General features: G+C 36.2%; 7 protein-coding genes across 14 annotated transcripts in view; 5 read left to right on the forward strand and 2 right to left on the reverse strand.

Annotated features, from left to right (window-relative positions):
• Window positions 1-13248, forward strand: part of LOC109109317 (neuritin-like protein) — a 23712-nt gene extending 10464 nt beyond the window's left edge. Inside the window, exons 2-3 of the mRNA XM_042744050.1 lie at window positions 8280-8430; window positions 11188-13248. Of these exons, the coding sequence (XP_042599984.1) occupies window positions 8280-8430; window positions 11188-11467 (431 nt within the window). The 3' untranslated portion in view covers window positions 11468-13248. The remainder of the gene's footprint in view (window positions 1-8279; window positions 8431-11187) is intronic.
• Window positions 13249-23094: 9846 nt separating this feature from the next.
• Window positions 23095-34750, forward strand: pskh1 (protein serine kinase H1). Its single transcript, XM_019121787.2, has 3 exons — window positions 23095-23454; window positions 24985-26117; window positions 32194-34750. Exons 2-3 carry the CDS (start codon window positions 25167-25169, stop codon window positions 32509-32511), a joined length of 1269 nt encoding a protein of 422 aa, XP_018977332.1. The 5' UTR covers window positions 23095-23454; window positions 24985-25166; the 3' UTR covers window positions 32512-34750.
• A 1064-nt stretch (window positions 34751-35814) lies between these two features.
• On the forward strand, window positions 35815-43086 carry LOC109108686 (fanconi-associated nuclease 1-like). 4 transcript variants are annotated; one of them, XM_019121780.2, is made up of 14 exons: window positions 35816-36083; window positions 36181-37474; window positions 38065-38205; window positions 38316-38514; window positions 39142-39375; window positions 39913-40044; window positions 40120-40228; window positions 40294-40413; window positions 40510-40674; window positions 40756-40924; window positions 41591-41694; window positions 41811-42005; window positions 42579-42707; window positions 42872-43086. In XM_019121780.2, the coding sequence occupies exons 2-14, from the start codon at window positions 36280-36282 to the stop codon at window positions 43007-43009; spliced, it is 3030 nt and encodes a 1009-aa protein (XP_018977325.2). In that variant the 5' UTR covers window positions 35816-36083; window positions 36181-36279; the 3' UTR covers window positions 43010-43086. The 4 variants fall into 4 exon arrangements, with proteins under 4 accessions (XP_018977326.2, XP_018977325.2, XP_042599986.1 ...); XM_042744051.1 differs by having other exon boundaries at window positions 35846-35944; XM_019121781.2 differs by lacking the exon at window positions 42872-43086 and having other exon boundaries at window positions 35815-36083; window positions 41811-42085.
• A 1579-nt stretch (window positions 43087-44665) lies between these two features.
• LOC109108692 (membrane-bound transcription factor site-1 protease-like) lies at window positions 44666-66609 on the forward strand. Its single transcript, XM_019121793.2, has 23 exons — window positions 44666-44823; window positions 47123-47633; window positions 49202-49459; window positions 54660-54878; window positions 54981-55091; window positions 57485-57594; window positions 58400-58516; window positions 58706-58773; window positions 58855-58957; window positions 59369-59520; window positions 60452-60613; window positions 60889-61033; window positions 61153-61341; window positions 61585-61757; window positions 62823-62938; window positions 63058-63214; window positions 63917-64041; window positions 64323-64400; window positions 64523-64663; window positions 64801-64932; window positions 65401-65527; window positions 65653-65783; window positions 65901-66609. Exons 2-23 carry the CDS (start codon window positions 47414-47416, stop codon window positions 66110-66112), a joined length of 3246 nt encoding a protein of 1081 aa, XP_018977338.1. The 5' UTR covers window positions 44666-44823; window positions 47123-47413; the 3' UTR covers window positions 66113-66609.
• Window positions 66610-68186: 1577 nt separating this feature from the next.
• Window positions 68187-73791, forward strand: slc38a8a (solute carrier family 38 member 8a). Its single transcript, XM_042743661.1, is given in 10 exon segments — window positions 68187-68581; window positions 68839-69037; window positions 69159-69315; window positions 70223-70324; window positions 70544-70601; window positions 71086-71200; window positions 72499-72646; window positions 72730-72929; window positions 73242-73293; window positions 73408-73791. Coding segments are annotated over 10 exon segments (1323 nt in total). The 5' UTR covers window positions 68187-68392; the 3' UTR covers window positions 73511-73791.
• A 664-nt stretch (window positions 73792-74455) lies between these two features.
• On the reverse strand, window positions 74456-166867 carry LOC109109318 (N-terminal EF-hand calcium-binding protein 2). 2 transcript variants are annotated; one of them, XM_042744053.1, is made up of 13 exons: window positions 166493-166865; window positions 160789-160813; window positions 132929-133037; window positions 128827-128852; window positions 128433-128530; window positions 101718-101854; window positions 101242-101366; window positions 91954-92033; window positions 84984-85040; window positions 80405-80517; window positions 78315-78392; window positions 77670-77761; window positions 74456-75978 (listed from the first exon to the last, which is right to left on the reverse strand). In XM_042744053.1, the coding sequence occupies exons 1-13, from the start codon at window positions 166808-166810 to the stop codon at window positions 75950-75952; spliced, it is 1287 nt and encodes a 428-aa protein (XP_042599987.1). In that variant the 5' UTR covers window positions 166811-166865; the 3' UTR covers window positions 74456-75949. The 2 variants fall into 2 exon arrangements, with proteins under 2 accessions (XP_042599987.1, XP_042599988.1); XM_042744054.1 differs by lacking the exon at window positions 84984-85040 and having other exon boundaries at window positions 166493-166867.
• A 3273-nt stretch (window positions 166868-170140) lies between these two features.
• On the reverse strand, window positions 170141-234808 carry hydin (HYDIN axonemal central pair apparatus protein). Of its 4 annotated transcripts, none has more exons than XM_042744058.1 (81): window positions 234328-234808; window positions 230308-230433; window positions 229668-229787; window positions 228990-229124; window positions 227425-227624; window positions 227182-227306; window positions 219426-219627; window positions 218959-219139; window positions 217283-217382; window positions 216847-216965; window positions 214904-215127; window positions 213349-213416; window positions 213005-213240; window positions 211204-211304; window positions 210996-211131; window positions 210714-210878; window positions 208572-208724; window positions 204040-204278; window positions 203698-203947; window positions 202448-202591; window positions 200369-200512; window positions 199800-200113; window positions 197715-197837; window positions 196496-196667; window positions 195685-195894; window positions 195447-195587; window positions 195176-195350; window positions 193323-193456; window positions 193043-193176; window positions 192834-192970; window positions 192482-192603; window positions 191859-192050; window positions 191284-191433; window positions 190453-190692; window positions 189988-190117; window positions 189763-189840; window positions 189477-189644; window positions 189028-189392; window positions 188238-188357; window positions 187964-188121; window positions 187263-187416; window positions 186572-186985; window positions 186280-186477; window positions 186077-186156; window positions 185801-185983; window positions 185594-185713; window positions 185311-185470; window positions 184739-184911; window positions 184423-184621; window positions 184152-184254; window positions 183830-183929; window positions 183540-183708; window positions 183197-183432; window positions 182731-182833; window positions 182426-182630; window positions 181661-181890; window positions 181350-181501; window positions 181069-181264; window positions 180875-180980; window positions 180128-180355; window positions 179629-179984; window positions 178585-178745; window positions 178405-178499; window positions 178067-178280; window positions 177783-177986; window positions 177231-177357; window positions 176974-177139; window positions 176468-176615; window positions 176143-176350; window positions 175771-175992; window positions 175502-175671; window positions 175205-175403; window positions 174965-175120; window positions 174254-174534; window positions 173944-174163; window positions 173542-173751; window positions 173197-173360; window positions 172596-172746; window positions 172261-172491; window positions 171017-171241; window positions 170141-170792 (listed from the first exon to the last, which is right to left on the reverse strand). In XM_042744058.1, the coding sequence occupies exons 1-81, from the start codon at window positions 234457-234459 to the stop codon at window positions 170283-170285; spliced, it is 14490 nt and encodes a 4829-aa protein (XP_042599992.1). In that variant the 5' UTR covers window positions 234460-234808; the 3' UTR covers window positions 170141-170282. The 4 variants fall into 4 exon arrangements, with proteins under 4 accessions (XP_042599992.1, XP_042599990.1, XP_042599991.1 ...); XM_042744056.1 differs by having other exon boundaries at window positions 178067-178289; XM_042744057.1 differs by having other exon boundaries at window positions 210987-211131.
• Between the last annotated feature and the right edge of the window lie 2069 nt (window positions 234809-236877).

Consider the following 236877-nt stretch of genomic DNA (forward strand, 5'->3'; position numbering starts at 1 on the left):
GTGTGAAACAGAGACCAGGGCAATCACACTGACCTGTCAAAGGGTTTTTGATTTAGCATAAAAACTATTATTCTTTGTTCTCTTTTCCTCTGTCACCGCATAAAGACAGCTCCCGTTAGCTTCTTACATTTAAAATAGCTGAGAATCAAAGAAAAGTGTCTGTCATGAAGAAACTTCTAAGACTTTCATATGAATACATGATCTGTTCATGTAAATGGGGCTGAAAGAATGATGAACTGCGCAGTTTGAGTGCTTTGATGACAGTTATGAGAAATTTTCAAATTTGATGTTTGATATAATCAATTTTTGAATTTGTTTTTTTTCAAAATAAAAATTGACTTTTTTTAATTTCATTTTCCTTGATTTCACCTGCCATTTAGGTCACATTCACACAGCCGCTGTATACAGATATATATTTAATAAGGTTACATTCACAATTGGTTGTTTTGAGATTGACAGCATGCCCATTCACACCAAGAAGGATAACTATAACATTAAAATGGTATAATTATCTTTATAGGTATCATACTTGTGAATGGCTAATGGGAGAATGGGGTTGACATACTGTATCCAATCTGTTGTGTGAACCGGACAGTTCAAAAACTGGGTTGCCAGGTCTGTGAAACAAAACAACCAACGACCCTAGCCACATGAAATACCACTCAGAATATGCAACACCATACCTAAAATACATATTTTACAGTCACTGTTATGCATTGTTATACGCAATTTCAAGTAGTAGTAATTAAAAGTAATTAAAAGTGGAAAACTGGGGACTTGGCAACCCTGTGTGAGAGCCACACTTGTTGTTAAATAAGGTTTTCAATCACTGACTGCATGACTTTGGAAATCACACCCTGTTTAGCTGCTTTTGTTCATTCTGGTATCAACCATTTCTTGTGGAATGTTACTAGGAAATGAGTTACATTACAAAAGTAAAATGAATTTTAATGCTTAATAGCTAAATAACTGAAGTCAAATGCAGACAAGGGAATTTCAGAATATTTTTTTTCTGATTAATTGAAACGCTGCTGTGGTGGTTTAACAGATTAAAGTTGTATTTGATGTGGAAATTATTTTAATTGGGTCTTTATTGCTAAGCTCTTCCAACAAGTCCAAATCTGAATCTAATTTAAACTGCATTTAAGGAGTCTCGGTGAAGGAGTTCCTTCATCTGTGTAGGTTTATCAGTGACCTTGTTCTGGACAGATAGCAGCTGTCAAATTAATGCCAGTGGAAGTATGATATCTCTTTTCCTGGCTTCTTAGTGAGCTTCTGAGAGCCTCTCATCTTCTTTGTTCTGAGATAGATAATGAAGAGATAAAATCGAAAGCAGGTCTTACCTAATTTGGTCCTCTACCTTCCACTTTTTTAAAGTGACACATGACCGCACCTGTGAGTGATTGTGTTATTGTTGAGTCGCATCGTCTCTCCGTGATCAAAGCCAGTGTTGAGCACATTAGCGTTGGGAAAGACGTTGCCTCCCTTCGTTTCTTTCTCCCCTCCCCAACTCTCTCCCATCTCCAAATGAAACTGCAATCCCATGGGGCCTGCAAATTTTTGTAAACTCTTTTGGGAATTGCACATGTTTATATGTGTTACATCTCTTGGAGAAAAACATCCGTTGGAGCAAAATAAAACAATTCCTTTTAAGACAAGTCTTTCCACCGCTGGCTTTTGAAATAACCAGGTAGCAAAGATAAGTTTGATTTCTTTTAGGTTTTGCTTCTGGTTTGTCTCTTATGCCACACAAAGTGTAAAGTGAAGTGTTGTGGTGGATATAACTCACTGCCACAGCTACTGAACACAATAAGGAGAAAAGGTCTGTACTAACAAGCAGAAACCTGTCTCCCACCTCTGTTTGAGCTCCATTTTGTTCCAATTAGTCCTCCTCACCTGGAGGATGACCTGGGCTATGAAAACCACCTCACAGTGTGGGTTATGTCACCAAAGTCAAACTTGATTTTTGTCCTTATTAAAAAAGATTAAGTTTGCACTTGCTTTGCTTCTCTCATGAATTCAAATTCAATAGCAAAATGTCCCTGCCCCAATTTACAGTGCACATCTCTGTACCGCATCCAGTCACTTTCCCCCTGGTTTCATGAAAGAAATTAACAGCTGGCGAATGCACTTCTTCTCATCCCCCGCAGCCTCCCTCCATTCAGTGTTCTGGGAGTGAAGGTGTGAATGGAAAACCGGAGAGGTTAACCGATCACTTGGAAAGGGGACTTTGCTGGCATGAGCTAATTATCAGAATTTGTTTGTGCTATTGCAGGCAGCTTCACTGGAAGCCTGTTTCAGAGTTAGCTCTGGGAATAGAAGCTCTCCTCGCCCTTCGCACGCTATGCTGTCACTGCTTGGCTTATTAGCCCATCGCTCCTAACGATGCTACGCAAGAGAGGGCCACAGTTACCACAGAAAAAGTTGCCATAGTGCAGCAATAAAACTTTGCGGCAATGCCCCTACTGCTTTTCATTTTAAACAAAGTAACAGTTCCTTCATTCTGCAGAGTTGTGCATTCAGCATATGCCTAATGTGTCCCACTGAAACTTTGTTAGATGACAGTGAATTAAATTTGCACCAAACAGGAAGATTTATCTGTAACTTTATCTTAGGTGCTTCTATTACATTTGTACTAAATGGGAAGATTTGGTTTATTATTATGGTTGCAAAACAACCATTATCATTTTCTAAATGAGAAACACATTATACAATATCCCAGGTAACAAATTTAGGTTATAAAAACGTGGGAACATTGTTTTGAAATGTTTATAAAATGTCCCTGAAGTTGAAGTTTTCTTGTTTTGATTATAACATTTTTTAAAGGTTACAAAAGCATTTCTTACAATATTGTAACTTAGTTTTCAGCCAAAAACATAGCATTATTTGAATGTTTGTTTTTAATAGTCTGAGACAGTTAAAGTGTACAGTTTTCTTGTCATGACTAGAACACTATTTAAAGGTTACAAAAATGTTTTTTAGAACTTTCATCGAGTACAAGTAACATTATAAATATAGTCAAAGAATGTTGTTCTGACATTCTCTCAATGTTATGAGAATATATTTTATTTTCACCCTAACTATATGTTATTTGAACATTTAATTTTAATATTCTAAGGACATTAAAATGTCCATTGTAACAAGATTTCAAAAACATGTCTTAGAACATTTATTGAGTAAGGACGTTCTTGTTCTAAGGACTTTTAATGTTTATATAATAATAAAAATGTTCCTTGTTATCTGGTATAAAGATAAGACTGTAAATTAAAAATAAAAACTGTTCAAATGGTCATTAAGTAAAGGTTCTTTATTGGTATCTGTGGCAAAGAACCTTTGCACAGAATATTCTGTAGAGTAGACAAAAGTCTTTAGAGAGAGAGAAAAGCGTTGGCAAATGCTTTTTAAAAAAGTGATTTAAAATTACTAATTAATGTACTTTTTATTATTTTATTAATCTATGTTTTAAAACATGAATTAAACAAACAGTTTTAAATTTGTATTTTTTATACATTTAAAAAAGTTTTTTTTTATTTATTGTTTTATTAAACTACATTTAAAAACACAAATTAATTAAACAACTTTAAATATGTCTATTAATTTGTCCATTTAAAAAGTTATTTATTTATATACATTTTTATGTTTGAATGATTAAATTGACAAATTGATTCTTCATTTAATTTTTAAGTGGCACTCCTGGTCCTACATATTTAGATTCTTTACACAAAGCAAAAAAAAAAAAAGTTAGTTTTAAGAACCATTTACTGAAATGTTCTTTGAAGAACCAAAAATTGTTCTTCTATGACATCACTGCGAAGTCTTTTTATTTTTAAAGACTTTTTGTAAAACCATCTGTTAAAATAAATGCTTTAATATTTCGAATAACTTAGATGCTTCAGTCAATACACTTATATTGTATATCCCCACAAATAAAGGCATTACCCTATATAACCAACCCCATGCTGTATATAATGAAGTGTGTGTCTAGAGCTGTACTGCTTGAGCTGTGCTCCCAGCAGGCACTGAGGTAAAGTCTTAATGAGTTCTGCCCAGTGCAGTCTCTTACATCACACAAAGTATCTTCTAGAGTTTTGTCTTAATCCCTCAATATCACACTGTGTCTGGGTTCAACAAATGCCTTTATTTAATTTTATTAGGGCAAGGATATAAATATGTATTTATTTGCTCCCACAAAAACGAAAAGAATAATACTAAAAATATAATAATAAAATAATACATTCTTAATAAGATAAATTCTTAGGTACAGAAGTATCATTCCCATATGGTATCAGTGAAATGATCATTAACAATCTGAGCTTTTCAAAGCATTGTTTTGATGTTTGTATTTTGAGATTTCCACAAGGGTTTGATCATCCGGAAATTCCACACACCCCCTTTTTACTTCCTCCTTCCATCTTGAACAGTTTGACTATGAGCATAAAGAGCAAAAATTTGCACACATACTTTGGCAACCTGCCTGCTTGTCTACTTATACCACTGAACCTTATTTACATGCACTATTGTGTTTGGGAATGCAAATCTTCAGAAACCGACAAATAAAAATGGTTTTCATTTATTTTGATGTGCTCCCCGCGAGGCACATGTAGCAAACCTCAGCAGCAAATGTGCTTGCTCAGCACTGGTCTGGCTAAAGCTTGCATATTCAACCTCATGAATAGAAGATGGGCACATATGTGGCCTAAACCTCCATCATCACTTGCCCATCTTATGCTCCAGAGGTCATCTGATTTCAGCATCTTTAAATCTTAAGGTTTGAAGTCAATAGTACTTAGCAGATAGATAGATAGATAGATAGATAGATAGATAGATAGATAGATAGATAGATAGATAGATAGATAGATAGATAGATAGATAGATAGATAGATAGATAGATAGATAGATGTGTCTGAGTCACGCTAGGGACAGGAAATGATGCAACTGTTTTGCTCTTAGCGCTCCAAATTATTTATTATGACATTTTGTTTCAAAGTTTCATAACATGTTCCTTAAAAGGATGACGTTACAGTGCTTGATTATGTATTGTGTAATAGTACCTGAATTGTAATCTATGGTGATTTCGACAACTAGAGTGAACTATTCATATTGCAGTGTTAATCTCATTCTCACTTAGAGAACAGAGTATGTTATATTAATTTTGCAGCTTTAAAGAGACCTAAAACTTATTATACAATTATATTATTAATTTATTCTGGCATATCAATTTTATATGAATTTAAATATTTGTGTAAAATTAAATGTAAATATATTTTTTTTACATAGATATATTTTATTATTTAATATGATTACTAGCATATTTAATTTAAAATTGATACACCCAATTCAAATGCTGCCTATTTGTGTTTCATTTCTTCTATTTCATTCCTTTTTTTCCATCTTTCCCAGTTTCTCTTTTCTTTCTCATTCACTCTCTGCAGTCCCCTCTCATGCAAGTGCCCTGTTTTATATAATTTATTTATTTAAGAACCCTATGGACTCCCCGTGGATCCCTGGCACCACAGATTAAAAATGAATGTTGTGGTTCAAATAAGCCCTGTGTCTGCTGCCTGTGTCATAACGGCTCGCTGAGCTGAATGGGCCAGGCCAGATCACGCTGTGTGTGGGTAGATGGCACTCAGATATATCAGAGCTTGGATTACACAACATCAGTAATAACATTACTAATGCAGGCAGTGGTACAGACTACTCTTCAAACCGCTTGAGCGTCGGCCAAAGATACAAATTCAGAGATATATAACTGGACACAGTAAGTTCTTGTCTCAGTTTTGATCTGATGAGACTTTTTGGAAATATCCACTTCTCAGATGAATTCATTTTCCTCCCAGGCTGCTCAGTTTTGTTGTTTGTATGGGGTCTGTACTGCATGGAAATGTTTCTGGAATGTTCATCTGTAACACTTTCCCGTTAGTAAAGGTTAGTTCATTCATTAGCATTAACTACCAAAGAGCAATACATTTGTTACAGTATTTATTTATTATGCTTTGTTAATGTTAGTTAATAAAAATACAGCTGTTTATTGTTAGCTCGTGTTAGCTCATGCCCATAATAATATTAACATAAAACTTTTGATTTTAATAATGTAGTAAATGTTGAAATCATCATTAATTAAAATTAATAAATGCTTTAGAAGAATTTTTCATTGTTAGTCCATGTTCAACTAATTAATTAACTAATTTTAACAAATGGAAGTGTAAATAGTAAAGTTCATCCAAATAAATAAATAAAAAAAAATTTTTTGTTTTTTTGTTACTTTGTTCGTCTTTTTGCTAGGCCGATTTTTGTAATATACTGTTTATTTATTTATATATAATTTTTTTTTTTTTTTTTTCATTTTTGGAAGCTTTCATATAATATACAGGAATACAATATGAATAAAATATGATTTAAATAATTTAAACTCAAATCAATACATCATGGCCACATATTTATTTGGTGAGTAACCATGTAAGCAAGATAAAGTTTACATTTTGTAATTTGCAATAGCGGCCAGCTTACTTTACATTATCCCTTATGATTTTAGTATTGATAGTTCTGTTGAGTCTTGTATTGAGTGACGGTTGTCTAAATTTCCCCTTGGCATCATCAAAGCACTTCAGTCTTTCTGATTTCTTCAGCTGTTTCCATTTACGTGCAATGCTTCAGTGATCGTGAAGAATTCTATATCTTCTCCTCCTCTAATATATGACTTGGTTTTCTCTGCTTCTCCAGATCTTCATTAAATGTTGATGGGGATGAGTGAAACCAATAATCCTCAGACCTCACTGCAAAAACATAGCTGAAAATCAATAGGTTTGCAGCAGTGTGGGAATAAAGCTAGCGGGGGGGACAGGCATGGGGGAAGAGAGAGAGAGAAAACTCTATCCTATCAAATATTAATCATTCATTTCCTCAAGGGAATTAGGAGAGTGCTGGTGATTTGCTGTCTGACCCAATTAAGATCCTCCTGCATATCTCACTTAGGTTGAGCGTTGCTTCCATCTGTGGTTTTATTGTCGATAGGTATAGGTTATAGAGATTGAGAGACGACAAGGAGCAATGGAGGTTGGGAGAATACTGGCACATGCACAGACCCATCAAACGAAAATATCTTCTAAAAACATTTTGCTAATGTTCCATCTAGTTGAAAAAAAATATATATATTTCTTGGTTATGCAAATGTAAAGGGACCGTTCCATTCTATCATTTTGCAAAGATTATGCATTATTGGAATATTGCTTAATTATGGGTAAATAAAAAGTAATAACATTTAAAAAATATATATATATTTGACAAATGTGTAACTAAAAGGTTTTCAGAAATAAACAATTCCATGAATGATATACACGTGTGCTAATATTTTGAGAACATTATTAAAGGACAGATTACTTTGAGCAGATGTTCTATGAACATTACTGGAGGAATGTTTTTCATAACTTTGAGAGAACATTAGCCAGATATTAGTTAGTGTTAGCTGGAGAGAAGAAAATTTTGGTAGCTTAAAAAAAGTGTAGACAAGCAAGCGTCTGGAGCTCTTAACACATGAAAGCTCAGAGCATTTCTATTGAATTTTTCTCCCATATCCTCAAGGTTAGAGATTATTATTACCCTGTGTTCTGTTTTAACAATGAATCATAGAACTATACTCTTTATAAACAATTTATAAATAACCAAGAACCCCACAAATCCAGCAGTGGTGGTACTGAAGGCTTTTGTGTACTGCTGTGAGTGTTTTCAGTGTCATCCTGCTGGTCTATTTATGACCTTGTCTATGTTTTGGGCAATGAGTGTGTGTGTGTTTTTTTTATTATTATTACTTGTTTGTTTTTTTTTTTAGAACAAATCAAATTTGTATTTGAGCTTTTGAAAAAAAAAAAGAAAACAGGCTTGAAATCTTGAAATGAGAAAACTGCTTATTTAAAGGGATAGTCACCCAATAATTAAAATTCATAATTTGCTCACCCTCAATTTAAGCACAAAAGAAGATATTTTGAAGTATGTAACTAAACAGCTGACGGTTTCCATTTCCATAGTAAGGAATAAAAGTACTACTGAAGTCAGTAGCTGTCAATTGTTGTCAATTCTTCAGAATATCTTCTTTTGTGTTTAACAGAAGAAAAATATTATTATTGTTGTTGTTTTTTGTGAGTGTTGGTAGATGATGAAAGGTTTTTCAATTTTTATTATATGTTTCACATTTTGGTTACATCTTGAAGCTCATTACATTCTGTTCAGACTCCCCACTTCTAACATTTCTGAATTTATTTTTAAATCTATATTTGTTCTAGTGCTTGTCCCCAGTCCATGCTCTGCTGCAGCCACAAAGAAGTGCAGCTCCATCTATAAAGGGTTTGCCCAGTGTCTGCTTGCCCTAGGAGACAGTCTGTCTGTCAGCTCCCAAAAAGACGAGGATACGCAGGAGATCGACTCTATTTGCAAGTAAGGAAAAAACCTGGAACAACACAAACACAAGCAAGCATCACTCTCTGTACTGTACATATTCACTACTGTTCTAAATGAGTATATATTTTAAGTAAATGAATGCTTTTATTCAGCAAGGATGCATTCAACTGATCAAAAGTTGCAGTACTTTTACATTGTTACAAAATAATGGATGCTGAAAATTCAGCTTTGCCATTACTGTTAAAAGTATTACTGTTTTACTGTATTCTTAATCAACTCAACGCAGCCAAAAGATGCTTATTTCAAAAACATTAAAAAAGTTTTACCAACACCAAACTTTGTAAGATAGTATATATATATGTAAAAGTAGTCTCATTTTCTCATATCCAGTTTAAAAAAAAATGGAAATCATAATTTTTTTTAGCAAAATATCACAATAGTGAACAAAGGAGTTGACAACACAGGGCATTCCGTCCTGTTTGGTAAAATTACTCATCATAAATTAGAACTAGTTATCACTGGTGAATCTGAGCTTTTTATTAATTCCATCCATCCTAGGTTCCATCCTCTTCGTTTTCTTCCCATTGTGTAAATAATGATAAAAAATTAAAAATAAAATTTTAACATTAGTTAAAGCTTTACCAGAGCATGTTTCTGAAAGTCTGGCATATTTTTTTCGTACTAATATTTGTCCAAATAAAACATCAGCAGATTCACATTTTGAAATTTTACAGAGGTCAAAAGGTCCTGCATAACACAGTTACTGCTCTGTACAGCCACATTAAATGCCCCACTCACACCACAAGATTATTTGCTGTATGCCATTCATTGTGTTGTCAGAGGGAGAATGTGATATAGAGTATCACAGTTCACTGATATGACACCTCATTCATTCTCTATCGCCCTACATTGCCTTTCATCTCATTTTCTGTTGCCCCCTTCTACTCTTTTCTCCATTTCTTTCTCAGCTCACTCATCTTTCCGTTTCTCCCAAGAGCTGGATATTCTAATTAAAGACTAGATCTCTCTCTATTTCCCTGTCTGTCTTCTCCCGTCTGCCCCTTCATAGATCACGGATCTATGATATGACTTTATATTATGTCACACCCCGTAGCTGCAGGAACTCTTTAAGAATTCATTGTGTAGCAGCATGATGTTGTTAAAGAACAGCCTCCTGTATATCCTCCAGTCAAGCTCAATCCGTTACACATCGCCCGTTTACGCCACTTACTGAATGAATCATTATCCATGCAACAGCCTTATAAGGTCCTGTGTTTAGTATTCAAGGCGATGAAGACAGTGCTTACTTTAACACAGCTATTTAAGCATTATTCCTCCAGGTACCAATTAAAACCGCCACTGAGCTCACTGTTCACGTGCACACATGCATAAACACAGGTATGCACGATCTTGCACGCTTATACGTTCACATGAGGGTTATCAAGAAATGTATGTGATCATCTGTCAGGGGATCTTTTGGAACTGCAACATTCTCCCAATAGACTGCAAAGTGTCAGGCTTAGGCCAAGACTGAGAGATCTGAGAGGAGCGTTTAAGAAAAGAATTGGTAGTGAAGGACATTTGTGGTGTTGAAGGACAGACTTCCACTGTGAACTGCACACAATACATCACTGTTTAATAGGTTTTTAAGAACTGGGGTTTTAACTTAAAATAGTGTTTCTTCAGTGGGAACTCTTACGTCCCTGGGGTTGAGTTTTATCAAAACTAAGAGATTCTTTTTTCTGTTGTTGTTTTTATATGAAGGTCATAATAAAACTTCTGAAACTCTTGGGAACTTTATCTTTTTACCTTCATCATTCATTTCTGCTACTTTTTGAATGCCGTTTTGTGTGTAGATTGTTTTACTCAGACTTTAAGTGTTAAAATATGCAAATACGTTATATTACTAATGTTATAAAAAGTTACATTTCAAAAACTGTGATAATTTAATGAAGAGTAAAAGAATTATGAACCATTTTAACATTTATCTAGGTGATGATTTACTGTCCATCAGTTGTTGTGTTATTTCCAACACGATTAATAATTTTGCCTGGAAGTTTTATCAAAAATTAATGTACTTGGTTGCCATGGAAACAACAGTGTCAGGAAAATCTAAATAGAATATGTTTATTTATCTTAGAACAGGCTGTAATTTTGTTTTATAAATATTTTTTAATTGTGATAAAATCAATTAATTTTAAATGTAATTTTTAGGGTACATAAAATGCTAAAATCATTACACCAATATACATTTTAATTACAGAATGCTATTGTCAAAGAAACATTAAAAATGGCATAAAAATGTTCTTTTTAAGATTCAATTATGATCCTGGATCCTTGCATCAAGCTTTTTGCTCTCATAAAAATATTTTCACTGCAGTGTTTTACCTGTTCATCGTCATTTATGCATCAAAAAAGCTTCAACAATTCCTAAAATCCTTTCTCCCTAAAAATAAACATGGTTTTATGAACATACATTATGGTCATTTCAAAGTGTAGATCAACTAAAACATCATTTTGGCTGCGAAGTTTTCAAAATATATAACAAATATAATGTTTTATACTTGTTAGAACATATGAAGAGTCTAAATATAATATCCAAATATCTCGAATTCAGAGCCTGACAATAATTAAGTTCATACCATAAAAAGCCCTGTACTGTAGAGCTACCTTTTAAACTATGACTACATGAGGGATGTTTCAGATTTATTTAGATCAGATTCTTGCTCATTAGCTTGTAGATTAGGTATTAAATATTCAGTACATTTAACCTTAAGCTTGTATCTGTTGCAGATCCTGGGATGATTTTCATGACTGTGCAAATGTGGCCATGGCCGGCTGCCCTGAGGAGGCTGCTGTGGTGTGGGAGTCTCTGAGACAAGAGTCCAAAAAGATGCAGTTTTCTGGAAACCTGTATGAGATGTGCTCCAGTCGTAGCCAATCAGCAGCTGCCTCTGATTCCCAAAGCCCTGATGAAACCAATCAGGAGTCGTTAAAGGGATGTGCTAGTCATACAAGCCTGACCTTTCTGACCTTCTGTTTGTCTGTGCTACTACTGTTTCCATGGATATAATCGCATCTCAAGACTCACCTCAGAATTTAAATATTCAGCACATAGCCAACAATACTGACTGGTTTGATTCTGACATTTTCATGTTGTAGAGTAAGATTCCTTTTATGCTTCAAATCCAACTTTTAAGAACAAAAAGAATGTCATTTGGACACTTGTTTTCAACAAACACATGTTTTTAGGTTCCGATGCTTGCTTTTATTATTTATTTATTGTTTATTTAAAATCATTTAAGCCCAAATTTCATTCATAGGAGGACCAAAACGTGCTTCAAACGACTCCAGGCCTGATGAAGACGAATCAAAGATGGCAAAAAGACATTTCCAAACCCCTTCATCTAAGAGGAAATTAAATGAAGGTCTACTGCAATACATTGTCACATCAGTGAGCTATGAGTATCAAAGCAATTTAAAGAGCCCTCAAAAATGTTATTATTTCACTCTGTAGTGTAATCTTCTTTTGTAGGATCCTGAGAGGATTAAGTTGAAGGATTACACCAAATAAAAGTAAATCTAAGCAACATGGCTCACCTACAGGCTTTGCCTGCGAACAGGCTTGTCAGACTTTGTAGTCTGTAGTCTGAACGCCTTTGGGTGATGGTTTAAACCCAGTTTATTAATGACGGTTTCATTGATTAAGTTTAACGAACAGCACAGCATTACGCTTCAAGGTGTTTTTGTACTAGTCTGTATCAGTATGGAACTGCTGTTCATTTGATGTTGGTAAGAGTACTGTGTATATATTGTAAAGTCTTACATTATGCATTCCTCATAGCTACTTATTATTTTTTGAAATATGTGTATTTGTAATGACACAAGATGGATTTGCTTAAAAAATCATGGTGCAGTGATGTAAATATGACCGATATGCTGCAAAGAAAAGCTTTATGTGAATAAGTACATTATCATTTAGTGCATAATGAACAGATGAGACAAATCAATGAAGGTGAACGCATTAACATCAATAAGATCAAATTGTGAGTGATTATCACCGTAAATATGAGCACACGGTGTATTCCTGTGGATACATGACTTTGTGTGTAAAGCGAAGGAGTTTTTTCCCCTGGATCAGCTTTCATGACTTTCACTCAACGCTGTGCTCTGCTCCGCTCAGCGGATTCCTCAGTCAATGTGATTTATGTTTAATTTTTAGGTTTAATTGGCAATCAACTATGTTTGCCAATGCAGTGAACTTATTAAGGAGGGCAAAAGCCATTTATTTAGTCAGAAAAAACTTTAATAGGGGAGGGTTGCCGCTGATGTCTCAGATTTTGCTTTTGTGTGGTAGACTGGCTATCAACACATGCTTTTCTTTGATTCCAAATCCAGTTCCACAATTGTCATAGCCAGTGAATAATGAAGTACAATCTTATGAAATAATATAGTAAGGGCTAATGTGTACAAATTTTAAGTGTACATCACTCCTTGCTACATAGAGCTCATTAATACCTCCCTTATTAATAATATTTAATAATATATGGAGACAGTTATCATTTGCTTGACAGATGCATTTTATGAATTGCATGTAAAACAATTGTTTTCTTTCTTATTTTGATATCATATATTGCTGATCGCTCACTCATTTGAAGCTGTGCCCTGCAGATCTCTACAAAAAAAAAAGGTTGTCTAAAAATTGTTCAAGGTGTCTGAAATAATAATTTAAATGCTTCTTGTTTTCTGTCTGTCTGCACAATTATTTGTTATACATACCAATATATTCTATACGTTATATAAATAAATCTATTGCTATTACATAAATAAAAGGTGCTGGTCAACTAATTGAAAGTAATGCTATATAAAAATGTAGCTGCTTTTTACAGCTAGCAGAAAGTGTTTAAATCTCTTGTTCTCACTTTGGATGGCATTTTTTATTCCTCTACCTCTTCCATATATTAATATTGCATGTGTCACAGATGCCTCTGTAAACACAGACACTCCTTCAGTTAGCAAGATGGAGGTTACCTCCCAGCACAGCCGAATCCTGCTCAGAACTTACACATAAACACTATGAGAACAACCATTTTTGTGGGCATTACTATGTAACATTTCTCTTGAAATCATGAATTCTGTATGTAAGGAAAACATGAACAAATGTGTAGTCGATTTTATTGGCACAACTCAGTACAAGTTTGGCTCGTGTTGTAGTAGGGCAGCTAGAATTGGCCTACGTATCGATGTTTGTGTACTCTGTTGGTATATGATAATCCAGTAACAGTTTAAAGAGTTATGGGGATGCGCCATGGTTTTATTGCTCATAATGTGTTATGTTTACGTGGGCGTTTTAATTGCAAAGATGCTTACTATTTTTCTTCTTACCTTTTAATACTCTGTCTGTGGCAGCATATATACAGCAGAATTCTGTGGCACTGAGATTCATAAAAAAAAACTCAAAAATCTCTCTAATGAAATGTTTTAAAGGTTAAAAGGATAGTCCATCCAAAAATTAAACTTGTATACTTGTCCTCATGTCATTCCAAATCTGTGCATTTTTTTTCTTCTGTTAAACACAAAAGAAGATATTTTGAAGAATGTTGGTAACCAAACAGTTCTGGTTCCCATTGACTTCTGTATGTCAACACAATGGTACCATTGGGAACCAAAACTGTTTTCCCAGCAAAAAGGGAATGATCTTGCAAAGTTTTATTTAATTTATGAACAAACATTATTCCATTAACATTAATACAACGTTTGTTCAAAGTTACCGTTAATAAAAAAAAGGTTAACAAAAGTTGGCACAGAATCATTAATTATAGATCATTTTTGGAACATTTTTCTAAAACATTTTTTTAATGTTACTAACTTCATGCATAACCAAATTTTAGTACTTTGTTACCAATGTTACTACTTTAACACGTTTTAAAAAGAAAAAAAAATACATTTTGAACATTTGGATTTTGGAAAACATTCAGAAATAACATAATTATGCTTTTCGTAACATTAGACTTAAGGTAACATTAGCAAATTGTTATTTGCTTGGTTGGTTACCAGCATTCTTCAAAATATTTTTACATTCAACAGAAGAAGAAAAAAATCACACAACTTTGGAATGACATAAAAGTACATTTTCAGAATTTTCATTTTTGAGTGCGCTATAACTTTAAGATTTCTAGCTCATAGAACCAGCAACAAAAGGGCACACAGGTTAGGAAAGACATGAGGGTGAGTAAATGATGATGTGAGTTTTTAGGCTATGTTTGGGTAAACTATGCTTTTAAGTTTGATTTTCAAAAAATATTAACTAAATAAATAAATAAAGAACCTCAACATAATTTGATTAAAAAACAGAATGCGATCACATTTTAATGCATTCTTCTATATCTGATGTACTTCAAGAAAATCTTGTCACTGGAAACCACAGCATTCACATCTCAGTGTTGATGTCCTGATCATTAATCAACTCGTGGTGCTTGACAGTTTGTGCTTGATTTAGGCGAGAGATCTGCTGGGCCACTTGCCCTCTGTGCAGATGTTACACAGTCACACAAAGCTCACAGACACTAACACACACATACACACCTAAGACTCATGCCAAACTAACACTGCTTGCATTAATCAGAGCCTTCCTGATTGATTGGGGGAGAATGAGCTGTTTGATCACATCCCGCCCTTCACTTCACCCCCTCTTCTTCCTCTCTCCACAGCTCTTGGCAACTGTTCTGATCTGACACATTACCACTTTAGGGAGGGCCAGGTATGAAGCCAGGTGATATTTTATGAATCCTCTGAAGAAGAGTACAGGGAATAGAAGCATACATTTTCCATCCAATTCCATCCTTATCTTAACATTTCTTTTTTATATTTTTCTTCAATAGCTGATATTGTCAATTTATAACAGTTTTCACATCCCAAATTAGATTTTCTAGTACCTGTTTCTGAAGATTGCATCATTGCAAGTTGCTGTCTTTACGAATAAACCATCTGAATCATTTACTCAAACGATTCATTCAAAAACATTGTTTTATTCAGAAACAAACAAATGATGTCACAAGTGTAATAATTGCCGAAGCTTGGAGCAGAGTTTTCTGTTATTTGACTCACCTTCAGACCATCTAATAACATTTCAGAGGGGTTTGACTATTTGAAGCTAAGCGTATCATGAATCCCCAATACAGGAAATATGTCATGTAAGTAGTAAGTATGTCACAAGTGTGGTTACTGGGTTTTATGGAGTGATTACATTAATCATTAATTAAGGATTGAAACAAGTGATTCATTGAATTATGCACTCAACCGATTTGTTTAAAACCCCTATTTCATTTAGGAATTAAACATGTGGCTTTCTTTTGGAGTGATTCAGTGGATCATTCATTTAACCGAATCACTCAAAACAATTAATTCATTCAGCAATGAGTCACTGAATCATGTACTCAGTTGATTCATTCAAAGCAGTAACTAAATCAATTTGTTCAAACACTCTTTGTTCAAAAACTCTGGTTTATTCAGGAACAAAACAAGTGGCTTTCTTTAAGAGTGATTCCCTGGATCATTAATTTATTTGCTAAATTCATTTAAAACACTTAATTAAACCAGGGACAAATCACTGAATCATATACGTTTCATTGAAGAACACTGATTCACACAGGAACTGTTGTGTGTTGCCCAGCTACAGAGAAGAACAATGATAATCCTGCTTCTCTTATGATGTATGGAACTATTTTCATTTGATGGAAAAAAATAGACAAAGAATATTGTGTCAAAAATGTAGCATAGACTCTGTTGTCACAGTATACAGTATAATGGATGGTTCTTTTAAATTGTGGGGTCTCCAACTGTCTAGTGAATACAAAGAGGCACACATCACATCTATGTTTAAAGTGATGTGTAAAATCATGAATTTGTTCAGTCTCACTCAATATATTGTAACATCAGCAGCTTTTCCCTCAGCCAGCAACAAATGTGCCATGATAGATAATAGCCCTTACAATCCTTCTCTGTGTTCACTCATTAAATTCAGGAAGACAAAGAGTAATTTATCACTCAGGAAATCCTGATATTGCCCATTCCAGCTCCAAGCAAAACTAGCACATGCTCCCTTATTAAAACTCTGCCCAAGGGGCCGAATCTAGTTTACTTTCTGGAATTCTCTTTCTCTTCACGCAGATTGCTAGAGAGAGAAAATGTATGTTTCTCTCTTTCTCACTTTCCTTCATTTTTGTGCATCCCTCTTTCTCTCTCCTTTTCCCTCTCTCTGTGATAGATTCATCAGAAATGAATCAAGGGTCAATCTGATGTGTTGAGGTAGATACAATGAAATGTGAGACAACATTGGCGAGGGGACTGATGGAAAAGGAAATAGTTTAAAGAGATAAAGAGGGAATTTATATGGAAAACGGGTGAATGGATAGATATAAGATTGAAACTGGAGTAAAAAAAATAGGCAGATTTATAGCTGTATCAGCAGAAAATACTAACATGTTAAAACATGCACATTAAAAATTCTGTAAAAACACATTTAAACACATTTATTATTCCACAGAACAGCTAAATGCACATTTATAACATGCAGCAAATTTATGGCATGTGTTAGATTTAATTATTACATTGTACAAATTATTCTTAAACTATAAAATAACAAATCATTTTTGCTTTTAAATTAAATTGAATTAAATTAAATTAACTTGATTTAAAAGTATCTAAAATGGTAACTGCAATGCAAACTGTTGCATCTTTCTTTCCTCTATTTGTTTTTATTTATTTATTTTTTATTTATTTTTTTTTGCAAATCTTAGAATTACTTCTAATTATACTGTAGGTAAGCATCTAAAAAGGTTTATTACAATGCAAACTGTTTGCATTCTCATCTCTCCTGCTTTCTTTTTTCTGTTTTCAGTGTCATTATCAGACATACATTCATGTATCTTTTCACCATCTGTAAATCTTCATTAAAGGATTATTTCATGAGTTGGTTTCTCTTTACAGTCATCGACTTGCAGGGTGCCACTATATTCTACAATCAATACTTGCTTACACATATGGCTCTGTATCTCCCTATGGGCACATTCTCCTGGCCAGATGAAAGTCTACTTAGTTTGTATTTCCTTCCACCTGATTAAATACACAAGGTTTTAATAATTATACATTTTTAAATAATTATTACTAAAGAATTCCAAAATAATTATGTATTGTAACTATGTGTTGTATAAGTACCATAAGAGCACATGTACATGCATACTGCTGATATATTGCTCTTTAATTTAGTTTCAGTATTAAACAGGTATTATCCCATAAAAAGTGCAAAATGATTTGGTTGTCATTTTTCCGGGTATCTTACATATCAAAAAAGAAATAATCACTATTACAGTTCCAATACATGCAGTAGTGCATATCAGTATCATATCAAATGTATAGTTTTTGCTTTTATGGATCTCATAAAATGCCACACTTCAACAGATTATACAGCAGAGCTCTCATTTCAGGAGGACAGGGGTTACCCACTTTGTGTGTGTGTGTGTGTGTGTGTGTGTGTGTGTGTGTGTGTGTGTTTGTGTTTTTGTTTTTATATGTGTGTGTGTGTGTGTGTTTGTGCTCTTACAAAGCTGTGATTTATTTTTTCACCGCTGCCATATTTTAATTCCCTGCTGAGATAAGAATGGTCCCTGAAAGAGTCCCTGTGGAAATCACAGGAGGCAGAGGTGGGCTTGCAGTTGCTTTGCACTCAGGAAAAGAGTAATGAATAATCTATTGGCACTAGGAGGGGTGGGTTAAATGGATTTTGGTTAGGGGGAAAACATTGAGAGGATCACCACACATTGAAGTGTGATTCCTACACATTTTACACATGGTAGTTATCACTGACATTGATTTATAATTTACTTGTTTTGTACACACATTTAATCCCACTAGTATTAACCTACTTTTTACCATTATATATATATATATATATATACTTTTTCATTTTGTCATTTCGTATATCATATCAAACAAGAGGAAAAAAGAGAAAGAGGAAAATAATTAATGAAAGTGCCATATGTTCAGACTCTATGATTTGTCTTTCATATGACCAGGGCATTATTTCTAGTGAATATTTGTCAGGGTGGGTTTATGTTCTTTTCTTTCTAGAAATATTAAAAGAAATAATAAACAAAACAAAACATTATAAACAACTATAAAAAACAAAACAATTCATGAAACAGCAAAGATGTAAAAGGTAACATATTAAACATTGTTTTATCAAACTAATATTAAAATGAATGAATTATATAAATGTTTCGATTTGAATTCAGTTTGATCCAATTCAAATTTGACAACAAATATAGATATAGTAATGTTTTTTAGATTAAGATGTAATATAAAATATAGTAAAACAATTTTAAACATTATTTTAGAAGACTGAATTCAACAACTACAGCAAAAAAAAAAAAAACTGAGAAAACATGTTTATGTGACTGGACTTCTGACTCAAAACCTTATAACTATAAAAGATAAAGCCTTCGTCATTTCCCCATGAGACAACTAGCCCCACTCTGCACATTAACCCACAGAAATTAGAAGCTCCGCTGAAAATAATTGTATTCTAAAAATAGACCCAGAATGTTGGATGTTAGCTTTTGAATGGTTATAGTCAATACAGAGGACATATTCCTCATGTTTAATAGCCTGTCCTTTGAGGCCATTCACCCTTAATAAGCCAGGAAATAGTAAGTGGTTGGTTTGAGAAGAATGTCTCAGATAAGATTCTCTGCACTTGTAAAAACTGACTCAGATCTGTGGCATTCTGAGACTGGATAATGAAGTCAGACATTGCAATTAATAAATAAAACTACTCTAAAATTCCTATATAAATTATATAGTTATTAAAGTCATCAGATTCATTCATTCAATAATTTTTTTATGTCTGAATTTATACATCATGAAGACTGCAAGAATCCTGTCATGTTCAAATTTATCAGTCAAGGCCTTGACATAATATTTTCAATGGAACACAATCTTGTAGGTGTTATAAACCGCAGTTTCACTCTTCAAGCTCGTCAACTGCCCACAACTCTGACTATACAGAATGTTCTCTAAACTCAGAGGTCATTGAACATGAAATTCCGAAATTAGATTTTACTTTGCAGTTATCGAATCACTTTGACTTCTTCGCTGTATCCCATTAGTTCCTGAAAGCAAAACCAGGGCATGAGGTTTCCTTCCCAAAGAATCTTTTCTTCTGAAAGCTCCACCATCTCTCTGTTTGACTCTCTTGTCTGGGGAGTGTTTTTGACTAAAGTTGATTAAGAGAAATATGAGTGTGGACCAAGAATAGCACGTCTGCAAGAAAATGAGTCTAGAATTTTATGTCTTTCTAACAACAGATTATGTAGCAAAATCGCTGCGCGGTTCCTTTGTGCTAAAGTTTAAGATTTCAGATGGGTTGTAATGGAAAGCTAAATTGTGGGTCTGGTCGAGATGTTCAATCGCAATCCTCCAAATATTTGGACATGTTCAATTTAATCTCCGTGCATGATGAGCAAAGGGAATTAAAGAATCAAGGATGTCTGCTATCAGAGATCCAAGGGATGCTCAGTGTTCTTGGACAAACTCAAACTGGACTTTGCACTCAGATGAGTGCCAAATTTAGTGCCCATATTGCCTGTTCTGACGCTCTGGCCCTGACAGCCCCACAGGGTAAGACTGATTATCATGAGAATAATTGAGAGAGAGGAAGAGTCAGTGCTGCTTTTAATAGAGCTGTTTCTATCTTCATACTGATAAATAATGCACAGCAGTCAGCATATTTGGATTTAACGGATGATATTGACCTTTTTGGGCAGATAGTGAGTCAGGGTGTGAGACGAGGAGAGAGAGAGAGAAACTGAGAGAATGAGAATGAATTAAGAGTGAGAGAGGGATGGAGAAAGACAGCCTTGAAGGCCAAGCAATCAATCATGCTGATATTGTTGATTTGCATATTGTTATGAAAATAACAAACAAACATAGATTATAATGTGACAAAGTCAATTTAACATTGAAGAAATCAGTCACTGTTTACTTGGAAGCAATGCAACAAAGCCTTTATCCATCATTTATTGCCACATTGCAGGAGCTATCACGTGAAATTACGGGTTTGATGTTTTATAGTAAGTAACCCATTATTTTGTCACTTATAATGCTATCCATGAAATAGCCTACAGCATGTTAACAGTCCCCAAATCTGACTGGCCAAAAGTGCTGTCCCAAAAGCAGGCAGTGGTGGAGCTTTTTTAGAGACTCTTTCTGCAGGCTACATTGTTAACGCCAGTAGATGTTGACAAATGAATCACTGAATCATTCATTTAACTGATTTGTCCAAAACACTCGTTCTACTATTATAGCAGCCAAAAAGTATCGCAGTATGTCCAAATTCTTAGTAGTCATAAAACATAAAAAGTTATGTGATTTTGAACACAGCCATTAGCAAGCTGTGTCAGAAATCCTGTGGCTGTGTGGCTACAGAATCTCAACAGAAATAGTAGGCCGTCCTGGTACGTTTTTTGAATAATATGAATTCGGACATACCTCTGTTCACGTGCTGTTTTAGCCTATACTATGCGATTTCAGATGCATCCTTCGTCTTTAGAAATGAATGATTGAATCATTCATTCAACCGATTTCCTCAACACAGCTGCAGTGAGATGCTTGGAAACGTGCAACACTTAGTTTTGCTTTAATATTTGGAAATATTTTCACTCAATATTCACTTTTCGTATATCATGTTGTTTTTTTCCACTTTTACCTGCTGCATGGAGCTGACAAATCACAGCCTTGCTTTCAGAAGTATTGTGTGATATTGTGTAAAAAGGTGTAGTCTTTTATAATGTTCCACAGGAGGTTCTTTTCAAAGCCTCCTTTGTGTTACGTGGCAATCAGTGAAAAAACTTTGGTAAACAACCACTTTAGCTGTTGTAATCCAAGCAATGTCATGATTAGCTTTGCAGTCACAGATCTAAAAGCTTCATACATTTATCATTTTTCTCTCTCATACTCGATCGCTCCTCTTTTGTCCCAGCTACCATCACACTGCGTGTCAACACTTTCTCACTGTGCTTGTCCGATTCTTTTATTTGGATAGTTGGTGCCCTTTTGGAAGTAATGGATTGCTCTCATCCAGCCGTTTACCACTGCAGGGACACAAATCAACTGGCATTTCCTCTTGAGCATTAGAAGATACAACACATATCATCATCTGGCCCTATTGGAGCAATTCTGAAGTGATTGCTTTTTTGGAGCGGTAATATCACAAAGTCAAAAAACAAGAGTTCAGCTTTGGGTCATATCACAGAAATGAGTTAGTCTCAGTGGTAAGTTTCATATGAATATATGACTTATGATATTTTGAAACATCACAATTATTACACCAAATGTTTATTTCTATAGTGTGTACAAGCCCACTGAGTGACCAGTAAGTTCAAGTGTTTTGTACTTAATGAAGTCTTTAAGTACATTCCTCTATTAATTTACCACTATCAACAGCACATGTGAACACCAGCAAAATGCAGAAATGTTATTTGGAGCGTGACATTCACTAAAGAACAGCGCCATCTAGTGGATGATCAGAAGATTTCTGATTCGTGTTGTGACTTGTTGCGTAAAACCTCAGTATGTAGCCTATATTAAGTAATAGTTTTACCTTTTTGTTTGTAAATTATGTTTGTGGCCTATATTTAGTGATAGTTATTCATCAATGCATTTCATCTATTGAGGGGCTGGTTTACATTCCTTAACCAAATTAAACACAAAAGTTTGTATAGAAGAGTAGAGGCCATCATGTCTAAGTTTTCCCTTTTTGACTTTGAGAACATGTGATAGAATCGTATCTTGCTTCATATATTTGAAGCCATGGACGTATGAAGCAAGCTACGATGCATGCTAAATGGTGAGCGAAACTGATTTGTACAATATAAAAGTCCCTCTATCAGAGCAGTACTGAAACCGAAAAATATTTTGGTAAGTGAGGTTAATTAATTCGGGAATTTTGTATAAAATTCGCACATTCGCTAATAATTTGTTTAAAATGGTACCTTAACTAATAAATGACGCAAAATGGTACTTCATTTTAACATTACATCTTTACAAAATAGAAGAGATAGCCTACTCTTTGTTGGAATAACTACACTTTGTAAATATGCTGGTTTTAACCAACTCTAGACAAAAAAGTAATTATTCAAACTCAGATGCATAAGATCTATAATAAAAAATAAATTGAAAATAAATAAATAAATTTGAAGCAAATAAATAATAAATAAAAGGTGTCTAAAAGTAAATTATGCAGATTATGCACAAAAAAAAAATACCATTACGAAACATATTTCACAACTTTTAGATGCCTTTGTAAAGAAAACATTTTAATGCAGAAAACCTACTCAAAAGTAGGCTACAGATCGGATTCATTACCGCTATATTATACTACTTTGATTCTAACCCTCATTTATCACAAAAAAAATGAATGGGAAATTGAATACTAGGTTATGCCTTAATTTCTTGTTAAGTGAGAAAAGCTTGTTCTGAATGTTCAAACAATAAGGACACCAAGTCCTTGTCCTATATTAAATTGTTTATCCCAAAGACGCACAGCTAGACATTATCCATATGCTTCTCGGCTATATTTATGATTCTGACTATATAATATTTGTTGCAGTGTTCGAAGCAAGCGGAGGTCTCTCCTTTCCCCAAAAAAAACAAAAACAAAAAAAAACGGAGAAGGGGGGAGAAAAAAGAAAAAGGTCTACACAGGAAAAAAGGTGGTCCCACTCCGAGAACACCGTTTCCAAGCAGGCGGTCTCAATTTCATACTTTTCTGCTCGTATTGCTTCGTCTCTGTAGTGATAGAAACAAGTTAACAACCATTATTTTTGGACTCAACATGTTTATGTTAGCAAATACTATGGAGATGCTATCTTTCTAGCCGGATTAAAGTTTTAGAAACGCGGTAACGTTAAATGGAGAGAAGAGCAGAAACTGGAGTGAAGAGGCTGGCGCTGGGAATCTCGCCTTCTTACTCCCACCATCGCCTGTAAGAAAATCCCTCCTAAGGTAACTTTCAACTCTATCTGGACTTTAAAAGTTAACGCTTTTGGTTTTAAAGGGATACCGTTGTCGTTAAAACTACAAAATAACGGAAACCTTAGCGATTAAGTTCGGGTTTTTTGATCCAGGCCTCGAAAACAATTGATTTGGGGAGGTTTTTTGTCATGTTGGGGGGTAACGTTAAGTAACGTTATGTCCGCTATATCGTTCACTTTCAAGCATTTTGACGATTTATTAACGGCTTTGAAACACGACTTTTTGAAGTTTGTTTTGAGCGATTTATAATTGAGCAAGTGTCTCAGTTTAAGTCTTTGTGGGGGGCCCGTTTTTTTGGGGTTTGTGTTAAAGTCCAGTTGTAGGGTCAGTCTGTAGTTTAGTGTTTAACAATATAAAGTCCTCAGTTGATATGTTATGATACTACTAATATGATTAGTGGTGCCATAGTTATTGATTTTCTTACCAGCTTCTCTTTTCTCTGATACAGTTAATACACAGCGCACATCACAACAGCTCCAGAGATCACCGTTTCAGACTTGAAGCGATATCTAACGCGGAAACGCAATATAACGTATACGGTTAACGGAAAGGTTATGCAACAAATATTTATACGTTGCACTTATTTAAGTTGGACGTCTGTCTGTCTGTCTGTCTATCCACAAATGAGAAATAACAGCAGTTATTTAAGTATATTGTTGAATTTATGCTTATTCACGGTTTCTTTGCACTTATTAACAGCACTATTTGTTTTTATTATACACAGGAATAATAATTGTTATACTATTGTCTTATCTTTCTATTTAGCTATTGACAGGAGTGTACACATGTGATATTCACTTTTTATTTAAGATAGCCTATTGAATAATAATTATTCAATGATATAATTTTTTTTTTTAAGTTATATTTATTAATATTATTTTTTATTTTTTTGTTATGTCATTTACATTATAATTTACAAAAATGATATTGTTATCAACAGAAACCTTTTATTCTCCAATATCAGCATGCACTGTTACTGTTCACACTTGATAACAAACATGAGCTAAAATAAAACATCTCACACTGAATGCAAAATATACATTATTATACACTTAAAGGGATAGTGCACCCAAAAATGAAAATTTGGTCGTTATGTACTACTCACCCTCAATTGTTCCAAACCTCTATGAATTTCTTTCTTCTGTAAAACACAAAGCTATTTTGAGGAATGTGGGTAACCAAACAGTAACTGGTCCCCATTGACTTTCATACTATGTAGTGAAAAAAAAAAAAAACTATGGAAGTTAAATAGGGACCCGAAACTGTTAGGTTACCCACGTTCTACAAAACATATTTTTTCTTCTTCAGTAAAAGAAAGGAGCTCATGCTAGATCAATTTGAGGGTGAGTAAAAGATGACAGAATTTTATTTTTTTTGGTGGACTATCACTTTAATACACATGCTTTATATGTGTAATAGTCTATACTAAGCAGATTTCTTACTGAATTTAGATATTAAGAAATTAATACTTAAACTTTTTTTTTTTTTTTTTTTTTCCAGATTTACTCTTGCAGATTTCACACTGACTGGATTTAAGGCAATTCTGGAGGGATAACTGACCGTGGGCCTGGACGTGTCCCCTCGTGGTGTTTGCCGGTGTGGCACTACACCGTGAACTGATTGGATGCTGCCTGGGAGCTGAGGATGTGCTGCTGGCACCAGGAAGGAAGGATTTTGATGTGATGGGGTGCAGGACGAGCAAAGTCCTCCCAGAGCCACCCGCTGATGTCCAACTTGACCTAGTTAAAAAGGTAGAGCCGCATCAGACTGATGTCTATAAAAACTTCATCAAAAGTGACGGTGGCGGGGAGAAAACAGGCTCGCCATCACCTCAGGGTCAAAGCCAGGCTGCTGCGAAGGTGAGCCAGTCTCCTCCTCCAGCTAACAGCCAGCCTGAGCCTGCTGACCCACACCGGAAAAAAGTAGCCAAATACAGGGCCAAATTTGACCCTCGAGTGACTGCTAAGTATGATATCAAAGCTTTGATAGGCCGGGGCAGTTTCAGTCGGGTAATACGAGTGGAACACAGAAGCACACGGCAGCCGTACGCCATCAAGATGATCGAGACACGCTACCGTGAGGGCAGAGAAGTATGTGAATCTGAACTTTGCGTGCTGCGAAGGGTGCGCCACACCAACATCATTCAACTGATGGAGGTGTTCGAGACGGCTGAGCGGGTCTACATGGTGATGGAGTTGGCCACCGGCGGAGAACTGTTCGACCGCATCATCGCCCGCGGGTCGTTCACAGAAAGGGACGCCACGCGAGTGCTACAGATGGTTCTCGATGGGGTGAAGTACCTCCATACGTTGGGCATCACGCACAGAGACCTAAAGCCTGAAAACTTGCTTTACTACCATCCTGGTGCTGATTCCAAGATTATGATCACAGACTTTGGTTTGGCCAGCACGCGGAAGAAAGGCGACGAATGCCTGATGAAGACTACCTGTGGAACACCTGAGTACATCGCTCCAGAGATACTCGTCCGAAAGCCCTACACTAATGCAGTAGACATGTGGGCGCTGGGAGTCATCTCCTACATACTGCTCAGTGGAACCATGCCTTTTGAGGATGACAATCGCATGCGCCTGTACCGACAGATCCTCAAAGGGAAATACAGCTTCTCCGGGGAGGTAAGAACAGTGCGACCGCTTTATCTCTGTGTGCTGTGCTCAAAATCGTTTACCCAGTTTGGTGTTCCTGGTCAAAAAATAAAAAATCGCTTGTAAATCTCTCTTTATATCAACTTGTTTTCTTTGAATTAGCACAGGTTTTGGAACTGATTGGTTGTGGGCTTCATTGATCTGAGCTAATGCACCTCCATTTTTAAGTGGAGATAAAAAATGTATAAAAAAATTGTGGGTAATTTTGGCTCCAAGTGATCAGATCAATGAGGCCTACAACCAACCATGAGTTCCAAAAAGAAATACAAACCTGTGGTATTTAAAAGAAAACAAGTTGATAAAATTATTCCAAAATGATCTTTTATTTGATTATAGTATAGCATATTGAGAAATTAATTTTTGAAGAGGTCTGTGAACACCACACGTCTAACAAAAAGAGAAAAATCCCCAAAAAGTATAAAAAATATATAATTTTTTTTGGGGGGAGAAGTTGTTATACCTTGTGAGCAAAGTAAGTTTTAGTCCAATGCATAGTATTACCATTTTCAGGAAAAAGAAAATCCTTTCTGGGTAAAAGTGACCAAAACTAATACAAAGTTGAGGGTTAATATTATTATTCATTATGAAGTCAGAATGATATGCATATATTTTACACAGTCTATATGCTGGAAGTGTACATGAAAATATGCATGCAGAATCTTTAATAATGTTTGTAATCTGAAGTTTAAAATGGCTAGCGTCAAATAGATAATCATGGACTTACAGATTTGATTTACAGATCGTATTAAATGGTATAATGTATTATTTCAAGTTTAATGTGCTTGTGTCTCACACGACACAACTAAAAGCCTTCAGATCTCATACAGATAAAGATTTAAAAACTTTTTACAGAGTTAAAGTTACAGATGAGGTATTAGCCAAACTCAACATGTCAAAACCCAAAGAGATAATTCACAGAGATAAAATCTTATTCATGATATATGTAAAAACTAATAATGGTAACACATTGCACATGTGTACAAATATTCTGTGTAGAGTGGTGGGTCATCAGGACTGGAATTCGGAACCGCTGCTTTACAATAAGGTTCTTTGTTAACATTATGTAAACTAAATTTTTCAACATGAAAAATACTAATATAGCATTAATTGATTGAAATTGTAACATTTACACACACTTTATTTTAAGGTCCAATTCTCACCATTGACAAACCAATAACTTTGATAACTTATTTTGCTGCTTATTATTAGTTAGTAAGGTAGTTTAGGTATTGGGCAGGATAAGGAATGTAGATATGGTCATGCAGAATATGTGCTTAATAATAAATGGAAACAATATGCAAATATGTTAATAATAGGCATGCTAATAAACAACTAGTTAATAGTGAGAAATTGTTGATTTTAAAATCAAAAGTTGTAGCCTATCTGTTAATATTATTTAATGGACATGAGCTAACATGAACTAACAATGAACAGTTATGTTTTTATTAAGTAACATTAAAAATGAATTATTTGTAAAAGTTAGGTAATGCATTAACTAACGGGATCTTACTGTAAAGTTGTTATGTTTTTATTAAGTAACATTAAAAATGAATTATAAGAAATGTATGCGTGAGCTATATATATATATATATATATATATATATATATATATATATATATATATATATATATATATGAGATTTTTATGAGCAATGTGGATCATGTATGTACAAAACAAGGGTTGCTGGGAGATTGAAAATGCAGATGTTTTTGATTAGGTATAGAAGTGCTATAAAGCATATGCTGATGTTACTTGGTTTTATTAAACCCAGCGGTATTTGTATGCCATGTTGTTGTGCTCATTTGCTATTGTACTATGCGTTATGATTCATTAGTTTTTAGCTGGCCACTTTTGCAAACAAACAAGCTCTTGCGAAATATACATGCTTAGTATGTTATGTTGATGTTAATGTGCAGTATTCACTTTTAAATGTTTTACAATTATTTGATGTTAGACTTCTTTCCCCAACCCAAATTTAAAGCTGATGTGTGTAAAATACTTTCTCTTATGCCAGCTTGCTTATATTTGTGCAGAGACAAGTATTAGTAAGCATTCGTAGGTTGATTTCCCCGAAAAGTGTAAGCGCTGTGGTCTGTGGCACTTTCAGCATTGCACTGTTTGTTTGAGCGGCCTTACATAGCAACATTGATTCAACAAATGGTTTGAGTTTGGGGCGGCACTACCTGTTTGTCCGTTGAGTGGCAGCCGGGGGGTTTTGGGGGTGGAATGTTTACTAGGAAACATATTCTTGCAGTTTTATTGAGTACAGACATTCTCTATATTTTTGTTTTTACATAGAGAGCTTCAGTAACAAAAATGTAAATTTTAGGAGGTGGAATAATTGGCTGGTGAATAGCAGCTTTGTACCACAATGAAAAATGTTTAAAGTTCTCTGGTAATTTGATTTATTTATTTTTGTTCAGTTTTTTTTTTAAATATAGAAATGATCAAATTCATGTCACTTATGAAGTAATTCATGTTTACACTCCTATAAACTCACATTGACTGATTCCCAAACATGTTATTAGCCAAACCCCTTTGACCTTAAATGTTTACTTAAAGTACGCCCTGAGATTTTAAATTAACCTCCTTATATTTTAGTGAATTTCTCTGCGGCTGTACATGCCACAGTTTTAAGTCTGGATGTCCTGTACAGAGCGCAGTCAGGGCTTTTCAGAGATACTAAATGTTTGGATGTTTCACCATGACCACTTCCTCTCCTTGGTCTTCAAATATGTCTGATATTAATTTAGTGACACTCTTATGGAAATATGATAATATTTTGTAATTATCATTTAAATCTGACTAATTTTTAAATTGTGTGTCATAAATCAACATCTCAGGAAAATGTTATGGGGTTTCAAATCAAAATATGACTTTCTGTTACGAAACAGGATGTTGATTTCATACATGTCCTCATACGAAGACACTGGGACTAAAAGCATGTTTATTACGCATTTTGGGAGACAGAACAAATGAATAGGGAAAGAAATTATATTTCAATATTCCTATTAAATATGATATATTATTGTGAAAATCTTGTCAATTATTACTCCCATTATTACACTTCTTTTTTCATTACATGTTAACCCAAAAACACATTACTATGCAAATTAGATTTAGTTTATAGAGACATTATATATAATGAGAAAACCTGTTTATGGCCATTTTACACACATTTGCATAAAGAAAAATGGTATATCAAATCATTCTGTTATAACATAGTTGAGAATTGTCTTTATACAAATTTTGCTAGAAAAAAAATGCTGAAAACTAAAAATGTGTTGGTGATTTAAAACAAACAACAAAAAAATTCAATCGTTTTTGCCTATGCATGTCTTTTTTATTTTTATTTTTTAAAAAAATTTTGAGTCCCGATGTCCTTTACTAAGGACATAGCATTACTTATAAATGAATATATATATATATATATATATATATATATATATTAATATATATATATATATATATATATATATAAATATATATATATAGTTCCATGATTTTGGTTAATGGTCACGTGGCATGTAAAAAAAATTATATGTAATATAATTATATTAATAATTATATATAATATTATTGATTTCTTGAAGAGAGAAAGTAAACAAAAATGATGTATTGCCATATGGTAAAACTGCATTATGGACTTAACCGATTAATCCCACTAGTGGCATATAAAGCAGACATCAGTTTTAATTTGACTATTTATTGTTCTGCAAACTATTTTAAAATTATGAATATGAATAAACACTTTAAGTGATACAGGTAATTAAATGAACCCTACTGTGTGTAAAGGTCATAGCTTCATTTTCAATAATTAGATCATAGGAGATTTCACACACACCAAATAAAGATCCACTGCTATGTTCTTTATTTCAGAGTCCAGCATCTCTTCAGTATATTTTATTAAAATGTGCTGGTTCTCCTAGGAAATGATTTGCTCTGCAAAAGAAAATTAAGCTTTAAAGCAAACTTTAAAAACATTATATAGGTTTTTAAAATGCTCTTTTATAGTATTTAAACTTTTTACTCGCTATAAAATTTGCCATGTAAGCTGGGATGGTGTTAAAACGCCAACCAACCAACCACGCATTGCCTGGGAACTAAAGTCATAACCTTGGCACTGCATGGCATATATTAAGTGTCTGCGGTCTAGTGAGCAAAAGCTTTTTACCATGTACTCCATACCTATTAGCTTTAAGGCTAGTAAAAAAAATGTAAAATACTGATTCATCCTGCACTATACAAACTTTTGCCAGAAGAAGAACAACAGTGCCCCACTGAAAATATCTGTCTACTGCTATAAAGCGACTTGAGGTCATTGAGGCTTTCCACAGTCCATTCAGAAGTGCATTCCTAAATAGAAATATTCCCCACAAAGCCACCATCTCAAAGGCAAAACACAACAGGCTATGATAGTCCTGCCTCCTTCTGTCTGTTAATGTGCTGTTTCTATTCATCACAAAGTGCTTTTCAAACACTTTAAACCTTTGCCAACCGTTTTGTCTTTGAGCTTGGAATTCTGAACATGTTTATTTGCGTGCCTCTATTTATCATGTTTTGTATGCATGTTTTTGTGTGATTGCGTGTGCTTGTATGTTGTGGAGTGTGTGTGTTTGTGTTAGCTGGACAATACCCAGCGCAGTCCTGTCATCATGTCTTGATCCCGCAGTAACCCCCTGCATGAGCGTGTGATGTAAGGCCGCAGAGTTCCTGGCAGAGTGTGTGCGTCAGGGCCTCTCTGCTGCTGTGAGTCACAGACAAGACAAATGTGGGCTTTACAGGGAAAAGCCCTGGAGAAGTCATGCTAACCAACAAAAACCGAACCATGTTTTGTTTTCTCTCTTGCTTATAGAGCTGCTAGTGTTTGGCCAGTTGTCACAACATACCAGGACATGCACGGCTAGTCTAAAGATGTGCCGGAAGAGAGAAAAATTAACTTAAAGTAACTAGTTTGTACATTTCACATTGCAGAAACCTTCATGTATTGATCAAGCCAGTCCTAGCACAGGTGATATTGTCTGGGGAGTGTGCTTGCTTTCTCTTTTACTGAACTGGAATTATGCTCCGCATTGTCCGCAATATTGGCTATTGCTATAATTGACCGGTCTTTGTTTGTTTCTTTGTTATTGACATCTACGTATTTCCAGACAACATAAATTATAAGGTGGTTACACATCATAACGTTAGCAAAGGACCAATCTGGGCATTACAGGGATAGTTCACCCAAAAATGAAAATTCTGTCATTAATTACTAACCTTCATGTTGTTCCAAACCCTTCGTTCGTCTTCAGAACTCAAATTAAAGATATTTGAAATGAAATCCGAGAGCTTAGACAACAATGTAACTGAAATGTTCCCAGGCCCAGAAACGTAGTAAGGACATCGTTAAAATAATCCATGTGACATCAGTGGTTCTTATGTTCTTAGGGGTTTGGAATGACATGAGGCGAGTAATTAATGACAGAATTTTCATTTTTGGGTGAACTATCCCTTTAATGAAATGGTTATCCAAAATATGCAACTATCTTAGATATTATATTATATTGCTTATATTATTGTTCAGTTTATAATGTATATTATAATTACATTGTGCTATTGTTTCAATTTATATGTTTAATATATGTTACGAACTGTAAATCCTGACTTTTTTCAGGGTTGTTTGATCAATAGAAAATCCAAAAGAGCAGTGTTTCTTGAACTTTCTATTGATCAAAGAATCCTGAAAAAAAGAAAAAAATCTATATTCACAGTTTCCACAAAATGTTAGAATCAGAAATTAATATTAATTGATAATGTAAGAAGAGAATATTTCCAGCCCCAAACATTTGAATGATAGTCTATATATATTTTATTAGCTGGGTTGTTACATGTTGTCATGTACAGTATACAGAAGTGCTGCAACTTTTAAACTTTTGAATCAGTTTATTTGAAGATCTTATTTTCCTTCTACACTGTATAAAAAAATCTGTAAAAGTCTTTGAATCTTTTGAGAATTTCTGAATACCTTTAAGCTATTTTCTGTTCTCTTCTGTTTTCTGACAGCCATGGCCAAGTGTTTCCAACCTTGCTAAGGACTTCATTGACCGTGTCCTCACGGTGGATCCCACTGAGCGTCTGACTGCGGGCCAGGCACTTAAACACCCTTGGATTGTCAGCATGGCTGCTTCCTCCTCCATGAAGAACCTGCAGCGGTCCATTTCCCAGAACCTCCTGAAGAGAGCGTCATCACGCTGCCACAGCACCAAATCAGCACAGTCCACTCGCTCCAGCCGCTCCACGAAATCCAGCAAGGCGCGACGTGTTCGCGAGAAGGAGCTGCGGGAACTTAACCGCCGTTACCAGCAACAGTGTAACGGTTGAAAGCGACAACCATGACTATGTGACAAACAAGACCTTATGAAAAACATCAGAAAGAGCAGAACAACATTGTGCCTCAATTTAGATGTCAACTTCCTGCTCCATCACCACAGAGCCAATTAGCAGAAAACCTCCTTCTACACTTCATTCATTTTCTATTTTTCTGCTGTTTCTCTCTCGTTCATTTCCTTATATGTGAGTGTTTTATTTATTTATTGTTGATGTATTTTCATGTGTATGTTGTCTTTGGAATTTATCCCATTCAGCCTTTTACCTGATTGTATCTGTTGAACAGAATTTTACAAAAGTTGCAGGAAGGACTAAGAATGCACCTTCCTGATTTTTGCTGTGAATTATTTGTTATGGTACCCACCCGGAAGATTGCTCTTCTGATGGGGGAAATGTGCTGTTTATTCATTATTAGCAACAAATCACATGACCTTGTGATAGTTTATTGTGCCTTAATATCACTTTGAACATGATGGAAAGGTAAGAATCAAATAGTTGGTAATTGCTTTTTGAAGTAACCACGTATATATCACATTTGTAATGATACACACATTGTAATCTTGTAATATTGCGGCTGGTTAGTTATGAGCCTCAAAAGGGTAGTTCACACAAATATGAAAATTCTGTCTTCGTTTACTCATGAAAGGAGCAGATAAGATATTTTTTCATTTTTTTTTTGTCTTTTTTTGTCCGTACAATGAGTCCAAGTCAGTAGGGTCCAAAACAACAGTAGACTTTAATTGTATGGCCAACAAAAAAAAAAGATTTTCATAACTTTCTTTCATATTATGTAGAAATGAAGAAGTCATACAGGTTTAGAAATTAATTGCAACTCTTTATCTCATAATTCTAAATTATCTACCAATTTGGCCTTGCTTTATAAACTCTTAATTGTGAGATATACATACAGAACTGCAAGATATAAGAAAAAATCTGAATTGTGAGATAAAAAGTTGCAAATTCAGACTTTTTTGAGTTCATATCTTTATATTAAAATGTCATTTTGTGCCAGAAACAGGCTTTCGTATGAGGGTGATAAAACAATGACAGAATTCAAATTTTTGAGTGAACAATACCTTCAAGTTGGTCCAAAAATATCAAAGACCTCTACATTGCCCAATATCTGTTTATCCTGAATGGAAAACAACTGTCCCTTCTTCAAGAGATTTGGTCAGTGAACAAACCTACCGTGATTCTTGACTTCTTCTCTTGGATCTGTCTGTACATGTGTTGTAGTAATTAATCATACTAACTGATATTGATTGCTCTCTCAGCATGGGCGGCCAGTATCGGGAAGCCCTGAATCAGAATTGGTTACTTTCTCTGTCACCAGCTGTTGTGCCTTGAGCAAGGCACTGAACCACCATGAAGGCCTTTTGGCAGCCTTTTCACTCTCACCCCCCTCTGACAGAAACTAGTAGAGATGTGCCAAAGAAATTTCTGTGTGCCTGTATTAACAAGGAACATTTGGTGAGATCTGAAATATGATTCCCCATGAAAATAATTACTGTTAAAACTGTGATGATATGAGGATTTCTCAAAATATTATTTTAAATCTGTTCTTTGTTTTTTTATATATAAAATCTTATATCAAATAATTAAGGAGAAAATGCATTTGTGTATTTGAGTTGTGTCCCGTTTCACAGAAAGTGCCTTGAATTTGTTTTACAAGTAATATTACGAAAAAATTGCGACGTCACAGTATTTGAGTACAGAAATATTCTTGGTTTCTTACACATTCTCTTACTTTTAAGCTTGTGTAACTTAGAAATGGAACTTTTTGGTTACATTTATTGGTTAAATTCAACCATTTTTGAGGATTCATATGTGAGTGTTAAGGCTGTCATACATGTTCATTTTAATTTAGTACTAAATTAAGTACATGTCCACTAAAATATTTGATTAAAAATCAAAAAAGACTTTAGGAAGACCACTGTTTGTATATGCCTTTATACCCCAAATATTTTTCTCTCTCAAGACAAGAAAAAAGCTATTTTATATGTGCTTGTTAAACTTGATCTGATCTTCTAGCACTTCAAATTGAGACTAGTAAAGAAAATGCTCTTAAAAGTGCAAAAATATTTTTGATTAAGTGTATCACCAACATTCATGTAAGGAATGTGTGTTTGTAGCTGCAGTTGAAATAAAACTGCAACTGTTGTCCATTTGTTGAATTCAATCCAACACTGTCTGTTGAAATTAAGTGTTTCGTTCCTTCTTGTCAATTTTAATAAAGAACAATTATAAAATTCTTTCCAAATAGTGAAATCATTAATATTTTATCTAAAAACAAATGTCACGACATGGTCTCACTTTAATGAACATGTCTGTACCTATTTGTTCAGCTCTTTAGGAAAATCTCTCCTAATTGAAGATTGCTATACTATTTGAACATAAACTATGATAAATTTTCCTTTACGGATGGGACACAATTTAGTCATGTTAGTCACTGTTATCTTTATGAAACAAGATGTTTTCACATTGTGTAAACGGTTCAACTGCTGTGTGGGATTTGACACAAAATAGTGATTCAGTGGTGAATTTATAGTCATGACGTTAATTTGTAGGCCAACTGGTTTCTGATTTATAAGTAAAATAAGGTCTGGTTAAAAGAGTAGTCAATCCAAAAATTGTTGGATCATTTGTTCACACTCATGTCATTCCAAATCAGTATGACTTTCTTCTGCAGAACACCAGAAATATACTTTGAAGAACGTTGGGAAGTTGGGAACCAATATCCATTATGTTGAAAAAATAAAATAAAAGAAAAAATAAAAGAAACATTTCCTAAAATAGCTTCTTTTATGTTCCAGAGAAGTAAGTTATGAAGTATGAAGAGTAAATACTAAATAATGACAAAATTCTTATTTTTGCAACAGCCTTTTTTTACTGGAGAAAATACGATGAAAAGTCAACTTTGTGATGAAAAGATAAAAATAGAACCATCAAAGAAAATTCTAATGGTTTCCACTACAAACACCATTACAAACCTAAACAAACCATCAACTTTTAACCATTAAAACCATTAAAAATGGTTTTCTGTGGAGTGTTTTGGGAAATACTCCGGATTTAATGGTTTTAACAAGCCACCAACAGAAGATGACCAATTACCAGTAGAGACCCACAGGGTCCATTACAGTTTCCATTAAAACCAATACAAGCCCCATTATAACCAGTAAAACCATTACAAATTTTGTGATGGTGTCTGTTATTCTTTTTTTCAGCAGAAATACTTGACTGGAGGAAGACTGTACCGCAGCTGACTTTTATTTTGAAAAATTAAAGCAAAAAAAATCCTGACGCCATGTATTCCTGTGACTGGCTTTACGTTTAATCTCAGCGACAGAAAGGTCTATCGGTTATCAGAAGCTTTATTTATAATTGTATAGTAATTATTTTTATGTATAGTCTAATCTGTATTTAGCAGGTTTGTTTTGTTTCATATTATGCTAGCTTTTATTTTAATTTGTTGGTGGCATGTCTAATGCAGTCTATTGCAAAGGCATTTATGTGTAAGTCTTGCAGAATCTGAATCCACGGACAAAGCAAATCAGTTGTGACTAAAGGTAAAATGAAGCACCATTTCTTTACTTAATTAAGGCAATGTATGTTGAATGCCACCCTCTCCTACTGAGTGTTTTGTTTTTATGTACTTTCCCTCAGGTTCAGAAACAAATATGCAGCCTGCTTCACACCTACTTCAGTATGATACTTCATTCGACGTTGTCTAGCAGGTTTATGGGACAACATTTATAAACAGTTATGGAGTCTCAGACGTGCAAAGGCAGCTCGTCAAATAGAGGCAGTTGCAGAAGACTCTCAGTGACAAAGAAAAAGAGCCAGAAGGTCAGTGCAATCAAAGAGAGATCAAGCAGTGGAGGTGGGGTTGCATCCATAACTTCATTTTTCAGGAATACACCACCGTGTAAACTGGCATGTCCTCTGTGTGGCAAACTTGTGCCTCGTTACAAGATTAATGAACATATAGACTCTCAATGTCAGAAGTTTCTTGGAGAGGATCATGAAGATGCACTGGCTGTCAGTGATGACAAGCAGGAGAAAATAACCAAAAGACCCTTTAATGGTGCATCTCGAAGTGATGAGAAAGAGAAAAGCCCAGGAGAGAAAGATGCTGATACAAGTCCGTATTTTAAAAAGAACCGTGTGATGAGGCAAGATTCATCTGAAACAAATTTACAAGCTAAACCGTTTAAAACAGTTGGTCTTGGAAGCTTGTCATCTAAACTGTCTAGAAGAGCACTTAGACTTTCAGGTGAATCTGAGATGGATCAGACTCGTGTCTCTGGACAAGAAGAGACTAATGATGCAGAACTGAGCAGTTCACAGAAGGAAAATTGCAGGAAGAGTTTAATTTTTGAATCTGAAGCTGGTGGCATGGATACAGATAATACATTCCCAACAGAGCCAGCTGCTTCAAACCAACCTCAAGTGAAAAACATGGAGAAGTCTGTGGCAGTTCTGGCAGACTCAAGCAGCAGCGCTGACAATCAGTCAGTGAAGTCTTCATCCTCATCCAGGGTACTAAAGCGTAAATCAGACGAGTTGTCTAAAAATGACACAAACACTACAGAAGTCTCCGTCGTACATAAGAAAAGTAGATATTTTCAAAGTAAAACTGAAAACAGACATGAAACAAATGTCAAGTCAGATCAAACTGAGGCCTCGTCTGATGTTGTTCCGTTATCAGAGAGTCAAATCAAGAGCAAGACCACAAACAAGGACATTGAGAGGAAGCCCGAAACCACACCAGCCAATGAGTCCAAAGCACTCGGCGTAGAGAAAGTCAGCGAGGGATCACAGCGTCAGCACACCAGGCTGCCGTATTACCTGCAGAACTTTCAGACTGTCCTTGAGGCGGTGTTGGAGAATGAGGACGATAGGATGCTCTTCAATGAGGAAGACTTCTCAACCATTCACACTTTTCAGCAGCTCTCAGGTAGAGGAACTAATTTAAAGTCACTTTGAAGTCTCAGTTCTGCTCTAATTATTTATAATGTTAAAAAAATATATATTCATCAAAGAATCCTAAAAAAAAAGTGTATCATGGTTTTCATGAAAATTTTTAAGGAATAGTTCACCCAAAAATGAAAATTCTGTCATCATTTACTCACCCTCATGTCATTCCAAATCTGTTTTAGTTTCTTTTTTATGTTGAACGCATAAGAAGATATTTTGAAGAACCAAACAGTTGTTGGTCCCCATTGACTTCCATAGTAGAGAAATAAATACTATGGAAGTCAATGGGGACCATCAACTCTTTGATTACCAATATTCTTCAAAATATCTTCTTATATTTTTAACATAAGAAAATAAACTTATACAGGTTTGGAACGAGCTATCCCTTTAAGCAGCCCAACTGTTTTTATTTCTCATAATTGTGTTACTTGAGCATCAAATCAGTATATTTGAATAATTTTTGAATGTCGTGTGATGTGTGTAATAGCTGCTTAAAATTCAGCTTTGCCCTACTTTTGAACAGTAGTGTATGTTTGAGCTAATGCAGACCTGTCTCTCCCTTTCCTGTAGTACCTGGTCAGATGCTTTATGTCCGTCTGTTTCAAAGAAAGCTGAAATGGCTTCAGGTCAGGAAGTTGGAATACACAGAGATCAGCTCAGACCTCAGACCTGTCATTCAAGAGCTGGTTGCATGTGGCTTCTTACAAACAGGTTCGTGATGAGGTTTGTCAAACCAAAATGTCCACAGTTTAAAAACCATAAGCTGTAGTTAAGTATCAGGCAACATTTACCTACAGCTTGTGATTTCTTCCCTGTGACAGAATCCGAGCTTCATGACATCCAAGAAGTTTTGGATTTGCTGCCTGCACCGGAGCTCAGAAACCTGGCCAAAACCTTTCACCTTGGCCGTGGAGGCAACGGGACTCAGAAACAGCAGTTGGTGGAGGGGCTACTCCAGCTGGGGAAACAGCGATCGCTCTTTGTCTGTCAAAACAACACGGCTGCAGTCATTCTCAAGAGGTGAGATGTACAGTACAGTACATGATCAGTGCATATATACCCCAGGAGAGTGACGTTTGCATGTTTGCTAGAGGAACAACAGAAGCTTTTAACGTCATAGATGTAAAATTTGACTAGGTGACACTGACATATACAGTACCATTTAAATGTTAGAGGTCAATAAAAATATTTTTTTTTTATAGAAATTGATACTTTTATCCAGCAAGGATGCAAATTGATCAAAAGTGATAGTAAAGATTATAAAAGATTTTAAATTTCAAATGAACTTTTTTTTCTTTTGAACTTTGTGTTCTTCAAATAATGTGGAAAAACGAAAAGTGATCACGATTTCCAAACAAAAATCTGTTTTCAATATTGATAATAATAAGAAACGTTTCTTGAACACCAAAACTGTTAGACTATTAGAATGATTTCTGAAGGATCGTGGCCCTGAAGATTGGAGTAGTAGCTGCTGAAAATTCAAATTTGCCACCATGGGAATAAATTACATTTTTAAAAATATATTTAAATTGAAATGTTATTAATGTTGATTAATGTTGATCCAATAAATGGTGCCATAAGAGATATTTAAAAAGTCCTGTTATGAGTAATGTAAGAGAATTATACACACAAGCTTGTCTTTTTCAGGGCCAAGCAGGCTGCGGGTTCCTGTGTGCGTCTGTGCCGCAGGTCACGTGCCGTGTTCTCCCGCGTCCTGCTCCTCTTCTCCCTCACAGACACTCTGGAGGAGGAGGAGATGGCCGCTGGAGGTCAGGGGCAGCTCTACACCATTCTGCTTGTCAATTCTGGCCGCCTAGCTTTCCCAGAGTACACAGTTAATCGCTCAACCAGACTGTTTGAGGACCGGGATGACCTCATCAGGTCAGCTCATACTTTGCTCGAGTGACAAATGGTGTATAGATAAACAAAAACATCTTAAAAAACATTTAACATTCAGAACACATTTCACTTCAAAAATAGAAGAAAAGAAAAATAATTTAAAAAAAATTATCCTATTTGTCTATTTTAGGACTATTATGATTGTTTGCATTGTGATATTATTTTCATGACAATTATGTAGAGTAATTAAAAATAAACAAATTCTGTATTACAGGTATTTATTTAAAAACTGAACGAGGAAAATTCTAGGAAGTAGAACAAATACTACCATGATATGTAAATATTTTAATAATAAACTAAATTAAACGTAATTTTACATAAACATAGTAACTAGATTTTAAAGTGTCTACTTTTATTTCTTTATTTTGATTTTGGGCTGAAATATGACCTGTATATATTCTTGACAGGTTTTGTGAGATTTGCCCCTAAAACATACATTTGAAGTTGGCAATACTTGTTATTATGTTCTAGATGCATTATTGTCTCTTTTATTAGTCTAAAACGTTCGATTCTGTACAGGTATGAAACAGCGATGCGTGCTCTGCAGGAAGTGATTGCTGCAATGCAGACAGGCAGCTGGGAGGACGCCCATGTCCTCTATGCTACAGCAAAGGCCACCTGGCAGGAGATGAAAGACTCCTGTGACCTAAGGTTTGAAAAAGAAAATGTATCTTTCATTTATTTTTTTGCTGTTATAAGATGGATTGAGTCTTAATATGTGTGCAGTCATCAAGAACAACTGCCTGTTTTTCTGCGGTGTTTCACTGTGGGCTGGACCTACACTCGGATACTGTCTCGAGGAGTTGAGATTTTACAAAGACTTCGCCGCTATGAGGTGGGTGATATTATCCTATATAGTGAGTTTGTTTAATTACTTATCTTTTCATTTCTGCAATGCAGGACGCTGTGGAGGAGCTCAGGATTCTTCTGTCCCAGTCAGTGTATTGTGTGGACAGTAGGGGGCGCTGGTGGGACAGACTTGCTCTTAATCTCCAGCAACATCTTAAAAAACACGAGCAGGTACTGATTGATTAAGTTGATTAAATGTTACTTTTGTGTGGGATACACAAGCATTCTTTCAAAGGATTGATTGATTTTGACACCTTTTGTATCAAGGCCATCTGTGCTATCCGGGATGGACTGAATGACCCTCTGGTCCGAACAGGCCACAAATTGTCACTTCACCAGCGAGCTTGTCGGATGAAGGAATCTGCTAGCTTGAAGAAGTACCGTCTGCTGCTCCGAGATCTGCCCACTGTGCACGTACAGGATGTCACTCATGTGAGTGCTCAGTTCGACGTGGAGAACATTGTAAAACAGTGTTATTCTATGCATATTATTTTAACAGGAGTGTTTTAACAGGTGACAATTCGAGGCCAGCTCTTTCCTCATGAGGGTGGTATGGGGAAATCAGTGTTCCTCAGAGCGGCCAATGAGGATGGAGGCTCCACAGAGGGACGAGGGACTATGGTCATGTGTTCTGTTGAGGAACTGGCTCTGGAACACTACAGAACTCTTGGTTTTGATCAAGGTCTGGCATCACATTGTTTGTGCACCATTATATAAAGGAATCGTTTTTGAGGAAATTGAGGAATCGTTCACTCAATGAATTAAACCTTATAATGGCAATTTTTTTTCTGTGGAACACAAAATTTTGAAATTTTGAAGAATGTAGCTCATTTGTAGCTCACATGTTCCCTGTTAGTCTACTGTAGCTCTCCTTAGTGCATGCATATTTACAGAGATTTACAGATGTCTGAATCGTTCAGACTGGTTTGTGGACCAGATCAAGTGATTCATTGAAAAGATCCGAATCAAGCGAATGTTTTTGGACAAATCTGACATTGCTACTTAAGTCATGTACAGATTTTCAGTGAAAACAATTTAAATTTTGGGCTGTTTCTCTGTTCCAAAGCTATTATATGACTTCAGAAAACTTATATAGCAGATGAATCCTATAGATCACTTTTGTGGTGCATTTAAATTCCTGAAGAACTTGAAAGCTCCAGTCCTCATTCATTGTGATTTGCATGGAAATAAACAACAAGTACATCATTCAAGATTCACTATTTTGTGTTCCATAAAATAAATAGCTTCAAAACCATATTCTACATTTCTTCATAACATCATACACAAGCACATCCATCCTGCTGTGCCTTTTATGCTTTCAATTTATGTTTCTGAAATCCTCTTTTAGGTATTCATGGAGAAGGCTCTACATTTTCCACCCTTTTTGGACTCCTCATGTGGGACATCATCTTTATCGACGGGGTTCCTGATGTTTTCCGAAACCCCTACCAGGTACACAATAATTAAGAAATAAATGCTGTGCGCTTCACATGTTTAGGGTTGCACTTTATTGTCAGGGCATACCACCCCAACAGATCAGTGATCACTGACTGCATGCCCTTTCCCAGACTTGTCCTCTGGATTTGCACACTGATTGTTTCTACGGTAACCGGCGGGAAACCATCGAGGCGCGTGCTGAGATGTTGCGCGAGGCGTCTGCCGAGACGCTGCAGGAGCTGCTCGCTGATGTGTGGAACGCACAGGAGGGGAGAGTGTGTGTGCTGATAAACTGGGAGCGCTTCTCCTCTCTTCAGCAGGCACAGGTTATCACAGAGACTATATACATGGCATGTCCGTTCACATGGTGGCCATCCTGGTAATAGCTCTAGTCTACTTGAATGGGGTAACTATTTGCAAAGATAACTTTACAGTAACATATTCCAAAATAGCAGTTAAATCGGACAACTATAGTATCGTTATCGTAGATGTTGTTTCTTCAGCTCAACTTAAACAAATTTTTTTTTTTTTTAAAGCTGGTCCAGCTAATGTTCATCTGTATTTTAGAGTAAAAAACAGACAATGCATCTATTTAAAAGGCAACCAGCTTTTTTCTTAGTGCCACCACTTAGAGGATTGCGATTTCTTTCATTCATTTTTTTCTACTAGTGGTCCGTCTCCTCCTCAAAGTGTCTTTAACATCATTAGTTAAAACACAAATTGATGAATTTTTTTCCATCATCGGCGTATTTTAGAATTTAACAATTATATGTGTCATTATTACTAATAGTATTTGTATTATTAGAAATATATAATTGACTTTACTGTGTATGCCAGATTATATTCACAACCATACACAAGCACAGTGTAATTGCTTTGCTTTCTTTGTCTGGTTTTAGAGTCTAGTGGCATGTCTGGGTGGACACTTCCTGAGCGGTGTGGTCCTTAGAATGGCAAAGGACTACAGGCATTGTAGAGGAGGACTTCCAGATCTAGTAGTCTGGAGCACGTCCAACAAGAAGTACAAGGTGAGTCAGAGATGTAGCTTGCTGGTTAGGAATCTATTCAACTTTTGACTATGTGACTTATTTTACTACTTTAATAAGATTATCATGTTAAGAAGCAATGGAAATATTGGATCTATAAAGTGGCGGCCTTTAAATCGTTGCTCATTTGAGTTTTGTTCTTCTAGCTGGTGGAAGTGAAGGGTCCTAATGACCGTCTGTCCCAGAAGCAACAGATCTGGCTGGATGAGCTGCATAAGCTTGGGGCCGATGTAGAAGTTTGTCATGTCACTGCCATTGGAGGACGAGGGGCTCGACGGGAGTGAGGCTGCTGTCACACTGAGAATGAAGACTCATGCATGCATGCATGGCTCACCAAGCAGGCAGAGTTAGAAATGTTTGATTAACACAGGATGGATTTAATGATGGTATTAAAACCTCTGCTTGGCACTAATCTGGTGATGTAAGAGAAGAGTATTAAGATGCCCTGTAAGGGAGTTTAAAATGATTTATTCTCTCAATCTGAATCATAAAACTGTTAAATTACCTCATTGCATTGACTGTTATTTATTCCTGTACTCATTGTAAAGTGGCAATATATTTTAATGACTGATTTTAAAAAAAAAATTAACATTTCTGGAGAAAGTAATTTAAAGATATTAAATAAAAACATCAAAATGTAAAATTTTTGTCTGTTTAAATAATGATACAAATGCTTAAATATTCATAGCAAACATTAGCAAATAATCTTGCAGTTTGCAAAAAGGGATTGCATTATGTCTATTATGTCTACAATTTCTATTACTGTGGTCAAAAAAAATGTGCATAACCACATTCCAAGACTGAAATACTTTTTCATTGCATGTCACGCATATCTTTCATGTTTGATACCAAGAACAAAACTAATAATAATGCTTTTCAGTTTAATCTTTATACATTCTGAAGTTTACGCATCATGCTACTGTAAAGTACATGAAACATAAGTGCAGATAAAAGGACATTATCAAATTTTCTTAATGTCCATTGCAGGCCAGAAAATCTGAGTTATTAAAACACTTTATCTGTTTCCTCTGTATCGTGACTGTTATAGTTATTGTCTTTGTAGTGAGTGGGTCTTTAGGCAGTTACTGAAACTTGAAAATGGATTTTTGAAATAATTTGTATTATTTATTACTTTCATCTGCTCATAAAATGTTACAATACCACTGATCTATAATATAGTATTTATGTCAAATGTAGTGTTTATTGTATTCTTATACATTTAAAAGGAATTCAAGTTATAATCTGGAAGCATTCAAAACTGATCCATAAAATCAAAAAGTATTTATGTATACGTGTAAAAATGTAGCTGGATTTACATTGCTTCAGCTGCTACCTCTGATGAGTGTGTGTATTAATAATAAACGGATGGTTATGAATAAGATTTTGATCATATTAGAGGGTCTTGACAACAAATGTACAACTAAATATATAGACTATTGTTTCACTGCCAGCAAAGCCAGACTGGATGACCAAATAAAGTAGTGTAACTTAAGTCTGGCCAAGCTGGGACAACAATGAACCTAACAACTGGACCTGATGAACACCAGATTAGACCAGTGAAATCATCCTAAACCAGCTCAAGAACTGGCAGCAAATTATTACTATACTGTATGCCGCTTGTCATGCAATCTGAACCTGTGGGCACCTATAATGCGACCCACTCCATGTAAAATAAAACAGCTTTATTAGGTTACTTATCGGGCTATGACATATATGATTTTAGTACACTTTTTTACTGTTCAACTCGTTAAAAAAATTCCAGTGAGGGTAAATCACTGCATGCACCTTTAACATGCTTGCTTCTAAAGCACATTATTATTATGTTATCGCAATAACCAATCGAATAGAAGCATAAAGTTATAAACGTTTTCTATTGGCTGAACGCCTATCCCTTCCGCGTCGAGACGTGACGTAGCGCTTGATAATTGGCTACTTCTTGTTTTGTTTAATACCAGTTTTCTCACGTTACAGTCTTACAGCTTACGCCATTAGCTTGTGTATAGTTCTAATCCGACTAAAGCCAAGATACAATATATTTTAGACGACATATTCCGGGAATTAATCATTTCCTGCACCATCATTGTACATTCTGTACATTGTAAGTATAATATGGGCTTGTTGGTTGTGTGTGGGAACTCTTATGGTAATGCTTTGCTCAGCTAGCTGTTAGCTTGTAGCAGGAAGGTAACGAGACCACATGTTTGTCTGTTCTAGCGAAAAATAAACAAAAAAACTTGAAGCTTTTTTTTTAGATTTAGAGGATCGTAAATAATGAGAAATACTGGCAAACTGCTTTGCGCAGCGTAACTTGATGGTTTGGTTGATGGTTTAGCTAACAAGACTGCCAGCGTTAGTGCTGTTGTCATTAGCTTGTGTGCAATGTATTGTTAAAAGTAAGATGTTCAATAATTTCAGATCTGTCCATCAGACAAAGCTTTGTGAACAGTACCGAAACAGTCCATCTATACACCGACCTCAAAGTCCACTTCCACCTTGAACATTGCATCCAATACACAATACTGTTAGTGTCGATGTGAAGGCTTTGTTCCAAGTGCTGATTTTTTTATTTATTTATTTTTTTAAATAAAAGGACATTATCAGAAGAAGATTATCACTTAAGCTACTATTTAGTTATGAAATTGTTTCTGTATGTTGTTAAAAGACTAGTGCTTTTGGCTAAGAAAATAATGCCTTTTTCAGGTCTTTTTTTCCTACTACTTTAGCTGAAAATATTTAGCCCTTTGTCTGAAATAAGCGACTGGTGTTTTTTTTTTTTTTTTTTTTTTTTTTTTTTTTTTTTGCTCGATAAAAGTCTAGTGGCTTTAGATTTAAAAAAAAAAAAAATTTCTGAGGGGATGATTCACCCCAAATGAAAATTGTCATTTACTCACCGAAAGAAGATGTCACAGAGAATAACAGCTTCATTCTGCCTAAATCTACAAAAGAAAATAAGTCAAACTGGGTATTTGGGGTGAATTACTACTTAAGCCTGTAACACTATCATCCTAGACTGTGTTTATCCACAAACAGAATCAAAGTAAACAGATTTTGTGAAGATCACATTCTCTTTATTTTGGCCACCTTTAAAGTTGCGATGAAATGGATGCAGTGAGAACCGCTTTTTCTTTGTATGAACCATTTACACATTTCTGAGCGTCTTGGATGTGGAAGTTGCAGGAACGGTGTTTAAATGAACTAAATGATGGAGAAGTCTTGCATACATCATCAGAGGGAAGTCTGTCGGGACAACCTGTCACTCACATGAGACTGTACCAATATCAAACGACAACGATTCAATTAATTAAAAAAAAAAAGAAGTCTTTGCCTCCTTTTTTCCCTCTTCTTGCTAGAAATTCACTATGATATACACGGAAGGAATATCACAACTTCTGTTTCATGGCAACTTCAAAAGCATTTTTTTTTTCTTGTCTTGTTGACACAAGTCAGTATTTGTGTCTTTACAATCATTTTACAGCCTTGCACCCATTCTGCGTGTATCTGTGACCAGCAAGGATGGTCTTGTCTGTAGTAAAGAACCGCATGGTGTGCATGTTAGGGCTTAGGTCTTACGGATGTAAAACTGAGTTGCATAACAGCTCAGCCCATCCGAGTTAAGCCCACCTTTTGCAGGACAGGCGTTCACATCCCAGGGTTAGTGGTGAATTAAGCCTCTGGATGTGTGCCTGTGGGTGGGGGACCTTGCTTTGATAAAAATGTCTCTCACGATATTATGTGGTGGATTATAAGCACCATTCTAGATGTCCTTAATGATGGCAGTGCTTGACCTGCATGAACCCCACAAGTTTGCGTAAAACCTGATGATCATGTTCTCCAGCATAGTTTGAGATGAGCTAAAAAGCATCTTGAGCTTCAGTGGAAGATATAAACCTCTATACAAAAAGTCCCACAATAAGCGTCAAATATTTAGCCCAATAAATAGTCATTGTCCTTTTGAATGTCTGGACTGTTGTTCAAAAATAAGGTATTTTCATGTATTTGAAAGTCTATTATGTTCACCAACATTGGATTTATTTGATCAACCATACGGTTACAATTTAAAGTAACTGTTTTCTCTTTGAATATTTTTTAGAATGTAATTTATTCCTGTAGCAAAGCTGAATTTTTAGCAGTCACATGATTCTCCAGAAATCAGTTTAATATGTTGATTTGCTGCTCATTTCTTATTATCAATGTTGAAGACATTTATTCTGTTTATTTTTATGAAACTGTGAGACATTCATGATTCTTTGAGTCGAAAGTTTTAAAAACAGGATTAATGTCTTTACTGTTACTGTTGATAAATTTAATGCATCCTCCTCGCTAAGTAAAAGTATCAGTTGACTGTTTTTCCAGAAACTAGCTAAACAAAACTATTGTTGTCTTTTCTCTGTCTGCAGAAAGCATAAAACCATTTGGTCACTGTGAGGAAAACCGTTACCAGATGAACACCCCTCCTGATCTCCAGTAGACTGTTTTACTCTTTGTGAAGATGGCCCCCCTCCTCCTCCTCAGGCTGCCACACTGATCACCTCCACTGGACCACAAACACACAATGAGAGAAAACGGCGAAAGAAATGAAAACTTGAGCCATGTGTTATTCAGGCTTCTCTGCATTCTGGACTTAAACCATTTCAAAACTGCAAATGCCCATTCACGTTTGTTAGCTTTGAGGACACATGTATCTTTAAATGGGCAATGACCAGAAACGGACTGCAGGGACCATGATTGTATGGCTGTGCTTGCTTGTGGCCTTTTTAGGGGGTCGATTGCCTGTGGTGGGCACAGAGGAAGACAGTGGACCGTTCTCAACACCCTTTCCTTCTCCTCTAAATGCTGATGCATTCTTAAGCCCAAACTGCTCGCAGCTCACACTGAAACTGGACTTTTCTACCAAAGTGGTCAAGCATGGTAAGTAATGTCATTGTTGTAAATTAATAATGTTGTCTCACTGTGTTTGTAACAAAAGTATGATTAATTGGGCTTATACTTAGCCAGTTATTCAAGGTTTGTGTTTTGACCGTCAGGAGAACAATTCCTCGTTGACTACAACATGTTCAGACATTGTGTACATTTAGCATGTCATTTAGTGCTGTAATTTACTTTTTAGTGTTGATAATGACATTTTATTACACTGGAAATCCGCTATCAATGGAGTTGTGGATAGCTGATAGCTGTTTATGGAGTTTATTGAGGATTTAAAGCAGCTGTTGCCCTTCCCGTTGTAATTTAGGGCAGGACTAAACGTGAGCGTTTTAAGTCAAACAGCGCTAGTGAAATGTAATCCACTGTGCTGCAGCTCTGTCCATTCATTGGCTGGATTGTGCCCTCTGATCTGTGTTTGTGCGTGTTTGCTGGCGGCTGGGCCAGACTGTTGGCAATACATTCCTAAGACTTAATCAGAGTCCAGCGTTGTTTTCAAAGGGCGCACATTTCACTAGTTTGGGTGTGGTGTGGATGTGGGGTATACAAGACCAGAACGTAACATGTTATTTATAGTGGCCTGATTGCTGCTCTATAAATGCGGCCTTTGTGCCATCATTTAATGTTTAATTCATTCCCACTTCCCTCACCCTAAGCTATGAATTGTGGCAAGGAAATTTTATGTAGCAATAGTTCCAGTTTTATTTGTTCAGCATTAAGTTTCATGTAAATTCAGTTTTTTTTGAACAAAGAACATTTGCTAATCTGACTCCATTTCTGGTTTCCTTCAGGAGAAAGACATTAAGTGGTTCATCATTAAAAAATATATATATTTTTTTTATAGTTCTATGCTCTATAGCCATAAAGGTACCACGCAAATCCAGTTCAGTTGGCTTGAGTCTGGGTTGTATTTTCTTTTGCTTCGCAGAGATTTGTTCATGGATCGAGGATGATTGCATGCTTCCCATTCATGTCGATATCTGTCTACTAGAATTAGCTTCTACCTAATTATAGATAAATGCGCTTAAATGATTGGACATGCAGCTTTAAATGTCAACAGCAATAGATGTAGAAAGTATATTTGATATGACGTTTTGGTTAAGAATTATGGTCATTTGAAAAATGTGCATGAATGAATTGTTCACATGCATTTTAGAAAAATAATTTTATGCCGAATTTTCATTTTATGCCATTAAACTCTTAATGTAGTCTGTATTGCATTGCATTGCTTTGCATTCCCCATGTACTGTTGGCTTTGTTATAATTTACGTCAAACCCTCTGGAGGACGGCCATATTTCAAGGCATACTGATAGTACCCACCCTGTCCTACAATTTCACTCCACCAACGTTATTTCTGTTAAAGACTCTATTGTGGTTGTTGATGCAAGATTGAATCGATTTGAATGATGACTGGACATCTCGCTCTGTCTCTGTTTGGGCCCAATGCCCAAGTGAATACTAAGCCTTGCTGAAGTTGCATTACTCAGTAAATAGAAGTGCAGTTGTCCTGTGAGATTTTGCAATATCTTCTGTTCTCTCTCTTTGACTTTTCTAGAGTACATTGTTGCATTTAATGGGTACTTCACAGCCAAAGCACGCAGCGATTTCATCAGCACTGCCCTGCGAGATGTGGATGCGGTGAACTGGCGCATCGTACGGCGGGACAATCCTGCCAGCGATTACCCCAGTGACTTTGAAGTGGTGGAGATCCGGCAGGACACCCGCAGTAGCCTGCTCATCCTGCAGGACCACCCCTACATCAAACGAGTGACGCCCCAGCGCATGGTCCTCCGCAGCCTCAAACTGACTGACTGTAAGTAGTACTTTACTCTCATAACACTTGAGCATTGAGATCATGAGCATAATACTGTTATAATACTGTACTATGCCTTACTGTAATGTACTAAAGACTTCCGGTTGAAAGGGCACGCTGGCGCGTTTGGCTGCCGCTCCTCTCTCCCGTTTATTTTAAGTAGTTTCTTTGGCTATGAGCCAGTGAAGACTATGTCTTTTTATTCTACTGTGATGTGGAATCATGCTTTGCATGCTGGATTACTGCTTTTATCTCTGAGTACTGTTTACTGGAATTTACTCTTCTGTTGCCTGGCCCAGGACGTACATTGCTAACACCACTGTGAGGCTGCTGTTGGTGTGCACCCTCCCCAAATGGCTCTCATGTACACTGCTTGCCAGTTGTTGAACCTGAATGGACATTTAGACATGGCGAATGACAAACGTGCTCTCTGCAGTCATGTTGGAATACTGCGACCTAAGCGTTACATACATCGCTCTTCAAGGCGTAGTTTTTTATGTTCAACATCTAAACCTGTCGCTTATCCGACATTTCTGCGCAAACCCCATAGACTGCTGTTTAGACCTACAGGGGTTGATTTTAATAACTTATCAGCACTCAAGCATGTGGAGGTTGCATCGGATTCATCTGCTCCCCACTGTCTGCTGAAATCAACACTGTTTAAAGCTCGCTCTGTCAACAACAAAGCTGTTATTTCATCTGACATTATTTTAGAACAAAAGCTGGACCTTGTCTGTTTAACAGGAACATGGCACAAAGAATCTGGTCTTCTTTTTAATGAACTGACTCCTGCTGGCTATGGATTATTTGATCTCCCGCATTCTTCTGGTAGAAGTGGGGGTATCATTGTGTTGCACAATCAACAGTTCAACATGTGTCCCGTGGCTGTCCCCAAATCTGACTCATTCAAATGTTTTGTTTTGAGTGTTTCTGCGCTCCTCTCTACTGCAGTGGCTACAGTCTACAGGCCTCCTAAGACAATTAAAGACTTTTTATCTGAAGTATCAGATATGTTGTCTTTTCTCTGCCTCAGATTTGAAAGAATTCTTCTCCTGGGGGATTTCAACATCCATATGGATATAAAACACACCAAAATAACAAAAGACTTTTTGTCCATATTGGAGTGCTTTGAATTAAACCAACTCGTGGACTGTCCTACACATGACCAAGGCCACACTTTAGACCTTGTGATTTCAAATGGTTCATTTGTGTCTCAGTTGTCAACCTCTGATTTAGGTCTGTCTGATCACCGTGCTGTCTTTTTTCTAACATGTTTCCAGCACATGAACACTACCGCTTCTCGCATCATTAATTATCACAAGTGGAGATCTATTGAGCCCACTGATTTTTCAGGTTTTATTGACACTTTTTTTTAAAGTTGTGATTCTCTATCTGATGATCTGGATGATAACGTTTCTGTGTTGAATTCTGTTCTGGAGACGCTGGCTCCCTTGAAATCTCGATCTGTTTCTTTTGCACACTCCGCTTCATGGTACAATGATGATCTGCGTGCTATGAAGGCTTTGTGTGGTAAAATGGAGCGTAGATGGCGCATATCAGATTTAACTCATCACCAGGCCTGGAAAGACAGCTTACTTGAATATAAGGGTGAAATTATGTCAGCTAGATCTGTTTATTTTTCTCGGATAATTGTCAGCCATCAGAAAAACCCTAAACAACTGTTTCACTCAATCAACAAGCTCCTTAAAAATCACAGCCTCTCTAATGTTCCTGCTTCAACTCACCTTTGTAATATGTTTTTGGAGTTTTTTAGCACCAAAATTGATAATATACGTAACCACATTGTTACCACTCATACTTCTGCTGCCTCCTCCTTAAATATTGATGCATTTTCTGGTATCTCTCTCTCTAACTTTGCTATTCATGACTCCCAGTCTCTATGTAATATGGTTTCAAAACTGAAAGCCTCAACTTCCAGAATTGATCTGATTCCATCTTGTCTGTTTAAATCATGTTTTGATTCCCTTTGTCCTGTTGTTTTGAGAATTATCAATGGCTCTCTGTGCAGTGGTGTTGTGTCAGCAGCACTTAAAATTGCTGCTGTCACCCCTGTACCAAAAACTAACAACGTGGACTTTGATAATCTGAATAGTTTTCGTCCCATCTCTAATCTTCCATTCCTCGCCAAAATTTTAGGACAAACAGTGGCTTCTCAATTGCTTTCTCATCTTTCCTCTAATGATCTTTTTGTGCCACTTCAGTCTGGATTCCCTAAACTCAACAGCACTGAAACAACGTTAGTTAAGGTCACTAATGACTTGTTAATGGCTTCTGATTCTGGCAGTCTATCTATACTGATTCTTCTTGATCTTAGTGCCGCTTTTGAAACTATAGATCACTCTATTTTAATCATTTGTTTAGAGACCATCTTTGGAGTTTCTGATTCTGCATTAAAGTGGTTTAAGTCCTACCTCTCTGATCGCAAGCACTTTGTTGTGATGGGGGATTGCAAGTCTGAGGTCGGTGTGGTGCACTCTGGTGTTCCCCAGGGATCAGTTTTGGGCCCTTTACTTTTTAGTATTTACATTTTTCCAATTGGCCAACTTTTAAGAACATTTGGTCTTAACTTTCACTTTTATGCTGATGACACTCAGATCTACATGCATTCAAAACCTGATGTCAATATGCCTGTGTCTCTTCTTTCTCAATGTTTTACGGAAATTAAAAAATGGATGTCTGAAAATTTTCTCTGTCTAAACAGTGACAAGACTGAAGTATTGCTTATTGGTTCACCTCATCAGTTGCGTAAAGCAGAGTCCATAACCTTAAGTATGGATGGCTCTGCTTTACAATTCCAAACTAAACTAAAAAATCTGGTGGGGATATTTGACGCCAATTTAACATTTGATCATCATGTTCGTAACACAGTCAAAGCATCATTTTTTCAACTCAGAAACATTGCCAAATTACATCCCATGTTGACTTTCTCGGTGGCTGAAAAGTTAAGCAACACTTTTGTTTTTTCACGTATTGATTATTGTAATGCTTTGCTGGCTGGAGTTTCCAAAGCTACGCTAAGTAAATTACAGTTGGTACAAAATTCAGCTGCTAGAATTTTGACTAGGACCAGTGCAAGGGAGCACACCTATCCTTGAAAAATTGCACTGGCTTCCTGTTAGTTTTCGTATTGATTTTTAAATTCTCATGCTCGCTTATAAGGCCTTGAATAATTTGGCCCCTCAATATTTGTGTGAGCTTTTAACCCCCTACACTCCTACTCTACACTCTTCTGAAGCTGGTCTTTTAACTGTCCAAACAACACGGTTAAAAACTATTGGTGATCGGGCTTTTTCTTCTTTGGCTCCTAAATTGTGGAATTCCCTGCCCTCTGAGATTAGGAATGTAGAATCCCTTAGTGTTTTTAAATCGTCCCTTTTTATGTGATTCATGTGATTTACTTCGTTTGTTATTATATTGGCTTTTTATTTTATTGTTTGATTAGTTTTTTACTGCCTGCAATGTTATGTGTATTTTTTAATTTCATATTTTTTTTATGTAAAGCGCTTTGAGATGTTACTTTTAAAGGCACTATATAAAATAAAGTTCATTATTATTATTATTAAAACATACTATTCTTAGTACATAGCATTATATTTATAAATCAAACCCTGCAGTGCTGTGCACAGGTCACACAGGTTACATGCAATTTGTTCCTCCCCGGCTCTCTTTGGGGTGACTGTAGGGAGGAAAGTCATCAGCGGGGGTGAACCAAATAGGAAGTGTTTATTTACTGCATGGGGTGAAGGAAATGGCTTTCAGACGTGTTTGAGGTGAAAGAATGTCCTGTCTTTGCACACTGATTTTCCCACCACTAGAATAAAAAAAGAAATTGCACCTATATGCAAATCTGCTCTCGGTGTTGAGTCTCTGGGAGAGTGATTGGTATAATAAGAGAATGACTTTCTCTTTATTCATGTTTTCCTTTACCAGCATCCTAAACAAGCTACGCGGCTTCTGTATAATGCTTTTCTGATGTTTACTGCAAGATTTTGTGTAGTTGTCTGATTGATGGAGTCAATGAATTTTGTGTTCAGTGCTGTCTGATTCTCCAGTTGGTTCTTTTGATTCATTGAAAAGAGCCATATTTAGTAAGTCCATTCTTGAATTGGACATCACTGGTTGTGCTCATGGAGGAGAACCCAATAAAGTTTCAGATTCATTATTATGTGGTGCTCAGTTTGATTGCAATTCACATTCTCACAATATAGCTAAAATGTATTTTTGCAGACAGCACCACTCTGGAATAATTCTCAAGGAGCTGCTTATCAGTCTGGCTCCCACACACGCTAGTGTCTCTCACTCTTCAACCATGTCTATACATAGCACAGCTTAGAGAAAGAGACCCAACTAATAGCAGCTAATGATGTATTTTTGTTCTTATTACTGAAACCAAAGTGCCTCTAAGAATAACCCCTGGTCACAGTTTGAGAGCATATATGCAAGTAATTATCATTTAAATGATGTCGGGGTCAGCTCTACAAGAGCATGAGTGGGGGATTGAAATGTAATATAATTACAGTATATGCACTAGCCTCATCTGTATAGCTTTAGGGGGAATTAATGAGCAGTAATCAGCCAGAGAGGAAGACTGACATGTCAGAGTTGGTCAAAGTGTTTGGCCTGCTTAAACGCCTACGATTTCTTTCCAAATGCTGCACCCGCACTTTATGAGTGGGTTTTTTACTCTTCACCTCAACTCTTCTATGTAAAAGTGTCTGTATAAAGGTTTGATCACTGTTATCATGACTCTGCTCTGTTTGAAAAAATGTGTAAATATTCATGAGAACACAGGCATGAAAGCTGTATAAAGGTTTGATCACTGTTATCATGACTCTGCTCTGTTTGAAAAAATGTGTAAATATTCAGTTGATAGTGTGTGGTTAGGTTGGTATTCAATGAGGTATTGAATGTAACGTGTTGCTCTCTTTCCCACTCATCACAATATCTGTTTTTTTTACTAGGTTTACAGTATTGTCACACTTGGGCCTAGTGTTGTTGAATTCAGTTAATTTAAATATGTTGCCATGTTAACTAGCTAGTGTTATGGTATATTAATGGGGATGGCAGAAGTGTGTCAGTCAGTAGAGGTTCTTTTATACTGTTTATAACACTATATCAATGGCACAAATAAAATGATCAAATTGGGTGAAGTCTAATTCTCATTCCTTTGCTCTTTTAGCGGGCACTGATGGGGCGTCACCATGCAATGACACACGCTGGGTGCAGAAGTGGCAGTCGTGGCAGTCATCAAGGCCGCTCCGGAGAACCAGTCTTTCCCTGGGCTCTGGATTCTGGCATGCTACTGGAAGACACTCCAGTCGCCGTCTCTTGCGGGCCATCCCCAGACATGTCGCCCAGATACTGCAAGCAGATGTACTCTGGCAGATGGGACACACTGGTATGTGTTAAAGAATGGGCTGTTGTAATTAATTTTTTTCCTACTACTTTTGGAGATCAGGTTAGCGATGAAGCTTGTGTTACTGTTTGTGTTCGTTTGCAGGCTCTGGGGTGAAGGTAGCAGTATTTGACACTGGGCTGAGTGAGAAGCACCCTCACTTTAAGAATGTTAAAGAAAGAACCAACTGGACCAATGAGAAAACACTGGATGATGGTAAGACACAAAACAATGTCATGAAACAGGTTTAAACATTTAAAGAGCAGGTCATATGGTATTTTCGGAGCAAACCCCTCCCTTCCATAAGCCTACTCTGCTCTGATTGGTCAGCTGGCCAAGCCTGTTGTGATTGGTACAGAGAGGAGTCATTTCATGATTTTCCACTGTCGGGCCAGTGCTTTAAACGGGCCGAGCGGGGCTAATAGCCCCGGACCTGTAGCACCAGGCCAAAATAGCGCTTCTGTCGTGCCAGAAGCTCCGCTGCGCTTCACTAAAACCCGCCCTTTACACGCCTCTCAGGAATAACGTCATGCAACCACATAATTTTACCAACAAAGAGAAGTTATCAGAAATAAGTCACGGGAACTAGCGCGATCACAAAACGAACATGATAAAAGCGGCCGTTTGTTTGCATGCTTTGTTAAAGATTTAAATCCAAAAGCATCAATGTTTTACTATAATAAGTGATACATTGATCATGAATACATTTATCAGGATTGAAAATTAGTCACACAGAAATAAAGCATTATGAACATAGCCTGCTATTCAGTCGAGTCTGTTTCTGTTTAGGCTATTTGTAGTCACAGTAGCCTATATATCACATTTAGAAAGAATGATAATTTCTATATTTTTATAAAAGCTCCCGAACAAAAAAACATTGTTATATTTCTATGACGTAGGCTATACGCGGAGCTAAACTCTCGAGACGAGACTTATGACGGATAAAATGTTACTAAATAAATACACGATTTTGATAGAGAATAAGAAGCTGATGTCTGATTTCTTCAAATGGTCACATTTATCATGTTTACTATGGTAACGATAATGCCGATCGCGCATTCTTTTGCATCGCTTATAAATATTTCTGCCTCGTATGGTGATTATAATCCACATCGGATCAAGTTATTTCAAACACTCGCTACTGACTGAAAGTGAGTTTTGAGCTCCGCTTATTTTTAAAAAGTGTTTAATGCTGGTGTTATAGATGTAGCTTTATGAAATGATCCGCTATGCTGACACTCTCCAGACTCTGGGAAACTCCACCTTTGTTCATAACCACTCCTCTAGCCCCAGCTGGCCCGCTTTGGCCCAAGGTTTTTGTCGGGCCAAAAAAAACCCAGGCCCGACAGTGGAAACGCGGCTAAAGAGGAGTCAAGCCAGTGCTACCATTGACCTTTACCAAAGCACCTTTACATAAAACAATAATATAGTGCGCCAATCTGTTCTTATAATGACATAAAATACAAAAACACTCATGCAAGCGAATCGTGCCCACAGCTAAAGTTTAGATGCTAAACTGGGAATACTTAAAACAATAATGGAAGGTACGTTAGCCGAGGTGCTAACGTGACTAACTGATTAAACAATACAGTTTTTAAACCAAAATATGTCTAATGTTTTGTAGCTAAACTGTGAGAAATTGGTGGTTATGTATTTAATTTTTGTAAGAATGCAGTTGTGTTGTATCACAGGAGCACCAGCCGAAATCACTCATCTCTCCCGCATTAACCCTGTAACTGCTGGTGCAGCACAATAAACAGCAATTTCACAATGATTATAAAGTCTGTGTGCTACACTACATTCTTTATTATTAAAACGAAATAATTAGAACAACGTCAGTCTACAATAATCGACATATTCTTTGGAAATAGTGGGTTCACAGTGAATTATCAGAACTACTTCAGTAAGACGGTAATATGGTGCTTTACCTGGAAACCTAAAGCTGCACTATGTATACATCACATATTAGCACAAAAACCTGATATTTTGAGCACTCAATTGAAAATAACGTAACGTATCAATTGTACTACTTACAGGTTGTGGTTCGGAGAGGTTGTTAGTCAAAATTAAGAATATTAGAAGCCAACGAACATAAAAGCCAAGATTAGAGAAACAGTCCTTGATAAAATGACATGCACACAACAAAAAGGTTTGGCTGGAATTGTATTTATGTGGTATCCTTTTCTTCTCAACATGATGTAAACACACTAACTAGTGGAAGTGTTTGTGGGCAGGTCAGACTCTGTTCGTATTTCGTGGGCAAGCGGGGATTATTCAATTGTGTTACCCACTGACGTATACCGGTAACAGGCAAAAGATTCGAAAATATGACGACTCGTTACGGTAACTCTGAGTCGACTCTCTCTTTTGAGAGACAATATCTTTATTTATCATACACTTTTTTGATTAACTTTGCAGATAGTTTTCATTTAAGAATAGCTACGTTATAAACTGCAAAAGAGATATTTTTCAAAAACCTATCTGACCTGCTCTTTAATAAATCATTATTGCGCTCTGAGTGAATTTAGATGCTAAACTCCAGATGAATCGTTCAGATTACAAGCATTAATTATTCTTTAATCTTTGTCTGTGTCGCATTCTTTCTTCAGGGTTGGGTCACGGTACCTTTGTTGCTGGGGTTATTGCCAGCATGAGAGAGTGCCAGGGATTCGCTCCTGATTCTGAGCTTCATATCTTCAGGGTTTTTACTAATAACCAGGTAGCACACAACACTCAAATCCATGATCATGTACAACTACCAAAATTCTTTTACATATTAAAATAACAGTAAATACATTTTTAATATTAATATTAATATGCAATTCTTTTGGGCTTTCTATTCATTTAGAAAAAAAAAAGTATCACAGTTTCCACAGAAAATACATTGATAATAAGAAATGTTTCTGGAGCCCCAAATCAGCACATTAGATTGATTTCTTAAGGAAGGGATAGTTTACCCAAATGAAATTTGTCATTAGCCTACTCACCCTAAAGTTTTTTTACCCAAACGTGTATGAATTTCTTTTTTTCTTTTTTTGCTGAACACAAAATATATTTTGAAGAATGTGTCTTAAGCAAAAAGTTTCTGGTCTCCATCAACTTCTATAGTATTTTTGTTCATACTGTGGAAGTCATTGGGGACCGGGAGCTGTTTGGTCAATTACATTCTTAAAAATATCATGTTACCTGTTCAGCAAAAGGAAAAAAATGATATGTGTGACAATTTTCATTTTTGGGTAAACTGTCCTTTTAAGACTAGATTAACGGCTGCTGATAATTCTACGTTGTCACTGCAGGAATAATCACTTTTTAAAGCATTAAAATAGTAAAGTTTTTACATTTGTAATAGTATTCAACAATTTACTGTTGTTTACTGTATTTTTAAACAAATAAATGCAGCCTTGCTGAGCATTAGAGACTTCTTTCAAAAAATGTAAACTTTTTAAAATATACTGCCCAGTTCTATTACTGGGCTCAGCTATCATTTTTTTGAATATGATTCTTATTTTTTTGTTTCTTCTTAGGTATCCTACACCTCTTGGTTCTTAGATGCCTTTAACTATGCCATCCTGAAGAAGATAGACGTCTTAAATCTCAGTATAGGAGGACCAGACTTTATGGACCATCCATTTGTTGATAAGGTATGGACAAATTAAACTGACATCTATTCATTCAGCAGGTGCTATTGTCCAAAGCAAGCTACAAATGAGAAACCTCTCAAGCGCTCAAATTTTAATGAAGGTGCTGTGTATTTTGGCCTGTACATCAAAGTTTATGCTCTCTGAAATGTATTGCTCTAATAAAAGCTTAACTCTTCTGTGTTTAACAAGGTTTGGGAGCTCACAGCCAACAAGGTGATTATGGTATCTGCTATTGGCAATGATGGCCCACTCTATGGGTAAGAAAAGCCAATAAAAGCCAGTTGGCCAATATACCCAACATATCTATTGATATTGATAGAATTTTTTTGGTGTTCCAGAACTCTGAACAATCCAGCAGATCAGATGGATGTTATTGGTGTTGGAGGGATTGATTTTGAGGACAACATTGCCAGATTCTCATCCCGAGGCATGACAACATGGGTGCGTTCTGTCTTTTGGTGACATCACATTACCGCGTTTTTCCTGTGCAGCTGCCTCAAGAGGTCTGTGCATTTTGATCTGACCTAAAAAGGGCAGACAGACACCTCCTGCTACACAAATCTGGAGATTCCTGGCCTCCCCCGCCAGAAATAAATATATATATATCATATATTTATATATATACACTGAAATAAAAAACAATATTTACCTAAATATATTAAATAGTCAAACTTATCAGCATCCCAGTAGCCATTATAAAGAAGTGCTGGCCATGTATGAATGCTGAATTTTGTCTCCACTGAGGTATTGAATGTAACGTGTTGCTCTCTTTCCCACTCATCACAATATCTGTCAGTCTGTCTTGTCAGCTCAGTTTAATCATTGTTTAACTTTCTGTGCTATCTGGATCAGGAGCTGCCAGGTGGCTATGGCAGGGTGAAGCCTGACATTGTGACATATGGCTCTGGTGTGCGTGGCTCAGGATTGAAGGAGGGCTGTCGTTCTCTCTCTGGCACCAGTGTTGCATCACCTGTAGTGGCCGGGGCTGTCACGCTACTGGCCAGGTGAGACAGATGAACAAAAATACTGCTTTGCATAAACATTCACAGCCATTACTCCACTCTTAGGATCTTTCAGAAATCATTCTAATTTAGTGCTTATGAAAAAAGTAGCACTTTTCACGAAAATATTAAGATAATAGGGAAAAAAGAACTGGTTCATAAGTCCAAAAGAGCAGCATTTATTAGAACTAAAAACTAATTGTAACACCTAAATTAGGCACGTCTGGTTTCAGGCCTATATACTTAATAGTAGGATTTAAAAGAACTGTTTACTTGTGGACATTTTATATCCACTTTGATCAGTGTTTCAGATCAGGGTTATATTATTAGGTCCGTGTTTGCTGATAGTGATTGATAGTGGGCACACCTGTACTTTGTACATTTATTGCTATAAACACCACTCACACACAACTGATATGAAGTAGAACTAAATAAATTAATCCCCGAAACTTATGGTTTTCTGCGTAAAAGCCTTATTTTTTTCCTTTGTCCTAGAAAAATAAATTAAATTGATCCTGCAAGAAAAGAAAATCAAGAAACAAATGAATTGTCAGAATCAATCTTATTTTCCACAGGGAATTGAATGGCATAGTTTCTCTTTTACTGTCTTAGCTTTTGCTATATATTTGATGTACTCTCAGACTGTGATGGGCTAACCTAATTTGTTGGTGTTTACACTTTATAAGGTTTTCATTTGACCTCCTTCAGTTCCCTTCCTTTCTATCTCTTTCATATATATTGCTCTCATTTGTATTAGTCTCTCATAGGTACTTGACCCCATCTGCCTCTTTGCTTTATGGCCTCTGAGGCACCATGTGCCAGTGTTTCTTTCAAGTCTGTTTTCCGGTCCTCAACCTGCGGTTGCACTGAAATGATATCCCATCAACCCCTGTCCATTTAACAGAACCATGTTTATTGTCTTTTGTCTTTCCAGCACTGTGTTGAACAGGGAGTTGGTGAACCCGGCCAGTATGAAGCAGGCCCTGATCGCCTCAGCACGCAGGCTGCCAGGCGTCAACATGTTTGAGCAGGGCCATGGCAAACTCGATTTACTCAGAGCCTACCAGATCCTTAACAGCTACAAGCCACAAGCCAGGCATGTCTCTTTCATAAACACAAATATAGTGTTCTGCTCTTTGACTAGCATTCTGGTCGCGTATGGGTGATTTCATTATCTTATTCATGTATGCTGAATTATAAAAGTCCATTTAAAATGTAGCCAGCATCTCTGTTGCAGGCTCATTAAGATTTAATTATGTCCCAGCCTGATTATAGAGTAGATTTGACCTGGTTCATTATATTGCACTGGCTCTCAGTGTGGGCCATCATCCTCTAATGAATTTCTAATGGTGTTTTTTTATTATTCTCTAGCCTGAGTCCGAGCTACATAGATCTGACCGAGTGCCCGTACATGTGGCCCTACTGCTCTCAGCCTATTTACTACGGTGGCATGCCGACGATTGTCAACGTGACTATTCTTAATGGCATGGGTGTGACTGGAAGGATTGTGGACAAGGTAGGCAATAAAAAATAGACTCCCTGCAATTCAGTGTAATCTCTTTTTTATACATTAAAATGTATTTTCAACTATCCATGGTCCATTTGAAGAAGCTCAGTTATGTTTTAAATCCGCAGCCCATCTGGCAACCCTACCTTCCTCAGAATGGGGATTATGTGGACGTGGCTGTGTCTTACTCGCCTGTACTCTGGCCCTGGGCCGGATACCTGGCTGTTTCCATATCTGTAGCCAAGAAAGCTGCATCGTGGGAAGGCATTGCTCAGGGTCATGTCATGGTTACAGTGGCCTCACCAGCAGAGAATGATGTGAGTAACTGTACTGTCCCTGATATCTCTAGTAAGGTGATAATAGAAAGGGCTCTTCTGCTTAAGTCATAAATTAATTTTATTGGTTAATGATCACACTTCTTTATTGGTTTATTAAACTTCTAAGAGTTTCTTAGAAGGCTTTCAGACTTCTTAGAAAATGTCCAAACTGCTTTCATTTTGCTGTAGTGTAATTAGAGATCATGACCTGCTGTGGTCTGTTTTTTGTGTGTTTTTATCCAGTCAGGAATAGGTGGTGAGATGACCTCTACAGTGAAGTTACCAGTGAAGGTAAAGATTGTCCCCACTCCTCCGCGTAGTAAGAGGGTTCTGTGGGATCAGTACCACAACCTACGCTACCCACCTGGCTACTTCCCTCGAGACAACCTGCGCATGAAGAATGATCCTCTTGACTGGTGAGCCTCGACCACCCAAAATAATCCACATTCAGTCAGTGGTTAGAAAATACATTGCACTGTGAAAAAGAATCTGTATAAGGCAGCATTTAATATCTTGTTTCTAGAAACCTTTTTACCCCGATTTACAGATGGTACTCACTGCACAGCACAAGATCCAGTGGGCGTGGTTGGATCCAGATCCAACTCCTCCCAACTTACATATACCTAGACCTATCCGTCTCCACCCCGATCCCTAAACCCACCTATCTTCACCCCCGATCCCTAAACCCACCCATCTCCACCTCTAAACCTATCCATCTCCACCCCCTGATCCCTAAACCCACCCATCTCTACCCCTCAATCCCTAAACCCACCCATCTCCACCTCCAAACCCTACCCGTCTCCACCCCCTGATTCCTAAACCCACCTGTCTCCACCCCTGACCCCTAAACCTACCCATCTCCACCCCCGATCCCTAAACCCACCCATCTCCACCTCTAAACCTGTCCATCTCCACCCCTTGATCCCTAAACCCACCCATCTCTACCCCCTGACCCCTAAACCTACCCGTCACCACCCCCTGATCCCTAAACCTACCCATCTCCACCCCCAAACCCTACCCGTCTCCAGCCCCTGATTCCTAAACCCACCTGTCTACACCCCCTGACCCCTAAACCTACCCGTCACCACCCCCTGATCCCTAAACCTACCCATCTCCACCCCTTGATCCCTAAACCCACCCATCTCCACCTCCAAACCCTACCCGTCTCCAGCCCCTGATTCCTAAACCCACCTGTCTACACCCCCTGACCCCTAATCCTACCCGTCACCACCCCCTGATCCCTAAACCCACCCATCTCCACCCCTAAACCTACCCGTCTCCACCCTGATCCCTAAACCTACCCTTCTCCACCCCCTGACCCCTAAACCTACCCGTCTCCACCCTGATCCCTAAACCTACCCTTCTCCACCCCCTAGTTGTGGATCCAAACACGCCCCCTGGATCTTGTGTTCTTCAGTGAGGGGCTACTGCAGTTTTTTTCTTATAAGTGTGTATATGACGTTGTTTTTCTCTTATTTGAAGAATGGTGATCATATTCACACTAACTTTAGAGACATGTATCAGCACCTTCGCAGCATGGGCTACTTTGTTGAAGTCTTGGGTGCACCAATCACATGCTTTGATGCCAGTCAGTATGGTAGGCATTCATCTAATGGAGTGTTTTCTGTATAAAGGATTCTGTCTTGAAGATGAATTAGTTTTGTGGTAATAAGCCGTGATGGAAATCAACTGTGATCTGTTTCTATATGTTTATAGGAACCTTGCTGATGGTAGACAGTGAAGAAGAGTATTTTCCAGAGGAAATCACCAAGTTGAGGAGAGACATAGATAACGGCCTGTCTCTTATCATCTTCAGTGACTGGTACAACACATCAGTCATGAGAAAAGTGAAGTTCTATGACGAGAACACCAGGTACTGAGAACATTAAGGTGCACCGTAATCTTTTGTCACTATTTCTACCTTTAAAAGAAGACCTTACTGCATGTATCTCTTGGTAAATGTTCAGTGGGGTCCACTAGTAAAAATGTTTTTTCTTTTTTACGTTTAAAGAAAAAAAGTTATAAAACCTTATTACATTTATAATATTAAAAATAGTTGTTATGCATTTGTAGGTCATATGAAATGTTTCTTTTATATTTTTTACTTATTACCTTAATCATGAAACCTTTTAGAAATTCTTTGTTTAGATAAATCTCATATTTCAGTTGTTCTCAGACTGTTTGGACAACACAATATAAGGCAAAAAAAAAAAAAACCACTTGCACAGAAAGTTAGCATTTCAGTAGACAAAAATTTGTCAAGACTGCCTTGCTAATTACTTTTAACTGTGATTGTACCTGACATTTTAATTTTAGTAATGTTTCTCTAATTTTTTAATTGCCATCTACTTTTTTTGTCCTAATTTATATTAAAGTGTGCTTCCCATTAGTGCTTTTAAGTGCCCTAATTCAAAACTAATGTCATTTTGGGAGGATTGAAATTGTATGGTCTCTATTATTGGCTCTGACAAAATTTTTTTTAAAAGGGGCTCTTAGTAAAGTGTCCAAATTAGGGTAAACATGTTTTGTTTATCAAAAAAAGGCCTATTTTAAAAGGTCCATTACACATTTGCAGGCAATGGTGGATGCCGGACACAGGGGGTGCTAACGTGCCAGCCTTGAATGACCTGATCTCAGTGTGGGGTATGGCCTTCAGTGACGGTCTGTATGAGGGAGACTTCACAATGGCAGATCATGACAGTAAGACTCTATAAGTTCTCACTATAACATAACTATATCAATTTAATTTAATTCATACACAAAACTGGAACATTGCACAAAACATTTGCGAATAAAGCATTGTTTCCATCCAACGAGTCGAAGAGAACAAAATCGATTAGTCACTTCCTGATAAAAAAGGATGGAAACATAGCTTCCTGTTAAATACAATATTGAGTATACTGTTTTAATGGAGACAAGTTTGCCTAAAATATTATAGAAAAAAAGATTTATAATAATATACCATGTCTTTTTGCTTGTAGTGTATTATGCATCGGGGTGCAGCATTGCTCGTTTTCCTGAGGATGGGATTGTCATTGCGCAGACTTTAAAGGATCAAGGTACACGGCACCTGCTGTGATTGTACACCTCTCATCACTGCTCTGTCCATGGAGACCAGCTAAAAGCTCCCTTGTTTTCTTAATTCTCTTGTTATTGTTATCTGACATCCTCAAATTTCTAGGTCTGGAGGTCTTGAAACAAGAGACAGCAGTGGTGGAAAATGTGCCTGTGCTTGGACTGTACCAAACACCCTCTGAGGGGGGTGGCCGTATAGCACTCTACGGAGACTCCAACTGCATTGATGACAGTCATAGACAGAAAGGTAATGGACATTTGTGTATACAAGCTCACAATTTGAGCAAACAACTCTGAGAGAGAGAGAGTTCGCCCCACTAAATATACATTTTTGGATTTGTTAATTTAATTCAACGAGTCTGGGTTCTCTTTTCTCCATTTTAGACTGTTTTTGGCTTCTGGATGCTCTGCTGCAGTACACTTCCTATAGCATGACTCCACCCAGCCTGACCCATTCTAAAAACAGAATGGTGCCCCCAACAGGCACAGACAGGCCATTACCACAGAGATTGGAAGGTAATATTTATAAAATTTTTCAGAACTGTATTTATTCTCAATCAATTTTAATGCATTTTCAGTTCATTTTAATTAATAATTTTATCAAACTAAATCATTTTTAATATATATTTTTAAAATAAATTTAGTCATTTTATTTGTTATTATTTTTAATGCATTATTTTCAGTTCATTAATTCATTATTTTTCAACATTTTCATTTATTTATTTATATTTTAAATTAAGTAATTTGTTTATAACTTTATTTCATTATTTTTAACTCATTGATATTTAATTCATTATATTTGTATTTATTAGTGCATTTTTAATTATTCATTATCTTTAATTCATTGTTTTAATTAGTTTTTAAGTAATTTACTTTTAATTTAATTCATTATTTGTTATTTAATTTAATGAATTCATTTTAATTTAATGAATTTAGTTCATTTTTATAAATTTGATTTATTATGATGATGATTTATTTTTGTAGGTAATCACCTCTACCGTTACTCCAAAGTGCTGGAGGCTCATCTGGGTGACCCTAAGCCTCGTCCTCTACCTGCATGTCCTCATCTGTCTTGGGCTAAACCCCAGCCACTTAATGAGACTGCTCCTAGGTCAGTACATGAGACTGCTGCCATTCTCAACTACTGCACTTTCAGTGAAACAAATGTAAATTTGGATGCATTGTCTTTTAATACTGACATCTGACAAGTTTTTTTAATTTTTTATTTCTTCTCAGCAATCTGTGGAAGCACCAGAAGCTACTGTCAGTGGACATGGACAAGGTTGTTTTGCCTAATGGGAGGCTGTATCGGCCTCAGGTTCGACCCCTGTCTCCTGGAGAAAGTGGAGCCTGGGACATCCCTGGAGGTGAGGAAGGAACTTTTGCTGTGTTTAGGAAGTAATCAACCAATAGTCATCCACAAATTGCCTTTTAGATTTCAGCCAAAGGATCGCAGTAAAAGACATGTTTATGTTTTTCCTCAGGAATAATGCCCGGCCGCTATAATCAAGAGGTGGGCCAAACCATCCCAATGTTTGCCTTTCTTGGTGCCATGGTTGTTCTTTCCTTCTTTGTGGTGCAACTGACCAAGGCCAAGAGCAAGCCCAAGCGCAGGAAACCCAGAGTGAAACGGCCGCTTTACCTTCAACAACAGCAGCAACAAACCCCTCACTCAGGCAAAAACCCCACAGTATGATCAGCCACATACCACACCTGGACAAAGTAACGGGAAACAGTCTTCCCTGTGGTGTGTGTTGATGCCGTAACCTCTTAAAAATAAGGTTTAAAGGGCTTTGTCTGTACATTCTTGAGATGAACCAGCCATCTGCGCCCAGATGAGGGCCTTGTTTGGACATCAGTGTTCCCTACCTTGTCTTTATTCAATACTTGCCTTTCAATTTTGTGACCAAATGGAGGAATGTTTCCTTTTTTAATTTATTGATGAAAAATTGACACTTGACCCTTGCTTTGTATGTCAAATTGGACAACAGAAACCAGCCATTCAGTTTCCTTGATCAACATATTGGACTTGTTACCACATGTCCTCATTTTTGTATTCAGTCAGACTGTGTTTTTATAAAACGGTTGTGTGCTTACATCCTTTGTAAATAACCATCATGATTTCACTGTTGTTGGTGTGGAATTATCAATGTTTTAAATATATCTTATCCGATATAAAGCAAGAAAACCTGCCTCTGTCTTTATGATAAATCTTAGATGACAGTTTTCATATAACATTACAATTGGGGAAAAACAAGAACAGTTTTTATTTTTATGATAAATTTTATATGTCTGTTTGATAAATATTAGTATATGGAATGCTTCTGTTTACTTTTGCTACTTTCGATGATGGGTGAACCTTTTGTTTGCATAAGATACATGTGCATAAGATGGATGAAGCAGTCACAGTTTGACTGTGTGGCCCACTAGTTTGTCATAAGTAAAATACCACTTCAGGACATTATTTGGAGGAAAGCCATATTAGACTTGGTCCATCTCAAAACAAGCATATATATGTTGTCATATATCATTCTAACAGGTTAAAAGCATCTTTAATGAAACTATAATTAATTGCACATTCTTTATTTTAAATATATAATGTTAATTCATTACTCCAGTCTTCAGTATCACATGATCTTTCAGAAATCATTCTAATATGCTGATTTAGTGCTTAAGAATCATTTCTTCTTATCAGTGTTGTTGAAAACGGTTTCCTGCTTTTTGTGGAAACCATGATACACTACCATTCAAAAGTTTGGGGTAAGATAAAAAAAAAAATCATACTTTTATGCAGTAAGTGACTGAAGATTGGCGTAATGGCTGCTGAAAATTCAGATTTGTCATCAACGTGGGATATATCTGTAAACATTTATTAGGCTATCTTTGTTACTGCTGAAAGGGCAAGAAATATAACAAATTGAATCTCCCGAGATAAAAGCATTCTTCAGACTATCCCACACAATCATAGCCTCCCAGTAACTGAATGCTGGTGTAGATGGGCAAAAGAAACACGCCTCTTCCTCCTCATTCTAAATCAGATCAACACTGTCTGCTGAGCAGTCTTGTAGTTTCCTGAGCTTTTGCTTCAGGCCAGTGTGAAATCAACTAATTCCATTAGAAGTGATAGAGGCTTGGAAGTCTCTCTAAATCTCGGTCCTGATCCATTTTTAATGGGGAGAATGGCCTGTGAAAATGTCACCAGTCCCTTTCAGGTGATGAAACGTGATAGAGGTTAATGACATGAAGAACATGGGAACTAACCCTGACCAGTTATTTGTGCTTAAGTGGATTTCCCAAATCTTGTCATAAAGGAGGTCACATGTTCCACTTGTCCCTCATATCTAGAAAGTTCCCAGCCTTGCTTGTGATTTTCTCTGCCAAGACTTGGGATCCAGAGGAGTGACAGTGAGCCTGTAGCACCAGTGCCAAATCCCCACCCCTGGAGCACATTTTTCATCTTTCCACAATACTTTGTGTCATAATTTGTCTTTTGATGTACTATTTGATGTAACATCTGAGGGGGGAATTGTTGGATATTTCAAAATATTTAGTGGGAGTTTGTGTGAATTTAATAGCTCTGGAATCTTTTTTTTTTGTCTTTTACCTTAATTTGTGAGTGAATTTAAAAACCAGCTTAAGATGGTCTTCCAGTCTGGTCCAGTCTTGTTTAGTATTTTTATTTTTTTTTATTTTGAGCTGGTCTTGTTTAGTATTTTCAATTTTTACCTACAGTTATGATTATGAACAGCATTATCAGTGGATTATGTTTAATCTGATCAACACTGATGTAGTGCCATTGTAAATTGTCGTACTGTTTGAACCCAAATGCTTTTCATTAAATTGACGAATCAAACTGGGTTCATTTCTCCAATTCGTGAAGGAGCATTTGATTGGCCTGAAACACCAAACTCCCACCCCTCATTCACCTAAGCTAAAGTTTGAGCTCCCTTAGAGAGAGCTCCAAACAGGGACGAACATGGAGGAGCTGGCTAAAGAAAGCATCAGCTTTTTAACAAACCCCACTCTGGACACAGACGGACAGAAGTTGGGCTCGTTAGGAGCGGTTTTCATCATGCTGAAGTCCTCGCTGGGTGCTGGGCTTCTCATCTTTCCCTGGGCGTTTGAGAAAGCTGGAGGAATTCACTCTGCTGTCATTGTAGAAATGGCAAGTAACTCTTTGCTACAATGAAACACTGATTGTTTAAAAAATTTTATGGCTCTGTTAACCTGGTTTCTTCACTGTGGCTTCTACCAAATCGATCTTGTGTAGGCTACACTAAAATAATTATCTTCCATTAAACCCAATCCAATTATCATTTGAGAGAACATTTTGTTAAGTATATGCATAATGTCTGAATAACATATTTCCACTTACATTAATTCTGTTCATGATATTATATGATACATTTCTGTCTTGCATAGATTTCTCTCGTGTTCCTGGTCAGTGGACTTGTCATCCTAGGCTATTCGTCTTCAGTCAGTGGACAAAACACATATCAGGCTGTGGTCAGAGATGTGTGCGGTCCTGCCATAGGCAACCTCTGTGAGATATGCTATGTCTTCAACCTCTTCTTCATATCTGTTGCTTTTCTGGTCATAGTTGCCGACCAGCTTCAGAAATGTAAGCAATGTAAAGCCGTTAATGTCACTTTTTTTATTACTAATTGCTCATATTGTGTTTTTGTAAGTAGACATCCATTAGATAATCCTCACATTGATCCATCTCCATTCATTTCTCCCAGTGTGTGTCTCTATATATGAGTTAATCACAGGATTGCCAGAATCAGAGATGCCGTACTACTGGTACACAGATCAGAGATTTGCCCTGTTTCTTCTGTGTCTCTTCTTCATTTTCCCTCTCTCTGTCTCGAAGGAGATCAGCATACAGAAGTATACCAGGTGAGGAACTGAATTCTGACAGGTTTTTTTTTTTTTGATTATTTTCTTGACTAAATTCTTCAGAACAGTGTTATTATTGTTAACTTAAACTTTTAGTATTTTTTGGTCATTAAAATAAAGCTGGAAAAATATAAATATTACATGAAAATCTTAAAAATGAGAAAATAAGTGACATAAGTTTAGGTATTAAAGTTACTAAAACTGAAATAAAAAATTAATTACAATGACAAAAGCACATAACAATTACTAAAACTTTAAATTAATTATATATATATATATATATATATATATATATATATATATAAGTATAAGGTATAAATAAAAGCTAATTTAAAATATTAATAATTGTAATAGTATATAAATAATACATAAATAGGCTAACCCTGGTTCAGTTAAGATGGTGAACCAGGTTTGTCTTATGAAGGTTATTGTGTCTTCCAGGCCTGAAAAAGCCATGGAAGTTGTTGAAACCTTTGAAATAATGGTAATGGTAATGGTAATTTTTCTAGCTATGTTCTGCTCAAGTCACACTGATGTCCCATTTGTGAGCGAATGATTTTAAATTGGTTCTTTTTAGTGAAATGTGTGCTCTTTTGAGACTTGTCAGAATGGTTTTTGGATGTGATTGTTCGAAACTGTGGAAAGCCTGTTTAGGTGGAGAGAGTAAAAAGACTGCGATAGTGCTTTCATGAATTTTATGAAGCGCTGTTATTGCTTCTGTTTTTCATTAGGACTTTTATGCTCAGTTGCTGTGGCAGCGCACAGCATTTTGAATAGCTTTAAAATGACTCTCCTCTGACTAATAAGCAAAGCTTTCTTCCCCACACATCATCAAGATCATATGTTTAATGTCGGCAGCATTTATTTTCTCATCATTAGTTTGTGTCTTTTATTTTTTTTTGATTGTTGTTGTAGGTTTTTTTGCTGCGTATTTTATTGTTGTAGTCATTGTTGTGTAGTACAAGAGGAGGGTCGTTGATGTGATTATTTTTTCTCTTTTTTGCAGTGGGTGAGTTTGGAGTGACAGAGCTTTCAAATTTCATCACAAATTGTTCCCAGCATCTTCAGAACCATCTTTTCCTCTTGCTGTGCCTAAATAAAACTTACTGTCAGGCTGAACGAATGTTGTTGTGAATGTAATTTGCTCATTTAACAGAAAACAAAATGTCACAGAACTTTTATCTGTGAAGGTGCCTGCTTAATTATGATTATTTTTATTATTATTTAGAGTAAGCTCATGGGCTTCGATGTTCAGCGTCGTCCCGACTATTTGTTTTGGCTTTCAGGTGAGTTTTCATGCTTTTATTCAACATACTGCCATGTCGCATTTGAGGAAAAAGAGAGATTCTTTTATTGAATATCATCACTCTGGTCCACAAATGAGGGGAAGCCAAATTGTTTTTGCTTTTGCTTTAATATGTAAGGTCAGGTCAAATGCAAAGCGTGAAAAATGGTGCATCTTTGAGGTGGGTTTTATTTGTTAATGCCAGGGGATTGTCAAAAATGTAATAAAAGTCCATGGGCATGGCAGAAGAGAGCTGAATTACTCTGTGTCCGCTGCCCAAGGCTGATTGATTACGAGGCGGGAATGGAGAGAAGAGGGAAATGGAGATATGAAAAGAGCTGTGCAGCAAGGGAATCGGTGAGAAATGGGCTAGTGCAGAAAGTTAGTGATTACAAGAAAAGCTTTTTTTGGTGTAGGCAATGTGCACTGGAGATCAGATGTTTGAACACAGCTGTGCTTGTGCTGATATACTGTATCTGTTTCAGTGCCATGAGGCCTGCATTGCTGTCTACAGTAGTATGGAGAACAGGAAGTTGTCCCACTGGGTCTTCATCTCTGTGGTGTCCATGTTCATCTGTCTCATCATCTACTCTCTCACTGGTCAGTAATTACAGTATATTTACCGAAACTTCATATGGAATCATGCTTCATGTACATTAACAAAATTGTGTTGTGAATGCAGAATTTTAGAAACTACTTTTAACAACCATTTTAATTTGTTCATTTCATATATATATATATATATATATATATATATATATATATATATATATATATATATATATATATATATAATATTACTTTTTTTTTAATTTTTAAGTTTTTTTTAGTAATTAATGCATTAATTAAAAGTGAGAGTAAAGACAAACAATTCTATTTAAAATAAATGCTTTTGAACTTTATATTTAAAGCATCTTGAAAAAATATAATGTTTACAAACACAAAATAGCAGCACAACTGTATATGAGATTTTTTTCTTGAGCACCAAATCAGCATATTAGAATGATAACTGAAGAATCATGTGACAAAACAATGGAATAATGGCTGCTGAAAATTTAGGTTTTCCATCACAGGAATAAATGACATTTTCAAACAAAGTAAAATAAAAAGAAAAGAAAGAAAAGTTATTTAAAATTATTATAATATTTCTCAACATTGCAGTTTTTACTATATTTTTTATCAAATAATTGCAGGTGAGCATTATAGACTTTCAAATACCTAAAATCTTACCAACAGCAAACCTCTGAACAATAGTTTATATACACACATTTGAATCCTCTTTAAAGTAACTGAACTCATGCGTATTTAAGTGAATTTAATGGGGAGATTTTTTTTTTCTTTGTGTTCACATTGTATTGAACTGGTTGGTGTGCCAGATTTGAAGGTTTATGGTTTAATTGAAACTTGGGTTATATATATATTGACATCAGTCCTCTTGGCTTATACTAGATAACTTTTTTTTTTTTATTAAGGAGAGTGTAAAGGTTGATTAAACATATATTTTTTGGTAACACTCTATTTTGATAGTCCACTTTAAACATTTTACTAACTATAAGTAACTACATATCAAAAAGCAGTCCTTAAAGTATTATTAGACTGTCTGCTTAATATCTGCTTAAGCTTTATTTTGATGCTCCCCAACACACATTCTCCTGACTATAAGTAACTGCAGGTACATGTCAACTCATTCTACTAACCCTAACCCTAACAGTTTACTGATACTCTAATGAGAGTTAGTTGACAAGTAGTTGCAAATTAAAAAGAGTTGGTTGACATGAAGCTGCACTAAGTTACTTATAGTTAGTAAAATGTCTAAAAGGTACAAAATAAAGTGTAATGTCTTTGTTTAATAATGAGCATATTGAACAGATGATCTGTTAACAAGGACTATTTTGTAGGAGTCTTTGGGTATCTGACGTTTGGGAAGAACGTAACTCCTGATATTCTGATGTCGTACAGCGGGGGTGATGTGTCCATGATCATTGCCAGGCTGCTGTTTGGAATCTCAATCATTACCATCTACCCCATCATTGTCTTGCTTGGAAGGTATGCAGCAAACTGTGTCTTATGGCTATTAGGAGAATAGTTTCTTGCACATACAGTAAATAGATTAATTGACATGTCTGTAGATCTGTGATTCAGGATCCGCTGCTGCGGCGACGACACAAACACACAGCTGTGACAGGGTCTTATGAGAGCCGGATGCGTGTTGCCTTGACCACAGCCTGGGTCACAATCACTCTTCTCATCGCAGTGTTTGTTCCAGACATTAGCAAAGTGATCGGTGTTGTCGGAGGAATCGGTGCTTTCTTCATCTTTATATTTCCAGGTAATTGTGCGTGTCTTCTGTTGATGTATTTTACAAGGCTACATGATGTGTGTTGAAATGAATACTTAGTTCATGTATATGTCATAATTTATTAACTGAAAAATGAATACTGACATTTGTAAAGGGGATCGTGTATTTTTATATTTATAAAAAAACTAATTCCCATTATATGACCAATTTAAATAAGAATAATGGTTTCAGCTTGATTCTCACAACACAATGTCTGTGCATTTTAACATAATGTGAATCTTTTAATGCTTTTCTTTGTAGCATGATGTGTATATTTATAATTTTTTTTATTATTTTTATTAGGACTTTGCCTAATATTTGTGGTGCAGTCAGAGTCAGTTTCTCTTACAGTGAGGTGAGTGAAGTGGGGTATAAACATTGTAGTTCTTTAGTATCCTGTATGTTTAATGGAATTCATGCTTATTCTATTGCATGTACAATAACCTTTTTTTTGTGCATTTTCCTCCAGATATCTTCTGATCACGTGGGGAATGATCACACTTTTCTGTGGTACTTATATTTTTGGCCAGAGCACTTCTATTGCGATCATGCAACTCTTAAGTGAAATTTAACACCATGACTTTTATTTGTATGGTTTGGCATAATTTTAGACATTGCATTTATGGAATAATTCCTTAAAAATGGAGATCGTTGTACAAATGTACAACCAGCTTTGTGTGAAATACCTCAGACAAACATGTCATGTAAATCTGAACTATTTATATATTGTCATGCAATGTTCTACCATTTTAATGGCCAATTTCATGTTGGGATAGATGTGAGCTTTCTTATAGTTAATGGGATAGTTCACCCAAAAATGAAAATTCTGTAATTTACTCACCCTCTTGTCATTACAAACCCATAATGGTTCATCTTCAGAACACAATTTTTTTTTTTATGAAATCCAAGAGCTTTCTGACCCTGCATAGACAGCAACACAACTGACACGTTCAAGGCCCAGAAACATAGTAAGGACATCATTAAAATAGTCCATGTGACATCAGTGGTTCAACCATATTGTTATGAGGCTATGAGAATACTTTTTGTGCGGAAAGAAAACAAAAATAACTTTATTCACCACAAAAGTATCATCGCAGCTTCATAAAATTAAGGTTGAACCACTGATGTCACATGGGCTATTTTAATGATATCCTTACTACCTTTCTGGGCCTTGAACGCGGTAGTTGTGTTGCTGTCTATGGAGGATCAGAAGGCTCTCGGATTTCATCAAAAATATCTTAATTTGTGTTCTGAAGATGAACGAAGATCTTACGGGTTTGGACCGACATGAGGGTGAGTAATTTTCATTTTTGGGTGAACTACCCTTTATATTTAGACTATTGTTTAGATTTCATTGGAAACATTTTTGTACACCTAAGTGAATTTGTAAATTAATAAATACATTTTTATAAATATTGTCTTTGAATAATTGAATGTGACAATGCAAAAATATTCATTCATCTAAATTCATTTTGACACCCAATGACTGAAAAAAATGCTGAGAATGCAATGACAGATCCTTTTTCAGTACTTTATTGAATAGCAGCACTCTACATAATCTAGAATTTTAACAAATTTCAGACGAATATAATACTTTGCATCCCTGCAATAAATCTCTACACTCACTTATAAGAGAGAAAGCCAGTATACGGAAACATACATGGGTATAAGAAGTAGTATTTCATCAAACAATGCCATTAAAATTGTCTGCTCATATCGTAAGTTTTATTCATTTCGTATATATAGAGTTTTGTTTTGTTCCGTTCCTGGAGTAATATAAAAGAAAATAAGAAATGCACAAAATCCATTTAAAGTAGCATAGCTAAATTCTACGGCAAATCATTTACTGGACATTCATTTGTAACATGCACTCACTGTGAGGGATAAACAAACCAAACAGAAGGCAGGATTGGTGGGAAAGCAAATGGAAAGGAACACTGCAGTTTGGGCCGTGTTGGTTTTGAGTTGTTTACACATTGAGCCAACCAGAAATTCACACAAATAAAACAGCCTTTGAGTTACTGATCAACAAATGTGAGATGTGAAAGTCTGACCTACTTTGAAAAATCCTTTTTGCTTTTGCTGAGAAATGACATGATTTGATGCCAAATGGTCAATTATAGAGAAGCAATAAAACTGATGGAATAATTTAATGCCACTCTGTAACTCTATGCACTCTTCCTAGATCAATATATTATCTTCAAAAAATGATCAACATAAAATATTCAATATAATTCTGTTATTACTCAGGATATTATCTCCTCTCTGTCAGCAAATCTCATTTACATAAGCATTTCATCTATACTTCAGGTACATTGTGCTTTTGGACCAGATGTTTATTTGGTGGGTTGTAAATGTAGGCCCTTGGACTGGCAGAATGCGTCATTCTCATGTTTTGACAAAAGTACCAGTCTCGCTACATGTGCATTACACAAATGTGTCATGAAGATACAGTTCAAAGCACTTATAACACCAACCTATAGCTAGTATCAAATGACCATTACAGAAATGCTATTGTCCATGGATGGCTGTAGAAACACTTTGCTGCACAGTTTTTGTCTTCTTAGAAGTTGTACCACAGGGAACTGTTTGCAAAGCAGCGGATGCATGTTTGAATGGGGATGAAATATTAATCAGTCTCATTTAGTTAGAAGAGACTGTTTATGCAAGATGATATTTCAAATGCCAATGTGAATCAACCAGGTGAGGTTCCCAAATGCTCTGGGGAGTTTTAATGCTGTTTCTGTATGTTGCAGTGAAGGGTGAAGAGGGAAACGATACTGTGTCCAGCGTCTGCAGCCGACACTACATTTGGCTCAATATCAAATGGATACTGTGTAAACAAGTAATTACAAAAGAGGAGGAGACAGAGTGGGGAGAGCGCAGAGAGAAAAGGGGGTAGTTAAGATAGCAGGGACTGTGACAGAGGGATAGAGAGAGAGGAAGAGGAGAAGAAGAGAAGGTTTTCAGCCATAAGGTGGGAACGTTCCACACGCAGACCGGCTCGCTTCTCAGTCCCTGTTCAAGCTGCACCAGGCGGCTAGAAAGAGAGAGACAGTGTCAGTGTCATTATTAACGAGAAACAAGAGTTTACAACAGATGTTTAATGCCTCAACTTTCTGTCTTTATACAAATATGTCAACCGACATTAGACAAATGGTTTGTCGTGGTTATGCAAAATGACACCACAAGGCTGTTGATATCACTTCACATCCAAAGAATGATTAAGATGAAGTGTTTTCATTATGACATGGAGTATCGGAATGTGTGATGGAGAAGTCTTTTACGAGAAAAAAATATCAGACTTTTTCCTCATATTGTAACAGTTTGACATGGAGTATCGTTTTGTATTAGGGTATTTTTTAATGTTGATTATTGATAATGATTCAAGTAATTATTAATATAGATTTAATAAATTAAGAGAATCTTCAATATGAGATATTTTGAACAGTTTTAATGTTATATATTGAATAAAATGTTATAAATTAAATATATAATTATAAATAACATAAAAAACACATATATTCCGTTACATTTTTTGTACTATACAGCCCACTCCTGTGTTTTAATTATTGAATAAAATGTTATATATTTTATTTATGTTTTTAAATGATGAATTTTTAGGGTCATTATCACATGATCCTTTAGAAATCATTCTAATATGATGATTCTTTATCAAAGTTGGAAACAGTTCTGCTGCTTAATATTTTTTTCAGAACATGTGATACTATTTTAGGATACTTTGATGAATAAAAAAGTAAAAAAAAAAAAAAAAAAGAAGCTAAGTTTTTTAAAAATATAAATATTTTGTAATAACAATATACACTACTGGTCAGTAATTTGGGGTCAGTAATTATTTTTTCTTTCTTTTTTTTAAATAAAATCAATACTTTTATTCAGCAAGGATGTGTTAAATTGATAAAAAGTGATAGTAAAGAAAATATATTATTAGAATATATATTATTAGAATTTTTTTATATTTTGAATAAATGCAGTTCTTTTTAACCTTTATTCATCAAATATATTAGACAGCAGAGCAGAACTTTTTCCAACACTCATAAAATGATCATGTGATAGACTGGATGTTACATGTGAAAATTCAGCTTTGCATCACAGGAATAAATTATTTTTTTAAAGTATATTCAAATAGAAAACTATTATTTTAAGTTGTAATAATATTTCACAATATTACTTGTTTTTTTTCTGTATTTTTGATCAAATAAATGCAGGCTTGATGAGCAGAAGAAACTTCTTTCAAAAATATTAAAAATAGTAATGTTTCCAAACTTTTGGTCTGTACTGTATATACACATATACACATATACATATATATATATTGTTTTTATTTTATGTATCTTATCTATATATCTATCTAGCCATCTATCAATCTATCTATCTATAGAGAGAAAGTGAGAGTTGGTGTTATCAGCCACTCCTATTTATAACTATGCAGGACAATTACATTGTATGTTTTGCACAAGCTGTCTCCTGACATACAGCTGAAATAAGCTTGAGAGAGTTTGAACATCAAAGGTATTAATGCAGAGAATGTCAGAGGACAGGCATGCTGAAAATGAGAGTAATCCTGTAGGGCAGGTAGGAATACATAATGGCTGTGAAACGTAAGGACATCACCCCACAGACTACACAAGACACAGAAAAGTAGCATCAAAGGCTGGTTTGGCACCAATGCCCAAAGCAGCCCCTACAGCTGGCAGGAGTGGAACGCACCAGGCACAGCGACAGCGGACACAGCCTCGGGCTGGCACAGGGTATCCACTTTCACATGCTGGAAAGCCTTGCAAGCTGCAGTCTGATGGTGCCTGAGAGAGAAGCAGAGAAGGTTAGAAAAGGAGCAAAACAAAACAGCCCTCTAATTTCTTCAGATGCACAGTCGCAGCAATAATATATTGTTAATGTATTGAAACTATTATACCAACTGAAACTATATAAAACACATTTTGCACTTGAACGAAAATGAACCGAACTTCAAAGTAAAAGTTTGTTTTCATGTTTAGTCTGAAGATAATTCAGGTGCTAACAGCAATCAAGATGAGCAGAGTTTAGAGAAATAACGGTCAGGCTACGGCCGGAAGTGACAAAATCTCGCTAGATGGACGGGTAGAAAGTGAAAGAAAACCGTGAAAAAAAATAAATGGACATAAAAGAAGACATGTAGCAAACTAATCAGCCTAAATTGTGGCAAAGTCCTGTTAACCAAAATATCTTAAAATCTTGCCGGATGGCCAGGAAAACATTAAACAGACAGTGAAGAAGACAACTAGCGAACTAGATTTTGCAAGACTAGCATCACTCCTGGCCGGAGCTGTATCCCTTCTAGCCACAACACAGAAAAGGAAAGGTGTTTTACTGTACCTCTTCCATTCCTCCTCTCCGTCCCAGAACTCATACACCACAAAGGAAAGGCCGTCAGGCAGCCGCACAGCTGTCACACTGGACAGAGATGAACAGAAGAACAAAAGTGAAAAAACACCCTACACTCTTTCAAAATTTTCATGAACAAAGATTCAGCAGGCTGATAGAAAACACAGAAAAAAATCTATTTAAAAATCATGTAGAAAATATAGACAGAACAATAATTATCCAATGTACTGTATGACCCTCCACTTGATGGCAGTACCTCCTCACAATTCCTGCTCTGCTTTTTTATTGCCTAAAGGGCTGCAGCTATAGCAATGATTAGCATTAGCTCAATAAATCAACAGAAGTCTAAACATCAGCCAGTTCAGACAATCCCCACACACTCCTCAAACTCTCACTAGAGGCAGCAAAACTGCAGCTAGTAGCTTTTTTAAAATGCTTTCTGGATGGGGAAATGATTCAAGCTTTACTTAATCTAAGGTCGCCTACATGTTAGAGAACCTGCCAGGTCATGTCTCCAGCAGCTGTAGCTGCTTAAAGTCAATGTTAATTGCTTTTGCTATCCATTCTACATCTGTAATTTGATGTATTTAAGATAGAAACAAGATATTCAATAAGAACAAATATAGGACAAGAATGATTTGGTTGGTGAAAAGTGAGCGTTACATACCAGAACGCAGACTAAATGTGAGCTATAGATGCTCCAATGAATCTTTCACAGAAAGTGTGTTAAGACAGTAAATAGGTTCAATATTGGTTTGTCTAGGTGTTATTGAATTATAAGAGTTTGTTTAAATGAAATGAGCGGTTGTAAAAAAATGAAACAGAATTTCAATCACTGTTCAACTGACTTCAGCATCCTCAAAAAAAGGAAACTAAATATTTCTCAAACAGAACATGATAACAGAGTAATAGAGAGGAGGAAAGTTGAAAGAAAGAAGGCAGATAAAAGGGAGGCTACAGAGATGACAGTTCAGCAGCAACTGGGTCTTTGCAGAAGCTTGCAGATGTTCTCACTGATCAATTATTCACTAGTCTGATGTGAATCATGACGGTAGTACAAAATGCTGCCACACAAAGCCCTCTCTCAGAGAACAGACACGGGGAGCTTCCTTGAGAAACACTACAAAAGACCTATTTTACTTACTGCTCTTACATTAATATTTCATCCTGTGTGGTTGAAAAAATGCTCTGTCATGGCCTGACCAAAAATATCAAAATGAAGTAACTACCGTTTAAAAGTTTGGGGTCAGTAAGACTTGTTTTAATGTGTGTAATTTTTTTCCCCCTGGATTATCAGGATTCAATGCATAAGCCTTTACTGTCCCTTTAGATCAGTTTATTGCATACTTGCTGAAAAATGAAAGTATTAATTTCTTAAAAATAAAATAAACTAAATCTTACTGACCCCTTTGAATGGTAGCTTATCTAGGTTTAACCAGGGAACACAACTCGATAACCTACTGATTATAAAACATTTCAGGACTACATTTTGATCTTTTAGGGCTTTGTAAGCACTGTGTAATAATTCTGCAGAAAAAATAGCAATTGTTTAGCCAGTTTCATCATTTATTCATGAACTAGAATAACAACACTCCCCTCTGCTCGCCTGCCATCTTTATCTACAGGAGACTAAACGATACAGTGTCATATTTCAACACATCAGGGATAAATACACAATGTTGAGACATGCGTTTATGAGAGATGCACAGGTTCATTCTGTAAGAAATGCATAGTGGTATAGTTTTTGCTACCCTGCAGCAGAAATTTTGACATGTATGAAACATTTTTTCCCTATTTTGAATTCTGATTGATTTTTATTGTAAAGCACTTTGGATCGACTACGGTTGTGTTAAACTTGTGCTCTGTAAATCAAATTTGCCTTGCCTTATATACAGCAGAACATACATGCACCATTTCCTCAGACTGAAAACACTTCAGTCTGACATTACAAAAAAGCACAGAATACTTTTGTACCATCTTGCATGGTTGGATTTAATATGATGCATTGAGACATAAGGAGGGACTTAAAAAAATACTCACTAGAAGGTCAAACTTAAGACAAACACATGAACTCAACTCACTGGAAACAGTCTCTCTGAGCAGACACATTCTTCAGGTATTGTTTCAGGGCCTCGCAGAAGTCTCCCAGCTGCTTCTGGGAAACTTTCATCTCCTGGCGGATCAGGTAGAGAGACTGAAGAAAGGGAAAGAGAGAGATAGAGACAGAGACAAAGGGGCAGATTAGTTTCCAATAGTCTGGATACATAATGAAAACTGTGAGTCTGTGGGGATAATAATGGCAATGTCTTGTGTTTAAAATGCATGCAAAGTTTTACATAATGAAAACTGTGAGTCTGTGGGGATAATAATGGCAATGTCTTGTGTTTAAAATGCATGCAAAGTTTAACTGCTTTAAAAGCTTTGACCCTCATTTAATAAAAGCCATGGTTTATTCTGCAACTGAAGGGTTATGCAAGATCTACGTATGGTTATTCCTTTAGGAAAATGAGAAATAAATATGATATATACCAGGCTGTAAAATCAATACAGCTACTCTTTTGGATTGTCGCCTAAGTAACTAATTAATTCCCAGTGTAATCTAAATGATGTAAAATTGTGGGAGTGTGGTTGGCTACCAAATAAAGGACAGTACTAGCTTAAAAACTGGGCTTTGCAACAAACAGAGAAGAAAATAAAAACTCATAACATTTCCAGAAGGATCTAGGACTTAACGTAAAAGAAACTGAAACACTTCTGACTTGTCTATTTCATATAATTGCACCTCTCGTGTAACATGTCACTCAGGCCTCCCACTTCTTTCTAAATTTGTGCTGTCATCTTGAACCAGTTTTTTCAAGTCTGAGAGATTTGATTAAATAACTGATATTACCCTGCAACAGACTAAGAAATTATAGGTTTAAATGTAATAATTGCTTGGCAGACTATTTCCACACTGCAAAGCACCCTGAGGAGCCTGACGCACTGATTAACATCTGGATTTATATGCTGAAATGAAAATCATAAAAGTTTAAGATGCCTATATGCAAAGTCATTTCAACCTAAAGTAATATCCTCTGAAGTGTTTATAATACACCACAGTTCAAACTTTTGGGGTCAGAAGGAAAGAAAGAAATACTTTTATTTCACAAGTATACATTGAATTAATCAAAAGTGACTATAAAAAAATATTTGTTGCAAAAGATTTCAATTTAAAATAAATGCTGTTCTTTTAAACTTTTATATTCATCAAAAAATCATGAAAAAGCATCATGGTTTATGCAAAAATAAGCAGAACTTCTGATACATAAACATTGATGATAATTAGAAAAGTTTTTGAGCATCAAATCAGCATATTATAATGATCTGAAGGATCATGTGACACTGAAGCCTGGAGTAATTACTGCTGAAAATTCAGCTTTGCCATCACAGGAATACATTTTATTTTAAAATAGTTAAACAGAAAACAGCTATTTTAAATTGTAATAATATTTCACAATATTACCATTTTTACTGCTTTTTTGATCAAATAAATGCAGCCTTGGTGAGCGTCCCCAAACTTTTGAACAGTTGTGTATATTATCCTATAAGCAGGCCCACTGCGCTGTCTTTAGATTCTGTCTGGGTTTGCCTATAACTTTCATATACCATATGACCAACAAACCAAACAACCTCACCGCAACACAAATCATAAATTTACAGCCATTAAATAGTTAAGAAAGGGTATGTTTTGGGTGTATTTTTAATGTAGTGTATGTTATAACTAAGGTGTCACATCTTTAATAGAGCAAGTGCTGTTCCCCAGCAGGTGGGAAAGATAAAACCCAAGCGAAAACCATTAGGCCCTTTGATTTGACAGCTGTCCTGTTCCCCAAAGACTAGGGCAATAAAAGAGCAGAAGCCTCATAATAAACCCTAAACTTAATCAAGAGCACTATGCCACCCAACACTAGCCAGAATGTAATCAGAAACACTACATTACCCAACCAACACAAAACTCAATAAGTATCATTGTGTTTTCCTATTCTCCTCCACTGGAGGCCTGATCTGATGGGTACGTACGAATAATTAGAGGAATGCACGAGGATTCGGAATCCAATTTTCTTTGCATTTCGACATGTGGCTGATCCGAATGAGCTGCAATGCGACCGATTGCACTAATGTCTTTCATTAGTCTTCAGTGTTTGTTTGAACAGCAAGGGTGCTTCATTCAGGCTCAATGCTGTGGAATAAAGTGATAAAACAAAGCTCTGTAGATGAAGCAAATGTGACCCATAGTGTAACTGTTAAGAGGCTTTGGGCTCAGTGGGATATTGTATTATTAGAATCCTTAAACATATCGCTCTGATTGGAGCCTGTTATAATTTCCTTTAGCAATATTTCTTGGGTGTACTGCAATCTCTCTCATTTGGGCTTATGTGGAATTAGCCATCCCTGATGTGGTGAATGTGGTTTGTGTATGATGTGTATGCATGTGTGTTTGTGTGTTTCTGTTTCTCTTTAGCTCAGAAGGGAACCTAAACTAATGAACCCTAAAGACCCCCATGTGGAGTTGAACTGCTCCACTTCTGCATTATGCATCAGACTGTGAAACACACACACACACAATCACACACACACACACACACACACACACACACACACACACACACACACACACACACACACACACACACACACACACACACACACACACACACACACACACACACACACACACAAACACTAAAAGAGGACAGAGTATTTATGTGCACAATTTCCCACCATGCAAGTAAGGAGAATGTCTCAGGTAAAATACGAGTCCATAAAAAAATGATAGAAAAATTTCACCGTTACCGTGGAAACTGGGGAATACCATCCCATTTCTTTCTGATTGGCATCTTTCTACCCCCATTTTCCCTTTCACTGGTAACACTGACTAAATCGTGTTTTAATTTCTCCCCTTTTGAACTTCAGCATCTCTGAAAATGAGCTGCTTTGTTAAAGTCTGAGAGGCATAAATCAGAGCCGCTCACTCTCCCCCTCTGCGTACATCCCATGATAATTCCCTCTAAATGAGCAAAGATGGCTTTCAGATATGTAGTTGTATAACTCCTTCAGATAGCTTTCCCTTTCTCTTACTGTCTGTCTTCAGTGGTTTTATCAGCAGACAGCTGATTTATATTCCTCCTGGCCAATCAAGGCAAGCACTGCAGGTGGTGTAAGAGTCAGTGAACACAGCCTGTAAAGTATAAACTGCTGAGCTAACAGATGCATTGAGCTGTTGGACTGATCAGTCATTAGTCCACTCTCTATAAAAATGTCTAGAAGAGAAGATAAAACCTCTCCCTTCTTGCAGCATTTCCACTCTGTTATAGATTTCAAAAAGCCATTGTTTCTTTATATTTGGAGGCAGCAACACATTGCAGATGTGATGCCTGTACATTTTGTTTATGTATGTGTGAAATGTACAACCTGTGTGAAGATCATTATAATTAAATATTTGCAGGAGGAACACCAAAAACCTAAGTAGCGTTAATCATATGCTAATATATGCATTCATACATATTCAAATATATGAAGGTGTGAAGAATTACACTATTGCTGTAATAAAGATCTACAATGCTACCCGTACCTGCTCCCTTTTCTTTTAAATACTCAGCATTACTGTTCATACCAAAAAGTTTCTTGTTATCAAAATTAGGTTCATTTCTTTAAAATGTTCTCTTGTCATCTAATTGTCAAAATGCGTGCAATTTACTACACGCAAATGGAGCAATAATCACTTGTAAACAAAATAGCTCGGAAATGGCACAGTCATTGTTTTAAAATGGCTCTTTTCTGCTCTGTGTAATATTCACGGCAGATAACACTGCAGGAAAGCCTGGTATTATTGTAGGTGTGATGAATTAATTCCAGAAATATCTTACGGGTCCCAAAATAAAGCTTGTGTTAACCAACAAACACAGAGGCACACGCTGAAGCTGTCAGGAGGAACCTGATCAAACCCCCATTTTGTCCTGAAATTGACAAGGATTAATGGATAAAAAGGAATTATTCAATTACCCCTGATCCCTCCAATGTCAATAAGATGGCAGTCAATTTGAGCTAAGATCTCTGTTACACACTGAGCTCAGTTGCACTTTTTTTAAGCACGGCAATCTTTTCTTTATTAGATCTAAAACTTTTAAATCACAAAGTTCTACAAGAGATTAAATCCCAGCTCTCCCACTCTTTAACTGAACAAAATAGTATGATATTTCTGTGCATTCCCATCATGCGCTGCTGTGTGTATCGCTGGTCCACAGAGTGGGACTGATTTGTGGCTAGGTGAGGAGTAGTGTGATACTGCCTCTTATCTTTTCGACGCACAAATGACTCCCGGAGCATGCTGGTATTAAAGACAGAGTTGGTGCTTTCATACTGAGAAAGAAATGTGGTTAAATCATGAGGAACAGGTAGCAGATTTGCTGCAGGTGTGTGGAACAGCATGAGGAGCTCTGAAGAGACCCACAAGGAGTCAAGCTTGATTTGTCAGGGGTTTAATCACTGCTTTTCAGCATTAACACTGCTTTTGTGTTTTAACATGGAGGGAAAAGGTGAAATTGGTCATGCATTTTCTTTGAGAATTTTATGCATTTTTCATCATGCTCTTTGGTATATAAGACGTGCTTTAGTACTTACTGCGCTAGTTGTGCCATCAGTGTCTGTTAGTCGCTGATGTAGGTCAAACCAAACTGTCTGCAACAAAAACCAGAACAGAAAAGCCACTAGTTTATTCACTGTCCCCCTCAGCTGCCCTTCACTGCTGCTGTCTGTTCACGAAAAAATCAATCAGGTGAGCTCATGAGAGATGAATCACTTAAACACATCTGCCTGACTTTACAATAAGAAAAAAAGGAAGGAAGGAACTAAAACAATTTTACTAATAAAGTTTATGTATCAAGTAGTCATTTTGAATGAAAATGTTTAATAAGTTCATGTTCTCCTTAATGTGTGTAATCGCCCAAGATGGTTCAATAATGAAAGAGTAAATCTTGCATTACACATAATAAATACAGTAGCCATTTAGATTTTGGATGTTGCTAGCTACTAATAGGACATAAAATCTCAAATTTCTTTACAATTTGTGTGACGGAGTTGACATATAACATATAAATAAGTATATAGAGAACTCATCAGGGCCTGTGTGATGTGGAACTCATAGCAAATAAAATATGGAAACTTTCAGGACGGCAACTGACGTTGAATTTGTCTGATATTTAAAATGTTTTCATAAATATCTGACAAAAAGTAACAACACAGAAGTGAAACTATATTAACTTCTTTCTTCAGTCCTCCAGTTTTCTTTGAAAAAAAACATGCATTTTTCTATTTTGAAGAAATTAACATTTCTAGATACTGACTCTGGGGCAGGTGGTTTTACATGTAGAAAGTGATAAAAAAATGTCATGATTTTTATTAAATACAGAGAATTTCACATGAAAATTCTGTCATTAATTACTTACCCTCATGTTGTTCCAAACCCATAAGACCATTTTCATCTTTGGAACACAAATTAAGATATTTTTGATGAAATCCGAGAGCTTTCTGACATTTCAATCATTTTTAATTTAATCAAAAAATATTTTAATTTGACGAATGAAGGTCTCATGGGTTTGGAACAACATGAGGGTAAATAATTAATGACAGAATTTTCATTTTTAGGTGAACTGATCCTTTAAGGACATACTAGTTTATTCTTGACTTTGATTCTTTTCAAACTAGAAATGTTGCTCTTTGCAGGCATGTCTTCTAGTATGAAGAATCTGAGCAGTGAAAGAAAGCCTGCAAGTATTATTTCCCTTCTTCCATGTAGAGGCTAGAAGAACTGTCACTCTGATGTAAGCAGATAATAAAAAAATGCTGAGAACAAGAACTGTATATATTTAAAATATTCTCACTATATTCCAAAAATAGGAACTTTATGAATTCATGAGGAATTTACAGCAGCCCTGACTCTGAAAAGTTAACATCATCGAAATGTATGAATCATTATGTGCTTCATAAAAAGAGAGGAGCTGGTATCTCCTGTCAGTCCATTCATAAGTGAACAGGGATAGTGTGGAATATTCTTTCCCATCAGGGAATGACAGAGTACATAATGGCCGGTAATGATGCCACAAATTCGTGCAGCTGTCTCTCTCACTGAGAAAAGTGATGGTGGGTTATCCATCAAAAATAATAGCAAGAATGACAACCGCTGCACTGTTGAGTATGAATACTGCAGGAACGGCTTGAGCGTTAGTCTCCACAGTGATTGGAGGCTATCAGGGTGCCACAACTGGATGGAAAAGGAAATTATGCGTTTCCTAAAGCTGTGGGGGCACATTATGCAGACAACAAGAGCGGTCTGATGACTGTTCCAGCTGTGAGCCAAAGCGGGTCACTATAGTCAGGCTGCCCTGTCTGCTAAAGTGACAGTGAGAATGGGGAACAGGACAGACGTACAGTGCTGTGTTTGACATTTTAGTTAAACTGAAGACTCTGAGGATGGATGTTAAGAGGAGCATGTGTTAAATCCTGCACAGACCCAGCTGTGCTGCAGGTCTTGTACTGATCAACAATGGCAGATCTCACAGTGGACTGTGCAGAAGAATTTAGAGTTCAACAAGACAACTGGAAAAAACTGTCACTGATTTGAGAACTTTGAAGGCAAGCCAAACTATGACGATTGCAATTGCAAAAGGTTGCAGGGCTTGCAGGGTTGGTTAGAAAAAAAAAAAAAAAATTTCAAAATATTGTGTTGTTTTACCTCATGATACAATGACATTCTCATGCCAAAAAAATAAAATAAAATTTAATAAATAATAATAAAATTATATATACAGTACATATATGTCTATATATATATATATATATATATATATATATATACAGGTCCTTCTCAAAAAAATAGCACATTGTGAAAAGTTCATTATTTTCCATAATGTAATGATAAAAATTAATTTCATATATTTTAGATTCATTGCACACCAACTGAAATATTTCAGGTCTTTTATTGTTTTAATACTGATGATTTTGGCATACAGCTCATGAAAACCCAAAATTCCTATCTCAAAAAATTAGCATATTTCATCCGACCAATAAAAGAAAAGTGTTTTTAATACAAAAAAAGTCAACCTTCAAATAATTATGTTCAGTTATGCACTCAATACTTGGTCGGGAATCCTTTTGCAGAAATGACTGCTTCAATGCGGCGTGGCATGGAGGCAATCAGCCTGTGGCACTGCTGAGGTGTTATGGAGGCCCAGGATGCTTCGATAGCGGCCTTAAGCTCATCCAGAGTGTTGGGTCTTGCGTCTCTCAACTTTCTCTTCACAATATCCCACAGATTCTCTATGGGGTTCAGGTCAGGAGAGTTGGCAGGCCAATTGAGCACAGTAATACCATGGTCAGTAAACCATTTACCAGTGGTTTTGGCACTATGAGCAGGTGCCGGGTCGTGCTGAAAAACGAAATCTTCATCTCCATAAAGCTTTTTAGCAGATGGAAGCATGAAGTGCTCCAAAATCTCCTGATAGCTAGCTGCATTGACCCTGCCCTTGATAAAACACAGTGGACCAACACCAGCAGCTGACATGGTACCACAGACCATCACTGACTGTGGGTACTTGACACTGGACTTCAGGCATTTTTGGCATTTCCTTCTCCCCAGTCTTCCTCCAGACTCTGGCACCTTGATTTCCGAATGACATGCAAAATTTGCTTTCATCCGAAAAAAAGTACTTTGGACCACTGAGCAACAGTCCAGTGCTGCTTCTCTGTAGCCCAGGTCAGGCGCTTCTGCCGCTGTTTCTGGTTCAAAAGCACACGCCTGTGCACGGTGGCTCTGGATGTTTCTACTCCAGACTCAGTCCACTGCTTCCGCAGGTCCCCCAAGGTCTGGAATCGGTCCTTCTCCACAATCTTCCTCAGGGTCCGGTCACCTCTTCTCGTTGTGCAGCGTTTTTTGCCACACTTTTTCCTTCCCACAGACTTCCCACTGAGGTGCCTTGATACAGCACTCTGGGAACAGCCTATTCGTTCAGAAATTTTTTCTGTGTCTTACCCTCTCGCTTGAGAGTGTCAATGATGGCCTTCTGGACAGCAGTCAGGTCGGCAGTCTTACCCATGATTGCGGTTTTGAGTAATGAACCGGGCTGGGAGTTTTTAAAAGCCTCAGGAATCTTTTGCAGGTGTTTAGAGTTAATTAGTTGATTCAGATGATTAGGTTAATAGCTCGTTTAGAGAACCTTTTCATGATATGCTAATTTTTTGAGATAGGAATTTTGGGTTTTCATGAGCTGTATGCCAAAATCATCAGTATTAAAACAATAAAAGACCTGAAATATTTCAGTTGGTGTGCAATGAATCTAAAATATATGAAAGTTTAATTTTTATCATTACATTATGGAAAATAATGAACTTTTTCACAATATGCAAATTTTTTGAGAAGGACCTGTATATATATATATTATATATATATATATATATATATATATATATATATATATATATATATATATATATATATTTGTAGTAGCATTAGGTCAAAGTAGGAGTAGCATTAGATAAAAAAACACACTCAATTATTTCTATTCAAACAAGCTAATAGTACTATTGTGTAAAGCATCTGAGTCCATCAGATGAAAGTCAGTAAATAAACAGTATAATAAACAGTAACTATGCAGTAACTATTTCATACACTATCGTTCAGAGGTTTGGAGTTGGTAAGATTTTTGAAATGTTTTTAAAAGAAGTCTCTTATGCTCACCAAGGCTGCATTTAATTGACCAAAAATACAGTAAAAAACTGTAACACTGATATATTATTACAATTTAAAAAAGGAGTTTTCTATTTTAATGTTTTAAATTTGATTTATTCCTGTGATGGCAACGCTAAATTTTTATTTGAATTTAATATTTTATTATTTTTTACTGTTTTTATGCTTCAGTTATTATTGTATTATGTTGATTTTGTTCTTTAGGTAATTTTCTTATTATTATCAATGTTGACAACAGTTAAACATTGAAATTGAAACTGTGATCCATTTTTTTATTTCTTTGATGAATAGAATGTTATTAACATTAAAAATGTTTCTACTGTCACCTCAGATCAATTTATAGCCTCCCTGTTGAATAAACATTTTCATTTCTTAAAAAAAAAAATCATTCTGAACCCTATTTTTTGAACAGTAGTGCATATCACAAAATAATAGTTAATTAATTTAAAATGACACTCTTCATGATATTTCTCTTCCTGCATTATAAAATTGATTGAATATGCTTGTATCCTTGTTAATCTGTCTGTACCACAGGAGTTTCTGCTGCTCAACTCCAGATATCCTCCAATTCATCCCGTCTCACCAGGATTCACCAGGATGTGTCAGAACCACCCTTCCATTGAGAGAGGAATAAACCAGTTGTGTTGGTTTGGCTATTCTTAGCTCCAGCAATAAGAACCTGTCTGCCAGAAACTCCATTATTAACTGGGAACTCTATTAGTCCACTGTGCTCAATGTCTATCAGACACACATGATAAAATGACTGAGCAAAGCAGAGAGAGATGGTGAAATAATGTTTAACCACAAAAGAAAATTCACATGGATGTTGAGTGAAAAGAATATAATGGTAAAAACAGTCATCTGCTAGAGCAGTACTGTGGCTGACAGGTTTGTTTAATTGCTTTCTTTGTTTCACCGTATCATTCCTGCCCTTCTTCACTGCTCTCCTGAGCAAAGAAAGTAATAACTATAGGAGGAAAAGATTACGGGCTTTGCTAAATGCAATCTGAATCTCCTCTCAGGGCTTTACATATGAATGTGTGTAATTATCAGAGTGTGCATGTGTGTGCATAAGTGGATGTACTGTAATAGAGCTGCATTTTAGGTACAGGAGGTACAGACACATAAAGGCCATGACACACAAAGCTGATGGTCAGCGAACATTGGGCCATTGTTGAGCTATTCCGATACACACAGATTTTCATTAATGACATGGCATATATATATATCTACAGTGCTAGTTTCCGCTTCTCTTTATAAATGATGAACATAGACTCATTTCCTCTAACTCAGCCACAAAACGTAGGTGTCTATGTTCGTCATGGTGTGTTCAAGTGCAACTTTAGCCCAGACGCACACAGCATGAGACGACTTCACAGTCAGCTTTTGTCAATGCTAGTTCTTTGTTGTCGTTTTGGTGTGTCACATCCTTTACTTGCTAATCATCCATTGGACTTATAAAACGAGGAAACAAAGTTCCCTCTCTGGGTTTGTGTTTTTAGACCAACGAAAATCCCATTTGATATTTACAGGTTACCCTTTAAGGCTGCATTTATTTGATAACAATACAGTAAAAATAGCAATATGGTGAAACATTATTTCAATTTAATAGAATTGTTTTCTATTTTAATATATTTTAAAACATAATTGATTCCTGTGATGGCAAAGCTGAATTTTCAGCAACATGTCTCCAGTCTTCAGTGTCAAATGACTATTGCTGTACACAGTTCTGCTGCTTAATATTTTTGTGATAATCATGATATACTGTACTTTTTTAAGGATTTCTTGATGAATAGAAAGTTCAAAAGCACAGCATTTATTTGAAACAGAAATCTTCTGTGAAACTGTAAATGCCTTTACTGACACATTTGATCAATGCATCCTTGCTAAATAAAAGTATATTTTTTTCTAAAAAAAAAAAAAAAAAACTTACCCTAAACTTATGAATGGTCGTATATGTGACACCAGTCATAAGTAGCACTGGTATATTTGTAGCAATAGCCACCTATACATTGTATGGGTCAAAATTATTGATTTTTCTTTTATGCCAAAAATCATTAGGATATCAAGTAGAGATCATGTTCCATGAAAATATTTTGTAAATATCATACTGTAAATATATCAAAACTTAATTTTTGATTAGTAATATGCATTGCTTAAAACTTCATTTGGACAACTTTAAAGGCAATTTTCTAAATATTTAGATTTTTTTTGCACCCTCAGATTCTTGATTTTCAAAAAGTTTTAAATTGGCCAAATATTGTCCTATCCTAACTAACCATACATCAATGGAAAGATTATTTATTCAGATTTCAGATGGAAAAATGGACCCTTATGACTGGTGTTGTTGTCCAGGGTCACATATGAGATGGCCATCAAACATCCACTAATATTTGCTTATAATGACATACCATTTGATCAAATCAAGTTGCATCAAAGTCTTATTAGCTTTATGCATAAAAAAATAACTACAACAATGCAGTAACAAGCAAGGCCAATTTACAGACCAGTGTAACAGCCCTCACAGTCAACACCTGCCACCCTCTGAAACATATACTCTTTTGCGTTACTTATGTGATATTTCATTTTTATTTGAAACGAATACAAAACACCTTTGAAATCTATGCATTATTATGTTATCATTTGCCATAAAACCAGAAACTAAGCTATATCTTTCCATTTATGTTTTTAATTTCTTATATTTTATATTTACAATGTATTTTAAATTACACTGTCTTAATACACTGGATTGCATCTGCACAGGTCTGTGGATTTAGACCTCTTGCTATTATAAGACGCTTCCAAGGAGGAAGCACTTGACCTCTCAGTATTATAAGACGAACCTCTTACCTTATTCTCCAGACGTCCAATCAGCTCAGCCAGTCGGTTGATCTGTGCCTCAAGTCCTTCTTTTCTCACCTCCACAGCTCCTGACAGAGACAGAGATGCACAATGCATAATTTGCAGATAGTTTCAGCAATGTTACATTCTTCCAGGCACCTGAAACCTCATCTCAGAGTGGCTGTCATAGCAATGCAACAGAGTGAATCAAACGTTTAGAGATTATTACTGAGCTCAAATTATTACAAAGATTATAATGGATGTTTGAGTTTTTACACATCAAAAGTTGTGCGTTAGGGCAGATGTCACATATAATAAAAGTACTGAAAAGTACTACCACATTTTTTCGGAATTGTACCATAGTATTACCATCTGATGCCACGGTCACGCCGCTGTGAATGATAAGTACAATATTGTATTTCACAGAAAAACAAAAATGGAGAGTGATTAACATGATTTCCACCCTTCCTTTCTTTCTTTTATGCAATGACAGATCCTATTAATGAGGGAAAAGGTTTTCCTGCCTTTGAAATCAGCCCCACTTGAGGTGCCAAACCAATTAGATTCTAACACCTCCCTTGTGTTGATGAGACCAACATAACGGGGAGGGGGAGACACTTTGGAACACATTAACTGTTACCATAGCAATAGTGGGACCAAGTGAACAGGGTCTGAAACCTTTTAAAGGCATAGCAAGATGGTCACTAAATCAGTATATCAACACTGAACTGAGACCAGGTTGAGGTTTTCTAAAAATTAGTAATATTAGGGCATATTGTAGCACAGCATTCTGTGAAACATACAACAGATAGAACCAGAACCTGGAAGGCCAGAACCATACAGGATCACAATGTTAAAAATATAGCTGCAAGCAGCGATGGCGGGCTCAAGCCATCAGTGCAAACACCGCCCCGGTGGCATCAGGAAAATTGTGCCCAGCGGGCACATGCATTTACAGTAACTCTATGGCAGTCTGGTTTTAAGGATTCAGCAAATAAAGGGTTAATCCAAACCATCAAGACTATGAAAGACACACACACACACACACACAGAACAATATATAAAACTTTAGTAACACTTTGAATAAGGTTTCAGTTATTAACATTAACTATATTATTTAACATGAACAATAATTATATAGCATGTCAATGTCAGTTAATAGTCAAAACTTAAAAAAAAAAAATGTTATCTGTTAACATTAGTTAATGCACTGTGAACTAAAATCAACAAACATTAACAAATTCTGTGAAAATATATTGTTCATGCTCATTTACTAATGTTTACAATTTACACCTTATTATAAAGTGTTACTAAAACCTTTATTGATTTACACTGTGTGCACAATTATTAGGCATGTTGATATTCTGATTTTTTTTTCCCAAGCATATTTTACCAAATCCCCATGAGAATTATTCAAAACTATTGCAATACAGAAATTGACAGGTGGAGAAAAGACACAAGTTAACTGCAAAAGAATTAAGAATTAAGACTTTTCAGAATAGAAGATGGAATAAAAATGAGCTTTTTAAGAGTAACTTTATGGAAACTAAAATAGACAAATATGCAACTAACCATCATAAAAAATATTACATGATGCTGTTTACACATTACTTTCACTGAAAAAAAAAAAAAATCTACAATATATATCCATCTTACCATAAGGAACATTCAAAAACCTCTTTACAAAAAATAATTACTTTCATGTGATATGTTATAACATCTGCAGAACAGTATGTTATTTTTTTGGCTAATTTTATCAGTAAAAGAAAACATGCCTAATAATTCAGCACTCCTGAATATAAGCAGTTTTTTTTCACTTCCAGCAATAATGGACAATTATATATCACTCATAAATGATCAAATACCAAATGTATAGTAGTTATTAAGACTGATGGGATGTGGAATTGGAAAAATGTGCTTGGAAAATATCATCAGAATATCAAGTAACTAATAATGATGCACGCCGTGCATAGCATGTTTAATGATTTTATTGATCTATAAGCATTTGTGAAATATTTTTGCCGGCATTACAGCTTAGTCTTCATCTGTGAGCTGAACTGTTTTACTGTTACATCACGAGTTTGTGTAAATTCAGATACATGTCATGTCACAGGATGTCATAGGTCAGTATTTAAATGAGTTTGAAATTATTATTATTATTATTATTATTATAAACCTATGCAATTATATATATGTATATATATATGTTTGAAATTATTATTATTATTATATATATATAATTATATATATATATATTAGGGGTGTATTGATTCATCGATATGGATCGATGCATCGATAGCACCTAAAAAAAAAACACCTAAATAACCTTTGTAAAATCAAAAACGATTAATCTATATTTTATTTTTAAACAGCGAAGACTATGGAGTTATTTACATTTGATATATTAGGGGTGTATTGATTCATCGATATGGATCGATCGATGCATCGATAGCACACGTACAACATCGATATCTGTTATATAAATAGGCAGCTTATTTGGCACTGTCTACATTTTCACATAATGTCCGTCAACGGGTGCATTCTCGTTCAAACTCACCGATTAGGACTCGGTATAAGGCACAAGGTGAGCATATAAAACGCTCGGGATTGTTCGCGGAACAGTCGAGCGCTGTTTGAGTTTTCACCGCACACATCTGAAGCGCGTGCACGCACACAGACAGCCGCACGCGCGAATACTAAACTGAGCTATCTTTCGCTTTTTTGTGCATGGATCAATAAATACATAATAACATCTAAATGCGCGTTTTGGGGAATATCCTAGTAAACACAGTCAGTTAGGCATATTTCTTAATGTTAACAGTTCAGAAAGAAAAGGCATGTGTATATTAAACCCGTGATTGGTTCTTAAAGTGAAAGCAAACTAATAATAAATCTTATGCTGTCAAAGAAAAATACAAGTGCTCACTGCTTCTGACTAAATAACCTCTGTAACATCAAAAATGATTAATCTATAATTAGTTTTAAACAGTGAAGACTATGCAGTTATTTACATTTGATTTGTTTCAGATTTTTTTGAAAAAAAAAAAACCCACCTAAATAACCTTTGTAACATAAAAAACGAACCCCACCTAATTTAGTTTTAAACAGTGAAGACTATGCAGTCTATGATTTTTTGAAAAAAAAAAAAAAAAAAAAAAAAAAACACCATTAGCAACAACATAAACAATATCAATTTAAAATACTGATTTTTTTTTTCTGATGATTAAAGAGATGTTTAAGTATCTCTCTCTCTGGATAGCTTGATATCTCTCTCTCTCTCTCTCTCTCTCTCTTTCTCTGTCACACACATACTCTCAACACACACACATTCTTCATATGGCAATGGCAGAGCCATCAGAGTGACTCAGCCCCCTCCTTTTTCTCACACAGAGAGAGTGGCCTCAGAGTGATATCAGATGACTGATAGTTTTTTTAATTTTCTATTATCCATAGAGCATTGTAAAGTCGTGAAACTATGCATATTTGCTCAGAATGACTTGTCCTCTATATATAAAAATTTTGAAGTGTTTGGAAGCTGCACTTTAAGAAATATAAGACAATTTATGTTTACTTTTTTACTGTTATTTCAATAAATCGCTACGGCGAAACCGTTCAAGCTATCCAAAATCCATTCGCAATTTAAGTTCCTCAATGTTTTGGCATCATGTAGACAAAGTTTGGTGTGTATACTGTAATTCTGCTCTGAGCAGTATGCATTAATTCACAGCTATATTTTTCCAAAAATCCATATTCAAATCAATATAACCGACTTCCTGTTGGTCGTAGCTGATGACTGTAAATGAGAAAGTTGTCCGTCTTGATAAGAACAATTTATGTACCGAGTTTGGTGTCTGTAGCTAAAACTAACCCCACCACTTTTGACAAAAGGTGGCGCTATAGAGTGGCTCCTCCAAGCCCGTTCATGAGCTTTTGCCAGTGTCTAGCTATCATTAATACTGATATGTGTTCTGAGTTTTATGTAATTCTGAGCATGTTATCTGCCTCAAAATCCCCAGAAAAGAATATTCAAGTTTGAAGTGTTGCCATGGCAACACTATGTTAGATATCAATATCCCCACAACAGATCTACATCGGCCGTGTTTTATCATTATTCTGATGAAGTTTGAAGCAAATCGAGTAAAAATAAGATGCTGAATTCAAAGCATTTTGAAAATGACACACTTCCTGCTGCCAGTTGGTGGCGCTGTAACTTTGACTCCTAATAGTCACATATATGCGATCGGGCATCATACATCGAACAAACCGATGAAGTTTGATCTAAATCAGTTAATGTATGTGAATGTTATTAGACATTTCCTGTTACTCATTTCTCGCCATAATTTCAACGCCTCGCCACGGACAAACCGTTCGAGATATCAAAAATTATCTTCGCAATTTAGCATCCCCAATGTCTTGAGATCATGTTCACCGATTTTTGTGGCGAACGGGTGGAGTTCCTCAGAGGAGTATATCAAATTCCAGAGCATGTGTTTTTCACAAAACCCTAAATAGCCAACTTCCTGTTGGGCGGAGCTTATGACATGCAGTGTGAAAGTTGTTTGGTTTGATGAGATCTACATGTGTACCGAGTTTCATATGTATACGTGCAAGTATGGATGATATATGGCCCTCAATATTCCAGGGGGCGCTGTAGAGCCCCTGTGCCACGCCCATGTACCAGTCTCTGCCCGGCCCTAATGGCCGCAGATTCCAAGGTGTGTGCCAATTTTCAAGACTTTTTAAGCATGTTAAGGGTCCCAAAAGCCCCCGAACCCTTGGAAAAAAATTAGAGGAATAAAGAATAAAGAAAAAAAAAAAAAAAATAATCCTAAGGAAAACAATAGGGCTCTTCGCCCTCCAGGCTTGAGCCCTAATGACATGTCTCTATTATTCTTCATATGAGCAGCAGTAGAGCAACAGACATTTCTTCACTCATACAGTAGAAGTCTGGAATGAATGAAGGTAATCTGGGAGTCTTGCCACATGGTCTTCCTGCTTATGAGACTGTCATGTTAATTATTTTGGGCACTTTAGCCAACGACATACTGACTTGGAAAGAACATCATTTCAGACTCCAGTCAAGACCAAGCTGGGCCGAACCCAAACCTTTCCCTGACCACCTGCTCCTTCCAGATTTAGTCCTGTCAAATGAATGACATGCCAATATGGTATCTATGGAAAAATTGGAAAAAATCTTGCTTAGTTGGAAACATTATGAAACAATACTCTCTAAAGAAAAATCTCAGCAAGCAAAGCAAAAAAGGCAAACTTAAGGTGAGACGCTACATGCACGACAACTTTTTTCATTCATTGGTCAATGGTGAGATTTTAGGCTATCTGTTTTTTCATAAGTGCTGTTTCAAACTAGTGGAGAAAATATTCAAAATACACTTTTAAGTGTTGTTTTTATCACACTTTATCCATTTCAATTACAATTAAGAATTCAAGTCAGAATTTCAATCCATTTTTTTTCCAGCTAAATCCAGTGTTCAGATTTCTGTTCTGAAAATGTATGCAAATTAATGCATATTTAATTAGATAATGTATCATTTGCATATTTAGAAAGAACATTTGAGAAAACTTGTAATAGAAAAATGTTTGCAATCCTTAATGTAATCAATCAGCAGGGGTAGTATGGCAATATCTTTTAGTTATTTTTTTTTATCCTGTTGACAATATGCCTAGATTGTCCAAAATAACATTGTTTCTATTAGTGCTACTGTTTCATCCTACAAACTGTCTTACATGATATCATCAATTTAGTGGTAATTATTGGCACATTTTAATTATTATTAATTATTTTATCTACTGATAATGTTATGGCCGCTAACGAATAAAAGGCAGATATTGACATTTTATTAAACTCAACTTTTTTTTTTAATTAATTACAAATAATACATAAAAAAATAAAATCAACCATTTTAAATGCTACAAGTGAATTCAGGCACTACAGTATTACAAATGTAATCTAAATTAGGGGAAATGTGCACGCACAATTAAATATCCAATATTGGTAATCTAGTATCAGAAAGAATCACCACATATAATCATCGAATTGTAGGAATCAAACCTATAGCACTGAGCCTGTGTTTGTGTGTTTATGCAACATGAGCAGAAATAAGGTGGAGAGCAGACTGAGAGAAGGAAAGCAATTTGAGAAAAGCCTGTGATTGACTGATGGGAGAAAAAGTGCCATGTGCAAAGCAAGTCTCGCAGAAGTATTGATCAATATTCTCATCCTCATGCTCATAAACTACAGCCTGGACAGCACGCTCCAATCACGCCTCTCCCTGCCGGAGCTGACAGCTAGAATGGCGCTTTTATTGTGAGCTGAGTCAGCTTTATCAGTGTCTAGGGGAAATTTAAAACTAGTGCCAGTGTTTGAACGTCACCCATAAAACAGACCTCTTCGATTCAGCACCGCGGTGTCACTTGAACAATATCGGCATATTGGACAGTCCGACTTTACAATAAATGTGAATGAGAGGACAATTGAGATCTATATTAATTACCATCAATAAGGAGTGTGCATGTCAATATAAGCTTTCCTTTACAGCTTTTGTCCTGAAATGTCAAATGCCATTTAACACATCTACTGAAATGCAGACATACTAAGATCAGACTCCAAATAAGCTCTGGATCTGTTCGAATGATAAATCCACAGCAACAGAAATGTCTGTATTGCTTGGCTGATTTGGAGAAATTGACTGCATGACTATTCTATTAGCACTGAGAGGAAGAGGAAAGTGAGATAGGCATTTCAAGAAGAATCATATATTGCCTTTCTCTGTGAAACAGAAAAAAGAAAAACACTAGAATTAATTTGCTATCGTATCTCCAGGCGCACTCTAACTCCTTTTTCAAACTAAAACTCGGGAACGCTTTGAGGAAGACCTTTTTTCCACCCTCTCCTCATTAAAAACTCACAGATTTCTTCAGTTGCATCATGCATACAAGACTGTCGAGAGCGTGTGTGCTGACTTGGCACATGAATGGCGTTGTGTTGTTTTAGTGTCTCTTCAGAGAGGTTTCATAACCAACTCACTGGAGCTCAGGCCCAAATCTCATCAGTAATGGAAATGTGGAGTTTGTTGATACAGAAAGCCCACGGGAAAGCCTGTGAAACCACATCTTTGACAGACTTTAACTTTGCCTTTGGCTATTAGACGGCACACAGAATGGTAAATGTGAATGTTTTGCGTGATAATGCAGTTGGCCACCCAGTGTGCACCACAAAAGAGATCCTTACCAAATTGATTTATGCAATGTTTGCAAAAACAAACCTCATGATGAAAAGAAGCAATAAAGCAATGTGCCAAATAGACCATTAAATAAGTCCTCAAGTAAGCCTCCACTAAAACACTGCAGGAAAATATTAAGTGTGGCGCCTCTAATCTATGTGCCAATTGTTCTAATGGAAGTATTATTACTAAAGTCTTTTCCTCTCACAGACCCTGGCTGAGGAACAGCTCTCTAGTCTCAATGGAGAGTTCCACCATGTCTTCATTCCCTTGTGAATCACTCATTGATACTCTGGCAGTAAAGTATTTTTAGGCATTTTAAGGCATCATAGGTGAAGTACAAAATGTATCCTAGTAAAAAATACTACAAGTACATTTACATATTTATGTACTTAATAAAAATACCCTGCAAATGGACTTTTGGTATACTAAACTGGTATACTTAAAGTCTGCAAAATTGGACTAATTTTGTACTTAGTGCACTTTAATTGTGCAGAAGTCCAACTAAAGACATACTTAAGGATATTTGATTGTGCTAAAGTGGAACTATTGCAAGTAAATACCGGTATTATTCAACGATCATACAATCTTCATCATTAGTGACAATTAAACACATTTTAGGCTTAATATTAAGAAATGTGCATTGTGCACAAGTAGTACTCCCAATAAAGTTTAATCATAATTTTCATATCAGTAAGTCTCTAGCAATATGTCAGTAAATATGTTAATAGATTTAAACTTAGTATGAAATAAATGTATTTTAAATATATTACTGTCTTTTAAGATACCTATTTTTAGCCAAATTTACATGACAAGGCAAAGAAAAGTCCTAGAATATGACATGCTCATTACAAAAACAGTACAACAAATATGGTGGACATGGTGAAAGAAATTATCACAAAATAAATAAATAATAATAATAATTTTTAAAAGTATTGATGAACATACTTTGTGTAACATGTGAACAGGATAATATATATAAAAAATATTATTTTGCCCAATATTTAGTTGTGCTACTGTTTAAAAGTTTGGGTTCAGTATGATGGTTTGTTTTTTGTTTTTGTTTTTTGAAAGAAATTAATACTTTTATTCAGCAAGAAGGATCAAAAGTGACAGTGAAGAGATTTATAAAGTTACTAAAGATTTCTATTTCAAATAAATGCTGTTCTTTTGAACATTGAAAACAAATGAGAGGTTTCTTGGAAAAGAACTCTCAGGCATATGAAGTAAGAACCAACTGTTTCATCACAACTTTGTTCAAAAAGTCTCATCACAGCTGTTTCTGATCACATACACAGATGCACGCTGCATTTATGCTGATGCTTGAAGACATAAGTGTATTCAGTATGTGAAAGTCACCTTGCAAGTTTTGAGTGGCCGGAGTAATTACAGATTTACATTATTTCAGACTTGAATTCTAGTAATGCATCTACTGCATAAGTACATATAAAATCTACTCTATTTCACTCACTACATCTATTTCTACTCATTTTACTCTAAATCTACTCATATTTGATACACAAATTTTAAGGCCTCAAAATTATCAACATGATCAAAAACACAACATTCTACATGCCTTCTGTCATCTGCCAGACACAGTACTTTAGATTTTTTTTAGCCTTTTATTATAATTATAAAACCGTCCACTAGATTGTGGGACACATGTGTTGTTGCTAAGAAATCGGTCCTGGATTTCTAAAGTAAATATGAGAAAAACCTTTATATTGTTATATTAAGGTTATATAGTAAGGTTATATTTCAAAGTGAACACTTACTAGACTGAATCAACTTACATTTACTTAATTATCCATACATCATTTTTAGACAAATCATGTTAAAATGTGAGTATCAAATATGATACATCCGGCTTTTGAGGAACAGCAGTTACTAAATAAAGAAACACTCCAAATAAAGTTGTATTATAATTATATATCAGCAAGTCTTAAGTGATATGTCAATAAACATGGTAATGGATTTGAAGTATACTTAGTATGAAATAAATGTATTTTAAATAAATTATGCTATAGTTTTGTTTTTACTAGGGTGATCACCTCACCTGCACCTGTGTTGATGTTCCTCAAGCTGTCCTTTGAACTGACTCTGTTGTTGGGAGGATAATCTGGCACTGGGGCCTCATAGCGTCTATCTGGGACGCGTGGGCTGGTCTTACTGGGGTAGGATCTAGGTCATAACAGGGAGAACAAGGACAAGGAATAAGGATGATTAAAATGTTTAACTGAAATCAACTAAACAGTATTTAATTTCATTAGAAATAGTCTTTTTTTGTATTTAACTTAAACAAATCATTTTTAAATGTATGATGGCAGCAACTTTTTTATTCATTTTTAATCCCATACCCGGGTGAGATCCCAAACGTGCTCTCTTATTATTGTCCACAAGCCATTTGAATCCTGCAATTACTGTAATGTAATCATAAAGCATTTCCTAAATTGAAAATCTACTAAACTTATAAATACATTCATGTCCTAATGGACATATATGTTGATGAATGGGACAAGCTCTATTTCTCACCCCACTGATGAATGCTGCTCATCAATGGCATCCACAGCACTCTCTACAGAGTTCAGCAGAGACTGGATCTGATTGGCTGATTCCTTCAACAGGAAGCGGGTCACAAACTGCTCAACATTAGTTCCACGTTCATATACCTGCAGTGAGCGAGAGAGAAAAAAGAGAGAGGAAGAGGAGATTGAAGGAGAGAAGACAGATAAGAGCACATCAGCACTTTTCTGAGGATCTTAAGCATGTTTATTTGATGAAGTTCTGTTTGAGAAACTCTAGTGAACTTTGCCCCAGCTTTAAGTACAACATCCAGAGGTGCAAATCTCCTGAGGGACCCGGGGGATGAACATGTCTGGAATGAGCTCAAAGAAACAAGAAAAACAAGATGCAGTTCATGTAGGCAAAAGCTTAAGGCGAGTTAAGTTCTGAAAGCTCGTAATGGTATTGGACATTAGAGGAGCCAACACTCATTGATCTGGTGACATTTTGACCACTTTCCCAAACACTCAAGGTCTGTTTTACACCGTAGAGGCATAATGTCACACAAGGGTGTTGTATTGAAAGAAATACACTGTGAAGGTGTTAGTGCTGAACTTTAAGCATTATTATTGTACATATAAACACAAAGATTCTGTCAAATGCTCCCAGCAGCCACAGTGGAGTCTCAGTTTAGAGGTTTACATTCTCTCAACCATAAATGTCTTATCTTTTTTTTTGCGATTTCCTCTTATATTCTTGATTGCCGTCCTATCTAGATATTTTCAGGATGGCAAAAAAACCCACAATAAAATAACTCTCTTGTGTAGCAGCCAAGACTCAAATCCTGGACATTGTGAAAAACGAGTAAACAGCTATTCTTTCGCTTGCTCAGTCATTGTCCATTGGCACTGATATTATGCACTGATTTGCAGAAAGATCGTCATGGTCAGCGTTTTAACCAACCCCGGCCTTCGCTGCTGATCGCAATTGAATATCCAAATGGAAAGGCAGCATTGGCAAGGGAGTAAATTTGAACTGCAGTCCTGGCTTCTGTAAGGTATCTCATAAATTATGCCGCATTGCCATGCAGACTTAGGATGACTGTGTATAAAAGACCATAACAGAAGGAGTAATAAAGGAGACTGAGAGCACTGACAGTCTGTAGTGCTCTGTCATTCCAAGAAAACAAAGTGAGTGAGTGAAGGAGAGGGTTGAAGTGTGGAGTTGTGTAGCCTAGTAGTTAAATTTAAGGGCTGGAAATGAAAAGCTTGCAGGTTTGACAGGGCTTAAAGTGATAGTTAACCCAGAAATTATATTTCAGAATTTACTCAACCTCATGTTGTTCCAAATCTGTACCACTGTACCACAAATCTGTACCAACTCTTCTTTTGTGCTCCACAGAGGAAGGTTTGTTGTTTTGGACCACACCGACTATCATAAAATGAACAAAAATATAGTTCTTAAAATATATTTTGGGCCAGTGCAAACCGTCTTTTGGCGTTAAAATAGTACTATCAGTATTTACTGACCTTATTCAATATACACTATAGGAGTTTTCCTTTCAAACACAAAATTTATGAGAGGAGAATATTAAAATGAATCACGCAATGCAATTTACTAACATTTGCGCTTGTCAAATTACTGGTATTTGTGCCATTATTTAACGCCCCCAAAAAGGCATGTCTTAAAGCAGGTGATCATTTTGCGCTGTTCTTGGTAGATTATACTGGTCAATATGGAAATGATCTGGCTGGCTCTGTGTTCTTTAATGTGCACATTGTCAGTAAATCACCCGCAGAATTTTCCTCTCCCATCAGCTCTTGATTGGAATTGCGCTCTAATGCTAATTTGCCCTGTTTAGTAAATCTGACCCTTTGTGTTCCGCAGAAGAAAGAAAGTCATACAGATGTTGGGTTCTCCCCCTTTAAGAATGTGATGCTTAAAAGCGTATATGATTTGGAGTCATTAAAAAGAAGAGAAACGATGCACAGCACGAGATTAATGTAGCTTGTTAAGACTTAAAGCGATCTAATAACATCAAAATTGCTTTCCATGTTGATTCTTTCCTGATCCCAGCATGGTGATCATATTTTATTGTTGTTTCTGAGTCATTTGTGGTTCATGTTAAGGTTTATTGAGATCGCTGTGGATAAATAGTGTAAACGCCAAATGTGAATGTTATTAATCTATGATTATACATTTGTTTGGTTTCTAAGTAAAAGAAAGAAACAACGACATCAACAACTATATTAATGTTAATGTTATCTTTATTGGTAACACATAGGTTTGGAATGACATGAGGGCGAGTAAATAATGACAGAATTGTTAGGTTAGGGATGCACGATACAGTATATCGGTACCAACTCCATAACCGATTATTTAATATGTATTCATCTAATACTCCCTTAAAATTAATCTTTAAAATCACTAATAATTTATTAACACTGTTAAATGTAATCTTACGCAAATCCCTAAATGACTATCCATTTTTCATACTGCAGCCTACACTTCAATGTTATGTTGCCTAAATTCAAATTTAAAATAATTTTTAGTGTTTTAATATTTTTAAAAGTAGTATTTAAAAAAATAAAAAACATGTGCTGCACTTTTTATTGATTTATCGAAAGCATTTGATTTTGTGAATCATTATCTGTTGTTGCAAAGGCTTAAATGCGTAGGTTTTAGTGATATAGTGTTGAAGTGGTTCTCAGATTATTTGACTGGAAGGACTCAATGTGTGTCCATAGATAATTATGTTTCTGCTCCTTTAATAGTGAAGACAGGTGTTCCTCAAGGATCAATTTTAGGGCCAATTTTATTCTCTATCTATATAAATAAACTTGGTAAAGGAGTCGAGCCAGCAAATGTACACTTTTATGCAGATGATACTATAATCTACACTATGGCTCCATCTTTAAAAGCGGCAATGGACTCTCTACAGAATGCTTTTAATTCATTTCAGACTTCTCTTGGTAACTTAAAATTAGTGTTAAATGCTAAAAAAACTAAATACATGATTTTTGCACGGTCCAGATTATTATTAAATGATTTTGTTATTCAAACTTTCAATCGTACACAGATTGAAAGGGTTGTATCTTACAAATATCTTGGTATCTGGCTCGATGATAAACTGACTTATAGTTCTCATATCGATAGTCTTTTAAAGACATTGAGACCAAAGTTAGGTTTTTATTTTCGCTTAAAAAATGTTTCTCCTTTGTCGCTCAAAAACGTTTAGTAGAAAATACTCTTCTTTTAGTATTGGACTATGGTGATATAATTTATATGCATGCACCTCTGAATGTTTTGAAAAAGTTGGATGTAGTTTATCATGCTGCTTTACGATTTGTTACTGGTACAAGTGTCCGTACACATCACTGTAATTTATATGAAATTACAAAATGGACTTCATTGTGCTTAAGGAGAAAAAAAAACATATGTTAATTTTTATTTTAAAAGCTGTAGTGGGTAAATTACCACAGCATATATCTAGTTTGTTGACATACTGCACAAATATTTATAATACCAGATCAACAGATAAACTCTTAAGATGCCGATTTTTCATACAGAGATAGGTCGTTCAGCTTTTTCTAGTTATGCTCCGTATGTATGGAATGAGCTTCAAGGTACATTACATATGGAATCTGTACCATCTCTCGCTATGTTTAAAAATATTTTAAAATCGGTTTATATAGAACAGTGTACATGTTTTAATAACTGACTAGGAATTGTATTGTTTTTAGAAAATTGTGTTTTATGTTTGTTCATTGTGTGGTGATGTGTATTTCTTTGTAACTTTGGCCTTTGCTGCCTATCTTGACCAGGACTCCCTGGTAGAAGAGATATTGTATCTCAATGGGACCTTCCTGGTTAAACAAGTAAATAAATAAATAAATAAATAAATTTAATATGAGCTATATATTGCTTATCAACAATAACATGGAAAGTATAATATATTAAAATCTATTATAAAAATTATAATATTTATATAGGCCTAATTATAATAATTAATAATAATTAAATTAGTATCATTTATATATTACAGTTTTTAAATATTTTGAATCAGTTTTTATTAAATATTTTCGATTTTAATTTTAGTTACATTTTTTTGTCATTTTTAATACAAAAAATTATGTGAAGTGTCTATATAGTATCTATATAGTTATAGGCAGTTTACATCGTTAAACTAAATTAAAATAAGTAATGTTTTTAAACTTTTTTCCAAGTAGCAAACATTTTTCAATCGTTTATTTTAGAATCAGTTTAATTTTAGTTACCTAATAATCCTGATACCCTTTAGCCCTGTTTCCTGATCTCATTTTTTTGTGACATTGCATTAAAAAGTTGCATAAAAACTGTGGAGACAAATAAAGATTTTTTTGTCATGCCCACCTGCCTGAACAAGGAGCCTCCAGGTGGTGTCGATGGCAGCTGGGAAGACTCCGAATGATTTATGCTAACAGTATGCCAGGTAAGCATCTCTGCACTGTGCTTTAGTGCCAATAAGGGCCTTAACACACATCAGCAAGCATGGAGGCAAGGTTTACTGTCCATGCCAAAATAAACAGGACATCTCAAAATAACTGGCAAAACAAATAACTTCAATCCTGCAAAATGCTTTATCCAAATAACAGCAATGATGACGTTAGAAGTAAATTAAGCAGTAAAACAAATAACCTGAAGATATCTATACAAATCAAAACTATAGAACTGTGATAGCCCTTTAATGAGGTATAAATGTGTTGGAATCCTCAGGTCAACACCATGCTTGGAGCGAATCTAATGATTTGGTGCCCAGACTGCATGAGTGCATAAGGATATGGGTTTTAAACCTCGGTGTCATGAAATATTCATTCTTCTCTATTATGGTTCCAGCGACACATATACCCAGCCACACATGTACAAATGGTCTGTCACCCTTCTGTAAAATATGCTCTAGGCACTTCTGAAAGTGTGACTGATAAGGTGAATTACTGAATAACAATGAGTGACATACTGGACAAAAGCATCCCGAGACACCTGCGTTCAAGCCGAGACCTAAATAGTCGAGAAGAGCCTTATATGTGATGCACAAAAATAGGTTTTCCACAAAATAAACAATGGCACATACAAGATAAAAATACCATCAGTGTTTGAGGAGGAGCTTGTGAGGAGTTGTCTAATAATTAGAGATTTCCCACAGAGAATATATGGCACCTTTGGTAAAAAATAAAAATAAAATGAATGCACTGACACCTATTTTTTGTGTTTTGTGGAGCAAGCATTAAATGTAATAAGCGTGACAAATACAGACAAGTGGATAGCACTGCCACTAACGCAATATTTCATAGTTCAAAGGAAAACCGGGTATAAAGAAACCCTCATATCAAGCTTAATAACCAATGCCAGTCATTTTAAACAGCCATCGGCAAAGGAACCCCAGAATAAAATGGCATAATATAGTGGGACAAGTAATTTGACTGATGTGTCCCAGCCTCTTTAAACGCAGTTTTGCATATTACTAAATGTTGTTGCTAAGAAACATATTGACTGCTGTTGCTAGGATACGATTAATTGGCTCATGTCTGAACAGAGAATGTCTAGTGTGTCTTTGGCTTAAAATAGATAAAAGCTTACAGTTATACTAACATATTTACAAAAAAAAAAAAGAGTGAAAGTCACACCCTTGTATTTGTTGACAAGGCTGGCTGATTAAGATACACAGATGCTGTGCCAGATAATTATACAACATATAAGCATCTGTTCATCTCCATTATATTATCCAATATATTAAATTGTTATTTATCACTTTTGTTTTCATTTGAGTGCAACCTTAACAGTAATCATCGAACCAGTCTAAACTTTAAACTTTACAAACACCCTTTTTTAAAAAAAAAAAAAAGCTGGATTTTACCATTCAATGCTAGGTGAAATTATATTTTAGATATATTATAAAAGTTATTTGAATAAATGTGTTAAATATATTATTTTTTAATATGCAGTGCTGCATAGTTACTGAACTAAACAGAATGTTTTTTGTAAATAAATAAAATATTAAATTTGACACACTAGTGAGTTACTCAAGTTATTTTGCAAATCCATGCAAAACAAAACAAGTTTAAATACATTTTAAATATAGACTATTTAAAATAAATGTTATATGAAATATATTAAATTTAATTCACAAATACTTTGAGATGAAATCGTGATCATCATCCACAGTCTCTGCTGCTTCATTGTTCTCTAAGATCCAAATGAAAGAGGGTTAAACAGTTCTCTAGAATAAGCCGAAAGGGTCAACTCTCCCAAAATTACAGAGCACAACAGAGGCAGGCAAAGGTTTTCTACCACCTACACTCTAAACCTGTGGCTCAGCCTAGTTAGACAAAGCTTCCGAGAATTGAGAGAAGAGATTCAATCACAATCGCATTAACCAAGCCTGAAAACAGAAGTCATGGCATGATGCAGTTATTCAGCCAGGGACACATCCATTCACAGGCCCAAATCACAGTTGTTGAGACTTTACAAAACCAGGATTAAATCCCAGTCTGGTAGAAAATGAAGAGATGAGAACACAGACTTCCAATTGTAGAAGAACTATGATTGAGGTGTTCCTCCATTATTGTCTGAGAGTGTGTGGGAAACGAGTTGTTAAATGCTACAAGATAAAGACTTACACTTTGATTTCTCCTGTTCGCTGAAGGTGTCTCAAGCATCTTTCAGTGTGATGCTGAAGGTTTATCTAACTTTGGGCATCACAGTTTCCCCAAGCCTTTTGGGAGGCTTCCATCTGTTCCAGCCACCGCACCGCATTTTCACTTTCATCTCCCCTAGAGAGAACAGTTTAACCCAGAGTCCTTTGACAGACTTAGAGATGGGATTTTATCCTTTAAGAACAGACAAAGTGTGACACTGCAGCTGTGAAAGGCAGAGAATGTATCCTTTTAACAGACGTATAGTCACGCAGTCAGCTATTTTATGTTTCTTTGACCCCTCTGCAGTACAATCTGACTGGAAGGTTGGACGTACATTTCAAGAGGTTCATAGTATTCCTATGAGAAAAAAACATCAATTTCACCTTTTAAATGCAAGACACACATGGTCACTTTTTTAAGCCTATGCAAAGCAGTGATCAGTGTGAGCAATAATCATTTTCAACTTGCTTAGTTGAATTACGGATCAAGATAAACACATCTGTGTTTGCAGTAACTTAAATTCAGTTGATTTAGTCACACTGGCAGTAACCACAGACAACAAAATCCTTTAGTAATAAAAAAGAACAATATGCAGAGCTACACAACAATAATCTTCATTGTCAAATACCCATATCCCCATGTGGAAGAATTTACTTAAGAGAAAGCACCATATCACAGATCCTTATTCACAAACCTTATTAGATCGGATCAGTAACTACATGTCAATTAAATCCTCTGTGGGCTTGACCTTTATCAGTTTGACATTTAGATTCCTGAGGGCATCTCTAGAGGATAGGCTTCATGGCAGGCTTATAGGGGAACTTGTATAAATAAGTTAATTCTAGTTTACCTCAGAGAGCGCACAACAACCAGTGAACTTGAAAGTGCAAATCTTTATTCACACCCCACAGGCAGTGGGAGGCATCTGAGAACAATGTTATTCTCAAGCTGCAGCCACCACCAGCAAACATGCACAGGGCTTCTAATTATAATCGCCTCTTGCAGAGTTTTCCAGGCAATTTTAATCAGGCGGCTTGATGCTGGAGAATTATCATCACAAAGACAGGACTCGGTGTAACAGTGGCAGCCTTTGCTTTCGACGCATAGGAAACACAGGTCCACTGATCTATGTCACTTTGGGAGCGTTTCGTAACCACACTGATTGAGACAGCAGTCGGGTAATCTAGCGCTCCAGCTGTGTTTCAATTGTGCCCACCTCTATAAGCCATAATGGTGATGAGGCAAGTAATACCGTGTTCAAAGTACACAAACCATCATCAGAGTCTTATTCAGCCATCTCTTCTTGATCCACACAATTCATGAGATAAAATGACGCAGGTTACTGTCAGTGAAAGAATAGTTCACCCTATCTATCTTAATTTACTTATGTCGCTGCAAACTTGCATCACTTACTTTCTCCCGCAGAACACAAAAAGTACACTCTTTTCCATGCAATTACAACGAAAAGCACCCTAAATGTATCATAAAAGTATTTATTATGTATTTATTTCATGTGTTTTTATTTTTATTCTTCTGATGTTATTTTGAGAAATTTCGCATTACATCACTTGCTCATCAATGGATCCTGTGCAGTGAATGGGTGCCGTCTAAGCCTGTGCGATATGGACAAAAAAAAAACGATCACGATTTTTTGATCAATTTTGCGATTTTGATTTTAATCACGATTTTGATACACACAGACATGCTTTAGTCATAAATGCATTCAGTATAAATTTGAAACATATTTCCAAAAAGAAAACCAATGAGAGCTTTATCAAAAAGTTGTAACATGCCTCTAGAACAGACATAAGTCAAAATAATCACTAAGTAGATGTCAAACAAAATGTCTAGACACATGGCAAAAAAAATAAAAAATGTGTCTAGGGCTTTTTTGTTTTTTTTGCCATGCATTGGTCATAGAGCTCATTGTAGCGGTGCCTCAGGTGCTGAAATATATTTATTGCCCAAGGTTCACACGTACTCCGTTTGCAGTGCGTATACAGTATGTGTGTGCGATTCAGAAGCAGCAGAGAGAGTGCGTTATTGTAACGCAAAAGCACATTAAAATAATGTGCGAGAGCGAATCTGTCCGCTCGTACGCAGATTTCATTTGCTTTTTCACAAAACCAGACACGCGTGCTCAGATACACGCTGCTTTCGTCCGGAGAGAGTGCGCGCACTTAAAACATGTCTCCTCTTGTTCAAACTGTGTCCTGTGCACTCACAACTATGCTCATGCGCTAGATATTCATTCTTTTCGCACCCTTCGATTTCTAACCTTTTCTGTTCACATCTTTTACGGTGTGCAGTGTGAACGTTCTGATCTATTAACATTGGCTCTGAAAAATACGCATCACAGACAGAGTGTGAACCTGGAGTTAGGCATATGCCCAGTCTGTCCTGTTCTCGCACTCCACTTAGCTGCATTCTGATTGGATCGGATAGCATACTGCGGGAGGTTGGGACTGCGGAAAATCGTGCTATAAAATGATTTAGAAATCGCGCACACTCAAATCGTGATTTTATTACGATTTTGATTAATCGCACAGCCCTAGTGCCGTCAGAATGAGTGTTTAAACAGCTATCAAAACATCAACGTAATCCAAAAGAAACCCACATGAATCCAATCGATCAATTAATGCCAAGTGAAAAATAGCATGTTTGTAATAAATCCATCATTAAAACCTCTGTCCATAATATTGCTTCTCTGGTGAAAAAGTTATGTGGTCTGAATCAGGAGAGAAATATGCACAGATGCACTATTTATAAGCAGAAACAGTCCAAACCTGTTCCAGACATATGGACAATTTTGGGGTTTTTTGCAACCTTTTTGAAGCTTAAAAACTCCAGTATAATCTTAATCTAATATGAACCAGTTGCACTGCTGCTATTTTAGAACTACCAACTAGTAGCTAGCCAAGAAGTAATCAGACTTACTTTTTTGGATTCAAATTAGACCATTCTTCCTTGAAAAAGTTATGACCAGTCTTAAAGAAAAAAAATTTGATTACTATCATTAAAGACTAGTCTAAGCGGTTAATGCAACCGGTTTTATTTCTTCATTTGTGTTCTATGGAAGAGAGAAACTCTTGATAGAAGTTTCCTTTTTGGGCAAATTATTCATTTTACTTCACAGTACAATAAACAGGAGGTGGAAGGGCCACTCACAGACATCGTTCTACACACAGGCAGTGAATTTCAGCAGTGATGACGCTTTATGTAAGCTGTGTAAGATTCGGGCAATAGAGTTCGCGATTCTCCAGTCATAAAATGCAGTCAGAGATAAACAACTAGGGCTGTGGACTGCACTTCATCATAAAATGCAGCAGCATAGAGAGTTATAGAAGGAGCCTCAGAAGTTTAATGAACAAGTGAGGACAAGCGCTGTGGCAGCACTTAGCTCTCGCAGAGCAGGTGCAGGGCCCACCGCTGTGCTAGAGCGCATGGGCACAGGCTGCGATTCACGCACTAGCAGTGGAGAGATGAGTCTCAGGACAGTAATGAATGACAGACGGGAGTTCTAGTAAAATGCCTGGAGCATCACATGCCTGTGAAATTACCACTTCACACCACCGATACAGGAAAGGGTTGGAGATGGAAATAGTGGAACATATTGGAAGGGCGGCAGCAATCTGCTTGCAGTGCACCTAAATGAAAATTCTTGGATGGAACTGAAAAACAAAATTGAGGGTATACTAAGCCGGAAACCAAGTGTCTGATTTTTCATTTGATATTTCATTGACTCAGTTATTATAATATTGGGTTATTCTCCTGTGCTGTCCTGAGAGGCATCACTGTGTGAATAGAGGCACAACTGTCGGGGTTAAAATCTAAGTGCTACCCACAAGAGTCATTTGTTTAATGTTCATTAAACGTATTGCCTATTGCATGAATGGAAAATGAATTAATTATAAAACAGTTATCACTAGCATTGTACACAACCATTAAAAAGTTGGGGTTTATGACATTTATTTGATCAAAAATACAGTAAAAACATTAATATTGTGAAATATCATCACAATTTAAAATAACTTTTATATTTTAATATATTTTAGAATGCTGATATTAAAATGTTATTTATTTATCAGTCTTCTGTCACACACTTCAGAAATCATTCTAATATGCTCATCTTGCACACAAGAAACATTCCTTATTATTATAATATTTCTTGAATATTAACAAAAAAAAATTATATTTAATAAATTAACCTACGCTTCTCTTTGAATACCAATTCATTAAATACTTGTTCCTGCCATTCCAATTCAAATTCCAAATACATTTCCTGTGGTATGTGGCCAGTTCAACTGAGGTTCTACAATACGTAATTCTCTATTTTGCTGGATTTTCTATATTGGAGATTCAATAAACCAAGCACTGTATCCCCCGTGATACTTTGGTAAAACAATGATAAGAATATGAAAAGGTTCCTGTCAACTGATCTACAAAAATTCACTTCAGCAGTGACATTCTGATTCAGTGGTGTATCCTACCGCTCTCCTCTCATTGTCTTTCTATTACGTCCATGTTGTTGCTGCAAAAACTGTAATTCATCCAGATGCAGATGAAACCATAGGATGTAAATTTAAAATGACTGCCAACAAATCGATTTTAAAGCCACTCTCATATTACACAACACCATACTTCAAGTTATGCCAAGCCAGAAAGGAAAGAAGTATTTGAAAAGCAATTCCATAACATACGGCAGCTTGGGACATTGAGCCAGGCTCATTAGCACACAGCCTTCTCAAGGATAACATTATGGCAACATGCAGAATCTGAATTCCAGACTCGCTGTCTCATAAATATTCATTCACACTATGGAGAAATGCAAGGGAGGAAAGGATGAACCTGCTCATTGTTTGTGCATATTTTTTTTCCTGTCCCAATACTGTATTTAAATCCTCTAACAGGCCAGTAAACAGCCTATACTGTATATGACAAATGTACACAGCAAGTGTATGAGACTGAAGCCCTGCACACTAACTGAATCATCAGCAGCTACATTCCAATAAGCCCTGAATTAAATTACCTCCAAGCATAGTGGTAATGCACCATAGTAGGTTCCAGAAATCTGAGTAAACGTATCTGTATAATGCAGATATATGTTCCTGAAAGCATTTCTAGTTTAAGGTCCACGATGCTCTATCTTTAACATTTTGCACTCTCATATTTTTATTACTATACCTGAGTTTAGACTATAAAGCCAAAAGTATGTACATAGACATCCCATTTAATTAAGATGGCTATGTCCGAATGGGACCAAATCTATGAAAACAACATATAATGAAGTATATCCTTCCTGAATGACAACTTGTGTGTATTTTACAGTTTAAGCGCAATAAGGCATGAATGAGAATTTAGTTTAGTACTCACATGCCATGTGACAGCTGCTTTTTGTGAGCGTGCTTTAGATGTGTACACTCAGAAATCCGTATATCAGAAGTTTAAACTGATATGGGTTTAAAACATATGATTTCAGTGTAATAGACATGATAATCAAAACCAAACAGATGTTTTTTGGCAGAATATCTATGAAAGTATTGTAGTAGCAAAACCTGAGAGCCTGCTGTTTTGAATGTGAGAACTTGTCAATTAATATTTTTATTTGTAAGCTGAAATGTATACTCATAGCACTGATGTGAAAAGCTAAATCTCTCAATTTGCATACACAGGCAATAATCAAAACTTTCAAAGAATTCAAAGTTGCAGATTGTTACAAACGTGTAAAATGACATTCACATGAACAAAATGACGGACACAAATGTGTACGACATATTTACTTTTGCACTTTAATTCAGTTCCCCTGTACAACCTCAAGTCAGCACTTATACCCTCTCAGATCTGGCAATACAACTTCAAATCTTGGCGCTTGCCATGCGGAAACATAAATTTTTATGCACAAGTATCAGTTATTTGTAAATTGCTGCAATTAGCTACATTAGCTTTTTAATTTAGCTTTTAATTAGCTTTTTTTAAGCCACAATATTCATCTTGGTTTTCAAGTATTATCTGGCAGACAAATAATGCAACATCTTTCATATGTTATATTATTATATATTGCGGAGAGTAACATTGCTGTAATGTTGAACCACTTTATAACCATTAAGGCCAATATAAAGCCATTAAGGAATAATTAAAAAGGCAACGGCTATAGATGCTATTTACACAGTGCAAATAGCAATGGATTATATTTACACTAAGTGAAAATAGCAGTATTTTTAACAATGTGCTATATACACTAAGTCCAGATAGCAATAGATTCTATTTATTCTATGTTAAAATAGCAGGATTTTCTGTTATAATACTTATTGGAAATAGTGGCAATTATCTGCACCTCAGTATTATAGTACATTACAAAACAGTATGCAATAATAACGTATTAAGTGTAAATTATCATTTTAAATAAAATTATTAAATGGATGACACCTTATTTGGACAATAAATCCCTCCCTACACCTACCCTAAACCTACCCGATACTTTACTTTTTGATTTTTTTCCTTCATTTTTATTGAAAATAAATGCCTTTCCAATGCGATATGAGATTTGAAAAGGGAGAGAAAAAAAGTTTGGCAAAAGGCGGATTTGAATCCGGGTTGATCTCATCAAAATGACTATGGTTCGCGCTGTACCATCTACGTCTATAGCCTATTTGCACTTACTGTAGTGTTAATAGACACTCTGAATTAAAAATGAAACAGGATAAATATTGATGCAGGTAAGGGAGTAACTTACCAATAATATGACTGTAATAGGCTATAGCAAGTACACAGTACTTGTAAAATATTTTGCTTATATTGTATTCTTCAGAAGTCTTCAACTTTAACTTTAACAGTAGTATACTTTGCACGTGGAGTTGTTTTTAATCTAAAATTTTACTTATATGGAATAGACCAGCACATTACAATAGACCATCCCAAATGGAACGCTTCATGTGCACTTGCGGTTTTACGGACTTACAATGGCCGCCATGTGCACGTGTCCGTTAAGTCCATGAGACCGTAGGGTGTCCCATTTGTCATTTTACTTGTGATTGTGTCATGTGTCATGTGTCATTTTGTGTTTGTTGCGCCCCCTTTGCCGCCGTTATGCAACCTCGATCTGCACTTCTGCCGAGCCCACAATGGGGCGAGCTCCGCAACAGACTTCTACCCGACAGTCAAAGCGGCATTACGTCACGAAAGTGCAGACTCAGAGGAAGAGTGCAAGGGTTTAGGGTGCCATTTGGGACAGGGCCCAAATGAGGCACATTGGCAGCTGCTGTTGTATGATGTCATCACTCGATGAAGTCATTGCATTTTATTGGTCAGGCATCCACCAATAATATGGCTTAATTCGCACCCCAGCCCCACCCCCAGCTCAGCTCTCTCACGTCATTTACAAGTGCACAAGTGAGTTTTCCTACAGGAATACTGTGAAATGAGTAGCAAAAGTCAAAGCACCAGGATTTGAAGTTGTATTGCCAGATCTGAGAGGTTGTAAGTGCTGACTTGAAGTTGTATAGCGAAACTGAAGAAAAGTGCAAAAATAAATATATCGTACACATAATAGGTGCATAATTAATCACAGCCACACCACAAGGATGCATTGTTTTCTTTCAAATCAAAGCTAAATACACGTAGAATCAGCGCATCCTTGTGGCGTGGATGACACAGAAGAGCATACACAGCATACGGTGATATGGAGAGACACAGAGGACAAAGGAGAGACTGTTGACAAAGGAATTGTTGAACAAAGTCGTTATTTTTGTTTTCTTCGCTTACAAAAAGTGTTCCTGTCGCTTCATATAACCCAGATTGCACGTCTGATGGCAGATGGAGTTTTCTGATGACGACTTTCATACCTTTTATGGACCTTGACACTGTTATTTACTTGGCAGTCTATGGGACAGTCACAGGCCTCCCGGTTTTCATCCAAAATATCTTAAATTGTGTTTCGAAGATGAACAAAGCTTTTACAGGTTTGGAATGACATGGGGGTGATTAATTTCAAAAATTTTCATTTTGGGGTGGAGTATCCCTTTAAATACAGTCATGGATATCAATTCTTAAATTACAGTAAGAGATTTTAAGACAATGAGTAGAAACAATTTAATCAACTAATTAAGCATTTTATTATTGGCATGACAAAACATCTCTAAGAAAAACCAAAGTCGCAATATGCCAAGCTCTATAAGCACGCCATATGATGTTCTCCAAAATAACCCTCAAATGCCATAAGTGGTTACCAGGGAAACTAGGTAACCGGGGTAACATTATGCAACCTGAAGCAAATGAACGCAAGTGAGAGTGACTGAATACAGGAGGTGTGTAATATATGTCTACAACATAACAGTGGCCAAATCCCCTCACCTCAGGTCAGCATGAAATGAAAGGGGAGAGAAGTTCTGTAGCATCTGCGGCTAAGAAAACATTAGCTTCAGGAAATGTCCTTCACCTCTATTTGGGACCTCAGATTCTCACAGCAGGGGTCTATGAGTAACTATTGACCAAGCTTAAAAAAATAAGGCACAGAGATGAACTTGTCGTTCATCAACCAATACACATGAACAAAGCCATTTTGGTACAGTATATTAACATATAAAGTAACAAAAAAAGTTTGGAAACTTCAAAATTTTAAATGGTAGTTTATATCACACAGATTTGTGGATACAGATAGTAACATCATCACTTCACAATCTTAGACTTTATGGTATCTTATGGTATGCCTATATGGACAAAATGAATAATGAACCCAGCTGATGTGCTCCATAGCCTACATCTATCCAGTCCCTTCAACATGCAGTGTCACAGGAATTGCAGGGGCTTACAGTGAATCAAAGCTGACAGGAAACCTCAGGGACCAAAAACCTAACACTGTCCCCCACAATTCTCAATCTAATCATGTCAAGATAGAAAAAACAACTGGAAACTGGTATAAAACAGTCCCCAGTCACCATTTACCTGCCAAAATCCCTTCCTGTAAGCATAATTACTGTTTGCCATGTGACAGGCTCATTAATATCAACTCTGGCATCAAACAAAGGCTTCAGAGTGCACTGCACAGCCAACCTGTTCAAAACGTGACAGCAACCAGCTTGGCATCCTAATGAACTTCTGCATTTACATTTTAAAAAACAGAAACTTCTAAAACAACTGCCTTTCATCCACTGACAAGTGTGCTCATTTTAGCGCATGGAAAAATCACACATATGGCACGTTCTTTGAAGCAGGCAGAAATAAGCTAAATGACATGCAACTGAATGGAAACCGAACAGAATGATTTGAGAAGAGATGATAAGAAATTTCATCTGTGTCAACTTCTGTGTCATTGTTGACACTGCTAAACCCAAATCTTAGCCTCAAATAAAAAAAATAAAAAAACTGCAAGGAGTGAACTGAAGAGTAAGCGTTTTTGAAGACTTAACAAGAAGCACAGTGTGTGAATGTCTGGGAAAACTCCAAGTGCTTAAACTAAGCAGCAGCTAATGAGAAGAGCTCATTAAAACTGTGTGTGCAGGACAGGCTAAGGAAAGATGAAATGTGTTTAATTAATTCTTGCTTTTCTTTCCTTCCTATCATCTTCCCTCCAATGGCATCCTGCTTTAGCCACCTCCAGTTCCTAAATGGCCAATTAAAAACATGTTCTTGAAGTATTAAGCTTCAGCACACTATATGGCAGGGGTGATGATGACTCTTGTGCACTTTTTTGAAAAACAAATGCCTTTATTTATTTGCATGATAGGATTTTGGTTGGGTGGGACTTGGTTCAATTCCTGCAGTTTTTGACTTCAGTAAATGTTGAACTCTTTTACTTTCTTTTTAGTTGCAGAACTCTCACAAAGTATGTAACTGTAAGAGATTTCTGACATTTTAATTGCCATCATTCTTCATACTTAAAACAATAAATCATGCATGTTTTGTGAGAGACAGAGAAAGCGCACACCAGGAGACTATAATATAGAACATCTGCCAGTCTATATGTGCAATCAGTGATCTGTAGTGTAGTTGATATTTCGAACATGTATCTTTTGTATGTTCTCCGGAAATACACTGATATGATATTTTTTTGTTTTTTTGATTTGTTTTGTTAATTTCGTAGATACATAGGGGAAGAGGGGAGAGAGTGTAGTGTAGATGTTGTGGTGAGGACGCAGCAGTTGCTGGTACAGATAACATGAGTCTGCTGACAGTGTTTTCGTCTCAGTCGGTGGCTCTGATCTACTTCCTTTGCTCTCTTGCTCTGACAGGCTGAGACAGAAAGAGAGAGCTGTCCTCTTTTCTGACATCAACGCTCTTCTATTGAGCTCATTTGTTCAGTGGGATGTCAGCAAATGAGGTTGAGAGACTTAATGAGAAGCGTGGTAGAGAGAAGAAACAGAGAGCAGGAATCTTTCTTTCTTCAAGCATTCCCAAAAGAAAAACTGCAAAAACACATTTACAGAGTATGTGAATGTTGTGGAAGAGCACAGATGTTGCTTATTTCTGGCTGTAACTATAGCTTTTACATGGAAAAATAAGCTATTACAGCGGATAGACCTATAATTGGTTTCATAATAAAAGTAATAATTTAATAATTTGGGCCTGAAGCGCTAAACTAAATATTATAACAAACTAAATATTATTTCTAATAATGTATATATTTTATATTTTTTAATTAAAATTAATTAATTTATTTATTTATAGAGATTTTTATATATATATATTTTTTTATTTTCTGAATGAAAATTTGAGAATAAAAATATAATTTTAAATTGGTTTTGCATATCAGACAAAAATGACCTATAATTAGTATTTTTCATAAAAAGGTAATTTTGGTTCATCGCTGCTAGTATCAATTTCTATTAATAACAATAATAATAATAATAATACATTTAAAATACGTGTTATATATACAGTACAGTTGTAACAGTGGTGATTTAAAAAAAAAATTGTGTGTGAAAATGTGTGAATAAAACTAGAATTTTAAATTGGTTCTGTGTTATCGGATCAGTTATCGGATACTTGCATAAACATAAAAATATACTGTATTAGTGTTGCTCATAAAAAGTCAGTACTGGTTGATCACTAGTATGAAGCAATCAAATAATCAGTTAAATTGATTCAACATATTGGTTTCAATAAACTTTTAAAGCTGTCAAATTGATTAATCATGACTATTCACATCCAAAATAAATGTTTGTGCTTACATAATATGTGTGTGTACTGTGTATATATATATATATATATATATATATATATATATATATATATATATATATATATATATATAAATAAATATACACAGTACACACACATATTATGTAAACCAAGCGTTTATTTTGGACACGATTAAGTAGGGGTGCTCCGATTAGGATTTTTGTGGCTGATCACCGATTAAAGCCTTCTTTTTATCATTTATAACTATAGAGAGGTGATACTCCACTCAGGAATTTTAGAAATTTTTAATTTTTAATTTAATTTTTGAAAATGGGGAATTCCCCTCTTAGGTGACTCTTGTGAGACGGGAAGCAGCGCGGACTGATCCTTGGCTGTTTACCACAAACACAACATTTATCCATTATTTTGATTTCAAATCCAAACATTGTCACTGAAAATGCTTTTTAAGCATTGCAATATTTTATTTTATTTTTACACAGTACAGTAATACAAACTTTAAGGGACATGTTTAAACACAATAAATATAAGCAACACATTATTCAGTGCTTTTACTTTTGCATTTACTTTTAGATTTATATATTAATTTGCTCAAGCAAGTGGCAAAACATTTAAACTACTTTTCTTATGTTATCACAAACTTACCATTGACAGAAATAGTCAGCTCTACTGCCTTTCCTTTTTTATATATATATATTTATTACAAGCAATCCTGCCATTCATAAAGAACTTTGTTTTTCTTCCTCCACGAGTGCCAAAAAGCCAAATGTGTTGACTGTGAAACACAGTAGACTTTAATAATATGCATGTATGGTGTAATTACTACATTTTCGTGTCAATCCATGTTTATATTTACTGAAAACAATGCGCTGTTATTTTAATTCAGCAGCAATAGACTCGGTGCGGCAACGATCTCTACACTACTGCAGACGCCCTGTGTGTGCAGTGTGAAAGCTTTCCGTTAACAATCCGTTAACATGAGTGCGGGGGAAAAATACACACTGCAAACGGAGTAATGTGAACCTGTCATGCGCGCTGCGAGTGTGCATGAGCGCACGGTCTCCAGGAGAGCGCGCGAGCGCTGAATGGTTAAACACGGGCAAGAATTAAAAAGTAATGCTATTTCTAAACTTTAGTGACGATTCGACACTGCCTTGATTGTGCAAGTGACAATTCCTGTGTCATCTGTGCAGCTCGCTTATAGACAGACACGATGTGCGGTGATTTGAAGCCATTTGCATATTTTGAGAGAGAAAGAGAGACTGCGCGGTGATTCACTCCCGCTGTTTGTGAAGTTACATCTCACACAAGGTTTTAAAATTACTTTGTAAGTTATTCAATGAAGAAATATAGCATTATAATTATTTCACCCGCGCCTGACAGGGGCAGAGACTAATATTTACATAAACATTTCGGTGCTGATATAAAGGCAACATGAATGAGCAAACTCAGAGCGGGAAATGCAAAATAGAGCACAGCAATTACAGACTGCTTTGAGTGGGGAGTGGATATTGCTATCTATAATCTATAAAAGATACAAGCCCAATGGCTACACCTCAGATAAATTCACCATGGCATAGTTAAAGCATCAGATCCTATTAGAGACCATAAAAAAAAGAAAAAAGAAAGTGAAAGTGACCCATACTCAGAATTCATGCTCTGCATTCAACCCATCCAAAGTGCACACACACAGCAGTGAACACACACCCGGAGCAGTGGGTAGCCATTTATGCTGTGGCGCCCAGGGAGCAGTTGGGGGTTCAGTGCCTTGCTCAAGGGCACCTCAGTCGTAGTATTGCCGGCCCGAGACTCGAACCCACAACCTTAGGGTTAGGAGTTAAACTCTCTAACCACTAGGCCATGACTTCCCCCTAAAAGAATGATCTAGTCTATACACAGCACTTTAAAAATCTAAATCTGCTTTAGGTATCTGGGAAATTAGTTCATTTCATTTCCACTATTGTTTCAATAGAAGTGTGTCTCTCCATACACATCATACACCACTAAAATGCACATAAGTGCAAATTGATGCCTGGTGTGCAAGAACATGAATATTTCATAGGCTGTATGAAAATAACACATTTACATTAATAATTAGCAGCAGCCTTTAACCTTCTCCAGAGAACAGAGGACTACATTTTGAGTAATGAAGAGGCGTAAGGGGACACTAACACTTATCAATATCAATGCCTGTGGCAAACATCGCTTTGATTTTGTTCTATTTGATTATCCGCCCTCAAAACAGACATCAATCTCATGGCTCTGCTACTCAGCTAGTGGAGGGGTTTGAATCTCCAGAGACTTGGCAGTAATGGAGAAGACAGTGAATAAACAAAAGCTGTAGCTTATGTTACTCAGTCTAATGTCAAAGGTTCATGTCTAGATTTTTCTCAGCCATAATATATTCTACAACAATGCCATCTTCATTGCTGGAGAAGCAGTCTGTGGTTTTGCTGCTACCCTGTGTATTAGATGACAGTTGCTGTTACACCAACACTTTGCAGAGCATCTGGTATATATCACATTACACTGCTGCGTAAATGACAGTGTCTGTCTCTCTTTCCATCTCATCCACTCAGATACACACACAAACACATATCTACACACCCAGTGCAACATCTAATGGCCTTATGAAGAGCTGCTTTGTTGTTGTTTTGCTTGTTTCTTTGCACTCTCACCTAATTAATTATGTTTATTAGTTTGTAAAATACAAATGTGTGTTTATTGAACAAAAAGAAAACAGTCTTGCATATTAAACATCATGTCTGTCTCATTTTACATTCCATACAACAGGGGTTTTCAAACCTCTCAAATATGTATTTATGTATAAAGATAAACTTTAACTGCGTGAGAAAAACATTAAAGGGTTAGTTCAGCCAAAAATGAAAATTATGTCATTAATGACTCATCCTCATGTCGTTCCAAACCCGTAAGACCTCCGTTCATCTTCGGAACACAGTTTAAGATATTTTAGATTTAGTCTGAGAGCTTTCTGTCCCTCCTTTTGAAAATGTATGTACGGTATACTGTCCACGTCCAGAAAGGTAATAAAAACATCATCAAAGTAGTCCATGTGACATCAGAGGGTTCGTTAGAATTTGCTGAAGCATCGAAAATACATTTTGGTCCAAAAATAACAAAAATTAGGACTTTATTCAGCATTTTCTTCTCTTCCGGGTCTGTTGTGAGCACGTTCACAGCACTGCAGTGACGCCGCTGATGTATGACGCTGCTGATGTGTTTTCTTTGTTATTGGGCGCACCAGAGAACACGTCAGCAGCGTCGTACGTCAACAGTCACAGCAGTCGCGTTCACAACAGACCCGGAAGAGAAGACAAAGAAGTAATTTTACTAAGCAAAAACAGTAAAAAAAAAAAAAAAAAAAAATTGTCATTCCTTTTTTCTGACTGCTCTTGTGAAGTTTTCCACTAAGGATAATATATGATTTTATTTTATGTTTTTGTATTTAATGATAAATAACAATGTTTTATATGTTTTATATTTTTTCTACATTTTCTAGCTGTTATATTTTCCCATTGCGTATTGTCAGTTCTGTCCTATCTGATCATACAAACCCATTCCATTCAGTTTGTCAGGAATCATCAACAATCTATGCTATAACCTGTTACAAGCTATAAACCTGCTCCAAAAATTATTTAGCACTGCTATGTTTATAAAGGTGAAATACTGCAAGATTTATTTTACTGAGGAAGCTGTTTGTATGAATAGAGAGAAACTCTGCAGATCCCCTGAGCATTAAACTTAAACTAAACAACAGAGGCACAAGTTTTTCATCTATTAAACTAAAAGTTCAATGTAAAAAAAGTTCCTTCAAAGAAGAGTCACAGAAGAGTCAATGCTTTGCTTCATTGTGTCAATGTAATGCAAAGCCTTTGGAGGACCTAGCTAGAGAAAAAAAAATGTATTTCTTTGGGCAAAATCATTTACAATAAACCAGATTTTGCATTTCAAATGTAACTTTCTGTGTTTTGCTCTTTAGTGTAATAAATATTGGAACTTTTTTTCTGGTAAGGCTGGTCAAAGATCAAAAGAGCGTTTTGTGTCAATTTTTTGACTGTATAACACTTCATGGTGGACAAAAGTATTGGATATTTCTTGCATCATATGTTGAGCAAGAACATGTTATGATTTGTGGTGAATTCTTGGTCACTTTCAAACTGGAATTTCTTATGTTCTTCAGTTACCCATATATCTTTGTGTGTATATATATATATATATATATATATGTATATATATATATATATATATATATATATATATATATATATGGAATATTTGTGTATTTAATATGTACTGTATGTATATATTTATGTATTTATTAGTGTATGTAGTTCACAATCATTTTGTGTACACCTCTGCATGTGCATTTATGTTCTATTACTGTAATCACCATCATTTCCACTGTGGATATAAAAATATAGCATTTTGAACAGCTGAATTGCATTGAAATTGATTGTTTAGATTTGGCTGAAATGATGCAAAGGGCATGGTGATTTCTAGTTAATAACTGAGCAGCCCAATCATTCTCACCAAAATATGAATTTAATTTTTCATATGCCGATTGTCATTTTTATGTTTAATGATTGTTCGATGGTATGCATATTCCTTTTTAGTTTGCAGTTTATTTTGTCCCAAATATATAATATAATTTAAACTAGAACCATAAGTAGCTTACTGAAACGATTTACTGAAACCGTGGGAAAGAATGAGTAAATCCTGTGCACGATTTAGCCTACTTTTTTTTCTTGCATGTCATGTGCGGGGCTCAGTAAATTCTATGTCCAATTGTATATCGAGTCTCTTTTTTTTAGCACTCTTTTTTTGCATGCCCAATTTGTTGAAAACACAAAATGTTTCATGTCTCATCACATACAGTTTGAAAATACATGAATCATGTGAATGGTACCATATTTTCAATTCAAAACGGCAAAATTTGAGGAAAAATGTTGAGTGATTTTCATCACTGGATATTACTGTCAGCTGTTTAACATATTTTAAAACAAATGTCAAAAGTTAAAAGTTTTTACTTCAGTCTTTTTACCTCACTCTCTTTCAATGTTAAACCTGATGCTTTGCACTGGAATTCGGGCTCTGCTTCTGTGAACAGTACACCCCACCTGCTATGACTTGATTGGCCATCTTAATCATTTTAACACTGACAAATGTCGCTAGATTGCTGAGCCAGACCAGACCAAAAATTTAAATTTTAAACCTTTTTGCCATCCTAACAACAAACAGAGTGCAACATAATGGAGTGCAACAGAGCAGTGCAAGAATAATGGAATACTGGGGGAAGACAATTTGGCCATTTCTATGTTTTTGGGTGGGATTTGTCCTCCTCAATGTTTAAAAATTTTCAGTTTTTTTTGTTTGATCAGCTGTAAAACAGCGATTCTGTCAAAATATAAATATAGTATCTAGTTCCCTTTGAGCTAAACATACCTTAAGATCATTCAGTAAAAACTCTACAAAAAATCTTTAGGTGATGAAAAAATAATTTTATTTATATTTTTTTTATTATTATTTTTTTTTCGTAAAACAGGTTTTCAAAATATTTAAATGTAAAAATGTAAAATGGTTAAACATAAATATTGAAACATTTAAAATGTCTTTAAATGTTGCCATTAGCAAATATTATCATCTTAATTAATAATGATTATGATGAACCACTATTAGCTTAAAGTGGTTTTGTTGGTCTTATTTGTGTTGATCTTTCCTTATCCACCTTTTTTCCTGGCGAGCCTACTGCTTTTAAATTATGCTCTCATCTCTTTCCAGATTTTTTTTTTTTTTTTGAATGCTTTAAAACGTAATTTGCCATGCTTGCTGTTATTGTTTAGTCATATGGTTGTGTGGTTTCAACAGATATTTGTCTTTGTGTGTAAAAGATAAGAGAACATCTCCATTTCAAGGTTTTTAAAGTCATATGACAATGTTGTGAATTTTCCATTGCTTTTGCTGTGGTATAATAACTTGTTGGATTTGTACTGGTCAGATGAAGTCTGAGCGCTGAAACAATCACAGCTAAGATTATAAACCAACCCTGCTCATACTATCACTTTGTTTTCGGCTTTCTGCTCTTGGTCTTCTCAGTCATGAAGGCTGTTATGCTGGTTTTAGTAGCAGACAAAATACATGGTTTTGGGTACCAGACAAGACTTGCTGTTGACAGGTTTTAGGTATCCACCTGATTTTTCCCATAATTACATAATCCAGATTACGTGTAATCAGTTACTACACTGGAATAATGTCACTTTATCAACCCAGTTTTTGATAATACTTAGTTCATAGAGTTAATGTTTCACCGTTTACAGTTATTCCCATAATTTACATAAAGAATCATGGGGTGTAGGAAAAAGGTGGATTAGTTCACTGATATCACCCGTGTCTGGCTTGTTAATATGTGTGTGTGTGTGTGTGTGTGAGAACTGCTTTTATTTCTTTCTCTACAACACTCTTGGAGTTAATTTTGTTACAGTAGATCTCTGGTAGTCTCAGACTTAGATGTCATGCCCACGGATAATTGGCTGGCTAAAATTCTGATGCACAAGACAGACGCAAAGATGCTTTAAGACAAGACTCCAAGAATAGCCCCCCCCCAAAAAAGTGAATATAAGTATAACTTTGAAATTTAGGTTTTAGACATTATATATGTTGGTGGAGGGTTTAAGTATCAAAAAAGACATCACAATGTCCCTTATTTAAATTATTTCTGCCCAAGGCATGCGCAGAAAGGCCTAATTGAGAAGCATTAGTGGTTAGTAGTGTGTTGTGGCTATGTTCAAGGAACTGTCGTTCTTTCTTCCTACATAAAACCTTTAGAAAAGAAAAGAAAGCACCGGAAGTTTCTAAAAAGTTCATATAAAAGAGGACTATAATTCATAATTTGTGCTTATTAATTTTTCTCTCCTTGTCCTTAAAATCTACTTTCAGTAAATATTTAGTTAACCTAATATTGTATTTTTAGACAGGCTCATCTTGTCAGGGTTAGGTGAAGGGATGAGGCGAGGACTCAAAGACGCAGGAAGTGGGCTCTTTATGGATTTTTGAAAATGACCTTTCTTGCAGTGTGTAACACAGCTCTAAGTGAATGAAAACATCCTGCAAAGTTTTAAATCTGAAAGTGCAAAAAAAAATGAAACTGTAAGAGTTGACTCTGAATCATTTAAACAAATCGTTTTTAAAATGAATCCCAAGCTGTTTCATGTTGACATCATGAAACATTAGCATATCGCTTAGCATAAATTCATGCTTTGTCACTAGGTGCCGCTTTTGGAGCGGTAAAAATTGCTGTTTCCCCGGTAACAACTGTACACAAAAGCAACACTGCGCTCACAAATGCTGCTTTATCAGGCATTACAGGCATGATGAAATGAAATTTTAGCGTCATGCAAAGGAGGGGTTTGGAAAAATAAATCGTTGAGCGAATCGTTTAGGAGTCGTTGAGCAAGAAAGGTAAAAATAGATGCATATTATAAGACATTGAAAGTGTTTTTTGACCTTGCATGCGTGTCAACCTGTTGTTGGGGACACCCAAAACCAAAATATGAACCTTTCATAACCCATAATATGGGCACTTAAACATTTGATGTGAATGTATGTCACATTGTACAGTATATAGAGACAGAGGCACCAGAACAACAACTGATAGAATGTGCACTATAGCACGATACTTTGATACTTCTTCAAAAGCAGATTGTCCACGATCTAAAATTTATCGCACACCCTTATCACAAACACATTAACTTAATGGTAAAAATACATTCATACAGTAGATATGGACCTCTAAGCAGCCCTTTGCTGCCCCCTGAGGGTCTCTAAACCCCAGTATGAAAACCCCTTCTGTACAACATACATCTACGCAGTCTAACAATTCATTTGAATAGTAAATTATGCTCAGGTAGGAATATAATGTCTGAAGATGCAAAAACACAAGCAGAACATTGCTGTGTTTGCAAGAGAGTAATTCTGTATAACAGAATCTCAGGTGTGGCAGGAAAAAATTAGGAGAATTCAAAGACAAAATTATGCACACACACTTACAATTGTAAGGTGGCTTTGGTAAGAAAGCACCAGAAATGCAAATGTAGGGGTGGTGAAGAATCACAGGGTGTAATAATTTGCTTTCTGAAATCAACGTACGTTTGTTTGCAATCAGACCAAACCAGAAACCTTCGCTGTAAAGCTTATGTGTGCAAAGATAAAACAAACACTAATAACTGTACCCTAAATGGCCTATACATTTTTAAAGGGTAAACTCATTTTGTATCGGGCCAGATATTATCACTCAGCCAGGTATTTAAGAACTCTAACCTACAGTATTAACAAGGACCTTCATAGCATCAATTAAATTCTAAAGTGTGCTGGTGGGGAGTGTGAAATACAAGGAGAAGGGAGGAATACACTCAAAGACTGATATAAGAAGAGCTGAAGGAAAGAGAGCGATTGGGTTTTTACGTCTTCTATAAATCAGATTACATACTCAGTTAGAAACGGAAAGAAAGAGAGGCACATATTTGGGATGGCCACAGCTCAGTAATCTCCAGTGCTGTCTAACTGAGCACCAGCTTGCTAATGAGAAGAAAACCACAAACAGAATATGCAAGCCAAGCTTTGAAATGAAAGGTTATATTTAGACGAGTAGGAGAGACTGCAATAACTTGCTCACACTCTTCTCTCAATATCTGTTCCTCATCTGAGGAAAGATTTACTGTACTATGCTTATAGGAGATGGCTTTCTGTTTTAGATACATATCATTCAAGCTATGATTTAGGAGCAGATGCCAAGCAAAACCAACAATGTTTTAATAAAAATATGCATGTCTTTAAAAATCTGAATGCATGTTATTGGACCTTGTATTGACAAATGCAGAAGGACACTGAAGCAGACACTTTAATCAGTTTTTGGCACACTAACCTTTTTGGTGAAGTCCATGGCTTTGAGAATGGCCAGGTTGAGTGTCTCTAGGGAGGCCAGAACACCTTCATATTCCCCCATGTGGTTGGCAAAGTAGTCTGATGAACAGAGAAATGAGGCAGAACAGATTTATACATTTTCTGCAAACTCACAAACCATACGGAAGACTGAAAACATGGAAAAATTAAATTGACAACAAAAATGACCAAAAATACTCAAAAATATACTTTTTTTTTTTTACTATGCATTGACATTGACATTAAAACTGAAAGCATACACATTAGGTTCACATATTGTCTACCAGTAAATACCAAATCTATTCAAATAAAAATATTTGTTTGTGAAGAAAACTCTATTCTTTGCCACTCTAACACACCAAAATACTGATACTCACCGCATAGTTCCTTGGTGTCAACATTACTAACACATCCCAGGAAAAGGGAAGCGTACAGTAAAACAGAATAGAAGAAGCAGAAGAAGAAAGAGATAAGAAACAAGGGGAAACCCAGCACAAATCAAACATTACATCTGTGTCTTACAACAGTGGGAAGGTAGAATCTCACTAAACTATATCTATATCTATTTTAAAACTGTATCTATTTATAGGGATCCTAAAGAAAACACAACACAAAACTTAACAAATATAGATTTTTGAAACCAGAACCTTAGCAGACCTCAAAGTTACATGCTCCATCAAAATGATTTAACCAGCCAATTTGACACCGATCTGAAAATAATGAATGGAGAGATGTACAGTATATATTGTTTTTAGAGAGGTTTTTAAGAGGTTTTAAGTATTTTGTTTTTAGGGGCAAAGAAGGCGGCAGGAGCACTTGCATATTTTCCAGATGACAGATAAAAGAACTTAAAGGGGTTAGTTCACCCAAAAATTAAAATTAGGCTGCTTTACTCACCTTTGAGGCATCCTAGGTGTATATGACTTTCTTCTTTCAGATGAATCCAGTCGGAATTAAATTAAAAATGGTCTTTGATCTTTCAAGCTCTATCATTGCAGTCAGCGGGTGTTGCATTGCTTCAGTCCAAAAGATATTAAATAAAAAGTGCCTTTCCATTAAAAAAAAAGTGTCTCACACGGCTCTGGGCGGTGAAAAAAGGCCTCCTGTAGGGAATCGATGCGTTTTTGTAAGAAAAATATCCATATTCAAAACGTAATAACACTTTAATCTAGTTTGCGCTCACTGTTGTAAACGGAAGCAGTTCCGAGGTAATGACGCATGAGGTCAGCTTTGCGCATGCACCGCTCAGAAGTGGTGCACGTGGAAATGCAGCGGAGAGATCAAAACAAAACAGCGGTCACTAATTAGAAGTACAAAATGGGGATTTGTAAAGAAGAACGTCGGATGATTTCAATATAAGCCAAGAGGAGACTGGTTTTCCTTTGCTAAAGTAAGGAAACTTTGCTTCCTTTGATCCTGTAAACAAACATTGGTTTTCACAAGACTCACCGGTGCATGCACAATGCTGACCCCATACGTCATGCTACCAAAACTGATTCTGTGTACAACTGTTGGCGCATATTTTTCTTACAAAAAATGCACCGAGTCGCTACAGGAGGCCTTTGTTCACCTCTCGGAGCCGTGTGAGACAATTTTTTTTATGGAAGGGCGCTTTTTATTTCACATCTTTTGGACTGAAGCAATGCAGAACCTGCTGACTGCAGTGATAGACCTTGAAAGATCAAATACAATTTTTAATATAACTCCGACTGAATACGTCTGAAAGAAGAAAGTCATATACACCTAGGATGCCTCAGGTGTGAACATTTTTGGGTGAACTAACCCTTTAAACTGCTCTGTCACTTTTGATTGGACACATAAAAGTAATACATCACTTGAATCTTTGTGCTTTTGTAAAATAAAGAAAAAACAGGGTGTGCTTTCAGTCATCTCAGTCTTTGTAAAAATCCCTCTGAAATGTGTATTAAAAAGTTAAAAAGTGACTTTTTCACTATTTTAATGAATATATTGTTTTCTGTGAATGTCGTACTTCAGGTCTTCTGTCCTCCCCCCTTTCGGGATCCTGACCAGCAGAAGCTTAATTGTGTGTGTCCAGTGCGAGCACTGGACATATACATTTACAGAGCTTCCCTGCGAGCGCTTCCTTCATTCTACAAGAAGCTGCCGCTGTATCCACTGCATGTGTTTTTAAGCTTCTTGGTCTCTGCTTTCCTTAAAAACACAATCATGTACATACATGCTGCTCACATATTCTTGTAACCCAGTTTGTGCTGATTACAGTGTTATCAGACTTTAGCCATTTAAATGTCCATAAGCAACTGAAAAAAAGCATAAATGTCAGGGCATGTCAAAACCTCTCCAGGCCCCCAAAACACCCTCAGACCCGAGAGGGTTAACTGAGGTGTTACAAAATATGGCGTTTTGTCATTTGTACTGAAGCCAGACTTAGTTGGATATGAATAATCTTATCTTTTAGATTGCATTTATTAAGTTCTAAACAAAAACAAAAAAGAGAAATGTTCAAATAAGACAAAGTATTTAACATTTAAAAGTATTTAATAGACTGGATTATCTAAAAATATGCCATAGATTCCAACAAAAATGACTATTGTAATGTTACAAAGAGTACTTATACTGGGCACTACTAGACAAAAACAAAGAAGAGTAAAAAGAAAGAGAAACAAGCTACAGAAAACCTACTGCCTTTTTTCTACTGCCTGGCTGTTACCCTTTCTGGGCTCCTATCCTCTCTCTATCTTATTTTTGCTCTTGGACTTTTCATCTCTCACTTCTTTATACTTTCCTTAACTTGGTCAAATTGAAGTGCCATCTGCAAAAGGAAGCACAAAAAAAGATATAAAGTATGACATTTATAGGTGTAGTGTGGGCAATGAGAGTGAACACGGCTAACAATCCTCTCTTCTTTCACTGCTACTGAGATCTTGATTCCTGGGCTGTCAAGTAAAGAGTATGTCCACCTCAGCTCGTCATGGTCTCAAATGGTAAGAACAACAAAAATCAGATTTCCATCATAGTCGCACCTGTTAAGAATGCTGTAAAAGTGTGTGTGAATGTCACCATGATATTCAGATGAATGGAAGACAAAAGATGAGAGGCTCATGTTTCATTTAACATCCACAACATAAGTGTAAATGAGAAACAAGCACAAAAAGGTGACATGCATAAAGCTCTCATTTTTCTTCTTCCATTCGATCTTCACCATCTCAGTCTTTCTCCGCACCCCCACCCCAGTGTCTTTTCCAGCCCTCCCCCCTCTCATCATCTAGCCCTCTTGTCTCCATCATTTTCTCTGCACCAGTCCTTATGGACTCTGGTGGTTCATTATTTAGAGAGAATGCTATGTTGGACCTGCAGAGCAGCGACCGCATCCTAGCAGCTGCAGACTTCTCCTCCTTTTTTACATTATTCATTCTGAAATGTGATTAAAGACAACACACACACACACTGGAGCTGCTCTGCCTCCAGAGACTAGCTCACACACACCTATACACACAAACATTGAGAAATAGGGTGCGTGAGACACAGAGAACAGAAAGAGAGAGATCTGCCAGTAGATCGCTATAGATGAGACAGATGTAGTCATGATGAAGCTTTCCAAACACAAAACTTTAAGAGAGATTGAGAGAGAAAGCAAGTAATGAAATATATATATATATATTTCGTGCTCAGTCATTCAGGCAGTCTCTCTCGCGCACACACTGTTTGGCATGTTTTGTGCCATTGATAGTCCTCGTCGTCATCATCCTCAATAAATAAAAAAATCCTTCATGCTAGGGTGTCAGCAGTGAATCCAGTGGAGAGAAATCCCCCCACAACTAATTGCAAACTGGCATTCAGATCTGCCTTCATTTCGTTAGCAACGCCCCAAATTCCAATGATCCAATCAATTCTCAAAGGATGAAATCAAGTCCCGCCCTCTCATTTCAGACGCCATTTCACTCGGATAGACGTCACATTAGAAAAAAAAAAGACAATCGCTACTTCCGTTTCATGGTGACTTTAATTACTAAAGCTAGCTATGAAATTTGCCTTAGCCATTCAAAAAGGACAGAAAGCAGACTAATTGAATAAAATAGAAAGAGTGTGAGAAGTTAGAATTTATTCTCAGAAACTCCACAGGGCCAAATCTGATGAAACAGTTACAGTGCTTTGCAAAGCAGCTTACATGAGGTGAAGCTTGTGCTCTAGGCGTAATCACCTCATCCATGCTTCGCCACTGACTACTAGATTCTCATGTAGAGAAATGGATAATACTTCATGACATGAACTATTGAGATACTTCTAAATATAGCTTTAATGTTTTTACTGGAACTTTTAACAACTGGACCATGGTATACAAACACAAAATTAAATGAATTAACAAAGTTCCAATTCATTTTTTTTCATTCCCTGACAATTTAACCAATGTCATATTGTTTACTATTTTTATTGCCCCTCTTTTGTCCTGTATTGTGATTCACTGGATGTGTATTGAGCGCTGTGTGTCTATAGAATCACCTGGTGTTATCAGAGTCAATGGTGTGAAACAGTTTTTCCAGCTCCTCTTCATTCAGAGTCCCATCAGAGAAGAAGGCCTGGAACTCATCAAGAGAGAGCTTTCCATCATCTGCAGGGGGAAACAGAGATTTCAGCTGCATGTCTCATTCATTTTTTACACCCCCGGACAGTACTGTGTATCAGCATCATGGGTATTTCTGCAATTACACCTTAACAGGCAGATACAATCAGTATAATCTGTCTAAAATTAAAATACACCTATATGTGGGTTCCATACACTTGCATGGGTCACGTTCCCTAATAACTACATGTGAACAAAACATTCTTACCAATATGGACAGAAAATTGATGGGTTTAGGTGCGTACACACATTCATTTATTCTAAACACTCATTCTAATTTTGATGAATCCGGATTATTCTTAATGAGGGAACGTGAGCCCACGGTTAGTAATTAACATACAGTATAGATGGTATATGCTACTATACCATCTCCATCTATAGATTTTCTGCACAGTCTCTTCTGTTTATCCCTTTGTCACTCTTTGCTTATTCAAGATCTTTAAAAAAAAAACTAGTGTGTCGTTCTTAATGCAGAATTGACACATCAGTCATTTTTATTACTCTGAATTTATTGTAGGATCATTTAGTTATTCAATTTCCAATACACACATATGGGGTCGGTTAGATTTTTTAAGCATTTTTGAAAGAAGTCTTTTATGCACACCAATGCTGCTTTGACTTTGATCAAAAATACAGTAAAACGGGAATGTTATGAAATTTACAATTTAAAATTACTTTCTTTCAATATTTTAAAATGTAATTCATTATACTGTTACGCCAAAGCTGAATTTTCAGCAGCTTTAGTGTCACGTGACCCTTCATAAACCATAATATGCTGATTTGCTGCTCAAGAAATATTTCTTATTATTACTGCTGCTTAATATTTTTGTGGAAACTGTGAAACATTTTTATCAGGATTGTTTGAAAAAAGAAAACTTTTATTGGAAATAGAAATCTTTTGTAGTACATATTTATTACTGTCAATTTTGATCAATTTAACATATTGTACATAAAAGTATTAATTAAAATAAAAATACAAATCTTACTGTCTTTTATTAACGCATCACCAATGATGAGAGACAGGAGGCTACTAGGAGAATATACTGTATTGGCGTCCTCTATGGGGAATGGTCAAGAAAAGGTTGGTGAGAAAAGGGGGATGTTACGAATAGGAGACACAGCTGTAGTCAATTCTGGAAGAAATGAAATATTCATCACCCTGGATTCGTCCTTGAAGTTAGACCTGCGCTTATTGGACAAAGTAGAGCCGAAATACAATATGAAAGTAAGTGCAGCCAATCAGTGGCTCCAAAGATTGTATTGGATTGTAGTTTCTAAATCCAAAAGCTTTTACTGGAAATGAGAACCACTTACGGCTTGTCAATGCAGTTCTACACCTCCAACACATGACCATGTATTTATACATGCCCTTTATCCATTCTGCTCTTTATAGAAAAACACCCTACCACATCTGTGCATTTGTGTTTTTCTTTCTCTAGCTCCATAATGTTCTCATCCTTTCTCTGTCACCGTTAGAAAGTGAAGGTAGGAAGGAAAGCAAATCAAAAGCAGATCTTTCTCTGAACCATAGCTTACATATAAAGTGTGTGTTTTTGTCTTTCCCCGTGTCTATGCAAGGCTGAGGAGCACGGGGAACCCAGCCCTTAATTAGGCAGTGACCCACATTTCTTCTCTTTTCCTCAGGAAGGAGTGCCTGCTTAGAAAACAGACATTTACTTGCCCAATTTCCACGTTCAGCATGTGCTCTAGTGACAGCTGATGCGTAACAGTAACATTACCTCTGTAATATATCTTAATGAGTCAATAAACCTCCCTGCACTGGGTTAAGTTGACAAATTAATCTTATACAACCAGCATTTAATGTTGATGATCAATGATTGCATGATGGTGGTTGGAAAGAATGATTTTTATCTTCTTGCAGAGCTACAGTATTTAAGATAGTGAACAGTCCAGCTGTGCAATTACCTGGAAATAGCTGTACTTCCCTAAACTGCAGGTGGGCTACTGTAATGCTGCTTGATGGACAGAAATGGTTTATCTTCCAGATAATGTGAATGGCCTTTCAGTGGGATTTAAAAGTGCAAAGTCTCATTTGACAGTAAGAATTTTTTATGTTTTTGAAAGTCTCTTATGCGCACCAAGACTGCGTTTAAAAGTAATATTGTGAAACATTATATTATATTATATTATATATTATATAATATTAAATTATATAAATTAAAATATAACTGTTAAATATTTTAATATATTTTAAAATGTAATTTTCTTTCTGTGATGGCAAAGCTACATTCTTTAAAGCTATTTCTCCAGTCTACAGTTTCATATGATCCATTAGATATACTGAAATAATTCTAATATGCTGATTTGGTGCTTAAGAAACCTTTCTATTATTATCAATGTTAAAAACAGTAGTGGTGCTTAATATTTTTCAGGACTCTTTGATTAATATAAAGTTTAACAGAACATAATTGAAATCTTTTGTAACACACACACACACACACACACACACACATACACATATATACACACACACACACACATACACATATACACACACACACACACACACACACACACACACACACACACACACACACACACACACACATATAAGATATTTTTCAAGTTTCCTACCATAATTATATCAAAACTTAATTTTTGATTAGTAATATGCATTGCTAAGAACTTAATTCGGACAACTTTAAAGGTAATTTTATCAATATTTTGATTTTTCGAACCCTCAGATTCCAGATCCAAATAGTTGTAACTCAGCCAAATATTGACCTATCCTAACAAACAATACATCAATAGAAAGCTTTTTTTTTATAAATCTCAATAAAAAAAATACCCTTATGACTGGTTTTGTGGTCCAGGGTCACACACACACACACACACATACATGCACACACACACACACACAAACACACACACACACACATATATAGACAGTAAAAAAAAAATCTACACAAACTAGTCAGTTGATGGACATCTATTGACCACTGGTACAGAACACTGGACAAGGCAAACATGATGCCTCTACAGTAGTTGCCTCTGACTGCAGTGTAAAGGAATGGATTGTACTTCATGTAATAATGACCCTATATAATGTTCTTTCTCTTCATCTTTTTTCTGTGACCATTATATCCTCCAGAGATGCAGTCTTTGGCACATAAGTCACTCCAGTTGCAGTAAGAATGTAGACTGGAGAGGAATACAGCAAAATCTGCCACTCTATAATGCTGCTTGAAAGACAGAAATGCTTCATCTTTCTAGATAACATAAAGGGTCTTTCAGTACGACTAAAGAGTGCAAAGTTTCATTTGGTGGTGAGAAAAACAAACCGGAATCTCGATTGTTGCTCTGCCTTGGGACCAGGATAAGGGACTGATGAGATGGGTTTTGGGAGGTGGAAATGGACCAAGAGGTGAAGTTTAGTTAATGTGTGTAGGAAGCCAAGAGTCTGCAGGGACTGGACACTGTCACAGACCTCGCTGCTTCTTATGAAAGAGAGGCAATTACCACTTTTCACAACCAATGGCCCCTGCAAATCTTAGCACCTCCTTACAAACGCGTCTCTTCCCATCTCTCACAACTCACGCCACATTTCTGGGGAGAACTGGGGTACATGTTGCCATGGTAACCAAAAGAACAGGAGCAGACCTTTGGGATCTGAGATGTCTTAATCGTACATACGCTCGCTCTCATTTTTTTCTCTTTCATTCTGTTTGTCTCCTTCTCTCGCCTGTCTTCTCCTATGTTCCACACCAGCGATATGTGGTTGACTTCTGTAATCATATTAAAATGAATTATAATTAAATGAAACAAAATTTACTTACTAAAAAAAAAAAAAAAAAAAAAAAAAAAAAATCAATAATAATTGTTTTTTTAGCACTGATAAAAGGCTGCTATTAAAATTATATAGGATTTTTTTCTACATAAATGGAAAATAAAACACTAAAAACTAAAATCAGTAATTTAAATGTTACAAGTAAATTTAGATATCACAACCCTATTATCTACAGCATTAAACTTTTTTTTTTGAGGCTTGCTAAAGATTAACTTATAATGTAAAATTAATTTTACAAAGTTGTACAAAAACATTATTCATGCATGTTTTACAAGAAAATACTATTTCAGTTTAATTCAATGTGTTACTTGTAATTTCTTTGTAATTTTTTGAAAGAATTACAAGCAATTTCAGAGTGAAAATTGTTTCTGTACTATTTTCTTAGTGTACAGTGTTATTAACAGTGTTATTGAATGATTAGTGTTATTACAAGAATAACTTTAGGTGAGTATTAGATGACGGTAAAGACAATTTGATCTTTTATTTAGCAAAATCTGAGAAAATATCCCTGATCTACACTCATTTCAAATCACCTTGTAGAAGAAAAGTATTTATTAATTTTCATTGCCCAAAGCTCACTTTGTCATTGCGACTCTGCCAAAAAAAATAAAATAAATCATGTCCATTCTGCATCAGAAACATCACATATATTGTGACCCTAGAGTAATGATGCTGGAGATTGTTGGGATGCTGATGCAGAAGACTGTATAAACCTGCACTGCCCAGCCCCCCTCTCCATTGCCAAAACAGTAATAAACTCAAAAGCTAAACTAGTATGAAAGTCGCACACTCCCTCTGGCCCGTCCCAAAGACACCACTCGGCGAGTAATGATGGATGAACAGTAAAAGAGCCTTTCACAGACCTGTCAGTTTCTCTTGCTCAGTAACATCGATCAGCATGGAAAAAACTAGCTCTACCTGCCTGTCGCACTGTAAGCCTGTCTGTCAAAGCATCATTTAATCTATCTGCCTTCAGATTGCCTGTCTGTCTGCCCGTCTGAGGTGGACCTTTGAAGTCTGTTGGGATTTGATTCAGCCATATGTCCGAACAGTGTGATGGTAGCATGAGAGGACCCATAAGACCATGCTAAACATTTACCCAACTCATCCTCCCACTTCCATATGTCTCCAGCACAGACATGTTTTGCTAAAAGTGTAACTGTGCACAGTGAGCCAAATTACAAATAGGTGTCACTGAGACTGTACGACATACTCAAGCTCTCGGGGCGGCATCCTACTGTACTAAAACAAAGAAGAAAACAATCTCACTGAGCAAACTCAAATGAGCAGAACATGAAATCTGGCATTACAACAACACAATTTGCTGTGCAAATGGAAGCTACGTTACAACTGACAGGGTCCCTACAGTGTTCACTGCTCACTATTATCTAGGCACTTCACAATGTTAATTCAGAACTGACTGAAACATCATTATATACATAGCAAACTTCAGTAGTGCATATTAGAGATGTTTGAGGTATGACGACATAACATAGGCTGCATACTTTACCATGAACATACTTAACTTTTGTGAATATAATAAATCCAAGTGTATTTACATAAATATTGTTATTTCATTAATATAAATTTTCATATTTAAAAGTGCTAAACTGACTGTTAAATGTCTATTGCCATAGTTACTATACTTACATAATTTGTAGGGCTGGGTTTTGACACAAATTTCACAAATTGATTCGATTCTGATTCACAAGCTTGTGACTCGATTGAATTTCCATTTCAATTTGATTCAATTCAGTATGTTATTTTGGATATATACTGTATCAGGTACAGTACATGCCAAATTTTCTCGAGGAAAGAAAAATCTCTCAACTAATACTGTAAAATATACATGAGAGTCAGTTGGTACTACATTTCTATGAGGGTCAAAATCAACTGATTTGTATACAAATGCTTAAATTACACTCAGTGAAGTTTTTATAATAATAAAGTTACATTTACATAATTATATTTCTACTCCAATTCGTTTTTTTTTTTTTTTAATATAAACATTTAAATGGTGGCTGTCATAAAAACAACAACAGTTAAAAAAATTAAAAAAAAAAAAAAAAAACTAACAATTATAATTAATATGTTATATGGTGCATATATTTAGCAAAATACTCCTCTCTAGAGTTTATTTTTCTTGCTGACTAACGTTAATGAGTTTATGGTCACTGAATATGTTTTTTTTGAGGTAAATGTGACATTACTTTACACATTGTTTATAAGCTGTTACATTGACGTCTTTCCACGGTTGAAACAGAAATTGAGCGATTACATGAGACAGGATACGGATTTTGGTAAGTTGTATTTCTTCCTTTTTACATACCTTCGGATGTTCATTCATGTTTATTTTGTGCTGAAAATTGTATTGGAGGATGGATAAACCAATGAATGGATGACCTTAAGCAGGTTTTTTTTTTTTTTTTTTTTTTTTACAGTTTCTGGTTCACTTACAAAAAGGGCAGTGTGAAAGCGAACCACGCCAAACAAAAAAAATCAACATTGTATTTGGTCTGGACCAAAGCAAGTGAACTAGCGGACTTTTCTGGTGTGAATACACCCTAGAATCAATATTGTTTCGTAAAAATGAGAATGGATTAAAATCGAGAGATCAATATTTTTTACCCAGCACTTAAAATTGGGTTATATTAGACATCTGATCTATCTTATTTCACAATAATAATGAGATTATCATGACTGTACAGTACAGTAGATCATGACATTTCATTACAGGAAGTGCTAAAGGGCCATTAAAAATGATCTGGCTTAAAGTACAGCTTATAAATGAATAAATGATTTAAGCTCACAAACACAGCTCACCTGACTGATAAATGTCTGATGCAATTTTTAATATGAAAATAAAAATATATTTGTTTATATTGCATGTATATTTTAGCTTATTTAACCAGATTTGCACTGTAACTGTCTTGCACATTTTATACCAGCTAGCAACCACGTACAAACCACACCTGGGACTAATTAAACTCAATAAAAATGTTGGAACCTCAACTTTTTTTTTTTTCTTTCACCAAATCAAATTTCTTTAAGTAATTTAGTGATGTGCAATGACTATTGGGTAAATTTCCCTCTTCACTTCCTGTGAAATTATGTATCCCTGCCGTTCAGAGTGGCCCTTCAAACTGAACACTGGAATCTCACTTAAGATGATGGAATACCCTGTAAAATCCACTTCGTAGGGCACTTATGGTCAAATGGAATGTACAGACATTACACGATTACTCAAAACAATATCTCATCAATTATCAATCAAACAAATGACATGCAAACAATTAAGGAGCAATATTTATACTCCTCATTATGAAGACCTCAGCTACTACAGCACATGTAATAGCCAACCAAACTCTGTCTCTGTGGAGAAGATAAGGGATGGCAGAATCTGACTGAATAAGAGTGAATCCTAATCCCCAGCACCACTGACAGAATCAATTAATGCTTCATCTAACAAATCTGATTCAATCACAGTTCATTCAAATGAGTCATTAACCTCAGCTGCCTGAGTGGGCATTTCATGTGGAAATCCTATTAGTGTGACCCAGCCACCAGAAAAGTGCATTAGCACAGAGAAGCGAGGGCTACAAATCTGCAAATCTCGAAAGCAACACTCTCAGATATACTGTAGCTCTGCACCAAACCAATGACCTTCTCAAGAGAAACAGCCATGGAGAAAGTAATACACTTTTTTGTTGAGAAATGAGTTTCGGTCTCTAGAGCTTTGTCCACAGACCACCCACAGTTTGTTCACTGTCTGATGCATATTTCACACAAAACTGGTGAGCGCTATCGGAAAATTGGCAGGACCAATCTGATTGACTGGCTTCTATGCAATTTCCAGAAGTAAAAATGCACCAGTCTGCCTTGAAATTATGTGAATTGAATGTTCTGGCATAAATTCTGATCACAAAGTCTCCCAAAGTTCCCCTAATTTCTTCTGTTTTCAGACTATGAGCTGACAGCTGTGTAATTATTTATTTCCCACTACGACTATTATCAACTATTTCAGATAAACTCACACCTAAAAGGCACGTAAAAACAAAACACATTCTGATTAGTCTATTTCAATGAAACTACTTAGTGATGGAAAATATGACATTTTCAACCACAGTAAAGATAGACATCACACTATATATATATAGTAATTCTGTTTGTCTTGTCTCTATACTGAGAAGTTACTAAATGAAATTAAAGCCATACCCAGTATTTTCAAACATTGTTGCTTGAAGACTTGAAATATCACAAGAAAAAAATCAGATCAGACTTTTGATAACTACTTATATTAACTTAATACACTTTGTGTAACTTTGTTACACAATATAATAAATACAATAAAGATCGATCTAAATACAGAGGATCATTTACACTATGTTTTATATTGCCATATCCACCAGCTCTAAAGCTTGCTTGATGTTAAAGGAATCGTTCATCCATATCTTCAGTCACCCTCAAGCCATCTGAGATGTAGATGAGTTTGTTTTTTCATCAAAACAGATTTGGGAAAATTATGCATTACATCACTTGCCCAAAGGATCCTCAACAGTGAATGGGTGCCGTCAGAATGAGAGTCCAAACTGCTGATGTAAACATCACAATAATCTAAGTAATCTACCCGACTCCAGTTCATCAGTTAACATTTTGTGAAGCCAAAAGCTGTGTGTTTGTAGGAAACAAATCCATCATTTAGGTATTTTAACTTTAAACCATTGTTTCTGTTCAAAATGAGTCCATGATAACGCTTCCTCTAGCTTATTACAAACAATCAGCTTTTCACTTCACCAGATGTTTAACTGATAAAATGGATTACTTTTGGATTATTGTGATATTTTTATCAGCTGTTTGGACTCTCATTCTGATGGCACCAATTCACTGCAGAGACTTCACGCTTCAAGTAAAAAAAGAGGACTACAAGTTATAAGTACACTTAGTGTAGAGGGCTAAGGATAGTGAGATAAATATATAATTTAGCTGCAATGGATTTGTTTTAATAAGCTTTCCTGTCTCATTTTTATTTTACAATTGACAAACTCTTCAAACTGGAACTGGAGAGTCTGTTATAATTACAGAAAGCATCATTTTCTGCCTCTCAGACAAAAGGGCCAATTTAGAAGAGTGTTAGATGCATGCTTCAAAGTGGAGCTTGTTTGAGTATGTCTATGAATATGAGTGAATGTATCTGTGGCCCAGTGGAAAATGGGTGGGGCTCTATTAGTACTGCACCATTCAAAGCAATGCCATCAGTCAAGGATGAAGAGTCTGCCAAGCGACTAATGTAAGTTCAGCTTGTTTTGTGGTCAATAAAGTCCATGAATCCCATCTCTAATGTAATGCAGACTGCAGTATGATGAATATGTAGCTCAATGCTGCAGCTGGCTAATTATTAGGAGAGCAGATTCACGACTGTGATCACCAGAAATGCTAAGGGACCATTAAAAAAGTTAAACAACTGGCTGAAAGCAACCCCCCACCCCAAAAAACGTAGCAACTATAACAGGGATTTTCCTATTAAAATGCATTAGTTGAAATGGATCTGCTTGCTAATACAAACAGAAAAAGTGCAATGTTTGGTTTAATAGAAGTATAAAATTATTCTATTTATAAAAAATGTGCATTACAGGTTTAGTTTATATTTTTTATATTTTTAGAAAGACATCTGCATTGCACCAATATGTGGCATTGGCAAATGTCTACTTGGTATACTCAAAGGTTCAATCTGGAGGAAAGCCATCTGGATTTTAAAAGCAGACACAGACCGAAATTCACTCTTCAACATTCAGCACCAGTATAGAACTGGGTATAAAGTCAGTAGGTGTTTTATCCTTTCCATTGTGTATATTTCATTGGGAATGCATAACATGTCTTTTTTAGTTATCCTGGAGGGGTTTTGCTCTAAAACCTTACTTGGAGAAAGATGGTTGAGGGAGGAAACCTATCTCTCTGAGTACTTTCCTTCAGAGATCTATTATCTTTCACATTCTGTAAAAGAAGAACAAATTATTAAGAGAAGAAATTGGCTATTAAATTAGAGAAAAAAAAAACTTTCTGAAAAGAGGCAGTACTGATATTGGGACACTATCCAAGATGAACTTATAAGAAGTTAAAGATCCTCTTAAAAGGTGTTAAATCAAAGAATATCTTACAGCTAACTTATCGCAGCTATTTCCACCAACTAGCTGAAAAGAGTTTCTGAAAATAACTTCATCCCTGACTCAAAAATAAGTTGTGCTACTTGCTCAATTTACTTAATTAAAATGAGCTAATGCAACACAACTATTCAGCATTCTGTCACAACTTAATTTAATTGCACTCAATCCATTTAAATTTGTAAAACAGAAGTTTACTTAATCCATTTGCACAGAGACTACATGAATAATTTAGGCTGGAATTACCATAGCATAACTAAAACTGATTTACAGCATGCACTGAAAAACAATCTAGTGTAGGATTTACTTTGAAACAATTTTCACTAAGGAATTGCTAGTAAATTAAACAAATAATGACAAAGAATGGCAAGAAACATTGCATTGAATTAATTAGTAAGTGAATTAAATAGTATTTTCTTGTAAAATGTTCAAAATTTTGGATGAATAAATAGGTCAGTATACTTAAATCCAAATGCAATATGGACTAGTGTCTGTGAATATTAAGCTGCAAAAAGTGAACCCTGCATGTTCTGCGTGTCTCTGTGTAAATGAATGGCGCAAACACATGGTTTTGTTTACTACAAACATACCCTGAAGTGCACATGGCGCTTGCAGTGTTTTTTAGGCTCTGCCAACCTCAATATATACATGAACACATAAACATGAGGTGCATCCCAAATTGCATACTTATAGTATTCTGATGTTTTGTAGTATACACTAGACTAGTGGGTGACATGGGATGGGGATTTTCAAACCTCTCCCCTCCCACTCCCCTAAAAAAAAAATCCCGTCCCGTCCCAATCCCACAAAAAACTGGGGGACAATCCTGTCCTGTCCTGTCCTGTCCCAATCCCAGAAGAATGACCCCAATTCCCTCCCACTCCCGTGTTGTGTTTTGTTGGACGGAATCTGTCAGTTACAGTAAAAACAATATAGGACCGATCACAGCATGCCCACTTTAGTTGAATAAAAATCGAAAATGTAGTTTTTTGTTATTTTATTGAACTGAAAGCCATCTTAAACAATGCACAGTGTGCATTGCACACATATGAAATTTCATGTAAATCATCCATGCTAACACACATTTTCTATTTAATTTTTTTTCATTTGAAAGTAGACATTTCACTCACTATAGATATATTTTTCAAACCCAGAGTTTCAAAGTTTCTCGCTCAAGTTCACATGACTGAGACGGCAGAAAGCGCATCCTGTTTGCTTTAATTATTTTACAGAAGAGCAACATTTCGCTGTTATTCTGAGTGCACACTAATAAACATAAAGTATTTACAGATTTGAAAGATGTATTACTTTTATCTGTATGACCAAAAATTATGGAGTATTTTAAGAGCAAGTGAGCGCACCGGCGCCTCCATTTGTCCTGCAGTGAGTGCTACTGTTCAGCTTCCAAATTCCGCACAGACACTTCTATAGCGCACATTTCTCATTGTCCTGCCCAATGTACTGTATTACCACATAGACCAGCCGTTAACGATCTGTCCGTTACGGACTGCGTACGTGATTCACTTAACCTGCCACACCAAAGAAAACAGGTCCAGAGCATAAAGAGACAGGGCAACAAAATTGAGTTCAAAATTAAAATATACAGTTTATAGTTTATTTATATAAAATGTATATTTGTGAATAAAGTTGGGTATCATAGTGTTATTACGATTCCCGGTCCCACCCACTCCCGATTACATTTTTTCCTGTCCCGTCCCGATCAGGTGATTAATAGTGATTTTGTTTCCCGAAAAATCCTCTAGTATACACTGAAAATTCCAAAGAGAAAAAGTGCACTTTAAATACTCAGATGATGCACTTAAATGACCGAAAAAACGAAGTGTGGAATGTTGGACACTTCATGCACTCAACCGGCATAGCTTAAATTACGTCGCAAAGTGGGAGGGGCTATCAGATTCCAATTATTAATGACAAAATAACCTTATAAAATTCATAGTACACTACATGGTTGAGTACATAGTGCATAAATACATAGTGTATAAGTGCATAGTGTATAGTGTCATTTGGGATGCACTTTTAGTCTCTAGAACTGCTCTGAGAATCACTTCATGAGCATTTGACCTTTTCTTTTGAAAAAAAAAAAAATGTCATAACATATACAAACAAACTCAAATGTCTTCACAACAACCCGTCAAAATAAAAGTCCAGTTTAACTTGAAGAAACTCTGAAAGAAATATATTAATGTAATGCACAGCTACTAATAATAAAGTTATTATTAAAACATTATTTTAAGCAATATTTACCAGAAGAATGTAAACACACAAGTTTTCTTTTATATAAAATCAATTATTTAAAAGATGTTTTTGATAATTAATAAAACCATTAATAAAATTAAATCATTTTAATAATTAATGAAACCATTAAAATGGAATTCATAAAATTAATGGAAAACAGAATTAGGTAAAAATAAAATTGAATATGAGAAAAAAAAATTGTTTCATAAGGCCTTAAAAATTTATTTTTTGTTAAACTTTTAATAAATTTCTGTTAAATTGTGGTTTTTCATGATTTATATTTTTCATGATTTAAATTAATTAGACATGATTTAAGATTTATTTAATTTAATTTAATTATTAAAACATAGTATAGAAAAATGAAATTGGAAAAAACTGAATCCAGAAAAAGTAAAAAAAAAAAAAAAATGAAACTGGAAAAATTACAAAAGGGGAAAAAATTTAACAGAATTTGGGAAAAAATAGAATAGATTTCATATGGTCCTATACAAAGAATAGTTCAACTTTTTTGTACCACATTTTTCTACATATCTTATTTCTGTGTTCCATAAAAAAAAAAGTCAACCATATTGTTTAGGATGACATGAGGATAATGATGAATGATGAGAGAATTTTGGAATGTTGCTTAAATCAAAAGCAATTACTCTGCAAATGCCAGCGCAGTGACTCTTTGCGCCTCCCGTCAACGTCATATTTTACATATGGTAAAAAGAATAGTGACATTTAGTATGCAAATGTGTGCTGTTGGTCACTTGTTAACTGCATGGAGTCTTGCACAGACCGATCGTTTTGTGTCTTTACACATCAGTGTATTGTCACGAGCCGCAGGGTTAAATTTGGATTTTTCTGTGCATGTTTTTTTTTTTTTTTTCTCTCATAGATTCTGACCATTGACAAGCATTGTAGACTGAGAGACTGCAACGGCTGAAGTTAAAAAAAAATCATAATTTGTGTTCTACTGAAGAAACAAAGTCACCTACATCTTGGATGCCCTGAGGGTAAGCAGAAAAACATCAAATTTTCATTTTTTGGGTGAACTATCGCTTTAAGGGCTCAGAGGATGCGTGAAAGAGATGAAGACATGGATGTGACCCCATATTGGGTTTCCGTTTGATTAAAGCCTTCAGGCATCTGAGGAAACAAGCTTAGGGAGATGATGATGGCACCATGGCAACCTCGGGAGCCAGAGGCCTAATGGGATATAGGGATCGCAGTTTGCTGTAACCATGGGTAACTGGCTACACGGAGGATGGTAAGGAAAAACATTATATATTACACACCACCCCTGCTGACTTCTGCTAAATGTGCTCGAAAACATTCCTAGATAGTGGCTTTGATGCCCTGACTGTCAAAAGTGGATAAACTGAATTCACCCTATTTGTAGTCAAGAATCGCAACACAAGAAGCTACAATAGGAGCACTCCGGGAGAGATCAACACAGTGTTACACAGTGTCAAGCTTCTCTTGACAAACCTCTTTTCAATTGCAGTTATTGACTTATAGGCTGATTTATGGAGGAAAGCTGCCACCACAGCACTAAATCCTGCTGTCACTGTCCTGATGCAATGCATGAGTTGTGGTTTTATCACCACCGATACGATAAAACCATGTCGACTTTGAAAAGCTTCATGTAGTGAACGGTTGCTCCGTTTAATTACAATAATAGATCCCAAAGATCAAAGAGATAGTTTATCCAAAAATTTAATTCTGTCATCATTTACTCACCCTCATGTCATACCAAACTGTATTTCTGTCTACTGTCAAACACAAAAGTGGAAATATAGAAAAATCTCACTACAGTTTTCACTACAACTTTCACTATTTAAAAGATCAAAATATCTGCTTTTATGTTCCACAGAAGAAAGAAAAGACCATTGTTCAGATCATACGCTGGTCCACTTACTGGTCCACTTACCAAAAGACACTCATACAGGAACATACAACACACCTTGTTAACATACTGTATATTAACTGCCATTTAAATGCTATTTAACAACGGACACCAAATATCACAAGCCTACAGCTGCACATTTGGAGTCTGCCATATTATTAACAGCTTAACTGTCTGTCATTAGTTAGAACAGAGAAAGGTCATAAATTCACATATGCATGTAGAGTACCCTCATGATGTTAGTTATCGCAAGAACAACCAGTGTGATATTATCATTATTTATGCCATGTGTGCTTCATGCCAACTCAGACCATATAAATTTATTCATGAATAAATAAGATCCCCTGCTTTTTATCTACTTAATTATGTAACAGATGTTAAAATAAATTGCATATTTTGCAATTGAAATTTTGCAGTAATGCCAAAAACACAAAAGACACTATAGTAAAATACTCCTGACACAGTGTTTTCTGTGCCGCTACTGAATCTATAATGCAACAAAAATGAATGACGCTAAAGATGAATTTTGAGCTTGCTTTCTCAACAGAAAGTGATGAGAGAGCTACCAGACATGATAAAGAATAGAAAAAAAACTAGAAATAGAAAACGTTTTATAGCATTGTCTAAAGTGGATGCATGCAACTAAACCACAGTTGTCTGATTTGAGAATAAATAACTCTTCACAGCTGGTTCTTTGAAGGAATCAGTCTGCAGTGAGCAGTTGAGAATCGCAAACAAGTTATATTGAACAATTACTGACTAACACACATACACACACACATATTATAGTGTATCAATGTAATTATAATATAAAATTTCTCATTATCAAAATAGATGTACAGTATTATATAACACAGTTGTCCAAAAACAAGCATATGTTTGTATTCTCATCTGAATCAGACACCTGTTCAAAGGCTGTGTATGGTGGTAGGTCATCAGCAGGTGCTTGAGACCGAGACTTGGATTATGAACAAAGGTACAGCTGTGATTAGTACTGATTAAGAGAATCTGCTTGCTGCTTCATTCAGCTCATCTTAAAGTCTTCAGTTTTCCATCCTGATTCTAATGCGGTGTGCTTGGTTTTGTGAATTGTGTGTTTGGTTAATTATTATAAAAAGTTAGAGGTGACATCCATGTGGAAAGAGGTTTTAACGGAAAGGTCAGGTCTATGATTCAGTCCCACATTTTACACTTTACACATTGGAGTCATGCAGACCAGATAGCACTTTCTGTTTTTCTGAAAATAGCATCTCAAGACTCAAGTTGTGAGGGGAAAAGGAATCATCTCCAATAGGTATGCAGGCTATGTGTTAATGCTGTGAAGCTCTGAGTGATTTGAGTCAGGCAATACATGTACATCATGCAAGCATACTAAAAGCATACTAAACGTAAATGTCCTTTTTTTCGGTCAAAAGCTGTGTTCACAAGTTGAAAAAACTGAATTTCTACAAAGAATAGTGGGTTTACTTTAGGGAAGGCTGGTCCATCAAAACTGCATTCCTCATGAGATTTCAGTGCTACACCTCATTGCACCATGAACATATCACATCATACATGATCCTGACACCGAGAGGCACTGAAGCAAACCTGACAACCAAAACCTTACAAACAAGAGTAAAAGTGTGACACAAAGAGTGAAAGAATGGAAAGAAAACAGCAACTCCAGCAGAACAGTGTTGCTACTGTTAATTAGGGCTTGGTGATATGACAAAAATAAATTTTCCAGAACCTTTGACCGATTCTTGAAATTATTTATTTATTTATTTATTTTACTTTTTAACTAGGCTACTCAACATGAAAATGTAACTACAACATGATTCAAGTAACTTTTGCTTTATTAACCCTCTAGTTAAAGAAAATTCTATTCCTAGTGCACCACAAGTGCGCTGTCAACTTGTCAATGTTAAACAAATCACTTGTTAAATATCTTTGCAGAAATGATGGATGAACTACAACTACATCTTCTACAAACTTGCCTTATACATATTATATGTTCAGAAATAATACGAGGAAAGTGCTTTAAAAAAAATCTCAAAAGTCAAGGTAGCTAATTCAAATTCAAAATGACTGCAGGTATGCAGTAGACAATTATTAACTATAAATTTTCTGTAAAAACACCAGCTTTCAGCCTGTCACATTGATGTAAACATGAAATATCAGATATACAGTAGTAGTTACAGTATTTTTTTATTCTTGTGCTGCTTTTCCATTGTTTTTCTATGTAAACATGGATGCGTTTGACTGTTGCGCTCGCGTCTCTTGCAGCGTCTCATGCATGAAATGGCAGTCTAAAAATGCAGCACTCAAGTTAAAAGAAGTTCACTCCCATTTTCTTGCATGTTTTTCCTATTCCACTGCTCGTGTCGCATCTTTGTCAACACAAAAGTGCATTCTGTGTGAATGACACCTAGTGATATGAGCGTGTCGGTTAATCTCTTGTGCCAACATGTGGTTGGATCGTTCTTTTCTCTATACTGTTATCATTGGCATATTGTCAGAGTGTCTAATTTTAACATTTGGTAATATTTCTATTCAAAATCGCAATTCCTCGATTTGTAAAAAATAAAAATTGTGGCAAAACAAATTCAAATCGATAAAATCTGAAAAAAATCGCCCAGCCCTACTGTTAATTAAAATAAAAATTATTTAAAATAATTTTTGTTCATTGAACTAAAGCTGAAATATAATTTAAAAAACGTACTAAATGTAATAAAAATGTTAAATGTTGCTTTAATGTACATTTAGGTTGAAGTACTAAAATAACTAAAACTAAAACCAAAATAAATTAAAGATAAATAGAAGTACAAATCAAATAAAAATGACAAAAACACAAAGTTATTAAACTAAAATTGAGATGAACACTGAAAATATAAAATAAAACCTAATTTATATTAATAAATGTTATAATATATTGATAGTATAGTAATAATAAAGTAATAAATAATAGTGTAGCATAAGATGTGACAGCTCTTTGCCGAAAAAACCCCCCCAACACAAAACACTGATGCTGCTAACCAAGCCAGTCTCCCTGGTTAAGCTAGTTAAGACATTAGAGGAGATACCAGTACACCAACTTCCAAAACCCAACAAATTCTGGTGAGCAACTATGCTGGTCTTTGAGAGGGCTGTGAAACCAGGAGAGAAACAAAGATGAGACAACAGGAGAATAACTAAAAAATCATGGTTGTTAATTCCTGCAGTTGGACTCTTGAACAGCCAACATTATCTTCAACAAATGTTAAAGAAAGCAAATAATTAAGTTGGACAGGAGTTTAAAATTGAAAACACTCCAAAATGAAACCATTTTGAGGTTATTTGCATATTTCATTTGCCAGTTTGTTGCTTTATACCAATACTACTGTTGACATGAGCAAATAGCTCCCATTATGACTTTATATTTAGTGGCTGAAAAGAGATTTTTGTTGCTTTCCATAGATAATAAATAGAAATTACAGAACTGAGGAATTTGAATGCTTTTTAAATGACAATTTAATTTAAATTTAATTACAACTGATGTAGCAAGTATCAAGCAGAACTGCAGTTTGAAACTGAATTTAAAGCAAAATTGAATTTAAAAATCATAATGCAATAAGAGTAATTTTTTATTAAAAAGGGAACATTCATCAAAAGAAACTTCGAATGAAGGCTTGACAAGGCCTTTGAAAAATCTAATTTTAAAATCTGTTTTACGTTAGGTTTTACCCCAACTCAGTCTTCTTCTCCTGCACCCATCATGCACGCCAATCATTTTGGCACAATTCACAACAACACAGTCCACTGCCTGGCACCAGACGTTGAACAAAGATCTCCCATAATGCCCATGCACCACAAATACCGTACTTCTCTGAACCTGGGGTGTATAAACAATTAAATCATGCACCCCTTGTGCTCATTTTAATTTCCCATTGCATATGATAGCACATGAGTCATATGGAGCACCTTCTAAACTCAAATGAGTCCCACCGGATCACCATCTCACTCCCGCTGCTGTGTGAGCAAACTAATGCTGTCAGCATTCTGTCCGTGTTCTCCTGGCAGGCTGCACCACTGTGTCACAACTGGCATTTCCCCAGTGAAACAACTGCTAAGAGTGACAGTTAACATTGTGCTCTAGCACAATTCTTTCTAGACTTTACAGTAATAAGGTATGAGGAAATTCTACAGTGCATATTGTTTGACCACTAATAACAGCAAGCACACTGCTTACTGTAAGTTTTTTTTTTTTTTTTTGTAAATAAAAAGGTAGATTCCCTTAATGCTCAGCAAAACAAAAGCCTGAGGCATTTTGAAGAAAAACACTGACATGCCACATCAACTCTTCTGTGTGGGGGAGAAGTTTTTAGCACAAAGCGTGGGCCGCCAGGTCAGCCAGGTGAACTCCCCCGAGTTTCCGCTAACATCAAAAATCAACCAATCTCCACTGCCTCGGATCCAATCGACTTTCTCCCATAATGCCTTGGGACATCCTCTGAAAGCACTAGGATTCCCCAAAAACAATTCTGGCCTGCTGCTTCCCTATCTGCAGTGCAGTCCTGTGACTGCAGCGCTTTCTCGCACATTAAAGAGAGTGTTTCCTTTGATGTGGCAGTGTGCGGTCGGGCAGACAGAGAAATGTGGGGAAATACCCTCAGTGCACACAGAACAAAGTACTGCAACCGCTTCCTCAACTGGGCACAGTATGTGCTTATCTGCTTTAAATTAAAGACTAGCACACATTCAATATTTCTTTTTCATTCTCTCTACATGTGAAAAAGTGGAAATTAATCAGATACCTCTTTAACCCTTGTGATATGCTGAAAATCATTTACCTCATTTGGTGTAAATCTCACATTAGGCTACGTTATCACCCAATCTTGGATTCAATCTTTTTGTCAACTTTTTGTCAATTAGCACAGGTTTTATATTTCTGTTTGGAAGTGATTGGTCGTGGCCCTTATTGATCTGAGCTATGCACCTCAGGTTTAAGTGAAAAAATAATTATTTGTAGATAATTGCGTTCAAAAATTGAGGTGCATAACTCAGATCAATGAGGGCTACGATCAATAAGTTTCAAAAAGAGATACAAAACCTTTGATAACCAAGAGAACAAGTTGATAAAAAGATTGAACACAATATTTGGTTATAACAAGAAATTTATTTTTTGTAGCTTGGTCATTTTTGACCCTGGAATATCTCAGGTGTAACAAAGTGGGAAAAAGTCCCAGAAAAGGACGTTTTTGGAAAGTTATTACAGCCTGTGTAAGCAGTAAGCTTTAGTGCAATGTGATAAATTAACTAGCAATTTCGTGAAAAAGGAAATCCTCTCTGGGTCATTATGAGTGGAACACAACATGAGGGCTTAAAAAGTCCAAATTTTAGCCAAACTTAATTAGTCAAACTTTGGCATTAGCATCAAGGACAGGAGTGGATCGGGGGGGGGGGGGGGGGGGGGGGATGAGTGAACATGGGGTGGAGGTGGAAGACAAAACAATGGAAGAATGGGAATAAACCCAAATCGCTTAGCTGGAGGCCTTGAATATTTTTAATTAGGCAGAGTCTCCTGGGACGGAACAGTGTGATTTGAACAGACCTGTGGGAACCAAACACATTTTCAAATACTTCAAATACTAAAGATTCCCTGCTGACTTCACTTAATGTTGCACTTTCAACTAAATGATCTTAGCAGAGAAAATTCTTCTCTCAATGAATTCTGGTGACTTTAAAACTTCCCTAAAAATATATCTAAGCATTATGGCAAATCTTCAGCAATGCTGTTCAGATGTGCTAACTTTTCAGAAAAACTTGCACAAACAACAATTGTTCGTGTTTAAGTTGTTTGTGAGAGAGCCAGAAAAATGCATCTAAAACAAAGATAACAAAGCACTACCTTCATAACTCACAGTGACTGAGATCCTTTGTATACTCCTCTGTGCTTTAATTAAACTTTCTCTACCTGCTGCCCCTCAAGAGCTGTATTTGACTGCTGTGAGGACTGACACAGTGTGCCCAGAGAAGCATATGGGCTCGGGATGTTCATTTATCTTCCCGATTCATTTTTAAGGCAGCAGATAGCTGGCATTAGACCGTGTTTTGCAGTTCAGAGGGCCATTTTTTAAAGCTGAGATCTGTCCAGAAGCCTCAGTCAGGCTTTAATTAGTAGAGTGAGAATAGGAGGGGTCTCAGATCTCAGGCCAGCTTCCATCAAAGTAGGGTTAATCCTGAGGAAAATGTGAGAGCCAGCTATTCTGTAAATGCTGTATATTCATAAATGAGATGGTACCCGCTGTAAAGACCATTAGCTATGCTTACACCTGTCTGTTTCCTACACCAGGATTATTATGCTATATAGACTTTGGCACATGAAATTTTTCTACTTATCTGTTACAGATTGGGTGATAAGCCCAGATTCAGTTTAAAAGATGAGCACATCTGTTGACAGAGAGTGTAGGACATAACTGAAGGCTCGTCACTTTTCTTTTTAAAGCCCAATAGCTTTTATTTCATGCTATAAACACAATTTGCTACTTGCTATTAAGGGAAAGGGGATGTTCTCACTAAGAGCATTTAAATATATATTCAAATATCAATATTTATGGTCCTGGGAGAAAAAATATTTTACAATTCTACAGTACAATAGACATTTGTTTTGTTAACTTTTAGTTTAGTACACAGATGACCTTTAAACCAACTGAGAACAGCAAAAGTCTAATTAAAGTGAAATAAATGCTGTAAATGACATTCTATATATATATATATATATATATATATATATATATATATATATAGAGAGAGAGAGAGAGAGAGAGAGAGAGAGAGAGAGAGAGAGAGAGAGAGAGAGTGTATAATGCTTTATGATTTTTTTATTATAAAGGTCTTAAGGAAATATATATTCATTTTTACAGAAATTAATACTTTTATTGAGCAAGGATGCATTAAATTTATTAAAAGTTACAGTAAAGACTCTACAGTATATCTAATATCAATTAAATGCTGTTCTATGTTATAATAGAAAACTCTTATTTTAAATTCTAATAATATTTCACAATACTGTATTTTTGATCAAACAAACAGCCTCAGTGAAAATAAGTGATTTTTTCAACAACATTAAAAAAAACCTTACTGACCACAAACAATTGTATACATATATTAACAGATTTATGCATCTAGCACACCACAGATTTGCACACCTAAAATGTACAAGTATAAAAACCTGTTCCTTGTATTTCAACGTGAGTGACAAGAATTGTCTAGGACATGGTGTCACATAACTTGCTGGAGCATCAAGAGCAGTAATTAAGTCTAAGCAAGTTCTGGGTGTAAGACAGGTATTCATAGTGCAGCACATACCAATGCTTGACAGCTATTTGCCATGGAAACGCAATCCTACATGTGTTTATGTGCATATGTGTTGGCGTAAATGGAGGTGATGCATTAAGAGAAGATTATACTGACCTCATATAGGCATAAAACACCACAGAATTTATAGTAGGATATAGCCACATATACATGTGTTTTTCTTTTTCAGAGCTGTGACTTAAAATGTGCGACTCTGCCAAAGTCTGAATCAGCATAGGTGCGCATTTCTTGTTTTAGCAGCATGTCAAAAACGGCTAAATAATATATGCCCCTGCCCACTGTGTAAAGAGCCCTCACACAGTACATTCATGCTCCACCGGCCAACAGCAAAATGTGTGAATTGCTGTGTGTCCAGTGGTCTAAAAGACAGGAATAGCCATTGAAGCTAGAACAAATGAACTCCTTTGGCACTCAATTAGTTTTGACTTTTTAATATACTACAACAGTGACAGTGATGTTTCCAGTTCAGGGTTATCATAGTTAACTAAAACTGAAACCAAAACTAAAATCATAAAAAAAAAAAAAAATCATTTTAATTTAGTTTAACTTGATGTTCTAAAATAACTAAAACTGAAATTAATAAAAAACTATATAGACATAGGCCTATTTATATATAGGGTATATAAAAGACTACTTAAAATGATAAAAACAAACACCAAACCAACTAAAACTTTAACTAAAATTAACATGAAAATGGAAAATATAAAAATAAAAACTGAACTGGACTTGCCAGCTTGTATTTTATCAGCAGTGTTATTAGTAGTTTTTATTAACTTTTGTATACATTTTAATTTTTTATTTATTTTAGTTACATTTTTAATCATTTTGTTATGTGCTTTTGTCATTTATTTATATTAGTTTTTATAAATATTACTATTTTGGTTAAATTTAGTTTTACATCAGCTTTAGTTTTTATTTATTTCTTGTTAGTAAAGTTAGTGCTTCAACTTAAACTAAATGAAAATTAGAAATGTTGCCTTGGCAACAAACTGAAATACATTTATGTTTTTCTTTTAATATTTGTGTTTTATTTCATCTTTCAGTTTTCAGTTTTAATTCTAGTTTTAGTTAACAGTAATAACACTGGAACAAACAGTACAAAAGTTAATGTAATTTAATAAAGCACTCTGGGTGGGACCAAATAAACATAATACTGAACTAACTGAAGCTTAAATCACACTAAATGGCACATGCGTTCTCCTTGTTTTTGCATAAAGACAAAGCTGCTCATCCACACAAACAAGTAAAGTATGATGAAATATCAAAGAGCACCATGCAATATGCATCTATTGATCCAAAGAAGAGACAACATGTGTTGCTGTTCTTTGTGGAGATAGCTTCAGTGTCGGCCCCTGGAGGATACAGACATTTGGTGTCCAAAAGCTCTACTCTTAATGAGGTTATGCAGGACTGCACTAAGCATTAAACTAAAGTAAAACAAATCCACATTCTCATCAGCAAATCCTTCAAGACTTTACTATTTAGCAGTACACAACACTTTCCAGTAAACATACTGGAACATCTACAAGATTATCACCAGGAATATTCAGGACTGAAAACTAACCTGAGACATTATTTACCCATCAAGGCCTTTTTACAACTTTAATGATTCATAAGATCTAGAGAAGGGTCGTCTTGATGCTTGCGTGCTGTGCAGGAGGCTGCTGTCAGCATGTTTATTTTCAGTGAGCACACACATAAACACTCATTTACTGCCAGTGAGAACCCGCAAATCTAGAGCAGAGAGAGGGAAAGTACTAGAGAGGAGAGGAGCTTGTATTTATACATTCAAACCCACAAATTAGTGGTTTCAGTGAAATCTAAGCGTGATAATTAAATACTGTATACAAACTCTCTCTCCGACTTTCTGCTTCATCTTGAAACACCAGAGGAATGTCTGATTTGGAGAAATTGGCTCTTATGAACTGAATTCTTTTTAATTAATCAATAAAAAGGATTCACAACCTCAAACTCGTTCGCTCAGGAGTCAGTTTAAAACAAGGCTGTAATACACTGCACAACTTTTACAATCTAAATAGATTTTAAAACACTAGGCATCATACACTTTCTGACTTTGTAAATCGTTAAAGAAAAAACTGGGTCTCATACACTAAACAACTGAGGATCATACTCTATTAAGTTGCTCCGAATGCAACAAACTCAAACATTTGCTTTGTTGCTAGAAGATACGTGACAAATGAAATCAACATTTGTTCTGAAATTGCCTCAAAATATCAAACATGTTTGATGTCTTCTGAAGGATTGTAATCAGAGTCTAAAGCTAAAAACTATCCCCCGGTTTCACAGACAAGGCTTAAGCCTATAGTCCCCAACTAAAGTCTGAACTGAAAGAAACTTGCACTGATTGATCTTGGAATATGTCAGTGCCCTTGTTTTGTCTCAAGATGCACACCAGTAATGCTTTTTCTAAGCCATGTTAATAAAAATTGCTTTAAAATCCTAATTTAACTATGGCCTAGTACTGGCCTAATCTAAGCCCTGTCTGTGAAAGCGGGCCTATGAGTCTTAAATCATAAAAATCATAAAAAATGAAAGAAAATTGAAATAAAACACATATACCTGCATATCATATGACAATTAACCAACATCAGTGGACATCCAATTGTGTTGTTAAACTAAAATCGCTGTAAATATTTTATATGAAAAGGGTTCAGCTGACAAAAATATATTTCAAATATCATATATAAATATTTTTGAAAAATGTATTTGTTTTGCATACAGTATTAGGCCTAGTTGTAAGGTTGAATTGACTGTGAGGTTTGGGTAATGTTGCAACCAGTTTGTTATTTGCTGTTCCTTGTTATTGCTTGTGAAATTTACTAGCAATTTTTGAAAGAAAATTATTTCTATACTTATTTTTTTTCCCATTGTTCTTAAATAGCTCTAGCCTATATATACACTTCCCATTCATTACTGCATAAAGAGGTTCTTTAATATGTCAACGAAAAAGTCATTTGGCTTCTAAATGTTTCATTCTAGTAGCCAATAGCTGGCTCTTTTTTTCTGCAGCGCTTTTGCTCTCTCTGCCCCTGTGATTTCTTTTGATGTAAAAAATACTGCACAGAGAAACAGCACAGAATTTAAAACAGCTGATAGAACCAATTAAATTTCCATTACATGTACCCGTACCACTCTTTCTCTCCCTTAAACTGAGTGATATGGTTTGGAGGGCGAACTGCAGATGCAGATAAGGCGGTGGGTCATGCAGGTCTCTGCCAGTCTGCTCTCATGTCAACAGCCCTTGCAGATGTATGGTCACAGACCAGGTAATCAAAAAGCAGGAGGATGAGCCTGCCACACCAAGCTTGCATAAAGGCTCTTAGGCCAAAAGAGCATGTCATTTCCTCTATAAAACAGACACTAATGATTCTCTCTGCCTGCTCCACACACATGATGTAACCAATCACTTCTGCAGTAAGAGACATGCGGCAGGGTGGCATGACACTCTGTGTGTTGTTTGTGCTCAGTATGATGGTTTACTCTGGAAGATAAATTGATCCATAAACCATGATTTCAAAGGAAGTCCATTTACAAATTTAAATTGTCATTATTCACAAACCATATTGTTTCAAAATGTACAAGGCGTTGATATGTGCATCAGTCATATAAAGTACTTTTATTTATAATATTTTTTAATTATTTGTTTTTTTTTATAATATTTATTGTTTTGTTTACACTAGATTTTTTTGTTTCAATGATATTGCAAAATATTATTGTAAATTAAAATAACTGTTTTCTGTTTTAATGTATTACATTTATTCCTGTGACGTAAAGCTGAATTTTCAGCAGCAATTACTCCAGTCTTCAGTGTCACATGACCCTATAGGAATCATTCAAATATGCTGATTTTGTGCTCAATTATTATGTTATTATTGGTAATTAAATATTAATTATAGTTCTTAATATTATCAATGTTGAAAACAGTTTATTTGAGATAGAAACCTTTTGTAACATTATAAATGTCTTTATTGTCACTTTTGATCAATCCTCACTGAATATTTTCAGAATTTTTTCTAAATATTACTCCTAACTTTTGAATATCAGTTTATCATGTTTTCTACAAACATATTTAGCAACACAACAATTTTTTAACATTGCTAATAAAAAACAAAAAAACAAGTTAAAATGATTTCAGAACAACATGACGCTGAAGACTGGAGTAAATATTATAAATTGTAATCATATTTCAGAATATTACCAATTTTTACTGTGTTTTTAATTAAATAAATGCAGTCTTGGTCGACATATTCAAAAACATTTAAAAATCTTAATTATTCCAAACTTTTGACCCATAGTTTATTATATTATATTATATTATATTATATTATAGAGTTGCTTGACAGATGTGGCCACATTAAACTGTCAGAAATGAGAACATTTCTATTTTGTGTTCAAAGGAAAAAAATAAAGTTGTATAGGTTTAAAATTACATTAGGTTGAGTAAATGATGATAAAATATTCATTTTTGCAAAGAACCGTCTCTTTTATGCATGCAGCGTTCTTCAAAAAGAAAGAGGATGATAATGTTTCACTTCTAGGAGTCTAGCTCTGAATGCTGGAGGCAAATTAGCCCGCTGTGCTCTGTTTCTTGTTAGACATTTTTGTGATTGAAAACCAAAGAGTTGGAAAACATGGCACCCATCTCCTGTGGTCCCGACTCTTGCTTTTTCTTTCTCCCCCACCCTCTCGCTTTCTCTCTCTCTCATTAAAACTGTCACCAAGCTGCTCCCCTGGGAGTAGTTTAAAAATAACACAAATTGCACTAGAACCACACATCAAATAGCCACTACTCCTTTTAACCAGGTTTGTTGCAGGTTTTCTCTCTCTGCTATTTGTATCAACTCTCTTTTAAGGCCAGGTACAAGAGCTAGTTTCACAGAGTGGAGTTTTCCTCTTAAAAAGCTAAAATAAAGAAAAAATGTTACATGTACATTTCATCTCAATCCAAAATTTAGACTGTATGAGACCAGGATAATGACAGTGATGAGATAATGATGAGACCAGGATAATGACAGACAAGACCTCAAGGCAAACGGAAATCATACAGAAAATACATTACAATACAACTGGATGAAATGTACTGTAGAGTAATATGCATCTTCTCATACATGAATTTGTGCAGTGCAAAATATTTAACAGATCCTTTCTTCATAATCATAATTGTTCTTCGGACACAGGGTTTGAATATGGATAAAGAGGCTAATTTGCATGATGACACTAATCTAAAATCAATTAGCAAATACATCTGAATTTTTTGCTGCAATTTAATTTGCATTACAATATAGGAAAAAAAATATTTTCCTAGCAGATGATATTTTACTAATATAATACCATGCAGAAATCATACTGGTTAGGCATCTGAGAACAAAAAAAACCCCTAAACTTTTAATAAGCCTCACAAATGGGAATTATTTAAAAGATTATGCAAAAGGCAGTACATTTCTATTGCCTTTCCTGGAATGTTTCTTCCCGATCTGTCTTTTCAGCTGTCAGAAACGTGTGAGGACAGATGGTCAAGATCTTCAGTGTAAAGCTATAATAGCTGTATTTATTTTATGAAATGATGTACTGTACACCACCGTCCAAAATTTGGGGTCAAGTCATTTTTTTCTTTTGATAGAAAATATTACTTTTATTCAGCAAAGACACATTAATTTGATGAAAATGACGGTAAAGACATTTATGATGTTACAAAAGGTCTCTATTTCAAATAAATGCAAATCAGCTTATTACACTGCACAGGTGGCACAGAAGTGCTTCTGAAGTGGCATTGCTGCTCAGAGGTGGCATGAATGCATTTACACACCAATTCGACTTCGTACTTCGACACAGAGCAGGCATAATTTAGTCTGGCCTTTATGAGGTGTTGTGTCTTTACACAAAATTTTGAGCAGGCAGAGAGCAACCTTAACTTGGCTGTGTAAAGACATATTTAGAATGATTCTAGAATGATCATGTGACTAAAGACTGGAATAATTGCTGCTGAAAATTCAGCTTTGAATAAATTACATTTTAATATATATTAAAATAGAATTTTAAATTGTAAAAATATTTCACAATATTACTGTTTTACTGTATTTTTAGTAAATAAATGCAGCCTTGGCAAACATAAGAAACGTCTTTCAAAAATATCAAAAAATCTTACCAACCTCAAACTTTTGAGCTCTAGTGCAGACGAGATGAATGAAACATGAATTTCAAAACAGAGTCTGAGTAACACATTCACATTAATGATTTAAGATGACATGATATACATTAGATTAAACTCACCATCCTTATCAGCTCTCCGGAAAATCTGAAATCATACACAGATACAGAAATACAATATATTAATAAAAATCATTATTCATTTTAATTCACAATATCATTATAATTGCAAATCTAAGTCTCTAGGACTCTCTACAGTATAATCTCTTAAATAAAGTTGACTGTTGACAGAAACCTGTTTGACTTCAGAACTGAACTTATTATTAAACAGCTGTCTAATCTTAAATGTACATAACAATTATCTTTAGACACTGGCTGCAGAAAACTGAAGTACATGCTAGAAAAGATGGATAGAAGTAATTAAAAAAGCGCCTCTCTGTAGAGTTCAGTGTCAGTCAGCCTACTCAGAAAAGCTATTAAAGGAGACATTGTTTTTATAAATAGGCTGATTGCATTGCAATTGCATGAAATCTTGGCCCTTAACATGTTGCAATGATTAATCCTTACATTGCATTCAGAACACCACCAGCACAAATGACATTACAACCTTTAAGTTCCTTTTTTTAATCAAGACTAAGCAAGTTTGTATATTGGTTGAACTTGTGAGAGATTGAGTGAGGTGCTTAAGTCTGCAAGAGAAACCTGATCACACGGTCCAGTCAGATGTGAAATGGACCACTTAAGACTCTAGTAGCAGAGGAAAATCACATTCAATAGAATGTGCTGGGAAGCGTTACTAGCTACAGGCTAATTTTACAGCAGTCGATCCATCCAGCCTTTCTCATTTTCTAAATAAATAAATACAGTGAAGCATGAATTGTTGTGATCAGATCTGGATGTCCATGCTGCACAAACAAGAATAGAGGTGCATGTTTATTATTGGACATGCATGTTTGTGTCTCGAAGGGGGAGCGTGTGTCAAACATCCCATATTGACAGCACACAATTTGATCTGCTTCAATAGAGTGATCACCTTCTGTTGACGGTCTAAATCACTTCTCGATTGGATGAAACAGCTGCTTCATTCAATCCTGACAGCTAACAGCATTCCACCTGTCAGGATACTTCACCATCACAGAACAAACACAAAAGCCCCACAGAAGGGATAAATGGATGTCGGGACAACCACTGAAACATCTGCAGTAGAACAACAATGGGATTTTTTCATTCTTTTCAACTAAGCGCATATTTCTCAACCATTTAAAGAGGAGAGTGAATGTGGGAACAGTGACATTAGCCATGTTCGATCAATACTGTAATGTATTTTACAAAGCGCTTGAGAAGCACTATTGGTATTCAATCTTCCTAGCCATTTTATATCTTACAGCAAAAGTGTCTGCAGCATTAATCGCCAGTAGCGGTTCTCGACTGGTGGGTCGTGATCCAAAAATTTGTTTTGCTCTGATTTTGTGGAATGCAAAGAAAAAAAAAACCCAAGTAATAAAACCAACCATATAACCAAGCATATTTAAATAAATAAAAATATACAGGATTACAAATTACTCCACTCCAAAATGAACATTTTGTCATTAATAATTTTATTTTTTGTTGTTCAATTACCGTAATGTCTTTGTTCATCTTCGGAACACAATTTAAGATATTTTGGATGAAAATTAGGCTTGAGACTGTCCCATAGACTGCCAAATAAAATACACTGTCAAGGTCCAGAAAAGTATGAATGACATCGTCAGAATAGTCCATCTGCTATCAGTGGTTCAACCGTAACGTTATGAAGCAACGACAATACTTTTTGTATGCGAAGAAAACAAAAATACGGGTTTGGAACGACATGGGGGTAAGTGATTAATGACAAAATTTTCATTCTGGGGTGGGATTATCAGATTCTATTAAATTGGGGTTTACCTGCAACAAGGATAATAATGTGTTATAATTGGCTGCCCAGAATATGAATCAAAACTTAGAGGTCGGTAGTATTGTTTATGTTTTTGAAAAAAGTATTTTATGCTCATTGAGTCTTAATCAAAAATACAGTAGAAATATTCTACTTGGTCAGTGGGGCTCACCTCTGCCTTAAATTTAGAAAGTATTAGATCAAATATTTCATAGCTACATTTGACAAAATGTAGGAACCTGTTTCCAGATGTTAATCATGATTTTTATATTATTATTTTTGTGTATTACATGTGTTTTTATGAGTCTTTTAGCGTGTATTTATGTTGTGAAAGTGAAGATCTGAATAAAAACAATATTCAAATATTGTGAATTATTATTTTAATTTAAAATAACTGTTTCTATTTTAATATATTTTCAAATGTAATTTATTCCTGTGATGGCAATGCTAAATTTTCAGCAGCTGTCACTCCAGTCTTCAGTGTCACATAATCATTAAGAAATCATTCTTATATACTGATTTGCTGTATCATTTCTAATTATTATCACAGATAACAAAGATTATACCGCTTAATAATTTTGTAGAAACTGTAATTCTTCATATTTGAAATTGAACAATTTAGGTCTTTACTATAATTTTTTACCTATTAATTTGTCCTTGATGAACAAAAGTATAAATTTCTTTCAAGAAAAACAAAATCTTACTGACCCCAAATGTTTGAATATTAGTGTATGTCATGTTAATAACTTTTGGGCCTATTTTGGACATAATGTTAGGATTATTAATGATATGGCATGATAGTATTATTATGTACACAAAAGCAAAACCAGCTGAGAACCAGGATACAAAACTAGATCACAGTAACAGTAGCAGATGATGCCAAATGGCCTAAAAAGTAAAAAGAGAAGTTGATAATGTTAAATAATATTTGTAAAAAAAATAAGAACAGAACCACCATTAGCTGGGAGTTACATCACTCTTTCTTCATTGTGATTGTCTGCTTGAAGTGTTTGAGAATAAAGCGGATGCACTAAAGGTATGAGGTTGTTAAATACCATTTGTATGGTCTGACAATATGAAGTCACTTAATGTAGGTGACCCAGTTTGTTTGGACCTCAGAAGATATATTTCTGTAGGACAGGAAAAGGGGACAGTCACCAAAAGATCTAAAGTGCTTATGTGAACTACAAAGCTACAAGTTGATAAAAGACAGGGAGAAACAAAATAATTACTACAGTTAAAATACATATTCATATTCATGGTTAATATGTCTTTGAATACAAAAAAAAAACTGCTTAGAAAAATACACTGAGGAGAAACCAGCTACAAAACAAAGAAGAACTAGAGCAATTGAACCAAATTACTATCTATCCAGTACAATAATCATATTAAATACTGCAACTGGACCAAATCAAATCCAGACAACACAGGAAAAAAAGGCTCTGCTTTACAACAATTACACTTTTTCCTCTTTGGCCCATGAAGGCTAAAAGACTCTTACTAACACATATTCTTTGTGTTGACAAAAGAAGATGGAACAAAGAAAGAGAGAATGAGGTATTAGTCAATGGGAGATAAAGATTTATAAAGAATGGAGAGAGTGTAACTCAACGAATGGACTTGTTTAATAGGCACTAATATGTGGACTCACATTTAGACCTGCTAAGTCAATTGGATTGATTCTCAATGCTTTGGCTCAAATCCAGTTTGCTGAACAAATGCCAAATATATTTGTATTTTGAAGTTCAAATCAATAGTGCAATCAAGTCTTTAGTAAATGTCATGTGCGGTGACCATTTGATCATCTGTTCTCACACAACCAGCATCCTCACTTTTAAAGCGTGAACAAGAGCCCTACTGTAATTATGTGCACAGCATTCAACCCCAGCGGAAAAGAAACGTTCAAAAAAAAAAACATTCAATCCGCTTAATTACTCCCTCAAGCCAGATGAGGTCTGGGACCTGAGACATGATGATGTAAGAATGAAATATAGTGAACGCGAAACACACTTAGCCTTCTTCACGACAGCTTGTTAGTGCTCCACTTTTCACTGTCAGGTTTGGGGAAGCCGTGCTGAGAGAATTCAACACACCCTGAATCCATAACTGGTCTAGCCGGTGAATCGAAAGCTTTCTGAAATGCAAACGGGGTCTTTACAAATGCATGCTGGATGGCGCTCGGTGGCTCTGTTGTTCACCAATGCAGTTTCAAAGCTCGGTCAGGGCTGATGGCTGATCCTGGAACAGACGTGGCAGCAGACGTGTTATTTGGTAGAGATAGATTGAGTTAAGTAATGGAATTCTCTCACAAAGCATTGGGGGAATCAATTCCCCTACAAGCACCTGCGCTCCGTACCAAAGTCTCCGGGAGAAATCATGTACACATGCTCACTATCCATAAAAGACAAATTATCTACAGCACCTCATTATCTGCTTAACCCCTCCCCACATTCACTATTGTATTTATACTAGGGTGCCTCTGGTCTTTTTCTGAGGTTTTTAATTAGTTTTTGTCCCCTCTACTTTATAGTCTGGTTACCTGAGACTGAATCTGGGTCTAGGACTGAACTACTTATCACTCTCTTAAATGTTTTAACTTCTCCCCCTAAAAGCAACGCAGAAATCTCAAGAGGTATGACCATCGGATACTCATAATTATCCAGCACCGATGAACAATACTGAGGCAATACTTTGACCTACTAAATCAATACTGCTGAGACCTCACCACAGCAGCCAACCACAAAGCATAACTGCCAGGCTCACAGGAAAAGCACAATAAATTATTTAGGTTCAAGTATGCTTCTCGGAGATACGGCCCTAAAATCAGAGCAAAAGAACTGTTGTATAACCTTAAGATGCTGAAAGGTTCAGCTGGATGTTTCATACCAGAAAATCTAGAGTATGTTTAGATTATTTTATAGTTATAGGTTGATTATAAATGCACATACTAAAAGCTCAACAGTGTTTCGATATGACTGTGAATGTACGTGTCCTATCAAGGCGGTAAGTACTTTATCACATCCTAAACGAGGTTATTTTGCAATAATCTCCTTCTGGATGTACATTATCCCACTTATTATAATCAATATTTGTGCAGAAAATATTGATTTGAGTTTAGGCTACATTGTTAGTTATAGATCATATTAAAGCATCCACTAAGAAAAACAGTTTATTACATATAGCTATATTATAACACTGCAACAATGTATTATACTAAAATTACCAGTTTTTATATATATCTATGATTTAGATACAACTGTAGCTTTCTCATCCAGGTCTATACAGTCCTTTACTGTTCGTTGTACATCTTTGGTTTTTTGCTTGGGGACTCTCTGAGCTTCTAGCCATCCATCAAAGGTTGTATGCTCACAATGTAGGCCTATACTAAAATTAATACAAGCCATTTTTATTACACACGACAAACGTAGCGAGCCTTTCGAGTCGCACGGTGGCGCCAAGAACCGAGCCATGCAGTGCGCGGATGACACACGAGAGAAACGCCGGTATGTTGCCAACGGCAACGGCGAAATATAGGCTATAATTTCGGTTATTATACAAAAATTGATTGTTCACGATTAGCCATTCAGAATTGAGTTCTCTAGAGAACCGTGTAATAAAGTAGGCTAGATTACACAGGGATGATAGTTAAGTGTCAAATTATGCAAAATGGTTGGATTGGATAAAAAGTTAAGTAGGTCGATGTCAAAAATGCATAATTGCTGTAATTCGAGTATCAAAGGTTGGCGAGTTATCAATGTGATATTCTTTGTCTAATTATGGGATTACTCAACACCATTCTGGGGTTGTTTAATTAATTAATTAATTAATTAAGACAATTAAATAAAGTTTGTAAGCAAGTGCATGCATTATATTTCTTTATAGCCTACATGCATTAATAAAATATCAAAAACCTACATCCAAAATGACAGAGATGCCCTTTCGGGGCTCCGGTGCAAAGAACTGCTCCTGAGCCACCGCCGCCTCCTCCTTCACATATTCCCGAGTAGAGATGCTTTTATTGTCGCTCATCTTGGTGACTATCCAGCGGACGAGCCCGTCTATTCCACCGGGCTGAGTGCCGCTGTTTCCGGACTGTGCAGCCGTCGCTGTCTCGCTGTCCTGAGCCCCGGGTTTGGGCTGGTCTTTGCTGTCCTGTGCTCGGAGTTTGGCTTGTTCTTTGTGGAGCAGTTTGTGGACACCGTCCCTGCAGTAGCGCGCTGCTTGTTCACACATCCTTTTGCCGCGGAGCGTTCATGCTGCGCGCTATGGGGGCGATCCCTCCTCCTCTATGACATCAGCAGCAGATCCCAAAACTCACCCCTCCTGTCACACCTAATTGGAGCAGTTCAATAATTGCCATCCATTTAGCTCAGACGCAGAAAAATGAACTAGAAAAGCATTATTTGCACTTTAGAGACAGACAGAGAGAAGCTAATAAAGTAGGAATCAATGTTAATGCCCATTGATCCCAGACAATAACTTGTGAAATAAACTGTTCTAATGTTGTTTAGGTCTATTTTTGGTTTTCTACAGTAACTCTCAGTCGTAGTTAGTTAGAGCTACCATTCGTGGATATCCCTTTCGAAAAGTAACCATGGTTTTATTATAGTAAAAGTTTTCTTTGCTTTGTTTTTTGGAAGATTGATTACCATTTGTATAACCATATTTTACAAATAGCCTACCATGGTTGGTTAGTGTAGCAAAACTATGGTTAATTTGTGGTTACCAGGTTTAACTATAGGCCAATTAACTATGATTTTTTGTTTTATTTCTATAAAACCATGGCTAATTTTATTTTCGTAAGATCTGTACAGTCTAACTGTAGTACTAGACAATAAAACTCCCAATAACATCCGTTTATACAAGTATCCCACACTAGCTATAGATCTACATAGATGTACAATTACAATACATAAAGATACAATTATTAATGTATCAGTGGCTGATACATTTTACTATAGGTTATTTATTGTAATTGTGCATCTATACAGAACTATAGCTACATACAAGATATAGATAATCAGCCATATCTGTTATCTGTTGCGGTTCAATTCAGTGCAAACTACAACCGACACAGTTAATTGTCAATACATTTGTGATATTTGTAATGGTTAAATCTTTATTAAAGTGATACATATATGACTGTATTTGTCATGCTTTATTAACATAGCGGCCCGAATTGCAGTGGAAATGTGACTTTTGCTTGCTTCCATTTGGTGACAGTTAAAAATACACGCTACTATTACTCAAAAAAAAAAAAAAAACTTGTATGAAAAAAAAAACATTTGTTAAGACTCCCTAACCTAATTAAGAGTTCAAGCCTTAAAGGGATACTCCACCCCAAAATGAAAATTTTGTCATTAATCACTTACCCCCGTGTTGTTCTAAACCTGTAAAAGCTTTGTTCGTCTTCGGAACATGATTTAAGATATTTTGGATGAAAACCGGGAGGTTGAGACTGTCCCATAGACTGCCAAGTAAATTACACTGTTAAGGTCCAGAAAAGTATGAAAGAGAAAGTCAGAATAGTCATAATAGTTCCATCAATGGTTCAACTGTAATGTTATGAAGCGACGAGAATACTTTTTGTACGAGAAGAAAACAAAAATAGCGACTTTATTCAACAATTCTTCACCTCTGTGTCTCTCCACATCACTGTAGCGCCATTTTGGAGAACATCCGGTGAGCAAGTAACTTACGCTCTTCTGTGTCAGCCGCACTGCACACATGCGCTGTTTTCATTCAAATCAAAGCGTAACTACACATAGAAAATGTATCCTTGTTGTGTCGTGGCTGACACAGAATAGCATAAGCTGCTTGCTATAGCGGATATTCTGCAAAATGGTTATGCTACAGTGATGCGGAAAGATACAGAAGAGACGAATTGTTGAATATAGTCATTATTTTTGTTTTCTTTGCATACAAAAAGTATTCGCATCACTTCATAACATTACGGTTGAACCACTGATAACAGATGGACTATTCTGACGATGTCGTTCATACTTTTCTGGACCGTGACAGTGTAATTTACTTGGCAGTCAATGGGACAGTCACAAGCCTCCCGGTTTTCATCCAAAATATCTTAAATCGTGTTCTGAAGACGAACAAAGCTTTTACAGGTTTGGAACAACATGGGAGTAAGTGAATTATGACAAAATGTTCATTTTGGGGTGGAGTATCCCTTTAAGTCTGACCTCACTAAACCCATTCATGTTGATGGAGCATCTATACAGTTTTTTGTCTGTTGTTTGATCAACATCGGGAATTTGTATCATGTCAGAAAAGAACAGCAGCTTGACAGTTTTTGGGGTGGGTACTCCTTCACTTAGAAAATCCCTCATTACCTTACTGTCTCTATAACGGTCTGAAATGACCTTTGTGAGTTGAAAGACTGCTGAAAGGCTCCCCGGTCCTGCCCTTTAGGAGGGGTGATTAAGTCATCCCAACTAAAAGGGCCTTTATTTAATTGGCACCATGTACAACCCCCCTACAGTTTGCGTTCCTATAGTGAGGCATTTAGGCAAACAGAAAAAAAGTGATTGGATGCATCTCTTTAATGTAGGGCAACTCACAGCAACCTGTTACTCCTTCTTCACCACAGAGGGTGCTCAGGTAATTACAACAAGCAGTAATCCCTTGTCTTTGGACATGCTCAGCCAGTTTGTGCGTAGCAGTGACAGGCCTCTCTTTTCAGCACGTAAACAAACTCAGTGGTATATCATGGAATGAGCAGGGGGTGAAATGAAACTACTGAACAGTTATTCTGGTTCCTGTGCATCTGAGGTTGGATACACAGATAGACTGTCACTCTGTACACTAAAAGCTCTAAGCTAATATTTTTATACATTTATATATATTGCTTAGGTGGCTATAAATATAAAAATAAATATATAAAATATATTTAAACTATATTTTAAAATATTTTAAATGTATAATACTGTACTTTATATAAAGCAGGCAGAATAAAATAAAATATATTTGTTTTTTCTATTATCACATTTTTTTCAATAGTTTTAGTTAACAATAACAACAAGAGTAACATCTAATATCAACCTGTCCCTGCATTCATTCACCCACCCACTTTGTCTATTTGAGATTTGAATATGGCTAGAAAATGCAAAAAGCATGCAGAAAGGCTTGGCATGAGAGATAAATGCAAGAGATTTCACACACATTCATACTGCAAATGAATATGAAACAAACAACGCTAGCAACACGTATACACAAATACACACACACACACACACACACACACACAGCCAAATATCTGTATCTGAGTCATGAACCTAGAGGGAATGTACCTCCTATCATGCCTAAGTAGATGGGACATGTTAAAGGTGATGTACTATAGTAGCAACAAGTGCACCTCCTGGTGGACTAAAAAAGAGCACCCAGTAGCAACAGCAGTTAACTTGATAATTGACTGGGATTCAATCAAACTGCAAACTTGAGTGCTGCAGAAATGTTTATTTTTTTCCTGTTCATTTTCAGTATTTACAATAAATTTGTATTTTGTTTAAAAAAAGCATATTTCTTAAAACTGAAAATCTGATGAAAAATAAATAATTATTATTTTTTTTAATTAAGAACGTAACTGCTCAAGAATCTTACTATATTTAAAAAAAAAACAATATTCAATTAAATTTAAGCCGTTTTTAACCACTACCATGAATTATTTTATCCAAAGAACAGCATGGTTCTTTCTTCATGATGTTCTTTTCTCTGAAGGAAGCTCTGGACAGTAACCTTTCAAGTAGTAAACCCAGAAGATGCCTTGTCCATGGCCCTCCATACGTGGGCAAGAGATTGTCAGCTTTCCATGACATGGGCCTCTGGACCCCGTAGGAGGGCTGTCAAATATAACCTGTATGTGCTGCGTTTTTTGAGGTAAAATAGTCTCAGCACCCTTGACAGTGAAGGCAGGGTTGTCCACCTGGAAGGAGAAAGTGGTGGCCTGTTGAAAGACATTTTTAAAGGAAATCGAGACACTGGAACCTGAGCTGATGATGAGGGGACCCTGAGCTTTAGGTGGGGTGCAGGTGCCATACAGAGGGAAGACGTACTCCCCTCCAAAGTCTGAGGAGATGGTGAGCAGGCTTTGGATGTCTCCCACCTGGCAAGGTTCGAAATGCACCGTCACACTGATATCTGTGCCAGTTTGGTTCCCCGCTGCTGCTTTAACATTCTTTTCCACAGTGAAGTTTGGGTTGTCCGTCTGAATTAGAAACAAGATTTGAATGGAATGTTTACAACAGAAACATTAGAATTTAAGCAGCTAATGTCATTCCAAAACATGACTTACTTTCTTTGTGTGAAAAAATCAATACAGTGAAATTATTGCGGTTCAATGTTATTTTAGACAAAAACAATTGAAACATTCATGTCTTTTATCACATAGATAAAGTCGGCTAGGTAATAATGGGAAAATAGGGCTCCTACCTTGCATATATATTCAGTCTTGACACGAGAAAAGTTGGTGAACTTAGCTATGACACTGTGTTTGCTGCCAAGTGGTGCTCTGAAATATAGAGGCTTCTCAAAGGGTGCAGGCAGGGCCTTCAGTTGAAGCTCATAAAAGAAGTGTCCAAGTTCAGTAGCGTATATCACCAGCCGGGCTGTGGACTCTCCCTCACACAGAGGCTGATATTCAAATGTCAATGTAACCTAAGCAATAAAAAAAAAAAAAAACACTCTTAAAAAAAAAACACTCTATAAATACCAGGGTCACCACAGAAAAACCTCTTTGTTTTTTTCTTCATTTGCATTGATTCACAATTTATTTCCTTTTCAATTTTAAATTATTTTAAAGGGATATCACATATCAAAGGGATAGTCCACCCAAAAATAATATTTCTGTAATCATTTACTCATCATCATGTCAACAAAACCTTTCTTTCTTCTGTTGAGCACAAAAGAAGTTTACCTGAAGAATGTTGTAATTTCAGTTCCCACTGACTTAGATTGTATGGACAAAAAATCACGGAAGTCAAATGGAAACCAAAACGGTTTGGTTATTAACATTTTTCAAAATACCTTCTTTGGTGTTCAGCAAAAGAGAAATGTTTAGAAGAACATGAGTGTGAGTAAATAATGACAGAATATTTATTTTTGGGGTGGAATAACCCTTTAAAACACTATGGAGCCCCACACATGACAAGCAGAAAAAATAAGATTTTGAGCTTTTGTGGAAACAAATTCTTAATTCTATTTTTTTTTTTTTTTTTTTTTTTTTGCATAAATGATGCTCGGAAACGGATGATTTTACTACTTAGAACTAGATTTATTAACAGTTTGCACCAGTGTAAACCCTTTTGTTAGCATAAAAAAAAAAATTATGTCAGAATTTACCAAAGACACACAGCAAAAAATTAGCAAAGAAAAGGCATAGAGAAAGTTATTCTGTGGCTGACCTCATTGCATATGCATTTGTAAGAGTTTTTCTTTCAGACACAAAATTTATGGGAGTATTTAAACAAATCAAGCAACGTGATTTACTAAAGTTTGCTGTAGTCACTTTACTGGTATTTTCACCATTATTTAATGCCCAAATGAGCATGTTAACCCATTTTACACCTGAGTTCATTTCCCGCAACTGATCAGTCAGTAGATTACTCACAGAAATTTCCACTACCTTGCATGCCTATATGTGATTGCGGTCTCTTTTTAAAAAAAAGTTAATCTACCTTAGACTGAGCAGGCACAAGGAACTGTGGAGGAACGCAGATGTCTGCATTCTGGCACTCTGCAGAGAACGACACATCCAAAAGAAGTGGGTTCTCCACCTCCACAGACCCTGACGTCATCTGCCTCACCCGGGTCGCCATTTCTATAGTGCTGATCACTCCTGGAGCCGTTGCTTTGAAGTTGAGATTATAGAAGAGGTACTCGCCCGTTGTCTCATTCTTGAAAGTCACCTGTGTAAGTAAGAAATATGATGATGTTTTATGGACCATAAATTTGTTTTATAACCAAAGTAATCTGTATTAGCACATTTTTAAGGGTGGATGATGGCACTTGCTTTAGCATTGTACTGGCCCTCTTTATAAGTAAAGAAGGAGAGTATGTAATTCTTCGTATCCATTGCAGGCACATCAATGTATTCCAGGCCCTTCAGGGAAACAATGCCATCTGAACGATCTGGTTTGATGAGCTCCATCACAGCACGGAACCTACACAGCAGGATATAAAACACAGAATTATAAAACAGAAGCAGAATATAATCTGCAACTGAGGCTTTATGTCAATGAAAGATTTTACTATCATTACAAAGCATATCCCAAGAGGCACTGTATGTGTGGCTTTTTTATGGGCATTTTCATGATTAACAATGTTTATGCATGTGCAATAACCGTATGTTTATGGGTAATGAATCAAGATTATGACAAAAAAATGTATTAAACAGGATAATAGTGCATTTTGCATGTCACGTCAAATAATGTAATTTCTTTTAGTGAATTCTAGCATCATTATCTGTTGATTTTGAAATTTTTGCAATAAATTTTAATTGACTGAAAAATTTGTTTTTAAACAAAATCAGAAAAATGGCCTATTTCATGACTGTGAAATATTGTATTGTGATTATTACATTTGCATTTATATGTTTCTTGTAGATGAGGTACCTCTGGGGTCTGGGCAGCCAGTTGTGGAGAAATACTGTCTGTGTGTGGTGGCTTTTGCATTTGATCTCTTCGGTTATTGTGCCTTCAGCCTTCGGTGGCTCAGATGTGCCATGCAATATGTACAGTATTCCACTGCCATCAGGAAAAGAGAAGAAAACGGAGCCCTGCACCACAGCAAAGGGAGGTGTCATTAACAGTGGAAAATAGCATATCAGTTTTTTATTATTATTATTATTGTACTGAAATTGTTTTTTATAATGGCTATTTGCACCCTTGTTTTATTTTGACTGAACAATTGTTTCAAAAATAATTACTTGAAATAGTCTTGTGGAGAGAGTGTCATACCTCATGTCTTTCCCCGTCTGCAGTCATGACCAGTGGCTTGTATGTGATCTCATAGGTGTTCTGCTGCAGGGGCTCAATGAGGAGAGTGGGCGGCCCGCTCCAGTGCTCTCCCTCAATGACACATTTCAGTGTCCAGCGCTGGTTAATGCGGTTGGGTAGAGCCAGAGACTGAATACACTGACTGCGCACCTGACACACAAAATTCACCACCTGCTCACACAAAAGAGAAAGCAAGCATGAAAAAGACAGTGAGACAATGAATTAGCCTTGCTTTTTAACTTCAGCATTTCATCATCACATCTTATATCAGCAAACATACAAGGTTTCAGTACTCACAAAAGGAAATTCTGACATGCTGTAACATTCAGACTTGTGTTTTCTTTTGTCTCTGCAACACCTTACCTCTGTTGCAACTGTAGGGACAATGCAGGAGCCAGTGAGGGTGAGTTTTAATGGTTTGCCCCCTTCTATAGTACAGCAGAGATCATCATAGCGCAGATCTTGATTCAGCTCAGTAGGGGCAAAGGTCACTTCAAGGGATACTTCCATTCCTGGAGTGATGTAGCCCTCAGCAGGGAAAATGATGAAATCTGGAGCAAAACTTTTTACATCCCATTTGAATCTGTTAAGAACAAGGAAAAGCCATGTAATAGCATTGCCACTCAGATTTATTCATTTACAGAACCAGTCACTGAATTTTAAGGTTTTGTACCTCGCACCAATGTCTCCTGTGTTCTGCATTATAATGCGACGGGTGGCTTGGCAGCGCTGGACCACAGCTCCAAACTGCAGGTAGTCTGTGTCCAGTCTGACCTCCACTCCCTGACAACATCCCTTCATGACCAGCAGGGGGCGAACAGCACCTAAACACTCCAGCTGCAGCTCCTCAGTGAAAGGAGGCATGCGCTGTTCAGGAGAAAAGAGAAGCTCCACCACACAGCGGCCACCACCCTCTTTTAGTGTCACCTCCCCTTCTGGATGCACTGACAAGATCTGTAAAAGCACAATGATTTTTTTATGTAATGTACGCAATGCAGTGGAATGTATGCATTTATTCACTACATTCAAGTCCAAATTTCTATTTCAAACAAATGCTGTTCTTTTGAACTTTGTATTCTCCAAAGAATCATGAAAAAAATGCTACATTGATAAGAAATATTTCTTGATTACCAAATCAGCACATTAGAATGATTTCTGAAGGATCATGTGAAACTGAAGGCTGGAGTCAGGGCTGCTGAAAATTCAGCTTTGCCCAGCACACGAATAAATTACGTTTGAAAATATATTCAAATAGGAAACACTTGTTCTAATTTGTAATAATATGTTTATTTAATTTTTAATCAAATAAATACAGCCTTGGTGAGAAAAAGTTACTTCTTTCAAAAACTTTAACAATTAAAGAGAGCAAGTGTACATGTGTTACCATAGAGTCCAGAAGAAGGTTATCAGAGTGCCTGCGAAGACTAAAAGTCAGGGAAGCGTGGCTGTTGTTCACCAGAGGGATCAATTTCCGACTTTGCTGGCCAGTCTGCAGAGCTCCAAAATTGACCACCTTATGAGCTGAGTCCTCCAAATGAATCTAAGACAAAAACAGGAGAGGTTGAGTATCTATTACACCAGGATGTAGACATGTAGGACTATTTAAAACTCAAAACTTTGTCACCTTCATCTCAACACCCTGTCCCAGGATCTCCACCACTTGTTTGGCACACATGTTCATCTCAAAAACCACCTTCTCGCTGTAACGAGTTGCTTTGCGTGGGTAGAATGAGAAGAGAACCTCCACGAAGCCGCCAGGAGAAAGGACTTGAGGGGTGAAGCTGACCTCCAAGACAGGTGTGTTGGAGAACAAGCAGTCTAGACTGAATAAATACCATCGTATTATAAAAACAAACCATGAAACTTTGCTTTACACACTTCAAAATGCAAATATAATCAGTTTTCTAAAGTTTTTATTTACCTGATTTCTCTGCTGCTTCTGTTGCTAATCACCAGTGTGTGTGTAACAGGTACCATACCAACACAATATATGAAATGCCTTCCAAAGTTGTGCTTTAGGAAAGAAAATTCCAGATCTGGAGCCACAGCTGAACCCTTTACTGCGCAACAGAATATCGGCCCATTCTTTACCTACAAACAGTGAAGAAAAAAAAAGAAAAAGAAGAATTATGTAAATATTTTGTTCAATAAGAAGGATAAAAAGGACAAAAAGTAATAGACAGGGTCTACCTTAACAGAAAAAGTCAGATCTTTGAGCACACATTTCCGCTGAGGGCAAAAGGTCAAGATGCAGGAACTCTGTCCACCTACAGCCACTGTATCCAATTTAGGTTCCACCTGCAGGTGGGGCTGCAGCGCTGCCGGCCCAGACAGGTCATACTCAACATCTAAACTGAATTTCCCAGGATTAGAGACCACAAATGTGCATGTGGCTTTATCGTTTAGCTCCACCTATTTAGGGAACAGATAACAGGAAGTGGCAGAAAGATTGATCTGAAAGTTTTGTGCTGGAACTCTGCCAAAGACAAATCTCTGCCAAACACAACATACTGGCATGCACACTAACCAAGGGTGCATAAATAACTTCACATAAATTTGAACCTGTTTGAAGTCCACAGGATGGATCTGGTTTGATGAGAGCTCTGTGATGGATCCCTCGGGGCTCTCATATCGCACATGAGCATTCATGCTGTAACACTCTCCCTTCACGTTCATGGTCAGCGGCTGGAGCTTCCTCCGTACTGTCACTACTAGATTAAAAGCCACATCTCCCTCCCGAGTGGGAGTGATCCGTATGACCAGTGGGATCCTGTCAGAGGCAGATGTTAAGAAGTGTGACAAGATCAGTGTTCAAATTCAAGATGATTTTTTTTTTTTTACTCAAAGAGAAATGTCTTAGACTTTTTATATGAGTGAAATAACATACTTATCTTTAGGTGGAACTATGCCCTCCATAGGCTCTAGTACCAAGCTGTCCTGGTAGCCCTCAGAGTGGCAAGAAGACTCTTGGACCATAAAATGAAATGGTTGATCTTCTCTGTTCACCACAAACACAGTCTGATGAGCTTCAAAACCTGCACACAAAAGCACATGGACACTCCTGCTAAAAAGACTGGTATACGTTACCAATAACATCATTTTTTTTTTTTAATGTAATCTAAACCAGTTCCTCACATTTCAGTCCTAGCTGTCATAATTTGCATAAAGTCTCAGTGCCTTTTGTCCATACATTGAAAGTCATGTTGTTCATTGTATGGACAAAAACAGCAGAAACACTCATTAAAATAACTTCTGTTGTGCTCCACAGAAGAATGAAATCAATACAAGGTTTGGAACAGAATGAAGGTGAGGGTAAATGAGGACATAGAGTTTATTTTTTGGGAGAACTATTCTATTAACATGGTAAAATCAAGCATTTTATTGAAACCTTACCTAGTAGCAAACTGCCCAGATTAAGGTGGGCTCGATCAATATAGACAACAGGCTCATTAGCAGTGCCCACCAGCAGAAAGGGCAAAGACAAGTTGTGCTCAGGGATTAAGAAGGTCCAGAAGGATTCCACTAAATCTAGGTTGAGAACCTGGTACTCAAATGAGACCTGAAAACAGTGATTAAAATTTAATATCGATTCATGTCTGAAAAGGAAAAATATTTGCAGCATGATTTGTTAAAATCTAAAAAAAAAACACCTTCACTTCTTTCCCCGGCTGAATGGACTTGTTTGGTGTAAGGCAGCTGAAAGAAGATTTGCCAAAGTCCTCACATCTCCAGATGAAAGAGTATGGCTTGTTTGTGGGATTAATAACACCAAATTCCCTGAGAGAAAATAATGCATTCATTATTTGTGCTATGCAATAATAAATCGCCCATATTTTAAATCTGAAACAAGTCTATAAGTATCCTGTTTATATATAGTACATAGAATGTACACTGTTAGGAACAAGTGACACTGTAGACTGGAGAAATGGCTGTCACCACAGGAATAAATGACATTTGAAAATATATTAAAACACAAAACAGTTATTTTGAATAGCATTTTACAATATATCAGTATACTTAACTTGTAAGTATGATCAAATAGATGCACACTACAGTATATGTATATTTGTAAGTATGTATCATTTAAGTGTATATAATATAGGGTAGTATACAGAAATACACATATATGCATATTATATTTGCTTGTAATATAAACAATTTGACTTAAATCAAAGTCAGAACTATTAAATGAAATGTTTTACCTGCGGACAGACGTGCCAATACCCACTGAGGTGAACTCTATAACCCTGGTATTGGGGTCCACAGTGAGGGGACTGTGGGGCTCAGGGTTCCGCCTGTTTCCAGTGAGGTAGTCCGAATCCTTCAGGTGGAAATGACAGTATGGCAGCAAACTGCGACCACTTACGGTGATCACTGGACTCTGCTGATCCTTCAGATTAGAGATGCTAAAAAAAATTAAAATAAAAAGTTTAGAACGGAGCAAAAACTCATAATCAGTAAATAATTTCACCTCTGGGAGTCTGACCTGCAGATCAAACTGGCCTTAAACTCAGCGACTTCCAGAGGAGAGAACCGGATGTGGAAAGTTTGACTCGCTCCTGGGCTGATAAACCCTACATCGGACTCAATGCTGAAGGGAGGAAGCTCTGGGTCTCCTAGCAGTAGAGAAGTCACACTCTGCAGAGAGCTCGCTGGTCTTTCTGGTGTCCTACTCCCTTGAGATGAGCGGGAAGTCCTTCCTGATCCGTCTGATATATTAATATGGTGTTTGTTTGTTTTTTTAATTACTTGCATCTAATGAAAATGTAAAAATATACTTCTGCGGTACATCAGACCACAAACATTTTAAGGCTGAAGGTTTACCTCCATGTTCAAAGCATGCAGTCTTTCCATATGTCTCCATCAGAACCTGCCAGGAATACTCCAGCTTAACACTGCCTTTGTTCTCCATCTGGAGGCTAAAAAAACATAACATGACTTATGAAAACTCAACATGCAAAATTAATTTCTAAGCTAATATTGTATGAGTGCATTTTCACTCACTGAAAGACCCTGGTCTGGTACAGCATTGTGTCTTTGAAACGGATGGGTCCAGTATCACACTGGTATTTGGCGTAATCACATATGGCATTAACTATCAGCTCCATCTCTCTTGAGGAGTTCTCCACCACAGAGTGAGGAGGCTCCGGGTCTGTCGCTACTACCTAATCACAGTGACAAAATCACAAGTTTTAATTTAACACTTTTAATATCTTAATATTTATCTGTTTCCATCTCAGTGTAAAAAACGGTAATTTTAACTTTTCTAGTAACTGTGACTTTATTTTCATGCAGCCTCCTTACTGTTTTTCCCTGACAGTAAGTCATAATTATTACTTCTGTGAGTTGGCTATGGCAAGCTTTATGCGCGCTTGAGCGCTTATTAGGCTACGTAGGCAGTTAAAGGCTTATATTTATGATTTAAATGGTTTATTTATAAATGTGATTAGTCGAATAATGCTTCAAATGAACTACTACTAGTCAACCAGAAAAATGTTTAGTCGAGGGCAGCCCTATTTTATAGCAACTGCAACTTTATATTTCGCACTTTATACTTGACTTTATATTTAATACCTACACTCTCAGAAAAAAAGGTACAATAGCTGTCACTGGGGCGGTACATTTTCAAAAGGTACACTTTTGTACCTTTTAGTTACAAATATGTACACTTTAGGTACTTATATGTATCTTTAAGGTACCAATATGGACTACAAAGTTGTGCCTTTTGAAAAGGTACCGCCCCAGTGACAGCTTTTGTTCCTTTTTTTTCTGAGAGTGAACCACTTCACAGTATATCTCTCAGTTGCGACTTCATAAAGTATCTTGCAATTGTGAATTCATATTTAATAACTGCCACATCATATCTCCCAATTGCTACTATATACCTAACAATTGCCACTTTATTTTTCTTCATATCTAACAATTACAGCTATTATTCCTGTGACTTTTTTATCTCACTTTATATCTTAAACTAAAAAAATCAAGTTAATGAAGTGCCCCCAGTAAACAGATCACTGTCATCTCTATTACTGATTCTATGAAACGCACCTTCCGTTTGGTTGGTTGTTGTGGCGACTTTTCTACATCCATCCATTTAACAGTCCTATGACAGTCATCCCAGTCTGGGACCTGGTCTACAGGCTGCTGAAAGGTAATACTGCTGAGTTTACATTTTATTGTTTGTGCGTTCAGCACAATGGGCTCCTCTGAGCAGAAGTTCACCGTCACAACTTTGGAGCAATCAGCATGCAAGTGACCAACTTGTGGAGAAAAGCTCAGCTGTGGGCCACTGGGAAGCCATTCAAAGCGTAGCACCTTGGAGCTGCTTGGGTTTGTCATGGTGAAAGTTTCTTGGTAAGTGCGGCCCACATGACAATCTCCAAAATTTAGAAGGTCAGACATACCTGAGGAAAGAATTAAGAAGGGATAATTACCATAATTACCAACAGTGGGTACTGAACCAAAATTTCCATAAAATAAATGGTAAGATTTTTATTTTAATCATACTTTAGAATGAAGCAAAATCACATTATTAACTTGCATTTACTTTCAGTGCTGTCCTGCTGAACTTTGCTGCCAATGTTGTCCAGGATGATGATGTCATGGTAACCCTCACCCACAAGCTGCACCACTGTCTGATCATACTGGTTATCCTTTACCATTAACTTCAAGCAGGCCTCAAACTTCTGAGCCACCTTTGGATGAAACCCGACCTGGAATTCTGCTTGTTGTCCAGCCATGAGGATCAGAGAGGCTACATGCACTAGTTGTGTCTCTGAAGAGGATCAAAAATGCAGTTATGTCACATATATTTGATTTTAATATGTTTCAATTGCATATCTCATGCTACTGTTCTTTTTATTTCAATTTTCTACTTATGGTTGCCTGCCTCAAGCTAAAAGTTTGTACACAGGTCATAGAAGAAATAGCACTTTGTTCCTTCTCCTACACTACAGCACTCTGTAAAAAAGTAATAACCACAAAGCTTGAAATGACTTTATTAAATTTAAAAATTTTCATATAGTTTATTATACGACTTATTATGGTCAATGGCTGCATTCTTTGGTCAAACATGACCGCTTGACATCAATATACTGATCATTGCATTTTGTGATAAGACCAGCTCTAATTGATCTCTTTAACCTATAAAAGTGACACCCAATCTAATGAAGGTCTAAAACAATCTGCTGCTGTTTGTGTTATTGGTTTCATAGCTTATTTGAAAAGCAAATCAAAACAGCATTTTGCAGAAATGAATGTCTATGCAGACTCTTCATTTGTGTTTATGGCTTGCCTTCTCTGGGATTGCTTTCTATTTGTGAGGAGGCCAGTCTGCAAACAGTGCCAGGAGCAGCTTTTAGAGTGAAAACGTCCAGGTGACACTGTAGTACAATGCTTACCTGCAAATACAAGGAAAGAATGGATTATAACAATAAAAAATAAAGTCGGAGAAATAGAAACTTAGCTGAAAACTAATTTTGATCTTACTTGTGCAGGCACATTGCCATTGTTCTTGATCACTAGTGGAAGAGTCTGCCTTCGTCCCACCAATAAGCGCTTAAACTGCAGCACCGGCTGACCTCGATTAGTCCTCTGAATAGGTCTCAGAACTGTGATGCAGGGCAAATTGCCTTCACCCATTAGATCAAACACCAGAGCTTTGGGTTTGGTGGCAGAAGCTTGACTGTGTTATAAAACAGAATAGGTAAAGCCTCAACAAAATATCAACAACCATCCAAACAGTGCAAACCTGTATTGAAAGCAGTTACCTTGCGATCCCTTTCAGAAGTGCCTCAAACACTGCATGATATGTGTGCATAGTCACAGGAGAAAAGGTGATGGTGGCAAAAGCATGAGAGTGGCTGGGGATACACAACTTTGTAGGGGTCACCTCAAAAACCTCTGCATTGTGCGTTGTCGTTTAAATTACAAAAAAATAAGGTTAACCGAAATAGTAAGCAAAGAGACAGTTAAGCAACAATTAACAGTTACAACATTCAAAACATAAAATTGCTATAAAAGTTTTACAGATTCGGCAGAATAACATCAATAGTGGCAGAACCACCTCTCACAAACATACCTTGACTGTTTTGATCACCAGGCTGAGTTCACAGGACACTTTTCCTGGATTGGTCAGCCGGAACTGGGCTTTGGCTGAATGACCCACCAGTACATTGTTGAAGACAAACTTGTTCTCGTCCTGTACATAGACACCCATACTGTCCTGGTATTGCTCACACTGTAACATGCTACTATTCTTACAGACACGGTGCTCCTCAAAGATAGAAGCAATGTCTGTACTCGCTATTCCTGTAAACAATAAAGTGATCAATTTTACATTTTAATTCATACTAGTATATAACTTTATTTTTAAGCAACAAGCCATTCATTAAACACATCATGAGCCCAGAGGCAGAGCTACACCGTGGGGCCCACTGAGCCTAGAGGTGGAGCTGCACCAGAGGACCTACTGAGTCCTGGGGTGCACCCACAACACCACAGGGCCCACTAAACCCAGAGGCATGCACTGAAAGGTGGATAATGGCAGGTAGAGTTCAATGTAATAAAAATAATGGATGGCTAATATAAAATAAAAAACATAAAAGTTATTTTAGCATTTAAAGACCAGAATAAGAACCCTTACACATTGATGGTGTATTGTATAAATTACGGGTTAAATAAGTTACATAAAATTGGTGCCTTTCTTCAGTGAAGAGGACAATTTATGCCATTAGGCAGTCATCAAAATACTCAACTCTTACGAACCATCAAAGAATGAGCAAAAAAAATACATAAGAGAATGTACTTCACAGAACATTATATAGAATCATTCATAGTCACAAACCTGGAATACAAACTTCTGCTATTAGCTTGTATGGAATCCCATCAGGGTTGTCAGAGGGGTCTCTGTCAGTGATGTCTATAGCTAGACATTCCTCCCAACTACCTACATGCTCTGCCTTGCAATCCACTGTAACCACTTGTTGGGCTCCAGGTACCAGAACCCCAAAGCACGGAGACAATGAAAAAATACCACATGTCAAATGTATCTGTAAAAAAAACATACCCAAATTATTTATAATATATTACATGTTAGATTGTTACTGTACACTCTATCAAGAACTGTAAATAAAGAAATATTTTTTCTACCTGTGTTGATATGCCAGTCTCATTCTGCACAGTGTGTCGTAATTCACTGGCACTGGGTGGTTTTGTAGCATAACTGTCTTTTGATGGCTTCTTACTTCCCAAGCTTAAAAAAGACAAATTAATGTATTTTTATATAAAGCTGCAAGAATGCATTTTGGTTTTAGGACAACTTTGATGAAAAGTTCTGATCCACATCAAATGCTGACTACTGTATATACTGTACTTACTGTGTGTGTGTATTATATATATATATATATATATATATATACATATATATATATATATATATATATATATATATATATATATATATATATATATATATATATACATACTACTGGGCCGTTGAATGCTTGAATCTGATTGGCTGACAAACGTTCTGAGGTATATATATATATTTTATGTTTTTATAATTAATTAATTACTTTTTTTACATTATATAATTATATTTTTACAGTAGCCATACCCTCTCCTCTGTGCAGGAACTGGGGCGTTTTTACACATCCTAATGGTGAAACGCATCTCAAAGCTGCCTCTGTTCTCCACAATGAGAGTCTGTTTCTTGCGAGAGCCATATACCAGTGGGCCAAAGTTGATATCATTAGAGGGATTGACACTGTATTTGGAGAAAAGTGCCTGGACTGACACTTTGATTGGTATAGTGTTTATGGTCTCGCCACCATCCAAACTGGGCTCAATAACCTGGGGAAAATACAACATAACTCATTTTTTTCGTCTCTGATGACAGCAGAACTAAAATAAAAAATACTGTATGATAAAGACTCTATTAAGTGGTAAGATTAAAAGACCTGACAGCGAAGGATTGGGCTATCTCTGATGGACATCTCCTGGTTGTGGTGATAAATAATCTGGACAGTACTGGGCTTATTGTTGGGGCGTAATGAGCCTTTCTGAGGAGTGATGGAGAACACTGAGTTCAGATCTGGCATTCCTGGCTCTGTGGCCACTAGAGTAAACCTGTAAGTGAAAATTATTAACAAAAGGAGAGAGAAGAAATGTTTAAGACATCTTTGATGTTTTTCTTTTAATTAAAATAGAAGATATCGATCTATAAATATCTATATACGGAGTAACTTACTTAAAAGCTATGTCATATTTGCCTTTGTTTTCCAACTTAATAGACCGTTTGACCTCTTCTGATACTTTGATTGTTCCAAAGTCTACTGAACCATCAGAATCTACAACAAATGCAAAAACACCATCAAATGAATAAAGGGAATTTGTATTGGTCACTGTGTTACACAGAAGAAAGAAAGTCATACAGGTTTAGAACAAAATGACGGTGAGTAAATGATAACAGAATTTTAATTTTAGGTTGAACTGTCTATTTAACAACTTATTTTTAGCTGGAAAATGATGTGATGCTGTGAAGAGCCAATGAGCTGTTTTCAGGCAAGTACCATCTGGAATGGTTATGTCCACTGCAATATCATAGGCCTCTGCTATAATCTGAATGTTCTCTGAATGTTGAACAATGCCAAGAATGTTCTCCACATCTGACACCTGGTAAACATACATGTCTAATCAGACACATGCAGACAAACTAACGCATACTAGTGCATGTACGCAAATTATGATTACATTTACTCTTTATCTGCTTTAAACAACTTCACATTTATAAACACTGCTTATGATTCAATTACAAAAAGTCTGTTTTTCATTCTGCAGTACCTCTAAACAAATGGCCCTCTTCAGTTTGACAGGGTTCTTGGCTATAAAATACATGTGCAGCCTGAAGTCAGAATGAGGCATTATGATGCCTTTGTTCTGAGACACGCTGAATTCATCCCCAAGAATCTCCAGACCCCTCAGCCTCCAAGCAGCTGGCAAAAGGGTGTTATTGCGCAGACATAAACTCTGGGTTTCTTTTCTGCAGACAAAGTATGAAAAATTTATGAAAAGGATTTTTTCACCCGTAATACATCTGAATAATTATAACAATGAACAAAAAATCAGTATATGTTGAAGTGAATGTAGTACAGTAGACCTGTATGGTGGAGTTTTGTCAAACTGGAGCAGCTTGCGGTCCAGCTCCAGTTCAGGCCTGACTCCTATACAGGAGAGGCAGAAGACAACAGGCTCCGGGTTTCCCATGATGCAGCACACCAAGCTGTCCTCTACATGTTTGGGAGTATTTGGGTATGCCCACACCATCAGTAGCTGCCAGGAGGATATCAAACATCAATGACAAGGGAGTTTAAGTAAATGCCTTTTTTTGGTGTTAAACTGAGTTTAATGAGACTGAGGCTGAAGATGGTACAAAGGTGGCTAAAAAAGAAAGGTTTCAGTGTGTACAACTTCAAAACACAAGACAAAGAAGAAATATGTCCACACGCACTGAAATTAAAGATCAATTTATTGCAACATTTCAACCAGTTGGTCTTCATAAGGCACAGCATAGTTAACCACAAAGGTAGTTAACAAAATTAAGAAATGGCTAGTTAGACTGTTTGGAGCAAATACAGCTAAGTTCATATTTTTAACCACAAAAAATGGCTTCCAGCTCAAACAATCCCAAAAATACACTCTGCAAAAAATAAGATATATAAATTTGCATACCTTTCTCTCATTGGGTTCCAGTGTCATATTTGGAGGGTCAAGAAGGAAAGTGGTGGCCTTGGTGTCATGTTGAAAGCAAAAATGGATCTCTGCCTTTATTTTAGAAGTATTGTGAATAACAAACTTATCCATGTTCTCAGGGTATTTTGCTTCTTTATACCTGGGTCAGGATAACATAATTAATATTACTAAAGACCTAATGTACAAACAAATTTATTAGAGAATAACTTTAAGAGAAAAGTACTGTTAAGAGACTCAACAACAGAGAACAACAGGCCAGCACCTGTCCCTGGTCTTTCCACATAGCAGAGGTCCAAACTCATACAGGTCTGACTGGATAATGTAAGTCTTTTGAAGTCCACTCTCAGGCCGCAGACTCTTTTTGCAGCGTGCAAACACAATCCTATTACATAAACACACAGACACTATGTAGAACATGTCCAAGGACAATGATAACTACTGTATATTTCTCTACTGAAATGTTACTCACTTGGGGTCTCTGCTTATAGTTGGGTAAGCGCAAGTTCCTCTACAGTATAGCTGATAACATCGCTTAGTCCCCATCACCTCAAAGCTGAAAGTCTGATCAAAATTTCCAAGAACAGAAGAGTAAAACCTGATCCTTAGAGTGATGGCTCCATTTGATGGTACAATCCAGCGGAAACTAGTGAGTCTTAAAAGAACAGCAGCTTTCAAGGTTTCATTGAAATGGTTCTATTTATTTGTAATTGTACATGAGGTTTATATGTGTGAGGGACCTCCTTACCCCTGGTTGTATTCTGGGTTGGGTTCCTCAGAAGGTACACCCTGGCCAGGATTAGATGTGTTAGTAATCGTCATGCCCTCCTGCAGGAAGACAAGTAGACCATTTTTTAAGTCTTTTTCCACGTTTAAGCTAAAGTTACATTCTGTATAAATCACTAAAAGACCTTAGATATGTAGAAGAGAATTTCTTTAAGGCTTTAGTACCTTAACAATTTCTGATCTCAGGTCTGCTTCTTTCTTCTCTGGCAGATCCTCACAAGATGTGGGCATCAAAAAAGTAAAACAACTGTTTGAGAGTTGTGTGTTGGGCACTGATCTCATCTTAGGGTATGGGACTATGGAGAATATTATAGGTGGTGGGATGGGTGGACCTTTAGGTCCTAACCCTAACCCATCCAAAACCTGTGAGAAAAACATTTAAAAAAAAATGTACTTGATATTCTACGGATACAAACTTTGCACAATGAAGAACTTTTCCAACATTGAAGTACTATACCTCCTCATGGGAGGGTAGCTTCATGCTACTGATGATCTCAAATCCATCCAGTTGTTCCTTTTCTTTTATAGACAGCCAGATGTAGGGGATAGGGTGTGGAACCACTATCTTTTCCGACCCCTCGCCACCATCAGTTGACACTTGGGTCTGACTGGGGGCTGGTGACTTCATTTCTGCAGCCTCCACTTTCAGCTTTTCCTTCTCAGCTTTTTCCTTCTCTCGTTCCTTCTTACTCTTCTTGGCAGAGGGAGGAGGACAGTTCGTTATGTCTACAGTCTCTTGGGCATCGGAGGCCATGGGCTGCAATAAGAGACTCTGTGTTCGGTCCCAGAACTGAAGAATGTGTTGGATTTCTGGCTGACTCTGTTCGTACAGATGGAATCGGGCCAGTAGCTGTCTGTCACTCTCACTGGACTGTTAAAGAACAACAACAAAACATAGTTTTCAAAATAGATTTCAAACATAACTGGACAATGCAAACGAGCCAGACAATCTCTTTTAAAGTAATTAAAATTGGTGCTGTTTGTGGTAAATAGATTATACACTTTACCTTGACTGGAAGTCAAATACTTCATGTAGTTCATGTAATCAAGTTACAAAATTTTACATAGGAAAATCTGAAACATATTTAGGCTTCACAAGAATAGTCTTCTGATGGTAAGTATATTGCGAACTGCACACTCAAACTTACCATCTCTTGTTGTAGGTCCTCAGAAAGTGGCAGGGGGTCTTCATGTTTTGCTTTTGTATCCCAGTCCTCACTAGGTGTCATCTCCTCTTCTCTTAAAGTCTCAAGCTCCTGTTGTCTACTCTCTTCTTGTTCTTGGTCAAACCTGTCCTGTTCTCTAAAGTAATCCACAAATTCAATTTCACAAACTCATTCTTACCTACAGTTTTTTGTTCTTTAAATAAAATTGAGTGTGAAGAACTTGTTGAATATTTTCTGTCATTACTAAAACCTATGAAAACCTGTATTCTCATTTAAATCTCATTTATAGGATACACTGCAAGAAATCTTTTTAATTCAGTCTTATTTTGAAGATATTTTGAAGATATTTTGAAGATATCTTGAAGTAAAAATATTTATAGTCTTAAGATATTAAGACTTGTTTTTAGAGAATACATCCTGAAATAAACATATTTTTATTATCCTGTTGGTAAGTTACTTTTTCTTGTTTTAAGCATAAATTTAACATAAATCTAAATTCTAAACTTAAACCTGAGATAAACGATCTGAAAAGCAGCCTGAATACCTTTTTAAAAAATTGTCTCAAGTTAATGTATCTGGATGCATGTATCTTCTGGAATATAATATTATAATAAATAAATATTTTTTTCAGTGTTTCAAATATAAGAAGAATCTTGAATTTGTGTCAGAACAGTGTAGAGCACCTTAGCTTGAAGACACTGTAGCTGTTAAACAGGTTGATAACATAAATATGGCGACGGTTGTCGAAGGCTTTCAGGATGATCTGAAGCGTTTTACTTGGTGAGTGGCAGTACAGTGTCTCCAATCCATCAATCACAACACCACAGTGACAGTCGCTTTGATTTTGTATTTCACAAAGCGGTGGAAGATTACTATATGTCGGCATATCCTGTGATTGACACAAATTATCAACCAAATATATTATATATGTATAGGGTATACAAAAAATGTACACACCTGCAGTCTCTCTGACAGGATCTCTACCAACACATCATCAGGCAGTAGGCAGCTAATCAGCCCCAGCTCTTCATTTTGACTGGCACTCACACTCAGACGCCTGTGTACCTGACCATCTGTCTGCAACACACACACACACACATTTTAAATATTTATTTATATCCATTCATACATGACACTTATAAACAAGACACAATACAATAAAGTACAGATCCATATGTTACACCATTGGTTTTACTGATTTTACTACAGTACTTATCTAACTGTATTTACTACAGTATATTAATGTAGGGAAAACCTGACACTCACACACATACATTTTATTTCTTTCTCAATTAGCATTTTTGTATTCCAGTAAAAATGACTGTAATATAGTGTGTGTGTGTGAGTGCGTGTGTGTGTGTGTGTGTGTGTGTGTGTGTGTGTGTGTGTGTTTATGTATTGATGTATGTATGTATATGTATGTTTATGTATGTATGTGTATGATCCTCTATAAATCATCAAAATGCTGATTTAGTGCTCAAGAAAAAAAAATCTTATCAATGTTAAAACAGTTTTTGGAAACTGTGATATATATATATATATATATATAATTTAGAAGAAACATTAGATTTTTGCTTAAAAACAAGTAAAATCCTAATATCTTATATAATGCTGCCTCTCAAGTAATTGTATAGTTTTAATGATGTTTAGATTAGTTTTACTGGGCAACAAGAACTAAATATTATTCAGTCAAAATGTTTTCTTCTGATATGTAAGTGACTAAGTGAAAAGAGATTTTGTGTGTTACCAGTGAAGCAGTGCGAGCGGAGCTGTTATTCTTCTGTGAATGCCCTGTGATGTTTGTTTTATTTCGGGTTGAGGCAGATGACGGGGGGACTTTAGGATCACTGGGCAGGCTGCCTTCAGCTGTATGTTTGGCAACTGCCTCAACACTAAGAACACCAGCACCCTGACCAACAGTGGCCATCATATCTGCTGCTGCCTCATCCACGTCCTTCTGAGCATGCACCACAGCAACCTTGGCACATTGTTCCCTTGCCCTCAGGGCTGCAGAGCTGTTCCCTGATGCCACAGCTTCCTGCACCACTTCATCTACACTGACACACGCTGCCCCATAGTGCTTAGCCAGAGTAACTGCTGTCCTTGTTTTACCTGCACACAGATGCTTACATTTGCATCAGAGCAAACTTTCCAACAGGACAGATAGCATACATGGGTAAATCTATAAAACCTTACCTGACAGAGGGGCACCATGAACAACAATGGCAATGCCCCGGCGATTAAGGGCAGCCTTGCCTTCTGGTGAAAGATCAATGCCCATATGACGAGCAACAACTCTAGACACAGGGTCATATTCCAGATCCCCCACTGCAGTGCCAGCACTGATGTTGTCTTTAGCCTGTCCTGTGAGGAGAAGAAATATGTACTCTCTTTTATGTCCAGTAATGTACTGAATTATAATACCAATCTCATAAAGAATGCAAATGCATTTAAATTACTGTTGCCCTAGGCTGAACCATACCTTTAGCACTGAGTGTTTCACCCTCAGAGAGTGCAGCTGTCTCCCCCTTGTCTTCATCTTCAAGACCCTCCACGGAATCTAAAAATAGGTTAGAACTATAAGATTCACTCAAAATTCTGCCAAAAGGCAAAAACTATGATCATGTGCCAAGTCAGATGTGTTTTAGTCTTATAAACAATTTTGCATCAATCATAAATTAAAACCATCTGTTGCTGTATACGGTACCCTGCTTGGGTTCCGGCGAGCTATGCTCTTTGCAGAAGCCCAACAGTTCTGGGGGCAGAGTCTCGCCAGGAGCACGGGGAGGTAGAAGTAACACATTTTGGGCATCGTATCCTTTTAACATTCGCAAGATCTGAGAAGCAGAACAAAAAGACACATTAGAAGAGGATGAATATACAATGGGAATGACAGTGTCAAGCACTTACACTGAACCACACATATTTGAAGGTCATTGTTGAGAAATAAGATTCATTGGGAGAACTGAAAATATATACAGTACACAGTAAATGAGGCAAATGCTGAAGGTAAAGCTCAGATTATTTGGTCTGAAATAATCTGAGATATTGATAGTAATGATAGTAAGTGATCTTATTACTATCTAAGAGAAAATAAAATAGATATTAAAGATATCTTTAAAAAAAAACTAACAAAACAGGAAAAACTCTATTTTGAACCTATTAAGCTCACCTCTTCCTCTTCTAGGTACTGCTTGTCGAAGTCCAGAGAGTAAAACTCTATTGGGAAGGGGCAAGGGTTGCGGACAACCACCTCAACCACCTTCCCTTCCGAGTAGGGCAGGATGGACCCAAAATCTAGTCCTAGGGAGGAAAACTCCAGCTGAGGCTCTTCTCCCTGACCTTGGGCCAGCAGCAGGATCTTCTGAGTGCTCTGAGCCACTGTTATCACTAGTCTCTGAATGTATGCCCTCTGAAGAACACATATCAGAAGGAAAACAACCAGGCCTTTGAATAAAGATACACAATAAAGATATTTATAGAAAATATTAAGTGTATATAGACTTACTAAAATATAGATAGATTTAATCTTGAATTTAGACATCATAAAGTCCCATTCATAATTATTGCACTACCATTCAACAGTTTGGGATTGGTAAGAAGTCTCTTATTCTCACCCAGTCTGAATTTATTTGATAAAACATAATAATAATAAATACTGAAATACTGATGCATTTTAAAATAACTGTTTGCTCTTTTATATTGAACATTTGTACTGTATGTAATTCATTCCTGTGATGGCAAAGCTGATTTTTTTAGCAGCTATTACTCCAGTTTCAGTGTCTAATGATACTTCAGAAATCTTTTTAATATGCTGATTTGGTGCTCAAGAAACATTTCTTATTGTTATCAATATTAAAAACAGTTGTGCTGCTTCATATTTGGAGGAAATAGATTTTTGAGGATTCTTTGATGAATAGAACTTTGTTTCTAAGTTATGATCTGTAGTGTATATGTAAAACTAGTAATTGTGTAACCATAGCTAGTGTCTGTGTTTCTTTACCCCCTCTGCTGGGCTGAATTTGACCTGCACGTTGGTTCTGTCACCAGGATAGAGTGTGCCATCTGAGGGCAATAACTCAAAGACAACTGGAGGAGGCCGCTGTTTCAGCTGAGCCTGTCTTCTGAGGTACAGTGGGATGTGCTTGTCAATCTGATCACATAACCAAAGAGACAACATCTGGGATAAATTCCCATTCAATTCAATCACAACAAAACTAGATATGTTATCAGAGGAAAAAACACAACAGTAACGCTGAAGTAACCTCATACCACAGTCTGATCTGAAAAAACTGATTAGCAGTAACAAACACGCCACAAAGACGAATGTATCTCAACACTGCGACCAGCACCCATTCATATTAAGCATATATATATATATATATATATATATATAAAATTACTTACTAAACTAAACAAGCTTATTAATAATGGAAATGAGTCTCTCAAAGTCAACATGAAATCAAAATTTACTTTCTTAATACATGATCATAATATTACAGCGAATGATTCATCAGTTATTCCAAAAACAAAAATTACTCTGGCTCTTTGTTTGTATGTTCTGTACAATGCTTGTACCTTCTTTGGTCGTTCCTCCTGTCTGATGCTCCACTCACAGGGCACTGGCCCGTCATTGTGCAGCTGGACTGTGATCACCTGACACAGGCCACACTGGATGGTGTCGAACTTCAGTGTGTCTGTTGATACTGTGAGAGATGGCATTGTGACCTCCGCGCATAAATGCACCTGCACTTGGGGCCCCTTAGTCACCTGTCAATCACACAGAAGCAACATTAATAAATCAAGCAGCAATAAGCTATAATGTAGAGCACAAATAGCAGTGGGTGCCTTCCAGAAGATATATACTATACAAACAATGCAAACTAGGTATTATTAATTCTGTAATAATTCATTGACAAAATGCTGCAATTTTGAATTTTTCTGATTTAATACTTTTTTATTGCAAATGACAATCAACAATATGAGTTGAATTTTAAGATGTCACAATTTTGCTTACATTTGTTAAAATACCTAGAAATTGTGCAGAATCTTATTAAGCACAGTCTGTATGAGATTTGTGAATGTGTGAATGTTTATGATGATGGATGTTTGCAGTCTCAAAATGCACAAAAAGTCAATATTTCATCTTCATCCAGCATTTCTTTGCTTGTCTCAGATATTTAATGTCGTTTTCACCAAACCTGTATGGGCATAACTGCATCGATCTTTCCCAGATTGGCCCCGCGGGCATCAAACTTCAACTCAAACGTCTCTGTCTCGCAGAAGGGCAAATTCTGCACCCTGTCCAATTCTGTACTAAACCCTGAGCAGAATAAAAATGAATATCAATGCAGTGAATAAAGCTTCGCAGAATGAAATTTCAAATGATTCATTCTGGAATAACAACACTAAGAGAAGAAGCTCAACTTTACATCAAACCACAAGCTTCGTAAACAATCTAAACACATCACAGAGATTGACACCTATTTAAACAAGATCTGTTGCTGAAATCGATGTTTTAAATCCACTGACCATTCTGTGGAAAGGACCAACCTGTGCCTGCCAGTGAGCTCCTGTCAGCTCTGAAAGATACAGCAACTGGACAAGTGTTGGTTATTTTGACAATGTGGGTCACGGTGCTGCCAATGTTGACATAGCCAAAGTCCAGTGTGTACTCAGGCAAGCTTAACCTAAAGAAAAGGTCCATCAGACATGCTTTGATTGCTTGTAAAAATGAGAGGTTTCTACATGAATGGACTTACTTGCACAGCTTCTTGAGCCAGTTGTTAGTGGACCCAGATCCTCTTTGATCTACGAGTTGGTGTTGTTTCTGTACAGCCATGGCATTTTCCTTTACAAGGAGTCGTTCTAACTCCATCTGCAGCAGGGCATCATACTACGGCATACATATATGTTATAGTACAAACAAAAATGTATATATTGTACAAAGCTGCAATAATGGCTATTCTCATTGAAACTGAACGGATTACATCAAGCTAGAAAGAGGAAGACATAACATGCAATTATCACAGACAGACTTACAGTAGGAATGTAGTCTTCTTCAGGTGGCATCTCCTCCTTTACTGTGACCAGCCTGCTCATCACCCCCTCCCTTGAGTTTTCATTTTCCACCGAGTCTTTTGCCTCATTTAGCAAAGCACCATATATCTCCTCATCTAGACAGGAAACAGAAACATTGCATAGCCTATTCTGATAAGCCTTATTCAGAAAAGATTTTGTTTGAGATTTGAGTACAACAGCCATGTATTTTAGTTCAAATCATAATTTTCTATTTAATCTGAGTCTACTCACTGCTTGCTATTACTGATTCAACAATCTCTTTTTATAGGCCTTGTAGTCAAAGTATTGACCTTATAATGTAAAAATATCTCTTGAGCAACAAAGCCTGCAATTTCTTTGCTCTTTACTACAAACTGCCTGTGTTAGTAAAGCAAAGAATCCGATCAATAGGTAATCAGAGAGCAACACGGTATTCCTCTCCTTAGTAATAGTTGCACAATTTGCCACAAGAGCAAAACTGCTTGTTTCCGAGATAAACTGCACTCCTTCAGGCTGGCTGCAGATCAGAGTGGAAAATGGATTTTAACAGTTCTAGCGCAGTGTGAGAGCTGGTTCAAGGTCAAGACCATTATGTCTTTCTGCAATCTGGCACAGTGCAACTGTGTTTGATTAAAGGTTAGGTGAGCCAGGACGAAGGACTGGACTCCTTTCAAGTGTATTTGATGAGAGTGAAAGTTGGATCATATTCAAGAATTTAAAACATCCTGTCTGAAATTCTCAATGTGTTCAACAATTTTGTGAAGAGCTGTTGGCCTCAGAATGGCTAATTCATTTATAAGGTTTGATTAATTAGAACATATGAAGATGTATTATGTCTGACTTGGCCAATCACTTAATGGCTACACTTTTTTGTAAGACTAAACTCTTACATAAATTCCTTTTGATCTTGAAGTTGGGATCAGCCAAGTGAAAACTACAAATCCAAAAAACACAGAGTCTTGAGATGTGTTCAGGTAAAAACAGATATCAGAATGTTTTAGAAATAGCCAAACAGAAAAAAAAGAAAAAAAATTATATTCAGTTGCTACTGTAAACACTTGCTTATAATGTTTGCCCTGCCTAGTTTCTTCTGATTGGTTCACGGCTGTGAAAATGGAAAATGATTAGTTGAACTTCTTAAAAACACTTGATGCTCAGATGCAAGATGCTAAAAAAAGCTGAGACAAGGTGCAAAGACGTCTGTCTAGCATATTTTTACACCAGAAAATAATTAAAAAGCAGTGCAAGTGCAGGCAAAAACACATTTTGTGTGAACATTCCCCAAGAGCACACCTGTCCTCAACAAGCTATTCAATTTGAGGTGTAATTAATGTTTATAGCACAAAGTTTAATACTTGATTGTTCAGATCTCTACATACACTACCAAAAGTTTGGAATTGGTACATAGTTTTCAGTAAGACAGTAATATTGTGAAATATTACCATTCAAAATAATAAATTCCTATTTTCTATTTTAATATTTTTAAAAATGTTAATTTTCCTGTGATGGCAAAGCTGAATTTTCAGCAGCCATTACTTCAGTCTTCAGTTTTACATGATCCTTCAGAAATCATTCTAATATGCTCATTTGCTGCTCAATAATCACTTCTCATTATTAAAACTTCACAAGTTCAAACTTGCATATAATAAACAGAGTAAAGGTTATGCATATTTGTCATGCTTTCCGAGGAGAGGGCTCCGAGCTCTGAATTGTGGGCCGAACCCAGAATACACCCCAACCCCCAACCCCCCGCTCCTCCCGAACTGTGTTAATAAAACAACATCATATGTTAAAAATGGTTGTGCTGCTTGTGAAAACTGTGGACAGAAACTTACTCAGGTCTCTGGGAAGGTCCAGACATAGTCGAGGGAAAATACCCTCTCCTCTTACAGTAATGTTCTCGGCCTCATAGAAGGCCACTTGTAACTGAAAGGTCTTGTGAAAGACTTCTGGGATTCCTGGGAGGTAATACACACTGAGACTAATTTCTGCATACGGCTCTAGGTGACCCTTCAAAAGAAACACAACCATGACACTTAATGCCACAAATTTGATACGCAATGAATGAAAAGTCATCAGTGTATTAAAACATGAAGAACATCTCACCTTGCTGGGGACGATGAGAGGCTGACCAGGCAAGGGTTGCTCTGCAAAGAGTCCTTGTTCTCCAGTTAGAGTAGAGAAATCAAAGCCAACTTTCCCTGTGTTTTTCAAAGTGATCTGTGCTTCCTCCACATGGTCAAACAACTGTGATTACAGCAGACAAAACAGAATGAAATCTTCCATTCATACATATCACTGCTGAAATGATCCTATTGCTATTATGGTGAAAGTGTGTAGTTACCTGTAAACCAAAGTCAATGTCGTTTGTGTCCAGCATATACGAAACAAAGGAAGCCTGACCCTTGAGTGTGATCTCATAGGTGGGCCCTCCTTCCACCTCACACAATGCCAACACATGCGTGCTGATGTCAGCGTGGCCGAGAAATGAGAAGGTCACCAGCTTGGTGTCACCAGGCTGTAGTTCCCCATACAGTGATGAGATATCAAACACCTACGAAATAGATAAGTATAATTGTATAGCATGAAAAGAGGCAATTCAAACTGTACAATACATCATATGTTTAGAGAATATTGTTCCATGCAAAAGCTGAAAAATTCTGCCACCTCAGGCATCATCTGGATGTAAGAAGGCAACAAGGCATATCTGAATCTAATCACTGTGCCACATCCTGTCTACTGAGTTACCTTCTTTTGTCCAATTTCTGTGGGCAGCGGTGGTGTATCCTAAGATATCCCACTATATCCTGTGCATTTGATTCTGTGACAGTTGAGTTAACAAATCAAAATGGTGTCTGAAAGTTGCACTTAATGGTCAGTTTGTGTGTAGATGTATGTTTTTGACCCACTTTCTCCACTTTTGATGTCATTTCTACCTAGAAATTAGTATTGTAGTAATTAAATATTTGCTTAGATATCACTAAAGTGTCTCTATTTTGTTGTAGATCATAAAACTATTAAGCTGTCTCAAAAAATCTGTCCTGAATAAGTTTTGGGAGTTGCCTCTGTGCACAAACACTGCCTGCAAAGTCATGCCTAAGCTTTCAGAAACAGCCTATGTCAACATAAAGAGAAAGACGCAAGGTTATGCCAACCTCTTTCACACCCACACTTGGATGCCCATGGCCTGTCAGACTGATAGGTTTGCTTCCCAGCTCTGTGCTCAGTGGCCTTGGTGTCGAGTAGTTCCTATTCTGCTCCTGTCCGTTGGAGCTTCCGGGATGCAATTCATCCTCTTCCAATTGAGGTATGATTACATCAGCCTCCCTGCAAAAACATAAACAATGAAACATTATTAGGGGTTTTCAGCAATCATCAGATCTATCTTACTTCATGTTTTCGTTCCGCCTAAAGGGTCAGACGGAAACCAAATTGGGTCTGTCAAGATGGCCATTAATTACAGAAAGCATTAAATAATTGAACGCATGTAATTTATCAGAAGAAATGTTCACATGGGAAGTCTCAGGCTTTAAAGAAATGGAAAAGAACATAATAAGAACCACACTCACTCAGAATAAGGTTTCTTTGATTGAGTGTGTTTATTTTTTTTTTTCTTTCGGAAAAAAAGAAGATAATATATTTTGTTTTATATATTATTAAGGAGGGCAGTTGTATTGAAGGTGGGCAGGTTTTAACAATGGGTGTTATTATAAATGGAGTCAGCAGGGGGCAGTGTTAATCAACAAATCTATCGGCCTTTTCTTTTTTTCCTCCGTAAGACAGGAGGTGATTACTTAGTACAGATAATGAATGAGCTCCACAGGACCCCTGGAAATTGAAAACACCAGCCATATCTAGAAAAAAGTTGAATTCCTCTGAAATCCGTCTGAAAATGTGCTTTGGCTTTTGTGCTTGATTGCTGTTTGTTTAAACGAACAAGTAGTTCCAAACAACATCTCTGTGAACCAGGCTGAGAGCACGGAACAAATGACAGTGTAGAGAGTGTTTAGATGCTAGGGAAGTCTGGTGCAGGTGTTCTCAAAGTCTCTCAAGAGACGTGTGCTGCCAGACACACTTGCTACGCTCAACAAACGCACAGATAACGCCTCACATTTACCTGCCCTCCTCGAAATGAGTGTATACGTGATGGGTGTTCTTGAGTAATCTAATGATTCTGTAGGAGGCTACGCTCCGTACTCTCATTATCAACATGGAGAACCAGTGAGGAGGTGAGGTAATACTCAAAGGTCTGCTAACGTGATGAGATTCGGGTAAACATCCCACTTTATATGTATCCTCATAATTCCTGCTTATTATCAGAGAAGCTTCAGGGAGTTGTCAGCCTCTAGGCTCACACAGACGCTGTTCTCAGACCTGTTTGTGTCCGTCTTGCCGTCAGCTTCTTTCTGCTCTAACAGCTCCCACTGCGCCTCCCCGCTCTCCTTTCTTTTCCCCCCAGCTTCTCCGTCAGTCCCTCGACTCGTCTCATCAAAAAACCTACCAGAAAAGAAGGAAAAAGTAATCAGTATCATATCAGCCACAGACACCATGAAAAAAAAAAAACTGTCCATCAGCAAGAAATCCGCTATGTGTCGGGAGCCCAAATGGATCAACAAAGTGGTGCAATAATACCGGCTTCGCTCTTGGTTTTAATTACTGATAGGCTTTTAATTAGCAGGCTGGACAATGCATGCTGGAACCCCAGTGATATTGATAGGAAAGGTCATAGTCTTATTGGATCATGCAGGAGGTGGGAAGCAAATAGCAGTGCAGAAAGTGATTAATCTTCACTGGCTTGCACTGTAGCCCCAAGGAGGCTTATCGATTAATCCGACGCAGGACATGGCAGCCAATAAACAACAATTTAAACTATAAAAACTCAACCCAAAGTTATCGACAGCCGAGATTTAAAATAAAGCTTTGTGCAACCAATTTTTATTTTTTAAATAGGAAACCATAAGCATGTGTGTAAAGCTGAGAGGGTGTTGGATATACTGTATTTGCCTATGAGACAAGACAAAATATACACATGACTGCAATAATTAAATGGATTTAATGAAAACATCCTGTCAAATATAACAAAAAATACAATGGGAAAAATTTTAACTACAAGATATAAAACAATTCTCTAACACTAGCTGTCTATTTCAAATAATGTAATCAGAATCAGCAGTGTCAAGGTTTGTTTCGCTTAAACAGTGTGAGCTGAATCTGAATAGTGAATGAACACTGAACTGAACTAATTCATTCTGACGTATCCTATATTTAAGATTAGTCAGATATTTGTACAACATGAACATAATATTACTACTGCATCTGTACAAAATTATGTAAATACACAAGTGAAATTGAATGAAATTGAGTGGAAATTATCTATTTGCTAGTCGTTTTGGCGAGTTGGTGGATAATTTTTTGATGAATTTTTCCCGAGTTCACCTGCCCCTCCAGTCCTGATGGTTAATGGTAAACAAACTTGGCTTGCTATCCTTAATGGAGGCTCGAACCCCACCCCCCATGTGGTACCATGTAGAGGGAGAAAAACAAATAGAGGAGGAGATGGGGAGGTGGAGGGATGCCAGAAGAATTGACGCTGAAACGGTAAAATGAGAGCTGCTTATATAGGCTCGTAATGATGATTGACAGGACTGAATGATTAGGCTCCTTCTGTGGAACTTTATTTTGTGTGATCTGCTTACACCCCACAGACATTTAGGTGTAGGGGTGGACCTTCATAATAACAACGAACATTTCTACAGTCATACATTACCATATTAATCACATTGTACAAATTCATATGAAATCGTCACCTGTTTTAACACGTTTTCTTATGACACTGGATTGGCTTGTTAGCCTCATTTTAAATATACTCTTTGCAAAAACGCACTAAAAAGCAAAAACGGTTTTGCTTTGAATTAAAGCATTGATTGCTTAATCTTTTGGGGCTCTTTTGGGAGTCATTTAATTACACCCAATTTTTTTTTTTTTTTTTTTTTTTTTTCGTTGTTTGTCAACAGAAAATCAATACTCCTTGAACATTTATCTCAAGAAGTCACTTATGCAGCTTTTGAATTGTTAAATATCAGCGTAAGTCCATACGCTCTGTCCCGTTTCCTGTGACAGGCTACATTAAAAATGCACTGGCTTGGAATTAAAGCACAGCACAGCCAAGTTTACTCTGCAGAGAGGTGTCCCTGTGCTTCTAACCATTTTCGTCTATGCTTAAAGGACTAAAACCTAGATTACTTTGCATTCAGACAAAATTTTGAAAAATGTCCCAGTGATTTTGTCCATACAATGAAAGTCACAAGGGTCTGATTGTATGGACAAAATATTCTTTAAAATATCTTGTTTTGTGTCCCTCAGTAGAAAATAAGTCAGGAAGGTGTGTATATTGTGACATTTTCAATTCTGGGTGAACTGGGTGAAGGTTTATATTATAATTTGAACTTCAAATCCTACCCTATATGGCAATGCTGTGGATCTACAAGGAAGGCCCATCGGTAGGAAATACAGAGCGGGCTGCAGTTGGTCATGGTGAGCTTGCGGCGGGATTTTGTGTTGTTGAGAATGCAGCCAAAGTCCAATGTGGTGCTTGAGAACTTGAGATTAGGGAAGTGGACCTCGCCCCTCAGCACTACCCTGTCTTGCTGAGGGTGGCTGTGGTAGCAGAACTCCAGCACATCCTCAACCATACGGGTGACACGGTCCTGTCGATACATGGGGTTGAAACGCACCCATAGCTCTTTTTGGGCTCCGACAGCCAGCACCAGACTCTAGAGAAAGAGAAGAACTAGACTCAGCCTGAAAGGCCAAAAATTCATATGCACAGGTCAAGGTAATGGAAAGCATTGAAATCTTACCTGCACACTTGCATGCAAAGATGTGCAAAAATAGGATAAAATACAAATATTTATTTATATAAGATTATTTATTTAGCTTTTTGCTTTTTGGAAGAAAAAATGAATGGCCCCTATTAATTACTCTGTCATTACTGGTATATAAACAGCAACTAAACTCCACCTGTTTACCTTTGAGGTTGTATACAGTTCATCCCCGTCATAATCACACAATCCAAAAGGCTCATGCAGGGTCAGTTCCATGGAGAGGTTTAAGGAGGACAAGCTCTTCAGAACCAGCCTTTGATACAATGGAACCAGAGACACATCTGGAGCCTGTGAGTTAGACAAATATATTGGAAAAACAACATACTGTATAAAGCAAAACCAATAAAACACAATATACTACGGGATTAGTGTGTGTATGTACACATTTACTGTGACCATACTAAGCACTGTATAATCTTTCATAGGGACTGAAAATTTGTCTCAATTCAAGACTGAGAATTTCTGAAACTACAGTGGTAGGCATGGAGGAAGCGATATTGAGAGCAGCTATTATTAATACTATTAGACACATCATTTTCAAGCACAAATATCAGTTATTTGTGCAATATTACTGTCAATACTTAAAAGGCAAATTTCACTGTCCCCTACTCTCTTGGTTTCCCTCTTCCTCCAGTTTCCTCTCATCTCTCTCTCTCTCCATTTCCTACTCACTCTCTTTAATTGCTTTATTCCTCCAAGCTCTACTAAGGGAGCATTCATTAAATCTAGCAGCACGGGCTGTCAAAACACGGACGAATGGGACAGAATCAGATAAAAAGAATGCCTCTGAAATAAATTAGCATTTTTAGTTCTAAGATGCAGACTTGCAAGGTGCCGGAAAGCAGCTGTCAGAAGATATAAAAAGTGTATGAAAATATGTATGGCTGCAGCAAAAAATGGAGAGAACAAGAATCTGACAAGGGGGATGGTGTTGTGTATGAAAATGTTTGTGTGTGTGTTGAAAGAGAAATAATAAAAGTGAAATAGGGCAGACAGAAAATCATTTTCATTATAATGATGGTTCCCCCTGAGCTCACTGTGCTTATTCTACAGCTTTTTTAAAAAACAGAAGAGGACCTGAGATGTCAATGCTGAGCTGTGGGCTGGGGTTAAAATGAATTTGCCACCTCAGCTCACTTACAATCATTTTGCCAATGAGAAGTAAATTTGGACGGCTCATTTGAATGAGTCCACATAACAACTGAATGGTCTTTACTGTCAATATTAGAGGCAGCCATCTATTTTCAATTCCAATAGACCATGACATTAGCCTATGCCTCAATCTTGTCTTGCAGTCAAGTGACTTACAAATGAATCGAAATTGACTGACTGGATGTACAGACGATCAATATCTCTTCTATACCATTCATAAATTAGGCTTAATTCCTGTACAAGGGAGCAGTTAATTGCCATCTAACCACACACTGCAAACTATCTTTCCAGCAGTAAGGAAAGCATCTCGTACTTCTTAAAAAGTGAAAGGACATTTGATAAAGGGTACATGTATAACCACTGAGCTGCGGCACAGATAATGGACCTGACATTTAACATACACAAGCAATACAATATTGACAAAATGAATAATTAAAGGGACACTTCATCCGAAATTAAAAAAATCTGTCATTGTTTATTCACTCTCATGTCATTCCAAAAGTGTATGACTTTCTTTCTTCTGCAGAAAACAAAAGACAATATTTTAAAGAATGTTTGAAATGGTTTTGTTGTCCACTGACTTCCATTGTATGGGGAAAAAACACATTTCTCAGAATATCTTCTTTCCACAAGAAGTCACACAGGTTTGGAAAGACAAGAGGGTGAATACATTTTGGGGTGAACTATCTCTTTAATATAGAAAACTATTTAAATAATATAGAAAATGAAATAAATATTTACATAAATTAATTAAATACAAAAGTTAAAACCTTTACAACTCGTCTGAATTAAACATGAAAATGCAACTAAATAACAAGACTGCTGATAAATTTCAGAGCATTAAGCATCTATGACACCAGTTAGCAGATTAACTTTTGCACCCCTGAAAACTGAATAAACTAGAAAATAAACTAGAAACTAGAAAATAAACTAAAAATTCTGGTGGGGGGGGGGGGTCTAAAGACTAAAAATAATATGAAATAATTGGAAAACAGTTAAAATAAATAAATACATTTACAGTAAATTCGAAACTATAATAACACTTGATGGTAGAGAGAGCTTTTTGCAAACCTTTTCCACATAGAAATTGATTTGTTGTGAGGAGATGTCTACTGCTGGGGAGACAAATTGGCATGTGACGTCTGCAGACATGATGCACTCTCTCACATACTGACGCCCGACAACAGCATAGCATAGCAGTTTCTCTGTAACCATCTGCAATTCATAAACACACCCATTTAAAAACACATCATATATATACACAGAAGAGATCCTTTTCATATTCTCAATTTATGAATGGATGTGAATCATCTTTGAAAGTATTATTTTTAAAGTGCCACTATTATGTGTAATGAAAGGTTCATATTTTGGTTTTGGGAGTCCCCTACAACATGTTGACATGCATGCAAGGTCAAAAAACACTTTCATTGTCTTATAATATGCATTATTTTTTTTACCTTACTCACTCAACGTTTAATTTTTTGAAACCTCCCCTTTGCGTGATGCTAATCTGCGGTGATTGGTTGATTGGTCTTATTTTCATTTCATCATGCCTGTAATGCCTGATAAAGCAGTGTTTGTGAGCACAGTGTTGCTTTGTGTACAGCGTTACTGGGGAAACAACTATTTTTACGGCTCCAAAAGCAGCACCTAGTGGCAAAGAATGAATATGCATTTTCATTGAGACCAACGTAAAAAGACCAACAAGTGGGAGGACAATATGCTAATGTTTCATGTTAATGTCAACCTGAAACGGCTTGGAATTCGTTTTAAAAACGACTTGTTTCAATGAATTAGAGTCTACTTTTTCTTTTAAGAGACAATAACTTTATACACGGTGCACTTTCAGATTTAAAACTTTGCAGAATGTTTTCATTCACTGAGTTACACACTGCATGAAAGGTAATTTTCAAAATCCATAATAGGGGCACCTTAAAAAGCCTGCTCGGCCTTGTCAAAAATGCATTAAAACAGAACCCTTCTCTATGATGCCTGAGTGCCGGCACACTGACAGCTGACTAACTGATGGCTATGCAATGCAGCATCCTGGTGTGGGAGGCAGCAGGGCAGGCCTATATTCACATCTCACCTTCTCTCATCTCTAATTTACCATTAAATCAATAAGGACTCAAGGAGGCATGCACCTCTGTAATGCTCTAGAGAGGAAGTCAATACACAGCTCTGTGAATCTCGATTAAGTGTGGCTTTCAGGACCTTCATCACTGTAGTATTCAAACTTCAACCGATTGTGTCGGAACTACTGTTGGATAACATATTTAAAATTGTTGCAAAGAATGTAGTCCTAGATATACTGTAGATACCTTGGGAATGTCAGAGGAGCCCTCAAGCAGCATTTCAGCTGAATGGCCAGGAGCAAGTGATAAACGTGCAGGGGATAAGCTGAAAACTTGAACTGAAGTTTGTAGACTCTTGCTTTTCTTGTTCCTAGACTTGTTAGGTGACAGAAGTTCTCTATTAGGAAACTGTGGAAACCCCTCTGTGGTCCATAATAGTTGGTGAGTGCGACGTCCTCGATTGGTGATTCTGAAGGCGTACTGACATGGGACGGAACTGGAAGATCAAACCAACTATGAAGTTTTGTGAATCAAGGACACATGTTATTGTTAAACTCAAGGACAACTGCATGTGATTGGTTGTTTTACCTGAAGTGAGTTCCCAAATCCAGGTTAGGAGCAAATGGCCGGTCAGTGACTATGGTGGTGCCCTTTCCTTTGGCCCACACAGGAATGTTAAAGGTCTGTCCATCCTGGATTTCTAGTAAAAGCTCATCCTGGAAGGGCAAGGTGTCATTCAGGTGGGCTATCAACTTCAATTCCAAACCCTGCTCTGGAGGAATTTCCCCTTCAGGGGGATCCACACACCAGTGAGACCTGTTCTTCACCTATCAACATATACATGGTATAGCACAAAAATACTAATTCCATAGTGAAGTTTTGAACATATGACAGCAAAAAAGGATAATAAACATTGAAAAATTCTAATAATTCTGTATTATAATGTTTAAAAAACCTATTAATAGCATTACTCTTGCTCATTTAAATCTTGCTTACTAGACATGTAAACTACAGTATACATACAAGTGGTTACAATTAGGACTAGTGAAAAAACATATAGCCTTACTTTTTAATGCTAATCAAGGCTGCATTTATTTGATCAAAAATACAGTGAAAACTGTAATCTATTATTTTAAAATAGAATTTATTCCTGTGATGGCAAAGTTGAATTTTCAGTAGCCATAACTCCAGTCTTCAGTGTCACATGATCCTTTAGAAATCATTTGAATATGCTGATATTCTTATATCTTATCTAAGATATCTTATATATAGATTTTTTATCAATGTGAACGTATTTACTATCACTTGTGATCAACGCATCACTGCTGAATGAAAGTATTACTAAAACTTATTGACCCCAAACCACTGAATGGTAGTATATACTGTACGTATATTATGTAAATTTATTCTTACTGAGCAACTAAACAAATTAAAATTTGTACTCTCCAGTTTATTACAACTGTGACCAGGAATAACCAGCTATATATATATATATATATATATATATATATATATATATATATATATATATATATATATATATATATATATATATATATATATATATATATATAAATGAAAAACTAGAAAACAGCAAAAATTTAAAGTAAACAGTTTAACTGTCCAATCGTACTATTAAAATAAAAAACACCTACTTAGCTAGGAATAATTTGGAATTAATAAACAGCAATGAGACACTAAAGCATCCATTACTTCATACAATATATAGTCCAACACAGGGCACAAGAAAAAAAAATCACATGCACAAAACAACAGTAAACTCCCATATGTGTGTGGACTGATTCTTCTGTGTCTTATGTAATGTTCAGGGGAAATTATTCCACAGTGGATGAGTTTTCTAGTGGGGAATGAGAAATATTAATGATCATTCCCTCCCGGTTGGCTCAGACACAAGTAGATGCCAGTCATTGCAAGCCACTCAGCAAAATATTATCTCAGTCTTGTAATTGAACAGAGATTTAAATGAGCATCCATGTAGTGATAACGTGCACATATGTGCGTTTATATGTCCTGCCAGCAAAATTCTTTTTATCTTAAGGGAATAGGAAATACTGGCAATAGTATAAAGGAATTGTGATCATGTATCAGTTTTATAATGAGTACTGAATGGCTAATGGATGGACACTGTTAGTGCTTCAACTCACCAAAGTGTCTGACATCTGCTCTGTACTGGGGTATCGACATGGAAGATATGCATATAAGCAGTTTTTTCCTTATACAAAAACCCCAGATGTGAAGCGCCTCCTCTCTGGCCTACTTTTTCTCCCTACCTTCATTATTTCCTTTCATTTTCTCATAACAAGAAATGCACCAATGAGAAAAAAGTGCAAGCTTGTCTTTGCATGCAAAAGTGCACCTCACCAGCTGCTTAATTTGTACCACTACTTTTCATAACTGTTGGCGGAGGATTCAAATCAATTTTCATAATGCGGTCAAATGATTGATGTCCTGCACATTAACTTTTAATTGGGATTTTCTGACTGAGCAAAGAGATCCTGGGAGTTGGTGTGTTAAGGGATTCTGATTAATAGCATGTTATTTATCTTAAGAGTGTGGCTCATCCTGATGGTTGAGTATAGATTTTGGCACATTTATCATCATTCCCATTACTCTCGCCTTTTACAGTCCTCATAGGAAAAAACTAAGTGAGCAGATTGTAGATTGGAATTTGAAGGTAGAGTACAGTATTTCAGTGTGTACAATCTAATACATTAAGATGTATCTGAATGTACATTATCCCACTTATTACAAAAATAGATAAAAAGGCATAGAATATTGAGTTGAAATGACAACAGTCAATTTAGCAGAAAATAACATTTTGACCACAGAATGTAACTGTCCAATCAGAATCAAGTGTTCCAGAAAACCGTGTAAACATCTCACATAGATGAATCGGCAGCTAACTTTTTTATAACCAACTCCTCAAACTGATATGGATTCTGAGGCATGCAGGACCTATATATTTGTGTGTGGCAAAGTGTGTTTGTGAGGCAGACAGTGTGTAAGAGACCGATCAGGAGGAGCCTTACTCATATCTCACATTCATTCAGCTGTGCAGAGCCCCATGAATAATTCTGGAGAAATATACTGACCATCAAAGATAGTAAAAGGTTTTGGCAGCACTTTATATGAGAAGCCCTTTCAAATATATTTTAACGTATCAACCTTTTTCAACGTAAGAGCAGGCCCAGCCATTTGTAACTTGACTGTGCAAGGCTACTAGTGTCGTCTGCATCCAGATATTTTAGCTATACAAAAACACTCCATTATGCTGCTTGATACAGCAAACAGGTATTTGTTTACATAATATTTCCATTTACTATAATAAAAAACACACTAACTATTTGTTGGGAGTGCAAATAGTTTTACAGTTTACTGCATTTTGTTATTATTCTAGATTTTATATCTAGTTTTTAGAAATAGTTTTCTTCCATGTAGCAAAATAAAGTGGATATGCATACTGCGCACATACTGTACATATTCATTTCCAAAATAAGCACTACAATATTTATAACATATTGTTGCATAATCATGAATATATTGAATTTATACTGAATATATTCAAACTTCATTTATTTGATTAAAAAATATAATATGCTTACAACTTAAAACAACTTTTCTATTTTAATATATTTTTTAATTTATTCATGTGATGCCAAAGCTGAATTTTTGTTTTTAAAAGCCCTCTATAGTTAACGTTAAAATTATAATTTATATTCAGAATTTATCTATTTATAAAAATAAACATTCCTTAGCCATCAACACAGAAATACAGTAAATATTTTTATAACCAGAAGCTAATGGGGCAATGCTAACCAGCCAAACTATTAACCCATGATATAATGTAATCATATTCCTGTACATATATGTATTTCAAAATATTTATGATTAAGTTAAGCGTATACACTAATATATTATACCTCATGTCATAGTATTTGTTTAAATTAAAAAAAAAAAAAAGAAGAAGAAGAAGCTCTCTGCTGATTAATCCCAGGACAAACCAATGGTAACACAGTCATGACCAGCAGTAGGCTGCCCTTGGAAGAGGGAAACTGCAAATTCAGTATTCAGCAAGGAGGAAACGCCTTTGAGCAGGTAAAGGGAAGAGAGAGGGCCCTATCATTTGAACTGCGCCAGAATAAAGGAGGTCAGCAGCGAGACATAGATGACTCCGTAAGTCTTAATTTGAAAGAGAAATGGCAAAGCAAGTGGGAGAGAGATAGAGGAGGGGAAGAGAGATAGACGAGCCGGTCGATAGGGAGCTAGATCGAGGTTGGGGCAATTTCCCCTTGAGAGAGTAATCAAGTGAAGAACAAGCCAGCTGAAATTTCAATAATAAGATCAGACCTGCATTAGACGGTTTAACACCATTGATTGCTTTAAACTTCATCGTGCTGTAGAGCTTTACAATGGAACCAAAAGCCAGTCTCAGGAGAGACATATCTTTCCGAAAAACTCACAATACTAGTTTATCAGAAACCACATGAACAGATGGACTCATAACAGTGAAAGACTGCGTTTTGAGTAATTTCAATTCACATGGTACTCTTGTCAGCATCTGCTTGGCACTCAGCCATGCTATCGAGCACCTGTAATAAAATTCAGGATCGACTAAAGCTGGAAAATGTTTGGTAAAAACTATGGGCTTATGAAAGTCCTCAGCCTTGGGAGAGAAGACAGGATCAGTTTACCAATGAGTATCAGCCCATAATCTAGGATGCCCTGAATATCTGAATGGGTTTTTCTATGTATGTTTTCAAGTCTCTTCGTTTATGTGTGTGTGTGGTTGCATGCAATCCTTCCAGGGATTAATTAAACAAAGCCTAATGCTAAATTTATCAGTGCTGAGAATCAAAGGAGCTTATTTAATATAAAGAGCGGCCAAAACGAAAAATGGAGATTAAAAGAAATTAGGATCTATAAAAGGCATGTAGTGGTATAAATCTTATCTAATCTAAAATCATTCACAACACATGGAAAGAAGATCATGATACTGGACTCATAGTAAGAAAAAAGCAGAATGGACATCAGGTGAGGAAACTAGGCCCTAGAGAAACAGTACTGAAGCGATTCGTCGCTTCTGTCGCAATAGAACCCACCATTTGAGCAAAGAATCTGGCTGGGATTGGGGAGTCGTTTGACAGCTGCAAAGTCCTTGTGACATCAGTCAGCACGGGAATACAGCCAAAGTTCAGCTTGGCAGCCGTGACAGATACAGAAGGTCCCTGGCCAACACAGGAGAGCAGGAGCTCCTATAGAAAAAAAAAATACATATCTAGGAATCCACTGAAATTCTTTTGCCAAAAATGTAATAAAATCCATTTGAGATGTTACACTGATAGAGATTTAAAAAAAAAATCATAAACCGAACACTGCATAGGTTATCAGATCATTAACAGTGAACATAAACTCTGACAAAGAGAAAAAGCTGTGTACGCATGAAATAATCCATTTTAATCATTTTAATGTAAACAGTTGCTGATGATTGATGACAGCACTAGTACAGACAGAGGGAGGCTGTTTAACGCAGCATCTCATGTAATAGCTGAGGAGGAGAACCGTGTCTCATGTGAAAATGCGGCAAGGCTTCTGCTCTTAAAGAGCCTTCCACTCTTCCTAGAATAAAAAAAAAAACTATGAACTTTTGCTCTTTACTGTGTATTCTTTAGCACAGAGCCCCAGCAATGGTATAATTAGTACTTAATAAGTACTTAATGTAAGTAAAATTAAGTATTTTTGTCTTAATATTATAAAATTATTAAAATTGAATAATAAAATGAAAAGTAAAGGCACAATATGCAATTTTTCGCATTAGAGGGCGCGTATTCTAAATAAATAAAGACCAGGTAGCGTAGTCTGATGATGTCATGACTGAGTGTGGAATCATGGGAGTTGTGGTTTTCATCCCCACAGCCGATACAATCCGATGGGACTCGGACAGAAATCATGTTCATGGATGAGCTAATGATTTTTTAATGTAGTAGTAATAAAGCAGGGTGAGGCTGAAAGCTGTCGAAGCTAAAACGAGCGTGACAGGTGGCTCGAAAGCAGTGGAGGTTTTATTATGCCACAGTCGACTGCTTCTGCTCCTTCTGGTCGTGCATATGTGGGATAAAGAAAGCAGTGCTGTTTTATCATACTAGATACATTTGAAAGTTCTGTTATGTTACTCTGTACGGTGATCACCGATCTATTAAAATGCACAACATATTAAAGCGTCTTTGGTGTTTCCATATGTTTTCTACAAAACAAATCCAGAAATCGAGTGGTTATGACGTCATTGGCAGACGACAAAATGACACTATGGACACGGTCCGTGTCACTAGTTAAAATTGCTTATTTCTCTGGATTTAAACATTCTTCCAAACATTTGGGATAATGTAAGTACACAAGTCAGCAAAATATATAACACTGTTCTAGTGGGTTTTGGATATTTTAATAAAAAAATCTTACATATTGTGCCTTTAAATAAACCTAAACAAAAATTGGAAAATAATTGAAAATGATCATTTTTTCTAAGACCAATGTGTTTCACCGCTAGTTATGATAGTGATGTCACATAGACATTTAAGGATGGAAAATTAGACATTTCCATATATGATTTTGGAATTAGTAAACAAACATTCAAAAGTTTGCAGTCATTTTTTTTTTTTTGAAAGAAATGAATACTCTTATTCAGCAAGGATGCATTAAAATAATTAAATATTAAAAGTGATTTAAGATGTTGCAAAATATGTTGCAAATAAATGCTGTTCTTTTGAACATTTAAAGAATCCATTCAAAAGAGTCCTGAAAAACAGTTTCCACACAAAATATTAAGCAGCACAACCATTTAACATTGATAATAAGAAGAAATGTTTCTTCAGCACCAAATTAGCATATTAGAATGATTTCTGGATAAAACAATAAGCCCAAGAAGCCGTGGCCTACAGTGATTATTCATAGAATATTTTACAACAGCAATTGTAAATTCATAATCAAACTATCTGTTTTATAAGATTCATGTGACACTGTAAACTGGAGTACTTGTTTCTCAGCTTTGCCATCACAGGAATAAATTACATTTAAAAAATCTTGATTTAGAAAACTAATTTTATATTTCACAATAGTATTGTTTTTACTGTTTTTTTGATCAAATAAATGCAGCCTTGGTGATCATAAAAGACTTTTGTCAAAAAAAAAATCTTATTGACTACAAACTTTTGAAAGTAAACACAAATATAATATGTGCATACACTCACCAACGGTGGGTCTTGGCGACCTAGTATAGCGATGTGAGCTGTTTCCTCCAGGCTGCCCACTGTCTTGGCCTGAAGAACTAATGGAATCTGTTTGGTGCTGTACGGCTGAATGACCCCTCGTGCATGAGGACTTGAATAAAGAAGAGCGGGGTTCTCCTCATATGGCTGCACAGAGAAACAGAAATGTGTCATTTGCATGAACATCAAAACACATCTCTAATTTATGATTAAGAACTTTGAAAGGCCTGCAATATAAAACACATTTACTCTTACAGAAATCACCTGAGGCAGAAGTCCATAGCAAGCAGGAAGATCAGTATCATTGATGAGCTCAACTGATTGCTCATAGGGACGACTCAGGAAACAGTCGTGGAACTGAAGAACCGGGTTCTTGAGGACCACATCTGGCACAACACATCTACAGGGAAACTCAGATATAAGTTTTGTGTATGTAAACCACTTCATTTCTTTATAAAACTATATATATTACCTAGCTTTGATTGGGAGAGCCAAAACTTCCTCTCCAACACTTTGAACATCCAGCACTAAAGCCATATTGTAGTCTTGCACCGTGTTGGAGCAAAAGGTTAACTGCAAAACAATTAAAGATTAATCGCACCCTAAACCCTCACGGTCTTCCTCTGAGTCCACACTTTCATGCAAAATGACACTTTAGCCCTATTCGGACGGGACTAGTTTCACAGGGGGTCGTTAGAGAAATCTGTGTTTCACAGACGTACTTGGTGATTTTAATCCCGTCCGAATCTGCCACGTCTGTCTTTTTCTCACACAACCTCTGTGATAATACCTACTGCTTTTCAGCAAACTCAGTGATCCTCTGAGAAAACTAATCCTGTCCGAATGCGAATGTCTGTGATTGCCAGTGATATTTTATTTCACAACATGTTTCCTTGTGTGTTTTGGCCAACGTGAATTACCGTAGATGCTCTTACCGTGCGCATGTTTGATATATTTGTTTCCGGGCAAAGAAATAATAATGATAAAAAATTTAAAATAATAAAATCAAGAGCCAGATCACGTAACTATTAATACAGGCTATTGTAATATGAGCATCAGGTAAGATTACTCACGTTCATTTATGCACTCAGTTACATAATGTTTTAATTACAGATGTACAGATTTTTGTGGAAATAATAGTTTTATTAGTATTATTTGATGATTAGAAAGAACAGCATGTAGAATTAGAATTAGAACTTTTTTGTAACAAAAGTCTTTACTGCCACTTTTTGAACAATTTAAAGCATCCATGCTGAAAGGTAGGGTCTAGCTAATATTCTTCATAAAATTTTATATCTCAGTCATCATATCATAAAACAAAACCACTTAACTATAATTCTTTAAATCACAATTAAAACACCTCTGAACAGATTTAACAGCTGCTTGTCTAAATTTAGTGCTTCACAAATCACTGTTATTCTAAACAGTTCAGATAGCAATATTCCTCTCCCTGCAGTGCTTTAAGTGTTCTGAAACCGCACATATGGGATCACAGACAACTGTCACTGAGAAATGTAACTGAGAAGAACAGCAACGTACTCTCCAGGAGCTATTCTTTTATTATGCTAACACGTCTGGGAGGCTGTCGGCCAGCTGCATAATGCATTTGAGAATATCCTCCCATTCCACTAATATGACTAACCACAAGCCCCTAATATGTATTCTTGTGCTGAGGCCTCATTAGAGCACGGTGAGCCACACTCGTGTCACAGAGTGGGAGAGGCACATTTGCACACTGACAGGAGACACCCACATTCACTGGAAGCACAAAGACAGGCGGACACATCCAACAGATTAGCCCTCCAAAGTGCTGACAGCTCCCATTGATGGGAAAAGACCACCACATGACAGGTACGCAAGGTACCTGGCAACCAGTGAAAGGAGTATGGGCGAGATAATCACAGCCCTAGAGAAAGCGAGTGAGAGAGAGGAATGGGCTACTATTCTCATTTATCACTTTTTCCAATATATTCCACCTCCCATTTTTCTATTAATGGAAAACAGAGGCCCTTTTTCAAAAGTCCAAGCTGTCTGAGGTTTAATAGGGATTAAAGGTCTTCTCTGAACGGGCGTTTAAAGCTGCACTTAGTTTTAAAGACCAAAGTTTCAGACTCTGGAGAGAATGTTGATGTTTGTGGCAGGGACAGGTCATAGGGATCGTCTCGTCGGCTCACTTCAGCTTTTGCATAGGGAAATTGATTCAAATCGCTTTGAGGTATTCAGTGAGATAACATGTTGACGGCTCAGCTTAGCATCAGAAAGACCAAAAATACCTGGATATCAATCTCAGCCATAGCGCGAACTGTGCCTGAGCTGGGTGATAAGATAAACTCTTTCAGTCTCCTTTCGGATTTGTCTCCCGGTCCCCATTCACTTCTATTCAGCTGAGCGACCTGGTCCGTGCTGGTAATGCTCGCCTGTCCCGTACCATCTCCGGGGATCCGCAGTCCAAAGCTCATGGGCACCACTGAAGTGTTGCTGAGGCGACATGTCAGCGTTTGCGGAAACCCTGGGTCAGTGAGAGAAGACTTCTTGATTATACAACTAATATGCAAAACAAGCATTAAATGCTTACATTGATCCTGACTGATGAAGCGAAGAGTGCAAGTTCATTTACCAAAGGACACATCCCCAAAGTTGAGCTCTGGGACACTGAAGTGGAATGTAGGCCCAATTAAACACCCCCTGCAACAGATGAAGGGATGCAGAAACTTTCAAAAACCTACTTGCCAAGAATGAAGACCATTGAAAATGTAGCACTGCAAGTAATTATACAAAACTAATAGGTTGCTGAGGTGAAGTCCAGTGGAACGAGGAATGAGTGCCATTGTTTTTTAAATGACAAGGCAGTCATTTGTAGTTTGTCAAGGTTGTTTTGGAATGTCTACATTCAGCACTTTCAGTGGTAATCCATCTTAATCAAGGGGGAAGTGGCTTGTGCTAGTTTGCTTGAAAGATTTCAGCAGAGCTCTGCTTCGTTCATTTAATTAAGTTTCAGCCTGTACAGATTCATTTAATCAGTCATAAGCTAATGATTAAAACAACAAAGAGTGAAGGAGAAACATTGGTGGTTTCGCTAATGGTCATAAGAGGCAACTGATTAAAGGAATGGATGTAAAATATGGGTCAGTCTTGCATCAGGCAAAGGATATCTTCATTGCACTAAAAAACAACTCTGGCTAAGCTTAAGCAGTACTTGGGCTGCATTTGAATATGCCGACTTTCCAGTGAAAAAAGTATGTAAAAATAGTAATATAGGTATGTCCAAAATCACAGTATTCATAGAACAGTATATGGAGGACCTAGAAGTTCAGGCTACATTCTGAAATGTGCATCCAATCGACACTTTACTCTCCCACGAGGCCAAAGGAGATTATTTGTAAATGGTATTGAAGCAATGCAACTGACACTTGTAGGTCACTTGACAAAGACAGCGAATAGTACATTTGGATTACATTCACACTACACACACTCATACCATACATAATATACTTTCTTTAACGGTCACAAAGTAACATAAAAAGGTTTTACTGTGATCTTTTAATAGTATGTTGCCTACCAGGGTGGAAAGTGTATGAATGCGATCTATCATATGTCACAGTCAGGTTTATGTTTTAAAACTGCAATTAGTACATAACGATGGAAAACAATGGGGACTGGCAGGAAATATTCTAGTGTTGTGGAAAATTTGCAATTTAAGACAAAAGAGGTTCATTTAACAGATACCAAGCAAGACATTTGACTTTCTCAAATGTTTAGATAATAATTCATTCATGACAGAATTTGATAAAGCGATAAAAACAAAAACAAGTGTCTTGTCTGATAAGATAATGATTAAAATGCCTAAAACTATATATATTTAAATATTTCCATCATACTGTGTACAGACAAACAAAACAAATCATCTAGGGAGCAATTTCATGTAGGTTTTAAATATGAATATGAATGGTTTTCCTCATGGACAGCAAAGGTAACACATTTAGAAATTACTAACAACCAAATACAAAATTAACTATTTTACTTTTAGAATGGAATATAAATAAATATTAATTAAAAGAAAATAAATATTAATTAGTCAAAAACAAAAAAATAATATTTGTCTTGGCCTTAACTATGAGCATTGATTAGGTCATGTTCATACAGTGGTTAAAGGGTTAATCCATGAGGTTTACCTGAAAGTGACAATTACAGGCTCAGGGTTTCCCACCACACTGAAGTGTAACTCCTCAGAGAAGACACCCAGTTTGTCAGAAGAGAAGTGGACCTCCATTGTTTGGCAGGCTCCGGGTGGGATCACGCCTTCAGAAGGGTTGAAGGAAAAGCAAAGACCCAACATGGTACTGGGCTTCACTAGTTTATATGCACCCTTTATCAGTCCCTTGTTAGTCAGAAGCAGCTAAGAGGAAGAGAAAATAGACAGAGATAACTAGGGATGTAACGATTAACCACGAGTCAGTTGAAAATCGATTAAAATATGTGACGATTCAAATCGGTTGAGATGCTAAACAAATCGCGATTCGATTAGGGGTAGGAGTTTATATGAATGCATGTCTGAGGGGAACTTATTGTCTTTAGAAAAATTAAGATGGTATTGTTTTCTTTTCATCTTGCCTCTGTATAATGCATATTAAAAGTTCATAAGTGCAGAGCTGCTTCGTTTACAGCAGAAACCAAGGAAACGCTTAAAGCGCCACCTGCAGAGAGTGAATCTGTGTCTCATTCAGCTCGTGCACTATTATATATGCAGATATTTTTATGTATAGTTTCACAAAACTGAAGTCAAACCATTCTGTTTTTGCTTCAAAATTTCGAAATTATACAATCTAATTTAAATTAAAAACTGCTCATGTTACATGTATGCAGCATCTTTGTTTGGATCATGATTAAAATGCAGTGGTTGCCTCTAATTTTAAATGGAAAGAGCACAGACAAAGCCTTATTTTATTTATATGAAGAGATTTATTTTATTTGTGTTATTTATTTGATTTGGGGCTTGTTTTAAAATGTAAATTTAGTTTTGTTATTTACATTTACATTCTATTTAAATTTTGTCATTTAGCTTTTATCCAAAGCGACTTACAAATGTGGACAATAGAAGCAATCAAAACCAACAAAAGAGCAATAATATGTAAGTGCTATATACTATATTATTATAGTTATATTTCAATTTCACAAAGAAATGTACAGTTTTTTGTCCAAGCAATAATAAAAGGACACATTTAATTCATAATTTGTCTTACATATAATTTTGTTTAAAAATAAAATAAAATTGTGAATTGAATTCAATCGAATCGTGAAATCAAAATTGTGAATCTAATCAAATCGTGAGTTGAGTGAATCGTTACATCCCTAGAGATAACACATTAGAAAGAGGGTCTGTATTTGCCTGCACAGACTTCCAATTGTTTCATTCTTTCACCAGTGGGATCAGTTTACGTTGTTTAATCATACACTTGGATACTACCTCAAAAAGAGGCCCACAGAGACAAATCAGATTCAAACAAACAATCCAAAACTTTCAGGAAAATTATATTATTGGGATCATGCAAGCTCAAATAACAAAAGGAATTGGAAAGCCACAATGTTTACATAATTGAGTGCATTCAAAGTGAGCCAAACACTGGTCTATTTCAAGACTCAGTAATAATAAGGGGCTTTTATTATTCAATTAAAACTGCCATTGAGTCCATGCTACACTTGGCAGATTGTCAGCAACATCCTGATTAAATCTGATGTGAGATCCTGCTTGCTATGGCTTCACAGCAAATCAATTTTTTGAAGGGTTCTTCTGTTACATCAATATTTTTTCTCCCACCACGGCTGCATGCTTTAGTCTGTGTAATGATTCGGAAGAGGTAACGCTAAGTGCTTTTGTCTTTTAGACTGTGCTGAAGGTTAGAAAGGGGACAATAACACTAATAAACTGCATTCAGCTGTAGCACTTACTTACTCCAATATAAAACATTTAATTAGTTAAGTTAAATGTCAGAATGGACACACTTTGCACCATTAGTGTCATGCAGCTGCTCAATTACTGATTAATAATGATTAAATACAGGATTTAGTGGAAATCTCAAATTTTTGTTTTTAGCAACATGGTTTTCTTCAGTTGTACCTTATAGCTCTGTTTTGAGCCAATGAAAATGTTTCCCACGTCTAGAAAGTCAAAGTTGAACTGCAGTTTTGGGCCTACACCCTCTGCCTGTATGCAGAGTGGCAACCGAGATTCACGACCTGTGTAAGCACAGAGCATTCAAATAAGAAAACAAAAAAGGACAGGTTAGCATAATGAAACAGGCTGTGAAATTTCACTGGCTACAATATCAACAGTCTGACTTTCTAGGTCAATACTAATCCAGGCAACCAGAATATTGTTAAGACCTTACTCAAGCATGCAAATAAATGCAAACCTGCAGATGGGCCTAAGCGCCACATGCAAATATACTAATGCATTGTTAGAAAACAATACAAGCATGCATGAGCATAGTTGTAACAACAAAAAGCAATTTATTTTAAGACGACATCTGTTATCATGACACTACTGTAAGTACCAGTGATTTCACAGTAAACAGTCTGTTGGTAGATCCTGGCTTCCTGTGGTTTGAAGACGATGTTCACCTCTGCAGTGCTGTTGGGCCAGATTTCTCCCTTCTGTAAACAAAGCAGTCAAATCAGCAGAGAGAACACATAATTGTACCTCAGTCACAACAAATTGATTTTGATTCATTTAAACATATGTTATTTGTTGTGTAACTGCAATGTAAAGCCTGTATTACTGTTTTTTTTTGCTGTAACCTTTAAAAGTTTTACAAAGTATTTTTTTAATGTCTTGGAAAGAAATCTCTTATGCTCACTAGGGCAGCATTAATCAAAAATGTAGTAATAACAGTAGTTTTTGTAAAATATTTTTACAATTTAAAATAACTTAATATTTCAATACATTTTAAATTTATATTTTAAAAATGAAATATAAAATCCTATTTTGTATCATTTCATTTTTATGGTTTAATAGTTTTAGTTTTTAGTAGTGTATCATTATGGGAGAAATTATGTGGAAAAAGTGACCAAAAACCTCCACATTGTGTCCACATACTGTCCCTGAGACAGTAAACACATACAATGGTGAAAACCTAACAGCCAGACCTGTGAACCCAAACTTCACAGGTAAAATCCCAGCAGGATATGCATCAATAAACTTGGGAGATATCGAGGTCTCCTATCACCACTGCGATCTTGAGCAAGCCACTTACAATTAAGGTGCTCCGTTGGGGTTGGCCTTCCAATTACATTGGATAAAAGTCTTTGCTAAATCACTAGTGAACAAACAGCATGTTGTGTCACCAGGCAATGCTTGACAGTGTTGGCGGAGCAGGTGCGATCAAGCTCTACTGCATGTAAACAGATGCTCACATCCAAGCAAAGGGGATACCAATCTGTTTTGTTTTGCATTGTCTCTGTATTTTCTTGCCTGCATAGTCCTGGTTTGAAAAAGCTGCATTTGCATGAGCAGACGAGGTGAGAGTGGATTACAATAAAAAAGAGCAGAGGAGAATGGGAATCATTTTCAGTTGTATCCATCCTATTACCTTTTTCTGTCTTAAATAAAATGCACATAAAAATAAAGGCAAATATATGCCTTTAAGAGGCTCAAAGTCATAGTGAGATGGCAGAATTAACACAGAGGACTTTTGGATGTGTCTTTTGAAGGTTATGTGATTGGCCATTTGGAAAAAAACAAAGTGCTGAGCTGGACTTCCTAGACACAGATCTGTCATAATCTGCTGGCACCATTGCATACATTCTGTAGCTACTGCAGATACACAACACAAAGACACAAAACCAATAAGATGACCAATAACTAGGTGCATAACCAATGCAGAATGCAGTACAAAGAAATAAAATCAGACGCAATAAAGTGTTATTATTAAAACTTAAAAACTACTCATTCAGAATCAGAAATACTATTTAGTTAAATACATCATATTTAACTCTCACCTACATAACAAACCCTTCTGGCTAATTAAAAACAAGCTCAGTATCTTTTAAATTGCTTGGCTGAGTGGAGTGATGTCTAAGTTTGGTTTCCACCATATGTTTAGGCATATGGTTATACGGTACGAGGACATCCTAAGTTTCAGATTTAATTGCTGGTTATGTAATATTGCATCGGGGAAACTCAAATCTAAAATACTAATGCATGTCATGTGTCTAGTTGTGAGCAACACACCAGGGGCCTCATGATGATGTCCTGGTCAGTCAAAGACAAAAGCTGCTGCTGAGTTTGCATGAGTCCCTCCTGGAGGGTATGGGAAAACAGTGAAAGACGAGCTCGCAAAGAAGGATCAGTGTTTTCTGTCAGAAACTGCTCCATTTCATCATCCTCATCTTGATGCAGCTCTAAAGAAAGCCTACAAAAGGGGAAAGAAAACAACAGAGAGAAAGAGAAAAATTGACAGAGACAAAGACAGACTGAAATGGGAATACATGCCTACACATTCATAATATTAAAAGAACAGTTAATTAAAAAAAAAAAAATTCTGTTATGATTCATAACCACAGAAAATGACTTTCACTTGTTTCTCAGTTTAAAAAAATGCACCTCAGAATTCCAAAGATTTCATATTTTCAAATGTGTACTTGGAAAACTCAAATTATTGCTAAGACTTAAAGCTGATAGAGGTCAACTAGTCAAACCTTAATTTGTCCCGTTCCTCTTCATGCTCAGTGGCAAAATTTTTCCACTGGTAATGCACAATAGAATCACTCTTGTTTATTATTGCCACTTTCTTGTAGCTAGCCAAGGAGATGTAGGTTTTCTCCACCATCACATTGTTCTTGTCCAATCCAACATTTATATCTGCAGACTCTCCATAGAGGCTGATCTGGATGTCTTCTCCTACAAAGAGTCATAAGGTTTACAGATACATCAAAGTAAAAGGTTTGTATATGAAGACAGTATACTGTTAACACAAGAATAACAGACACAACATCAACCAAAGAATGTGAATATACAACTCTTGAGTATTGATGGTCATTCTCATGAAACTATCTATTAAATTTCTCCTTTAAAAATATATTTTGTGCCAACCCAGTTACATATGTACAAAACAGGGCAAACTGGCTTGAGACCGCAATCCCCTAAAAGCACCAATGGCAGTGGAACATTCTGCAAGTAATCTACTGACAATGTGCAAATTAAAGAACACAGATCCAGCCAGCTCATTTCCATAATGCTCAACACAATCTACCAAGAGAAGCGCAAATGAGCAACCCTGCAGCCACGTCAAGTGCAAAATGTGTTAAGGCATGCTTTATTGGGTCGTTAAATAATGGTGCAAATACCTGTAAACTGACTACCACAAATGTTAGTAAATTACGTTGCACGATTCATTTAAATACTCTAAACCTATAAATTTTGTGAATGAAAGGGAAACTCCTACGAATGCATATGCAATAAAATCCGCTGCAACAAACATGAAACTGGCCAATAAAATGTTATGGGGTGGACTGTTCTAACATTGAAAGCAAAAAACTTAACTAGCAAATATCATTTCATATTACCACATTATTTGAAATAAAAAATAATATTTCATTTAACTTAACGAGGCCAATGAAGGTTAAATGATGTAGCAAAAAAAAAGACTTGATGGCCATTTAATCAATTGACAGTCAAAAAAATTATTAAATCTGCATGTCTGTATAGACATTAAAAGCATGACATTTTAGCTAAAATGTATAATTTATAAAATGACATGTTTTGCATTACAGACTAAACAGAGATATATCTATAAAATAATGCAGTATTCTGTTTTGTTATGCAGAATGAGTAGTAAAACATGAGGACACAAATGGGGTACCAATGGAACAGTTTTCTAAGAATAATACCCTTGGAGAAGGTATACACTTGTGAAAGAGTGAATAATAGAATAATATAAATATAGAATAATATAATAATAGAAGTCCCCATTAACTCTCCAGCAAGCATAAAGTTTTACAATTAGCCAATTATATGACTGGAGTTGCGATTGTTTTAGTCACCATAGTGGTGGTGCTAAATGTAAACAAATTGAAGTGTGTGTTCTTTGTTTGTTACCATGGTGGTGCTGTTGTGCTGCAATGACTGTGAACCTGAAGGTCCATCAGGATAAGAGCTCCCCAGTGAAAAGAAATCACATGACATCACCAAAAACCAATCAGCAGCAAACACAAGTAAAATTCAAAACATGAGTTTAAATCAGAAGTGCAGCTGACTTGCATAGATTTACCTTCATTTTTATTTGTTTTACTAGTTTGGCTAAATTCAAAGCAGGCGCTTCATGCTTAGTGGACTATCACAACCCTGCCTTGTCCATGATGTCAGCGCACTTACTCGTGTACCCACACAAAGCAAAAAAAAAAAAAAAAAAAACATTCAAATATGAACAGCAATCATTTTCACTATAAAATGATATATACCAGGTAAACATTGATCTTGGGCAATAAATCTTCTTCTGCTCTGGATATATAGCATTTGGAATATGTAATATGATTGTGCTGACTGACGAACACAGATCTGGGGAGGAGGGGTGCAAATATATGAGACAATTCCTCAAGTAAACAAAGCCAAAGCAAAGTGATGGAAATTGTAGAGAAACATATTTCAGCTGCTACATTTATTGGTTGTCTTAGCACGCTTCAATGCCCAAACGTCACAAGAGCATGCACTATTTCACTTGACACATTACATGCATGCATGTATGAGCATATTTGTTCACACCTATGTTTTTGTGTGTGCGTATATGTACACCATTTACAACTCTTGCACACATTCTAGAGAGAATACTTTTATTTTTCTCAGCATAGATCTCTCTCTGAAGACTCTATTCTGCAGGGGCCATAGCTCTTGGACACAAACAGACAGGTCACCAGAGGCATTTCAGATTGTTAAGGCATAACCCACACCCCTTCATCCCATCCCATCGAGACTTTCATGGTATCAGGTGTTCTGCACATAATTAACCCCTAACCTGTTTGTCTTTTTTGTACACTGAGGTCTTCAAAATACATTGTCTTCATTGCACACTGATCCAGTACACTGCCTAATGAGGCTGCTATGGATGCTGGGAAAACAACAACTTATGCAAAAGTAAAGCAAATATGTTGATAAATAAGGATATATCACTATCATATTGGTTATTGGACAATATTAGTTTTATCAGCATTGGGCGATACTGCATGCTGAAATTAGATATTTAATTGCAATGCCCATTTACCCCATTTTTACATTCAGATTACCTTTGCCAGCATCTAACACTCACCTAATCATTAAAAACACTAATAACTGAACAACACTGCGTAGCCACAGACTGGTCAGAGTGCCCATGGTGACCCCTGTCCACTGCCAAAAGCACCTACAATGGGCACATGAACCTCAGGACTGGTCTGGACCATGAAGCAATGGAAGAAGGCTACCTGTTCTGATGAGTCATGTTTTCTTTCAGATCAGGTTGATAGCTAGGTACATGTGCATCATTTACCTGAAGAAAAGATGGCAGCAGGATGTACTATGGGACGAAGGCAAGCCAAAAGAGGTGATGCTCTGGACAGTGTTCTGCTGGGAACCTTGGGTCTTGGCATTCATGTGAATGTTACTTGGACTTGTACCACCTATGTAATGATGGTTGCAGACCACGTACACCCCTTCATGGATAATGCTCCCTGCCACACTGCAAAAATGGTTCAGGAATGGTTTGAGAACATGACAAAGAGTTTAAATTGTTGCCTTGGCCTCCACATTCCCCAGATCTCAATCTGGCAGAGCATCTATCTAATGGATGTGCTGGACCAACAAATTCAATCCATGGATGCCTCAACCTTCTGGACTTAAAGGATCTGTGGCTAATGTCTTGGTGCCAGATACCACAAGTCTTGTGGAGTTCAGAGCTACTTTGGCAGAACAAGGGGGCCTACACAATATTAGGCAGGTGGTTTGGTTGATCAGTGTATTTTATCTAAATTACCTTTGCCATCAGTTATTGCTCACTTAATCTTTAAAAACACTAATAAATTATTAACACTGTTAAAAAATATTATCACAATGCATCATAGCAAATAATTTGTCAAACAATATCCAAAGGCAAAACGTTTTATCAAATACAAACAGCAAAAAGTGATGTTCTTAAGGTTAAACCACAGAAAATAACAACAGTGTCTTGCAAAATGTAGACAATATGTAATACTATGCTTTTACCAAATGTTTTCCTGTGCTGTTTAGTAAAAACTAATGAGTGCGTGAGTAAGAAGAAACTAAAGCCCGGAGCATTTTCTCTTTAGTGGCTACTCCACATATGCAAGCATGTGTCCTACCAGAAGTACTGCAGTTACTCCATGCACATTTTAAACAAGCCATTGTAACTGCAGCAGCACATATGAAGTACCAGAAGTATTTGCATTTATGCTTAAGTTTGGAAAGAGACGAAAGAAGCTGTATGGGAAAAAATAAAGGCTTTATGAAAGGAAAATACAGACAGAGAGTGTGCAAGAAAGATAGACAGGCAGAGAGAGAAAAAAAATTATCAATAAGATCCTGAAGATGATACAGGTAGAAGGCAGGTTGTGCCCTGTGGTTTCTTTCTTTTCTTAGCTCCATCCCAGTTTCACCCTTTCATCCTCTCTCCACTGATTAATTCGCCATAGATATCACTTTTCACAAATGAGCCAGAGACATTTAACCTCTGTCTCTATGCATGAAGCTTTAAGGGGCGGGGGGAAAATTGTATCTTTGATGGGACACTGCATCTGCCAGCCGGCTGAGGGATTGTGGGAGCTGTTCAGAAGAGAGGGGAGGGGAGAAGAATGGGAAATGAGGAAAGCTTTCATAGTGCTGCAGAGTGTGTGCGTATGTGTGATGTCTTCATCAGCTCACTCGTAAGTGCACTCTAAAAAGCCTGTCGAGATAAGGGAATTCTCCTTGAGGAGGAAAGCAGTCTACTTATATAATCAAGTAGACTATAGGATACACATTTGGCCCTCCAGACGAAAGAAATATAAATCTGAGATGACCAAAACATACAATAGAAAACAGTGATTTCTTTTTGGACGTCTTGAGTAACAACATGCATTCCTACAACAATTAACCTATGCCAAACATTAATTAGACTACACTGAACAAAATATGCATAAATAAAAGAAAAACAATTATCCTAACAACAGCAACTGATTCTTCAGCCTTTCTGAGAAAGTTGTTAGCATGCATTCTTACAACAGCACAAAGCATTTTAGTGATTCGTTCAGTGTACAGCAGTAATTATCTTATTTATTTCCGTGACATGTTTTGTATGCATTGTGTTATGCTGTTTGAGCAGACGACAGACTATTGAAAAGGGGAGGAAAGGAGAGAGATTGATATACTATAAACAGAATGGAAAAGGCAACCCGTGACCCGTGTTTTGCTTTGGTGTACCATGTTTTCATTCGCAAATATAATGCTGTTTTCTTTTCATTAGCTCTCCTCACCGCGATGTTGCCATTTAAACAGACCTAGATGCTTACAGCTCCCTCTGCATCTCTTGTCTCTGAATGCCACAGTAATGAGATTGTGTTTCTATATGTACGCCGTTAATAGCAAACAAGCCACGGGTAATGTGCTGCACTGCAATTTGTAATGGAAATATAAGAAATGAGATACATGCTGTAGCACAAAATAAACTTCTTCTCATACTGAAGTTCCATGCATGCATTCCCTATTTACAGCCAGAAATGTCTGATTGGGAGGGATATCCTTTGAAGAATCTCAAGCGTCCCTTAAAAGGAAATAGCGTTCACTGTATAAGAAAGAGTCACACTGAGTGTGAACTAGTGTGTAGAATCCCCTCTACCCTACTGCTGCAGCTGCTTCCCGGGGCTTTTTGGCTCTTTATGCATATTTTAGAGTCAATGGGCAAACTCTGCAGCCTGGATAAGGCAGATGATACGAAGCAAAACAGCTGGGAAGCATTTAAAAATATAGGACAGATTAAGTAACTCATCCTTGCCTGTGTTGCTTAGAGAAGATAGTGTCTCTACTCACTTCCAGCTATTGGTAATTAAACACATTATGGTTTCAGAGGGACTACATGGGCTTCAGTTACTCTTCAGCTTTGTAGTCCATTATTCATGGACAGTCAAAACAGTGCAGTTAAAGGCACAGCCCCAGATTGCACCATCACAGGATACACACACATTCACACAGACAATAATTCATGCACACACTCGCATGTCAGTTTAAACACACCCTCTTACTCATCATAGAGGAAGCATCGTCATAGATTACGGACTTGAATTTTGGCCAAAAGTGCCTTAATGACGAATTTCTTTATTACAAACACAGCTTTTCGCTTCACAAGATGTTTTATCAGCTGTTTGAACTCTCATTCTGACGGCACCCATCCACTGCACAGGATCCATTGATAAGCAAGTGATGTAATTCTAAATTCCTCAAAATCTGTTCTGATGAATAAACAACCTGAGGGGGTGAGTAAATTTTCAGGAAATGTTCATTTTTAGGGTGAACTATTTCACATAAACATAACACCTTCAGCGCAGAACAGTGCAGGGTTAGTGTTTTCCCTATATACTGTGCATAGAGAGCACCTTTAGAGACTTGAGACAGGTCTGTGTGCTTCTCTGAGAGGCAAGTGGGACTGCAGGGAGATGTTTCTGCCAACCCCAGGACAAAACCAATGAAGACATGCTCCAAAGCAGCTTCACATTAAACATAAATGAGGAGGAGACAGGAACAGGCGCTAAATTAAAAATGATACTCCCCTGATGGGCGCAAAATAGTATTTTTAGAGCAGAGCGCATATTAAAATGTTAATGCCAATGGCCTTCAGCAGACCTGTGTGTTTATTCAGTGAGACAGGCAGAGCACCTGCAAAAACCACACACACACACAAACCCAAACCACATGCTCAATTATATGTTGAAATATACACACAGACAATAATTCATGCACACACTGGCATTTCAGTTTAAACACACCCTCTTACTCATGCGCATTAACCTTATTTAAATATTTCTTTGCTCCATCTTGCCTATGAATAATGTCTATCTGCCTACCACTGATTCAGATAAATCAGTGATTCAGCATTAAGATAAAAGGCACAATATGTAAGATTTTTTTATTAAAATATCCAAAAACCACTAGAACAGTGTTATATATTTTGCTGACTTGTGTACTTACATTTAGGGATGCATGATAAATATCGGCACGATTTAATGCGCATCTCGTCAGTAAAGATTTACTGCTGATTACAGAACCGGCTTTACTGACAAGATGCACATTAAATATAGTGCCGATATTTATCGTGCATCCCTACTTACATTATCCCAAATGTTTCGAAGAATGTTTAAATCCAGAGAAATAAGCAATTTTAACTAGTGACACGGACCGGGTCCATAGTGTCATTGTGTCACCTGCCAATGATGTCATAACCCCTCGATTTCCAGTTTTGCTTTGTAAAAAACATATGGAAACACCAAAGATGCTTAAATATGTTATGCATTTGTGCTGTTGATTTTATCACTATTTTACTGATGTCCTTGCTACGTTTCTGTGACTTGATCGTGGTAGTTCCCTTGCTGTCTATGGAGCGTTAGAGAGGTCTCAGATTTTAACAAAAATATCTTAATTTGTGTTTTGAAGATGAACGAAGGTCTTACGGGTTTGGAATGACATGGTGAGTAATTAATGACAGAATTTTCTTTTTTGCGTGAACTATCGCTTTAACTTGTGATATGTCAAATTATACAGAAATTACTGTCATCATATGCAGCAATGAATGTCAAATCATATGGACATTCATAAACATGCGACTCAGAAGCAGAAAGTGTTTTTTTTAACATCTAAAATTATTTTTTTATATAGATTTCAAAATGTTATTTATTTTTGTGATGGCAAAACTTAATTTTTAGCAGCAAATGCTCCAGAAAACATGATACACTTTTTTCAGGATTCTTCGAAGAATAGAAAATTCAAAAGAACATTTTAAAGATCAATTTCTTTTAAAACATCTTACTGACCAAACTTTTGAACAGTGGTGTATTTTCTGGCATGAAAACAGAATCCAAAATTAAATTATTTTAGTAGTGGAACCTGTGCATAAGTATTATTTATGACGTTAACTAGGCACCCACATTATTATTATTATTATTAATCTCCATTATTGTATGTACAGTGTATGTCTGGTTAGTGAAAAGTAAAGAGCATATTTGTATATTAAAACTATTCTTAGTAGATTGGAAATTATAAATCCTTGGAAAATATAAAGATAAACTGACATTAACAGTGAAGGTTAGTAATAAGATAATTTACACTTGCTGGTGATTGCATGTGGAAATCAGTACCTGTGTCACAGTGACATACAGCAGTGTTGCAGAGGAGGAGTTTGTGGGAAGAGCAGATTGTGGTGATGTAATTAGCAGTAAATACCTGAATGGTAGTGCAGCAGCAAAACCTGGATGTGATCCCCTGTGGTTTTAGGCAAGAACTCAACGGTAACTTGCATGCTTTGACCAACATCAAGAGTTCCTATGGATGGTTCTACGGAAAATGGGCTGTGGGGAACACATACACCATTTATAAATGCAATCTTAAAAAGCAAGTGTTATTTACAGATCAAAATGATCTGTACAGCACAATGTCCAAAAATCTGCACTGACATGCCTCTCTTACCTACACGTGCTGAGCTGGAATTTAGCCTCACTATTTCCTATGTTCCGCACAAGCAGTGTTCTCTGGGACAAGCACTTAACTGGACAACCTTGGAAATGCAGACTATCTGGGAAGTCCAAGATGGCACGGGGCCCAATTGCACGAATAGGAACTTCAAACTTCTCACGTTCAGTCACACAGATGAGTCTGTGGATGTAATCCTACAATTACAAGCATCTGAATGTCAGTGGTAATACACAGAGTAACATACAGTCACCCTCATGTCGTTCCAACCCTGTAAGACCTTTGTTCATCTTTGGAACACAAATTAAGATATTTTCTGATGAAATCCGAGAGCTTTCTGACCTTGCATAGACAGCAACGAAACTGACACGTTCAAGGCCCCGAAAAGTAGTAAAGAAATCATTAAAATAGTCCATGTGACATCAGTGGTTCAACCGTAATGTTATGAAGCTACGAGAATACTTTTTGTGCACAAAGAAAACAAAAATAACAAATTTATTCCACAATTTCTTCTCTTCCGTGTCAGTCTTACAAGAGTACCACAATGCATGCATGTGGTGCTGCTGACGCAGGGCTGTGTTGTGTTACGTGAAAGGAATAAGAATCTGACACGGAAAAGAGGAAATTGTTGAATAAGTTTGCTATTTTTGTTTTCTTTGCTCACAGAAAGTATTCTCGTAGCTTCATAACATTATGATGTCACATGGACTATTTTAACGATAGCGATAATGATATTTTAACAATCCTTATTACCTTTCTGGACCTTGAACTTATCAGTTGTGTTGCTGTCTATGGAGGGTCAGAAAGCTTTCAGATTTTATCAAAAATATCTTAATTTATGTTTTGAAGATGAACGAAGTTCCTACGGGTTTGGAACGACATGAGGGTGAAGTAATTAATGACAGAATTTTTATTTTGGGGTGAACTATCCGTTTAAAACAAACCTAAATATAATATGGTACTGTACCTCTAGTACATATGGTATGCTTAATCAATTAATCAATCCTAATTTAAATAAACCCCAGAATTTGGGAATTGCTGCACTGAAGAATTAATCCATAAACCTCTGTATGCAAAACCTGACAGAGAATACAAGCAAGAAAGGAAATAATACTGTCTTTCTCAGACTAGGTCACCATAGATCTATTGAATTGACTCTATTTGAATTAATGCATGAAGAAATCTCCATTAATGTTTTGCCAAACCAAAACAGATTAGCAGGCCACCTCACAGACTGCAAAAGAGTATCTAATGGACAAATGAGTGGCCATGGTGGACAAGCCTCTTGTGTCCTCTACTTACCAAAGTACTTTCACTGATTTCTAAAAGATACGTTAAACATTAAAATGAGACTTGACTTTGAGATTTATTTGCAATATTGTGTTGTAGAGACAGAATTACAGACATCACTGTGTGACAGTTTTTGCATAACTTTTTCTTGGTTATTCATGGAAATACATGCAATGGGCTCATGAGTACAATGACAATGATTATATAATGTATAACCAATTAAATAGTAGGTGTCAACTGCAGTTGTTGCTTATTGAAATTATAAACTTTACCTTGTTCTCCTGTGGAGTGAATAGAATGGTGAATGTAGATGCCATGCCTGGGGCCACTTTCTTACTAGCATCTAGTGGGCTGACCACTTTAAAATAAAGTGAGTCATCTTCAGTTATCTTTACCAGTCGAGGAACCTGCAATGGTTATAAACATATCTTTGTCAAGCCATTGTTCATTACACATGAAAATGAACAAAATAATGTCTGTCTTAAAGGAATAGTGCAAGCTGTTGAATGGTGTGAATCAGAATGGCATGAACTACAAGCTTCAAATATAGGTAAACAAAATCATATACTGTATCCTCCAGGTCAGGTTAGACAGAGGTACAAAAAAGAGGATTTGCATAGACAATTAAATTTAAACCAATTGCATCTCTATTTTGTGGACAGGTGAATTGGTTTATGTGTATAAAGGTTTTCATGAATCCTGGTAATTGCAAAATGTCCAGGACTTGATTTGCGGTGGAATGCAAAACGCTTGTGCTAACAATCAGTCAAATAAATCTACTTTCAGTTAATTTCCATCCTTTGCACTGGAAGTTTATAATAAAGCAAATACAAGTATAAAGACAAGTGCACCCAAATGTAGTAAATATATATATATATTTTTTTAATACATTCATTGTGTAATTGTGCAACAAACTGACTGTATAATCTCCTCAGAAGGATAAAAGTTACCTTGTCACTGTTCCGTAGCTCTAAGGGCACCTTGTATGTCTTAAATGGTGAGTAGTTCTGAAACACAATCTCAGACGGATATGGCTGAAACATGGCCTGGTCCAAATCTAATGAGGAAAACTGTATTAAAAAAAAAATAAAATAAAAAAAAGTCAAAGCCAAAGTCACACTTTTAGATAATATCTGATGAAATGTTTAAATATAAAATGTTAAATATGGCTCAACAAATGGCTTTTGCATTCAAATGTAAACTTTATTATGAAAAAAAACAAAACATAAAAACATCTATGAATTGTGTTGTGTGAAAAAAAATTGGGATGCAGCACACCCAGGGTTGTGTTGAGGCAGAACATACAGCTTTCGTTATTGAGAAGATTTTCACATACAGTACAATTACATCCATCACATCCAGTCTGACTCACATTAGGTCAATATAGTACAATATACATACTGTAAACAGCTACAGTTACTATACTATACCTATTAAAAGCCATTAGTGTCTCCCCAGAGAGAGTCTGTGATGATGACTTTAATTAACTTTGAAAATGTTGCTACTAAGATACTTGGAACCAGTGATGAAGAAGAACACACTAAATAATTAAGCTCTTGTGCTGAGCATTGTAAAATGCTGATATTTTACCTTGTGATGTGTGGTCTCACTCATATCTAAGAGCTCCAGGATACGGGGCGGATGCATCTCGTAAGTGTTTAATAATCGTTCTTCTGTAGTCTGGCACATTTCTCGAGCATATACAGATGGAATCAGCTGCAAAGACATATGCAGTCTGTTATGAGAGCATTTATCCACTATGTAAAAATATTTTCCTATATTCTGCATAAATCTATATTGCATATATTATTCTCAGAAAAATGCTTATTATGAAAAGTACTATATAAATAAATTAAACTGAAGGGACTTGATAAACTTTGCATGTCTTTTGGCTTAAGCAGGGCTCTCAAACCCTGCTCCTGGAGAGCTACAATTCGGCAGATTTCAGCTCCAACCCCAATCAACACACCTCAACCAGTTAATCAAGGTGTTCAGGATTACTTGATAATTACAGGCAGGCAGAGGTGTTGACAAAATAGAGCAAAATCAGGAAACAGTGTTATAGCAATGTAAGTCACTTAATATTTCTTGTTTATTGAATTGTTGTTTTAAATCAATATCATATTGCAAACTCCTTTAAAGGTGCAGTGTGTAAATTTTAGCGGCATTTAGCGGTGAGGTTGCGAATTGCAACCAACGGCTCAGTCCCCCACTCACCCCTCCCTTAAGAGAAGCTTCGGTGGCCGGTGTTCTGTCGATTTGTCCTACGCTGTCAGATTTTCCTACCTCCCATTAAAACAGTGGGTAGTACAATTTGACAACGAAAAATGCTGCCGATAAAATTATGGTTTATTAACATCTACACATACCATAACCCTAAACCTACCCTCACAGTAATGCAAATACAGTAATTATGTGTTATATTCACCGTTGAAGCAATAAGGGATACATTTACAGCAAACCAGCAATAAATAATTTTTTCTACGTATTAGATTGTGTTTTATAAAAGTCTATACCTACCCCAACCCTAAACCTACCCTTACAGTAATGCAAATACATTAAATATAGTTGTTTATCATGAGAAAAAGGACGCGATATTGCTGTGCGCATGCGCAGTTAACCCTGGTAGGAAAATCTGACGGGTAGGATAAAATGTCAGGACACCGGCACAGGTAAAGATGTCATCGGTAAAGACAGCAGAGAGCTATGAGATTTCTTTACCAAGGTAGATCAAGGAATTATATTTACTCAATTATTAAAAAAATCGATGGCATTGCGAATGTTAATGTAGTTGTTCATCATTGTGTCAATGTTTTATTCGCAAGAACAACAAAGTGACGAAACGCACTCTGTAGAGCAGTTTGTCCATTTAGGGCTAATGTAGAAACATGGTGACGACTTCCATGTATGTAGATATAAATAGCTCAATCTAAGGTAATAAAAACATAACAGTTCATTAAGTAAGGTATTTATACACCTCTGAAAACATAGTTTTGTATTTTATATTGCATTTCTGTAAATAGATTGTTGTACACATTACACCTTTAATAATCAATAAAAGCAGCCACTCTCCATAATTCATTGTGATTCATAGCATTCTAATGCAGTTATTAATGAAGTTATTAGAAAGAGAGCGAGAGAGACAGAGACACACAGAGAAAGAGAAAGAAAGAGAGCGAGAGAGAGAGAGAGAGAGAGAGAGAGAGAGAGAGAGAGAGCTTGTGTGAATTAGGCTAATGTTGCTTCTGTGCGTCCCTCAACAGTGTTCTGCAGCAGCATCTCTAAACAGCGCTGTTATTACCTCGCTAGTGAGAAATGTCATGAGTATTTACTTTTGGAAAATCGTCTGTTGTGTTGATGTTTTTGTTAGTCCTGTGTGCTGTATAGGTACTGTATGCTAATTTCCGTTATTACAGCTAACTATGCGAAGTGATATGGAACTGTAATGCAGTCAAGAGAGCTGACTGGAACTACGTTCACCGTGCGTTGAACGTTCGTCAGCCAATCAGATTCAAGCATTCAACGGCCCCGTAGTGTATATATACACACATATTATATATATATATATATATATATATATATATATATATATATATATATATATATATATATATATGTATATATACATATATATATTTCATCAACGAAAATAGTTCAAAACAAAGTCACAGCTGATCCGTTGCGCATCTCCAAGCAAACACAGCTGTTTCATTTATGAATAAATCTGCGTTTTTGAACAAATCTAGTGAGTCAATGATTTAAGAGAGTCACTTGCTTCGATCCTAAATGAATCAGCCGTTTGAATAAATCGACTGAATGAATAATTCAGTGACAAAGACAGTTTCAGTTTCATTTTATAAATTTCAAGTATAAATTGAGTCATTTAAATCGTTTAATACTTCTGTATTCAAAACTTTATATTTAAAACATTAATCTCATAACAATGTTATTATGAAATGCATTAATGCCACCTCTGAGTCTTGTCAAAAAGTTTGTAATGCCACATTTGTGCTCTTCTGTGCCATGGAAAGATGAATTGTTGATGCTGATTTCATTTAACTAGTAACTTATTCTTCCTGATTGTATGTTATTATTGTAATTGAATTTATTTTTTCGTAAAACTTTTTGCTAAAAGTTTGTCTAAATTTTTTGGCACAAAAGATGGCACGCATTTAATAAAGTTAAAGGCATTACAAAGTTTTTTTTTTTTTTTTTACATTTTTTTAAAACCTTTAAGGAGTCAAATATCGCTTATAACAGGAAGGTTAATTTCTGTCATTGAGCAGAAGGTGTTCCTAATTATTTTTAAGTGCTCCTGAAAAGAAATGTAAGCATAGAAACTTTAAGAATGCAATGTTGCCTTTTAAAAACTAATTGCAAACATTTATGCAAAGTGTAAACTATTAAATATAACCTACAAATCATGCAATACTGTACCACTAAATAATAAGCATGTGGAGGGCTTAGCTAAACAGGCCAATTAGAGTCAATTACTAATCATTCAGATTTTTTATTAAATCATTCTTTCATTTCATCGGACTATTTAGCTGCTGTTATTGATTATATTTGGAAGTCTACCGGAAGTTAAGTTAGGGCCACAAAAGCGCTCATGCGCAGTAACATTTGTTTATGTTGTTGCCGTTGAAACCGTCCATAACATGTGCAAATTCACACACAACGTATCTTTAATTAGGCCAGAATTGCAGGTGCCTTAATATCCAAGAAGGTTTAACATGAAATGTTTAATGATATAAGAGATTATAAAGGGTTTTATAATTAAATACATACAAAAGGTCATCTGGCCATTTCTACCACTGTGTGCGTGTGTGTGTGTGTGTGTGTGTGTATATATATATATATTAGGGCTGTCAAATGATTAATCACGATTAATCACATCCAAAATAAAAGTTTTGTTTACATAATATATGTGTGTATACTGTGTATATTTATTATGTATATATAAATACACACACATGCATGTATATATTTAAGAAGAATATGTTATGTTTATATATTAAATATATTTATATATAATATAAAATATAAGAATATAAATATATAAATCTATATACATGTAAATATTTTCTAAATATATAATTTATGTGTGTGTATTTATATATACATAATAAATATACCCTGTACACATACATATATTATGTAAACAAAACTTTTATTTTTTTTTTTTTTTTTTTTTTTTTTTGATCAAATAAATGTAGTATATATGTATATATATATATATATATGTGTGTGTGTGTGTGTGTGTATATATATATATATATATATATATATGTGTGTGTGTGTGTGTTGTGTGTGTGTGTGTGTGTGTGTGTGTGTGTGTGTGTGTGTGTGTGTGTGTTTGTGTGTGTGTGTATGTATATCTTAGTTGCCCCAACCCCCAAATGTCCTTAGAACAGTAAGTCTGTGTGTTTATGTAAACTGTAACGTTAGTTTAATTAATTACTAATGGTTAGTGCTCCGTTTGGAGGCGGAGATTTAAGTTAATGATAAGGGTAAGCTGGTGCTTTAAAATTACAATTTTAAGACATAGATATAGATATAGATATAGATATAGATATAGATATAGATATAGATATAGATCGAAACGCTCACCTCAGAATTTGCTTCCCGTTTTACCAGTTTGGGATTTCGGGGTGCCACCACTTTTGTTTTGAATCCTGCTGGCATCTTCTCGCGTGAACTTCGGAGGTTTGAGTGAGAAGCTTGGACATTCGAGGCTGGCATTTTGAAACAAACTGACTCACGTCTGTGTAAAAATGAAATTTGATGCTAATTACATAAATGTCTACTTTTTTCGCGTGACTGACGATGACAAGCGAGAAATGTTTAACAGAGAAGAAGGTGGCTAGTCGCCGTTCGCACGCTAGGACGCTTCATTGGTAATGTTGTGTTTATCCGAAACACAACACGTTTAAAATTGATGTTTATAAAATAACCACACGGCTACATTATGAGCTAAGTGTCAGAACAATAAAATTAATAAAGATTTTTCAATTCCAGCCCTTTTCTTGTGAAGGCTCTTCCTCAAGCGCACATTTCTCAGCTTTGAGCGTGGTGGTTACCATGACAGCGGTCGCCATGGCACCGAGACGCTGAACGTTCTCAGTAAACAGCACATTGATTGGTCTGCGTGTACAAAGACGCCCTGTGATTCGCTGAAAGTTTAGTAGGTGAGTGCATCTGTACCATAGCAACTTAAACCACAAACAAACTGTACCTTTCCCTTGATTACAATCTCAAAGAACAGTAAAGAGGAGACTGTACAAGACACCATAATCTTATGGCAGGAAACGATGGCAGAATAAACATATTTGATAAACATTTTATTTAACACATTTAGGTTCTCAGCAGTAGATTTATGAAATTAGACTAAAATCCTGGAGGGTTTTTTTCTGACTACTATTAAGTGTAACAGTCTGTCATTCCTACCAAAGCAAATACACATCTCTTTCATACCTTCAACAATGTACAAAAGATATCAAAATTACAACTATTTGCCTTTTTATACAATGATTTATACTGAAGAAGACAATCATTTCACTCACTCAGCCATTTTACATTCATTGTTACTTTATTAAGGTCATTTTCTTTTCTCTTTTTCCTTTTCTCACCCACCCAGCAGTTGTTCCAAAAGTAAGAGTGTTGTGCATGTATGCAAAATAGCACAATAATAGCATAATACATAAATAAACATGGGTGTGGTGCATCTCTTGTCATAACATGAAATGCAGTTTAAGATTTTGCACCAACTACATATGAATCAGAATCAGAAAGAGCTTTATTTCAAAGTATGCTTGCGCATACAAGGAATTTGTTTTAGTGACATAAGCTTCCAGTACACACAGTCAACAACAACACACAGGAAAAAAAAAGAAAGAAAGGAATATAAATAGACAAATATTGCTAATAAATTAAAAAAAAAAAAAAATAAATAAATAAATAAACAGTTGTGCTATAGATGATAAAATGGAATAGAATAGAGTGAGATGCAGGGATGTACTAGGTTGGAGGTGATAACAAATAAATATAAGGATATTGCACGTTTTTTATTGCATAAGTGGGGAACATTTCTGTTCATGAGGTAGATTGCCTGGGGGAAGAAACTGTTCTTGTGCCTGGCTGTCCTGGTATTTGCTGCTCTGAAGCGCCGGCCAGATGGCAGAAGTTCAAAAAGGGTGTAACTTGGATGTGAGGGATCCAGAGTGATTTTCTGAGCCCTTTTCCTCACTCTGGATGTATACAGTTCTTGAAGGGTGGTCAGGGGTGTACCAATAATCCTTTCAGCAGTCCGAACCGTTCTCTGTAGTCTTCTGATGTCTGATTTTGTAGCTGAACCAAACCAGACAGTTTATTGAAGTGCACAGGACAGACTCAATGACGGCTGAGTAGAACTGTTTCAGCAGCTCCTGTGGCAGGTTAAACTTCCTCAGCTGGTGAAGGAAGTACAACCTTTGTTGGGCCTTTTTCACAATGGAGTCAATGCCATTGTCCCACTTCAGGTCCTGAGAGATGGTGGTTCCCAGGAATCTGAATGACTCCACTGCAGCCACAGTTCTGTCTATGATGGTGAGTTGGGGGAGTGTAGGGGGGTTTCTCCTGAAGTCTACTATCATCTCCACTGTTTTGAGTGTGTTCAGCTCCAGGTTGTTAAGACTGCACCAGACAGCCAGCTGCTCAACCTCTTGTCTGTAAGCAGACTCGTCACCGTCCTGGATGAGACCGATGATGGTAGTGTCGTCTGCAAACTTCAGGGGCCAGTTGCACCAGCTGGACGTACACCCGATCGTAAGACTAGGCCGGACGTAAAATGCACTTTAAGTCGTGTGTAGAATTTATACCCGATGCACCATCTCGGTGTAGTGCTACGTCTGAGACTAAATCTTATGCCTATAGTCAGAGGTAGGTGTAAAGTGAAAACTTGCTTGGACATTATTCGTTTTTAGGATTCATGTCTGTTAGCGACGGGAACACTTTTTGTAAACGAAGAAAGCAAAAATAACGACTTTATTCAACAATTCCTTTGTCAACAGTCTCCTCTGTCTCTCTCCATATCACTGTATGCTGCGTATGCTCTTCTGTATCATCTGCGCCACAATGATGCGCTGTTTTCTTGTAAAATAAAAGCTAAATACACATAGAAAC

The sequence above is a fragment of the Cyprinus carpio genome, chromosome B18, assembly GCF_018340385.1.
Source record: "Cyprinus carpio isolate SPL01 chromosome B18, ASM1834038v1, whole genome shotgun sequence".
Taxonomy (NCBI): Eukaryota; Metazoa; Chordata; class Actinopteri; order Cypriniformes; family Cyprinidae; genus Cyprinus; species Cyprinus carpio.

What these genes read in the sequence shown, in the direction of transcription:
- pskh1 (XM_019121787.2), top strand. Translation starts at nt 25,167, where the DNA reads ATGGGGTGCAGGACGAGCAAAGTCCTCCCAGAGCCACCCGCTGATGTC. An exon ending in AATACAGCTTCTCCGGGGAG is followed by an intron (nt 26,118 to 32,193) that starts GTAAGAACAGTG and finishes GTTTTCTGACAG; the next exon opens with CCATGGCCAAGTGTTTCCAA.
- LOC109108686 (XM_019121780.2), top strand. Translation starts at nt 36,280, where the DNA reads ATGGAGTCTCAGACGTGCAAAGGCAGCTCGTCAAATAGAGGCAGTTGC. An exon ending in ATGTGGCTTCTTACAAACAG is followed by an intron (nt 38,206 to 38,315) that starts GTTCGTGATGAG and finishes TCCCTGTGACAG; the next exon opens with AATCCGAGCTTCATGACATC. An exon ending in GACCGGGATGACCTCATCAG is followed by an intron (nt 39,376 to 39,912) that starts GTCAGCTCATAC and finishes GATTCTGTACAG; the next exon opens with GTATGAAACAGCGATGCGTG.
- LOC109108692 (XM_019121793.2), top strand. Translation starts at nt 47,414, where the DNA reads ATGGGCAATGACCAGAAACGGACTGCAGGGACCATGATTGTATGGCTG. An exon ending in CCCGAGGCATGACAACATGG is followed by an intron (nt 58,958 to 59,368) that starts GTGCGTTCTGTC and finishes TATCTGGATCAG; the next exon opens with GAGCTGCCAGGTGGCTATGG. An exon ending in CTTTGATGCCAGTCAGTATG is followed by an intron (nt 62,939 to 63,057) that starts GTAGGCATTCAT and finishes ATATGTTTATAG; the next exon opens with GAACCTTGCTGATGGTAGAC.
- LOC109109318 (XM_042744053.1), bottom strand. Translation starts at nt 166,810, where the DNA reads ATGTGTGAACAAGCAGCGCGCTACTGCAGGGACGGTGTCCACAAACTG. An exon ending in CCGGAGAGCTGATAAGGATG is followed by an intron (nt 133,038 to 160,788) that starts GTGAGTTTAATC and finishes TTCCCCCTGCAG; the next exon opens with ATGATGGAAAGCTCTCTCTT. An exon ending in CTGATGGCACAACTAGCGCA is followed by an intron (nt 80,518 to 84,983) that starts GTAAGTACTAAA and finishes CCCTTTCTTCAG; the next exon opens with TCTCTCTACCTGATCCGCCA.
- hydin (XM_042744055.1), bottom strand. Translation starts at nt 234,459, where the DNA reads ATGCCAGCCTCGAATGTCCAAGCTTCTCACTCAAACCTCCGAAGTTCA. An exon ending in TACCAGACCAGGGTCTTTCA is followed by an intron (nt 178,500 to 178,584) that starts GTGAGTGAAAAT and finishes ATGTTTTTTTAG; the next exon opens with CCTCCAGATGGAGAACAAAG. An exon ending in ACAGGAGACATTGGTGCGAG is followed by an intron (nt 174,164 to 174,253) that starts GTACAAAACCTT and finishes TGTTCTTAACAG; the next exon opens with ATTCAAATGGGATGTAAAAA.